This window comes from Vipera berus (assembly GCF_964194415.1).
Source record: "Vipera berus genome assembly, chromosome: 4".
Classification (NCBI taxonomy): domain Eukaryota; kingdom Metazoa; phylum Chordata; class Lepidosauria; order Squamata; family Viperidae; genus Vipera; species Vipera berus.
Genome location: NC_138206.1, coordinates 10,564,377 through 10,840,604, shown reverse-complemented (window position 1 = coordinate 10,840,604; position 276,228 = coordinate 10,564,377). Strand labels below are relative to the sequence as shown.

The window sequence follows — 276,228 nt, the reverse complement described above, 5'->3', positions numbered from 1 at the left end:
AAATCTTTTATTTTTATGGGAGATTGGAATGGTGTCTTGGATGTACAATTGGACAAGTGTGGTTCTTTTAAACATGCCCCGAGCCATGCTAGATTGCCTAAATCTTTTTTTGAAATGAAGGATGATTTGGAATTGCGAGACATTTGGAGAGAAACACATCTACATGACAAGGATTATACTTTTTTTTCTGATAGACACCAATCTTTTTCCAGAATTGATTTTATATTACTGACTAATGATTTTTTTCTAGGATTAAGAAGATAAAGATTTGTCCAAGAACTATATCTGACCATAGTCCAGTCTGGTTAGAGATTAATAAGGATAATAGAGATAGGCGCTCTTGGCGCTTGAATATGAATTTTGGGGATAAATTTTTACAACCAATTAGAACATTATATCAAAAACAAACTGCCCGAATAATAGTAAATAATAGTTCGACTGCAGTATGCAATATTGAAAAGGGCACAAGACAAGGGTGTCCGTTATCACCTTTATTATTTGTTTTAACATTGGAGATATTATTGATTAAAATACGGAATTTGGAAAAAATTAAGGGTATTCAAATTAGAGATCAGGATTACAGACTGAGGGCGTTTGCAGACGATCTGGTTGTTACGGTGACCCAGCCAGAAAATTCTGTTGTGGACCTGATGGAGATAATAATGCAATATGGGAAGGTTTCTGGATTTAAGGTCAATGTACAAAAAACTAAAATACTAGCCAAATACATGACAGCATCGCAAAAGGCCCTTTTAGAAGGGTTAACTGGATTTGTGATTGTTAAAAGAGTTAAATATTTGGGGGTGTATTTGTCACCCTCAAATGCAAAGTTATATAAAAATAATTATGAAAAGCTATGGGGAAAAATTCAAAAAGAATTGGAGAGTTGGGAAAAATTGCAATTGTCTCTACTGGGAAGAATTGCAGCAGTGAAAATGAATGTCTTGCCTAAATTTCTATTTTTATTTCAAATGATACCTATTCTTAAAAAAGATTCAAATTTGGAGGAATGGCAACGGGGTATCAATAAATTTGTATGGGCAGGGAAAAGGCCACGAGTTAAACTTAAGATTATGCAGGATATGCGTGAAAGAGGTGGTCTTAAAATGCCCAACTTTAAATTATATTATGAAGCTGCTGCATTGTCAGGAATAAGTGACTGGATTAATTTGACACAAGGGAGATTATTAAATCTTGAGGGCCACGACTTGTTATTTGGCTGGCATGCATATTTGGTGTATGATAAGAAGGTAGATAATGTGTTTAAAGTGCATATTTTAAGACAGGCATTGCTGAGAGTTTGGAAAAAGTATAGACATAAATTAGATTACAAGATACCGTTGTGGGCAATCCCGAAACATGCAATAGAAAATATAAATGTTGGCTTCAAACATGATGTGACTACATACAAGGAGATCTTAAGTTTGGAGAGGAACGTATGGTGTTTGAAGCCGTATAATCTTTTACGAGATGAGAAGATTGTTCAAACTTGGTTTCAATATGGTCAATTACGGGCCAGGTGGAAAGAAGACCAGAAAATTGGTTTTTCAATGACTGATGAAAATTTGGTAAAGCAAATTAGAAATCAGGGTCCAGCACATATTAAACGGATATATCTTGCATTGTTAGAAATTGACTCAGGAACAGAACTTGTTAAAGATTGTATGATAAAGTGGGCTCAGAATATTCAAGAAGTTATCACAATGGACACTTGGGAAAAGATTTGGGTGAGGAACGTAAAATTTACACAAGCTCAAAACTTAAGAGAGAACTTTTATAAAATGTTTTATAGGTGGCATTTAGATCCTAAAAAGCTTGCAAGTATGTATCCGAATTATCAACCTAAATGTTGGAGATGTGGTGGTGAAGATGCAACGTATTTTCACATATGGTGGACCTGTAAAAAGGTTAAGGCTCTTTGGATTAAAATTTGGTGGAATATGCAGAAGATATTTAAGCAAAGGATAAAGTTTTGTCCGCAATTGTTCTTATTGGGCATAATTACAGATACTACTGTTGTGGACATTAAGTTGATGTTGAATTTAATTACAGCAGCAAGACTTTTAATAGGTCAATATTGGAAGAAGGAGGAACTTCCGACTATAGAAGAATGGACTCTAAAAGTTTCTGACCTGGCGGAAATGGCAAAGATTTCGGCTTATTTGAAAGATCATTCGCAACAACGTTATATTATGGAGTGGAAAAAGTGGATTGATTATATCCAGAACAAATATGGAACTAAAAAGTTTCATTTAGCATTTGAATAGTTTCTTCTTTTTTCTTTTTTTTAGGTTATATTAGTATTGCTTGTAGTCATTTCATATGAGCTAGAGTGCGATAGACTTAATGGTTTATGGTTGTTAGCATATGGTTGTTTATGACTGATTTTACTTTTATACCTTGTATTTAGCTCTGGGAAGTCGGGGAGGGGGGAGGGGGAAGGGGAGGGGGGAGGGTTAGGGAGGGCTAGGAAGGGTTGGGTGGGGGGTGGGGGGGGAGGGATTGTTAAAGATAAAATGTATTGAAAACTTTTCAATAAAAAAAAAAGATCGCGTGAAGTACTAATACCACTTTACAATGCCTTGGTAAGGCCACACCTGGAATACTGCATCCAGTTTTGGTCACCATGATGTAAAAAAGATGTCGAAACTCTAGAAAGACTACAGAGAAGAGCAACAAAGAGGATTAGGGGACTGGAGACTAAAACATATAAGGAATGGTTGCTGGAATTGGGTATGTCTAGTTTAATGAAGAGAAGGATCAAGGGTGACATGATAGCAATGTTCCAAAGAAGAGAAAGTCAAGCTATTCTCCAAAGCACCAGAGGGCAGGACAAGAAGCAACGGATGGAAACTGACCAACAAGAGAAGCAACCTAGAACTAAGGAGAAACTTCCTGACAGTGAGAACAATTAACCAGTGGAACAACCTGGCTCCAGAAGCAGTGAATGCTTCAACACTGGAAGTTTTTAAGAAGAGACCGGCCAGCCATTTGTCTGAAGTGGTATAGGGCAGGGGTAGGCAACCTTGGCTCTTTTATGACTTATGGACTTCAACTCTCAGAATTCCTGAGTCAGCATGGCTGGTTCAGGAATTCTGGGTATTGAAGTCCACAAGTCATAAAAGAGCCAAGGTTTTCTATCCCTGGTATAGAGTTTCCTGCCAGAGCAGGGGTTGGACTAGATGACCTCCAAGGTCCCTTCCAACTTTATTATTATTATTAACTTTATTCTATTCTATTCTATTCTATTCTATTCTATTCTATTCTATTCTATTCTATTCTATTCTATTCTATTCTATTCTATTCTATAAAACTATAGAACTCTATTCTACAGTGTTCTGTTCTGTTCAGTTCCATTCCTTAAGTGCTGTATTATCACTTTTGTACAATATCACAATTTACCAGTAGATGGCAGGAATGTACCATATAAATAGCATAGCAGGAGAGCGTTTAATCTTGATAAACTTAAAATCAGGAGTCTGGCTGCACTTTTTCTGAGAAATTCTAATTAAATAATAATTAGAAAATGTATTAAAAATTGTATTGGGATTTGTTAGTTGAAAACGGTGCTATCAGACTCTTTTTTTATTATTATTTTGCTACCCTAAATGGCAGTAAACTACAAGGTAGCTTTAAAAAAACAAATTGCTGTGCTACATCTGTGTGACACGTATTCCGACAGAAGAATTAGAATTTCCCCAAATCTTGCTAAAAAATACTGATCCAGGTTGTGCTATTCCCCTATCTGAATATTTTCTAAAGAAGGGAGACGTAGAATGGAAGCCCTCTCCTTGAGTATATCATCTATTTTTCTTTTCAGAGACTATTCTCTGCTTGCCTGCTTCTTGCGGTTAAAATTTGTGGTTCAGACGTACTCATAAATCAGCTGGGGAGGTTGACCAGGGGAGCTGAGAATGCAAATGCAGACTTGCTTGTGTCTGATAGGGAATTGCCAGGATGATTGAGAGGAATGTGGTTCATATTTTAAAGACGAGGGGGACAAACTATTTTCCAAAGGACCAAAATGCAAGTCAAGAAGCAATGGGTGGAAACTAATCAAGGAGAGAACCAACCTGGAACTAAGGAGAAATTTCCTAATAGTGAGAGCAATCAACCAATGGAACAGCTTGCTTTCAGAGGTTGTGGGGGCTCCATCACTGGAGGTTTTCAAGAAGAGACTGGACAACCATTTATCTGAAGTGGTATAGGGTCTCCTGCTAGAGCAGGGGGTTGGCCTAGATGAGTTCCCTTCCAACTCTATTATTCTACGTCCTATATTTGAAGGCAGAAGGGAAAGATATAAGTGTGTATGAGTGCAACTAGAATTTAGGTTTATATGCTAGCTCTCCCCACTTATGCTGCCATTTAGATCAGCTTTCATTTCAGACGCACCTGTTTCTTTGGGGAATGGACCTAGCTATGAAGAAAAAGCAGAACAAGTTGTCTGGGAAAGACAACTGGACAGAACAAGGGTTTAGCCAGGTTGTCTCATGCGACCTCTTACTCTACTCCATCATTATTCTGAACACCTAATTCTCACAGTTGACAAAGCACAATGACTATCTAAGGTGTATGTATATTAACCCATAGAGTGTGGCTGTAGTATTATTTATCCTTTTGTTATTTACCCCTTCTACTGGTTGCACACTTGCAGTATTAATAGTAGTAATTTCTCTGTTGTTTTGTAAGTATACTGAGTGCTTCTTTACCAGAGACCAATTCCTTTTGTGTCTAATCACATATAAACGATTCCATTCTATTCCATTCTATTCTATTCTATTCTATTCTATTCTATTCTATTCTATTCTATTCTATTCTATTCTATTCCATTCCATTCCATTCCATTCCATTCCATTCCATTCCATTCCATTCCATTCTATTCTATTCTATTCTATTCTATTCTATTCTATTCTATTCTATTCTATTCTATTCTATTCTATTCTATTCTATTCTATTCTATTCTATTCTATTCCAATCTGTATTATTCTATTCTATTCTATTCTATTCTATTCTGTTCTGTTCTGTTCTGTTCTGTTCTGTTCTGTTCTGTTCCGTTCCGTTCCGTTCCGTTCCGTTCCGTTCCGTTCCGTTCCGTTCCGTTCCGTTCCATTCCATTCCATTCCATTCTATTCTATTCTATTCTATTCTATTCTATTCTATTCTATTCTATTCTATTCTATTCTATTCTATTCTATTCTATTCTATTCTATTCTATTCTATTCTATTCCGTTCCATTCTATTCTATTCTATTCCGTTCCTTTCTATTCTATTCTATTCTATTCTATTCTGTTCTGTTCTGTTCTGTTCTGTTCTGTTCCATTCCGTTCCGTTCCGTTCCGTTCCGTTCCGTTCCGTTCCGTTCCGTTCCATTCCATTCCATTCCATTCTATTCTATTCTATTCTATTCTATTCTATTCTATTCTATTCTATTCTATTCTATTCCATTCCATTCTATTCTATTCTATTCTATTCTATTCTATTCTATTCCAATCTGTATTATTCTATTCTATTCTATTCTATTCTATTCTGTTCTGTTCTGTTCTGTTCTGTTCTGTTCTGTTCCGTTCCGTTCCGTTCCGTTCCGTTCCGTTCCGTTCCGTTCCATTCCATTCCATTCCATTCCATTCCATTCCATTCCATTCTATTCTATTCTATTCTATTCTATTCTATTCTATTCCATTCCATTCCATTCCATTCCATTCCATTCCATTCCGTTCTATTTTCTCCTCCTCCTCCTCCTCCTCCCTCTCCTCCTCCTGGTGTCTCATTCTGGGATCTTCTGACAGCCTCAACCATGGTTAATTGATGTTGTTATACTGTATTGTGTCTTTGATGTTGTCTCTCCATCTTCGTCTGGATCTGCCTTGTGTTCTTTGAACTTCTCCTCTTTTTTCATATGCCTTGTAGGGGTATGGAATCCCACAGCATCCTCTCCAGGTTGAGCACAGCACTTTATTTCCTGTTTTTGTAGGTAGTTTAGGGTTGGTTCTGTGTACCAATTCTTTCTCTTAGGGTCTCATGTCTGATTTTTTTATCTCTTCTGGTCACTCCAGAACCATTTTTGCAAAGGTCTCATTTTCATGGTGGCTAACTTTCACTTACAGTATGTTTTATTGTAAGTGTCCATGTCCGCTCTGTTCTATTTCAGTTTTAAAAATTGGTTTGGTCATTTTATTCTTTTAATGTTTACTTTTTTTAAAAAAAAATGGATTTCAGCAGTTAACTTACAGAATCTCATGGCATCCCTTTTGTGCCTCTAAAAAACACAGGGGAGAAGAAAAACCCTACCGGGACTCGGTTGTTTTAAAAGGCTGCAGTGGACCCCTTCAATATCTGCAAAGATTTGGGTTCCCCCCCCCCCTTTTATTTTATTTTTTTCTTTAGCATTTAGAGGACAAAGTTTACCTGGTGTCTTTTCCGTTTGGTCAAAAAACTGCAGCCGATGATGAACCGTGAATATGAGCACCCATAACCGTGGTAGCCAATTTTTTTTATTATTTTCTCTTCCTGCTTTCTCAAATTCGTAATAAAAGAGAGCATATTTCTCGACTATCTGGTGCAGCCGGTAATAAAAATTAAATGCCAGGCTTCTGCTTGAGATTTACGGGGTTAGCAGAAAATTTCTCCCTCTCTCGTTGCACCACGTCCTTTTTCTGCAATAATAATAATCTCATGAGGGTGGGCCACGGGCTTTCTTAAGTTTATTCATCTGCTATCTCCCACCTTCCTTTGCACTGATCTCTCTTCACAAAATTGCTGGATTTTAAATGACCCTTTGATGGTGGGGTTATTCTTCTTGCCAGGTGTTCTGTTCCAGCCTACTACCGGCCCTGCAGAAAAGGCAGGGACAACCCCTTTACAAAAAGGCAAGAGGCTGGAACTAAGCCTGCCAAATTTATTGACACAAAACAGAGCAAACTGAGCAAAACCAAAACACGAACCATGAAAACAGGAGCTATTCAAACGGTTGCCTTCAGCAAACCAGCCCTCCCACGCATTCCCCTTTTAAACAGTTCAAGACGTGGCTTCTCTCTGCCTCCTTCCAAGGTGCCCCATTGCCTTCCTCTGTTTACTCCCGATTGACTGCCTCCTGCATCGGGCGTCCTTGAACAGGGCCAGCTGTGGGTCATCTTCATCCACGCTGTCAGGCTCACACAGCTGGGTCTGCGTAGTAACCAGATGAGAGGGGCCTGGCTGAGGGCTCTGCGAAGCCTCAGGACTGTCCTCTGCAGGCTCTCCAAACCCCTCCTCTTCCTCCTCCTCTGAATCGTCCAACCCAACTGCCGAACCCACAGGCTGACCCTAAATCACAACACCAGGCTTCATTGAAATGAGAAGAAGCCTGTGGTTGTTTTTTTTTTTTTTGCAGTCACCAATGCGCCAATTCACCTTAATGTTCTGGTAGGACATTTTCAAACCTAAATACTCCCTCCTCTTCAATGGAAGCTTGTTAAAGAAACTACAGGTAGTCCTCAACTTACAACACTTTGTTCAGTAACCGTTGGGTGTTATTTATGACAGTTGCAGTGTCCCTGGGGGGTGTCATGTGATCACTCTTCCGACAAGCAAATTCAATGGAGAAGCCGGATTAACTTAATCGTGTTATTAGCAACTGCAGTGATTCACTTTAAAAATGTGGCAGGAAATAGCAAGAGTGTTGCTCTTGCTATTTCTTGCCACAGTTGTTAAGTGAATTGGCCCAGTTGGTGCCAACCTAGCAGTTCGAAAGCATGCAAATGTGAGTAGATAAGTAGGTACCACTTGGGTGGGAAAACGTTATTGTGTTCTGTATTTTCATGCCGGCCACATGAGAATGGAAGCGTGACTCAGACAACCACGCTCCCTTGGCTGCACATTGGAAATGAGGGCTGGCCCCTTGAGTCGGTCACGACCAGGCAGGGAAAGCCTTTACATCTTTTTATATATATATATATATATACACACAATAATATGTATGCCAGAGATGGGCAGGTGGCATGAAAGAATTGATCATCAGCATCTGTCGATCCAATAAATTTAGCCGTTGTCTCTCCACTGGAGGATGAAGGCCTCTTCCGCATGTTTCCAACCTATACGGTCTCGAGTTTTCTTTGGCCAACCGGGCAAGCAATACTTGCTGATGTCATTGATCCATCTTGTTTTAGATCTCTTTCATGGACTCCTTTTTATCAAGTGGGATCCATTCTATGACTACCTTGGTCCACCTGCCATCAGTTCTTCTGGCTATGTGACCAGCCCGTTTACATTTCAATTCTTTTACTCTCTTGATCCAATAAATATAAGAATTATTCATTCATTCATTCATTCATTCATTCATTCATTCATTCATTCATTCATTCATTCATTCTTGCTTTATGATTCTTTCTTTTCAGACCTGAAATAGCAAAAGCACATAGACTTATATACCGCTTCATAGTACTGTACAGCCCTCTCTAAGCAGTTTACAGAATCAGCATATTGGCCCCCAACAAACTAAGTCCTCATTTTACTGACCTCGGAAGGATGGAAGGCCAAGTCAACTTTGAGCTGGTCAGGATCGAACTGCTGGCATGTGGCAGAATTAGCCTGCAATACTGCATTCTAAGCACTGCACCGCCACGGCTCTTGAGAAAGGTCACAAAATGGGGTAAAACTGACTTGAAAACTGTCTTGCTTGGCAACGGAAATTTTGGGCTCAGTTGTGGTCGTAAGTCAAGGACTACCTTGGAGTGGGTTTCCTTGTGCAGTTGGTTGGCCACTGAGAGAACCGGAGGCTGGATTAGATGACCCAGCATTCTGATCCATCACAGTACTGCTTATATTCTTATGACTTAAACCAATCTTCTTCCCAGGCCTGGGACATGATGGAAGCACCATCAATGGAACATGGCTGAAAGAAAAATGTTGCCAGGACATGTTTGTATGATGACTAGAAAGCTGCAAAAACAATACAGGTAGTCCTCAACTTATGATCACAGCTGAGAGCTGTGATTATTTCTGTTACTAAGCGAGACAACTGTTAAGCAGGTTTTGCCCCATTTTACCACCTCTCTTGCCACAGTTGTTAAGTGAATCCCTGCAGTTGGTAAGCTAGTAAAGTGGTTGTTAAGTGAGTCTGGCTTCCCCATAGACTTGGCTTGCCAGAAAGTTGCAAAAGGGAGTCACGTGACCCCAGGAGACTGCAACCGTCATAACTTGGAGTCAGTTGCCAAGCATCTGGATTTTGATCATGTGACCAAGGGGATGCTGCAAAGGCCGTAAGTGTGAAAAATGGTCATTAGTCACCATTTTGTAGTCACTTTTTGGTAACTTCAGAAAGTCACTAAACTAATGGTTGTACGCTGTAAGTCGAGGACTGTATGCCAGGGAAGAATCATTTGATTTTGCAGAGATAACCCATGCGCTTCTAGCTTCCACGAGATCCTGAATCCTGGGCGGCAGTGGGCAGCAGTTTGGATCTGAAGAGAGAAATCTGATTTGGTGCAGATGGGGAAAGGGATTCGGCACCTGTTAGCAACCACAGAAGAACAGAATCCCCTTTTTTTCCCTGGACTTGTGCAGATCTGAAAACAATAAGGTTTGGTCTGTTTTCTTACAGGTGGAGGTGCACACCCACGCACATACTATGAATCACATTTTCCCCTTCAAAATATGGCCCTAAAATTTAGACCTGAAATTAGGGAAAGAACATTATAATGAAAAAGGAAGAAATAGAACAAGTGGTGCAGAAGGAGAGAGAGAGAGAGAGAGAGAGAGAGAGAGAGAGAGAGAGAGAGAGAGAGAGAGAGAGAGAGAGAGAGAGAGAGAGAGAGAGAGAGAGAGAGGAGAGGAGAGAGAGAGAGAGGCAGTCAGAATGTGAAAATGTCAGATGTTTTTTGCACTGAATGTTGCTGAATTTTATCAGCAGAGTAACTGTACAGCTGAGCTGATGCATTTTCCAGTTGTTATCACACGCAGCAAATTCAGGGTAAAATGGTACAGTGTCGCTTTTGAACGCGTTTCCTATTTGGCGTTGGTTGCATAATGGCATTATTTAAATTGAATCATTTGTACAACAAGAGACTATGATTAATGACCCAAATCGAAATGGAGAGGAAATTGTGTACGGTGAAAAACTGATTACAGTTCCCAAAGCCACCTTGTCTTTTAAAAGTAAGGTTATTGGAAGAACAAAATATTCTCATATCAGGTTTTTAAAAATATACATATACAGTATACAGAAGACTGGGTGTTTACAGGACTTTCATAATCTCTCTCTCTCTCTCTCTCTCTCTCTCTCTCTCTCTCTCTCTCTCTCTCTCTCTCTCTCTCTCTCTCCTCCTCTCTCTCTCTCTCTCTCTCTCTTTCTCTTTTCTCTCTGTGAGAGAGACAGAGAGAGATAGAAAAAGAACAGAATGAGACAGAGAAAGAATGAAAAAGAGAAAGGGAGGGAGGGATTATTTCAGATTATCATGAATGATACCTGCTGTGTAGTGAGTTCTTTGGAGGCAGTAAACGAGACGAGAGGTTGCAAACAGGAACAGAACTGAATCAGAGGCTTCTGCGCAGCTACTTATACAGTTGGCCACTAGGTGGTGGCCAATAGGTTTAAAGGAACCCATTCCCGCCCCAAATCATCCAATGATCTTCTTTGAGACTGCATGTCTGGCTAGTCAGCGACCGTTACACAGTCACTTCAATTGGGCAACCTTAAGCAGCATTCAAAAGACACATGAAAACAGTTCAAGTAAAATCCCAGTACATTACAATACCATAATACCATTCTCCTCTGAGGCGAATTAACTTGCACACATGTAGTTCTATCTTCAAATGATGGAACAGCGTGATTGAAAGATTTGTTTCTCACCCAAGGGAGCCATTTTATCTGACCTTGGAAATACCTTGATGTGTGCTCACAAGCTAAGATTTGTGACCTGGTGGTGTTCCAGTTAAAGAAAAGCTTCCATAGACCCACTGAAGCTTTCGTTCTTCACCATCATGTCCACCAGTACTTCCCAGTTGTTTGGAGGGTGAGGGCTGATTGACAGATCAAAAGGCTCTGTTCATGGGTCACTCAAGCCCTAGTAACCTCCTAAATGAACTACTGTAATGTGCTTTACATTTATTTATTTATTTTTATTTTTTACATGGGGCTCCCCTTGAAGAATATCCAGAAGCTTCAGCTGGTGGTGAATGCAGTTGCTCAGGCAGTTAAGTATGCCCTTGGAGACACTGACAATTCTTATTTAAATCATTTAAATTGATAGCCCAGTCAATGGCTGTATATAGGCAAACACAACATATGAACATACAGTACTAATATATATAGAATAGCAGAGTTGGAAGGGACCTCGGAGGTCTTCTAGTCCAACCCCTGCTCAAGCAGAAGACCCTATACCATTCCAGACAAGTGGCTGCCCAGTCTCTTTTTGAAAGCCTCCAGTGATGGAGCACCCACAGCTTCTGAAGTCAAGCTGTTCCATTGGTTGATTGCTCTCACCATTAGGAAATTTCTCCTTAGTTCTAGGTTGCTTCTCTTCTTGGTTAGTTTCCATCCACCTGCCTATCCCAGGTCCTTGGGAAAGATCTGATAGGCAGACAAAAATGCCAAATCCAGTCTGAACATCTGACTGACTGCGCAACAAACCATGATAATCTATCCATCTCTGCAAGATCTGTCAATCTCACCAACCCCAGTGGGTCTAACTTAGAATAGAATAGAGCTGGAAGGGACCTTGGAGGTCTTCTCGTCCAGCCCCTGCTCAAGCAGGAGAACCTATACCATCTCAGACAAGTGACTGTCTAGTCTCTTCTTAAAGACCTCCAGTGATGGAGCGCCCACGATTTCTGGTGGCAAGCTGTTCCACTGGTTGATTGTCCTCACTGTCAGGAAGTTTCTCCTTAATTCCAGGTTGCTTCTCTCTTTGATCAGTTTCCAAACATTGTTTCTCGTCCTGCCCTCTGGTGCTTTGGTGAATAAAGTGACCCCCTCTTCTTTGTGGCAGCCCCTCAAATACTAGAATACTGCTATCATCTCTCCCCTATTTCTTCTTTTCTTTAAACTAGCTAAACCCAAGTCCCGCAGCCGTTCTTCCTATGTTTTAGTCTCCAGGCCTTGGATCATCTTAGTTGCTCTTGTTTGAATTTTTTTTTCCAAACTCTCAACATCTTTTTTGTGATATGGTGACCAAAATTGGCTGTGCTATTCCAGGTGTGGCCTTGCTAGGGTTTTACAGAGCGGTAATAATACTTTGCGTGATCTTGATTCTAAGTCTCTGTTTATACAACCCAGGATTGTATTAGCTTTTTTGGCTGCTGCTGCACACTGCTGGCTCATAGTCAAGTGATCGTCCACTAGGACTGCAAGCTAATGTCAAACCTTCCCATTAGGAGGTTTTTGAATCCAACTCCAGACCAAGACAGGAATGTCTAAACTAACCCATATAAATGAAGTGATGGAGCAGGCTGTTGCACTGCTTATTAGCTTTCATGGTAAAGAAATCCTTCAGTTTGGTTCTCTTTCTTTAAAGGCTCATCCTGGTGGTTTTCGTCCCATCCCCAGACACTGGGAAGAATAAATCCACACCTTCTTCCCTATGACAGTCCTTCAAACATTGGGAGCTGCCAGCCTGTCGCCCATTAGTCATCTCTTCTTTAGACTAAACATACCCAGTCATTTCAGATACTCTTTATTTCAAACATTCTTGAGTCGCTAATCCACTCACCATCGTTGATGCTCCTTTTAAGTGATAAAAGAGAAAAGAAACAAAAGAGAAAAGTCTGGATCTTCCAATAAAAACGAATTTGTATTATACTGGTCCTTTGAGGTCAACAGCCACACTTCCATAAACAGTTGGACTAGAAGACCTCCAAGGTCCCTTCCAACTCTGCTGTTCTGTTGTGTGGACCATTCTTTTTCACGTTCACCTAAACCTAACTAGAATGATAAGTACTAATATTGTATTGTAATGCGATGTCTATTACAGCCAACTCATAATAGTATGATGTCTTTCCAGCAAGGTAGATCTAGCTGTCTCTAGCTCTAGCCTATCAAAGGGAAGGATTGGGGGGGACATGATAACTCTCTTCCCGTACTTGAGGAGATCAGATGGTTCTCCAAAACACCAAAGGGCAGGTCAAAAAAATAACGGGTTGAAGCTTGTCAAGGAGAGAGATAACCTAGAAGTAAAGTGAAATTTTCTGACAGTGAGAACAATTAATCAATGAAACAGCTTAGGCTTGTGGGTGCTTCATCACTGGAGCTTTTCAAAAATAGAGTAGACAACCATTTAACTGGGATGGTATACGATAGCCTGCCTTGAGCAGAGGGTTGGTCTAGAAGACCTCTGAGATCCAGCCCTATGATTCAGTGTTTTATATCACTAGTCAGGAACATACTTCGAATGTGTCAAATAACAGTTGACAAGTCAGGAATTTTACTGTGTGTAAAATATGTATGTGTATGTGTGTGTGTATGTGTGTATGTGTGTATATATATATATATATATATATATATATATATATATATATATATATATATATATATATATATATATATATATATATATCTCAGTAGCACTTAGACTTATATACCGCTTCACAGTGCTTTCCAGCCCTCTCTAAGTGGTTTTCAGAGTCAGCATATTTGCCCCCAATAATCTGGGTCTTCATTTTACTAACCTCAGAAGAATCAACCTCGAGTCAACCTTGAGCTGGTCAGGATCGAACTGCTGAACTGCAGGCAGCTGGCAATCAGCAGAAGTAGTCTGCAGTACTGCATTCTAACCACTGCACCACCATGGCTCACACACACACACACACACACAGACACACAGACACTCTCATACGTACATACATACATACATACATACATACCTGATACATGCATATTGTTTGGTATAATCTGAATGGATGTTCTGCAGAATTTAGAGGTACTGATTTTATTTTTAGAAACTGCATGCCATATGAAGCAATTATTTAGTCAGAATTTTGGCAGACTAATTTTCATCCCCACCCCCTCACCCCCCAAAATGAGATAATCTTTGTACCAAAAAAGCAGATTGCTTATTGTCAAATTGTTAAGAGCTGAAACAGCTCCGGTGCCATTAACTGCTGGCCATATATATTTATATATTTTACTATGAAGTGCTAGGAAAACATCCATTTCCCGCTTTTAAAGTGGACTAATTATCTTGTTTGTTCTAGCCATTTTTTCTTAATAAACAATAAAAATAGACAATTATTATTCTAATACGAAACCAGCCCATGCATTTTCATCCACTTTTTTTATTTGTAAACAATTTCAATAAATTAAATAAAACACCATTTTTAGTCAATGCTTCAGAGTGATTGATTGACTAACTAGGTCTCATCAAGTTGGTGTCAACTATTAGCAAATCATATAGACAAGTCTCAAGAAAAATAAAATTCATTTAACAACTGTGGCAAGAAATGGAAATGGAGCAAAACTCACTTAACAAATGTCTCACTTAACAACATAAATTTTGGGCTCAACTGTGGACGTAAGTCAAGGACTACCTGTATTTCATTTAAATGAGTTTTGCTCCATTTTATGACTGTCTTGCCACAGTTGTTAAATGAATCACACAGTCATTGAGTGAATCTGGCTTCCCTTTTGAGTTTGCTTTGCCAAAAGGTTGCAAAAAGAGATCACATGACCTTGGGACACAACAGCGGTCATAAGTATGGGTCAGTTGCTAAGCATCTGAATTTTGATCACACAGTCTTGGGGATGCGACAGAGGTCGTAAGTGTGAAAAAGTGTGTCATAAAGTCACTTTTTTCAGTGCCGTTGTAACTTTGAATGGTCACTAAACTGCATGCTGGGGATCTCAAATTTTTGTTTAGGAATTAACCAGTGGAACAACCTGCCTCCAGAAGCGGTGAATGCTCCAACACTAGAATTTTTTAAGAAGAGACTGGACAGCCATTTGTCTGAAATGGCATAGGGCAGAGGTAGGCAAACTTGGCTTTTTTATGACTCGTGGACTTCAACTCTCAGAATTCAGCTTGGAAACCTCTCCCTTTCCCCTCAGCATGGCTGGCTCAGGAATTCTGGGAGTTGAAGTCCATGAGTCATAAAAAAGCCAAGGTTGCCTACCCCTGGTATAGAGTTTCCTGCCTGAGCAGGGGGTTGGAGTAGATGACCTCCAAGGTACCTTCCAACTTTATTATCATTATCAGTGTTCTGTTTCAAGCAAAGGGGGCTACTATTGCTTGATACAGGCAGATAAACTCCATGGAAATGGTTTCATGCAAATTACTTTAATTCATTAAGCATTCTCTAAACAAATTTGCAGATGACACCAAGCTGGCAGGAATAGCCAATACTCCAGAAGATAGGCTTAAGATACAGGAGGATCTGGACAGACTCGAACACTGGGCACTATCTAACAAAATGAAATTCAATGGTGAAAAAAGTAAGGTTCTACATTTAGGCAGGAAAAATCAAATGCACAGGTATAGTATAGGTACCTTGCTCGATAGTAGTAACTGTGAGAGGGATCTCGGAGTCCTAGTGGACAATCACTTAAATATGAGCCAGCAGTGTGCTGCAGCTGCCAAAAAAGCCAACACAGTGCTAGGCTGCATTAACAGAGGAATAGAATCAAAATCACGTGAAGTACTAATACCACTTTACAATGCCTTGGTAAGGCCACACCTGGAATACTGCATCCAGTTTTGGTCACCACGATGTAAAAAAGATGTCGAGACTCTAGAAAGAGTACAGAGAAGAGCAACAAAGATGATTGGGGGACTGGAGGCTAAAACATATAGGGAACGGTTGCTGGAATTGGGTATGTGTAGTTTAATGAAGAGAAGGGTGAGGGGGGACATGATAGCAGTGTTCCAATATCTCAGGGGCTGCCACAAAGAAGAGGGAGTCAAGCTATTCTCCAAAGCACCTGAAAGCAGGACAAGAAGCAATGGATGGAAACTAGTCAAGGAGAGAAGCAACCTAGAACTAAGGAGAAACTTCCTGACAGTTAGAACAACTAGCCAGTGGAACAAGCTGCCTCCAGAAGTGGTGAATGCTCCAACACTGGAAGTTTTTAAGAAGAGACTGGACAGCCATTTGTCTGAAATGGTATAGGGTTTCCTGCCTGAGCAGGGGGTTGGACTAGATGACCTCCAAGGTCCCTTCCAACTTATTATTATTATTATTAACTCACAGTTACTGGAGAGATTCTTCTGAAGCACATTTCATAATCTTAACCCAACTCGTAGGTGAAAAGAGGTAGTGTCTCCCATGTTGAAGGAGCAAACAGCTCCTGTGGCTGGAATTCATAAAAAACCCCAATGGCCTGCAGGTAGCCCAAAATCCCAGGCAGCCAATCAGAAGTCCCTCCCAGTGGCCAATCCGAAACACAGATGTGACCAAGTAAGTTAAAACTACATTACCCAAAAGGCTATCCCTTAAGGGGACAGTTCTTAATTCCTAAAATAGCTACTTACTCTGACCAGCACAATGAGTCTGGGAAAAGAAGGCTAATTTCCTGTTTTTTCTGAACTAGTGGCATTCGTGGGCAAAGGAGTTTTAAAATCTTGCCTCAAGCTCCATATTAGGTACGATATATTTTGTTGATTGTGATGTGTGCTTCCTCCTATACCATGATGTTCATTCTGGTTTTGTTATTGTTGTTAAATATTCTATAAGTGTTCACTCTATTCCGAGTCCATTTTGCATTGGGGTGGCTTTATAACTCAAAATGGAGATGAGCAGTGCCTTCTACAGCAGATTAAAATACACAGGAACTCCTGTGCCTTACGCTTTCCTTATAACTCAGATAAATAGAAGTAGTCCTTGAGTTATGATGCTTTATGTAGTGACCGTTCAAAGTTACAATGGCAATGAAAAAAGTGACTTAGGACCATTTTTGCACACTTATGAAAAGGGACATTCCCACAGTCATGTGATCAAAATTCGGACACTTGGCAACTGACTCACATTTATGACGATTGCCGTGTCCTGGGCTCAAGTGATAAACCCTTTGCAGCCTTCTGACAAGCAAAGTCAATGTGGGAAGCCAGATTCAATCAACAGCCGTGTTACTAACTTAACAACTGCAGTGATTCACTTAACAACAGTGGCAAGAAAGGTCGTAAAAATGGGGCAAAACTCACTTAACAAATGTTTCGGTTAACAACAAAAATTTGGGGCTCAATTATGGTCATAAGTTGAAAACTACCTGTAATTTTTTATTTTTATTTTTAAAAATCCATCCGCATGATGAAGAATATGACATCATCAGCCAAGCTCTGTCCTTCTGTAAGTGTGTCAGTGTTGCCTGCTTGTGCAAAAATCAAACACAACTTAGGTGATGATACTGTGCCTGCCGTCTTTCTTGTGGATAGCATCTGAATTTTGATCATTTAGCCACGGGGATGCTGCAATAGTGGTAAGCATGAAAAATGGTTATACATCACTTTTCAGGGCTGTTGTAACTTTGAATGGTCACTAAATGAATGATTGTAAGTTGAGGACTATCTGTATTTTGTAACTGTAGCTTAACACTGTCAGCATCTATTTCTCATTTCAAAATTACATTCAGTTCCTTCCAAATTTCAAATCCTTGAAAATTTGTCTCTTTTCCAAGCATGCAGATTATGGCAATATTTGAGTCCAGGCTGTTGGTGTATAATATTTTAAGAAGCCAGTTTATGGCATGATGGGTTGGGAAATATATTTTATATAGTGTATTTACTGTACAGTATATTGATTTTCTCTCTCTCTCTCTCTCTCTCTCTCTCTCTCTCTCTCTCTCTCTCTCTCCCTTCCTGGAAACTAATGTTATTAAATTCAGAGGTGATTTACACCACATTTAGCCACAATGTCCCTTAAATTATGGGGGAAATAGCAAGTAGACTAGAAGGCAAGAAGCATTATTCGGTCATATTTCAAATACAAGTGACGCTTGGAGCTAAAGGCAGAAGCAGTAATATGTAAAAAAAAAATATCAAGTCACTGGGCGCCCCACATTGCTAGAGAAAGATCTACATTTAAAAGAGGCCTCAGGTGTTTCCGGCACATTCTAATATTAAAAGGGGGGGAAAAACTTCTGTCATGTTTTCAAGAGGTAATTATTTGCTAAGACAGCAATAGATTTCACAGGACAGCTTGGGCTCCGTTTGCCTTTGGGAAAGTGAACTGTTTGGTTCTGATAGACGAGGACTCAGAGTGGTTCACAATGAAAGAGTTTATTCAATACACATAAGTCGACTGACAACTGTCAAATGTTTCAAGCTTTTATAGTAGAACTGTTTAAACTGTAACCAATCATCAAACACTATTCTCCCGCTTCTTGTTACTTTAACCAATGGTTGCACCAGAATCTCCCGCTTAAAACCCTACTTTTGCAACCTGCTATTTTCCCTGTTTGCAACTATTTACAGACACAACACCCCTTACCCCCCAGTTGTTGTTATTTATGGACATAATCTTTTAAATATTTTGGTGGCCTATGGACTCTTGAAGGGTATCTATTGCTATGGATACTAGAGTCATTCCTATCTGATTGTCTGCTTGGCTGGCTTACTCTGGTGGACCTGGACTCTTGGCTAACTGGCTCTGACGCTTCTCTGTTGACACTTTGTGGATGTTGTTGTGTTTGAAAATCAGCTATTGCTGGCCTACTCAGAGGGGGCATTTCCCAGTCAATTTGACTATGTTGTTGTTGGTTACCTGTGGACGGGTTATTTTGCGTTTCTGCTTCCCCACTATCTGGCGTGTTGTTATCAATAAGCCTTGATGCAAAGTTTCCCCCGTGAATACCTTGATCCCCTTCAACTGGCATACAGCCAATAGTTCTCTTTCTTAGCTGATCTACATGTCTTTTGCTGATCCTATTCCCTTCCCCCTCAATAGTGTAAGACAAGGGACCCAATATTTCAGTGACCACCCCTGGGACCCATTTGTGCCCTTGTGCATAATTCCTGGCCCAGATTAAATCCCCAATTTTGAATGATCTGTTTGGAATGTCCAGTTCCGCACTTGATGGAAGTCTGTCAGGATGTAACCTGTCCAATTTGGTGGTTAGTCTCTTCCCCCACCTCATTTCAGCTGGGCTTTTACCAGTAGCCGTGCATGGGGTCGTATGTTGGGTCAGCAAGAATTCGGCCAGTCTTTGGTGCCAGTCGCCGCGGATGATTCTCTTTAATGCGTCTTTAGTGGTCCTCACATTCCGTTCAGCCAAGCCGTTAGTGGACGGGTGGAAGGGTGCTGATGTCTTGTGTTTAATCGAGTTGGCCCTGAGGAAATCCTGGAATTCAACAGAAGTGAATTGGGGCCCATTATCTGACACAATTACATCAGGTAACCCATGAGTGGCAAAGAGGCCCCTTAATACTTGTATTGTTTTACCTGAAGTTAATGAACTGACGGGTACTACCTCTAGCCATCTAGAGAAACTGTCCACTACTACCAGGAAGGTTAACCCTTGGAAAGGTCCAGCAAAATCAATATGAATCCTGGACCAAGGATTCCTGGCTAACTCCCACTTATGAGTACGTGTGTGTTGCTGCTCAGGTCTAGAACGTTGGCACAAATAGCAATTAGAAACGCATTCTTCAATGTCTTTGTCTAGTCCTGGCCACCACAAGTGGCTCCTAGCCAATGCCTTCATACGTACTATTCCCGGGTGCCCCTCATGTAGTTCTAATAAAATTGTGGGTCTGTGGATTTCGGGAATGACCACACGGTTTCCCCATAGTATGCATCCCAAATGAGCTGACAGTTCATCCTTCCTTCTAAAATAAGGAATGTATTTGGCATCCGGGTTGGTATTTGGCCACCCACTAAGGACCCAGGCCATAATTCTCTTTAGAGTATGGTCATTATTTGTTGCCACAGCTATATCTTTAGCGGTTAAAGGCCAGTCAGGAATGTCCTGTAGGGACATTATTTGTCCCACAGGGGCAGGGTCTTCCTCAGTGATATTTAATGGCAGTCTGCTAAGGGCGTCAGCATGTCCCATGTCCTTGCCCGGTCTGTGTTGGAGAGAAAATGAATATGCTGAGAGGAAAATGGACCACCTCAGCATTCTGGGTGACATGATTTGGGGTGTCTGTTTATCTGTGGTAAACAGTCCCAATAGGGGTTTATGGTCAGTGAGTATAGTAAAGTTCCTACCATAAAGGTAATCATGGAACTTTTTTACTCCTGCCACGATTGCTAATGCTTCCCTATCTATCTGTGCATAATTCCGCTCTGCTTTGGTCAGCGTCCTGGAATAATATGCGATTGGTTTTTGGATACCTTGGTTGTCCAAGTGGCTGATAACAGCCCCCACACCATAAGGTGAAGCATCGCATGCTAAATAAATTGGTTTATTTTCAATAAAATGGGTTACTGTTGATTGGCTGGAAAGAATGTCCTTTAATGTTTGGAAACTAACTCTATGTTTATTAAGCCACTGCCAAGGGGTCTTTTTATCTAAAAGTCTATGGAGGGGTTCTGCAATGGCAGCTTTGTGTGGCACAAATGTATGGTAGAAATTTACTAAGCCAAGGAAGGCTTGTAATTCAGCCTTGTTTTTAGGTTCAGGAGCCAATTTAATTGCTTTGATTTTATCTGGGGTAGGATGAATTCCATTTTTGTCTATCCTGAATCCTAGGAATTCAGTGGACTTAACCCCAATGCAACATTTTTCCTTTTTTAATTTCAGTCCAGCCCTCCTAAATCTTTCCAATACCTGTTCCAGCCGCTCAGCTAATATTTCTTCATTTTTCCCAGCTATCAAGACATCATCAAAGTAAGGGCATACACCAGGTATGCCCTTTAAGGTCCTCTCCATCACTTCTTGAAAGATGCCTGGAGCTGCTGCAATACCAAATTGCAGTCTGTGGACTCGGAACGCCCCCTTGTGGGTAACTATCGTCTGAGCTTCTGCAGCCTCTTCAGAAACAGTTAATTGCAAATACGCCTGCGCCAAGTCTAACTTGGCAAACATGGCGCCGTCCTGTATCGTGGCGAGGACCTGCTTCACCGTCGGGACCGGGTAAGCATGTTTTTTCATTCCGAGGTTCAGGGTGGCTTTGTAGTCAGCGCAGATCCTCACGTCCCCGTTAGGTTTAAGGGGTGTGACGATTGGCGTTTCCCACGAACCACCCTCGACTGGTTCTAAGACGCCTTGGCCTACAAGCTTGTCGAGCTCGGCCTCGATTTTTTGCTTCAGGGCGAAAGGCACCCTTCGGGCCTTAAGCCTGATGGGTTTAAACGACGGGTCTAGATTAAATTTAATTGGGGGCCCTTTGTATTTACCTAGAGACCCATCGAATATGTCTGCAAATTCATTGCAGACTGATTCGAGGGTCTTATTTTTAATAACTGAATTTATTCCCCCAATCCAAATGCCCAGGGCAGGGAACCAGTTAAGGCCAATTAGACTAGTCCTCTGGCCCTCAGTAACTATCAAATCTAAAACCCCCTTAAACCCCTTAAATTTAACGCTAAGGGTAATCTTCCCTTTTATTTTTATTGGGGTTTTTTGAAAATCGGTTAATTGGATTTTTGTTGAACTAAGTGGAATTTTCCTTCCACTTATTTGTTCAATCCTTTCAAGTGTTTCACTGGATATTATGGACACTGAAGCCCCTGAGTCTATTTCCATTTTGCAAGGGACCCCTTGCAAATGGACTATGATTTTTAATTTTCCTTCTGGAAAATTGCTATTTTTTCCTTTCCTACAGCGATTGACTCGCGCCACCTCCCCGCGGTTTGGAAATTTAGCCCTCAGTCTAGGGGTCTCTTTGCCACTATAGTAAGGGGTTACCTTACCTTCGGGCCACACATCGACTTCATTAAGACGATTGTCGCGTGCACGACTCCTGCAGATGGCTTGGATGTGGCCGGTCTTCCCACACGATCTACATCTGGCGGTACGGAATCGGCAAGTGGCGCGGGGATGGTTGCCCCTGCAGCTGCCGCACCGGTTGTCATTGTCACGCGGTCTCGTTGTGGAGTCTCTCCATGGTCGTTGGGCCCCTGTCATTTGTCGTTGCGGTGTTGCGGGTTGGTGACGGCGGTTCGGTTCAGGCCCCTCACTTCGGGATGGTTTGGGCGCCATTTTCCCGAATCGTCTGGAGACTTCGGCGATGTCGTCTTCCCATTGCTGGTCCACCTCCCCGCAGTCCACATAGCCTTCTTGGTTGATCTCGGCAGACGCTGCCATGCTACTACGGGGGGGGGTCGCGATACCCGGTGGATTCGTATGTTAAAAGTTCGTCCAGCACTTCTTGCAAATCGCCGGTGGGTTTGGCGATTATTCTATTTTGCAGCTGCTCGTCTCGCAAGCCCAGTACTACTCGGTCCCGAATTCTTATTTCCAAATTGTCATATTTGCATCGTACTGCGGCTTCCCTGACGGCAGCAACGAATTTCTGAATTGATTCGCCCGGTCTCTGGTTCCTTTTTTCAAAAATACGACGCCAAAAGAGTTCGGATCTCCTAGGCGTGAAATGTACTTTTAGTTTGGCTAATAGGTCAGCATACGGAACACTTGAGACCGGCTGTGGTTGACAAAGTCCTACAGCGATCCGATATACTGGTGTGCCGCAAATTGTCAGTAACGCTGCCGCCTTTTTCCGGTCGTCCGTAATTCCGTTCACTAGCAGGAACCCTTCGACCTGTCCAATATATTCTTCCCAGTCCTCTGGGAAGTTTGGGTCGAATTCCTTCAAGGACCCGATTTGCGCCATTCGAAGAATTTTTCTTTATTCCGCCGCGGCCGCTTGGTTGACTGTGACCTCTTTCAAATTTGCCGCCTTTGCGCAGCTGTTTCGCCAAATCTTCTCTGGTCTTCCATCTATCCCACCTTCGTCGCCAATTGTTTGGTTCTGATAGACGAGGACTCAGAGTGGTTCACAATGAAAGAGTTTATTCAATACACATAAGTCGACTGACAACTGTCAAATGTTTCAAGCTTTTATAGTAGAACTGTTTAAACTGTAACCAATCATCCAACACTATTCTCCCGCTTCTTGTTACTTTAACCAATGGTTGCACCAGAATCTCCCGCTTAAAACCCTACTTTTGCAACCTGCTATTTTCCCTGTTTGCAACTATTTACAGACACAACATGAACTGTCTGTGTCATTTGCACAAATCTTGGCCATATCATGGGTTGCGGGCCTTTAGACTCAAAAGCCAGAGAACAACTGCAGCACCATGATTACATCATGGCTGAGGCTGGATTTAGCACACAGGCGGTTCTCGACTGACAACCACAACTGAGCCCAAATTCCCATTGCTGAGCAAGGCGGTTGTTAAGTGAGTGTTGCCCCAATTTTCTTGCCACAGCTGTTAAGTGAATCACTGCAATTGTGAAATGAATCCTGAGGTAAATTTGGCTTCCCTCATTGACTTTAATTGTCAGAAACTGCCTGGGAGGGTTACAGTTGGTGATCACGTGACCCCAGGACAGTGCAACCGGCATAAATACATGCCAGTTGCCAAGTGCCTCCATTTTGATTCACATGACAGGAGAATGCTGCCTTAGATTACATGATCTAAGGGGCTGTCTCCAAGAAGAGGGAGGTCAAGCTATTCTCCAAAGCACCTGAAGGCAGGACAAGAAGCAACAAATGGAAATTAATCAAGGAGAAACAACCTAGAACTAAGGAGAAACTTCCTGACTGTGAGAACAATCAATCTGTGGAACGACTTGCCTCCAGAAGCTGTGGGTGCTCCATCACTGTAGGTTTTTTAAGAAGAGATTGGACAGCCATTTATCCAGAGTGGCCTAAGATCTCCTGCTTGAGTGGGGGGGGTTGGACTAGAAGACCTCCAAAGTCCTTTCCAACTCTGTCACATTCTGTAACTGTGGAGTCCTTGGTGCTATGATGTGAGTCATCCGTGGTCATCAGATCACGCACATCAAATGATGTTACTGAGTTGGGCAATAAAACATCCGGAGGCAAAACAACCCACTTCAGCAAGTACCAATGATTCCACGTTTTGCATGGTTTTTGCAAGTACCGTAACTTTTTTTTAACAGAGCCTTTAATCTGGAGACCATTTTAGAGTTCTGTTCCAATATGCTGTGCTGTACCATCTTTAAGCCCTTCCGTTCAGATGGTCTCCAGATGGTTTCCGATGTATCTAGTATTCCCAGCTCCAATTGGCTGCAATGCTTGGCATGTTCTCTCCCCTCCAACATAAGGTTCTCAATCCTGTCCAACCATTCATCCAGGGTTGCCAAGCTCCTAGTTCTCTGCATGGTTTAATCGCTGATCTAATTATGGCTGGTTATATCAATGAAGAGTCTTCACCTCCAGATGGTCATGGCCCATTCAATTCTTACATCTCCCACTGGGCTAGCTTTGGATCGCTGCTCAACCTGGGTGAAGCAGGCATTCCTTTCCCCAACTGCTGTCCACATTACTGCAAAACTCTTCCCTTCCTCCCACTTTAAAAAAAAACTTTAATTTGCAACCCAAAAACATTGCTGCTTTTTTTTTAATCCCATTTATATCCCGCCCTTCTCCGAAGACTCAGGGCAGCTTACAATCTAAGAAGCACAAATCAATGTGCATAGCAGTAGCCTTCATTCTATGTATACGCCTGCTTATTAGCCAACACCCCAAGCGGCATTTTTACAAAGTCAGCTTAATTGCCCCCAACAATCTGGGTCCTCATTTTACCTACCTCGGAAGGATGGAAGGCTGAGTCAACCTTGAGCCTGGTGGGACTCGAACTTGCACTAATTGCAGGCAGCTGGTGTTACTTAAGGAGGCATTAGCCCACTGCTCCACCAAGGCTTTGTTTTTATGAAGCTCAATCATCCGTTCTTCCTCCTTCAAGATGTCCCTGGACAAGGTAGGAATTAACAACCAGCTTGTTCTTTGTTGCTTTGATTATTTGGGCATCAAACCAAAGAGGCTTCATTTGGTGGTGTGTGTGGGCGTCTGTGTGTGTGTGTGTGTGTGTGTGTGTGTGTGTGTGTGTGTGTGTGTGTGTAGAGACGGAGAAAAGGAAGGGTCTGCTTTAGAGTTAAAGGAGATAATGTAGGAGAAGAGGAGTTGAAAGCCTCCATGTGGAAACTACCTGGAAAGCAAAGGAAAAAGGCAGGGACTAGAAGGAAAATGACGACACCATGCTTGCTTTCCGTGCGTGGGTGGAAAGGATAAGAGGCAGGAGAGGGACCCCATGTCTGTCTGTCTGTCTGTCTGTCTATCATATCTCTCTAATCTTCTTTCATCTATTCCTATGTATCTATCATCTAGCATAGGGGTCACCAACCCCTGGTCCATGGACCGGTACCGGGCCACAGCATGCCAGCAACAGGGCCACACAAACAAGCAAAACCCCATCCACGGGATGCAGGCAGCACACAAAACCACGCACTCTCCAGTCCACGGAAAAACCTTTCTCCGTGGAACTGGTCCTTGGTGCCCAAAACATTGGAGACCTCAGTTCTAACATCTCTCTCTCTCTCTCTCTCTATCTATCTATCTATCTATCTATCTATCTATCTATCTATCTATTTCTTCATCATCATCATCATCATCATCATCATCATCTTTCTATTTATTTGATTTTTATGCCTTTATTACTTTTATAGGTAACTCAAAGTAGTGAACATATGTAATATTTCCTTCTCCTACTATTTTCCCTACAACAACAACAACCCTATGAGGTGGGCTGGGCTCAGAGAGTAAAAGATCCAAAGTCATCCAACTGGCTTTCATGCCTAAAGTGGGATTAGAATTTACCATCTCCTGGTCAGCACCTTACCCAGGACCCCAAAATGGCATCACCAAAAGTAATGGATGTGAGGGAAGAATCCAGAGAAAGAAATATTTTGGGAAATATTAAAAAGGCAGAATATATTTCCCCAAAGGATTTTAAAGGCAGAAACCAACCCCCCTCCCCCAAGTCTCTCCGCCCCAAACAGAAACCAGGTCTGCAGAAATGCAGATGTGGTAATCTTGTCAGAAAGATTGGAGCCAGAAAGTTTGGATTAGAAAGACAAAGATCCCTAGAATCAATCCCTCACACCAAAAAATCCAACATTCATCAGCCATAGCCCCAGGGAAGCAGGATGTGACCTTTGGGACATAATAGGATTAACCCACCACCATCAGAATACCAGAAAGGCATGCTTAGACTCAGGTCAAAGTTCATGCCACAGGAACAACTCCAAACAAAAGCCCAAGAAGGTATAAAAACCCACCACTCCCTACTACATGTGGTCAGTTTTTTTTTCCAGAGCCATCTTTCTGTCTGGCTGTCCTCTTCCATAAACTACAACCTTCCTTCTAAAGCAGTCTCCATGTTGTTTATTCCTGGCTTGGACTGGATCCTGATGAAGATTTTTCTTTCAACAGATGTAATCTGGACTGAACTCCCCCCAAATCAATTGCCAACCCTGTTTGGGCCAGAATTTCAGAAGATGGATTAAAGAAACAGATGAGAGCAGCGCAGGAGCTGCAGTGCAGAATTGCCTTTTATGTCTAATACTTACTTACCTTATTTATTTATTAAACCTTTGTATTTATCTTTGCACGCCTCCCATAGTCACCGAGAGTGAGTTGGACAGACATATCAATTTTCTTAAATAAAAATATGTTTATACCCACCCATTTCACCTAAGTGATTCTGGACAGTTGACAACGTCATCATCACAACACCATGTAAGGTAAAGGTAAAGGTTCCCCCGCACATGCGTGCTAGTCGTTTCCGACTCTAGGGGCCGGTGCTCATCTCCATTTCAAAGCCGAAGAGCCAGTGACATCTCCGTAGTCATGTGGCCGGCATGACTAGACGCCAAAGGCACACAGAACGCTGTTACCTTCCCACCATAGTGGTCCCTATTTTTCTACTTGCATTTTTACGTGCTTTCGAACTGCTAGGTTGGCAGAAGCTGGGACGAGTAACAGGCGCTCACTCTGTTACACGGCACCTTGGATTTGACCCGCCAAACTGCCGACCTTCTGATCGACAAGCTCAGCGTCCTAACCCACTGAGCCACTGCGTCCCTCATAACACCATATAAATACATTAAATGAAAGCAGAGATTAAAAGGTGTCTAAGCAAAGTTCTTTAGCTCAGACGTCTACAGCAAAGTTCTTCACTGGGTGGAAAAAAAAAGCCAAATGCACAACGTTGTGTAGGTAACAAGAACGGCACAATTGGCCTTACGCTCTCTCGTGTATCTACCTCAGTCTCCTTGGTTAAGTGGGAGTGAAGAGATTAAGAGGTATGGGGAGGCTAATGCTCCATCCTTTGGCAATCTTGTTCTTTCTTTGGGAAATGTCAGAAAAGGTTAATCAAACATTTTGTTTTTACAATCATTTTCTAGCCCACATAGCAACTAGCAAGAGATGTCTCTTCTCTGTCTATGAAATCCAATCCCCTTTTTGAAAAGCACCTATCAGCCTTTAAAAAAAGAAATAAGAGGCAGACAGGAAAAGGGTGATGGCTACACCTGACTGGCCTTGTGTGGGCTCAGAAGCTAAATGGGGTCAGTTCTAATTAGGACCTGATAAAGGTAAAGGTAAAGTTTCCCCCGCACATGCGTGCTAGTCGTTTCCAACTCTGGGGGCCGGTGCTCATCTCTGTTTCAAAGCCGAAGAGCCAGCATTTGTCCAAGGATGTCTCCGTGGTCATGTGGCCGGCATGACTAGACACCAAAGGCGCACAGAACGCTGTTACCTTCCCACCGGAGTGGTCCCTATTTTTCTACTTGCATTTTTATATGCTTTCGAACTGCTAGGTTGGCAGAAGCTGGGACGAGTAACAGGCGCTCACTCTGTTACGCGGCACTCGGGATTCGACCCACCAAACTGCCGATCTTCTGATTGACAAGCTCAGCATCCTAACCCACTGAGCCACCGCGTCCCTATTAGGACCTGACAGAGACCTCCAAAAACCCTAGGATGGAAGGTTTCAGAGGGAAGTTAAAAACCATCAATGAAGAAAGCAATGGAAGACCAAGACCTGTCAATTCACTTGACGGTCGTGTTATTTAGTTAACAAATGCAGTGATTCACTTAACAACTGTGGCAAGAAAGACTGTAAAAGGGGGGCAAAACTCACTTAGCAACATAAATTGCGGGCTCAATTGTGGTGGTAAGTCAAGGACTACCTGTACATGTTGATATAGCATTGAGTTTTCCTATGCAGATTTCTCCCAGCTCCCAACTTGTAGGGAACACAGAAAGGCACCCTAATTTTTTTCCTCCTGTATTTTCTATATTTTCTTAGTCTTACTTTTTGATATCTCGTCTGCAAGCGAAACGATTCGCAGGGCATATTCTCACGCGGTCTTCAAAACAAGATTGAACATGCTCTCGGCTTGTTTGATGGAAATGACTGTGTCCGTATTATCAAATTCCCAGGCTTTCTAAGAAATTCTCAAGGCTTCTTTAGGAAGCTTTTTGCACTCAACCTGTGAATCAAAGCTGCCCGCTTCTGTGGTTTTCTTTTGGGTTGGCTGGGCAAGGAATCAAGTCATGCTCAGAAGGAAACTGTCAATAGCATTTACAGTAAATATTCAGCAAGAAGGAAAGCAGTCACACTGGATTCCTTTCGGAATAGAATAGAATAGAATAGAATAGAATAGAATAGAATAGAATAGAATAGAATAGAATAGAATAGAATAGAATAGAATAGAATAGAATAGAATAGAATAGAATAGAATAGAATAGAATAGAATAGAGCTGGAAGGGACCTTGGAGGTCTTCTAGTCCAGCCCCCTGCTTGAGCAGGAGAACATACACCATCTCAGACAAGTGACTGTCTAGTCCCATGGTGGTGAACCTATGGCACGCGTGCCACAGGTGGCACGCAGAGCCCTCTCTGTGGGCACGTGCACTGTTGCCCCACTCCTAGGTCTTCAGCTGTGTTTTATAAAACCTTTTTGCTTTAAGCCTCCACCGCCATGTGCAAAAAAAAAAGATTCAATCAATCCATCAATTCCAACTTCTCGCGGGAAAAAAAAAAAGATCTCGCAAAGTTGGAATTGATGGATTGAACTTTTTAGTCCCACCCAGTCTGCCCTGACCACCGAAGCCACACCCACCCAACACCATGCCCACCCAGCACCCAACGATACATAAGTGGGTTTTGGGTTGCAGTTTGGGCACTCGGTCTCTAAAAGGTTCGCCATCACTGGTCTAGTCTCTTCTTAAAAATCTCCAGTGAGGGAGCACCCACAATTTCTGGAGGCAAGCTGTTCCATTGATACAGACAGTGGAGCAGCTTGCCTCCAGAAATCGTGGGTGCTCCATCACTGGAGATTTTTAAGAAGAAACTAGACAATCACCTGTCTGAGATGGTATAGACTCTCCTGCTTGAGCAGGGGGCTCGACTAGAAGACCTGCAAGGTCCCTTCCAGCTCTATCCTATCCTATCCTATCCTATCCTATCCTATCCTATCCTATCCTATCCTATCCTATCCTATCCTATCCTATCCTATCCTATCCTATCCTATCCTATCCCCTTTTGCAACCTTCTGACAAACAAAGTCAATGGGCAAGCCAGATCCCCTTAACGACCATGTTATTAAGTTAACAGCTGCAGGGATTCCCTTAACAAATGTGGCAAAAAAAGTCGTAACATGGGGCAAAATGGGGCAAAACCCACCTAACAAATTTGTCACTTAGTAGCAGAAACTTAAGGGATGCAGTGGCTCAGTGGGTTAGGATGCTGAGCTTGTCAGTCAGAAGGTCGGCAGTTTGGCGGGTCGAATCCCGAGTGCCGCGTAACAGAGTGAGCGCCTATTACTCATCCCAGCTTCTGCCAACCTAGCCAAAAGCACGTAAAAATGCAAGTAGAAAAATAGGGACCGTGCGCCTTTGGTGTCTAGTCATGCCGGCCACATGACCACGGAGACGTCCTCAGACAAGCGCTGGCTCTTTGGCTTTGAAACGGAGATGAGCACCGGCCCCTAGAGTCGGAAACGACTAGCACGCATGTGCGGGGGAAACTTAACCTTTACTTTAGCAGAAAGTTTGGGTTCAATTGTGGTCGTAAGTCGAGGACTACCTGTATTTTAACATGGAGCTGAATTCAGCTTGCTCCTATCTGCAAAAAGCCAGTTTCTCTGATATGCCCAGGACTGCTTAAAAACAGCATCCAAAAGGATATTCCTGGCAGAACTAACTTACCATTGGCTGATCTTTCTGACTCTTTGTTTCCAAGCATCCACAAAGACATCCAGTGCATTTTATGCAAACAGAGACACATCTGCCAGGTTGGCCATAAAAGGCTCAGAAATTTTTACTGTCTATCAACGTGCATAGTTTCAAAATGACATTTGAAAGGTCAATGAAATAGTAAATATTTTTTTACAATGGAGGGAGGAACCATTTTTCCTGGCTCGCTCAGGCTGGCTAACTTGACAGCACAGCCTCTAAATACCTGATTACCAGATGTTTGTGCAGAGCTCAATAATTTGCCCAATTGTGCTTGAAAACCAAATATTTTCTTCCCCTTTTTGGAATTAGGCAGACTGAAGAAGGAAATCTAAACTATCGGAAGAAAATCAGAAGAGCGAGAACTCCAAAGAATGGTTATATTATCATGTTGGAAACATTGTAAGTTTATTAAAACCATTTTGATATAATAATTAAAATCTCTCCTTTTAAAAAAAAATCACCCCATGGTACCTAAGTACCATATTCTGCTTGCTTTCATATCCTCTGGAATTTCACAGATAAACCAGAAACTATTCTATGTGAGCACCTGCTGTAATAATGTTTACACATAAGCAATCAAATACAAGGGTAGGCAACCTTGGCTCTTTTATGACTCGTGGACATCAACTCCCAGAATACCTGAGCCAGCATGGCTCAGCCTGGAAACTTCTCCCTTTCTCCTCAGCATGGCTGGCTCAGGAATTCTGGGAGTTGAAGTCCACGAGTCATAAAAGAGCCAAGGTTGCCCACCCCTGGTCTTGCACAATGTGCTCTCGCTCTTACAATTTAGTTCCTGCACAACACACACACACCACCCTTTAACTTTCCTTCTTCCTTTTTTCTCTTCCTTCCTTCTAAACTCTGGCAAAACTCTTTTAACAACCGCCTTGCGTAGCAACGGAAATTCTGGTCCCAGTTCTGGTTCTAAGGCGAGGATCAGGTAGTCCTCGACTTACAACAGTTCCTTTGGTGACCATTTGAAGTTACAGCATCCCTGAAAAAAGTGACTTGTCTGTAAGTGACTTGTCTTTATCATCATCGACAACAACAACATAAACATCATCATCTCCATCTGTTCGTCCAATAAATATCAGGCTGAGTATTTAATGAATTCAATTAATTAAAGTGGATAGTCTGTAAAGTTGTCATTGTTGGTTGCAAAGTTATATCAGACCCATTGCGACCCCATGGACAATGTTCCTCCAGGCCTTTCTGTCCTCCATCATCTTCTGGAGTCCATTTAAGCTCACGCCTACTGCTTCAGTGACTCCATCCAGCCACCTCATTCTCTGTCGTCCCCTTCTTCTCTTGCCCTCAACCTTTCCCAGCATTAGGCTCTTCTCCAGTGAGTCTTTCCTTCTCATTAGGTGGCCAAAGTATTTGAGTTTCAACTTCAGGATCTGGCCTTCTAAAGAGCAGTCAGGGTTGATCTCCTCTAGGACTGACCGGTTTGATCACCCTACAGTCAAGTAAAGATTTGATCATTGTTGTCTATGCATCCAATAAATAACAGGTTGCGTATTTAGTGAATTTAAGTAATGGATTGGATTGGATTGGATTGGATTGGATTGGATTGGATTGGATTGGATTGGATTGGATTGGATTGGAATGGAATGGAATGGATCGGATTGGATCAGATTTGTACAGCTGCCCATCTCAGTACAAGTGACTGTGGTTGGTAAACAACCATAAAACAAATGACCATCATATAGCAATAACTAAAATACACAAAGCAGCTAAATGCTTGGTAGTTAGAATCATAGAAACGTAGGGCTGGAAGGGACCTTGGAGGTCTTCTAGTCCAACCCTCTACCCAAGGCAGGAGTCTTTATACCATTAACACTAGTTAAAATTTGCAGTCTATAAAGACTTGATTATGTCATCATCTGCTCATCCAATACATATCAAACTGGGTACTGGAAGAAGGAAGCTAAAGCCACCAGCCTGATGATGACGGATGAGATTCCGTCGAAACGTTGCGCCTACAACTTTAGTTCTACGCGGGGAAAAACCCGAATAACCAAAGATCCATATATATATATATATATATATATATATATATATATATATATATATATATATATATATATATATATATATATATATACAATAATATGTATGCCAGAGATGGGCAGGTGGCATGAAAGAATTGATCATCACCATCTGTCGATCCAATAAATTTAGTCGTTGTCTCTCCACTGGAGGATGAAGGCCTCTTCCGCATGTTTCCAACCTATACGGTCCCGAGTTTTCTTTGGCCAACCGGGCAAGCAATACTTGCTGATGTCATTGATCCATCTTGTTTTAGATCTCTTTCATGGACTCCTTTTTATCAAGTGGGATCCATTCTATGACTGCCTTGGTCCACCTGCCATCCGTTCTTCTGGCTATGTGACCAGCCCGTTTCCATTTCAATTCTTTTACTCTCTTGATCCAATAAATATAACACTTATTTATTTATTCATGATTCTTTCTTTTCAGACCTGAAATAGCAATAGCACGTAGACTTATATACCGCTTCATAGTACTTTACAGCCCTCTCTAAGCAGTTTATAGAATCAGCAGATTGGCCCCCAACAATCTAAGTCCTCATTTTACTGACCTTGGAAGGATGGAAGGCTGAGTCAACTTTGAGCTGGTCAGAATCGAACTGCTGGCATGTGGCAGAATTAGCCTGCAATACTGCATTCTAAGCACTGCACCACCATGGCTCTTAAGAAAGATCACAATGCAGCCGCGCAAGTTGTGATGGGAGTCTCCCGATACTCCCGTGTAACACCTCTTCTCCGCGAGCTGCATTGGCTTCCAGTTGCCCTCCGGGTGAGATTCAAGGTGCTGGTGATGACCTATAAAGCCCTACATGGCATGGGTCCGGATTATCTTAGGGAGCACCTGCTGCCAGCATCAACTTCCCATCGTCCTGTGCGTTCCCATAGAGAGGGCCTCCTTAGGGTGTCGCCAGTTAGGGAGTGCCGGCGGGTGATCCCCAGAGGGAGGGCATTTTCTGTGGGTGCGCCTGCCCTTTGGAACTCCGGACCGCCTCCAATCTGCGTTCATTTCGCTGGGACCTGAAAACCTGGCTTTTCGATCTATCAGGCCTGGACTGAAGGGGTTTTAGCTTTTTAATATTGTTTTAATTGTTGGGCTTTAATTAAATTAATTCATTTTAATTTTATATTATCTTTTTATATTGTCTTTTATATGCTGCCCTGTAAACCGCCCTGAGTCCTTCGGGAATAGAGCGGTATAGAAAACTAATTAAATAAATAAATAAATAAATAAATAAATAAATAAATAAATAAATAAATAAATGGGGTAAAACTGACCTGAAAACTGTCTTGCTTTGCAACAGAAATTTTGGGCTCAATTGTGGTCGTAAGTTGAGGACTACCTGGAGTGGGTTTCCTTGTGCAGTTGAAATAGCAATTGCACTTAGACCTTTATAGCACTTCATAATGCTGTACAGCCCTCTCTAAGTGGTTTATAGAGTCAGCATATTGCCCCCTAAAATCTGGGTCCTTATTTTACTGATCTTGGAAGGATGGAAGGAAGGAAGAAAGAAATGTAATCCCTCCATCAACTGCCTTTTAAATAATAATAATAATAATAATAATAATAATAATAATAATAATAATAATAATAATAATAATAATAATAATAATAATAATAATATAAAGTTGGAAGGGACCTTGGTGGTCATCTAGTCCAACCCCCTGCTCAGGCAGGAAACCCTATACCATTTCAGGCAAATGGCTGTCCGGTCTCTTCTTAAAAACCTCCAGTGTTGGAGCATTCACCACCTCTGGAGGCAGGTTGTTCCACTGGTTAATTGTTCTAACTGTCAGGAAGTTTCTCCTTAGTTCTAGGTTGCTTCTCTCCTTGACTAGTTTCCATCCATTGCTTCTTGTCCTGCTTTCAGGTGCTTTGGAGAATAGCTTGACTCCCTCTTCTTTGTGGCAGCCCCTGAGATATTGGAACACTGCTATCATGTCACCCCTCACCCTTCTCTTCATTAAACTACACATACCCAATTCCAGCAACCGTTCCCTATATGTTTTAGCCTCCAGTCCTCCAATCATCTTTGTTGCTCTTCTCTGTACTCTTTCTAGAGTCTCAACGTCTTTTTTACATTGTGGTGACCAAAACTGGATGCAGGATTCCAAGTGTGGCCTTACCAAGGCATTGTAAAGTGGTATTAGTACTTCACTTGATCTTGATTCTATCCCTCTGTTAATGCAGCCTAGCACTGTGTTGGCTTTTTTGGCAGCTGCAGCACACTGCTGGCTCATTTTATTTATTTATTTTTATTTATTTAGTTATTTTTTATTTATTTAGTTATATTTATATACCGCCCTATTCCCTGAGGACTCAGGGCGGTTTACAGGGAATTAAAAATCCAAAATACAAAAATTAAGAACCAAATTAAAAAATATTAAATTAACCCTGTAGTCAGTTAAAAAGAACCCCAAATTAAAAATTCCTCCTCAGTCTGGGCCCGAGAGCTCGAAGAGCCAGGTCTTCAGGCCCCGGCGGAATGATCGAAGGTCGGGGGCAGTTCTCAGCTCCACCGGCAGCTGGTTCCAGAGGGCAGGCGCTCCCACCGAGAAGGCCCTATCCCTGGGTGTCACCCGCCGGCAGTCTCTTACCGGCGGGACCCTGAGCAGACCCTCCCTGTGGGAGCGCACTGGGCGAAGGGCATTTGATGCCGGCAGCAGGTGTTCCCTCAGATATCCCGGACCCAGGCCATGTAGGGCTTTATAGGTGATAACCAGCACCTTGAATTTCACCCGGAGGGCAACCGGAAGCCAATGCAGCTCACGGAGTAGAGGTGTTACATGGGAGTATCGGGAAACCCCCATTACAACTCGCGCGGCCGCATTCTGCACCAGTTGAAGCCTCCGAGTGGTCTTCAAGGGCAGCCCCATGTAGAGAGCGTTACAGTAGTCCAAACGGGAGGTCACAAGCGCATGAGTAACTGTGCGTAGGGCGTCTCGGTCCAGATAGGGACGCAACTGGCGCACCAGGCGAACCTGGGCAAAATTGAAGTGATTGTCCACTAGGACTCCGAGATCCCTCTCACAGTTACTACTATTGAGCAAGGTACCACCTATACTATACCTGTGCATTTGGGGTTTTTTGCCTAAATGTAGAACCTTACTTTTTTCACCATTGAATTTCATTTTGTTAGATAGCACCCAGTGTAAAAAGCAGAGAAACAGAAAGGGATGGATTGACCAGGAAATATGTAACATATGGTTGAGCTATCAACAATACAAATAATTTTGTATAATATATTATCTGAAACATGCATCATTTACAAAAAACTGGGTCTTCCTTGTTTGATTTAATACTTATTTCGTATCTTTTCTCTTTGGTATTTTTCTGTGCTTAGTATTTTATCTTTCCTGCTCATAACACCACAAAAATCAATGATTTCAGGACATAGCCTTTGTATCCTAATGAGTCTTTGCATTTTTACTAGAACATCTGTACTTCTAAAAAAAAACAAACCTTAAAAGATTGGTATGGAATGAATTGCTTTTGAAAACTAATTTGTTATTTTCTTGTGCCTATATATTTAAACAGTTCCAGAGAGACAATTACCATGTACTGGAAAAATATCACTGTCTTTCACTGTTTTAAAGTTTGGCTGAATTATTGCCATTTCGCTGAGAATATTTTGTTCCTATTGAATGCGGGGAAAAATTCCATCTGTCAGCATTTCACGATGCGCTGAAATACATTTTAATTCTACCGGCTTTTGGTTTCAGTGCACCCATTTCTAACTTCACCCACTTTGGGCATGCATATTCTGGCTGACGGAGGAAATATTATTCCCCAAATAGAGGTATTGCTGGAGGAATCCCTAAAAATCAAGATGGTAGGTGTTATGTAGTGGGCTCTTGTGATACACCACGTGGGTTGCTGGAGCAGCTAACGGCTCTCCAGCAACCCAGACTAACTGTCTCCTGTCCTGCAATTGGCTAGCCCCAGGTGGCAATGGTTGGTTCAAACCTATTGGCTGCCACCTAGGGGCTAGACTATATATTGCGGCTGGTTGCAGCCCTTGCTTCAGTACAGTTCTAGCAAGAAATAAAGTATGAGTTATCCTGTACTCAGCCTCGCGTCGTCATTCCTGCACCCAAGAACCCACCATTTAACAGTAGGTATGACCACATAATCAAACACTTGTTGTTGTTAGCTGCGAAGTTGTGTCCGACCCATCGCGATCCCATCGACAACGTTCCTCCAGGCCTTCCTGTCCTCTACTATCTTCTAGAGTCCATTTAAGCTCACCCCTACTACTTCAGTGACTCCATCCAGCCACCTCATTCTCTGTCGTCCCCTTCTTCTATTGCCCTCAATCCTTCCCAGCATTAGGCTCTTCTCAAGTGAGTCCTTACTTCTCATTAGGTGGCCAAAGTATTTGAGTTTTAGCTTCAGGATCTGGCCTTCTAAAGAGCAGTCAGGGTTGATCTCCTCTAGGACTGACCGGTTTTGATCACCTTGCAGTCCAAGGGACTCGCAGGAGTCTTCTCCAGCACCATAGTTCAAAGGACTCAATTCTTTGGCACTCAGCCTTTCTTATGGTCCAACTTTCACAGCCATACATTGCAACTGGGAAGACTACAGCCTTGACTATACGCACTTTTGTTGGCAGGTTGATGTCTCTGCTTTTTAGTGTGCTGTCTAGATTTGCCATGGCTTTCCTCCCCAGGAGCAAGCATCTTTTAATTTCTTGCCTGCAGTCCCCAGCTGCGGTGATCTTGGAGCCCAGGAAAATAAAATCTGTCACTAAATCAAACGCTAGTGTTTTTTTTAACCTATATGCATATGCATGAAATAACCGTGCATTGAAGAAAGAAGGAGATCCTCAGCTTTGGCTGAAGCTCACCAACCAACTTCATTTCTAAATTATATCTCAGGTGTGATGAGAAAAAAAGCCTTTCAAGACCAAGAAAATATTTCAATAGTGTACCTTTTAGTGATTTTCAAGAAAGGGAAAATAAGATTGCAGCCGAAGCTCTTAAAAGCTTCGGTCTGGTGAACTTGTAGGTTGTAGCCCATCCATAACACAGCCAGCCTGCCTGCTTTTGAGTTAGGATCAAGATTTCCACTAGGGCAGGGGTGTGGGTTTTTTGTTTTGTCATGTAGACGCAGAGGGACAGCCATAGCCGCTTTCTCAGCTAAACACAAAAACGTTGGCATTTTTAAAGCAGAGGAAAAATCAGGAAGCAAGGGGGAAGGAGGAGAAGGTGTGCATTGCCACAGGGATCAGCTAGGAGTGATCTTCTCCATCCTTTGATTGAAGTAGACTTTCAAGCAAAGAAGAATTTCCAGGCAAAATAAAATAGAAGTAATGGCTGTTTTATGTGTTCAGCATGTTGTAGGAACCCCTTCCCCACCCCAGATTAAAATATTCTTTATTCTTAATATTAAAAAGAGGTAGGATAGAATATTTCCCCCAAAGGAGAAATGGAGAAAAATATCTTAACAAAAGCAGAAAGCAGCCCCAGTCTTTCTTATAATAGTCTTCTTCAAGCAAAAGACTCAGGTCTTTAGAGATGGATATTTTGTACCTGTTAAGAAAGAGTGGGCCAATCTATTCATAAACAAAACACCTTCAACCCCCACATCTGATGGGATTAAGAATTTGCATTCCCCCCACCCAAATTCTAAGGACAGGACAGGACATTTAGGACATAATAGGATTAACCTACCACCATTAGAATAACAAGAGACACAAGGCACACCACATTGCACAACCCCCTGGAGCATTTCAATCAGAACCCTATAAAGATCCATCAAATCACTCAGCCATTTTGCAAGCTGTCCCAGAACTGCATGCTGCTCATCAATAAACAGAAACCTTCTTTCCAAAGCAGCCTCCATTTTATTTCTGGCTAGGAACTGGACCTGATTTTTCTTTCAACAATGTCTAGCTAGAAACTGAACTCATTTTTTCTCTCTATGTTGCTGAATTTTATGTACAACTATATCTGGATGCTTAATGCCAGCTTTTATTCCTCCATATTCCAGACTGGGTTTATGATATTAATTTATTTTGTCAGTGTTATGCAATTAAAGCATTAATTGATCTAATTAATTAGCAGTAACTTGGTTTAGTGGTTAAGGCTTTAGGCTAGTCCCAGGAGGCTGTGAGTTCTAGTCCCCTTTTAGGCATGAAAAACAGCTGGGTGACTTTGGGCCAACTACCAGGAGATTGTGAGTTCTAGTCCAGCCTTAGGCATGAAAGCTGGCTGGGCTGAAAGCTAGCAGGGCGACTTTGGACCAGTCACTCTCTCATAGGATTGTTGTTGCAAGGAAAACAGGAGGAGGAAGAATTATTAACTATGTTTGCTGCCTTGAGTTATTTAGACTAAAACCAGGAGATTGTGAGTTCTAGTTCTTCCTTAGGCATGAGGCCAAGTCATTTTCTTTGAGTCCTAGGAAGGCCACAAGAGCAAACTACTTTTGAAAATCTTGTCAAGAAAATTGCAGGAATTTGTTCAGGCAGTTGCCAAAAGTTAACACCTACTCAAAGGCACAATAAAAATAGCTTAAGAACCACAGTATTTATAAGTGAAGACCCCCAAACTCCCTTAGGGCTTAAGGGAACATATGAACCAGCTGTTTGTTTTGAAGCTGCATTTGGCTTGGCATCTGCTGGGGAACTGGTAGAAAGAACAATTTAAGACTTTTCAATCAAACGTCCATCTCTTTTTTACAGATAGCCTCATCTTTAATCTTGCCCCTTTCCCAGCCCTGAGTGAAAGGATGCTCTTGAAGAACACTGGGCTAGGAAGGAAGAATCATAGAGAATCATAAAAGGATAGTCTCCTGCTTCTAATTGTCATCGTCGTCGTCGTCGTCGTCCTCCTCCTCCTCCTCCTCCTCCTCCTCCTCCTCTCAATAACGATATCATAATCAGAAGTACCCACGGGGTGTCAAAATCTGTAAGATAGTAAGTATATTGTTAGAAAGTAAGTCCTATTCTTTGTACCGGGCAGGGCTTTTATCCCAATCCCATGCCTGTCATCTTGCCAACTTTGTCATCCACAAACTCTCCCCAATAGATAATAATAATAATAATAATAATAATAATAATAATAATAATAATAATAATAATAATAACAACAACAACAACAACAACAACAACAACGATGTTGATACTGTTTTCACCATTTGACATATTTGTTTGTTTTGATGATTATTGTATTATTGTGTATTTATGTTGCTGTTTGTGAGCCAGTTGGAGTCCAAATAATCGGAATGGCAAAAAACCCCACCTTTTCATAATATCCTCCTCCTCCTCCTCCTCCTCCTCCTCCTCCTCCTCCTCCTCCTCCTCCTCCTCCTCCTCCTCCTCCTTCCTATGATCTTTGTTGCTAATGGCTTAGGACAATGTGTAAACTCAGCAAATGCTGGAAAAATCTAGTTTAGGGCTTAGCATCTTATGTGAGACCAACCAAATATTGTTTAGTCTATAAATTATGATTAAGCAACCTTTGGTACAGTGAGATAGCTGAGCCAATAGACCATTTCCATTTTAATTGACTAAAAAAATGCTTTCTTTTCTCCTAGCCCTTCTTTCTTTCTTTCTTTCTTTCTTTCTTTCTTTCTTTCTTTCTTTCTTTCTTTCTTTCTTTCTTTCTTTCTTTCTTTCTTTCTTTCTTTCTTTCTTTCTTTCTTTCCATTGTGTCCATTGGAATGCAATTCATTATTTTAAACACATTTGGCAGGAAAGGGTGTAATTAAATAATCAAATAAAACAGCATACCAAAGGTATTGTTAAGCTTGATTTTCTGCCCAAATTACCGTATTTGTCCAATTTTAACCCTGCTTTACAATTTCAGGTCATGCATTACATTCAGTTAATGCAGTTCAACTGGGGAGGACAGCAAATCCTTCAGTGATCACATAAATTGGCATCAATTATGTTATGATCTCAAGATGTCAGTGATATACAATAGATACTTCATGTCATTTGTTAGTGACATCATGCCACGTGTAAATATTACTACCTCCTTTTCATCTCCTGGGATCTGCTCAGTAGCAGCCTGTTGAAAGAAAAAACTTCATCAGGGTCCAGTCCAAGCCAGGAATAATCAAAATGGAGACTGCTTTAAAAAGAAGGTTGGAATTTATTGAAGAGCAGAGCCAGACAGAAATGTGGCTCTGGGAAAGCTGACCACATGGAGCTGGGAGCGGTGGGTTTTTATACCTCCTTGGGCTTTTGTGTTCAGAGTTGTTCTTGTAGCATGGACTTTGACCTGAGGTTCAGCGTGCCCTTTTAGTATTCTGATGGTGGTGGGTTAATCGTATCGTATCCTAAAGGTCATGTCCTGCTTCCCTGTGGCTGTGGCTGATGGCTATGTCCTGTGTTGGATGGGTGAGGAGTTGTTGGTTCTAGGGATCTTTGTCTTTCTAATCTCATCAGCTCCAAACGTCCTGAATGAATCACCAAATCTGCATTTCTACAGAGCTGGTCTCTGCATGGGGCTATTAAGAAAGCTGGGCCTGCTTTTCTGCCTTTAGGATTCTTTGGGGAAATATAATATTCTGCCTTTTTTAATATTCCTAAAATATTTCTTTCTCGGGGGGGGGAGGGTGCTGTCCTCCCACAAGCCTATATTAAAACAAATTATATATAAAACACCTTATTTTGAAACAACCACTTCACAAACACATGGCACAACACAGGAGAACAAACCCATCAGACTGTACACTTTCTCTTTGGCATGGATTTTAGCAGGTATGCTTGTAAGAGGAAGGAAGGAAGGAAGGAAGGAAGGAAGGAAGGAAGGAAGGAAGGAAGGAAGGAAGGAAGGAAGGAAGGAAGGAAGGAAGGCAGGCTTTTTTTAGAAGACAAGGGGAGAGAACTGGGAAAAGAGAATTAAGTGCCAGGATAAAAAGAAAATTGAACCTAGTCTTGGGTTGGGAACCTACAGAAAAATTGTTCCAGTAAATTGGATAAGAAGGAAAATCTGATTCAAATGCCTCTTACTTGGAATAGCTATAGATAAAACATCAAGTTATAAACTGCTAAATTTAATCCTTGTTTTCTCTGTATTGGAATCTTTTAAATTACTCTATATAAAGGCTTTTTTTGCTGCTATTGATTTGAACCAAACCTACACAGATTGTGTGCTATTTATCTCTTTAAGGCAATCTTTTATTGGCAGGCCATTAAAGCCATCTTGGGGTCTCTCGTCATCCTTCTATTTACCTTTATATTTTGCTGGATCCTTTTCTCGTTCCAATCATTTGCTAAAATGGCTTTGTAATGGCCAGGTTGATTGCTTGTCTTTTAATATTTCAATCTAAACGTTTCAAAAATAATTTTACTTTAAAGTTCGGTTTTCTTTATTGCTTGTGAGATTCATTGATCTTTCAAGGGGAAAGAGCTGATGCTTCTCATTAGACTTCTTGCTGCTAAATGGGCAGGAGACTGTGCTGTTCATATTGTCATATTGTCATATTGTTGTGATGTGTCTGTCATGTACACGGGGATCAGAAGGAATAGTCAAAGTGGTAAAAGGTAAGGTAAAGGTTCCCCCGCACATGTGTGCTAGTTGTTTCCGACTCTAGGGGCCGGTGCTCATCTCCGTTTCAAAGCCGAAGAGCCAGCGCTTGTCCGAGGACGTCTCCGTGGTCATGTGGCCAGCATGACTAGATGCCAAAGGCGCATGGAACGCTGTTACCTTCCCACCGCAGTGGTCCCTATTTTTCTACTTGCATTTTTACGTGCTTTCAAACTGCTAGGTTGGCAGAAGCTGGGACGAGTAACAGGCGCTCACTCTGCTACGCGGCACTCGGGATTTGACCCGCCAAACTGCCGACCTTCTGATCGACAAGCTCAGCGTCTTAACCCAGTGAGCCACTGCGTCCCTCAAAGTGAGGTGCACCCTAAAAGACATGTTTTGACAGTCAAACCTACCATGTTACTACTCCAAGGAAACAGGAAGGGGCAGGTATGAAGACCCACAGGATTTCCAGAAGAAGACCTTTGAAACATCCTGTTTTCCATCTTATGCAGGGGTCCCCAACCTTGGCAACTTTAAGACCCGTGGACTTCAATGCCCAGAATTCCCCAGCCAGCCATGCTGGCTGAGAAATTCTGAGAGTTGAAGTCCATGAGTCATAAAAGAGTCAAGGGGGTAGGACAAGTGTAGAAGACATCCAAGATCCCTTCCAATTCTGTTATTTTCTGTATCTCTGACCTCTGTCGGAGATAAGATGTAAAGAATAGATCACATTCCAAACAAAATATCATTTTCAGATAGATCTTCAGCACTCTTCTATGGATTGTGCCCAACAACTTTCTTCAACAAGTATCTCTGGATTTGCCTACATTCACCATACACACATACACACAAACACACAGGTAAAAGTGTGGTCAGACTCAACCTGACATCTAATTTTACATCTCTGAGGTAGTAGTTCTGAATTTCACTGGTATGGCTACTATTTATTACTATAAATAATTATAGAAAGTCGTTTATCTTAACTGATTAAGTCTTTTGCTGAAATATTCAAAGCAAAAAAGAATCAACTGCTGTTCATAGAATTTATCAACAAAATGTGGGTCCAACTCTGTAATCATTCTGTCTGAGGCAAAAGTCTAAAATAAATGAGTTTTTCCCCAGTTATTTCCAAAGCCTTCCTAAACCAACAAAGCCTAGTAAATTATAGAAAGCTCATATGAGATACATTCCTTGCAGCAGAGTTCTTGCAAAGAAACCCTCAGTCAGTTGTATATATATTTCTATTCTATGGAAACCCTTTTATTTGACTGTATGACCTTCTTCCTGATCCTCAAACGACAATTCATCCCTTTGTTTTTTAAGTAAGAATGTAAATATGGCCTACAGACACTTCAGCCCTTGGAAGCAAAGCTCATTAAATGCCAATTGTGTTTGATTTTCTCCTTATCTTGTTATGTCAAACATGTGGGCACATTTCGAACTTCAAAAATATGCTGAGGCCACGGTCAATTTCAGTAGCCCTTATCTTTCTGGATCTCATTAGTTCTAGGTTTCTTCTCTCCTTGATTAGTTTCCATCCGTTGCTTCTTATCCTGCCTTCAGGCGCTTTGGAGAATAGCTTGACTCCCTCTTCTTTGTGGCAGCCCCTGAGATACTGCAACATTGGTATCATGTCACCCTAGTCCTTCTTTTTATTAAGTTAGAGATACTCAGTTCCAGCAACCGTTCTTCATACGTTTTAGCCTCCAGTCCCCTAATCATCTTTGTTGCTCTTCTCTGCACTCTTTCTAGAGTCTCAACATTTTTTTATATATCATTGGTGACCAAAACTGGATGCAGTATTCCAAGTGTGGCCTTACCAAGGCATTATAAAGTGGTGTTCAGTTGGCCCATCCATGATCAACCCTGGCTACATCATTTCTCCAGAAATTCAGAAAAGAGATTTCTCTTCCCATGTGGGAAGAGAGATGGGGGAGCACCTAAATATGACAAGTAAATAAAAATATTCTGAGGAGTCCATTTTGCAGGGAAAATGGGGGATTCACAGAAGAATGCTTGAGACGCATCTTTAGATGAAAGAGTTTAAGCTTGGTCTGTAAAATTTGGGACCATTTTGTTGCTATTTTTATCCAACTTAATGTGTTGCACCCTTCAAAGAGGAACCCCTTAGTGTTTACACATTAAATATAATATTTAATTTAGACTAGAATAGAATAACAGAGTTGGAAGGACCTTGGAGATCTTCTAGTACAAACCCTGGCTTACACAGGACCATTTCAGACAAGTGGTTGTCCAATCTTTTTTTAAAAAATTCCAGTGTTGGAGCATTCACATTCTGGAGGCAAGTTGTTCCACTGATTAATTGTTCTAACTTTCAGGAAATTTCTTCTTACTGTAGGTTGTTTCTCTCCTTGATTAGTCCCCATCTATCCTGCCTTCAGGTGCTTTGGAGAATAGCTGGACTCCCTCTTCTTTGTGGCAGCCCCTGAGATATTGGAACACTGCTATCATGTCACCCCTCGCCCTTCTCTTCATTAAACTAGACATACCCAATTCCAGCAAATGTTTCCTTGTATGTTTTAGCCTCCAGTCCCCTGAGCATCTTTGTTGCTCTTCTCTGCACTCTTTCTAGAGTCTCAACATCGTTTTTACATCGTGGTGACCAAAACTGGAGGCAGGATTCCAAGTGTGGCTTTACCAAGGCGTTGTAAAGTGGTATTAACACTTCACGTGACTTTGATTCTATCCCTCTGTTAATTCAGCCTAGCACTGTGTTGGCTTTTTTGGCAGCTGCAGCACATGGCTGGCTCATATCGAAGTGATTGTCCAGTAGGACTCTGAGATCCCTCTCTATCTATTTAATTTCAAATAGTTCAAGTCAAATCTTTATCATAGTCCTAGACCAGAATGAGCGTTTCTCAAAGATGGTGGCTTAAGAAAAGTTCCCACCAATACTATCTTGGTTCTGAATCAGGGGTATTAAACTGCTGGCCCATGGGCCAGATGCATCATGCCGAAGCCGCGGCCACCCCATTGCCGGCAATGAAAAAAAAAGTCACGATACATCACATGACGTTGCGAGTTTGACACCCGTGTTCTAAATGATACAATCTGAGGATCTTGTCTAACATCAGGTCTGTAGACTTAAAAGCCCTTGAATGAAAGATTCGACAGTATTATCTAAGGACATTCCTAGATATCAGTTCTACTGATATTTTACACTCCTGCCTGGGTTGTTCAGCAAATAATAGCTCTGCTTATGATGTTAACCCCCCCTTTAAGGCTCTGATGAAATTAAAACAAAGCTCAGAGGGCTGTTCTCAGAAGTGTTGGGGGGAAAAACAACAACCTTGAGAATGAAATCTGAATGACCTCAGACTCCTGGGAAATTATCAAGCAGATGGTACTGAACTTTTCTACGAGAGAGAAAAATCAAAACAATAGTGATAACTGTTAACAATATAAAAGAGCGGGACACCAGATCTTCTTTGGTTACTTAAGAAAAGTAACGCCAGCAAGAGATATCCACCTACTGTCAGGACCCACCCCAATCCACGTCTTAGGCAAACAAAAACTCTTGGAGTCAGTTCTAGTCCGAAAGGAATTTTTACTAGGACATGCTTGGTTGTGGAAATACAAGACAGGACTTGGTATTGTTTTACAGATTGAAACTTTACAAAGAGTTCCCGGTTCAACCCCACTTCCCTCAACCCCATTTGGTCAGCCCCCCATCATTTTACTTCGTGTCATCCCTTTCGTGGGAAAAAGGGAACTTCGGATCTTTATGGTTATTGCCTTCTTCCTTTACAGATTCAAATGGAGACACAGGCCAGATGCCTTCTTCCCTAACCCTCCCCTTTGTTCCCCCAGTTCAAAAGGTTTCCCTTGGTCTTTGAAATAACCTAAGGCAGGCTGAATCCACATCCGCTCCTCCTTCTTCGGGAGATGGCAGAATCCAAGGGGGGGGGATAATGTTTTAAACATACATTTATGGACGTGATATAAATGGATTCTGACACCTACCTTATGGTACCAGCTCTCATTCAAACGGATGAAGGACCATTTGCTTTCAAGCTTCTGTCCAAAAGGAGCATGCGCTTCAGTGACCATCCTAGGGGGTCAAGTGTGATGCTCCCGTAATCATTTTATTCCAGGAGGGCCCGTATATTGTCTGTCACAGCATCATCGCTCTCCATTAGCTGACTCCTTTCTGTCAAAAGCCAAGGGAAGACATTGACAAGACATTGCAATCAGCTGTGAGAATAACCTTTGGAAAAACAGGAGGAAGGACTACAGCCAGGACAATGGGTAGAAAAGGGATGTCTCAGCCCACAGAAGAAATAAGGGTGGAGGAAGCATGGCAAAAGCATTGCAGTTCTTTGGAAAGCAAAGGCGAGGGAAGGGAGACCTGCTCTCCAATTTGCAAGATGTTGGAAACCGCTGGAAGCTGCAAATTGTTGATGATCGTCAGATGCAAGTAACCTGGAACAGGAGTTGAGTTCAAAGCACTTCACGTTTATTGCATTTGACCTCCTCTTACCTCTTATGTATAGAAGGCTCTGATCTACTAATGGTCAAGGCAAATTGGCACTAGAAGAGGAGGAAGAGGAGGAAGAAGACGAAGAAGAGGAGGCAAGGGAAGGGGGAGTGGGAAGAGGAGGAGGAAGGAGAAGGAGAAGGAGAAGGAGAAGCAGTCCTCACATCCTATGTTCTACCAAAGATTGATATGTCTGTCAGCCAATCATCCAATTAATAAACAAGGACAGCAGAAGCTTAGCTGAGATGGGCTAAGCCAGGGGTAGGCAACCTCGGCTCTTTTATGACTCATGGACCTCAACTCCCAGAACTTCTCAGCCAGTGTGGCTGGCTGGGGAATTCTGGGCATTGAAGTCCACGGGTCTTAAAGTTTCCAAGGTTGGGGACCCCTGCATAAGATTCTGGGAGTTGAAGTCAATGAGTCATAAAAGAGCAGAGGTTGCCTACCCCTGGGCTAAGCAGTAACGAAGGGCCTGTGATGGTCTCTGCGAACAAATCATGCAGATCCAACTTCATTGTGTTCTCATCTTTGAGCAGCCCAAGAATGTAAGCTTGTTTGAATAAGGGGGATTTGGAGAGAATGGAATGTACTCATGAGGAATGTGACGGGCAGTTTTTTCTAGCATTATCTAAAGCCATTCCTAAATTATTGTTTTGGCAACTGCCTTTGATGATTAGCATCCTTGAAAAATTAGAATCCCCAAAGCATCCTAAACCCAAAAGAAAAGAAAAGAAAAGATTTGTGATTCTAGACATCTTGGCCTGCAAAGAAACAAAACCTTCATCACTTTTTTTACCCACTTCTGCACCCCAAACTCTGCAAGTTCGTATTCTGAGTGCATTTTAATTGAGAGACTGAGACTAATCGTACGAACACATTACGAAACTTTACTGGTCTTTGATGTTTCGTAAGACACTCCATGCAAACATTTCTTCTGGTGTCTATAATTTTGTAGAACTTTGGCTGCTCGCTACATGGCTTGCTCATAGAAAGGACAGGGGCCTATAGATAATGCTGCCTTTGCAATGATCTGCTTTTTTTTAAGTAAATATAAATAATGACCTAGTATTTTTAGAGCATAGAACAAAACAGAAAATGGTATCATCCCCAAGAATTCTACAGATTTTATTTCTACCCTTTCCTCTGATTCTTTTCAGGATGAAATAGCCAAACAATATCTATGGGGCAGGCAGACCCAAGCCCATTTTTCTCTCTTTAGATATAGATAGTCCTCGACTTATGACCATAACAGAGCCCAAACTTTGTTGCCAAGTGAAACATTTGTTAAGTGAATTTTGCTCCATTTTATGACTTTTCTTGCCACTGTTGTTAAGGGAATAATTGCAGTTCTTCAGTTAGTAACATCATTGTTAAGTGAATCTGGCTTCCCCATTGACTTTGCTTGTCAGAAGTTTGCAAAAGTGGATCACATGACCCCAGGACATTGCAACCGTCATAAATATGAATCACTTGCCAGGGATCTCAATTTTGATCATATGACCATGGGGGACCATGCAATGGTCGTAAGTGTGAAAATTGTTCATAAATAACTTTTTTTCCAGTGCTGTTGTAACTTTGAACAGTCACTAAATGAACTGTTGTAAGTCGAGGGCTATATGTGCTCAGTGGTATTTTGAAAGTTGGCATTGAATTGTTGATTTTCAGTGGCATTATGGATTGGCATAGAAGGGAAATACAAATGAATACAGGACCATTTAAGTGTCTGCTACGTTTCTTCATTCATTCATTCATTCCATTTGTATAGCTGTCCATCTCAGTAAATGACTCTGGGTAGAGAACAAAATTCACAGCTTCTGGAGGCAGGTTGTTCCACTGATTAATTGTTCTAACTGTCAGGAAATTTCTTCTTAGTTCTAGGTTGCTTCTCTCCTTGATTAGTTTCCATCCATTGCTTCTTGTCCTGCCTTCAGGCGCTTTGGAGAATAGCTTGACTCCCTCTTCTTTGGGGCAGCCCCTGAGATATTGGAACATTGCTATCATGTCACCCCTTGTCCTTCTCTTCATTAGACTAGACATACCCAATTCCAGCAACCGTTCCTTATATGTTTTAGCCTCCAGTCCCCCAATCATCTTTGTGGCTCTTCTCTGCACTCTTTCTAGAGTCTCAACATCTTTTTTTACCTCGTGGTGACCAAAACTGGATGCAGTATTCCAGGTGTGGCCTTACCAAGGCATTGTAAAGTGGTATTAGTACTTCACATGATCTTGATTCTATCCCTCTGTTAATGCAGCCTAGGACTGTGTTGGCTTTTTTGTCAGCCGCAGCACACGGCTGGCTGATATTGAAGTGATTGTCCACTAGGACTCCAAGATCCCTCTCACAGTTGCTACTATTGAGCAAGGTACCACCTATACTATACCTTTGAAAATTGAAATAAGTAAATAAAATAAAAATAAAAGATAATCCGCCCTGATCATTAACACAACCAAGAAATGGGTCCTTGCACACACTTGTGGCGTGGAGACCGGGCACAAGGTTAAATCTTTAGACTTTGCATTTTTACTAAAAACCATCCCACCCATCAAAATAGGCTAAGTTGGTGTTTCTCAACTGTGTGGACTTCAAGTCCCAAAATTCTCCCAGATAGCCTGCTGGCCGGGGGAATTCTGGGAGTTGAAGTCTACACCTCTTAAAGTTTCCCTCAGTTGAGAAACACTAGGCTAGAATATTTCAGCCCTCTCTGACAAAATTACTATTGCAGTCTCTGTACACACACACACACACACACACACACACACACACACACCACACACACACAAACACACAATCTGTGCTCCTGTTTTAGAACATGCTCAAGGTCATTTCCTTTCTCAATGCTGCTTCAATTTATTCCAGAATTGCATGCTGGCAGCAGAAATTATTCTTCCAGGACTGAGCTCTGGCTAAAACTCAACTTTGGGATTAGTGAATGATGAAATAACTTTAATCAACAACAGATTATGAAGGAAAAAAACAGTCACACCAAGAGCCCAAGGTAATGGAGAAATGAGTTTCATTTTTGTCCATTCTAGATTATGGGCTGTCACAACAATTTTGCCAAACAAGCATGAACAACAGAATAGGAATTAGACTTTTGGAAAGAAGATGCTTGTTAAGTAGTGGGCTCTTTGGTGGAGGAAGGAAGACATGAGGCTGAGTACAGGATAACACTTATTTTATTCTTGCTAGAACTGTACTGAAACTTGCAACCAGCCACAATATATAGTCTAGCCCAGGGGTGTCAAACTCAATTTCATTGAGGGCCGCATCAGCATTGCGGTTGCCCTTGAGGGGCCGGGTGGGTATGGCCTGGGTGGGCGTGGCCTACTGGGTGGGCGTGGCTAAAGGGCATATGGCCTACTGGGTGGGTGTGGCCAGCTCTACATCGTTCGCATCAAGGGTGCCTATGGGGGCCTGGGCAGGAGTGGGACAGATCTGAGGGTCTCTGGCAGGAGGAGGGTCTCTGGGCCAGGGCCAAGGCAGTGGGGGCCGTTCCCTCACTGTTTCCAGGATGGCTTCGTGGGCCGCATGAAACCACTTCGCGGGCCGGATCTGGCCCCTGGGCCTTGTGTTTGACATGTCTGGTCTAGCCCCTAGGCGGCAGCCAATAGGTTTGAACCCACTCTTGCCGCCTGGGGCTAGCCAAATGCAGGACAGGAGACAGCTAGTCTGGGTTGCTGGAGAGCCGTTAGCTGCTCCAGCAACGCACGTGGTGTATCACCACAAGCCCAGTACATAACAATGCTCTCTTCCCAGCTTCTGTCAAATTCTGTATCTCTACTCCAGTGAAATGAAGACTGCAATCCAGTGGTGGGATTCAAATATGTGAATAATCGTTTCTCTGCGTGGATGCCCCTTCTGGAAGTCCGTTCTTCAGAAGCCCAGGCCCAGAACAGACTTTTGGAAGTGGTGTCCATGCACTTCCAGTAGGCTGTTCTGGGCCTGGGAGGCCTCCTCTGGGCCTCCGAGGCCCAGAATGGACTTCTGGAAGTGGCATCCACACACTTCCCAAGGGCCATTCTGGGCCTGGGAGGCCTCCTCTGGGCACTTCCCGAGGACCATTCTGGGCCTTACGAAAAAGAGCTAGGGCTTCACTGGGCGCCATCCAGTGGTGGGATTCAACCGGTTCACCAAACTCAACAAAAAATTAGCTACCGGTTACTGAACCAGTGCGAACCAGCTGAATCCCACCACTGCTGCAATCTAGTTTAATTTTTTATGCAGTTGGGGAAAAGTTGCCCTCAATTTTGGGGGAGTCCAAGAAGTTGGGTTTCTGAATAGTGTTGACAAACTGGTAAGTCTACACAGGGAGTCCTCGACTTACGACCACAATTAGCAATTTCTGTTGCTAAGTGAGACAGTTGTTAGGTGAATTTTGCCCTGTTTTACAACCTGCCTTGCCACAGCTGTTAAGGGTACATTCCAAATTACCAAGAATGTTAGGCTCTAGTATATCTTTGATTATCCATCGCAAGACTGCCTTTGAGAAAGTCCTCTCCAAGCTTCATTCAAGGAACTAACTCTATCACCTTATCTTGGTTTTAGTAATGGTCCATTTTCCTTTGTTATTAGATGCTTTTTTTCTTTCCAAATTTGGCAACTTTGAGATGTTTGGACATCAACTCCCAAAATTCCCCAGCCAGGATTGTAGGAGTTGGAATCCGTGCATCTAAAAGTTGACAAGTTTGTAAAACACTTCTATAAATTCTGAAAATATTCAAGCATCCACAGATTTCAGGCTGGCAGCTTTGCTTTAGCTGCCTGACTTACATTGTGGGTCGAAGCCATTTAGAAAATGAAGGATATCTGGACCTCCAACTCTGTCTACCCTTTACTTCCTTGGACCCAACAACATTGAATAAAGAGTTTCTAAGAAGAGTGGAAGTTCAATTTGCTTTATTATATTCTAGATCTCAGCCTCAAATGTAAATGTTTGGCCTACTGCAGGAGTCTTCAAACTTGGCAGCTTTAAGACTGGTGGACTCCAACTCCCAGAATTCCTCAGCCATTCCAATCCCCACCATCCAGTCAGAGCTGAAGAAGCTTCTTGGATGAGAAGCGAAATGTCTTCAAAGAAAAAAAACACAAAGAAGTCCAGTTGCCTCCTGAAAAAACACCTTTGGGACAACCATGACTTGGATAACTGAGAATCTTCATAGATGTTTGCATTGACTGTGCTTGTCAGCAGCTGGCTGGGAAGATCTTAATTAACAATGCCATGATCCTATGATGCTACAACTCAGAGGGTCTTCAACCTTGGCAACTTTAAGACTTGTGGACTTCAACTCCCAGAATTCCTCAGCCAGCCACAAGTCTTAAAGCTGTCAAGTTTGAAGACCCCCCTGGTCTAGCGTTTAAGGCACCAGGCTAGAAAATGGGAGACTGTAAATTCTAGTCCCCCATTAGGCATGCAAGCCGGCTAGGTGGCTTTGGGCCATTCACCAGGAGATGGTGAGTTCTAGTCCTGGTAAGGCGGGGAGATTTTAGTCACTCTGTCTGTCTGCCCAACCCCTCACAGGGTTGTTGTTAGGGGAAAATAGAAGGAGGAAGGAGTATTATGTGTGTTCACCGCCTTATTTATTAAAAAAAATAAAGATGGGAAAGAAACAGACAAATGCAGCTCTTCTTTGCACATTATAAAGAGATTGGCCTGAAGAAAGATAAGAGGAAAGAATGACATGTCAAATTAGCCTTCAACTCACAACAATTCGTTTAGCGACTGTTCAAAGTTACAACGGCAGTAGAAAAAAGGTCACTTATGACCAATTTTTCACAGTTACAGCCTTTGCAGCATTCCTATGATCACGTGATCAAAATTCAGATGCTTGGCATCTGGTTTATATTAGGGATGGTTGCTTTGTCCCAAGGTGCTCAGCCATAAAATACGACTGCACCTGGAAAGGCTCATGCAGTGGTATCACCAAACCGCAGACCTATTTTCTTTTCAATTTGCTTTGGCTACAGGGGAACTCGAGCCTAAAAAACACACATTTTTTGCTTGCAGGAATGCCCCTTGTTAGGTCCTTGGCATCCAAAGTTTAAGGAGACAACCTGGTTTTCTCCAGGTTTATTGGACCAACCCTTAGCAGACGTGGCCAACATCAAGAACATCTGAAGGGCTCCAGGTTGTCTACCTCTGTCCTGAAGAACGGTGTTGTTGCAGTTCTGGAGAATGGATCCAAAGCTCCAGATCTGCTCCAGGACAACCTGTGGCCAGCTCCATTTTTGCAATACACAGAGTTGTATCCTTGAAGTGCTATGATAAATTGTTAATTCTATTCAACAATGAAACATGCTGTTCCATTGGATGCATTAATTTAATTTTATTTTTTTTATTTTAATCCCATTTATATCCCGCCCTTCTTCGAAGACTCAGGGTGGCTTACAAGCTTAGCAGTAGCCTTCATTCTATGTATATGCCTGCTTATTGGGGCTTATTAGGGGCCCCCCAAGCGGCATTATTACAAAGTCAGCTTATTGCCCCCAACAATCTGGGTCCTCATTTTACCTACCTCGGAAGGATGGAAGGCTGAGTCAACCTTGAGCCTGGTGGGATGCGAACCTGCACTAATTGCAGGCACATCTTTTTTTAAAAAAAATTGGGACAATCTAGCAGCTCCAAAAATGGTGTGAAACTGTCAGCCTTACCCTTCAGTGAGGCCATTATGGAATGACTACACCAAGTGCCGGCTCAGGAATTCTGGGAGTTGAAGTCCACGAGTCATAAAAGAGCCAAGGTTGCCTACCCCTGCTCTAGTCCAACCCCTTCTCAGGCAGGAAACCCTATAACATTTCAGACAAATGGCTGTCCAATTTCTTTTTTAAAACCTTCAGTGTTGGAGCACCCACAATTTCTGGAGACAAATTCCACTGGGAAATTGTTTTACCTGTCAGGAAATTTCTCCTTAGTTCTAGGTTGGTTCTGTCTTTGATTGGTTTCCATTTATTGCTTCTTGTCCTGCTTTCAGCTTTGGAGAACAGGTTGACCCACTCTTCTTTGTGGCAGCCCCTGAGATATTGGAAGACAGCTATCATCTCACCCCTAGTCCTTCTTTTCATGAAACTGTATATATCCAATTCACCCAACTGTTCCTTCATTTGTTTTAGCCTCCAGCCCCTTAATCATCTTTGTTGCTCTTCTCTGCACTCTTTTTTAAAACAAGTCTCAACAGAATCTTCTCGATTATCACCAGAAGCTTTCAGTGGCAGACTTGAGCCAAAAAAAAACCCACTCCACAACAAACCCAGACATCTGCAAAGAACAGTTTGCAAGTTCCTGCTTTTTTAATTATTCTCCTTTCATTGTACACAGTGACCTCATTCCAAGTCAAGAAGAATTTCTGTCTTAGTCATCAGATAGCGGGACAACTGATTTCCTTTCAATTGTTCCTTACAGTTTGGTGTGTGTGTGTGTGTGTGTGTGTGTGTGTGTGTGTGTGCGTGTTTATACTTGAGTACTAATCACCCACGCACCCACAGACACACATTCCACATCTTTGTGTTTGTTGTTCCATCTCTGTGCTGGGCCTGGTTGCTCCTGGCTCACTCTACTCAAAGGAGGAATGTGTGAGAGAGGTTATATGGGGATGGGATTTGGGAAAGGGGGACATACTCTGAGTGGGGTTTATAGGAAGGAAATGGGTTTGCATGCTTCAGAGAAGAAGGGCTATTAACAGGAGAGAGATGAACTCCCAAATATACAGATTCCGGGGGCTGCATTTGAATCTGTTCCTGTTACTGAATTTAGAACATAGGAAATTGGCATGAGTTGCTTTGCAGCACCAGAATGTGGGAAGTCAGCCCCCCCCCGAAAAAGAAATATTTTTGGGAATATTAAAAGGCAGAATATTATTATTTCCCCAAAGGCAGAAACCAACCCTCCCACCCCCACCCCAAGACTCTCTGCCCAAACAGAAATGCAGATGTGGTAATCTTGTCAGAAAGATCGGAGCCAGGAAGCTGGGATTAGAAAGACAAAGATCCCTAGAATCAACAATCCCTCACATCAAAAAAAAATCCAACACCCATCAGCCACATCCCCAGGGAAGCAGGGTATGACCTTTGGGACATAATAGGATTAACCCACCACCATCAGAATACCAAAAAGGCACACCCAGACTCAGGTCAAAGTTCATGCCACAGGAACAACTCCAAACAAAAGCCCAAGAAGGTATAAAAACCCACCACTCCCTACTACATGTGGTCAGTTTTTTTTTTCCCAGAGCCATTTTTCTGTCTGGCTCTCCTTTTCGATAAACTGCAACCTTCTTTCTAAAGCAGTCTCCGTGTTTGTTTATTCCCAGCTTGGACTGGGCCCTGATGAAGATTTTTCTTTTAACAAGAACTAGGTTAGTTCAACAGGGACGCGGTGGCTCAGTGGGTTAGGACGCTGAGCTTGTCGATCAGAAGGTCGGCAGTTTGGCAGGTCGAATCCCGAGTGCCGCGTAGCAGAGTGAGCGCCTGTTACTCGTCCCAGCTTCTGCCAACCTAGCAGTTCGAAAGCACGTAAAAATGCAAGTAGAAAAATAGGGACCACTACGGTGGGAAGGTAACAGCGTTCGGTGCGCCTTTGTCGTCTAGTCATGCCGGCCACATGACCACAGAGACGTCCTCAGATAAGCGCTGGCTCTTTGGCTTTGAAACGGAGATGAGCACCGGCCCCTAGAGTCGGAAATGACTAGCACGCATGTGCGGGGGAACCTTTACCTTACCTTTAGGTTAGTTCAACTCAGAAAGAATGTAAGTGTGCCTTGCAATTTCTCCAAAGTCTCATTGCCCTGTAAAACAGATCCGAACTTATTCTCAGGGGGATTTCCTTCAATTTTTTTTTCTAGTTGGTATACAGGTAGTGCTCATCTCACGAGCACAATGGAGCCCAAGAGTTCTGCTGCTCAGCGAGGCAGGTGTTCAGTGACTTCTGCCCCACATTTCCTCATCCGACCAAAGTTAAAACATTAAAATAATAATTAAAACATAATAAATAAATATTTAAAAACAAAAACAAAAAACCCTGAAGGGCACGCTCAACGGACCACAAGGTCTTCTTCTGCCCTCAGTTTTGTATGTTTCTAAAGGTGAGGACTGGTGTAAGTCATTTTTTTTCAGTGTTCTCATAACTTTTCCACCCCCTTCCAGCACTGACGATGTTATTTAATCAGATAATGAAATGTTTGAAAGAAAACAACCAAGCTCAGAGAGCACCACAATCTACAATAGCAAGCCTCTGAGCCCATAGGGTGAAAGATAGCAGATTTCCAGCAATCTTTCCTTTGGCCTATATTTTCCAAACTCCAGTATTATTTATTTATTACTAAGAGTTTTTTCCCCTCTTTATTACTTTATAGGTAATCACTTATAAATAAGTAATTCAAGGCAGTGAAATACGTAATTCTACAATCCTGTGAGATGGGTTGGACTGAGAGAGAAGGACTGGCCAGACTCACCCAGCTGGGTTTCATGTCTAAGGCAGGATTAGAACTCAAGAGTCTCCTGGTTTCTAGGCCAGCACCTTAACCATCACACCAAACTGGCTATGGCACAGCACAATTTGTATGCAAATCGTTTAATCAAGCTGTTTGTTTCAGTAAATCTTTCAGAGAACAGAAGCTAACATAATCTCCACATGGTACAAAATTAAGCATTTTTCTGGAAATTGATACATACTAATTATGTGCAGTTGTTTACTGAATCACAATAAGACAACGGGGCCAGTGGCAGGAGGTGCAGAAGACTGAAAACCTTTTCAAGCATTCCTTTGTAACCCCCTCTTTGGTAAATATCTATGGAGATTTTAAGTCAACCAGGTCACGGTTGTCCCAAAGGTGCTTTTTCAAGAGGCTACTAGACATGTGCAGATCTGTACATTGGAGAAGCAAAACAACCACTTCATAAACGCATGGCACAACATAGGACAGTGATGGCAAACCTTTTAGAGACCAAGTGCCCAAACTGCAACCCAAAACCCACTTATGTATCGTCAGGTGTCGGGTGGGCATGGCCCTTGGGGGGGGGCTGGCTGCGGTGGTAACGGCAGATTGGGTGGGACTAAAAAGTTCAATCAACCAATTCCAACTTTGCAAGATCTCTTTTTTCCCCGCGAGAAGTTGAAATTGATTGATTGATTGAACCTTTTTTTTTTTTTGCACATGGCGGTGGAGGCCTAAAGTGAAAAGGTTTTATAAAACCCAGCTGAAGGCCTAGGACTGGGGCGACGGTGCGTGTGCCCACAGAGAGGGCTCTGTGTGCCACCAGTGGCACACGTGCCATAGGTTTGCCACCACGGACATAGCAGAACAAAGCCATCAGGACAAGATTCAGCAGTCTGTCTGCATTTAAAAGACAAAGGGCGCTCTTTCGAAGACAGCAAAGTCCACATTTTAGACAAGAGAGGACTGCTGGTTTGAAAGAGGCCATCTATGTCAAAAATTGAACAGCCCTCTCTCAACAGAGGGGGAGGGATACGACATCATCATCATCTACTAATTTTCAGAATGCAAACTTTCAGAAAAGTTGGAGCCTTCCAGCTAGTAACTGAAAAAATTAGGAAGACAAAGACCCTTAAACAGTTGCAGCCAGCCACCCAACTGATGAAGTCGTCTGCAAGGAAGTTGGAAGGGACCTTGGAGGACTTCTAGTCCAACCCGCTGCTCAAGCAGATTGTATAACATTCCAGACAAATGGCTGTCCAATCTTCTTGAAAAACCTCCCATGATGGAGAACCCACAACTTCTGGTGGCAAGCTTTTCCACTGGCTAATTGTTCTCAAACTATGGTGCTGGAGAAGACTCCTGCGAGTCCCTTGGACTACAAGGCGATCAAACCGGTCAGTCCTAGAGGAGATCAACCCCAACTGCTCTTTAGAAGGCCAAATCCTGAAGTTGAAATTAAGAAATTAAAAGACACTTGCTCCTGGGGAGGAAAGCTATGGCAAATCTAGACAGCACACTAAAAAGCAGAGACATCACCCTGTCAAGAAAAGTGCGTATAGTCAAGGCTATGGTCTTCCCAGTTGCAATGTATGGCAGTGAAAGTTGGACCATAAAAAAGGCTGAGCGCCAAAGAATTGAGGCCTTTGAACTATGGTGCTGGAGAAGACTCCTGCGAGTCCCTTGGACTGCAAGGCGATCAAACCGGTCAGTCCTAGAGGAGATCAACCCTGACTGCTCTTCAGAAGGCCAGATCCTGAAGCTAAAACTCAAATACTTTGGCCACCTAATGAGAAGGAAGGACTCACTGGAGAAGAGCCTAATGCTGGGAAAGATGGAGGGCAGTAGAAGAAGGGGACGACAGAGAATGAGGTGGCTGGATGGAGTCACTGAAGCAGTAGGCGGGAGCTTCAATGGACTCCAGAAGATGGTAGAGGACAGGAAGGCCTGGAGGAACGTTGTCCATGGGGTCGCGATGGGTCAGACACGACTTCGCAGCTAACAACAAATCGTTCTCACCCACAGGAAATTTCTCATATGTTTCAAGTTGAATCTCTCCTTGATAAGTTTCCATCCATTACTTTTTGTCCTGCCCCAAGGTGCTTTGGAGAATAGGCTGACCCCCCCCCCCTTTTCTCCGTGACAGCCTCTCAGACATTGGAAGACTAGAAGAACGTTCAACAGTGAGATACGGTTACCTGGTTTGATCTTCGATGCCCCGGGGCGCAGCTCTTAAAATATTTTGGTGATGATATAATCTAAGGCAGGGGTCTTCAAACTTGGCCCTTTTGTGACTTGTGGACTTCAACTCCCAGAATTCCTCAGCCAGCGTGGCTGGCTGAGGAATTCTGGGAGTTGAAGTCCACAGGTCATAAAAGGGCCAAGTTTGAAGACCTCCGATCTAAGGTAATACAAGTAGCAAGCAATTCGAGATCGTAAGTCAACGGACGATATGGATGATGTTAAGTTCATTCTTACACGCGCGTCGTCCACCCCACACCTCAACGGACGCATTTGCCCATACGCGCGTGGGGGATAAATTCACACCCAACCCAGGCTCAACCCACACGAACTGAACTCAATTCGGACAAACAAAAGAGGCTCCGGACTGACCCCCCCGGATTCGCCAGGAATACGCGGGTGGGCAAGAAACAAAAGACGCTTGCACGTCCAAGGGGGATTCCTCTCCGAAGCTCCCCGGGGGGATCCCCTTCCCGCCCGTAGTTGGAGACCCCCACGACCGGCCCGCGTGGGGAACGAAGAGGAGGTGTGGGGGGGGGGAAGCGCCAGAAGGCAGGCAGGCGCCCGTCTGCACGGCCCGAGCGATCCGCCTTTCCCCGCCCGGCCCCAGACAAAGGAGGCCGTCGGCGCCACCCTGAAAGTTGTCTGCAAGGCGCAGGGATGGTGGAAGGGGGGGGGGGTGCTGGCCAGATCTCCCTCCCCACCCACCCCCGGGGCAGGGGAAGGAGGGGGGGGGAAGGAAGAGGCGAGAGAGGAGGCGGCCGGAAGGAGTGGAGATGGGGGGGGGAGGTTTGGTCACCGGGGGCTGAAAAAAAGGAAGAGCCGGTCTGGGGCTGCTCCTTAAACGCGAAGCGGAGCCGGTGCGGGCAACCATGGCTCCGTCCTGTAAGAGCTGGCTTGCCAACGAGGGAAGCAAGCACCTCCTGGGGGTAAGAGCCAGCGTTTCCCGTGGCTTAAACAAGGGGTGATGTGATTGTGTGTGTGTGAAGGAAGCAAGCACCTCCTCGGGGTAAGCGTTTCCCGCGTAGCTTAAACAAGGGGTGATGCGATTGTGTGTGTGTGTGTGTGTGTGTGAGAGAGAGAGAGAGAGAGAGAAGGAAGCAAGCACCTCGTGGTAAGAGCCAGCGTTTCCCGTGGCTTAAACAAGGGGTGATGTGATTGTGTGTGTGTGTGTGAGAGAGAAGGAAGCAAGCACCTCGTGGTAAGAGCCAGCGTTTCCCGTGGCTTAAACAAGGGGTGATGTGATTGTGTGTGTGTGAGAGAGAGAAGGAAGCAAGCACCTCGTGGTAAGAGCCAGCGTTTCCCGTGGCTTAAACAAGGGGTGATGTGATTGTGTGTGTGTGAGAGAGAGAAGGAAGCAAGCACCTCGTGGTAAGAGCCAGCGTTTCCCGTGGCTTAAACAAGGGGTGATGTGATTGTGTGTGTGTGAAGGAAGCAAGCACCTCGTGGTAAGAGCCAGCGTTTCCCGTGGCTTAAACAAGGTGTGTGTGTGTGTGTGTGTGTGTGTGTGTGTGTGTGTGTGTTCGTGTGCAAGCCTTGGGACTCGGACGGCCCGGGCGCGCAAGGACTAAAACTTGGCAAGATTTTAGCGCTTTAGCTGTTCCTCTTCGTTTACGCGCGCTAGCGCGCACGGAGTCTGCCTTCGGAAGCGCGTTCTCCGGAGCAGGTTGATGGGGTGGGGTGGGGGGGGGGAAAGACGGGTTCCTGAGCGTGTGCAGAACGCTGGCTTGGTTATGATCTCCCGGCCGCGCGTGGGAATTGGATTCGATTTCCAAAGGGTGTCCTAACAATCGTGGAAGGGGCAGGGGACTTTCCAAGAAAATTGCCATAACTCTACTCAGTGTCTGCGGAGATTCTCCATCATCCAGGTCATGGTTGTCCCAAAGTTTGTCCCAGCCCCTGACAGACAGACAGACAGACAGACAGACAGACAGACAGACAGACAGACAGACAGACAGACACACACACACACACACACACACACACACACACACACACACACACCAACATTCTCAACATGGTATTTGCAGACCATTCATAAGACAAGATTTCTCTTGAAAGAAGGGGAAACCCACCTTGAGCTAAAGACAAAATGAAGCTGCCCTGTGATGGGCTGAGGATAAGATGCATAAACTTTATATGACTTTAAAAATGCCCTGGCAAGTCATCTTCATGTCTCAGTTAGTGGTCCGTGAAGAAGATCCTTCGTAGACTTCAGTGGAGCTTGATCCCTAATATGTGGGTGTAAAAATTGCATCCTGTAAAATCAGGAGTGTGAGATAAATGTAACTTTGGAGAGGGTGAAGAATCATTACAGATAGTTCTCGATTTAAAACCATTTGTTTTGTGGCTGTTCAAAGTTATAACGGCACTGATGATGAAAAATTCTCCTTATTTCTAGAAGGTTAAATCTCTCCTTGGATCAGTTTCTATCCCTTATTTCTTGCCTGGCTCTCAAGTGTTTTGGAAAATAGGTTGACCCCTTCCTCTCTGTGACAGCCCCTCAGATACGCTATCCTGCAGTGGTGGGATTCAAATATGTGAACAACCGGTTCTCTGTGTGGATGCCGCTTCCGGAAGTCCATTCTGGGTCTGGGCAACAAAAAATTAGCTACCAGTTCTACCGAACTGGTGCAAACTGGCTGAATCCCACCACTGCTATCATGTCTCCCTTGGTCCTTCTGTTCCCTAGACTAGACATGCCCAGTTCCTGTAATTGTTCTTCATATGTTTTAGCTTCCAGTCCCCTAAATCATCTTTGTTGCTCTTCTCTGCACTTTTTCTAGAGTCTCAACATGTTTTTTTTTATAGTGTGGTGACCAAAACTGGTTGCAGTATTCTAGGTGTGGTCTTACTAAAAGGCTTTATACCGTAGTAGTATTAGTACATAAGGGACGCGGTGGCTCAGTGGGTTAGGACACTGAGCTTGTCGAGCAGATGGTCGGCAGTTTGGCGGGTCGAATCCCGAGTGCCGCGTAGCAGAGTGAGCGCCTGTTACTCGTCCCAGCTTCTGCCGACCTAGCAGTTCGAAAGCACGTAAAAATGCAAGTAGAAAAATAGGGACCACTCCGGTGGGAAGGTAACAGCGTTCTGTGCGCCTTTGGCATCTAGTCATGCCGGCCACATGACCACGGAGACGTCCTCGGACAAGCACTGGCTCTTCGGCTTTGAAACGGAGATGAGCACCGGCCCCTAGAGTCGGAAACGACTAGGACGCATGTGCGGGGGAACCTTTAACTTTAGTGTTAGTACCTCATGTGATCTTGATTGCATCTCTTTGTTAATGCAACTTAGGATTGCATTGGCTTTTTTGGCTGCCACCACACACTGCTGGCTCATATTTAATTGATTGTCCGCTAAAACTCCCAAGATGCCTCTCACGGTTACTGCTATTAAGCCTGGTTTCACCCAATCTATATGTATCCTTTCGGTTTTTCTAGCCTAAGTGTAAGACTTTACTTTTCTGTACATTGAATTTCATTTTGTTAGATAGGGCCCAGTGTTCAAGTCTGTCAAGATCCATCTGGATTTTGAACCTATCATCTAGGCTGTTGGCTATTCCTGCCAGCTTAGTATCATCTGCACATTTGATTAAGTTCCCCTTCTATTCCCTCATCTAAGTCGTTTATGAAGATATTGAAGAGTGCTGGGCCTAAGACGGAACCTTGTGGTACCGCACAGCTTACCTCCCTCCATGTAGATGTAGTACCATTAAGGACTACTCGTTGAGTACAGTTTGTCAGCCAGTTACAAATCCATCTGATGGCGATGCTCTCTATCCCACTTTTTTTCTAGCTTTCCAAGAAGTAGGTTGTGGTCTACTTTGTCAAATGCCTTGCGGAAGTCTCCACATCATTTCGCTGGTCTACTAATTTAGTCAGTGTCAAAGAATGAAATAAGATTGGTTTGGCACAATCTGCTTGCTGACTTTTAGTTATTACTTTACTCGTTTCTAGATGTTCACAGATCTTTTGACAGTTTCCTCCAACTGGGTGATTGTCCACTCTACTAATTTGGGGGCAGAAGGACTTGTCTTTGCAGTATTATTGGCAAGATTTTTCAGAAGGATTGCCTCCTTCCTAGGGCTAAGAGAGAGTGACTGGCCCAAGGTCCCCCAGCTGACTTTCTGCCTAAGGCTGGAGTAGAACTCATACTTTCAGTGACAGTTGACTCTGGGTAGCAGAGAAGAATAAGTGAAAGCCTCATCCTTTGTTTGCTGAATTTATATTCTTTTGCTCCCAAGAGCCCAGGGCAACTTACAAGAGCTCTCCCTTCATGATACACCCACAAAAACTCTATGTAGTAAGCTAATTTGCCAGTCAGCTGTACTATGGTGTGCTTAGCCAAAAAAGAAAAGAGAATAGAAAAGGACCAACCCCCACCCCCAGCCCCCTATTCCCGACCTTCGCTGTTTTCGCCGTGACCTGAAAACCTGGTTATTCGAGCTTGCTGGCCTGGACTGAGGGATTGGGATTTTAAATTTTAGAATTTGATTTACTTGGTTTGGGGCTAAATTTAATTTAATTTATTTTTAACTTTGTATGCCATGTTTTAATTGCCCTGTACACCGCCCCGAGTCCTTTGGGAGAAGGGCGGTATATAAATCTAATAAAATAAAATAAAATAAATAAATAAAAATAAATCAGATGACCTGATTTACAGATGTATTAAGCTAACAGCTGGTCTTCCCAATGTTCCAAGCCACAGGCTACACACTCCATTCTAGTTTAGTTTAGCAAGGTGTGAGAATTGATTCAAGGGCTACAGTAGAGAAGAGATGGAAAGTTTTGACATTACCGTATTTTCCGGCATATAAGATGACCCAGCATATAAGATGACCCCCTACTTTTAAGAAGTTTTTCAAGGTTTTTTGTCTTATACGCCGGAAAATACTTACATGCCCTGCCCTCCCTGTCCATCGCAGAGGAGGCGAAGGCCCAACTGGCCCCGCCGGCCCTCCCGCTTTTCCCGCGGTTCTGCCGGCCCCCAAGGCGCAGCGTTTCCCGGGCGGCAGGCAGCGCCGGAGGGCAGCCGCCACCCTGCCACGGCCGGCGCCCCTCCTGCTTCCCCCCCCAGGCCTTGAACTTCTCCCATTCGGCGCAGGGCGGGGCAGCTCCGCCCGCAGCCTCTTTTTCATGTGCCGCTTCCCTCTCACCGTCGGCCGAGGCGCGCTCGGCCCGGGCTCCCGGTCCCTCTTCCTGGCCGGCTTCCCGCCCTGCCCCTCATGGAGCTGGACTGGGCGTGCAGTCTCTTGGTGTGGCTGCTTTTCCTGGGCAGCCTGGCGGTGCGGCTCCTGCGCTCGGACCTGTTGCTGAGCCGGCGGCTGCTGCTGCGCGTGGGGCTGCTGGCTGTCCTGCAGGCGCTGGGCCGTCCTGCCGCTGCCCCTCAGCGCCGCGCTCACGGTGGCTGCCTGCTGGCTCGTCTTGGCCAGCACCGCCCGGCGGAAGCGCAGCATCGGACGGGAGCAGGACTTCCCTGCTGGCTCCCGTCCGACGCTCTTCCCTCTTGAGGCAGCTGCTGCCTCAAGAGGGAAGAGCGTCGGATGGGAGGCGGCTCTTCCCTCTTGAGGCAGCTGCTGCCTCAAGAGGGAAGAGCGTCGGACGGGAGCCGGCAGGGAAGTCCTGCCTGCGCGCGCGTGTGCAGGACTTCCCTGCCGGCTCCCGTCCGACGCTCTTCCCTCTTGAGGCAGCTGCTGCCTCAAGAGGGAAGAGCGTCGGACGGGAGGCGGCTCTTCCCTCTTGAGGCAGCAGCTGCCTCAAGAGGGAAGAGCGTCGGACGGGAGGCGGCAGGAAAGTCCTGCGTGCGCGCGCGTGTGCAGGACTTCCCTGCCGCCTCCCGTCCGACGCTCTTCCCTCTTGAGGCAGCATCCCCGAGGACTCCTTAGGAGCCGGGGAGCGATGCTGCCTCAAGAGGGAAGAGCGTCGGCCGGGAGCCGGCAGGGCAGTCCTGCACACGCGCACACTCCCCAGCTGCTAAGGAGCAGCCGGGGAGTGCGCGCGTGCGCAGGACTGCCCTGCCGGCTCCCGCCAGATGCCACCCACTGATTTTCCGGCGCATAAGACGACTGGGCGTATAAGACGACCCCCCAACGTTTGAGGTGATTTTCATGGGTTAAAAAGTCGTCTTATACGCCGGAAAATACGGTAGTCCCTGTGGAAGAATGGTGGGTGAAGTTGACAGATTTTGCAAAAGCGGATAATTGTCTTCTTTGACCGGAAAAAAGACATCCACATTTATGGGTGACTGGAAGCATCTTAGGAACTTTATATATATATATAAACTGAACTTTGATTTATGGCTTTGATGATTAGATAGGATAGGATAAGGAAGAGAAATATGATGTAACTTTAGAGAGAGGTTAAAATCTGTTTGTATTTTTAACTTCTGTGAAGAATATCAGAAGCCATTGCTTCATATCTTTTTTCTTTCTATTTCTTCATCTTTTTTGGCATTTTTTTTCTTTTTCTCTTTTATATTACTTTGTATTAAACTAATGTTTGCAGTAAACATTTTTTTTGTTTGGATGCCTTAATTATATTATTGGAATATATATTACTATGTATCATATATTATAATATGTAATTATAAAATTATGAAAAAAATAATTATTTTTTTTAAAAAATCATTCAATCTCTATATGTATACATATATTCTACATATTGTATGTATTGTGTGTGTGTATATATATATATATATTGTATATATTTCTACTGTGTCTAGCAATATAGCAATCTATTATCTATCTAGCAATCTATTATCTAGCTATTCATCTATGTATCATCTCTATCATTTGTCTGTATCTATGTGTCTGTCTGTCTATATCTATCATCTGTCTATCTATCATCTAGCTAGCTAGCTAGCTAGCTAGCTGTCTAGCTATTATCTAGCTATTATCCTATGTATCATCTCTATCATCTGTCTGTCTGTCTGTCTTTTTTTTTTTTTTTGGAATATTGGGTAGATGGAATCCTAAACTCGATGCCTACCTCATCCTAAAGTCATCTGGTGGTTTAATGTGGTTTGGGTTAGCACCCCGAGCCAAGGAGTATGCTTTGTAAACTCTGACTTATGATCTAGCATGTTGGGAATCCAACCGATTGTAATGTACTAAAAAAAAGCCAAGGCGGTCATGATTTACCCTACAAAACAGGCAGTTTATTTACAGAATTCCCCCAAATTTCCATTGTTTCATTTGCACAATCCCAGAGCATGGATACAATCCAGTTAAGATTACAAATGCCTGAATGTTTTAATGTTTCCAATTAAAACCATTTAGGGTAGAAATGGTTACCAAAGATGTCAGATTAAACAAAACATCTGAAAACACTCTTAAATAACATGCCTGTGGATGAATTGAGAACTCATCAGTTAGAGATGGAACTTAATACGGCTATAGGCCAACTGTTATAAAGTCAGAATGGTGGATGGATAAACAGTCTCTCTCGGAATTTCACAATAGGGGGTGAAGATGTTTAATCTTTTTACTCCTGTTCCCCCCATGGTGTAAATTGGGAGGCCTAGCAGAAAGTTCAGGAAGGCCTGGGGGTGTTTATTTGCCAACGACAACTCCTGGAGGGCACATAGTCAATATGGAGGCTCATTAATGACAATTACAGGATGCCGATGGAAGTATGCACATCTGGGGGAACAGGTTTCAAATGAGTAAATGTTCATTATTTCATTTCATTTAATTTTAATTTTATTGAATTTATATACCGCCCTTTCCCGAAGACTCAGGGCGGTTTACAGGGTATATATATATATATATATATATATATATATATATATATATATATATATATATATATATATATATATATATATATAAAATCAATACAAAAATTAAGAGCAATTTAAAAAGATTAAACTAAGTCCCTGAAAAAATATAAAACCCCAGTTAAAACCCCCAATTAAAAACTCTCAGCCTGGGCCGGAAAGCTCAAAGAGCCAGGTCTTCAGGTCTCGGCGAAATGATCGAAGGTCGGGGGCAGTCCTAAGCTCCACGGGCAGCTGGTTCCAAAGGGCAGGCCCCCCCACCGAGAAGGGCCTCCCCCTGGGTGTCATCCGCCGGCATTCTTTGACCGGCGGCACCCTGAGAAGGCCCTCCCTGTGGGAGCGCACAGGACGAAGGGAGCTTGATGCCGGCAGCAGGTGTTCCCTCAAATATCCTGGACCCTCGCCATTTAGGGCTTTATAGGTCATCACCAGCATCATGATGCCAGTTCTGATCCCTGAGCTTGGTTGTTTTCTTGCGGATGTTTCATTAACCAAACTAGGTAACATAATGGGTGCTAGCAAACTCAAGAGAACTTAAAGGACCCTTCAGAATAATAGAACAACAAGAGTTGGAAGGGTTCTTGGAGGTCATCTAGTCCAACCCCCTGCTCAGGCAGGAAACCCTATACCAGTGATGGTGAACCTTTTAGAGACCGAGTGCCCAAACTGCACACCAAAACCCACTTCTGTATCATTGGGTGCCGGGTGGGCGTGGCCCTTTGGGTGGGTGGCCCATTGGGTGGGCGTGGCTGCGGTGGTAGCTGCAGACTGGGTGGGATTAAAAAGTTCAATCCATCAATTCCAAGTTTGCGAGAATTTTTTTTTTCTTACGAGAAGCTGAAATTGATTAATTGAACTTTTTTTTTTGGTACATGGCGGCGGAAGCCTAAAGCAAAAAGGTTTTATAAAACCCAGCTGAAGGCCTAGGACTGGGGCAACACCATGTGTGCCCACAGAGAGGGCTCTGCGTGCCACAGGTTCGCCACCACGGCCCTATACCATTTCAGAGAAATGGTTGTCCAGTCTCTTCTTAAAAATTTCCAGCGTTGGAGCATTCACAGCTTCTGGAGGCAGGTTGTTCCACTGACCAATTGTTCTGACTGTCAGGCAATTTCTCCTTAGTTCTAGGTTGCTTCTCTCCTTCATTAGTTTCCATCCATTGCTTCTTGTCCTGTCTTCGGGCACTTTGGAAAATAGGTTGACTCCTTCTTTTTGGAAACCCCTGAGATATTGGAACACTGCTATCATGTCACCATTAGTCCATTTTTTCGTGAAACTAGGCAGGTACAATTCCTGCAACTATTCTTCATATGTTTTAGCCTCCAGTCCTGTAATCATCTTTGTTGCTCTTCTCTGCACTCTTTCTAGAGCAGACTTGTCAAACTCGCCACGTCATGTGACGTCGTGCGACGTATCAGAACTTTTTCACCATTGCCGGCAATGGGGTGGACGCAGTTTCTTCATGACGTGTCCGGCCCGTGGGCCGGCAGTTTGACACCCCTGTTCTAGAGTGTCAACATCTTTTTGTGTATCATGGCAACCAAAACCCGATGCAGTATTCCAAGTGTGGTCTTACCAAGGCATTATAGAATGGTATTAACACTTTGGTTTTGATCCTGTGATCCTGTGGATGTTGCCATGGTCATAAGTGTGAAAAACAGTCATAAGTAACTTTGAATGGTCACAATGAACTGTTGTAAGTTCTTCAAAGATCTTAAGGTTTTCTATTTTTCTAATGCTGTTCCAAGATGGACTTCCATAATAATTCTTCATGAAGTATCTACTGAGATACCTAGATTGTTGATAAAGTTGCAGATTCTTTAACGAACAGTGGCTTATGGGTTACAGGACTACCTAACCGAAGATGAGAATTAGAACTTGGAGAAGATAATAATAATAATAATAATAATAATAATAATAATAATAATAATAATAATAATAATAATAATAATAATAATAATAATAAGAAGAAGAAGAAGAAGAAGAAGAAGAAGAAGAAGAAGAAGAAGAAGTAGTTGGAAGGTACCTTGGAGGTCATCTAGTCCAACCCCCTGCTCAGGCAGGAAACCCTATACCATTTCAGGCAAATGGCTGTCCAGTCTCTTCTTAAAAACTCTCCTATCTCAAATCACACTAATCAGGCTTAAAAATTGAGATTGGTCATGCAAGATAGGAAGGAGAAGCACCCCTCTTTTATTGACCAAAGCCAAAGACTGGGAATCTAAAGAAACCACCCTGTTCCCACAACAAGTTTAATTAGATCCGTGGGGGAATGAGTGAGTGGTGTGAGTGCCCAGAGTGTCATTTGTCCCAGTCAATCCAAGGGAATTATATTTAATGCAAAACAGATCTGACCAAGCACAGCCAACTGTGGTTTATCTGATAGACCATGAATAAACAAAGCACAAGTTAATGGATGTGTTGCGAGAACTTTCAAAAGGATCAGCTGATGTATTCATTTAACCAGAGTGGTGTTAGGGGTCTTGACAGATCCATTATGCACAAGGTTAACTGAAGTTCACCCAGACTTCTCTCATGGGGACGTTCAATTCACTCAATTAACCTGGCAGTGGAGGAGGGGCTTCAGTATCCTTCTGGAGCAAGAGGACATGGGATAGTGGGCATTCCCCAGGAGCTCTGTACTGTATTCCTGAAATAGTACTTTTCACCTATTTCATATGATGGGGTGGAAATCGTCACAGACCAAGTGCCGTTTGTCAGAAGAAGCAATTACCAATTTCCTAAGGCCACAATCACTTTTTTGTTGGCTGTCTTCAAACTAAGCCTGGATGAATGATTCTCATAGATGTTTAAGTTGGGTTCCTGAGCATAGCTGGGGGACAGACTTGATGACCTCAGTGACCCTTTCCAGTACCATGATTCCAAGGGTTAATCATTGCCATGCTCTATGGTAGCGATTTATGCCAATCCATCATCCCAACTGAAATGTGAGTTCCAATTTAAGCACCCTGGGAGGTGCCAGATCCAGGAAGGATGCCTGGAGTGAATTGTGTTGTGTGAAGAAGCAATTGTTGTTGTGTTTTTTTCCCCATCCTGAATCAACCGTATTATAATTTACATTAAGAACTGCCAAGTTAGTTTTCCAAAAGAAAAACAAAAAGCAATGCAGGATTTAGGATTATAGCTGAGACCAAAATTTATGTGGCTAAGCGAGAAATGTGTTAAGTACGTTTTGCTCCATTTTATGACCTTGTCGCATTTGCGGAGCAAATCACTGCAGTTGTTAAATTGGCTTCCCACATTGATTTTGCTTGTCAGAAGGTCACAAAAGGGGATCACATGACCCCGGGACAGTGCGACCGTCATAAATATGAACTAGTTGTCAAGCATCCAAGTATAAATCACATGACCATGGGGATGCTGCAGTGGACATAAGTGTGAAAAATGGTCATAAGTCACTTTTTTCAGTGCCGCTGTAACTTTGAATGGTCACTAAATGAACTATTGTAAGTCGAGGATTGCCCACAGCCTTTTCTTTCACACTCAGCCCAATTTCTTCAGGTGAGACACCTGTCTCTTAATTTCCGACAGGACTGAGCTAAACTGAAGACAAACTTGAGGATACATAATCACATTTTCACTTGAACCCATCTGATAAGACAATCAGACAATACATTAGGGGTCTTCAAACTTGGCAACTTTAAGACTTGTGGACTTCGACTCCCAGAATTCCTCAGCCAGCAGAGCTGGCTGAGGAATTCTGGGAGTCGAAGTCCACAAGTCTTAAAGTAGCCAAGTTTGAAGACCCCTGCAATACGTTAACTTCTAAGTTCAAAACCTGGGATAACCAAGTGCAGTTTTGGGGTTCACATAACATGCTACGCCCATGATACGGTTAAATATTATGGAATAGTTCACTAAAGTGAGGGTTTGCAGTGCTGTATATTGAACTACAAATTACCCAGTCATATTTTACCCTGATATAACATGTTATGACAATTTAGTTATTTTTTCGGTTTGTTTGTTTTTTTTTAAAAAAATCCCACCTTTATTATTTTTTTATAAATAACTCACGGTGATAAACACACACAATTCCTCCTCCCATTTTCTCCAAAAAAACAACCCTGGGAGGTGGTTTGGTTTGGTTTGGCCCAAAGTCACCCAGACAGCCTAAGGTGGGACTAGAACTCACCCTCTCCTGGTGATTGGACCAAAATCACCCATCAACTTTCATGCCTAAGGCGGGACTAGAACTCACAGTCTCCTGGTGATTGGCCCAAAGTCACCCATCGACTTTCATACCTAAGGCGGGACTAGAACTCACCCTCTCCTGGTGATTGGCCCAAAGTCACCCACCAGCTTTCATACTTAAGGCAGGACTAGAACTCACCGTCTCCTGGTGATTGGCCCAAAGTCACCCACTGGCTTTCATACCTAAGGCGGGACTAGAACTCACCCTCTTCTGGTGATTGGCCCAAAGTCACCCACTGGCTTTCATACCTAAGGTGGGACTAGAACTCACCCTCTCCTGGTGATTGGCCCAAAGTCACCCACTGGCTTTCATACCTAAGGCGGGACTAGAACTCACCCTCTTCTGGTGATTGGCCCAAAGTCACCCACTGGCTTTCATACCTAAGGTGGGACTAGAACTCACCCACTTCTGGTGATTGGCCCAAAGTCACCCACCAGCTTTCATACTTAAGGCGGGACTAGAACTCACAGTCTCCTGGTGATTGGCCCAAAGTCACCAACTGGCTTTCATACTTACTGTGGGACTAGAACTCAAGAGTTTCAAGTTTTTAGCCTGGTGCTTTTAAGACAAGAGTAAGATTCATGCTCTCCCACTTCTAGCCTGATGCTTTTATCACCAGGCTCTCCTACTTTTTCTGCCTATTTAACTTATCCATAAATGTATGGAGATTTTCAGTCATCCAGATCTTTGGGCCAATCACCAGGAGACCGTGAGTTCTAATCCCACCTTAGGCATGAAAGTTGATGGGTGACCTGGGCCAATCACCAGGAGACTGTGAGTTCTAGTCCCGCCTTAGCCACAAAAGCTATCCAGTCCCTTTTTCTCACTCTAACCCATCAACCCAGGGTTGATGTTGTGGAGAAAACGGGAGGAATGTTGTGTGTGTTCATCCCCTTGAGTTATTTATAAAAATAATAAAGGTGGGATTTAAAATTCTTTTGAGTTATACATCAATCCTTCATCAATCCTTTATGTACTTAGGGCAGGGGTAGGCAACCTTGGCTCTTTTATGACTCGTGGACTTCAACTCCCAGAATTCCTGAGCCAACCATGCTGAGGGAAAAGGGAGAGGTTTCCAAGCTGAGCCATGCTGGCTCAGGAATTCTGGGAGTTGAAGTCCACGAGTGATAAAAGAGCCAAGGTTGCCTACCCCTGACTTAGGGCAACATCAGTAATGCATCAAAAACAACTGGTTGAGGCTCCGTACGTTCCCTTCCTCTTTAAAAAAACAACAAAACCTTTTATAAACCTTTCATTTTTCTCTTCTTCCCAGTTCCCGAGTCTCTCTGATCATTTGTTCCCTGCGTAAGATCCATGACGGGGGAAAGTTTCTGCTTTTGAACATGTGGTTTCTAATTACTCTACTCTGCGTTTTCTCTCCCTCCTTTTTTTCCCTTCCCCCTCCTTCAGCTGCTCTGGCTATGTCTCAACGTGGGATTGTTTTGGAAAACTTTCCGACTCTATTATTGTGAACCGCAGTATTACTATTTGCATCAGATGCTGGGGGTAAGTGATGCAGGAGCAATTCTCCCTTTTTGTTGAAACTCAAAAACGGAAAGCTGGGCTAATAGGATGATGTGAGATTTCAGTCCAAGGAAGTAGGTGAGGATGGGCATTTGGTTTAAAGTGGGGAAAGGGTTTGAGTTGAGAGAAAGACTTTTTTTCAAGGGCCTGGGAAGGCAAACTCTGAACTTCTGTTCCCAGCTGCAAACTGACATACTAGCATCGGCCTTATGAACTCAGTTCAACAGTCTCGGACCTCTTCTGCTAGTCATGATTACGCTAACTAGCCTCGTGGGCTTGTTCGGGTGAGCGCTTCCTAATGTGGACATCTCAAGGGACAAGTGATGATTCTTTTTTTGTTAAAGTGCATGTTTGCATCTCTTCAGTTTTGTTCTCCTGAGTCCCTTGTGCAAACTCATTCGAAAAATAAAAAATAAAAATAAAGACACCAACTGGGGGGAAAAACAAATTCTTTCCAAAGGCTGCTTTCTCTTTTCTCCCAGTGGGAAGGAAGTAACATATTTTTCAAGCAGGATCGTAGACCAGCCTGCGGCAGCATTATAGGTAATCCTCCACTTAATGCTGCCAACTGGGAGAAGAATTTTTGTAGGTAAACATGTCAGCTGTTAAATGAGCCACGCCTGATTGTATGACCTTTTTTCCTCCCCCTCCCCTTGGCTGTTAAGCAAATCACTGCAGTTGTTAAGTGAATCACCCAGTCGCTATGCAACTCTGGCATCCCCCTCCATTGACTTTGCTTGTCAGAAGCGGCCCTGGGCATGCTGCAAATGACAGTCACACGACCCCAGTATGCAGCAAACATTGGAAACTCATGTCAGTTGCCAAACACTTGAATTTCGATCAAGTCACTCTTGGGATGCTGCTACGGTCGTAGGTGTGAGGATCATTTATAAGTCACGTTTGAAAGTGCTGTCATAGCTTTGTATGGTCACTAAATGAACGGCTGTAAGTTGAGGACTACTTGTGTTCTACAGCTAAATAAATGAAACTGATTCCGATCTCTTTGCACCCAGTGCGATAGCACCAAGTCAGAAAGATTCTTGTTAGCGCTTTTCCAGGCTAGAAAATTTGGACTAAATTTGATCCATGGGCTGTGCCTGATGAAAATTCGTGTCTTTTAATAAAACCTTACCCTGAAAAGGTAGTACCAATCTCCTTTGAATTTTTATATTTCAAAGTGGTGGTGTCGGGTTTCCTGCCTGAGCAGGGGATTGGACTAGAACAGGGGTCCCTGGGCTGTGGGACAGGCTGGCCAGGGCGTGGACGTGTGTACACACGCTCACCCCTACTTACACAGGATGCCACGTGGCAAAAATGGGGCAGTGTGAGTGTCACATGGGCGCTAGCACCACCCCGTTTGCATTGCACATGCTCGTGGCCCCATTTGTGTATGCGCGTGGCCCCATTTGTGTATGCGCATGTGTGTGTGCATAAAATGCTTCCCCCTCCCTTTCCCTCCAGTCCACTAACTGAGAAAGGTTGGAGATCTCTGGACTAGAAGACCTCCAAGGTCCCTTCTAGCTCTATTTCGTTTCGTTCCATTCCATCCCATTCCATCCCATCCCACCCCACCCCACCCCACCCCACCCCACCCCATCCCATCCCATCCCATCCCATCCCATCCCATCCCATCCCATCCCATCCCATCCTATCCTATTCTATTCTATTCTATTCTATTCTATTCTATTCTATTCTATTCTATTCTATTCTATTCTATTCTATTCTGTTCTATTCTGTTCTATTCTGTTCTATTCTGTTCTATTCTGTTCTATTCTGTTCTATTCTGTTCTATTCTGTTCTATTCTATTCTTGCTCCTTGGGAGGAAAGCCATGGCAAATCTAGACAGCACACTAAAAAGCAGAGACATCACCCTGTCAACAAAAGTGCGTATAGTCAAGGCTATGGTCTTCCCAGTTGCAATGTATGGCAGTGAAAGCTGGACCATAAAAAAGGCTGAGCGCCAAAGAATTGAGGCCTTTGAACTATGGTGCTGGAGAAGCCTCCTGCGAGTCCCTTGGACTGCAAGGCGATCAAACCAGTCAGTCCTAGAGGAGATCAACCCTGACTGCTCTTTAGAAGGCCAGATCCTGAAGTTGAAACTCAAATACTTTGGCCACCTAATGAGAAGGAAGGACTCACTGGAGAAGAGCCTAATGCTGGGAAAGATTGAGGGCAATAGAAGAAGGGGACGACAGAGAATGAGGTGGCTGGATGGAGTCACTGAAGCAGTAGGCGTGAGCTTAAATGGACTCCAGAAGATGGTAGAGGACAGGAAGGCCTGGAGGAACGTTGTCCATGGGGTCGCGATGGGTCGGACACGACTTTGCAACTAACAACAACAATTCTATATTCTATTCTATTCTATTCTATTCTATTCTATTCTATTCTATTCTATTCTATTCTATTCTATTCTATTCTATTCTATTCTATTCTATTCTATTCTATTCCATTCCATTCCATTCCATTCCATTCCATTTCATTCCATTGCATTTTCTATTCCAGGGGTGTCAAACTCAATTTCATTGAGGGCCACATCAGCATTGCGGTTGCCCTCAGGGGGCCGGGTGGGTGTGGCCTGGGTGGGCGTGGCCTACTGGGTGTGCATGGCCAGAGTGTGTATGGCTTACTGGGTGGGCGTGGCCAGCTCTACATAGTTTGCATCAAGGGTGCCTATGGGGGCCTGGGCAGGAGTGGGACAGATCTGAGGGTCTCTGGCAGGAGGAGGGTCTCTGGGCCAGGGCCAAGGCAGTGGGGGCTGTTCCCTCACTGTTTCCAGGATGGCTTCGCGGGCCACATGAAACCACTTCGCGGGCCGGATCTGGCCCCCGGGCCTTGTGTTTGACATGTCTGTTCTATTCCATTCAATTCCATTTCATTTTCTATTCCATTCCGTTCCATTCCGCTCTATTCCAGTCCAGTCGAGTCTAGTCCAGTCCGTCTTTCTATCTATATATACTTTGGAATAAGTCCTATAGAGCTCAGTGGCTGGATTCACACATTGTACTAAGTTACATTTTCTTTAAAATGTGGTTGGTTGTTTTGGGAACAATTGGATGGAATCAAATAGTGAGCTCCCCCCCTGGATTATAAAGCACAAAAAAGAGATTAAGTTGATATGACTTATTAAACTGAAGCCAAACAAATTACAGCACGCCTTAGGGTAGTGTGTAAATTCAGCCAGTGTGTGTCTGAACAAATGCTGCTGGGATCAGATTGCAAAAATTCCCTCCTACGTGAGGCACGTCTCCAAGAATGAGTTCCCTCCCACTATTTTGATCTCAAATATTTCAGAGATTTGTGATGTTCAAAAAAAAACCACATTCCTCATATTTTACAGCGATGGTGAGATAAAATGTTTTTTTTAAAAAAAACAAAAAAAGATACATGCTAGTATTAATAAGTGCAACCTAAACTGCAGTACCTGGAAATTTTCATGTTCATAAAAAGTGGATAATTATGTTTTATCTAGTATTGTGCTGTTTGCTCTCCAAGTTTCCAGTACTTCCTAGTCCATTTTTCTAACAGTGTTCCGTATATGTGACCATTGGAAGAGAAATCCATATGGAGTTATTTATAACAGGGGTCCCCAACCTGTGGGCCGCGGCCCATTAATGGGCTGTAGCTTCCTGGCCACTGGGCCATGGGACAGTGCACACATATGTGTGCGTGCACTCACGCCCACTCACGCTAGCACTGCTGCTGTGGTGAAAATGGGGTGGTGCACGGTGAAAATAAGCGTACACAGGGCTTTTTTTGTCATAGAATGCTCAGAACTGAGTTCCGGCAACTTTTTTGGATGGAACCTTGTAGAAATGCAAGTAGAAAAATAGGGACCACTCCGGTGGGAAGGTAACAGCGTTCCGTGCGCCTTTGGCATCTAGTCATGCCGGCCACATGACCACGGAGACGTCCTCGGACAAGCGCTGGCTCTTCGGCTTTGAAACGGAGATGAGCACCGGCCCCTAGAGTCGGAAACGACTAGCACACATGTGCAGGGGAACCTTTACCTTTACCTTGTAGGGTAGGCAACGTGGGTTGTATGACGTGTGTGAGTTCTGGCACCTTTTTCTTTTATAAAAAAAGCACTGGGCGTACAGCAAAAATGGGGTGGCGCTAGCACCCACGTTGCAAAAATGGGGCAGTGCTAGCCAGTGTCACGTGGGCACTAGCGCCACACCGTTTGGGTCGTGCGTGCTCGTGGCCCCGTTTGTGTGGTGTGCAGGCTCGCATGCATAAATTGCTTCTCCCTGCCTTTCCCTCCTGTCCGGCAGCTGAGAAAGCTTGGAGACCTCTGATTTATAATATACAAGCAGTCCTTCATTTGTAACCATTCATTTAGTGATGGTTCAGAGTTACAACAACACTGAAAAAAGTGATTTATGACCGTTTTTCACCTTACAACCATGGCAGCCTCCCCGTGATCACGTGGTCAAAATTTGGATGGTTGGCAACTGGTTTATATTTATGACCGTTGCAGTGTTTCTGGGGTCATGTGGTCACCTTTCGTGACCTTCAGGCGAGCAAAGTCAATGGGGGAAGCCAGATTCACTTCATAATAATGTTACTAATTTAACAATTCCAGGAATTCACTTAACAGCTGTGACAAAGAAAGGTCGTAAAATGGGGCAAAACTCACTTTACAGCTGTCTCGCTTAGCGATAGAAATGTTGGTCTCAATTGTGGTCGTAAGCCAAGGACTAACTGTACTTCCTAGTCCTTTTTTCTAACAGTTGTCATGTATATATGACTATTGAAGACAAACCCCTATGGCAGGGGTAGGCAACCTTGGCTCTTTTATGACTCATGGACTTCAACTCCCAGAATTCCTGAGCCAGCCATGCTGAGGAGAAATGGAGAGGTTTCCATGCTGAGCCATGTTGGCTCAGGAATCCTGGGAGTTGAAGTCCACGAGTCATAAAAGAGCCAAGGTTGCCTACCCCTGCCCTATGGAGTCATTTAGAAAATATACTGATAGATATCTTCAAACATTCAATTGTAAAGTGCTAGGAAATCAAGAGCAAGCTTCATGTTATTAGTGAGTAGTAACAAAGCTCTGCCTTCAGATATTTGATTTCATTAGACACAAGTGCATTTTGAGGGTGGAGGGAATGATGGCAGCCCGCCAATCAACACTACTTTTTTCTCCTTTTCATTTGCAAACATACATAGCATTAAAAAAAAAACAAATCCCTTCCACTCCCCATGAACCTAAGAGATTTAAGCTACACAAGGGTTAGGAATGTCTATGGAGATTCTCAGTCATCCAGGTCCTGGTTGTCCCAAAGGTGCTTTTTCAGGAGGCAACTAGACTTTCTTGTTTTTCTTTGAAGATGTTTCGCTTCTCATCCAAGAAGCTTCTTCAGCTCTGACCGGATGGTGGAGAATGGAAAGATTTATACTCCTGGCAGACAGTTGGTCATTTGCATTCTTTCAGAGTCTCGTTGAGGCCATTTGGAGAAGGCTCCACATCCATTTGCCCTACTCAGGCCACCCTGATGACACAGATAAGCCTCCAGGGGGCATCAACAACTCTCTAAAACAGGGGTGTCAAACTCAATTTCATTGAGGGCCGCATCAGCATTGCGGTTGCCCTCAGGGGGCCGGGTGGGTATGGCCAGGTGGGCATGGCCTACTGGGTGGGCGTGGCTAGAGTGCGTATGGCCTACTGGGTGGGCATGGCCAGCTCTACATCGTTCGCATCAAGGGTGCCTATGGGGGCCTGGGCAGGAGTGGGACAGATCTGGGGGTCTCTGGCAGAAGGAGGGTCTCTGGGCCAGGACCAAGGCAGTGGGACCGTTCCCTCACTGTTTCCAGGATGGCTTTGCGGGCCACATGAAACCACTTCGCGGGCCAGATCCGGCCCCCGGGCCTTGTGTTTGACATGTCTGCTCTAAAAGAATGCAAATGACCAGCTGCCTGCAACTAGTTGAGCTGTGTGTGCATGCGTGTGCACACCGGCTCGCCACTCGCATGAGTAAAGCTGCATGCATGTATAGGCCCACCGCTCACACCATCCGGTTCCCCTCTCCACCCTCCACCTCTCCCCAGCCAGACCGCCAAGCCGCAAAGGTTGGGGACCACTGCTCTCTGAAAATAAAGTACCATTTCTGGGATCCTTGTGGTGCCCGATTCAAAAACTGACACTAGGAGATTAAATTTATCCACCCAAACATGCAGTCATTAATTGGGTGAAACTAATTTACATATGTGTTTGTATCCCACCTTTATTATTTTCACAAATAGTTCAAGGTTGTGAACATATAAAAAAACACACCTTCCTCTTCCTATTTTCCCCCACTACAGCAGCCCAGTGAGTTCGGTTGGTCTGGCAGAGAAAGACTGGCTGTTTTCCCCCCAAATAAGCAGCATCGAGATGAGGGGGATTGAATTAGCTTAATTTTAAATTAATTAAAAGTAAATGTACTTAACGAACTACACTTGGTTAAACGCAACGAATATTAAACCAAAGAGAGCTTATTAAAATTGCAATTCCCCTTGTGCTTTCCCTCACATTCCTTTTTCCTCACAGTGAAAACTGGATTGTGGTAGCAAATTTTGAAAGGACTTGGGACACCAGACACAGAAAGTATCCTGACAGATTTTTTTTTAAAAAAAGTAAATTTAATCCCATCCCTGAGAAAAATCAAGAACATGGAGTTAGGTTTTCTTTTTGTCTCTAGCCCATAATTCTGTCTATCTGTCTGCTTGCCTGCCTGCCTGCCTCTCTGTCATATTTATCATCTCTCTCTCTCTGTCCCTCCCTCCCTCCCTCATCATCCATCATCTATGTGTCTACTTATCTATTATCATCATCTGTCTGTCTGTCTGTCTGTGTGTCTGTCTGTCTGTGTGTCTGTCTGTCTGTCTGTCTGTCTATCTATCTATCTATCTATCTATCTATCTATCTATCTATCTATCTATCTCTATCTATCATCTATCATTTGTCTGATTTTTATTCCACTTTTATTACTTTTAAGTACCATAAGGCAGTGAACATACCTAATATTCATTTCTCCTTCGATTTTCCTCACAATTACAACCCTGTGGGGTGAGTTCAGCTGACAGAAAAGGACTGGATTTCATGCCTAAGGAAGGACAAGAACTCACACTAAGGAAGGACTAGAACTCACAGTCTGCTGGTTTCTAGACTGATGCCTTAACCCCTAGACCAGGGATAGGCAACCTTGGCTCTTTTATGACTCGTGGACTTCAACTCACAGAATTCCTGGGCCAGCCATGCTGAGGGGAAAGAGAGAGGTTTCCAAGCTGAGCCATGCTGGCTCAGGAATTCTGGGAGTTGAAGTCCACGAGTCATAAAAGAGCCTTGGTGGAGCAGTGGGCTAATGCCTCCTTAAGTAACACCAGCTGCCTGCAGTTAGTGCAGCTTCGCATCCCACCAGGCTCAAGGTTGACTCAGCCTTCCATCCTTCCGAGGTAGGTAAAATGAGGACCCAGATTGTTGGGGGCAATAAGCTGACTTTGTAATAATGCCGCTTGGGGGGGCGAAAGCCCTAATAAGCAGGCATATACATAGAATGAAGGCTATTGCTAAGCACATTGATTTGTGCTTAGAGTGTAAGCCGCCCTGAGTCTTCGGAGAAGGGCGGGATATAAATGGGATTAAAATAAAATAAATTTAAAAAAAAAGAGCCAAGGTTGCCTACCCCTGCCCTAGACCAAACTGTACACAACACTTCCTTCTTGGGGAATTCCTGGTGATATGACATCCCCACAATACCTCACTAGCATGTGAAAACATCCATGGTTAACAAAAACCTAATAAAAAATAATAATTACATTGACGTAAATTGAACCCATTAGCAGTCAATGCCATCCCAAAGCATGTTTGTTTCAGATCAGAATATTTTGGAGGTTGGGATCCTAACCCCTTTTCACTTCTGTTCAGCTAGGGTTGTGCCTCAGCCGAGCCTCAGCTGCTGTTCTTAATCTCAACTGCAGCCTGGTCCTGCTGCCTGTTTGTCGGGTTCTCCTGGCGCTGCTTCGTGGCTCCCAGAAGGTAAGAGAAGTTTTCGGTAAGAGCATAAGGCAGGGGTCTTCAAACTAGGCCCTTTTATGACTTGTGGCCTTCAACTCCCAGAATTCCTCAGCCAGCGTGCCTGGCTGAGGAATTCTGGAAGTTGAAGTCCACAAGTCATAAAAGGGCCTAGTTTGAAGACCCCTGGCATATGGAGTATAGGTAGTCCTTGACTTATGATTGCTCACTTAGCAATCATTCTAAGTTAGGACAGACCCTCCCAAATTACTTAACAACACAGTTCTGATATTCTGATGGCTGCCCTCCCCCCATGCAATCACATTTCATTTCAACAGCTAGCCTGCATTTACAGCTGTTGGGTGCATCCCATGGGCACCTGACCATGATTTACAACATTTTTTGATGAAAACCAGTGCTTGCTTGTAGATTTTGGCAAAAATGAGCCATAGTCCACAATTGGTTAGCTCAGTGGTCTTCAAACTTGGCAGCTTTAAGACTTGTGGCTGGCTGAGGAATTCTGGGAGTTGAAGTCCACAAGTCTTAAAGTTGCCAAGTTTGAAGACCCCTGGGTTAGCTTAATGGCCATGGCATTCATGTAATGACCATGGATTTGCTTAGTGGCCACTGCCGCAAAAAGGTTGTAAAATTGAGTTAAGTCTCATGATGAGCCGCTTTATAACTGATGTAATGGCAAGCTCCATTACTGTTATAAGTCAAGGACTACCTGTGTTAGTCTATAATAGCACAGTGTGGCTGTGATTGACAGTTGGTCATGCATTTTAAGTGGCAATGGTTTCACTGTTTTATTTATTTATTTATTTATTTATTTATTTATTTATTTATTTATTTATTTATTTATTTATTTATTAAATTTTTATACCGCCCTTCTCCCGAGGGACTCAGGGCGGTGTACAGGGCAATAAATATTAAAAAACAAAATATAAAAGTTAAAAACAATTAAATATCATGCCCAATATATACAATAATTAAAACCATATTTAAACCCCAACCCCATCAAACCAGGCCAGATTGCTTTAGGGTTATGGTGGTATACAGATACAATAAGTAGTTTTTATTGTATTTGGATTTTGCTGGCTTTTAATTGATGTGATCAGTCTGTTGCTTAAAATGGGGCAATCCCTAGAACTTTCCGCTGTGTTTTGTTTACATATCTCAGTGTTCATCGTTACCCCAAGTGAAATCTTTTGGGAAAGGACTGTTAAGAGACGGCTTTGCATTCTTTCTTTCTTTCTTTTTTTGCAGTTGCCCAGCCGAAAAGCTAGGAGGCTCTTAGATAAGAGCAAGGCTTTCCATGTGACCTGTGGACTGACTGTATGCTTCTTTTCAGGTCTGTTCCTCCAGCATCAAAGAACTTAAGAGAGTGCTGTAAAGCACTGTGAAGCCGTATATAAGTCTAAGTGCTAAGTGCTGTTCTAGATTTCTTGGTTTTAAATCTTTAAAGCAAATCAGTAGATATAAAGAGAAAAAGAGGATGATGGACATCAAGGTGGATAGATTCAATAGCAATAGCAATGGTTTCCCCTGTGGAAGATTTGAAGGGCCAGGTTAAGATAGATAATTGTGGAATAGGTCTAGCTATGTCAGGAGTCTTCACACTTGGCCCTTTTATGACTTGTGGGCTTCAACTCCCAGAATTCCTCAGCCAGGCATGCTGGCTGAGGAATTCTGGAAGTCCACAAGTCATAAAAGGGCCAGGTTTGAAGACCCTTGATCTATGTGGTTGCTAAGAGCTGACCCTGACTTGATGGCAGAAAACAAAATATAGAATAACAGAGTTGGAAGGGACCTTGGAGGTCTTCTAGTCCAATCCCTTGCCCAAGCAGGGTACTCTACACCATTCTGGACAAACGACTGTCCAACCTCTTCTTAAAAAATTCCAGTGTTGAAGCATCCACAACTTCTGGAAGCAAGCCGTTCCACTGATCAATTGTTCTCGCTGTCAGGAAGTTTCTCCTTAGTTCAAGATTGGATTGCTCTTTGACAAGTTTCAATCTCATACTTCTTGTCTTGCTGTCGGTGCTTTGGAAAATAGGTTGCCCCCCCACCTACTTTGTGGCAGCCCCTCAAATATTGGAATATCACGTTACCCCTAGTCCTTCTCTTTGTTAGACTAGACATACCCAATTCCTGCACTGTTCATCATATGTTTTAGCCTGCAGACCCACAATCGCCTTTGGTGTTCTTCGCTGCACTCTTTTCTATAGTCTCAACATCTTTTTTTGGCACATCATCCATCCATCCATCCATCCATCCATCCATCCATCCATCCTTCCTTCCATCCTTTCAGAAAGATTAAGTAGTCATTATTGAAGTCTTCTTTTTGCTATCAAACCTCATTCACATGAACATTGAAATGTCCATCTATTGCAGTGATTCCCAACCTTTTCTTATACCCCGCACCCCTGGAACGCTTTTGATATATTCTTGCACACCCTTACAAAAGTTCAAAACGAATTATGCATATACACTGTAATTTTAAAACTTCTAAACCCAGGTTTTTGCACCCCCTGGGATATTGTCTCGCACCCCCAGGGGGTGCTTGCACCCCTGGTTGGGAACCCCTGATCTATTGGAACACATCAAGGAAAGTATATTTTCCTGAAATTCAGCAGGGACTATTCTAGGCTATTCGTTGTGCTTTGAAAAAAGGGGAAATCTATCTGAACAATAGCTGTTCAGAATATTACAAAATGCATATTGCCCAAATATTGTAAGATTGATGTTAAAAGAGAGATGAAAATGGAAGAATTAATAGTTACTTTAAAGGTAGGAATCATAGAAATAGCTAGGAGATGTTTGTAATTTGCTTTTTGGAGAGTTTTAGATGCACAAAAATATAGTGTGTCATTTTAGATAAGAAGAGGTGAGTTCAGATGACTACAATGAAAAGAAACATTTATGCAATAATCCCAGTTTCTGAATAATAGGGACCCCAAAGACCTCACTTGAAAACTCAGTACACACAGGTTATCCTCTGTTCTCTTGCTTTCCAGTTTGAACTGAACAGGGATACTCATTTAAAATACCCTTGAGTAACAGGCCACCTAGAAACAGGCAAAAGAGAAAGATATCCAAAATTAATTGGACCCTCGGTACATTACACACAAAACTGTGGGAAGACCCTTTGAGAGGTCAAGGCAAATGCTTCCAAAAATAGGATTTCAAACTGAGTCCTGAAAATCAGCTGGATTACTCCAAAGGGTAAAAAAGAGAGAGAGAAGAGAGAGGAAAGAAATGTGACTAAAGAAATAGCAGAAAAACAGACTTGGAAGGGACCTTGGAGGTCATCTAGTCCAACCCCCTGCTCAAGCAGGAAACCCTATACCATTTCAGACAAATGGTTGTCCAGTCTCTTCTTAAAAAACCTCCAGTGTTGGAGCACCAATTTGAAATAGAGGTTTGGAATTAATTATAAGAATCCTTCCCATTCATTCCATCAGGAATGAATGAGCAGGTTTAAGGATTTGTTCATGGATATGAGCTATAGGAAGACGAGATAATCTCTTCTTAAAAATCTCCAGTGATGGGGCACCCACAACCTCTGCAGGCAACTCATTCCACTCATTAATTGTTCTCACTGTCAGGAAATTTCTCCTTAGCTCTAGGTTGGGTCTTTCCTTGATTAGTTTCCATCCATTGCTTCTTCTTCTGCAAGTATCAGGTCATGCTTGATTTGAAACACGATAGCAACTTTCACAAAACAGCACCGTGTTTCCTGTTCTTGACCCACCATTGGGTCAGAATACAATTTTACAATGCACTGAAGAGCGAATGGGGACTGCTTACAGCAGAGGTCTTCAAACTCGGCCCTTTTATGACTCATGGACTTCAACTCCCAGAATTTCTCAGCCAGGCATGCTGGCTGAGGAATTCTGGGAGTTGAAGTCCATGAGTCATAAAAGGGCCGAGTTTGAAGACCCCTGGCTTACAGAGTCTGGGATTCAGTAAGAGCTTTCACCACAGAATGAAACTGTAGTGGTGTCTTTTGGCAAAGCAATACTGTAAAGTGGCTCACGTTGAAGAAAGAGTAAGATGGCTATCTGGGAATCCACGCTTGGACAAATCAGGAGCTTTTTTTGAAAAGGCTGCTTTTTCTACTTCAGTAATCCTTGACTTACGACCATAGTGGATCTGGGAATTTCCGTCGTAAGTCATAATGATTATAATTCAAGGCACCTACGTTACCAGACCTGATTTTGCTACTTCTTTTTGTCAAGTGAATGCAAGGTTCATTAAGTGAACACCGCAGTCGTTAAAGTGAATCCATTTGTTCCCGGGGGCAGTTCTTTTGCTAGAAAAAAATCGTCACGTTGTATTTTGGTGATATGAGCTCTTTGTTCTGTTCTGTTTAGTGATCCATGTTGCCGCCCACTTGGTGAATGCTTTAAACTTCTCTAGGAATTACAGTGAAGAGTTCCTCGTACTCAATGCAGCCAGCTACCGTGGTGAAGTGAGAAGGCCAATATTTGACTTCTTCCTTACAATTGTTGTTTCTTGGGTGACCTTTGACAGCCAGGCAGTGAGAAGCCTGTAGTAAGCTTCTACTATCCAGATAACCTGGAGCCAAACTGCCAGGATTCTCAACAAATGCCATATTTATTAGACATTGAGGAGCTTTAGTATCCATTCTTCTGGGGGACACTGACTTGGGGAGACTTCCAGGAAGGTCAGGGAAAAAGATGAGGTGTTCTCTTCCCATTGTCAAATCCTTACAATTCCAGTTTAAAGCCCAGGCAGTGTTCCCAAAATCAGGGCTTTTCAACCTTTTCACCCACTGTACCACTTTTAGGATATGGCAACATCCAAGTACCACCAGTCGCCTAGCAAGGTGTCAAAAACTGGATGACCAAAAAAAGGAAAGAAGTGATAAAAGTACAGGTAGTCCTCGACTTACAACAGTTCACTTAGTGACTGTTCAAAGTTACAATGGCACTGAAAAAAGTGCCCCCCAAGCCACAGCCGAGCAAGACACTTGCCTTCCCACCCGGCGGCGCTCTTCCTCCTGTCCAAGGTTTTCATCCGTCTGTTGAGGACTGGCAGCAGGGATGGGGTGGGGGGGTTTGGTTTTTATTCCCCCCCATCTGCTGGGTGGTTGCAGCAGGTTTTGGTCACTTCACATGACCCTGGGACACTGTGACCGTCATAAATATGAATCAGTTGCCAAGCATCTGAATGTAAATCACAAGACCCTGGAGATGCTGCAACCTTCCAGCTAATCGGAGCTTCTTCTGGGCTAAGCAGTGCCAGGATCAGCGTCGAGCTCCAGCTGGAGCCTGGCGCTGATCCTGGTGCTTCCGCTGAGCCCTGACAGCCCTGCAGCTCCAGCCGTCTCTCGCTCAGGCTGGTGCGATGCTGCCACCGGTTCAGCTCATTCCCCTCTACCACTTCTCTAGGGTGGTCACGTACCACCTGCCAGGTGCAAATGTACCACAGGTGGTACCCATACCACTGGTTGAAAAGCCCTGCCCTAAATGTACATATCATGGGTGCACACCTTGACTTTACATTACATTTTTTAATATTTTTGCTTATGTTGAGAACCTCATTGTCGTTCCAAAAAATATATATATGCAGAAATGTATTCTAGTTTGGATACATATTTAGGGGGTCCAAATGTTCTTTTTAGAGTTTCTCTTCCATTTTCACTCTTAATTGCCTAGGATATGTCTACTCCATCCCCTGCAATTTTTGGCCAACATTTGAAAAAGGTTCAGGCAAGAGATACTGTATGATTTAGACAGCTTGTTTAAAGTCAATCTCAGCAATTCATCTCCAGAAACATGCCTCTGGCTCAGAATGCTGATGGACTTATTTCTGCCTTGCTAAATCATTCATACTGTCTGTGTCTGTCTCTGCTTTCTAGGATCCCAGGAAATTCCTTTTTGCAACAGGTAACTCAGAAGAAGCTTTGTTGAATTATGCAATAAAACCTCTGGACAGTGTTTTGAAAAACAGAAACAAAATTGGGCTCTTAATACCAGCACTGTCATTCATCCTCGGGGCCGTCTGGCTGTGTCTTTGTGTGTACGTTTGTGTGTGAGATGCATGCAATAATAATTTGTGCATTTCAAAAAAAAATGTCCTGAGACAAGAGATTCGAATATTTTTAAATGAAAATGAACTAAGAAAATTCCAGCTTTTCTAAAACCTAGCCAATCCTCTCCCCTTCTTGGACTCCCTGATTCCATATGTAATGCATTTTGAATTTATTCCACTGCTTTGGAGCTAAATAAATATGGCCAGAGCTGCAATCATGGATTAATAGAATTAAGCTAAAAAAAATCACAATCAGGAAACATGTTGAAAAAATGGGTGGGTTAACATGTTGCCCACCTGTACCAGTGTAGCCAGAGGCTAACACTCCCCCCTCACTTTTTAAGATTATTTAATACTGAAATAAAACGGGGGGAACTAGAATGCTACAAAACAAAGCATTGCTTTGGCTGTTTTGGATGGACCATACAGGTAGTCCTTGACTTATAACCATTCATTCAGTGACTGTTCAAATTTACAACAGCCCTGAAAAAAGTGACATGGTTGTTTTTCACACTTATGACTGTTGCAGCATCCCCAGGGTCACATGATCAAAATTCGGACACTTGGCAACTGACTCATATTTATACAGTGTCCCAGGGTCACATGGCCCCCTTTTGTGACCTTCTGACAAGCAAAGCCAATGGGGGAAGCCAGATCCACTTAACAGCTGGACCGTTGCAATGTTTTGCAACCATTGCAGCATCCCAAGTCACATGATCACCATTGGCTTCCTATAGAAATAAACTGGCAAGACATAGTCGCATGATATCTCATTTATTGACCAAAGGGGAAGTGCTTTCATGAGCCTGTTGGGTGTCATGTGATCTTCTGCTTAGCTGACTGCAACGTTTACTGACGGAGCTGCAAGTCTTGATTCTGGTTGCTAAGTGATTACTTGTATTCCAAAAGACTCCAAAGAACTTGAGATGGAAATAGTTACATCCCACTGATTTCAGCATCATTGGTTCACCCCAAATAGCCGAAATCTCTTTGAAATCAATGGAACCAATTAGCTGCAAGAAATCTCAAAGTCCTGTTACGGTCAGTGGTATGTACAAGTTGTCCTCATTTTATAACCATTCATTTAGTGACTGTTCGAAGTTACAACGGCACTGAAAAAAGTGACTTATGACCTTTTTTTTTTCACATTTGCAGCCTTTGAAGTATCCCTGGGGTCACTTGATTAAAATTTGGGATGCTTGGCAACTGGCACGTATTTATGATGGTTGCAGTGTCCCGGGATCATGTCATCACCTTTTGTGACCTTCTGACTAGCGAAGTCAATGGGAAAGCCAGATTCACTTAACAACCGTCTTAATAACTTAACAACTGCAGAGATTCGCTTAACAGCTGTGGCAAAAAAGGTAAAATGGGACAAAACTCACTTAGCTGTCTCGCTTAGCCACAGAAATTTTGGGGCTCAAATTCCGTAAATCAAGGACTACCTGTAAATGAATTTTCCTTTCATCAATCTAGCCTTCATTCCCTTTTCTCTCCTGCTCAGGTGGACAGGATGTTTAAAAGTGTACCCAGTGGATCCAGAAGTAGTAATATTTCAAATAAAACCATTAAAATCAAAGAGGGCTAACTGTTCCTGGTCTAAAACATCTGGTTATAACCACTGTAATTTTTTATAGTAGGGCCAAGGGAAACGCCCATTTTAAAAATACAATTTATAACTATTGTGTGTGCTTTTCTTTCAGTTCCTGGATTAACCGGTGTCCTTATGGTGCTAGTCTTGTTCCTAATGTCTACTGCATCCACTTATGCCATTAGGTGAGATTCAATCTGACCACAATACCAAGCCTTGGTTTAACTCTTCATGGGTTGGGTTCAAACATGGAAAAAACAGCATTTCCCTTTCTTGGCCACTTGAACATGTGTGGACTTCAACTCCCAGAATGCTTAGCCAGCAATGCCGGCTGGGGAATTCTGGGAGTTGAAGTATACACATCTTCCAATAGCCAAGGTTGGGAAACACTGAGGTAAAATATTGCCTATGCAAATATTGCCTGACAAGGATGAGGAAAAAAAGATGTGAAAAGAAACAAACAAAAGGAAAACAGTACAACAGTGGACTGACTGAGGTGGCAGCTGTGTATCGGGGGGGGGGAGAGGATGGTTTCACATGTATTTGTACACTGCTTTCACAAATGCAGGATTGTGTGCATGTTCGTGCGTGTGTACACATACCACTTCTACAGCTCAGGTCCGAACAGACTACAACCCGGCACTGGATTTCGGACCAGGAGTTGGGAACCCCTGTAATTCAATACAGACATTATGTTCTGTACCAGCCTACTACCGGCCCTGCAGAAAAGGCAGGGACAACCCCTTTACAAAACGGCAAGAGGCTGGAACTAAGCCTGCCAAATTTATTGACATAAAACAGAGCAAAACAGAAACACGAACCATGAAACAGGAGCTATTCAAATGGTTGCCTTCAGCAAACCAGCCCTCCCACACATTCCCCTTTTAAACAGTTCAAGGTGTGGTTTCTCTCTGCCTCCTTCTGAGGTGCCCCATTGCCTTCCTCTGTTTACTCCTGATTGACTGCCTCCTGCGTAGGGTGTCCTTGAACAGGGCCAGCTGTGGGTCATCTTCATCCACGCTGTCAGGCTCACACAGCTGGGTCTGCGTAGTAACCAGATGAGAGGGGCCTGGCTGAGGGCTCTGCGGAGCCTCAGGGCTATCCTCTGCAGGCTCTCCAACACCCCCTCCTCCTCCTCTGAATCATCCGACCCAACTGCCGAACCCACAGGCTGGCCCTGAATCACAACACATTACAATAACAGATTGTTAATGGAGTGCCTTGAACTTTAGCTTTGTTGTTGTTTAACCAAAACACCTGAAAGCAGGACAAGAAGCAATGGATGGAAACTAGTCAAGGAGGGAAGCAACCTAGAACTAAGGAGAAACTTCCTGACAGTTAGAACAATTAACCAGTGGAACAACCTGCCTCCAAAGGTGGTGAATGCTCCAACGCTGGGGGTTTTTAAGAAGAGACTGGACAGCCATTTGCCTGAAATGGTATAAGGTTTCCTGCCTGAGCAGGGGGTTGGACTAGATGACCTCCAAGGTACCTTCCAACAACTTCTTCTTCTTCTTCTTCTTCTTCTTCTTCTTCTTCTTCTTCTTCTTATTATTATTATTATTATTATTATTATTATTATTATTATTATTATTATTATTATTATTATTATTATTATTATTATTATTAACCTGTTGACTATTTTTTAATTTCATATATGCAATATATTACAACTCAGTTGGGTTGGAAATAGATGCAGAAGCTTACAAATTTTGGACCTCTTTCGCAAGGAGGAAAGCTGTTACTGTTGCAATACAGTTGTCAGTGTTCAACTAGGAGGGGATAGTGTGTGTTTTTGTCTTTTGTTCTTTTTAATTAACATTTTTAATGTTTTTTGGGGGGGTTAGTTTTGTTTGAGAGCAATCAACCAACGGAACAACTTGCTTTCAGAGGTTGTGAGTGCTCCATCACTGGAGGCTTTCAAAAAAAGACTGGACAATCATTTGTCTGAAATGGTGTAGTGTCTCCTTTTTGAACAGGGGTTGGACTAGAAGACCTCCAAGGTCCCTTCCAACTCTATTATTCTATATTCCAAGCATTGGTCATAATGCTGGATCCGGTCCTTGAAATTATCAAGTCCAACCACTTGCTTAGTACAGGAATCCAAAATTAAACCATTCCCAAAATATAACTTTCCAAATTTTAATTGAAAGAGAACTTCACCATTTCTCAAGATAATTGATTGCCTTGTCAAACGGGTCTTACTGTTAAGAAATGTCTTCTAAGTTTCATTCGGTATCTGCCTTTCTGATATAATAATGATATCTGAAATCCATTATTCCTATATCCATTATTCCGTATCCTACACTCCAAAATGATGGAGGACAGACCTTGACATGTTTCTGTGTTAACATCCAATTAAGTATTTGAAAAAAATGTTGTCATTTCTCTCTCATTTTTCTCTTTTTCCTTACCCTTTATTTATTTATTTATTTTTAGAAAATGTTTTCTTTTGCACAAAATACTCTGGGGGTAAACAATTGTGTATTTTCTTTGAAACGCCTTTCTTTTAGAAGGAAACTGGAAAAAAAAGCAAAACACAACCCTCTGGAATAAGTCCAGGTCTGAGTAGTTAAATTTCGGCTTACTCAGCACTGCGCACAGAACAATGGAAAACTCTTTGATTGCCCGGTAATTTATTTATTCTTTTGGTCTTTGCAGGGTTTCAGATTATGACATATTTTGGTATACCCACAACCTCTTTTTTGTCTTCTACTTGCTGCTGATACTGCATGTTTCTAGGTAAGTGTTTACTTCTTTTGAAGGAACATGGTCATAACAACTGTGCCATATTAAGATCTTGTGTTGTCAGTGCAGGTTTGGCAAAACTACAGTTCAAAAAAAGGTCCATTCTATCGCAATTATCTAGAATTGGGATGACAGTTATCATACTATTGTTTCTGTGTCTCCTCCATTTTTAAATGCTGGGAGTTTATATTGTTGACTTATTTTTAAGGGGGCATTTAGGGCATACAAGCATATAGGTGGTAGTCCTCAACTTACACTCAGTGACTATTCAAAGTTACAACAGCACTGGAAAAAGTGATTTATGATCATTTTTCACACTTACAAGTGTTACAGCACCCCATGGTCATGATCAAAATTCAGATGCTTGGGACTTCCGGTTTTGTGCAATAGTGACCGGTCACGGGCTTGCGGATTCTCTGCACCCCCATGGCTAATTTCGCCCTGCCCAGGGACCCTAAATGGGTCTAAGTCACCCCGGAGAGGTGATGAAGAAAGAAGGGTGCTCAAGTGATTCTGGAATGGCGGTGGCTGTTCTCTTTGACTTGGGGAAAGCCTTCTAACCCGATAGGAGAAAGGCTGGCCATATTGCATCTACCAGCCCAAGCTACTAGCAACTGAAGTCCAAAAGCACTAACCAGCACAACTGTGAACAGTGTGCTTGAAACTGGGTGAGGAATGTGATCTTCTCTTTTCTATTTTACATTTAATTTCCTGGAACAGATCCCCAAGAAGCAAAATACCTCCAAAAGGGAAGGAGGAGGATTTCTGCCCTACCCTTATAGTAACGGAAGCGGCAAATTAATCTTTTCATATGAAGGATCAAAATATATAGAAGTGAAATAAATATAAAACCTGAAACTTAAAACTTAAAACAGGATAAATCTAAAATTGTTTGAATGGTTAAGACTCTCATTTTAAAGATAATTGTTCATTTTGGAAATTGAAAAACAAATAGTTGCTGACACCTAGTGGTGGATGAAGACTATGACAGGTATGGCTTTAATATATAACACTTGGCAAAACCTGGGAAAAGCTAATCTGTGTCTGTGACCTTCAAAGCTTTAACAAGAAAGAACAGCTGTTACCAAAAAAAAGACAATAATCTGGGCTGTAGACAAAGAGAATTATAAATTTCAGAAAAATCTTTTTTGAACTGTTTGGATTACAAATATCTATCTAACTGGGACTCTAAAGCTATTTGCAGAGAAAAGAAAGGAAGAGGAAAAGTCAAATTCTGGGCTATCATGGATCAGAGACATGTAGAAAGAATGTATCAAGAAAACATAAATCCTTCACAAGAGGAGATATATAGTATACTGCAATTAATTCAAATAACAATGACTTTAAGCCACAAAGAAACCCAAAACAACTTTGAAAATATAAGTCAATCTATTTCCAAGTTAATTCTACAACAAAAAAATTCCCAGAAAACAACAACAGAGAAGGAGCAGATAAAACAGATAAATGGATATAGAATTGAGAATAGAGACTTAAAGATGGAACTTAACAAAACAAGGAAATATGATTTAATCCTAGTGGAAAAAAATTTACAAGAATTGGAAAGAACAACTTATCCCTTAAGACTACAAAATAAATCCGAGAACAAGAAAAGAAAATTGAATAAAATGGACTGTGGAGAGAAAAGGAAATGATAAGAGAAGCGGAGAGAAAGAAAAAGAAAAAAAGATTTTCAATAAACATGGAAAGGCAGAAGTCCCGTGCAAAGACCCTTCTCCTGATTTACTTTTTATATCTACAGTAACATTTAGGAACATACGGAAAAACCTTTTGATTCAGCAAAATACATTGATTAAGAAAGACACTTGGCAAAAGAAAAAGACTAAAGTGGAAACTAAGAAAATAGATGATGGGACTTATCAGAGAGAATACTTAAAAAAGAAACATTTGTTTGAATATGGTTAAAGAAATAGAAAAGAAGTATTATATTGATGTGATTATTATTTTTAGGACTATTGGGGAAAATATATATATTTAATTGTTTTCTATCAAAACAATAACTCAATGTTTGCAAAAGAGGATATTTTGGGAAAAGAGGAAATCAACTAAAACTATTATGTGGATTATGGATTATAGAACTCAGTAGTTAGTGATTGTTTTACAAATGTAACCCAGACACCAATTATTAAGTGATGTATGTGTTTTTTAAAAAAGCAATAAAATATATTATATAAAAAAAATTCAGACGCTTGGCAACTGAATGATATTTATGGGGGTTGTCCCCCGGGATCATGTGATCCCCTTTTGTGGCCGTCTGACAAGCAAAGTCAATGGGGAAGCCAGATTCACTTAACAACCGTGTTAATAACTTAAGTGATTCGCTTAACATCTAACCCAAGAAAAGTCGTAAAATGGGGCGAAACCCATTCAACAACTGTCTCGCTTAGCAACTGAAATGCTCAAGGGTGGTCGTAAGTTAAGGACTACTTGTACTCATCCATCTGATAGGAAGACAAAGCTTTGATCAAATGAATCCAAAAGATTGATCAGATGAATTGAGGAAGGGTCTTTGATAAGACAGGAATAAGCATCAAAGAAATTATTAGATGTTAAGGAATAAACAGATGCCTGTTGATATCTGGCTGCAAAGTGTGGACATCTTTGAAGACCAGCTCCAATTTTGGAAGAGGCTGTTTGTCTGGAAATTTAACCCTTTGTAACCAAGGTTGACTCAGCCTTCCATCCTTCCGAGGTAGGTAAAATGAGGACCCAGATTGTTGGGGGCAATTAAGCTGACTTTGTAATAATGCCGCTTGGGGTGAGTGTGAAAGCCCTAACAAGCAGGCATATACATAGAATGAAGGCTACTGCTAAGCTTGTAAGCCGCCCTGAGTCTTCGGAGAAGGGCGGGATATAAATGGAATTAAAAATAAAAAATAAAAATAAAAAATCTTGCTTCCTCTTCTCTTTTCTCTCCTGACAAATGATTCTCCCCTTCACTTTATTTCCGTGAAGTTTTGTTCCTTCCGCCTCTTTCTCTTTCCATCCCTCTTTCCAGTCTCATTCAATCTCCAGCCTTTTTCTGTCTCACTATTTTTGTACTTGCTGCTGAAAGGTGAGTATTTGTGTGTTTCTCGTTGTGCATAAGAGAGGGAGAACAGTATGTGCAAACAGGGAAACAACTATTTTTCAAAATGGGGAACCTTATTTTACAGGCAATTAATTTTAATTGCCACTTATTAAATCCATTATTATTTTTTTCTAGCCTTGCTCTTTTTTTTGTAGTGTGACTTTAGGAAAGTGTATGTACCTACGTTCTGGCAAGCCCTTATTATTTGCAATCTCATTATCTGCAGTTACAAATAACCATAGTCTGGAAATATGTATGTGACCTCTGAAAAGCCTTATACATTCACTCCTTTGAGTCCATTTTGGTGTATGTGATGCATGCTGAAAATTTTGGACAGTTTTTTTTATACATGGGTAAAGTGTGTTTGTCTGTGCCCAATTATTTGTGGATTTACTAGACTCCAGCCTTGTCTGAAAGAGAATTCCTGTGAATATCAAGAGCCACATCTACGTATATGAGCATGCATGTCCATGTTCATAGTCCTCCCTTTATGACCATTACTCGGACTAGCATTTCCATTGCTAAGCAAGTAAGTCACACCCAATTTTATGGCCTTTTTTGGCATTGCTGTTAAGTGAATCACTTGCAGGAGATGACCATCCTGAGCCCAAGGGAGGGGTCAAATGCATCAACAGTCTCGAATCCCTTTGAGTCCACAAGAGATCTACATCCAGCCCATCGTGAACTCTGTTGACTCTTATCTACCACTAATTTGCTTTGACTGTTAGTAGTTCAGATTCTTGTAGCGACCATTAGCCTGTAATAAACCTGTATTCATTTGAACCGCCTTGACTCCTGATTTTTTTTGCACCTGACATCACTGCAGTGGCTAAGTAAATCATGGTCACTCTGGCTTCCCCATTGACCTTGCTTGTTGGAAGCTGACTGTGAAGTTCGCAAAGGATGAACAAATGACCCAGGATGCTGCAGTTGTCATAAATAAATGCTAATGGCTAAGCATCTGAATTTTGACCACGTGACTCTGGGGGATGCTGGGGACATTTTTTAAGTGAAAGGATGAGTCATAAGTCTCTTTTTTTGCACTTTCATTGTAACTTTGAATATTCTCTAGATGAATGATTTTAAGTCGAGGATCACCTGTCTAAACACGTACACACTTATGGTGGGAGGGGAAAAATTCTCCAGAAATAATTTTGGGTGAAATTGGTAACCATCAGTTGACAAAAAAGGAAGAGGTATTCTGCATGACTTTTGTCTGAGAGTTTTTTCCTTGCTTATTTTGCTTTTCTGAGCAGGGAATCGCCCTTCCTATAAAGAAGGGGGTAAGACTGGGAAAAAACTGTAGATAAATAGTTATGTGGGAAGATTCAAGAGGAGAAGAGCTAAGGAAGATAAAGAAGTCACTTCAATGTACAGTGGACCGGTTCTTAAGCCTTTGACTGGTTTTCCATATAAATGTAATACAAAAGAAGAAGAGACTGGACAGCCATTTGTCTGAAATGGTATAGGGTTTCCTGCCTTAGCAGGGGGTTGGACTAGATGACCTCCAAGGTCCCTTCCAACTTCTTCTTCTTCTTCTTCTTCTTCTTCTTCTTCTTCTTCTTATTATTATTATTATTATTATTATTATTATTATTATTATTATTATTATAAAAAAGATGCTGAGACTCTAGAAAGAATGTAGAGAAGAGTAACAAAAGTGATAAGAGCTCTGGAGGCTAAAATGATGATGAACGATTGTAGGAACTAGATATGTCTAAGTATAACAAAGAGAAGGCCTAGGGGTGATGTGATAGTCTTCCAATTTTATTTATTTATTAAATTCATATGCTGCTCATGTCGCTATCGAGAGCAAATCTGGGAGACTTATTTTATTTATTTATTATATTTATGTGCTGCTCATCTCGCTATTTCAAACCGGTCAGTCCTAGAGGAGATCAACCCTGACTGCTCTTTAGAAGGCCAGATCCTGAAGCTAAAACTCAAATACTTCGGCCACCTAATGAGTAGGAAGGACTCACTGGAAGAAGAGCCTAATGCTGGGAAAGGTTGAGGGCAAGAGAAGAAGGGAATGAGAGAGAATGAGGTGGCTGGATGGAGTCACTGAAGCAGTAGGCGTGAGCCTAAATGGACTCCAGAAGATGATAGAGGACAGGAAGGCCTGGAGGAACATTGTCCATGGGGTTGCAATGGGTTGGACACGACTTCGCAACTAACAACAACAACATCTCACTATTGAGAGCAACTGGAAGGCTTACAGCCTTACTTGTAGGGCTGAATGTCTATGGAGATTATAAATCATTCTGGTCATGGTTGTCCCAAAGGTGCTTTTCCGAAAGGCAACTGGACTTTCTTTGGGGTGGGGGGGTGGGGGGGTAATGTTCCTTGAAACTGTTTTGCTTCTCACCCAAGATGTTTCTTCAGTTCAAGTTTCAGAACTGAAGGAGCTTCTTGGATGAGAAGCAAAACGTCTTAAAGGAAAAAAAGAAGAAGATCCAGTTGCCTTTTGGGAAAGCTTCTTTGGAACACTTGAAGGGTTGCCTCATGGAAGAGGACCTTGATTTACTCTCCATAGTATTGTGGGTAGGACAAGAATCAATGAGAGGCAGCTCCTCAGAGGGAGACCTAAACTGGAAATAAAGAGGATTTTCCTGACATTAAGCAATGGAACAGCATGCCTCCTGGAGTTGTGGGTGCTCTGTTGCTGGAGGCTTTCAAGAAAAGATTGGACAACCTTTTGTCCTGCTTTGAACTGGAAGATCTCCAGGATCCCTTCCAACCCTATGATTCCATGAATACGAGTCTAGTAGCTGAAGGATCCATGCAGGTCTTGGTTTTCCATTGCGTTCTTCATTGATGGTTTTTAACTTCCCACTCAAACCTTCCATCCTAGGGTTTTTGGAGGTCTCTATCAGGTCCTAATAGGGACGCGGTGGGTCAGTGGGTTAGGAAGGCTGAGCTTGTCAGTCAGAGAAGATCGGCAGTTTGGCGGGTCGAATCCCGAGTGCCGCGTAACAGAGTGAGTGCCTATTACTCGTCTCAGCTTCTGCCAACCTAGCAGTTCGAAAGCACATAAAAATGCAAGTAGAAAAATAGGGACCACTCCGGTGGGAAGGTAACAGCGTTCCGTGCGCCTTTGGCGTCTAGTCATGCCAGTCACATGACCACGGAGACGTCTTCGGACAAGCGCTGGCTCTTCGGCTTTGAAATGGAGATGAGCACCGGCCCCTAGAGTCGGAAACGACTAGCACGCATGTGCGGGGGAACCTTTACCTTTACCTTTACCAGGTCCTAACTACAACTGACTCCATTTAGCTTCTGAGCCCACACAAGGCCAGTCAGGTGTAGCCATCACCCCTTTCCTGTCTGCCTCTTATTTCTTTTTTCAAAGGCTGATAGGTGCTTTTCAAAAAGGGGTTTGGATTTCATAGACAGAGAAGAGACATCTCTTGCTAGTTGCTGTGTGGGCTAGAAAATGATTGTAAAAACAAAATGTTTGATTAACCTTTCCTGACATTTCCCAAACAAAGAACAAGATTGCCAAAGGATGGAGCATTAGCCTCCCCGTACCTCTTAATCTCTTCACTCCCATTTAACCAAGGAGACTGAGGTAGATACACGATAGAGCGTAAGGCCATTGTGTCGTTCTTGTTACCTACACAACGTTGTGCATTTGGCTTTCTTTTTCCACCCGGTGAAGAACTTTGCTGTAGACACCTGAGCTAAACAACTTTGCTTAGACACCTGCTGCAGACTTGATGGGTACCCAGGACAGGCAGTCCTCAACTTGGCCACCACAATTGAGCCCAGAATTTATGTTGCTAAGTGGGAAATGTGTTAAGTGACTTTTGCCCCATTCTACGACTGTTATTGCCACGTTTGCTAAGGGAATCACTGCAGTTGTCAAATTAGTAGCAGGGTTGTTAAGTGACTTTGGCTTCCCCAAAGTCAGAAGGTCTCAAAATATGATCACATGACCCCGGGACACTGCAACTCTCATAGATATGAGCCAGTTGTCAAGCATCTGAATGTAAATCACATGACCATGGGGATGCCGGCTGGCGACCCCCAGGGGGAGAGCCTTCTCTGTGGGCGCACCGACCCTCTGGAACGAGTTGCCTCCAGAGCTGCGGACGGCCCCTGACCTTCAGTCCTTCTGCCGTGACCTGAAGACCTGGTTGTTCGAACAAGCGGGCCTGGACTGACTACGATTTTTAATTAGGCTTTTACTGGGTTAAATTGTTTTGTAATTTCATATTTATTGTTTAATTCTCTTTTAAATTTTTTACTTTATGTTTTTTTAATTTTTATTGTTGTGAGCCTCCCTGAGTCCTCAGGGAGAAGGGCGGCATATAAATTTAATAAAATGAAATGAAAATGAAATGAAATGCTGTAATGGTCCTAAGTGTGAAAAATGGTCCTAAGCCACTTTTTTCAGTACCGTTGTAACTTTGAGGACTACGTGGATTCTGCTTCTGGAGACTTGTTTGAAAAAGCCTTTGGCCACCTTATATGTTCCAGCTGTCATGGTTCCGATAGATGAGACCAGAAGATAAAGAACTCCAAGGCAAGAGGTTTCCTTAGAGAACATATTTATTTGGCTACTACAAAATATCAGCATATTCAAAAGTGAAACCAAGGCTGAAGTTTTCACCCAAAGGTTACAATGTTACAAAGTTAAGTTTCCCACCCTCCAGCAATATGTCACAAATCACATTCCTCAACAAACTACTTTGGCGGGCTTTCTAACGAAAGCTTCAGCCTGCCAAAACTCAAGTAGCGATGACCTTGGTTCCCACAGAACAATTTGTTGTTTTGTCTAAATTAAGAAATGCTCAATCCCCCTTCCCGGAAATGAAGAAAAATGGCTTTAGCCAAGTTCGTTTGCAGCGTTGACATGGTCATAAGTGTGAAAAAATGGTCATAAGTCCCTTTTTTCAGTACCGTTGCAGCTTCGGATGGTTACTAAACAAACTGTTGTAAGTCGAGGACTACATGTATTCTGCTTTCGGAGACCCGTTTGAAAAAAATCCTTTGGCTAGCTTATATGTTCTTCCTTCTTTCAACATTTTTCTTCATCATCCTCTGATTTTCGAAAGATGGAATATATGGCCCTACATACGTCACACTGTCTCACCTTTTGCCTTGGATGGTTTCAAGTTTTAAAAATGAAAAGAACGCAATGGCTCCCGAATGAATAATTTGGTACTGCTTCCTTTCCCCAGCTCAGCCAATCACAGGTAGTAGTCCTCAACTTACAACCATTCATTTAGTGACCATTCAAAGAAAAGTGACTGATGGCTGTTTTTCACACTTACGACAAGTTGCAGCATCCCCGTGGTCACACAATCAAAATTTGTATGCTTGTCAACTGGCATGTGTTTATGACGGTTGCAGTCCCCCAGGTCATATGATCCGTTTTTGGGACCTTCTGACCAGCCAAATCAATAGGGAAGCCAGTTTCTCTTAACATCCGTGCTATTAATTTAATAACTGCATTGATTCCTTTAACAACTGTGACAAGAAAGCTGGTAGAATGGGGCAAAACTCACTTTTCTACTGTCTTGCTTAAGAATAGAAATTTTGAGCTCAATTGTGGTCGTACGTCGAGGACTTCCTGTATAGTCAAGGTAGCCAAGCTCTAGATTCATGATCCAATCAGGGAGAGGCCTTAAGCGAATTGGAGTCCCGAAGGTGCTTTTTGCAAAAGGCAACTGGACTTTCTTGTTTTTCTTTGAAGACCTTTCCCTTCTCATCCAAGAAGCTTCTTCGGCTCTGACTGGATGGTGGGGAATGGAAGGATTTATACCCCTTGCAGACAGCTGGTCATTTGCCTTCTTTTGGAGAGACGCTGAGGCCACTTGGAGGTTTGCCTGTGACCTCAGGGTCCTCTGAGTAGAGCAAATGGGTGTGGAGCCTTTGTGGCTACAGGATGTTTTCTGCCCTGTGTCCCTGCACTGTTGAGGCACAGGCTGTTGGGGATGAGTCTGTGTCTGCATCTCAAACTAAAGCGCAGATGGTTCCTGTTGTCTGAAATGTTTTCTGGAAATCCATTCATACTCCCACACAAGAGCTGAAGAAGCTTCTTGGCTGAGAAGCAAAACCTCTTCAAAGAAAAACCGGAATGTCCAGTTGCCTCCTGAAAAAGCAACTTTGGGACAACCACGACCTGGATGACTGAGTTAATTTCCATAGACATTTAGGGAATTGGAGGTTAGCTAACCTAGCTGGTTTTAACTTGCTGGTCCTGTCACAGTTGTAAGTTGTGATGGTCATAAGACCATTAGGTGATCAAAACCAAGTTCACTTTGGGGTGGTTGTTAAGCGAATCCGTGGTCTTCAAGCAAACGCTGCGGTCATTAAGCAAACGTCGTGTACCCTAAGCTATCCGATGGTTTGCCATGAGCATGCTTTGGCTGCAAACCGGAAGGCCCTTTTTTGGCAAAATTACCATAGAACATGGTCATGTGACCATGGGAGATTGCAAACAGGGATAAATGCAGCCATGTTGCCAAGTGCCGGATTTTGTGAGGACAATTTTGTGAGATTAATGAGGTGGGGGATAACTATCATAACTTACAATCCAGGTTGTAAGTGCTTCCAAAGTAGAGCCGTGGTAACTCTGAACGGTCACTAAGTGAGGACAACTTGTCATCTTTTCTGAAACTTCCCTCCCTTATTTTAGCGGGTTGCTTACTCCTTCCTTGCTGCCAGGGCCATATCTGCCTGCCTTCTTAGCTTATTCCAAATGAGTATTCTTCAAAAAAAAAACAACCCCAAATTTAAAGTTTATTTTCCACTCCTCGAAATCTTCCTTTTGCCTAACCCAGACATGTCAAACACAAGGCCCAGGGGCCGGATCCGGCCCACGAAGTGGTTTATTGTGGCCCCCGAAGCCATCCTGGAAACAGTGAGGGAACGGCCCCCTCTACCTTGGCCCTGGCCCAGAGACCCTCCTTCTGCCAGAGACCCTCAGATCTGTCCCACTCCAGCCCAGGCCCCCATAGGCACCCTTGATGCGAACGATGTAGAGCTGGCCATGCCCACCCAGTAGGCCATACACACTCTAGCCACGCCCACCCAGTAGGCCACGCCCACCCTGGCCACACCCACCCGGCCCCCTGAGGGCAACCGCAATGCTGATGCCGCCCTCAATGAAATTGAGTTTGACACCCCTGTCCTAACCCAAAGTCTGTTCCACTTTGGGGTTTCTGAATGGGACCGTGTAATAGGGGAAGCTGTTTCAGGTCTGAATGAAAAATAGATGCCCGCTCTTTTTTTAAGGGTCTCTCTCTTGACGCAGCCCAAGGGCTGGAAGTGAATAATGGAGCACCACTGCTATCGCAGCGCTTTGTGAATTTCTAACGTTGCAGTAATGGATTGTGTACATTGGCAAAGATTCAAGACAGTGATAAAAAGACCTAGTGTAATGTTTCTCTCTCTCTCTCTCTCGGGAGAAAGTGTCTTGAACAAACACCTCTCTTTTCCAAATGTAGTCCTTTTCAGGTTCTGAAAATGCTAAACTCTGCAGGAGGGATTCAACCTCCTGCTCCATCTTCTTTCTTTCTTTCCTTCTTTCCTTCCTTCTTTCCTTCCTTCCTTCCTTCCTTCCTTCCTTCCTTCCTTCCTTCCTTCCTTCCATTCCTCTCTCTCTCTTCCCTTCTCTCTCTTTCTTTCTTTTTCTCCCCATCATTCCTCCTTCCTTCCTTCCTTCCCTCCTTCCTTCCTTCCTTCCTTCCTTCCTTCCTTCCTTCCTTCCTTTCCCTCCCTCCCTCCCTCCCTCCCTCCCTCCCTCCCTCCCTCCCTCCCTCCCTCCCTCCCTCCTTGAATCGGTGTTAATTCCTGATGACTGAAAGAAAAAGTCTCTTTTGGAAGTGGTTTTCCCTTGCTTTCTTCCTAGGGCTGAAAGGGAATGACTCATCCAAAATCACCCATCTAGTTTTTAAGGCAGGACTAGAACTCATGGTCTCCTGGTTTCTAGCCTGGTGCCCTAACCAATGCACCAAACCAGCTCTCTGCATCGCCTTTAGGTCCTGCCTAATTTTCCTGCATTCTGTATCTGCCAATAAAAGTTCCTTTTGAAATGATGCCAGACGATGGTAGAGAAACAGAGGCAGATCCTTACAATCTGTATTTCTAATCCCCCTTAAGCCACCTTATAACTAAGGTGTAAGTGCAAGACTATCCCACTCCATCCACGATCCTTTCTCTCCAATTCTCTCCTTTGGAAGAAGTTTCTAAAAAGAAATTACAGGTAGTCCTTGACTTAGGGCTACAATTGGAACCATAATTTTTGTTGCGAAGCAAAGCGGATTGTTATGTGGGTCGCACCCAGGTTAATGGTCTTTTTTTTGCCATAGTTGTGAAGTGATACTACACTTGTTAACAGAATCACATCTTGTTAAGCCAGTGGTCCCCAACCTTTTGGGTACCAGGGACCGTTTCCGTGGAGAGAGGTTTTTCCACGCACCGGAGGGTGCGTGGTTTTGTGTGCTGCCTGCATCCCGCTGATGGGGCTTTGCTTGTTTGTGCGGACCAGTTGCTGGCATGCCACGGCCCGGTACTGGTCCATGGCCTGGGGGTTGGGGACCTCTATGTTAAGCGAATCCCACTTCTCCCATGGACCTCACTTGTTAGAAGCCATCTGGGAAGGTCATAAATGATAATCACATGACCTCAAATTGCATGACAAGAAGAAACACAGTGGAAATGTCTCTTTCTAGCCCTAATCTAGAATTTGGGGCAAGTCAGATTCCAAAAGGGAAGCAGCTGGTTTTCAGATCTTTCTTGTGTAGCGAGATAGATTGAGGGTGGAATAATGAAGAGGGAAGCCCCATCTCCTCTGTATAAGTCCTAAATTTTAATATTTAAAGGGGAACCACGTAAGTATATGTATTCTTCTTAAACAGAAGATGAAGCACTGCAGAACTGAAAATTATTTAATCCCAACTTCTATCTCATGAAGATATTGAAGTGGAATATAATTACCACTTCAGTGTCTGGGGATTCTCCTTAAATAATTGCAATATAAAAATATCCATCTTAAATTACTTTCATTTCCCTATCATTTCCTCTGGAAAGTAGCTTATGGAACCAGGCAGTTCTGATCTTTAACCAAAATGTGCAAGTCCTTGTTAGAAGTAGTCTTTGACTTATGATCGCTCATTTAGTGACTGTTTAAACTCACAATGGAGTCCTCCCCAAACATACACACAAGTCCGTTCTGAATTCCAATGGCTGGCCCCGCCACTCCTTGTGATCACGTGACCACCTTTTGGATGCTCAGCAACCTTCCCCATTTACATCTGTTGCGGTGTCCTGTGCTCACGTGACCACAATTTATGTTTTTGCTGAAAAGCAGAATTTACTACCCGTTTTATGATTGTCAGAACTTTACAACCTCACAGGTAGTTCATGACTTGCAACTATTCATTTAGTGACCATTCAGTGTTACAGCAGCACTAGAAAAAGGACCATTTTTTTATACTTATGACCACTGCAACATCCCCATGGTCACGTGATCAAAATTCGGCTACTTGGCAACTGACTCATATTTACGACAGTTGCAGCATCCCGGGGTCATGTGATCCCCTTTTGCGACCTTCTGACAAGCAAAGTCAATGGGGAAGCCAGAGTCACTTATATCTATATAACTCACATAACAATTGCAGTAATTCACTTAACAAGTGTGGCAAAAACATTGTAAAATGGAGTAAAGCTCATGTAACAACTGTCTCACTTAGCAACAAAAAATTTGGGTTCAATTGTGGTCACAAGTCAAGGACTACCTGTAATGAGGAGGTAGTCCTTTATATGTGTGTGTGTGTGTGTGTTGTTGTTGTTGTTGTTGTTGTTAGCTGTGAAGTTGTGTCCGACCCATCGCGACCCCATGGACAATGTTCCTCCAGGCCTTTCTGTCCTCTACCATCTTCTGGAGTCCATTTAAGCTCACGCCTACTGCTTCAGTGACTCCATCCAGCCACCTCATTCTCTGTCGTCCCCTTCTTCTCTTGCCCTCAATCTTTCCCAGCATGAGGCTCTTCTCCAGTGAGTCCTCCCTTCTCATTAGGTGGCCAAAGTATTTGAGTTTCAACTTCAGGATCTGGCCTTCTAAAGAGCAGTCAGGGTTGATCTCCTCTAGGACTGACCGGTTTGAAATAGCGAGATGAGCAGCACATAAATGATTGAGCTTCATAAAAACAAAGCCTTGGTGGAGCAGTGGGCTAATGCCTCCTTAAGTAACACCAGCTGCCTGCAATTAGTGCAAGTTCGAGTCCCACCAGGCTCAAGGTTGACTCAGCGTTCCATCCTTCCGAGGTAGGTAAAATGAGGACCCAGATTGTTGGGGGCAATAAGCTGACTTTGTAATAATGCCGCTTGGGGTGGGGGCTAATAAGCAGGCATATACATAGAATAAAGGCTATTGCTTGTTGTTGTTAGTTGCGAAGTCATGTCCGACCCATCGCGACCCTATGGACAATGTTCCTCCAGGCCTTCCTGTCCTCTACCATCTTCTGGAGTCCATTTAAGCTCACGCCTACTGCTTCAGTGACTCCATCCAGCCACCTCATTCTCTGTCATCCCCTTCTTCTATTGGCCTCAATCTTTCCCAGCATTAGGCTCTTCTCCAGTGAGTCCTTCCTCCTCATTAGGTGGCCAAAGTATTTGAGTTTTAGCTTCAGGATCTGGCCTTCTAAAGAGCAGTCAGGGTTGATCTCCTCTAGGACTGACCGGTTTGATCGCCTTGCAGTCCAAGGGACTCGCAGGAGTCTTCTCCAGCACCACAGTTCAAAGGCCTCAATTCTTTTGCGCTCAGCCTTTCTTATGGTCCAACTTTCACTGCCATACATTGCAACTGGGAAGACCATAGCCTTGACTGTACGCACTTTTGTTGACAGGGTGATGTCTCTGCTTTTTAGTGTGCTCTCTAGATTTGCCATGGCTTTCCTCCCTAGGAGCAAGCGTCTTTTAATTTCTTGACTACAGTCCCCATCTGCAGTGATCTTGGAGCCCAGGAAAATAAAATCTGTCACTACCTCCATTTCTTCCCCATCTATTTGCCAGGAATTGAGAGGGCCGGATGCCATGATCTTAGTTTTCTTAATGTTTAGTTTCAACCCAACTTTTGCACTCTCCTTCTTCACTCGCAACAAGAGACTCTTCAGTTCCTCTTCACTTTCTGCCATTAGAGTGGTATCATCTGCATATCTTAGGTTGTTGATATTTCTTCCAGCAATCTTAATTCCAACTTTTGATTCATCTAGCCCTGCCTTTCTCATGATGTGCTCTGCATATAAGTTAAATAGGCAAGGCGACAGTATACAGCCTTGCCGGACTCCTTTCCCAATTTGGAACCAATCAGTGGTTCCATGTCCAGTTCTCACTGTTGCTTCTTGGCCCGCATATAGGTTTCTCAAAAGACAAATAAGATGGTCTGGTACTCCCATCTCTTTAAGAACTTGCCACAGTTTGTTGTGATCCACACAATCAAAGGCTTTGGCATAGTCAATGAAGCAGAAGTAGATGTTTTTCTGGAACTCCCTAGCTTTCTCCATGATCCAGTGTATGTTGGAAATTTGATCTCTAGTTCCTCTGCCTCTTCGAAATCCTGCTTGTACTTCTGGTAGTTCTCGATACACATACTGCTGGAGTATAGCTTGTAGGATTTTAAGCATAACTTTACTAGCATGTGAAATGAGTGCAATGGTGCGATAGTTTGAACATTCTTTGGCACTGCCTTTCTTTGGAATTGGAATGTAAAATGATCTTTTCCAACCCTGTGGCCACTGTTGAGTTTTCCAAATTTGCTGGCAAATTGAGTGTAGCACTTTTACTGCATCGTCTTTTAAGATTTTGAATAGCTCAGCTGGAATACTGTCACCTCCACTAGCTTTGTTGTTGCTCAGCTTTTCTAAGGCCCACTTCACTTCACATTCTAGGATGTCTGGCTCGAGGTCAGTGACCACCTCATTGTGGTTATCAGGAACGTTAAGCTCGTTCTTGTATAGTTCCTCTGTGTAATTTTTCCACCTTTTCTTAATCTCTTCTGCCTCTGTTAGGTCCCTGCCATTTTGGTCCTTTATCATGCCCATTTTTGCATGAAACATTCCCTTCCTCTCTCCAATTTTCTTGAAGAGATCTCTGGTCCTCCCTATTCTATTGTTTTCTTCTATTTCTTTGCACTGTTCATTTAAGAAGGCATTCTTATCTCTTCTAGCTATTCTCTGGAATTCTGCATTTAATTGGGCGTATCTTTCTTTTTCTCCCTTGCCTTTCGCTTCCCTCCTTTCCTCAGCTATTTGCAAAGCTTCCTCAGACAGCCATTTTGCTTTCTTGCATTTCTTTTTCTTTGGGATGGTTTTAGTTGCTACCTCTTGTACAATGTTGCGAACCTCTATCTTCAGGCACTCTGTCTATCAGATCTAATTCCTTAAATCTATTTGTCACCTCTAGTGTATATTCAACAGGGATATGATTTAATTCATACCTGAGTGGCTTAGTGCTTTTCCCTACTTTCTTCAGTTTAAGCCTAAACTTTGCAATGAGAAGCTCATGGTCTGAGCCACAGTCAGCTCCTGGTCTTGTTTTTACTGACTGTATAGAGCTTCTCCATCTTTGGTTGCAGAGCACATAGTCAATCTGATTTCTGTGTTGACCGTCTGGTGATGTCCATGTGTAGAGCCGTCTCTTGGGTTGTTGGAAAAGAGTGTTTGCTATGACCATCGTATTCTCTTGACAAAATTCTATCAGCCTGTGCCCTGCTTCATTTTGTACTCCAAGGCCAAACTTGCCTGTTATTCCGTTTATCTTTTGGCTTCCTACTTTAGCATTCCAATCCCCCATGATGATAAGGACATCATTTTTTGGTGTTAGTTCTATAAGGTGCTGTAGGGCTTCATAGAACCGGTCAATTTCATCCTCTTCAGCACTGTTGGTTGGGGCATAGACTTGGACTATTGTGATATTGAATGGTTTGCCTTGTGTTCGAACTGAGATCATTCTGTCATTTTGAGGATTGTATCCCAGTATTGCTTTTCCTACTCTTTTATTGACTATGAAGGCTACTCCATTTCTTCTGAGGGATTCTTGCCCATGGTAGTTATACCTGATGGTCATCTTATTTATTTAGTTAAATTTATTTATTTAGTTAAATTTATATACCGCCCTTTCCCTGAGGACTCAGGGCGGTTTACAGGGAGTTAAAAAATCCAACATACAAAAATTAAAAACCGAATTAAAAAATATTAAATTAACCCTGTAGACTTAAAAACCCCAATTAAAATTTCTCCTCAGCCTGGGCCCGAAAGCTCAAAGAGCCAGGTCTTCAGGCCCCGGCGGAATGATCGGAGGTCGGGGGCAGTTCTCAGCTCCACCGGCAGCTGGTTCCAGAGGGCCGGCGCTCCCACTAAGAAGGCCCTATCCCTGGGTGTCACCCGCCGGCAATCTCTCACCGGCGGAACCCTGAGCAGACCCTCCCTGTGGGAGCGCACTGGGCGAAGGGCGTTTGATGCCGGCAGCAGGTGTTCCCTCAAATAACCCAGACCCAGGCCATGTAGGGCTTTATAGGTAATAACCAGCACCTTGAATTTCACCCGGAGGGCAACCGGAAGCCAATGCAGCTCGCGGAGTAGAGGTGTTACATGGGAGTATCGGGAAACCCCCATTACAACTCGCGCGGCCGCATTCTGCACCAGTTGAAGCCTCCGAGTGGTCTTCAAGGGCAGCCCCATGTAGAGAGCGTTACAGTAGTCCAAACGGGAGGTCACAAGCGCATGAGTAACTGTGCGTAGGGTGTCCCGGTCCAGATAGGGACGCAACTGGCGCACCAGGCGAACCTGTGCAAAAGCCCCCCTGGTCACGGCTCCTATATGGTCTTCAAGATTGAGCCGTGAATCCAGGAGGACGCCCAAGTTGCGAGCCCTATCAACGGGGGGTAACACCTCACCCCCCATCATTAAGGATGGAATAACTTGGTTAACCTGAGACGCCGATATGCACAGCCACTCAGTCTTGGCGGGATTGAGACGAAGCCTGTTTCTCCCCATCCAGACCTGAACCGCCTCCAGGCGGAGAGGGCATCACTGGGTTGGTTCGGGGTGGAAAGAAAAAGTTGGGTATCATCAGCGTACTGGTGATACCCCACCCCAAAACCACGAATGATCTCGCCCAGCGGCTTCATATAGATGTTGAACAGGAGGGGCGAGAGAACTGACCCCTGAGGAACTCCACAAATGAGAGACCTCGGGGCGGACCTCTGCCCTCCTGCCAACACCGACTGCGAGCGGCCCCGGAGGTAGGAGGAGAACCACCGTAAAACGGTGCCTCCCACTCCCAACCTCCTGAGACGCCGCAGCAGGATACCATGGTCGATGGTATCAAACGCCGCTGAGAGATCTAATAGGACCAGGACAGAGGAACAACCCCTGTCCCTAGCCCTCCAGAGATCATTCACCAGCGCGACCAATGCCGTCTCCGTGCTGTGTCCGGGCCTGAAGCCCGATTGGTACGGGTCCAGATAATCAGTTTCCTCCAGGAACAGAGGGAGCTGGTGCGCCACCACACTCTCAACAACCTTCGCCAGAAAGCGAAGGTTGGAGACTGGACGATAGTTGTTTAAAACAGCCGGGTCCAAAGCAGGCTTCTTGAGAAGGGGTCTCACCACCGCCTCCTTCAAGGCGGCAGGAAAGACACCCTCCTTCAAGGAAGCAGTTATTACTGCATGGAACCAGCCTCGTGTTCCCTCCTGAGCCGCATAAGCTAGCCAGGAGGGGCACGGATCCAACAAACAGGTGGTGGTGCTCAGTCTCCCCATGATCCTGTCCACATCATCAGGGGAAACAGGATCGAACTCAGTCCAGATAACGTGCTCAAGACCGCCTGGTTCCTCCACATCAGACTCTGCCCAGTCAGAGTCCAAGCCGGTCCGGATCTGAGCGATTTTGTCCACCAGATGATGACTAAACTCCTCGGCTCGTCCCTGCAAGGGGTCCTCTCTCACCTCCTGGTTAAGGAGGGAGCGAGTCACCCTAAACAGGGCGGCTGGGCGATTATCTGCGGACGCGATAAGGGCGGCAAAGTAGTTAGACTTCGCCGTCCTTATCGCCGCAAGATAAGACCTTATAAAGGTTCTTAACTGCAATCGGTCGGATTCAGATCGGCTGGACCTCCAACCGCTCTCTAGACCTCGTCTCCGACGCTTCATCTCCCGGAGCTCCACAGAGAACCATGGGGCCCAGCGGGATCTGCGACGGGTCAGAGGTCGCATGGGTACAACGCAGTCGAGTGCCCTGGTGGCAGCCGTTTCCCAGGCCTCCACCAGGGCATCGACTGGGCTGTGGGTAAGGGTGATAGGTATAGGCCCAAGCGCCCTCTGGAACCGGTCCGGGTCCATTAGGCGCCTGGGGCGGAACCACCTGGTCAGTTCCGCCACCCAGCGGCGGGGGGTGGCATGACGGAAAACCAGCCTCAGGAGGTGATGATCTGACCATGACAGAGGGGTGATGGACGGAGAACCCCCTCCCAGATCATCCAACCACTGTCCAGACAGGAACACCAGGTCGAGAGTATGATCCCCCTCATGAGTCGGGCCCTCAATAACCTGGGTCATGCCCATGGCTGTCATGGAAGCCATGAACTCCCGAGCTAACTCCGACGACCCTCCCAGTGATGGCAGGTTGAAGTCACCCAGGACTATAAGCCTGGGGAACTCCACCGCCAACCCTGAGAGGGTGTCGAGCAGCTCAGGCAGGGCTGTTGCCACACAGCTGGGCACCAGGTATGTAAGCAACAAGCCCAACTGAACCCGAGGACCACATCTCATGAGGAGGGATTCACTCCCGGCCATCTGGACAATGGTGGCCTCCCGGGGACACAAAGTCTCCCGAATAACCACTGCCACCCCACCGCCCCTGCCCTGAGCCCGTGGCTGGTGCAGCACCCGGAAACCTGGAGGGCATAACTCGGTAAGAGGCACCCCTCCCTCCGAGCCCAGCCAGGTTTCCGTGATGCACGCTAGATCCGCACATTCCTCCTCGATCAGATCACGGATGAGGGGAGCTTTGTTAACTACGGATCTAGTGTTAAAATAGACCAGCCTGAGCTCAGGGGCCTGATCACCCTCATCCCCGGGTAAGAGGGTGCTAACCGGAGGGTCGGAGCGCGCCACCGCTCGGAGATAGCGGGGGCGCGATCCCAGATGTTGATATGGCCCTCCGCACAAACATCTGCTGCCATACCCTATCGCCGTGGGGATTCGATGCCCCACCCACACATTCCCAGCGCCAGCAGCCACCTCCCCCGACTCCGTCCGGTCAGGACCTCTAACAGGTCCAGACTGAGTGCCGGTTACAAGTTCCCTCCCTCCCCCCCCTCCCTGCCCCTCCCTAACCTCTTAAAATAACCGGCTAAGAATCTTATCAGGGGCCTCTTGGCACGTCTTAACTCGAGGCCCCTATCTAAGCCCAACCACCTCTCGGGGTCCCAAAGCTTAAATTCACCCATTCCTGTCCATTTTAGTTCACTGATACCTAAGATGTCAATGTTCAGTCTTGTCATCTCTTGTTTGACCACGTCCAGCTTTCCTTGATTCATGGATCTTACATTCCAGGTTCCTATGGAGAAAAAATCTTTACGGCATCGGACTTTCCTTTCACCACCAGATACATCCAGAGCTGAGCGTCCTTTCGGCTTTAGCCCAGTCGCTTCATTCTTTCTGGCGCTAATAGTACTAGCCCTCTGCTCTTCCCCAGTAGCATATTGGACGCCTTCCGACCTGAGGGGCTCATCTTCCAGCGTCATATCGTTTTGCCTTTTGGTACTGTCCATAGGGTTTTCATGGCAAAGATACTGGAGTGGTTTGCCATTTCCTTCTCCAGTGGATCATGTTTTGTCAGAACTCTCTGCTATGACCTGTCTGTCTTGGGTGGCCCTGCACGGCATAGCTCATAGCTTCATTGAATTACACAAGCCCCTTCGCCACGACAAGGCAGTAATCCATGAAGGGGGTATATGTGTATATGTGTATGTATATTTGGGCCAGCAAGGTGTTCAAAATACTCGACATATCTCCCCTGCCTCTTCCCTCCCCGATGCAGCTGACAAAGTGAGAAAGAGCCTGTGGCCTAGAGTTTAAAACAACTGACTAATGTGCAAAGCAGCCCAGGTTCGAATCTCAGAAGGGTGTGGCTGACTGATGAGAGCAAATAAGCTTGAAATAGCTGTATTAGTCTCCCTTTAATTCTTTGTTAGCAATCCAAATATTTACACAAATAATGATTGTCGCAGTTGTGACTACCGCCTGTGGACGGGCTGAGTTTGGGCTGATACAAGCAAAACACACACACAAAAAAAAGATTTGGCCCGTATTTGGGCCGGCAAGGTGTTCAAAATACTCAAGATGTATATATATGTATGTATGTATGTGTGTATGTATATATGTGTATATATGTGTGTGTGTGTATACACACACACACACACACACACACACATCTCCATTTTCTTTGGGCTAAAAAATTCAGTATAAACCAGTTGCTGGAATGGGCCTGCTCACCAGACTGTGACATTTAAGTGAGAAATGGATGGTCAAGGACTCATGCAGAGACAGAAAACGGGGCTTTCTGTTTGGATTTTAGGATTTTATACTTTGAGGAGTGGCAGTATTTGTCAAGACTGTGGAAGAGACAGAGAGTTGTGCATGCAAAGGTGTCTCCTAAGCTCAGCTCAGAAATTCCAGAACCCCTATTTATACAGGTACAGAATACAGGATAATAAAGTTGGAAGGGGCCTCGGAGGTCTTCTAGTCCAACCCCCTACTCAAGCAGAAGACCCTATACCAGGGATAGGCAACCTTGGCTCTTTTATGACTCATGGACTTCAACTCCCAGAATTCCTGAGCCAGCATGGCTCAGCATGGAAACCTCTCCCTTTCCCCTCAGCATGGCTGCCTCAGGAATTCTGGGAGTTGAAGTCCACGAGTCATAAAAGGTTGCCTACCCCTGTTCTATACCATTTCAGACAAGCAGCTCTTCTTAAAAGCTTTCACTGATGAAGCACCCACAACGTCTTAAGGCAAGCTGTTCCACTGGTTAATTGTTCTCGCTATTAGGAAATTTCTCCTTTCAGCTTCATTGCAGTCTGTTTATTACCCTCCTGACTTCTTTGGTGCTTATTGTTTGAAAACAATTTGAACATAGAAGACTGGAATGTAGCAACGTGAGTTTATAAAGGGGACACATAAACTTAGTTCACTCTTGATCTTTAGCCACATCCGAAATTGCTTTGGTACAATTGCTTTCGTTCTGCTCGCTTTACCCTCAGTGGCCCTGCCCTCATTTGCCTTCTCTGCTCGTTGTTAATTTGGACCATTCCCCCAACTGAGTTGATTTGCTGGGAAGCTACAAACATAGGGGTGTCCTAGATGCCTCTGAACAGAATCCTATATGGAGTTTTCATAAGTATGTGTGTTCCAGGAACCTGGGGGCAAAATGATACGGGAATATGGTGGTGAGAACAAACTTAACACCTGCAAAGCAACTAAGATGATTAGGGGACTGGAGGCTAAAACATACAATGCAGGAACTGGGTATGTCTCTTCTAAAGAAGAGAAGGAGTAGGGGTGACATAATAGCAGTGTTCCAATATCTAAGAGGCTGACACAAAGAAGAGGGTGTCAGTCTATTCTCCAAAACACCTGGAGGCAGGACAAGAAGCAATAGATGGAAACAAATCAAGGAGAGAAGCAACCTAGAACTCAGGAGAAATTTCCTGACAGTGAGAACAATTAATCAACGGGACGGCTTGTCTCCAGAAGTCTCCAGGCTGCTCCATCCCTGAAATTTTTAAAGAAGAGACTGGACAGCCATTTATCCGGAATGGTATAAAACAGAGGCCCCCAATCTTTCTGGCTCCATGGACTGGCGGCAGAGGCCACGGCGGAGCCATTGATGTTGGGGAGGGGATGATTCCGTGCACGCAACCTAGTTCTGTGCATGCACAAACGAAGCTTCCCGCTCTCCCCTATTGCTTGCACGGCCCGGTTTCCAACAGAGCCGTGGACCAGTATCGGTCCACAGAGCAGGGGTTGGAGACCCCTGGTATAGAGTCTCCTATTTGACTAGGGGGTTTGGACTAGAACAGGGGTAGGCAAACTCGGCTCTTTTATGACTCGTGGACTTCAACTCCCAGAATTCCTGAGCCAGCTCCTGCATCACTTACCCCCAGCATCTGATGCAAATAGTAATACTGCGGTTCACAATAATAGAGTCGGAAAGTTTTCCAAAACAATCCCACGTTGAGACATAGCCAGAGCAGCTGAAGGAGGGGGAAGGGAAAAAAATGAGGGAGGGAAAACACAGAGTAATTAGAAACCACATGTTCAAAAGCAGAAACTTTCCCGTCATGGATCCTACGCAGGGAACAAATGATCAGAGAGACTCGGGAACTGGGAAGAAGAGAAAAATGAAAGGTTTATAAAAGGTTTTTTTCAAAAAAAAAAAAAAAAGGAAGGGAACGTACGCAGCCTCAACCAGTTGTTTTTGATGCATTACTGATGTTGCCCTAAGTCAGGGGTAGGCAACCTTGGCTCTTTTATGACTCGTGGACTTCAACTCCCAGAATTCCTGAGCCAGCGTGGCTCAGCTTGGAAACCTCTCCCTTTTCCCTCAGCGTGGCTGGCTCAGGAATTCTGGGAGTTGAAGTCCACGACTCATAAAAGAGCCGAGGTTGCCTACCCCTGGACTAGAAGAACGTCAAGGTCTCCTCCAACTCTTGATATTCTATATTTTGTATTCTACTTGTTGAAAACAAAGAAAGAAAAAATATTGGCACAATGTTGGTGGAAGAGAGTGGGTTTTCTTTCTTTCTTTTTTAAAAAAGTGAAGGGACTTATTTTGCTGGCTGCAAAGAGTTAAACGCAGAAGCAGGCAAACTCTCTTTAGTGATACTCACTGCGGCAATGATTTCCACCCCCTTTAAGGGAGGAGGATAAGATTTAATGGCCAATGTAATGTTCCTGCAAGCACTGCTTCGGGGGTTCTGCATTGTAGGTTAGCTGAAGGACTTTTGGGGGGGTGGATAAAAGGCAAAAGATGGAAAGAGTTTTTATACCTCGCTCAGCCTCTCCCTCATTTTAAACTATTCGTATGTACTGTATCTTGGGGCAGAACCAGCTTTTTTTTTTTTCTTGCACTTCCCTCTCCTTTCTGATTTCTGATTGCAATTTTGAAGCGTGGGTACAACCTTTCTTTTAATAAAAACATACCTCCAAAGCTGGCGGAACAGCATGGTTCCTAGAAATATTATTGCTGCAAAAACGGAAATTGGCCCCTTTTGTTTCAGTGAAGTACGGTGTTTTTGCTTATTTATTTTTTTTCTTATTCTTATTTTTTTCTTTTTTTAAAGCACAACATTCCATGTGGAAATTACCAGGCCTCCTGTCACTGTAAAAATGAATAAAATGTTACATGTTTGCCGCCTATATTATATGCTGTTTGCTTGGTTTTTGTTTTTTTTTAAAGAGGAGGAAGTTCTGCATGGTTAAAGCAGAGGGCTATGGTTTTGTAAGAGGGGACTGTTGTGAATAAAGATAATTAAAAACAAGCACAGCACTCAGCGCAATTACAAGAAAGAGAAACAAGATTGTTAATTTCACCTCTGCATTTGTTTGCTTTCTTTCGGTTTTAGGGTGGGTTTTTTTTTTTGTTAACAGTCTCCAAGTTTTCCAGTCAGGGGATATCAATCAAGCTTTAGGATCAAAGTAACAGGATGGGAAAATGAATTTACTTCCCTCGTCCTGCCTTTGGTTTTTATTTTTTTCCTAAACGAGCGAGAATAATTTTTCAAAATGGAGTCCCAGAGAAATCATTATGGAAGCAAAAACATATGTGGTTGTGTTGTTTAGATTTTGCTGAGGGGAATTCATAAAGAAAACTATCGTTATTTGCATCTGCATTTGTGAGGAGGATTCTTAGCAAACCTCAGAACTTAACTCCTGAATATAATTAGATTTAAATTGTGTAGATGAGTGCGTGGGAGGGGAGGAAAATCATTACAAATAATTCATTTAACAACATTTGATCACAGCTAATTTCTGGCTGCATTTTGCGTTTCAGTGCGTCCCATCTCTGGAAGAACACCCCAATATGAGAATGAATTAAAGAAGTTTCTGCTTTGAATTGCCATTTAATTCCAAAAGGCTTCTATTACAGGTTGTCCTCGACCTACAACCATCACTTCGTTTAGCGACCGTTACAATGGCACTGAAAAAAGGGAATTATGACCACTTTTCACACTTAACGACCATTGCAGCCTTCCCTGTGGTTATGTGATCAAAATTTCGATGCTTGGCAACTGGTTCATATTTATGATGGTTGCAGAGTCCCGGGGCTGTGTGAACAGGTTTTGCTACCTCCTTACAAGCAAAGTGAATGGGGAAGCCAGCTTCACTTAACAACTATGGCTAGAAAGGTCACAAAGTGGGGCAAAACTCACTTGACAAATGTCTCACTTAACAACATAAACCTTGGGCTCAATTATGGTCATACGTCAAGGACTACCTGTATTTCTTCAATCATCTCCTGGGCTGTGCAAAACAGTCCCTTGAAGTGGTCCAGCTTGAGTTTTTCAAGTAGAGATTCTGTTTATATAAGAATAGAATAGAGCTGGAAGGGACCTTGGAGGTCTTCTAGTCCAGCCCCCAGCTTAACCAGGAGGACCTATGCCATCTCAAGACAAGTGACTGTCTAGTGTCTTCTTTAAAATCTCCAGTGATGGAGCCCCCACGATTTCTGGGGGCAAGCTATTCCACTGGTTGATTGTCCTCACTGTCAGGAAGTTTCTCTTTAATTCTAGGTTGCTTCTCTCCTTGATGGGTTTCCATCCGTTGCTTCTTGTCCTGCCCTCTGGTGCTTTGGAGAATAGCTCGACCCCCTCCTTTTTGCGGCAGCCCCTCAATAACATAGAATCATGTGGTTTGAAAGGACCTCAAGAGTTTTTCAAGTAGAGATTCTATGTTTTATAACATGGAATCATGGGGTTCGAAGGGACCTCAGAGGTGCTGCTCAAGGCAGGAGTCTTATACCATCCTGGCCAAATGATTGTCCGGTCAATTTCTGAAAACCTCCAGTGATGGAGCCAGCCACAACCTGAAAGGCAATCTATTCCATTCATTAATTCTTCTCACTGTCAGATAATTTCTCTTTACTTCTAAGGCTGGATCTCTCTTTAACAAGCTTCCACCCATTGTTTCTTGTCCTGCCCTCTGGTGCTTTGGAGATTGAGTCAATCCTCTCTTCTCTGACAGCTCCTCAAGTACCGGAAGTCAGTTATCATGTCCCCTCTATTCCTTCTCTTTGATAGGCTAGACTAAACCGTATAAATCATTCTACGGTTTAGCCTCCAGAGTTCTAATCAATTTTGTTGCTCTGCTCTGTGCCATTTCTAGGTCTCTCAGCATCTGCTTTGTGCCGTGGTGACCAGATTTGCCTCACTTTCTTTTTGTTTGTTTTTTATTTCTGCAGAGGAGTTCTGAAATACCAGACTAACCTCAAAGATCACCCCCCTGGGTGTTTTCATCCCAATGGGACCACTGAAAAGGACATTCCATTGGAAAGTGGCTTCAAATCGTCTCTCGCAGGAAGTGCCGTAGAGCGTTTCCCAGGACCGTTGATGGAGCTGCAACCGCTTCTGCAAAGCAACTTTGCTTGTGCAGAAGAGCCCAAATTCCAAGCCTATTTCCCTGAGGTTTGTGTGAGCATCTGTGCTGTATTGTGCTGCTGGCAATACTGCTTCTTCTACCGGTTGGCCCTTGTGGTGTGAAAAGCTCCAAACGTTCATAAATATTCCAAGTTGACAGGGAACAAGCTATTAAAATGTTTGCAACTAAGCACCTGGGAGGGAAAAGAGAGTTGTCATGCAGGCTGAGTTCCAAATTTAGACAGGTGTAATTTGTGGTGTTGAAGAGATCTGGTAAGAGACAGGAAGGCATTCCAGACACAAGTCTAAAACTAAAATATGCATTACATATTCGTCAATTGTACACACTCAGGATGTATGAACGATATAAAAGAAATAAACCAGGACTAAACTACGACTGTCGCACCTGTCTGACAGTCTTAGCATGGAGTAGCCAGTAGAGGCCATGAGCTGCTCATGTATAATGTACTGAAAAATGCAAATCCAGGCTTGCAACTAAGCATACATTTGACAAGGCGACACTCTCTTCTGAACATTGAGCATTAACTAATAAAAGCTGTTTCAAATTTGTCAGATAAATGGATTGTGTTTTTAGGTGTGCACTTAAAAACAATTCAGCTGGCTTCTCTTGAATCTCGCCGTAAGCTTAAGAGGTTGTTAGCACAATAGACAAGAGTCAATTGGATTGAGATGGGCAACTACAGAAATTGAATAAATAAAAGCTAAATCTGAGCTTAATGGGCATCAGTTATTCCCTAAGTTAATGTTTCTTAATTTTGGCGACTTTTAAGATGTGTGGACTTCAGCTCCCCAAGTTCCCCAGCCAGCAACTCTGATAGAAGCGATAAGATTTTATTTACTTTGTAAAGTGGGTGAAGTTGTATTTACCTGTAACTTTTAAAAAAAATATATTATACTTGCATTAGCACAGAGCTCTTCAAAAGAAGCTCTGTGCCCATCCCATATCTATCTATCTATCTATCTATCTATCTATCTATCTATCTATCTATCTATCTATCTATCTATCTATCTATCTCTATCTCGGGGGTCTTCATACTTGGCAACTTTAAGACTTGTGGACTTCAACCCTCTTTCTTTTCTTATCATCTTGTTGTTGTTAGCTGCGAAGTTGTGTCCAACCCATCGCGACCCTATGGACAATGTTCCTCCAGGCGTTTCTGTCCTCTACCATCTTCTGGAGTCCATTTAAGCTCACCCCTACTGCTTCAATGACTCCATCCAGCCACCTCATTCTCTGTCGTCCCCTTCTTCTCTTGCCCTCAACCTTTCCCAGCATCAGGCTCTTCTCCAGTGAGTCCTTCCTTCTCATTAGGTGGCCAAAGTATTTGAGTTTCAGCTTCAGGATCTGGCCTTCTAAAGAGCAGTCAGGATTGATCTCCTCTAGGACTGACCGGTTTGATCACCTTGCATTCCAAGGGACTCGCAGTAGTCTTCTCATCATCTTGGAAGGATGATAATTGCATAGACCCCTGGGCATCCCATAAATTGCTTGGGAAATACAAGTAGTTCTTAACTTACAACAGTTCGTTTACTGACCGCGTGAAGTTACAATGGCACTGGAAAAAGTGACTTATGACTGTTTTTCATATTTACGGCTGTTGCATCATCCCCATGGTCATGTGATCAAAATTCAGATGCTTGGCAACTGACTCATGTTCATGACCACTGCGGTGTCCCAAGGTCACGTGATCCCCTTTTCTGACCTTCTGAAAAGCAAAGTCAATGGGGAAGCCAGATTCACTTAACAACCAGGTTGTTATTAACTTATCAACTGCAGTGATTCACTTAACAACTCGGGCAAGAAATGTCAGAGGACGGGGCAAAACTCACTTCAGAAATGTCTTCCTTAACAACAGAAATTTTGGACTCAATTGTGGTCATAAGTTGATCGCATTCTGACAAGCAAAGTCAATGGGGAAGCCAGTTTCGCTTAACGACCATGTTACTAACTTAACAACTGCAGTGATTCCCTCAACCACTGTGGCAAGAAAGGTTGTAAAATGGGGCCAAACTCACTTAACAAATGACTCACTTAGCAAAACTTTGGGCTCAATTGTGGTCGTAAGTCGAGGACTACCTGTAAACTTCTCTGTTCAAAGAATTTGGTGCTGGTATAAATGTAAGTTTTTCTTAAATGAAAAAGGTAGAGAAGCACAGTTGATTAATACACTTTAAGAAACAATCTAGCAATAGAAGAAAATATTTGTAGCTCGTAATTGAACGATGAGGTCCCTGGAGCTCTCTAAGCTTGGTGCTAACATGGACGATTTTACCTAGTTTGGTAATGAAGCGTCTGCAAGAAAACCATCAAGCTCAGAGAGCACCAAGGACTCCACAGAAATAATTTATGTTTCAACCATTCCTAGGATCTATTTGTTGAGTTTTTCTATCATATTTTTAAATGAAAAAAATCAATATGACAACTTGCTGGCTTGAAAGTCTATCCCCCAAAGTTAACCCATCCCATTCATCCCTTCTCGTACTGGTTTGGGTTGCACATATTGAGTTAAAATCGCCAACTAAATCTTGCTGGCAGACTTTTCCAGAAAAAAAAATTGCTTTTATTTCTGATCTTCAGACTTGGCTCTGGATCTCCGGACCATTATGCTTATATTGTGTGGAAAGACTGTACCGTTATATCTACAGCAGCTATAAACCCGTCACACTGACTGCGGTGATCCACCATCCGTGTGATGTCCTTGAAATACAGATGGTGAAGGAAGACTTTAAGGCAAGAGCTGGACAGGTGAGTTAGTAATCAGTTGATATTCCAAATCTTCTTCAATGCAGGACTTGCAACTTATATTCAACTGCTTTCTTTACAGCAGGCATGTCAAACTGGCAGCATCACATGACGCCGTGCAACATATCGCGACTTTTTCCCCATTGCCGACAATGGGGCGGGCGCGGTTTTGGCGTGATGCATCTGGCCAGCTGGCCGGCCAGCAGTTTAACATGCCTGCTTTACAGGGATAGTTTTAGATTTGCATCAATGATAAAACTTTTTGGGATAAAATTATAAATAGTTGGATGTTGTACATCTTTCTGAAAAAGGATGTGGTAGCCAGGATCTGGTTCTACATGCTTGTACTAAATAAGCTGCTTGGGCAGGATGTTTTGTGCTGTGCAGCACTTCTTGGATTGACCAGGAGCTCCAGTAGTATTATGTAGATGCATGGTCAGTTCAAGAAGTGGTACAGGTGAGTTCCATGTTATGGACAATGTGTAATAATGTTTTTTTTTCCTGTGAAAAGAGATAGTGCTGTTGGCTTCATGATTTTAAAATGTGAGTCAGATTTTGGAAGAGAAAGACAAAGTTGGACTTTGTTCTTGCAAGCATTTGTCCTACTATAATTTTGCTCACAGTGAGGAAACTAAGTCTTCTCCAGCCAGATCCCTAGCAGAAATCCTTATGTCCCTAGTCAGGGCTGTGAATAAAAATACCTCAATCCATTTAAACCAGTCAGCTAGTAATCCAGTAATAGCTCCTTACTATTGTAGGTAACTGAGTTAAGGTATGCCATTTGAGGAATTACACAATTCCTGAGTGCCTCATGAATCCTAGTAGAGAGTCTTTTAATGTTGTAGAACATACAGCAGAACTGACCAGATCTATAATAGCAAATCAGTTTGCCTTCCAGACCTGGTGGCTTCAGTAGCAATTACAATAGCACTTAGATTTATATAATTATATACATAGTGTTTTATAGCACTCCAGGTGGTTTACGAGGTTAGCATATCGCCCCCAACAATCTGGGTCCTCCATTTTACTGATTTTGGAAGGATGGGAGCCTGAGCAACCTGGAGCTCCGTGAAGATTGAACTGCAGGCTGTGGGCAGAGTTTGCCTGCAATACTGCATTCTAGCCACTGTATCACCAGGGCCTCAAGCTGTTTAGAACCTTGTATATTATAAACAAAAATTTGAACTTGGCTGGCTTGGTGATTGGAAGTCATTGCATTTGTTTCAACAAAGGTGTGAAGTGCAGCCAGCTGGTGCTTCTCTCGGTAACCTGGCCATGCTTGCCTTCTGCGCCAGCTGGAGTTTCCAGTCCTAGCACAAATATAACTTCCACAGAGATGGTAGTATAGTAATATCATATGCAAGAACTTTCCAGTGGAATGAGCGGCCCAACGTTAGGAGTAACAAGCCCATTTGATGTTTGTTATCCTGTTCTTTATCTTCTTCTTTTTTCATTTTCCTTGTCTGATATATTTCAGTATGTCATTCTGCACTGTCCAAGTGTATCCTCTCTTGAAAGCCATCCCTTCACTCTTACAATGGTAAGTAATTGGTTTTGTTGAGTATTATTAGCTAGTGTTTGACTTGTTTGCTTGTTCTGGAGATAGATAGATAGATAGATAGATAGATAGATAGATAGATAGATAGATAGATAGATAGATAGATGGATGGATGGATGGATGGATGGATGGATGGATGGATGGATGGATGGATAGATAGATAGATAGATAGATAGATAGATAGATAGATAGATAGATAGATAGATAGATAGATGATAGATAGATAGATAGATGATAGATAGATAGATAGATAGATAGAAAGAAAGGTAGGCAGGCAGGCAGGCAGGCAGGCAGGCAGGCAGACAGACAGATAATGGAGATTGAGAATCTATGTACAAAGGGTTTCATGAAAACTCTGCAAGATGAGATGCTACTAAGTAATGTGGTCCCAGCGAGAAGTTTGGCTGGGTTCAAAAAAGGGTTGAACTAACTCATGGAAGTCATCGGTTAGACTTGGAGCACTTGTGGGAATGCAATGACTTTAAGCTGATGATATGTTTAAACCCACCCACCCCCCCCACACACACACCTCACCCCTACGCTCTGCCTGCTGTTCTTCTGTGGTACATGGATAAGATAGGATAGGACAAGACAGAACAGAACAGAACAGAACAGAACAGAACAGAATAGAATAGAATAGAATAGAATAGAATAGAATAGAATAGAATAGAATAGAATAGAATAGAATAGAATAGAATAGAGCTGGAAGGGACCTTGGAGGTCTTCTAGTCCAGCCTCCTCCTGCACAAGCAGGAAAACCTATACCATTTCAGACAAGTGACTGTCTAGTCTCTTCTTAAAAACCTCCAGTGATGGAGTGCCCACAATTTCTGGAGGCAAGCTGTTCCACTGGTTAATTGTCCACACTGTTAGGAAGTTAATTCCAGGTTACTTCTCTCTTTGGTCAGTTTCCAACCATTGTTTCTTGTCTTGCCCTCTGGTGCTTTGGAGAATAGCTTGACTCCCTCTTCTTTGTAGCAGCCCCTCAAATACTGGAATACTGCTATCATGTCACCCCTATTTCTTCTTTTCATTTTACTAGCCAAACCCAAAATTGGTTGCAGTATTCCAGGTGTGGTCTTACTAGGTTTTTTTATAAAGCAGTACTAATACTCTGTGTGATCTTGATTCTATGCCTCTGTTTATACAACCCAGGATTGTATTAGCTTTTTTGGCTGCTGCTGCTGCACACTGCTGCAACCAATTTTGGTCACCATACTACAAAAAAGATGTTGAGACTTTGGAAAGAGTTCAGAAAAGAGCAACTAAGATGATCCATGACCTGGAGACTAAAACATATGAAGAACAGCTGAGGATTTGGGTTTGGCTAGTCCAGGGGTAGGCAACCTTGGCTCTTTTATGACTCGTGGACTTCAACTCTGGGAGTTGAGGTCCACGAGTCATAAAAGAGCCAAGGTTGCCTACCCCTGGGCTAGTCTAAAGAAAAGAGGAAATAGGGGTGATGACATGATGGCAGTATTCCAGTATTTGAGGGGCTGCCACAAAGAAGAGGGCATCAAATTATTCTCCAAAGCACCAGAGGGCAGGGCAAGAAACAATGGTTGGAAATAAAATCAGGACCAAACATGTGCCCAAACACAAGTACTCAGGAAGCAAAAAGGGCACTTGCGTTGTCTGACAACTGCTAGAGTTGTCTGATTGATTAGCTAAGGAGGGGATGATCTGGTCAACACAATCCATTTTCCATGAGTCAGACTTAAGACTGTCTGATCTTTAGAATGTTATTTTTAATATTTTGGTTTAGCTATGAGGTAGTATGGCTGGATATGCCTTTGTTCCCAGTTCAGGGGAAAATAACCATACCCATGAATCAATTTTCTGAGAGTGAAAAAGCACTGGATTCTTTAGAAGCCGAAGAAAGCAGAAATCCTGTGGGATTTTCTGCTTCCTGAGAAGCAGAGAACGGACAACACAGAGAATGCCGCTTTAGTCTAGCTCAGGGGTAGGCAACCTCGGCTCTTTTATGACTCATGGACTTCAACTCCCAGAATTCCTGAGCCAGCCAAGCTGGCTCAGGAATTCTGGGAGTTGAGGTCCATGAGCGTCTAGCTGATTGCAGAAATGTATTTGCTTCTGATTTGTTGGTACATTGGTGTATATTTGTATAGAACAGATCTGGGCCTTCCAAACAACCAGCCAGCGGTGGGTATATTTGCCAATAAGACATGTCCCTAGAGGCAAAAGGCAATGAGACAAAAATAAACTGATCTGCTGACATTTGCTGTTTCCGTGGGCTAAAAGCGCTTGCTAACTTAACTCAAGAGGAAACCCTTTTTCCAAGGTCCTGGAAACTGCTTTGCCCATATCAGTCTAATCACCCATTTAATCCAATATCTTCCAGTCCTGCCACTGAGAGCAGATTCCCCAAGATTTTGGATAGAGGGATTTATTAATGGTTTGCTTCATTGATCAATTTCTGTCCATCATTTCTCTCTTTTTCCCCCACTGGTGTCATACAGTCTTATTCAACAGTCCCAGTTAGTAACTGGGCATTCTAAACTGCCTTTAAAAACTGCTCAACGTATAAACTATAGCAGCTCTCCAGTTAAGAAGCTACTAGAACAAGTCTATTGATGGGTAGGAGATGGTCCCATAAGCTTTACAGACCCCACCAGTATCTTCTTTGCAGCCTTCAGAGCCCCTGACAGTAATATGAGGTAGAAATGTACATATTTCTTTTTATTCTGGAAATACTGGAATACCGCTATCGTGTCACCCCTATTTTTTCTTTTCTTTAGACCAGCCAAACACAAATCCTGCAGCTGTTCTTCATATGGTTTAGTCTCCAGGCCTTTGATCATTTTTGTTGCTCTTCTCTGAACTCTTTCCAAAGCCTCAACGTCTTTTTTGTAGTGTGATGACCAAAATTGGTTGCAGTATACACTACCTGACCACCTTATCCTCTGCCGTCCCCTTCTCCTTTTTGCCTTCAATCTTTCCCAGCATCAGGATCTTTTCCAAGGAGTCCTCTCTTCTCATTTGGTGGCCAAAGTATTTGAGTTTCAGCTGCAGTATTTGTCAACAGCAAAATAGAAATGGAAAGAGTGGCATCTTTCCAGCAGGACGATCCATTCTCAAAGCCATGTACCGTAGGAGAACAGCAGGCAGAGCATGGGGTGGTGGGGTGGTGGGGGCGGAGTTAAACATATCATCAGCTTAGAGTCATTGCATTCCCACAAGTGCTCCAATTGTAACCCTCCTGAATTCCGTTGACCCTTCTCTGGCGCCAATTTAGTGTTGAACTTGAGTTGACCAGATACTTGCATATAGGCTGGAGTACATCTTCTATGCTGCAACCTCACCAATGGTCCTGATTCTTTGCAAGCCACTTTAAAAAAAAATAGAAACAAACAGGCAAATGCCCCTAAATGTATGGTGGGGGAATATTAACAGTTTGTTTTCTGGGGTTGTGTGAATACAGATTACTACATCAAAATCTGTAACATTTCCTTTTTTTTTTATTAAAAAGTTTTAACATACAATTTTTCCTTTAAAAATCCCCCCTCCCCCTCCCTTCTCCCTCCCCCCCTACCTCTCCCCCCTCCCCCCCTCCCCCCCGACTTCCCAGAGCTAAATACAAGGTATATATAAAAAAAAACAATCATAAACAACCATATACTAACATCCATAAACTCTAAAATCCATCAGTCTCTAGCTTATATAGGATAATATATATATATATATATATATAAAATATATATAGAAAAACAAAAATAGAAAAAGAAGAAAAGAAAGAAGACTTATTCAAATGCTACATGAAACTTCTTAACCCTATAAATCCATTTTCTCCATTCCATAATATAACATTCTTGCGAAAAATCTTAGGCCAAAATCTACACCATCTCTGCCAGGTCAAAAATCTTTGAAGTCACTCTCCTATAATCGGCAGTTCCTCTTTCTTCCATTACTGAGCTATCAAAAGTCTTGCTGCCGTAATTAAATTTCACATAATTAGTGTCCACAACCGTAACGTCCGTAATTATCCCCAACAAAAAAAAAAACAAAAACAAAAAATTTGCGAACAAAACTTTATCCTTTGCTTAAAAATCTTCTACATATTCCACCAAATTTTTATCCAAAAAGCCTTGATCTTTTTACAAGTCCATCATACATGAATATATGTAACATCTTCATCTCCACATCTCCAACATTTTGGCTGATAGTCCGGATACATACTTGCAAACTTTTTAGGATCTAAATGCCATCTATAAAGCATGTTATAAAAGTTCTCTCTTTACGTTCCTAACCCAAATCTTTTCCCACGTGTCCATTGCGATAACTTCCTAGATGTTCGTTGTGGAAGTTCCATAGACTTCTGCTGGTCTTGCTCTTTTATTATTTTCTTTTTGATCGTTTTAAAGCAGCACGCGTCACCCTCCGCTCTCCAGGATCATCCAAAGAAATTGTAGCTTGATCTCCTCCAGCACCATTCTCCTCTGTCTGTCCATCCTCAGTCTCTTGATGTTCTCCTTCTCCAGATCCCTTTGCAGCTTCCAGAAGTGATAATGAGATTGCTTTTAAAACGTTATTATAAAAATCTCGCGCCTGCATCACAGTAATCAGACGGTACCTTTTACCTTCATACATCACCATCAACCCAACTGGAATCTCCCATCTGAACCTTATATCTCGTTGCTTGAGCTCTTGCACGAGGAATATAAAATCCTTCCTTCTCCTTAAAATCTTTGGAGGAATTTCTTTTAAAACCAAAACTTCTTGATCAGCAATCACCACTTTAGAATCATAGGCAACTTGTATAACTTCATCTCTAATTTCCCTCTTAGTAAAATAAACCACCACATCTCTAGGCAGCTTTCTCTGTCTTGCAATCCATGAATTCACACGAAACACTTTATCCATGCCTCCCTTTATTTCAGATGCTGGCTGATTCAATACCACTTCCAGAGCCTCAGAAATCAGCTGCTTTAGATCTTCCTTAATATTCTCTTTTAAACCTCTAATTCTAACAGCAAACTGCATCTGGTAATATTGAGCAAGACTCAATTCTCTGTCCATTTTGTCTCTTAAATCTTCATTCTCCAGTACTTTTGCTTCTAATATGGCATTCTTTTGAGTCAAATCTTCCACTTTTTCCTCCAATTCTTCCACACATTCAGCCACTTTATACACTGAGGACAAAATGTCTGCCTTCATCACCCTGAACTTCTGTTCCATCCTTCAATCTGTAACATTTTCAATGGTATGCTATGATACATGTTCTTCGTTGAGCCTTGTAGTAATGAATAAAATAGAAAATTTCTGGATAGCTGATGATGTTCCTTGCTTGGTCTTAACTAACAGAAGGAAGCAGATTAAAAAAAAAGTTGTGTTCAATTTGATTTGTGAGCATAGTGGAGAGGAGAAAGAATGAAAACAGCGCTCGGCGGAAGTGCCCCATTCCTCGTACAGTAACTGCATTATAGTGAGCTACTACCTTTGATCGAGACTAGTAATTACTAGTAACCAGCCCAATGTGGAGCCCAACTTCCATTTTTTTTTAGTTACTATAGTATTGCTTTATTATTGATTATTTTAACTTGCTTCATTTTGCAGTGCCCAACAGCTACCAAGGCAACGTTTGGAGTGCACATTAAAGTCATAGGAGACTGGACAGGTATGTGAACAGCCCACTTTCACTTGTAATGAATATCTTGATACAAAGCCCCAATCATTTGTGTGCCATTGCACGGGTGCCAAAGGTGGCACGCAGAGCCCTCTCTGAGGGCACGCGTGCCGTCGCCCCAGTCCTAGGACTTCAGCTGGGTTTTATAAAACCTTTTTGCTTTAGGCCTTCGCCGCCATGTGCAAGAAAAAAAAATCAATCAATTTCAACTCGCAGGAGAAAAAAAAGATCTCGCAAAGTTGGAATTGATTGATTGAACTTTTTAGTCCCACCCAGTCTGCCATTACCACTGCAGCCACGCCCACCCAAAGGGCCATGCCCACCCAGCACCTGATGATACATAAGTGGGTTTTGGGTTGCAGTTTGGGCACTCGGTCTCTAAAAGGTTCGCCATCACTGGTGTAACCCTTGTTTTCCACCTGTGCACACACACCCAGCAATTTTATTGTGGTATGAATTAGGCTCATAGACACTCTGCTCTTCTAAAACTGGGTAACAGGTCTTGTTAGTCATAAATAAGGTGGCTCGATTTTGTTTCTGATTGGATGTGTGTGTGTGTGCGTGTGTGTGTGTGTGCGTGTGTGTAAGAGAGAGTGAGATGCAAGCAACCTGAGGCACTTGTGAATAGCTAAAGTTAGTAACTTCATTGTCTGCCTCCTATATTACAAGAATCTCACCAGACTTCCTGCCTCCCCCCGGGAACAATCAGATAAGGCTTTTTGGATTTTGAGGGAGGTCAAGCTTATGTTGCTTGTTACTGTGCAATGACTCCAAGCTAGGTCCTCACTTGACCCCTCCTTCCAGCCTTGCTGGCAGATTCCTAACCCAGAGAGCTTTTGTGTAATGCCTTTGTTTCCTTTGCATCATATCTGAGAATTGTCACAGAAAATGTCTCTTGCTAGGTAAGGAGATTTTCGTACCAGCTGTTTGATTGCCTTCCCAATTACTTAGCATTTATTTCATATTGTGATTACCACATTACCTTTCATTTCACCATATGCTTCTCCTCCTGGGTGGTGGGAAACATCCTTTCACCTCACATAGTCCTCTGGAACGTTATGGTCCTCTTTAATTTTTTTGCATCAAGTAGGATGGATAGAAAGGCAATTGATTGAATGAAAATGGCTCAACATTGGGATCAACAGTTCAGGGGGAAAAACCCTAACAGTGATAAAAAATATAGAGCAGATAGAGCTAATTTATTTGCAGAAGGGGAAAGTCAGTTAATGGAGGGTGTTTCTCCCCTTTTTAGTACTGTAATTATTTACTGTGTGTAATGCTTATCTCTGACTAATATCTTCATTTGCATTGTAATGCAAATATGAAAATGATGCCATTTGCATATATATACATGTTTTGCGTATTACAATATAACAAAAAATATGTTTATTAAGAGATTTTATAAGTATAATACATTCAAAACAAAACAAAAAGTAAAGTAAGTGTGAAAAAGAAAAAAGAAGAGACAAAGGAGAAATAAGTTAGCAAAATGAGCCTTGGTGGAGCAGTGGGCTAAGTAACACCAGCTGCCTGCAATTAGTGCAGGTTCGCATCCCACCAGGCTCAAGGTTGACTCAGCCTTCCATCCTTCCGAGGTAGGTAAAATGAGGACCCAGATTGTTGGGGGCAATAAGCTGACTTTGTAATAATGCCACTTGGGGGGTAAAAGCCCTAATAAGCAGGCATATACATAGAATGAAGGCTATTGCTAAGCACATTGATTTGTGCTTAGAGTGAAAGCCGCCCTGAGTCTTCGGAGAAGGGTGGGGTATAAATGGGATTAAAATAAAAAAGAAAAAGAAAAAGAAAAAGAAAGAAAATAGAAAACATGAAAAAGAAATATAAAGAAGTGGCTTCTGATGTTCCTCTAAGCCAGGGGTGTCAAACTGCCGGCCCGTGGGCCAGACGCATCACAACAAAACCGTGTCCACCCCATTGCTGGCAATAAGGAAAAAGCTCCAATACGTCGCGCGATGTCACGTGACATCGCACGTTTGACATGTCTGCTCTAAGCAGTTAAACATACAATTCTAATCCAACCTCTCTCTAACCTTACATCATAATTCTCTTCTTTCTGTGACTTATTCTTTCTAATCATCCAAACTGTAAGTCACAAAATCAGTTTCTTTTTATGCAAAAAATCCAAAGGACTTTCCAGTCATTGATAAATGTGAGTGATGACTTTTCCTTAGTCAAAGAAGTCGGTTTGTCTTCTCAGCAAGTTCTGTCAATTTCACCAACCGTTCCTCCATGATGGATAATGCCAAATCTTCCCATCTTTGTGCATATAGTAATCTCACCACGTACACCAGGGGTGTCAAACTCAATTTCATTGAGGGCCGCATCAGCATTGCGGTTGCCCTCAGGGGCCGGGTGGGTGTGGCCAGGGTGGGCGTGGCCTACTGGGTGGGCGTGGCTAAAGTGCGTATGGCCTACTGGGTGGGCGTGGCCAGCTCTACATCGTTCGCATCAAGGGTGCCTATGGGGGCCTGAGCAGTAGTGGGATAGATCTGAGGGTCTCTGGGCAGAAGGAGGGTCTCTGGGCCAGGGCCAAGGCAGTGGGGGCCGGTCCCTCACTGTTTCCAAGATGGCTTCGTGGGCCTCATGAAACCACTTCACGGGCCGGATCCGGCCCCCGGGCCTTGTGTTTGACATGTCTGACGTACACTGAAATGATATTCCATGATTTCTAATTGTTTACCCAACAATCCTTAAAGGAAAAGTTCTGGCTTCAATTCCATTATAAACTTTAATATTGTTCGTATCAAAATGTGTATTTGATTCCAAGGTTTGGGGTTTTGTTTGGTTTTGTTTTAGCTTTTTTACAGGAGAAAATGTCTCTTCATGTTGTTCATGCTTTCAAGATGTTCAGCCTTTATACATTCTGGATAATTTCTCTGGTGTCATGTACTAATGATACCTTATTTTATAAAAAATCTCTTTAAGATCACAATGTAATTTTCAACCCTTTTGACCACACATTTTTCCAGATCCATCTGTATCGATAACCAACGTTCTTAGCCTATTTTTTCTTTTTCCATTTCAAATTTCAACAAAAGTTTATAAATTTTAGCAACTGCATTTTCATCATTGTGCACAATTGCACCTGAATTTCCATTTTACTTTCTTTCATATCATTTACTTGGACTTCAGTAACACATTTGATAAAGTAGACCACAACCTACTACTTGATAAGATAGAAAAATGTGGGTTAGACAGCATCACCACCAGATGGATTTGTAGCTGGCTGACCGGCCGTACTCTGGATGTGATCCTCAATGGAACTTCATCATCTTCATCAATGATTTGGATGAAAGGATAGATGGGGAACTCATCAAATTTGCAGATGGTGACCAAGCTGGCAGGAATAGCCAACACTCCAGAAAACAGGCTTGAGATACAGGAGGATCTTGACAGACTTGAACATTGGGTGCTATCTAACAAAATGAAATTCAGTGATGAAAAAAGTAAGGTTCTACATTTAGGCAAGAAAAACCAAATGCATAGGTATAGTATAGGTGGTACGTTGCTCTATAGTAATAAGTATGAGAGGGATCTTGGAGTCCTAGTGGACAATCACTTAAATATGAGCCAGCAGTGTGCTGCAGCTGCCAAAAAAGCCAACACAGTGCTAGGCTGCATTAACAGAGTAATATAGAATCAAGATCACGTGAAGTGTTAATACCACTTTACAATGCCTTGGTAAGGCCACACTTGGAATACTGCATCCAGTTTTGGTCACCACAATGTAAAAAAGATGTTGAGTACAGAGAAGAGCAACAAAGATGATTAGGAACTGGAGGCTAAAACATAAGGAACGGTTGCTGGAATTGGGTATGTCTAGTTGAATGAAGAGAAGGATGAGGGGTGACATGATAGCAGTGTTCCAATATTTCAGGGGTTGCCATAAAGAAGAGGGAGCCAAGCTATTCTACAAAGCACCTGAAGGCAGGACGGGAAGCAACGGATGGAAACTAATCAAAGAGAGAAGCAACCTAGGAGAAATTTCTAACGCAGACATGTCAAACACAAGGCCCGGGGGCCAGATCCGGCCCGCGAAGTGGTTTCATGCGGCCCGCGAAGCCATCCTGGAAACAGTGAGGGAACAGCCCCCTCTACCTTGGCCCTGGCCCAGAGACCCTCCTTCTGCCAGAGACCCTCAGATCTGTCCCACTCCTGCCCAGGCCTCCATAGGCACCCTTGATGCGAACGATGTAGAGCTGGCCACGCCCACCCAGTACGCCATACGCACTCTAGCCACGCCCACCCAGTAGGCCAGGCCCACCCAGGCCATACCCACCCGGCCCCCTGAGGGCAACTGCAATGCTGATGCGGCCCTCAATGAAATTGAGTTTGATACCCCAATCGTTAGAACAATTAATCAGTGGAACAACCTGTCTCCAGAAGTTGTGAATGCTCCAACACTGGAAGTTTTTAAGAAGAGACTGGACAACCATTTGTCTGAAATGGCTTGAGCAGGGGGTTGGACTAGATGACCTCCAAGATACCTTTCAACATCATCATCGTTGTTGTTGTTGTTGTTGTTGTTGTTGTTGTTGTTATTATTATTATTATTATTATTATTATTATTATTATTATTATTATTATTATTATTATTATTATTTTCTGTAAGTAGGAAATTGTTTGACAACTATATCCTTCTGTCCTTAGTTGCTCTCTTGATTTAATTTTATATTCCTTTGGTGATTCTTCAATAATTCGTGGTACATTAACCTTTTGTCTTTGCCTGTTGTTTCTTTTCTATAACATGCTTCTTGTGCTGACATTCATAGCCCAGTTTGTGCACTTCTAACTCTAAAAATACTTTGTTTCTCAGCAACATCCCTTCTTTCATCCAAACCAAATAACAACCTGCAAAATACAATTTGAAGTCCACTAAACCTATTCCCCATCCTCTTTCCTTTGCCTCTTGTAACATTGTGTATTTCATTTATGGAACATGGGGGCTGGCCCCCATTCTGACACTCTTTCGTAAGGCCCTGAAGACGTGGTTCTGCCAGCGGGCCTGGGGGACCCAGAGCAGGATGGAGCCCATTAAATAACTAGTATGAATGTGCATTTTCACCAGGGTGGGGAGTGTGGGGATTATTGTTTTATTATATTTTCATTATTATTATTATTTATTTTATATTGTGTTTTTATTTCCTGCAAGCCGCCTTGCGTCGCCATGTGGGAGTAGAAGGCAATATAAATTTTCCAAATAAATAATAAATACAAATACCAGTTGCAACTGAAGATTTCCAGTAATTAACAGTGGACACAATATATAACTTCGGATCATTTCCCTCAATAGATCGATGAACTAGTGTAATGTTTTGACTTAATTGTTTAATTGGGTTCTTCCTATCACGTTTTAGGACTTGCATGAAGAACTGATTCTGTTTAGGTCATATTTTTTGAGAAATATTGAACATTCCAAAAGGTTCAAAAAATTTTAAGCACCAATGTATGAAACCTCCCTCTATTTTGTAAACAAGTGGTACCCCCAATATTTCCACATTTATCCATATCCTAGTAAGAATCGGGCTGCATTATTGCAAGGTGTTATTTGTGGGGCTGCCTTTGAAGACTGTTTGGTCATAGCTAGACAGTGGATCTAATTTATTATGGAAATTCTTTAAGAATGACCAAGGAAGCCTCCTACAATTCTTAGATGATGATGATGATGATGATGATGATGATGATGATGATGATGATGATGATGATGATAATAATGTTGGAAGGGACCTTGTAGGTCAACTAATCCAACCCACCACTCAGGCAGGAAACCCTATACCATTTCAGACAAATGGCTGTCCAGTCTCCTCTTAAATACTTCCAGTGTTGGAGCATTCACCACCTCTGGAGGCAGGTTGTTCCACTGGTTAATTGTTCTAACTGTCAGGAAGTTTCTCCTTAGTTCTAGGTTGCTTCTCTCCTTGACTAGTTTCCACCCATTGCTTCTTGTCCTGCCTTCAGGTCCTTTGGAGAATAGCTTGACTCCCTCCTCTTTGTGGCAGCCCCTGAGATTACATAGTTGTCGGTAGAGAAATACAATAGTTTTTCAGAGGGGGTGAAGCAGCAGTAACTTAAAACTGTCATCTTTGGTTGACAGTGAAACAAGGGAATTATAGTCAAATCGTAGACATAGAGTTCAACTTCCTGTGCAGTACTGGAATAAAAATTAGAGCATCCACGACAGATGGCTGTCTAGCCTCTGAGAGCTGAAAGGGACCATTTAGGCTATCTTATCCCAATCCCTATTTGGCACAAAAATACAAATTACAGAGCACTGACAGATGGCTGTCTCTTCTCTGCTTGAGCATAATCAGTGAATGAGAACCCACCACATCTCTTAATAATTGCATCTTCTATTGACTGAAATGCTCCTGCTTCTTTTTTTCTTACCGTTCAATCGTAATCTGCATCCCCTTCACTTGATTCCGCGCACTGTGGAATGATGGAGAGGAGATCTTGACCAAAAATGTGTGGCTTGCTTTATCAGTTGATTCTGAAACCCAACTCACCATGCAAATTCTTATCTTTAAATTGCTAAATGGCTTGGAACCTTTTAAAGTCAAGGGAACTTCTTTATCCCCTATAGTTAGATGGCGGATAGGGCCTTTTCTGTGGTGGCTTCAAAGTTAAAGGAATGTCTTGCTAGTTAGGATTTCCAGGTCCTATCCTTACTGGTTTTTAGGGAAACAATGAAGATTCATTCATTCATTCATTCATTCATTCATTCATTCATTCATTCATTCAGTTTCCCCTGAATGAGTTATAGTTCTGTCTAGGATACCCTGCAGATCTGGGAGTTTATAAACTTAATTTCCTGTGAATATTTAAAATTCCTGTTCTCTACTCCATCAGCTTGTATACTTTCTTTTTTCCTCTGGGTTTGATTGGACAAAACGTCTTCCTGTTTTAGAAATATTGCTAATAATCTGGCCATCCTGAATTTTTTTTAAAAATCCCATTTATATCCCGCCCTTCTCCGAAGACTCAGGGCGGCTTACAATCTAAGAAGCACAAATCAATGTGCTTAGCAATAGCCTTCATTCTATGTATATGCCTGCTTATTAGGGCTTTCGCCCCCCCCAAGCGGCATTATTACAAAGTCAGCTTATTGCCCCCAACAATCTGGGTCCTCATTTTACCTACCTCGGAAGGATGGAAGGCTGAGTCAACCTTGAGCCTGGTGGGACTCGAACCTGCACTAATTGCAGGCAGCTGGTGTTACTTAAGGAGGCATTAGCCCACTGCTCCACCAAGAGAAACTCAGATTTTTGTTTTTGTTTTTATGACCTTGAGTCATAATAAACAATTAAAAATGCATGTAAAAGCAAACCAAGACATCCCTACCAAGTAGGAGACTTCATCGGAATGTCTTTAATTTTTTTAAAAAAATATATAGCAAGTTTCTCAGTTTGAGACTTCTCTAAGCTGAACTCCCGGAGAAGATACTCCTGCGTTTTCCCCAATTATTTCTGTCAGTCAGAACTGTATGGTAATAAACATGTAAGCTAGATCCTGGGAAATGCACAGTCCTTTTCCACAGCCTTCTCTGGCAGACTCTCCTGAGTCTTAAGTTAGCAGGAGGTTTACTGGGAATCCAGCTGCAGAAGAACTGACTCACTATTGTTGTTGATTTCAGAACAGCTAGCGAAAAAATCTATTTCCTTCTTCCCTTGTTTCAGAATTCTTTCCCTGAGTTATCCGACTCTTTTTTTTATTAAAAAAGTTTTACAATACATTTTATCTTTAACACAAAAAAACCCCTCCCAACCCCCTCCCCTCCCACCCTCTTCCCCCTCCCCAACCCTCCCCAACCCCTCCCTCCCTTTCCCCTCCCCCCCCACTTCCCAGAGCTGAATACAGGGTATAAAAATACAAACAATCATAATCTAATTTACGCAAACAATCCTAAACTATTTAAACTATCGCACTTTAACTCATATAGATAAACTCCAAACATATATATATATATATCATATTAATAATTATTCAAATACAAAATAATACTTTTTAATCTAATACCCAATAAAAACAATCACAGATAAAACAATTTATATCAATTTTCTAAAACTATTCTTCTTTCCAACTAGGCTTTAAATTCATACTAAAACCAAGTTTATACAACCTTTCCTTCTCCTAATATATTATACAACTTAAAATACCATACCTTACTTTCCAAACTTAATTTTTTTTATATAATCACATCATTCTTATATTTTCTATTACCTGTTTCATTATTACCCATAAAAATATTACAAGTTAACTTCAATCACAGATAAAACAATTTATATCAATTTTTTTTAAAAACTATTCTTCTTTCCAACTAGGCTTTAAATTCATACTAAAACCAAGTTTATACAACCTTTCCTTCTAATATATTATACTACTTAAAATACCATACATTACTTTCCAAACTTAAATTTTTTTATATAATCACATCATTCTTATATTTTCTATTACCTGTTCCATTATTACCCATAAAAATATTACAAGTTAACTTTCATCTATAATTTTTCTCAAAGTTGCACCAAAGCATATCACAAAGTATATACCAACCACACAATATCCACCTTCTTATCACACCATAACTATACGTACCAACCAAATAACAAATCATAACCTACAGAATATCAGTAAGCACTACTACAAATCTTCCCAATTAAATTTTCATAATCATCTTAAAACTAAAGCAACATAAAATATTACATAGTTATTTTATAAGGGTGAAAAGTATATCCCCAAATATTTAGTCCTTCTAACAATCTCAGTTCCCATAATCCTTATTACATTATCTCCTGTAGTTATGCAACTAAATCTTCAGGCTTGATTCATTCGTCCAGAAGCAGCACGCCTCTTCCAATTTCTGGCCTTCTCCAGTGGTACTGAAATTTGATCCACTCCTGTAGCTTTCACATCTGTCTGTATTAGCCCTTCATCATCTTGTAGATTCTCTCTGTAACGTTGAGACTCTCTCTCACCTTTTTTCTTTGTAGATTCCAAAAATGGTATGGGGGCTGCTTTTAAAACATTACTGTAGAAATCACGTGCCTGAATCACCGTAGTCAAACAATGCCTCGTACCTTCATAGATCACCACCATACCCACTGGTATCTGCCATCTAAACTTGATATCACGTCGTCTCAATCCTTGTGTCAAATTCCTTCCTTTTTCTTAAAATTCTTGAGGGGATCTCTTTTAAAATCAGAACTTTTTGCTCAGCAATTACAAAATCAATATTGTAGGAGGCCTGGATAACTTCATTTCTAATCATTCTCTTTGTAAAATAAACCACCACATCTCTGGGTAATTTCCTTTGTCTTGCAATCCAAGAATTAACACGAAAATTTTTATCTATATCTTCCATTATTTCATCTGCTGGTCGTCTCAGCACCCCCTCCAAAGCCTCAGAAACCATTTTCTTCAAATTTTCCTTAGGATTTTCTTTTAGGCCTCTAATCCTTAAAGCAAACTCCATCTGATAATACTGTGTCGAGATCAAATCATAATCAATTTTCTCTACCACATTTTCAGTTTCTGTCATTTTTGCTTCCAGTCTAATATCATTTTGAGTAAGATCTTCCACTCTTTCATCCAAATTCTCAATGCATTTAACCATGCCTTGCATTGCAGATATAATGTTTGCTCTCAGTTCTGTTAATTTCTCTGTAATCTTTTCATCCATAACCTTAGCTAGTTTTTCTGTTAACTTCTCCTCCAACTTTTTATCCATTATCTCAGCAAATTGTTGCATTTGCTTTTCCATAGTCTCTTGCAGCAAATTCTGCAAATCTTTTACTGTAAAAGCTGATGCAGATACGGGTACAGGGGACAATAAAGTTTTCAACGAAGACTGCTGCACCAGAGCAGGAACTTTAGAAGATATAGCCGCCATTTTCACCCACTATTGTTAGCTACGCACTTCCACTTACGAGCTCAGCAAAGTCCATTGAGTTAAAGATCAAAACACCATCTTCACCAAAATCTTCTGCATCGCTCTGCCTGCATCCTCATACTCAAAAGTTCTTCCTTGCTAGCAGGGATGGTTGCGAACGCCCTGTTCTGCTCCAAAAAACCCGGAGCAGAGGCGCCTCGCAGTCCGGAGCATGCCCAGGCTTCGGGGGGGGGCTCAATCCTTCAGCCGCCAAAACTTTAAGTTCTGGCAGCCCCTGAGAGCTCTACCCCTACCTGGGCGCTCACCCCCTCCTCTTCTCTTGAGGAGGGGGCTTCCGAGCCGCCGAAACAGCTGATCGGCGCTGTTTTCGGCGGCTCTACAGAGCCGCGAGGCTGACAGCCGAAGAATGGCTGCCTCCGGCGATGCCTTGCCATCCGGAAGTCCACGTTATCTGACTCTTAATGCATTGCATTGCTCCCATCATTCTCTCATTTTAAAAAAAAAATCTACAAAACAAAACAGAAGGAGAGCAAATAGTGGTTATGACAAAGAGATCTCTCCTTCCCCACTTTTGGTTCTTTTTTCCCCAAAATTCTAAGTTGTTTTATTTTAACGATTTATTTTTAAATTGCGAAGTCGTGTCCAACCCATCGCGACCCCATGGACAATGTTCCTCCAGACCTTCTTGTCCTCTACCATCTTCTGGAGTCCATTTAAGCTCACCCCTACTGCTTCAGTGATTCCATCCAACCACCTCATTTTCTGTCGTCCCTTTCTTCTCTTGCCCTCAATCTTTCCCAGCATTAAGCTCTTCTCCAGTGAGTCCTTCCTTCTCATTAGGTGGCCAAAGTATTTGAGTTTCAACTTCAGGATCTGGCCTTCTAAAGAGCAGTCAGGGTTGATCTCCTCTAGGACTGACCGGTTTGATCGCCTTGCAGTCCAAGGGCCTTGCAGGAGTCTTCTCCAGCACCATAGTTCAAAGGCCTCAATTCTTTGGCGCTCAGCCTTTCTTATGGTCCAACTTTCACAGCCATTTAACGATTTATAGAGCCACCCATTTTACAGTAATGACTCTGGCGAGCACACAAAGATTAAAACCATTAGAATAGTATGAACCCGTGACCTACTGGTTAAACAGCAAGCCCTAAAACCAAACCACTTCACCAAAAGACCCCACAAACTGCCTGGCTCAAAAGCCTAGTTCAGGAACCAGATCTTCACACCCTTGCAGTAGAGTTGGGGCTCTGGAGAGCTGCTCCTGGGGGGGGGGAAGCTGTTCCACAGGACAGAGGCAGACCCAAAGTAGGCACAACTGTGAGGTTCAACAGGATGGTCATGTTTACGGCAATAGACCTGGAAGAATATGTCGACTTGCAAGGAGACGGCCCTGTATCATGTCGGTCTTTATAGATGGTAACCAGTACCTTGAATTGGATTTGGCAGTTTCCTGGGAACCAATACACCTTGAAGAGCAGAGTTACAGTATAGGATCATATTGAGAGACCCCCAAAACTGCTCATACTACCATTATGGACCAGCTGCAACAGGCATCTATCTACTCCAGGGGTTCTCAACTTTTTCTTCACCACAGGCCCCCTTTAAATACCTTTTGTGGCCACAGACCATGGCTGGGGACTCCCAAGTCTTAACTCAAGATTTAAGCATAAAATTTCTTCAAGCCTTCAGGGACTCCACAAGCTGAGAACCACTAATCGTCTGTCTGTCTATCTATCTATCTATCTATCTATCTATCTATCTATCTATCTATCTATCTATCTATTTATCTATCTATCTGTTGTGTATTTACTAATTGTTATTACATTAAGTTAAACAGAAGTTACAGAGCTGAGGTAAAACCGCGGCAGCTTTTGACAGCTGTCAAAAGCTGCCGGGCGAAACCGCGCAAGCGCCAACCATTGACAGCTCAACACGCGCTACAGATGACAGCTCCAAGCTGTCAAAACCAAACGAACCCGATTGGCGGCGACCACGGCGCGGGAGCAGACTCACCCCGGATTGGTCGATCCGCCGGCAGCTGTCAGTATAAATAGATGTCATGTTCCCTTGTTCTTTGCCTGGTTCAGAATAAAAAGTTAAACTGTTAACTTGCTGTCTCGCCTGCTTCTTAGCTAAAGCACTGGCGACGAGGATGGGATGCTGCTTGCTTTGCTGAAGTCACTACCTAAGGGGAGAAGAGATTTTTTCCCTTAGCTGAGCTGGTCACTTGCTGAAGTCACTGGAAGTCAAACTTCCATTCAACGCAAGCAGCGGCACCTCAATTACAGACAGCATGACGAACCACGGCCACATTCGAGAATTCGATACCCGCCACCCAGAAGGCTGGGAATCGCATCTGGGCCAGGTAGAAGGGTACCTGGTAGTCAAGAAGATCACAGATGACCGGGCCAAGGCGGCCGCCCTCCTCTGGCTCAGCGGCCCCGCTGTTTATGATGCCGCTGTGGGAATCTTCACCCCGGAGCCGGTCGCCACCATCTCCTATGCAGACCTCACTGAGGGGCTGAGTAAATACTTCATGCCCCTCAAGTCAGAACTCTACTGGAGAGTGAACTTCGCTCGGAAACTCCAGCTTCCTGACGAGCCAGCAAATGACTTCATAACCAGGGTCAGGCATGCCGCACGTCGGTGCCGGTTCCCGGATTTGGAAGACCGAATCCGGGACCAGATTGTCATAGGGCTCAAGGACGAACGGCTGAGGAAGAAGCTGATCGCCAAGCCTGAAATGACAATGACCGATGTGGCTAGAGAAGTCATCGCATACGAAGACTGTCACGGAGACGACCGACGGGTACCGGACAGCGGACCACGGGGGTCCGTGCACCAGGAAGACGGCAGGTTCAGCGGTTCTGAGGACGACGATGGCCCCACAGATATAGACGCGGTGCAACGGCGGTTCGAGAAACTGAGGATGCAACGCAACTACAGGGGGGGCCCTGCCAACAATCAGAGGGGGCCCAACTTCCCGACAAACAGGGCGAAGTGTGCCAGCTGCGGCGGAAGCCACCCTAGGGCAACGTGCCGGTTCCGCAGTGCCAAATGCCACGGGTGCGGGAAGACAGGCTACCTCAAAGCCGTGTGCCGCAGCCGGAGCCGGGAAACCCTGCACGACCTGGAGGTGACAGCCGAAGGTATGGCCCCATATACACTCAGAGCTAGGCACAGCCCCAGAACCCCAGTGTCTAATGTAAGGGGGAGGGCGGAGAAACATACAGTCCACAGCATTCTTAAGCCCAAAATCAAGGTGGACGTCCGGATTCAGGGAATTCCCTGTGAGATGGAGGTGGACTCTGGGTCCTCCGTCTCACTAATCTCATGGCAAACGTACAGGGACATTTGTAACCGAAGTAGGAAAGGGCCCGCCCTGAGACCCACCAAACTCCGCCTAGCCGACTTCCAGAAAACGCCCATTAAACTCTGGGGAAAAGCTTCCGTCCCCGTAGAGTTCAAAAAATTTAAAGGATCCCTTCCTATTTTGGTGACCCAAGAAAACAGAATAAGCCTGCTAGGATTAGACTGGTTTGAGGCACTAGGAATAGCGTTGACAGGTGTCAACGCCATTCAGCTGTCAAAATTGGAATCCGTCTGCCGTCAATTCGCGGACGTTTTTGACAGCTCACTAGGGAAATACACGGGACCGCCCGTATCACTTAAACTGAACCCAAACGTGATGCCTGTCAGAATCAAGGCCAGAAGGGTTCCCTTCGCCTTGAGGGGAAAAATAGAAGCGGAGCTTGACAGATTAACAAACTTAGGGGTCCTCGAACCGGTAGAAGGGGCCGAGTGGGAGACACCCATAGTGACCCCAGTGAAACCAAACGGCCAAATTAGATTATGTGCCGATTATAAAGCGACCCTCAACCTCGCTTTAAACGCACATGCCTACCCGGTCCCGGCTGTCAAAGACATCCTCGCGGCCATTAAGTCAGGCGCCATATTTGCCAAGTTAGACTTGGCGCAGGCGTATTTACAGTTGCCTGTCACCCCTGACACCGCTTTGGCTCAAACAATAGTCACCCACAAGGGAGCATTCAAAATTAACCGCCTCCAATTTGGCATCTCTGCAGCCCCGGGAATCTTCCAGGAAATCATGGAGAAAACACTTAAGGGAATTCCCGGGGTCTGCCCATATTTTGACGACGTCCTAATTGCAGGGGAATCAGAAAATGACCTGGCTGGCAAACTAACTAAGGTACTCCTAAGGTTCAGGGAGGCCGGTCTCAAATTAAAAAGAGACAAATGCTCCATCGGGGTGCCCTCAACAGAGTTCTTAGGTTTTAAAATAGACGCTAAGGGAATTCACCCCACGGACACAAAAATTAAAGCTATCAAAACAGCACCGACCCCCAAAAACAAACAAGAACTTCAGGCTTTCTTAGGGTTAGTCAACTTTTACCACACCTTCCTACCGCATAAAGCCTCCATTGCAGAACCTTTACATAGATTATTAGACAAGGGCAAACCCTGGACGTGGACCCCTGAGCATGATAAAAGTTTTAACCTCCTAAAAAACATACTCTCCAGCAGCACAACGGTAGCCCTGTTCAACGATCAGCTGCCCTTATGTCTCGCCTGCGATGCCTCCCCGTACGGCATCGGAGCGGTCCTAAGCCATTTAACTAAAGAAGGAATACAGACCCCTGTAGCGTTCTATTCGAGAACGCTGTCAAAACCTGAGCGGAATTACGCTCAAATCGATAAAGAGGCTCTAGCTATAGTGGCCAGCGTAAAAAAATTTCATGATTACCTGTATGGCCGACCATTTACTATTTATACTGATCATAAGCCCCTGTTAGGACTCTTTACAGTAAACAAGCTAACACCACAAATATTATCTCCCCGCATCCTGAGATGGTCTACATTTCTATCAGCCTATTCATACAAACTAGAATACAGACCAGGGAAAACCATGGGCCATGCAGACGGCCTGAGCAGACTGCCGCAACCAATTGTTGACCCAGACCCAGCACCAGCTGGAAGAATACTGGCTATCTCAGAGCTGCCAGAATGCCCCTTATCTGTCAAAGATATCTCCGCAGCTACCACGGCAGACAAAATCCTAGGCAGAGTCCTAGGCTATGTCACAACAGGCTGGCAATATTCACCCCAGGAACCACAATTCCAACCTTACTTCTTAAAACAAAAAGAATTATCCACCCATCAGGGATGTCTCTTATGGGGCAGCAGAGTAATCATCCCTGACAAACACAGACTTAAAGTGCTAGAGAGCCTCCACGAAGGGCACCCGGGCACCGTCAAAATGAAGGCTCTGGCCAGGAGCTATGTTTGGTGGCCGGGTATAGACAAACACATTGAGGCACACGTAGCTGGCTGCTATTCCTGCCAGCTAGTTAGAGCAGCCCAGCCACAGGCGTCCATACATAGATGGGAAACGACAAAGTCACCGTGGTCTCGCATTCATATAGATTATGCAGGTCCGTTCCAGGGACAATCATTCCTAATTGTCGTAGACAGCTTTTCAAAATGGCTAGAAGTGGCGCCAGTAGCCAATACAACTTCCTCGGCGACTATACAAGTTTTAAGGGGATTATTCGCCACACATGGCCTCCCTGATGTTATAGTTTCCGATAACGGGCCCCAATTTACCTCCTACGAATTCCAGAGTTTCACAACGGCGAACTCTATTAGGCACACCACCTCGGCTCCCTTTCACCCATCGTCGAACGGCTTGGCAGAGGTGATGGTAAAATCAACCAAGGAGGCACTACGCAAGATCATCTCCGGCAACTGGCACCAAAGACTGGCACAATTTCTTCTCTCCCAACACACCACACCTTGCACAACTACCGGAATGTCCCCAGCAGAGCTTCGCTGGGGCAAAAGATTGACCACCAGACTGGACCGTCTCCACCCAGACAGATCCCCTCCAGACCCAGAACTACCCCTCCATCATAGAACTCTCAACACTGGGCAAGCTGTCTGGGCTAGAAACTACGGGGGAGGGAACAAATGGACACAAGGGGTGGTCATCGAACAAACAGGCCCCTTGTCATACATCATTGACATTGGACAAAATATACATATCCGCAGACACATAGACCAACTACGCCAACGCAGTCCTCAAAACATAGGGGGAAGGGGTGACGACGAAATACCAACAGAAGCACCGGCGCAAAGTCTGGCACGACAAGACTCCCCTGATCGGAACATACCATTGCAACACCCCACTCCAATCAACGCAGATCCAGCAGAGCCAAACCCCCCACCCCCGGAGCCAACCCAAGAAGCGCCAAGAGAACCAGAACATACTACCGAGGCTACCCCCCGGCGCTCCGAGAGATTAAGGAAACCTCCCACATACCTGAAAGACTATGAATGGGGAAAACCAAAAGAGAAACAGTTGGGGTAGAATCAACTCAATCAGAGGGAGGGGGAAGGGGTGTTGTGTATTTACTAATTGTTATTACATTAAGTTAAACAGAAGTTACAGAGCTGAGGTAAAACCGCGGCAGCTTTTGACAGCTGTCAAAAGCTGCCGGGCGAAACCGCGCAAGCGCCAACCATTGACAGCTCAACACGCGCTACAGATGACAGCTCCAAGCTGTCAAAACCAAACGAACCCGATTGGCGGCGACCACGGCGCGGGAGCAGACTCACCCCGGATTGGTCGATCTGCCGGCAGCTGTCAGTATAAATAGATGTCATGTTCCCTTGTTCTTTGCCTGGTTCAGAATAAAAAGTTAAACTGTTAACTTGCTGTCTCGCCTGCTTCTTAGCTAAAGCACTATCTATCTACCATTCATCTATCTCCATCCATCCACCCATCTAATTTATTGGCTGCCCATTTTACCCTAACTGTGCAGCATCCAAACACTCTTCAAGGGCAGCCCCCATGTTGAGCATATTGCAGTAATCCTAACGATAGGTGACTAAGTAGATAGGTCACCATGAGCGGAGTTAGCTTGGTGGAATAATAGTTGACAATTTCAACGCACGTTCATTAGGATGAAAGAAAAAAAAGCAGGATAAAATACTAATATTTTCTAACTGCTGATGCCCTAAACCAGTGTTTTTCAAACTTGGCATCTTTAAAATGTGTCAACTTCAATTCCAAGAATTTCCCAGCTGGCGTGTGAAGTTGAAGTCCAGACCTGTTAAAGTTGCCAAGTATGAAAAATTGTGTTCTAAACTGTCTATGATTAAGAATTTGATCCATTTTCAGCAGAAACTTCACGACAATGTACAGGTAATCCTTGAGTTGCAATGGAGCCTGCCCATTACAGTCGTAAGTCATAACAGTCTAAAAACAGATTGGTCACATGACCAATCCCAATTTTTATGATGGTATTTGCAGCGGTAGGTAACCGAACGTGGTGGTCGTTAAGCGAAACCTTGTTCACTATGGCACAGTTTTGCCAGAAAGCAGAAGTAAACGACTGCAAACAGCCGTAAATGCAGCCATTTCGCTGAGCACCTCAGATGTGATCACGTGACCCAGGGTGACTGTCAGAACTTCAGATCTGGGTCATAAGTCCTCTTCTTCAGGTAGGTCATAACTTTGAATGGTTGCTAAGCAACTGGTCGTAAGTCTAGGACTACCTAAATACAATTCTGAATGTTTGCAAGAACACAAGTCTCTTGTGGGTGATGTAAAGAATATTCTCATTTCTCATATTTTTTAAATTGCTTGGTCTCCTCTAGTTTTCCATGGCAGCATATTGTCTGAAGCTGTTTTGGGCATTTCTTTCCTGCTAATGAAAAGGGAATTAATTGTGTTTGTAGTATAGCAATTTATGTTTCTACAGCTGTACGCTTCCCATTAGTTGGGAACAAGAACAAACATTTGTTTGTCCTAGAGGACTTTCTATGAGTGTTTTTTTTTCCTCTCTCTCTTTGTCTCTTTCCTGCATATACATGTTTTTGCCCTTGCGTAGGCATTGAAAAGAAATAACGGAATAACAGGATAATGGAATAACAAAGTTGGAAGGGACTTTGGAGGTCTTCTAGTCCAGCCCCCTGCTCAAGGGGGAGACCCTATACCATTTCAGACAAATGGCTGTCCAGTCTCTTCTTAAAAACGTCCAGTGTTGGAGCACCCACAACTTCTGGAGACAAGTCGTTCCACTGATTAATTGTTCTAATTGTCAGGAAATGTCTCCTTAGTTCTAGGTTGATTCTCTCCTTGATTAGTTTCCATCCGTTGCTTCTTGTCCTGCATTCAGGTGCTTTATAAAATAGGTAGACCCCCTCTTCTTTGGGGAAGCCCCTCAAATACTGGAACAATGCTATCATGTTGCCCCTAGTCCTTTTTTCCACTAGATTAGCATTCTTCATATGTTTTAGCCTCCAACCCCCTAATCATCTTTGTTGCTCTTCTCTGCGTCCTACACTCTTTCCAGAGTCTCTACATCTTTTTTATATCATGGCGACCAAATCAGGTTGCAATATTCCAAGGGTGGCCTTACCAAGGCGTTATAAAGTGTTACTAACACTTCACGTGAGCTTGATTCTATCCCTCGGTTAATGTAGCCACCAATTGCATTGGCTTTTTTCATGGCTGCAGCACACTGTTGGCTCATATTGAAGTGATTGTGTCAGAATCCATTTATATTGCATTTCTAACTATCTCCTCTGAGCTAAAACCTAATCTGACCTTCCCCTGGATTCTGCCATATTCCCAAGGGGGAGAGGGGATAGGCATGCCGGTTTTATTGCTTTTACTTCCTCCATTAAATGTAACCTTTTGTTTATTCACCTTCCTGTCTGCTATCCATTACAATGTAACACACTGCTTTCTATATACTATGCAGCTCTCTGAACTTTTTCTCCCTAGGAAAAGGGGTGGGGGAAGAGACACAAACCTCCGGGATCTGGTTTATTTCTCCAAAGGAGGTGTGAAGAGCTGTAGAATGATCATGCTGCAAACGGAACCGGATTGATGTTATCTTTCCTTTCCCATGATGGACTTACCACCTGGGGATTGGCCGGTCCTGGAACTGTCAGATGAACTGTGGGGTGGGGTTTGCTTGGAGACACTTTAAAAATATTGATCTGTAAGGGAATCCCTCAGATCCTGTCTATTATGCCTGCTATCTCCTATTTCTTAGTAAAAGTTCCTGCTTGGAAGAAACTGTCTCCAAGAATCCTGCTTTCTTAAGATGTGGGTGAAGTCGGTCCTGACAGATTGTCCACTATGACGCCAATACCCCTCTCACAGTTACTGTTATTGAGCCAAGTTTCATCTAATCTGTACCTATAGACTTAGTTTTTTTCTTGCCTAAGTGTAAAAACCTTATTTTTTTCTACACTGAATTTCATTTTGTTAAGATAGGGACCAGTGCTCAAATCTGTCGAGATCCATCTGGAACTTGAGCCTGTGTTCTGGGGTGAACAATTGGTGAGGGGTAACTTCTTTGCAGGGACGCGGTGGCTCAGTGGGTTAAAATGCTGAGCTTGTCGATCAGAAGGTCGGCAGTTTGGCGGGTTGAATCCCGAGTGCCGCGTAACAGAGTGAGCGCCTGTTACTCGTCCCAGCTTCTGCCAACCTAGCAGTTCGAAAGCACGTAAAAATGCAAGTAGAAAAATAGGGACCACTCCGGTGGGAAGGTAACAGCGTTCCGTGCACCTTTGGTGTCTAGTCATGCCAGCCACATGACCACGGAGACGTCCTCGGACAAGCGCTGGCTCTTCGGCTTTAAAACGGAGATGAGCACCGGGCCCTAGAGTTGGAAACGACTAGCACGCATGTGTGGGGGAACCTTTACCTTTACCTTTTAACTTCTCTGAGGGAGTCAGCAAAAGTGTAAGAAGCTGATAACTCTCCAGCATTTAACTGACTTTCCAAGAGTGTTGATTCTGTCTGGTTTTTGGGTTGTAACCCTGCTGATTACATCTCAGGAGAGAAGGGAGAAGTTTTCAAATGTTGTTTGTAGTTTTTCCATTTTGAAAAATATTTCCATGAAATGTTTGCTGAGGAGGTAACATGGAAAGGATCTCCTGCTGCCATAAAGATAGTCCTTGATTTACAACCAGTTCCTTAGCAATCATTCAGAGTTGCAGTAAACCTTCCCGGGGCTATTTATAATCCAGATCGGAAGTTATGATGGTGAGGCATCCATCCTTCCTGTAGTTATGTGGTTTCATTTTTAGATGATCAGCAAAGGATCTGTATTTATGGCTGTTTGCAGTGTCCAGCAGTCATGTGACTGTGATTTATATAATAATAATAATAATAATAATAATAATAATAATAAGAATAAGAAGAAGAATAAGAAGAAGAAGAAGAAGAAGAAGAAGAAGAAGAAGAAGAAGAAGAAGAAGAAGAAGAAGAAGAAGAAGAAGAAGAAGAAGTAGTAGTAGTAGTATAAGTTGGAAGGGACCCTGGAGGTCATCCAGTCCAACCCCTTGCTCAGACAGGAAACCCTATACCATTTCAGACAAATAGCTGTCCAGTCTCTTCTTAAAAACTTCCAGTGTTGGAGCATTCACCACTTCTGGAGGCAGGTTTTTCCACTGGTTAGTTGTTCTAACTGTCAGGAAGTTTCTCCTTAGTTGTAGGTTGCTTCTCTCCTTGACTAGTTTCCATCCATTGCTTCTTCTCCTGCTTTCAGGTGCTTTGGAGAACAGCCTGGCTCCCTCTTCTTTGTGGCAGCCCATGAGATATTGGAACACTGCTATCGTGTGTCCCCCCCCCCGTCCTTCTCTTCATTAACTAGACATACCCAATTCTAGCAGCCGTTCCTTATATGTTTTAGCCTCCATTCCCCCAATCATCTTTGTTGCTCTTCTCTGTACTCTTTCTAGAGTCTTAACATCTTTTTTACATCGTGGTGACCAAAACTGGATGCAGTATTCCAGGTGTGGCCTTACCAAAGCATTGTAAAGTGGTATTAGTAATTCACGTGATCTTGATTCTATGCCTAGCACTGTGTTGGCTTTTTTGGCAGCTGCAGTACACTGCTGAAACATTTACAATATTGTTGTGGGAAACTGGCGTGTAGTTCTAGTGTCCTGCAAAAAACACCATTGGCTTAACAAATAGCACTCACTTAAGGACCACGGTGATGTTTGCTTAATGACCACTAGGTGTGCTTACGATCACCATGTTAAAATTTGTTGCAGTATGGGTCCTAAAATTGGGTGTGATCACACGTTGACCCACTTAATAACCAGCATGACTTACAATCATAATCCCAGGCTAAATTAGGGTCATAAATCGAGGACTACCTCCACAAGTAAAAGGAGATTTTTATTTGATGCTAGGATAGTCTGCCTGCTGTTTTAAGAGCGGGTACGGTACCATGATTAAGAAGGTGCTTTTCATCCTTGGCAACTTTGAGATTTCTGGACTTCAACTCCCAGAATTCCTCAGCCAGCAGGTTAATTTTCTTTCAGTTCTTGTTCTGAGTAAAAAAAAATGAAGAAAGCACCCCTGTGTTGTAGATATCCCAGTCTCCCAAAAGACCTTTTTTGATTCCTATATCAAAAATCAAAGTTCTCCCTTCCTGTCTTTAGTGATAATATTTCTGCAAGTGTAAAAACTGCTTTCCTCTACCTGCAAAAGACCTTTTTTGACTCCCATATTAAAAGTTCAACACTTCTGCCTTTTCCCCAATTAGCAATTGTTAAGTCACATTCCTGCATTCAGTTTAACACTTCTACCTGATCTGCAATTGTAAGGCCACATTCCTACATTCCATCTCTGCCTCTGGTGATAAAACTCTTTTCTTATTTACAACCACATTCCTGTCTCTGATTCACATGTGTATACAACAAAGACTTGTTTCATTTAAATTGCCCTGTATATAGTTTCCTGTCTCCTGAAATTGTCTCTGCTTCAAGATTATGTCTTTCAAGTTATGTCTTCCTGTGATAACCTTTTGTCTTCCCTGTTAGCATTTGTAAATGGCCCTGGCTCCTGCAATTACCTCTGTCTCAAGTTATGTCTTCCTATGATAATCCTTGTCAACTTTGTTAACATTTGTATAGATAGCTATGCATTATTGTTTCCTGTAATGACCTTTGCCCTCTTCATTAGCAGTTCTCTGTTAGCATAAACTATGTTTTATTGTTTCCTGTAATGACCTTTGCTCTCTTCATTAGCAGTTGTATACCATGAGCTATGTTCCCCTTTGACCTTCCATGAGTGTTTTTTCCCCCCTCCCAAATGAAACAGCCTAATAAAAAGAGGGTGTCCAGAGCTGTTCGGGGGCACACCATCCACCCCGGGCACTTCCGTGCTCCCTCACCTTGAGCAAACTTGTGTTGGTGCCTCAGTTTGTCCTAGGACTCTGCCTAATCATCGCAGTTCCCAAGTGTGACCGTCGGAACTTCCGGCACACTGGGTCGGTGACAAAGGGCAAGATCCTTCCATATTCAAGGTGTTCACCCTTGCGAGGGTCCCTCTAAATTCTCACCCCTGTTACGGGGCTCTAAGAGTTGAGGCCAGAACCCTGACCGGTCGCTCATTGCAACACTGTGTGCCCTATCTTGAGAGGCCAGAGGAAGAAAGAGCTATAAATGAAATAAATACAAATGGCACTTCTATGACAAGTATAGGGACGCGGTGGCTCAGTGGGTTAGGACGCTGAGCTTGTCGATCAGAAGGTCAGCAGCTTGGCGGGTCGAATCCCGAGTGCCGCGTAACAGAGTGAGCGCCTGTTACTCATCCCAGCTTCTGCCAACCTAGCAGTTCGAAAGCACGTAAAAATGCAAGTAGAAAAATAGGGACCACTACGGTGGGAAGGTAACAGCCTTCCATGCGCCTTTGGCATCTAGTCATGCCGGCCACATGACCACGGAAGACGTCCTCGGACAAGCGTTGGCTCTTCGGCTTTGAAACGGAGATGAGCACCGGCCCCTAGAGTTGGAAACAACTAGCACGCATGTGCGGGGGAACCTTTACCTTTACTACTTTTTATGACAAGTATTATTAGCCTCATTTTTCCCAGATCTGAAACATTTATGGGGACACAATAGAGTTTGTGTTCTTAGCAGTCAATCAGAAAGAATTGAGGGTCAGCAGAAGAATCTCTGTAGAAGGGGAGAAGGTGTACAAAAGAGCACTGGTTCCTTCCCAGAGGCTGGAAATATTTACTATGTTTTATGTTTCCATTTCAAAGCAGTTTACAGGAAAATATGAAGGTATTGCTGTAGAGCAGACATTTCAAACTCGCAAATCACGTGATGTCGCGCAACGTATCAGAACTTTTTTCCCATTCCCTGCAATGGGGTGGGTGCGGTTTCCTCATGACGCATCCGGCCCGCGGGCTGGCAGTTTGACACCCATTGTACCACTTCTAGGATATGGCATCCTAAGTACCACCATCTGCCTAGCAAGGTGTCAAAAACTTGATGACCAAAAAAAAAAAAGTGATGAAGTACAGGTAGTCCTTGACTTACCACAGTTCGCTTAGTGACTGTTCGAAGTTACAATGGCACTGAAAAAAGTGCCCCCTGAGCGACAGCCGAGCAAGACACCTGCCTGCCTGCCCGGCGGCGCTCTTCCTCCTGTCTGAGGTTTTCATCTTTGTGAGCATTTCTGTTGAGGATTGGCAGCGGGGGTGGGTGGGTGGTGTTTGGTTTTTATTTTCCCCCCCTGCTGGGTGGTTGCAGCAGGTTTTAGTCACTTCACATGACCCTGGGACACTGTGACCGTCACAAATATGAATGAGTTGCCAAGGATCTGAATGTAAACCACAAGACCCTGGAGATGTATGCAACATGACATACAAAGCCCTACATGGCATGGGTCCGGATTACCTACGGGAGCACCTACTGCCAGCGTCAACACCCCTCCGTCCGGTGCACTCCCACAGAGAGGGCCTCCTCAGGGTGCCACCGGTCAGAGAATGCCGGCTGGTGGCCCCCAGGGGGAGAGCATTCTCAGTGGGTGCACCAACCCTTTGGAACGGCTTGCCTACCGAAATCCGGATGGCCCCCGACCTTCGCACCTTCCGGCGTGACTTAAAAACCTACCTATTCCAGCAAGCCGGCCTGGCCTGATAGATTTTGGGGTTTCATTTGTTTTACTTTTGTTTTACTGTATACTTACCTTGCTCTGTACACCGCCCCGAGTCCTTCCGGAGAAGGGCGGTATATAAAAACAAACAAATAAATAAATAAAAATAAATAAATTCCAGCTGATCGGCGCTTCTTCTGGGCTCAGCAAAAGTGCCAGGATTAGTGCTGAGCTCCAGCTGGAGCCTGGTGCTGATCCTGGCGCTTCCGCTGAGCCCTGACAGCCCTGCAGCTCCAGCCGTCTCACGCTCAGGCTTGTGCGGTGCTGCCACCGGTTCAGCTCATTCCCCTCCCCTGCTACCACTTTTCTAGGATGGTCACGTGCCACTTGCCAGGTGCCAATGTACCACAAGTGGTACCTGTACCACTGGTTGAAAAGCCCTGCTGTAGAGTACATGTAGTCCTTGACTTAGCTCATTTAGTGACCATTCAAAGTTATGGAACTGATAAACATGACCTATGACCATTTGTCACACTTACAACCATTGCAGCATCCCCAGGGCTACCTGATTAAAACTTGGCAACTGACTCACATTTATGATGGTTGCAGTGTCCCGGGGTCAGGTGACCCACCTTTTGCAAAATTCTGACCAGCAAAGTCAACGGGGAAAACAGGTTCACTTAACAACCGAGTTACTAACTTATCATCTACCAGTGATTCATTTAATACTTGTGGCCAGAAAGGTCATAAAATGGACATTGGACATTAGAAATGATTGGCCCACGGAGATACATGTAAGAGTAGAAATTCAGTTCTCTCAAATCCAGTCCTTGTTCAATAACTCACCATTCAGGGTTCTTGAATTGCATTTTACAGCAGAAACAGCTAATTTTGGCAACCTTGAGGGATGCTGGAAAATGTCGTTCATCAGCACTGGAAGAGTTTATTTCTTTTTATCTGCCTTTATTATTTGTACAAATAACTCAAGATAGCAAACATATCCAACACAACTTCCTCTTCCTATTTTCTCCACAACAACAACCCTGTGAGGTGAATTGGGCTAAGATAGAATAACTAGCCCAAAGTCACCCAGCTGGCTTTCATGCGTAAGGTGGAACTAGAATTCCCAAACTCCCGCTTTCTAGACCAAGCTGGTCTTCAGATTTCTCCTCACCTGATGTTACTACCTGACCATGACAGCTATGATGGCCTTGTGGGCTATTTATATAGGCATAATCTAAATTCAGTGACTGTGTTGAAAGGGCCAGTTCTCCTGCATCAAAATGTTATGCGTTTGTTTATATTTATTACCCATTTTACAGAGAGATTGCGAGATCAGCTGCTCCTACACGCAAGCTGGGATGCTGCGATTCTGCCAGTCTCCCATCACAGATGTTATCCTAAGTAAGTAAACCCAGGAAGAATTTTTAAAACGGGGAACTTTTGATACGACTCTCGGTAGAAAGTGAGGTGGGGGGATACCTGCTGGAAGTTAATCGACTGATGGATCTTTTGAGCACCTAGTTTGGTGAGATGCTCTTTGTTTTGCTTCACCTTGTATGTTTAAATAACAAACACCTGTTCCTTTATGCAATTTATACATATGAGAGAGTTTGACTTTTTCCTGATACAGATTTTTGGATAATTTTTGTTTACAAGTTCGTAAATTTTGAGGAAGCTTCTGCAAACATATATATATATATATATATATATGCAGTGGTGGGATTCAAATAATTTAACAACTGGTTCTCTGCCCTAATGACTGTTTTAAGTATAAAAAAACCACGTACCGAAAGGCAGTATGTGGTGACCTCGCCCCCTTTCCCGTATGCGCCAGTCGGGATACCAGAGGGATGCAGAGTCTATTCCTAAAATTACCTAGCACCACCCAGTTTTCACCTGAGTGACATGATCAAAGGCACCATGTCTTTGTTTGGTTTCCATCATTCCCCTCATGGACTTCCCCCCTCCCGGGCCTGGAAGGAAGTTGAACGAAAACCAGACGTGTTCTGGAAAGCACAGATTTATCATAACCGGTTCGTCAAACTCAACAAAAAATTAGGTATCGGTTTTGCCGCACTGGTGCGAACCAGCTGAATCCCATCACCACATCTATGTGAAGTAGGTTTGCTAGTATCATTATGTCTTCAAGTATACTTACTTACTTATTAATTGTATTTGCTGCCCCACCTCATTTGAAAGTGACTCTGGGCAGCATAAAAATGTTAAAGTCATCAGAAATAAACATCCCTGACCCAATAGTTTAGTTTAGTTTAGTTTTATTAAATTTTTAATAAAATGACAATACATTCAAAGTAAAATCATAATGGTTATAGCATCTTCTGGTCATACACACACACACACACACACACACGGAGCATATACATATATGCTGTAGATCAGTTTATACCAGGGGTAGGCAACCTTGGCTCTTTTATGACTTGTGGACTTCAACTCCCAGAATTCCTGAGCCAGCATGGCTCAGCTTGGAAACCTCTCCCTTTCCCCTCAGCATGGCTGGCTCAGGAATTCTGGGAGTTGAAGTCCACGAGTCATAAAAGAGCCAAGATTACCTACTCCTGGTTTATACCAAATGCACACAAAAGTTTCTGCTGCTGATATTGTTATTGTCATTGTTGCTGTTGTTATCCATACCATTGGGTAGGAATAGTTGGCCTTTAATTTTTTTTTTTTTACAGGTAATCTTTGACTTACAATCATTCATGTAGTGACCGTTCAAAGTTACGACAAAGAAAACAGTGATTGATGATTGTTTTTCACACTCACGACTAGTTGCAGTATCTCCCTAGTCACATGATCAAAATTCAGAGGCTTGGCAACTGGCATATACATATGACGGTTTCAGTGTCCTGGGGTCATGTGAACCCCTTTAGCAAACTTCTGACAAGCAAAGTCAGTGGGGAAAACAGTGTCACTTGACAACCGTGTAACTTAACTGCAGTGATTCACTTAACAAATGTAGTAAGAAAGGTTGTGAAATGGGGCAAAACTCGCTTAACGGCTGTCTCTCCTAGCAACAAAAATTTTGTGCTTAATTGGGATCGGAAGTTGAGGACTTACCTGTACTGTCTCCCCTACAGTACAGGTAAGCAGTCCAGAGGTGTCTTCTCCCCAAAAACATTAATTGGACGCAAGGATGCTTCTTTCCAAAGATATGGCTATACATTTACCATTTAATTCGAAACCAAAATAGTGATTTTTTGTTTTTTTTTTTAAAAAAGGATTGTTGTACAGGAAATAGCAAATCACTGTCACCTAAGTGGCAAAATGTAAACAAGGTTGTTTCAGATCCACAAGGCTAAATGGGGACGGACTTCTTTGATAATGAACTGGATGGGGGGCGGGGTTTGAGAGGGGATCAAGGTTAGAAGTGAATAAATGTCCAGCGGAAATAATCGTGAGGTGAAATGTGATGATTACTTGATTTAAGAACTGCCCGACTAAAGTTTCAAAGAAAAAAAACCAGTCAAGATCAGGTCTAGAATCGATGGAGCTCTGTGTTCTGAAAAAAGAAATGCAGTTTTTTCCAACTGAATTTGTACGGGGGGGGGGGGAAGCACCACTTTTTCAAGGAGGAAAACATTTTCAGAAAATCAGAAGGCAGATTAATTAGGTTCACACTGTTATTTGGTAGCTTGCAGACCATGGAAAAGTACTCAGTTTGAGTTCATTTTAACAAGGCCGCATGCCCTAGGGTTAGTTGCAAGAAATAAAAAAAAATCTGAGTGAGGGGTATGAATGCGAGTTCCTGGTTGCCATTTTACCATTTTGAAGTTTAATTGAAACAGTTTATCTTAATTTGATTTTTGTTTGGGGTTGCTTGTACGTTTGAGCTGGAGTTGCAGTGTTTGAGCTGGGCGAACTTATAAATAATTTAAATATTTTATGTGTATACAGTATGTATGTAGTATAACATAAATTGAATTTTGCAAAAGAATGAAAGACACGGTTGATTCTTTTAAGACTGTTTTCTCATCTCTTTTTACTCCATGCCTGCTCACGCTTTCCAATTAAATAAGTCCCAAACAGTTCATTGGCTCATTCAATGTATACAGCCACCCGTCTCAAATGAACAAATCTGCATTAAAAAACAAAATAAAATCCATTATTTGTTGTTGTTGTTAGCTGCGAAGTCGTGTCCGACCCATCGCGACCCTATGGACAATGTTCCTCCAGGCTTTCCTGTCCTCTGCCATCTTCTGGAGTCCATTTAAGCTCACACCTACTGCTTCAGTGACTCCATCCAGCCACCTCATTTTCTGTCGTCCCCTTCTTCTATTGCCCTCAATCTTTCCCAGCATTAGGCTCTTCTCCAGTGAGTCCTTCCTTCTCATTAGGTGGCCAAAGTATTTGAGTTTCAACTTCAGGATCTGGCCTTCTAAAGAGCAGTCAGGGTTAATCTCCTCTAGGACTGACCGGTTTGATCGCCTTGCAGTCCAAGGGACTCACAGGAGTCTTCTCCAGCACCAGAGTTCAAAGGCCTCAATTCTTTGGCGCTCAGCCTTTCTTATGGTCCAACTTTCACTGCCAAAATCCATTATAGCAAAGTAATAAATAATATTTACAGCAGCCAAGATATTTTTTTAAAAAAATAAATAAACAATAATTAAGAACATTAACACAACCATAGTGCTATTGTGAGGGTTTTTTCCCCCCCTTGGAATTAAATAGAAGCAGGGGAAAGCAAGGATGTTGCAGACTGCTAAACAAAAAAATTTTGACAGAGAGAGCGAGGGAGATGGCCTGGAAGACGATACAGATACTCCTTGACTTACAACCATCTGTTTAGTGACCGAACTTACAACAGCACTGAAAAAAGTGGCTTACACTTTTTTTTACATTTAATTTAATAATTTAATAATTTAATTTGTATACCGCCCTTCTCCCGAAGGACTCAGGGCGGTGAACAGGGCAATACATAATAAAAAACAGAATACAAAAATTAAAAAGCAATTAAACCATTATGCCCATAATAATTAATACATATTAAAAATTAAAACTAATTATAAAAACCCAACCCCATTCTGTCAGACCAGGCCAGCTTGTTCGAAAAAGAAGGTTTTGAGATCGCGCCGGAAGGAGCGAAGGTCGGGGGCCATCCGGAGCTCAACCGGTAAATGGTTCCAAAGGTCTGGCGTGCCCACAGAGAACGCTCTCCCCTTGGGGGCCACCAATCGGCATTCTTTGATTGGCAGCACCCTGAAGGGGGCCTCTCTGTGGGAGCGCACTGGACGGAGGGAAGTTGACGCCGGCCGCAGGTGTTGCCGTAGGTAATCCGGACCCATGCCATGAAGGGCTTTGTAAGTCATCACTAACACCTTGAACCTCACCCGGAGAGCAACCGGTAGCCAATGCAGCTCGCGGAGCAAAGGTGTAACATGGGAGTATCGGGAAACCCCCAAGACAACTCGCGCAGCTGCATTCTGCACCAGTTGGAGTCCCCGGGTGGACCTCAAGGGCAGCCCCATGTAGAGAGCATTACAGTAGTCTAGACGAGAGGTCACGAACGCATGAGTGACTGTACGCAAGGCATCCCGGTCTAGATAGGGCCGCAACTGGCACACCAGGCGAACCTGGGCAAAGGCCCCCCTAGTCACAGCTCCAATATGCTCTTCCAAAGAGAGCTGTGAATCTAGAAGGACCCCCAAGTTGCGAGCCCTATCTACGGGGGGTAATAACTCACCCCCGATGGCCAAAGATGGAATAATCGGAATTTCCCGGGATGCCGGCACGAACAGCCACTCAGTCTTGTCAGGGTTGAGTCGAAGCCTGTTCCTCCCCATCCAGACCTGGACCGCCTCCAGGCAGCGGGACATCACATCGAGGGCATCACTGGGGTGGTTTGGGGTCGAAATAAAAAGCTGGGTATCATCAGCATATTGATGATACCCAGCTCCAAAACCACGAATGATCTCACCCAGCGGCTTCATATAGATGTTGAACAGGAGAGGCGAGAGAACCGATCCCTGAGGAACTCCACAAATGAGAGGTCTCAAGGTCGATCTCTGCCCCCCTGCCAACACCGACTGCGAACATCCCAGAAGGTAAGAGGAGAACCACTGGAGAACCGTGCCTCCCACTCCTAACCCCCTGAGACGTCGCAGCAGGATACCATGGTCGATGGTATCAAAAGCCGCTGAGAGGTCTAAAAGGACTAGGACAGAGGAGCAGCCTCTGTCCCGAGCCCGCCAGAGATCATTCACCAGCGCGACCAATGTCGTCTCCGTGCTGTACCCGGGCCTGAAACCCGATTGGTACGGGTCTAGATAGTCAGCTTCATCCAAGAACAAAGGGAGCTGCTGCGCCACCACGCTCTCAACAACCTTCGCCAAAAAGCGAAGGTTGGAGACCGGACGATAGTTGTTTAAAATTGCTGGGTCCAAGGCAGGCTTCTTGAGGAGGGGTCTCACCACCGCCTCCTTCAAGGCGGCGGGAAAACTACCCTGACTCAAAGAGGCAGTAATCACTGCCTGGAGCCAGCCTTGTGTCCCGTCCCGGGCCGCATAAGTCAGCCAGGAGGGGCACGGGTCCAACAAACACGTGGTGGAGCTCAGCTTCCCCATGATCTTGTCCACTTCTTCAGGAGTCACAGGATCAAACTCTTCCCAGATTAAATCGACAAGGCCGCCCGTATCCTCATCGTCAGACTCTGCCCAGTCGGAGTCCAAACCGGTCCGGATCCGAGCGATTTACAACTCTTAGAACATGAAATGGTATGGGATTTCCTGCCTGAGCAGGGGGTTGAAGACCTCCAAGGTCCCTTCCAACATCATCATCATCATCATCATCATCATCATCATCATCATCATCATCATTATTATTATTATTATTATTATTATTATTATTATTATTATTATTAAAAACTTTTATTCATAAAACATGAAACTCAGTCAACTGAACACTCAAATTGACTGGCACCAATGGTTGGCACGGGCTGCTGCCAGCATCCTAGGTATCAACCAGGTATCTCCTTAAAATGTAAGATGTTCCGAGTAGCACAGTTTTTTGTAGCTTTGCTGGAGTTATTGCAGGAAGCTGCAATTTCTTGATGTATTTTGTAAAGTTTTTGGACATAGTTCCCAGTGCCCCGATGACAATGGGTATCACTGTTACACGTTTCATCCATAATCATGCAGTTTCGATGGCCAGGTCACGGTATTTCGTAATTTTTCCCAGTTCTTTTTCTTCAACTCTGGCATCTCCTGGTACAGTGATATCAATCAACTGTACGCTTCGGTTCTCTATGACTGTGATATCTGGCGTGTTGTGTTCCAAATGGTGATCTGTCTGTATTCGGAAGTCCCACAAGATCTTCACCCTCTCATTCTCGACAACTTTTTCCACCCTATGTTCCCATGACTTTTCAGACACAGGCAAGTTGTATTTTTTACACAATGCCCAGTGGATTAGTTTAGCAACTCGGTCATGTCTAGCTTTGTAATCAGTTTGCGCGATTTTGCTGCACTCACACATTAAATGTGAAACAGTTTCAGCTTTGTCGTTGCAAAGTCGGCAATTTGGATTGTCAGTAGATTTTTGTATCTTCGCTTTCATGACATTAGTTTGTAGTGCTTGTTCTTGAGCAGCCAGTATTAAGCCTTCTGTTTCTTGATGGTTCCCATCTTAAGCCATGCCCATGTCAAGTTGTTATCACATTTTCCTTCAATATTTTTCAAATGCTATCCATGCAAAGCTTTAGTTTTCCATCTATTTAATCTGTCATCCAGCCGTTTTTCCTTATATTCTTCCTTTGTTTCTGTATTATTATTATTATTATTATTATTATTATTATTATTATTATTATTATTATTTATTATTATTATTATTATTATTATTATTATTATTATTATTATTATTATTATTATCATCATCATCATCATCATCATCATACTCATGGTCACATGATCAAAATTGGCACTGGCATGTATCTCAGACTTCATTAGCAGTCCAGAGGTGTCTTCTCCCAAGAAAGATTAATTGGTCTCTAGAATGTTTCTTTTCAAGGATATGGCTGTAAGTTTACCATTTAATTTGAAACTGAGTGATTTTGTATTTTGGTGTTTTTTTTTATAAAAAAAAAGATTCTTGTACTGCATAGGAAAGAGCCGAGGTTGCCTACCCCTGCGACCAAGGCTAAATGGGGAAGGGCTTCTTTGATGATGAACTGGATCATTTATGGGGAGGGGATCAAGGTTAGAAGTGAATAAATGTCCCGTGGAAATGACGGGGGTGAGGTGGCACTGGTATGTATGTATGCAGTGTCCCAGGATCATGTGATCAACTTTTGCAACCTTCTGACAAGCAAAGTCAATGGGGGAGCCAGATTCACGTAAGAACCGTGTTACTAACTTAACAATTGCTCTAGTGATTCACTTAACAACTGTAGCAAGAAAGATGGTAAAATGGGGGAAAGTCCACTTAACATCTGCATTTTGGGCTCCACTGTGGTCATAAGTTGAGGGCCACCGATATTCAGAAATTTACTATATTGTAAACTGAGAGGTCAGAAGCTTTCCTTAACTACTAGGAAGGTTGATAGTATTAAGAAAAGATTCAGGTTGACTCTTCCAGGTACAGGTGGTCCTCAGCGTATGACCAGTTGCTTAGCAACCATTGGAAATTCCAGCTGAACTGCACTTTGGACATACAGCCACTGGGCTGCATTTACAGCCATTTGCGGCATCCTGGAGTCACGTACTGTAACTCTGCTTTACGACAGCGTTAGTAATAGCAATAGGTAAAGGTAAAGGTTCCCCCGCACATGCATGCTAGTCGTTTCTGACTCTAGGGCCCGGTGCTCATCTCCGTTTCAAAGCCAAAGAGCCAGCGCTTGTCCGAGGACGTCTCTGTGGTCATGTGGCCAGCATGACTAGACGCCAAAGGCGCACAGAACGCTGTTACCTTCCCACCGTAGTGGTCCCTATTTTTCTACTTGCATTTTTACGTGCTTTGGAACTGCTAGGTTGGCAGAAGCTGGGACGAGTAACAGGCGCTCACTCTGTTACGGGATTTGACCCGCCAAACTGCCGACCTTCTGATCGACAAGCTCAGCGTCCTAACCCATTGAGCCACCGCATCCCTAGTAATAGCAATAGCACGTAGATTTATATAGCGCTTCACAGTGCTTTACAGGCCTCTCTAAGCGGTTTACAGCCTCAGCATATTTACCCCCAACAATCTGGGTCTTCATTTTAGCGACCTCGGAAGGAGGGAAGGCTGAATCCACCTTGAGCCCCGTCAGGATCGAACTCAAGGCTTTGGGCGGAGTTTGCCTACAATATTGCATTCTAAGCACTGCGCCACCAGGGCTCCTGAAAAGTTGCATTTGCTGCCAGTTTTTGGCAACACAACGCCCATAGCAAGCCATTGGTTCGCTTAATAACTCTGGATTTGCTTAATGACCATAGTAGTTTGCTTAACAACTGCCACAAAAAGGCCATCAAATTGGGCCAGTCACATGACTGCTCTACCACCATCATGAGTTATGGTCATAACCCAAGGACTGTCTTTATAAGAAGATGAGTTGGAGAAAGCAGATTTATAAGATTCTGCTAGACTTCTCTTGATAAAATAGGGTTTTATATTCCTGTGAAGTCTGTGTGCTGATGTGGTCTATCTCAAAGAGTTGAGACATGCAGAGATGGGGTGTTCACACACAATCCATGACCATCCTGTAACTAAGGGAATCAGAAAATGTTTGGAAGGATATGACATCCTATCTGTGAGAAATATACCAAACTTTTATTCTCTCTTGGACAAAAACAAATGAAAACAAAGTGAATAGGAATAAATTTTTCTCTTCCACATGCATAGCTATTTTTTTGCCTCCTTGGTGAAATGCTTACTGTGATGAAAAATAATATCACTTCCTTCCTTCCCTCCTTCCTTCCTCTTCCTTCCTTCTGCCTTTCTCCTTCTTTCTTCCCATCCTTCTTTCCTTCCTCCTTCCCTCTTTCTCTCTCCCTCACTTCTCTCTTTCTTTCTTCTTTCCTTTTTCTCTCACTTCTTTCTCCTTCATTCTTTCATCTTTATTTCCTTCCTTCTTTCCTTCCTTCCTCCTTCTTTCCTTCCTTATCTTTTTTCCTTCCTTTTTCTCTCCCCCCTCAATTCTGCCTTTCTCCTTCCTTCCTTCCTTCCTTCCTTCCTTCCTTCCTTCCTTCCTTCCTTCCTTCCCTCCCTCCCTCCCTCCCTCCCTCCCTCCCTCCTTACCTGCCTGCATTGAAATGATTGGCAGGCTCCGGATATTGTCATAATAGCTGTGTGTAGGTGTGGGTGTAGGATGCTTGCTTTCAAAAAAAAGAAAAAAGCAGGATTTCTGATTGTGTAATTTACATGCAAAGAACAGTTTCCCACTGTTACTACTCTTGATGTTTCCTGGAAGAGTCAAATGGGCAGCACATTTTAGCTCCTTGTTCAGTTCCATCAAATCAGTGGGCAGTGGACCTTCTCTGAAAACCCCATATTGTTTGAACCACAGTCTCACGCTGCTTTAGATTACAAGTCGTACACTGTTTGAAAGGATAACAGTCTCTCATTATGGCACAGAAACAGAACTGGCTGAAACCTTTTCCGTAACAAGGCTGATGGCTTGAGTGTGTGGGAGGGTTTGTGTGTTCCTGCATGTTTCTAGCCCCTCTCCAGCAGCTAATTAAAGGAGAAATCTTTACCTGTGTTGTTCTGAGCCATTGACTACTGCTTATAATGCCATTAATTTAAGAGAGAGAGAGACAGAGAGAGAAGAATTTTGCTCATTACAGGAAATGAGTCATTGGCACGGCAGCTCATTAACAAATAAGCTGAAGACTATTGATAGAATATACATGGATGCTTAAGAAATCCAGGCGAACATTCAGTCCGCACGTATTGAGACTCTTTTAAAGCAGGAAGTGGGCATTAAAAAGGAGGGCTGATCCGAATCTTCTCTAGAGAACTACTTGGGATCCATAAATTTGGCAGGGATTGGGTTATTTGTGTTTGATCCTTTCAAAATCATTGTCACCACACTTAAGAAGTTCCCTTGATCAAATGTACAGGTACAGATTAGGTGAATCCTGGCTCAGTAGCCGTAACTGTGAAAGGGATCTTGAAGTCCTAGTGAACAATCACTTAAATGTGAGCCAGCAATATGTGGCAGCAGCCCCAAAAGCCAACACAATCCTAAGTTGCGTTAACAGAGGGATAGAATCAAGATCACGTGAAGTATTAATGCCGCTTTATAAAGCCTGGATAACAGCACACTTAGAATACTGCATCCAATGTTGGTCACCACAATATAAAAAATATAGATGTAGAGACTCTGGAAAGAGTACAGAAAAGGAAAGAGAAGCAAAGGTAATTAGGGGGATGGAGGCTAAAACATGTGAAGAACGGTTGCAGGAATTGAGTATGTCCAGTCAAGTGAATATAGGGACGCGGTGGTTCAGTGGGTTAGGACGCTGAGCTTGTCGATCAGAAGGTCGGCAGTTTGGCGGGTCGAATCCCGAGTGCCGCGTAACAGAGTGAGCGCCTGTTACTCGTCCCAGCTTCTGCCAACCTAGCAGTTCGAAAGCCCGTAAAAATGCAAGTAGAAAAATAGGGACCACTACGGTGGGAAGGTAACAGCGTTCCGTGCGCCTTTGGTGTCTAGTCATGCCAGCCACATGACCATGGAGACGTCCTCGGACAAGCGCTGGCTCTTCGGCTTTGAAATGGAGATGAGCACTGGCCCCTAGAGTCGGAAACGACTAGCACGCATGTGCGGGGGAACCTTTACCTTTAGTCTAGTGAAAAGAAGAACTAGGGGTGACATGATAGCAGTGTTCCAATATATGTGAGGGACTGCCACAAAAGAGAGGCAGTCAGCCTATTTTCCAAAGCACCAGAAGGCAAGACAAGAAAGAAAAGTAATCAAGAAAAGAAGCAATTTAGAACTGAGGAGAAATTTCCTAACAATGGGAACAATTAACCAGTGGAATGTCTTGCCTTCAGAAGCTGTGGGTGCTCCATCACTGGAGGCTTTTAAGAAGAGACTGGATAATCATTTGTCCGAAATAGATTAGGGGATCTCCTGCTTGAGCAGGGGATTGGACTAGAAGACCTCCAAGGTCCCTTCCAAGTCTGTTGTGCTGATCTTTAGACCTAGAGTTTTTCCCCTTTTCTTATTTTCGTGATGTAGAAAGGATACAGGAGCAGGATGAGATCCAACATGATACCGTATCCATTCTCATTTAGGAGCGAGGAGCCTTGAGGTCTTTAAATATCCCACCACTGATCTGAAAGTGTTGACATCAGCCCCAAAAGTTTCCTCCTGAAAATGGAATGGAAATGTTCATTTATCAAGTTGTCAAACAATGACATTCAGCAGTTTGGGGGGGGGGGGAAGGAGCCAATTTAATTTTGGAGGCTGCCTTATGCTGCTCTTTGATTAATAATATCACAGTTTGACACACCAGCTCGACTCAAACTTGTTTCTGTGTTCTGAATTCCAAAGGTGCCTTTTTGCAGAAGGCAACTACACTTTGGTTTTCCTTGAAGACTTTTTGCTTCTCATCCAAGAAGCTTCTTCAGTTCAAAAGCCAAATCACTCACGGACAACTCATTGTGGCACAATTCAGTGCTTTATTAATTGTTTCATTCAGTTACTTTTATTATGAGTGACCACATTTTCGTTGAAATTACTGAAACTCTTGTATTTCTGGATTGACTCTATTTTAATATTATTGGCCAGAGTTCGATCAATATTAATTTAACTTTTGTATTTATTGAATTATCCTGCAGTGTGTTTAACAGAATAACTAAGAGTTGGAAGGTACCTTGGAGGTCATCTAGTCCAACCCCCTGCTCAGGCAGGAAACCCTATACCATTTCAGACAAATGGCTGTCCAGTCTTTTCTTAAAAACTTCCAGTGTTGGAGCATTCACCACTTCTGGAGGCAGGTTGTTCCACTGGTTAATTGTTCTAACTGTCAGAAAATTTCTGCTTAGTTCTAGGTTGCTTCTCTCCTTGGTTAGTTTCCATCTGTTGCTTCTTGTCCTGCCTTTAGGCGCTTTGGAGAATAGCTTGACTCCCTCTTTTTTGTGGCAGCCCCTGAGAGATTAGAAGACTACTATCATGTCACCCCTCGTCCTTCTCTTCATTAAACTAGACGTACCCAATTCCAGCAACCATTCTTTATAAGTTTTAGCCTCCAGTCCCCTAATCATCTTTGTTGCTCTTCATCATCTCAGTTGGCCATGGTGAGTTGTCCTGAGGTGAATTGGCCACAGCAAGTCGACCTCGGCCAGTTGGTCCTAGCAAGCTGATCCTGGCAAGTTGGCCTATTCTGTCTGCAGCCGTTCTTCCTATTCATTCTCACATACTATTATATTGCCCAAGGGCTACAGACAAAAAAAAATCTCAAATTCTCCCCAGAAGCAGTTTTGTCACTGTAACACAAAAAAAGATGTTTAGAGTTTGGAAAAAATTCAGAGAAGAGCAACTAAGATGATCAGGGGCCTGGAGACTAAAACATACAAAGAATGGCTATGGAACTTGGGTTTGGCTAGCCTAGAGAAAAGAAGAAATAGGGGAGACATGATAGCAGCGTTCCAGTATCTGAGGGGCTGCTAAAAGGCAGAGGGGATCAGGTTGTTCATCAAAGGACCAGAGGGAAGGATGAGAAACAATGGTTGGAAACTGATCAAAGAGAGAAGCAACTTACTGACAGTGAGGACAATCAACCAGTGGAACAGCTTGCCCCCAGAAATTGTGGAGATTTTTAAGAAGAGACTTCACATTCACCTGTCTGAGATGGTATAGGTCCGTGGTGATAAACCTATGGCACGTGTGCCACAGGTGGCACGCAGAGCCCTCTCTGTGGGCACCCGTGCCATTGCCCCAGTCCTAGGCCTTTAGCTGGGTTTTATAAAACCTTTTCGCTTTAGGCCTTTGCCGCCATGTGGGGAAAAAAAGGTTCAATCAATCAATCAATCAATCAGTTTCAATTCCTCGCGGGGGAAAATAAAGATCTCGCAAACTTGGAATTGATTGATTGAACTTTTTAGTCCCACCCAGTCTGCCATTACCACCACAGCCACGCACACTCAATGGGCCATGCCCACCCAATGGGTCACACCCCCCCAAAGGGCCACACCCACCCGGCACCTGATGATACATAAGTGGGTTTTGGGTTGCAGTTTGGGCACTCGGTCTCTAAAAGGTTCGCCATCACTGGTATAGGTTCTCCTGCTTGAGCAGGGGGCTGGACTAGAAGACCTCCAAGGTCCCTTCCAGCTCTATACTATTCTAAACAAAAACAAAAATCAAATTCCCCCCAGAGGCAGTTTGGCAATGGCTTGAAAAGTGAGTTAATTAGTGAATGAGGTGCTTCATTCTCTATTTTCTTCCCTCCAGTCATGTGTTTCAGGTTGAGCACATGGAACTCAGCTTGTGCATTTCACACATGCAACAATACGAGAGGAGAGTAGGAATGCACCCCCGTGTGGTCAGTGTTAATAAATATATAAAAGTGGGCTCTGCTTTTGGAGTTCAAAGTTTAGATTTGCACTGATTCAAGACTTGAAAAAAAGATTTGGCCACAGGCAATAAGAGGGAAACAAGAAAACGAAGGAGAATAGAGAAGAAAAAATGGGATTTTCAGAGGACATTAATTCTGCAATGTTTCAGTCTGATGGCTTCAAACGTTTTACTGCAGTGCAGTTCTTCAAGACTTTTTTTAAGTCGGAGATAGCAGATATGAATAGGAACAGCAGAGAACTTACACGCTGTCCAGCAAAGGATCTACAGAGAATTCCTTGAACCAATAAAGTTAGTCTTCAACTTGTGACCACAACTGAGCCCCAAATTTCTGCTGCTAAGCGAGACGGTTGTTAAGAGAATTTTGTCCCACTTTGCGAGCTTTCCTGCCATAGTGGTTACGTGAATCACTGCCGTTATTAAGTTAGTAATGTGGTTGTTAAGTGAATCTGACTTTTCCACTGAATTTGCTCATCAGAAAGTCGCAAAAGGGGATCACATGACCCCGGGACACTGCAACCGTCATAAATATGAGTCAGTTGCCAAGCATCTGAGTTTTGATCACGTGACCATGGGGATGATGCAAACGTCGTAAGTGTGAAAAATGGTGATAAATCGCTTTTCCAGAGCCTTTGTAACTTATTCTAATATAATGGTTTTTTTTTAAAAAAAAGTTCAGATAGATTATTGAAAGTCCTCGCTAAAGACAGAAGTGTCTACCACTCTTAACTAGTTGCTCTCTAAAGTTTGCATGGGAGGGTTCTCTGGTAAGCATGATATCTTTGGGGAATAGTGTTATATGCCTTCCTAAAATGAATAAACGGCTTAATTAATGGAATGGAATGGAATGGAATTCTTTATTGGCCAAGCGTGATTGGACACACAAGCAATTTGTCTCCAGTGCATAACCTCAGAGTGTACGTATAAACAGCAAGTAATAAGGTCGGGGGGAAATGCACGGCCACACATGCGCACACCGGTCAGACTTTTCTGCGGCCCACTGGCCAAGAATCCATGGCCCGGTCCTGGGCCATGGACCATAGGTTGGGGGATCCCTGATCTAAAAGACAAAGTTAGGGAGAGATGATTACGAAGAAAATGTGTGCAGTTGCTAAGAGTCAACCCTGACTTAATGTTAGGACCCAAGAATTAGAAATGGCAAATGGAATTACCTCTGGGTAGTTTCCTTTATTTTTCTTCACCTATAGCCCTAGTGCTTAGCACTTATATACCACTTCATAGTGCTCTGCAGCCCTCTTTAAGCGGTTTACAGAGTCAGCATATTTCCCCCAACAATCCGAGTCCTCATTTTACTGATCTTGGAAGGATGGAAGGCTGAGTCCACTTTGAGCTGGTCAGGATCGAACTCCTGGCAGTGAGCAGTGAGACTGCAGTGCTGCGTTCTAACCACCGCACCACCACAGCTCTTCTGTAGAAAACAGTCTTGCCAAACTAACGAAGCTATTTGCATAATTATCGATATACTCTGGGAATCAAGAACTTGCTGCAGCCAACTCCCCATGGCCATCTCGCCACGGACAACTCACTGCGGGACAATTCAATAATTCAATTTAATTATTTAAAATAATTTGAAAATTATTTAAATATTTGTCATTAAGCCTTTCATTTTGTCCCTCCTTTGGCATCCTTTCTTTATTGATTCTATTCCACCATTCCTTCGATATTTGTGCGACTCATGTTCAGTGGCGATTTGTCCCACGGCGAGTTCGACGTGGAGAGTTGGCTGCAGCAAGTTTGGCTGTGGTGCGTTGGCCGTGGCGAGCTGTCGTAGACCCGAATCAGTCAGAACTGGAGAAGCTTCTTGGATGAGAAGCAAAACGTCTTCAAGGAAAACTAAACTCCTGTTGCCTTTTGAATGAGCACCTGTGGGACAACCTTGACTTGGATGACTGAGAATCTCCATAGATGTCTATCCAAGTTGCGTTAGTTAGCGGGTTCCTGAGTTTGGATCGGGTGACTTATAAAGTCAATACTTAGGATTCTGTACGCTGCTTGCTATTAGGATGAAAACCTAGATCTTCGTATAACCTGCTGTGAGTTTACCTTTTCCTAAGTCAATGGACGGTCCCCAGTGGGGCCCAGCTGGGACAGGCATCCACTTAGCCTCTTTTCTCAGTGAAGTACATTGCTTCGGGCATGTTTTTTCCATGATTTATTTTACCTTTATTGGAGCATTATAGCAAAGCCAGTAAGAGCCGGAAAGCTCGTTTTGCATCTCCAAGGAACATTTGAGTGAATTCCTATTAAGCTTCTCAAAGAGCTTCCGTGGGGTCCTTTTACATTTTCCAATATTTTGACATTTCAATCCTTTGCTATTCTGCCATTGTATTTCTGCCTAGAGCCAGAGGCATATTGACATCCTCTGCACTCTGGACCAATCAATTGGATCGACCGAAGAAGAGATTTTATTGCAAATTACTTGGAAAGTTGGTCCTAGCTGGGGGTGGCAGCTGAGCCCTAAAATGGGCCTGCTTCTTTCAAATGGGATGAAATGGAGGTATGAAGTTAACATAAAATACTAAAAGTTGCCCTATAGGTCAATCTGATATATAACAGAATAACAGAATTGGAAGGGACCTTGGAGGTCTTCTAGTCTAACCTCCCTGCACAAACAGGAGATGCTATACCAGGGGTGTCAAACTCAATTTCATTGAGGGCCACATCAGCGTTGTGGTTGCCCTCGGGGGACCAGGTGGGTATGGCCAGGGTGAGCGCGGCCTACTGGGTGGGCGTGGCTAGAGTGCGTATGGCCTACTGGGTGGGCATGGCCAGCTCTACATCATTGGCATCAAGGGTGCCTATGGGGGCCTGGGCAGGAGTGGGACAGATCTGGGGGTCTCTGGCAGAAGGAGGGTCTCTGGGCCAGGGCCAAAGCAGTGGGGGCCGTTCCCTCACTGTTTCCAGGATGGCTTCGGGGACCACATGAAACCACTTTGCGGGCTGGATCCGGCCCCCGGGCCTTGTGTTTGACATGTCTGTGCTATACCATTCCAGACAAGTGGCTGTCCAGTCTCTTCTTGAAAGCCTCCAGTCATGGAGTGCCAACATCCTCTGAAGGAAGTCATTCCACTGATTAACTGTACTCACTGTTAAGAAATTTCTCCTTAGTTCTAAGTTGCTTCTCTCCTTGATTAGTCTCCAGCCACTGTTTCTTGTCTTGCCTTCTGGTGCTTTGGAAAATAGGTCGACCCCTTCTTCTTTGTTTCTTCCATAAACTAGAATCTTAAGACTGGAAGGGACCCTAGAATTCTTCTAGTCCAGAGGTAGGCAACCTTGGCTCTTTTATGACTTGTGGACTTCAACTCCCAGAATTCCTGAGCCAGCATGGCTCAGCTTGGAAACCTCTCCCTTTTCCCTCAGCATGGCTGGGCTCAGGAATTCTGGGAGTTGAAGTCCAGGAGTCATAAAGTGGCCTAGGCAACCTTGGCTCTTTTATGACTCGTGGACTTCAACTCCCAGAATTCCTGAGCCAGCATGGCTCAGCTTGGAAACCTCTCCCTTTTCCCTCAGCATGGCTGGCTCAGGAATTCTGGGAGTTGAAGTCCACGAGTCATAAAAGAGCCAAGGTTGCCTACCCCTGGTCTAGTCCAACCTCCTGCCCCAAACCAGAGTCTTTATATCATCCCGGACAAATGGCTGTCCAGTCGTTTCTTGAAAACGTCCAGCGATGGAGCACTCACAACTCCAGAAGGCAACCTGTTCCACTGATTAATTGTTCTCAGTGTCAGGAAATTCCTTATTTCCAGGTTGGATATCTCACTGACAAACTTCCACCTTTTGCTTCTTGTCCTGCCCTCAAGTGCTATGGAGAATAAATTAACCTCTTATTCCTTACAACAACCCTTCAAGTACTGGAAGACTGTTGTCAGGTGTCCTGTAATTCTTCTCTTTGTCAGGCTAAACATACCTAGTTCCCTTAGCTGGTCATCATATCGTTTAACCTCCAGACCTCTTATCATCTTTCTTGCTCTTCTCTGCACTCTTTCTAGGACCTCAGCATCTTTTTAAGTGTGTGGACTTCAACTCCCAGAATTTCTGGCTAAAGAATTCTGGGAGTTGAAGTCCACAGAGCTTAAAATGGCTACCGTTATGCTATCAACTCTTGGGTTTAAAAAGATCTCCAACCCTAGAGGGCAGCAAAGGAAAGCAGAAGACCTTAACTCTGCTTCCATCTAGTGGATTATTTTATAACTTAAATCTGATCACCCTACTGGCATTTAAGCTTTGCTCTGTTTTTCCCACCCTACCTTTGAATTACAACCCAGAAGACAAACTCAGGATCCAGAAAGATCTTGACCAACTTGAACAATAGGCCCTATGCAACAAAATGAGTTTCAATGTGGAGAAAAGCTAAGTCTTACATTTGGGCAGGAAAAATCAAATGCATAAATACAGATTGGGTGAGACCTGGCTCAAAACCAGTAACTGTGAGAGGAACCTTGGAGTCCTATGAGCCAGCAGTGTGCAGCAGCAACCAAAAAAGCTAATACAATCCTGTGTTGTATAAACAGAGGCATAGAATCAAGATCACCCAAAGTATTATTATCACTTTATAAAACCCTAGTAATACCACACCTGAAATAATGCAGCCAATTTTGGTCACCATATCACAAAAAAGATGAGTTTGGAAAAAATTCACAGAAGAGCAACTGAGATGATCAAAGGCCTGGAGATTAAAACATACGAAGAACGGCTGCGGGACTTGGGTTTGGCTAGTCTAAAGAAAAGAAGAAATAGGGGAGACACGATAGCAGCGTTTCAGTATCTGAGTGGCTGCCACAAGGCAGAGGGGGCCAGGTTGTTCACCAAAGCACCAGAGGGAAGGACGAGAAACAATGGTTGGAAATTAATCAAAGAGAGAAGCAACCTGGAATTAAGGAGAAACTTCCTGACAGTGAGGACAATCAACCAGTGGAACAGCTTACCCCCCAGAAATTGTGGGCGCTCCGTCACTGGAGATTTTTAAGAAAAGACTGGACATTCACCTGTCTGAGACAGTAAGGTCTCCTGTTTGAGCACAGGGCTGGACTAGAAGACCTCCAAGGTCCCTTCCAGCTCCCATTCTATTCTATTCTATTCTATTCTATTCTATTCTATTCTATTCTATTCTATTCTATTCTATTCTATTCTATTCTATTCTATTCTATCCTATCCTATCCTATCCTATCCTATCCTATCCTATCCTATCCTATCCTATCCTATCCTATCCTATCCTATCCTATTCTATTCCCTCCAACATTTGGCATCAAAACACTGATTTGTTACAGAATAATTTTTGGATTCCCCCCCTCCCTCCCCCATTGAGTATACGTTAGTGAGCTTCTTGTGCAAGTAGTTCACATCTGTCCAACACATGCTTAAGGTTAGGTTCTTGTAAATTTCAGACTCTGTCATTCAGAGCTAGAATTACACATTGTCTGAAGTTACATGAGGGCTTACAGATCTGTTAATATCAGGAATTCCTCTCCTCATTTTACAGCATCTTATTTTTTATCAACAGCCCACACAATGAGTAAACACTTGATTTGCCCCACCAACAGATTCTTTTCTTGAGGCATCAGTTCAAATACAATGCAGTATTTTTACTCCATTGTGTTCCTGCGCCAGAAATGGTATCCCCAAATGACTTGTAAGGGGAAGGGTTGTTTTTCTGCTTTTGTTTTTCTGTTTTGCTTTTTTTATGGGGGGGAAAACCCTTAAAATTCTACTTTTTCAGAAACATATAATTGTTACACCCCTTGCAACCTGTCAGAAATAAACATAAAATAAAGAAAAGAAGGACTATGGGTGATATGATAGCAGTGAAGCAACCTAGAGCTAAGGAGAAATTTCCTGACAGTTAGAACAATTAACCAGTGGAATGAGTTGCCTCCAGAAGTTGTGGGTGCTCCAACACTGGCGGTTTTTAAGAAGAGATTGGACAACGATTTGTCTGAAATAATAGGGTTTCCTGCTTGGGCAGGAGGTTGGGCTCCAAGGTCAATCTCAACTCTGTTATTCTGTTGAAGCAAAGATAATTAAAACTGTATGTAAAAATAATGACAGTTTTAATCCACGCCACTTTTAGTCCATTCAGCTCAACTTTGACCAGCAACTATTCTCCAATCTTCCAGATGGAGAGTTTTTTTCAGACCTGTCCAGAGATTTTGAAGAATTGAATAAGATCCATGGGTAGGCAAAGCATTATCTTCATTCCTAAATTATAACCATTCCCAAATTCTTCAGCTGCCCACACAAGGAGAGGAAAAAGAAGTAACACTCCTAGATCAGTGCTGTATATTGAAGAGAAGCGTGAATCCGGTTTTGGAAATCCCCCAGAGAGGTCTGGTGTTTAAGGGAAAGAAACAGAAAAAGATTTTCCCCTTTCTGTTAACAGAATAACAGAGTTGGAAGGTCTAACCCTGGCAATTGCTGGCTAGGGGATTCTGGGAGTTGACATCCACACACCTTAACGTTGTCTAGGTTCAGAAACATTGATGATGTGCAGAAGCAGACACATTGACCAAGAAGTTGAAGGGTAAAGAAGAGACACCAGCATTTCTATCATGGAATAAATGGTATATTTGGATGGATAAAAGATTAAAGAAATGAGGGTGGCTTGGAGGTTGGTCAAAAATGAAGTGATATAGTTTTTGTTAATGAATAAGCTTTGGAGTTGGATAGTTATAAGAGATTTAGTGAGTGGAATATAATTGTTAGCTTAGATTTTTTGATTTCTTTGTTTGATTTCTTTGTTTTCTGTATATTGTAAATGTTTTTTTGTTTGTTTTTGTTGGTGTATGGTGTGTTTTTAACACGAAATGTAAATAAAGATTTATTTTATATAAAAAAAGAAACATTGATGTTTAGGATGTCTCGAGCAGTCAGTGCAGCAAAAATTCTGTAGCCTTGACTGCGACACAACTTGCCCCATGTAGAAATATATGCTCAGCAATTTATTTTACCCACTGATATAGTAATTAGAGTATACCTGGAGGCACAGTTGAGAAACAGAAGGGAACTTGACATCTTTCTTACCATCTGCCAGTCAACATTGACAAATGTTCAGCCAGTCTGTAAAAATGCTAAATCTCAGCAGGTGGCAGCTTGTTCTGATCCCAAAAGTAACCAGGTTGGATAGGAATTTGGAAAGGAAACCAATAGGGCACGCCAGGTCTGTGGCTAGATTGGGAAAATGAGAAAAATATTTTAGAAGACTTTTTACTGGGGCCAACAACGTTGAACGGATTTGTCCATAAACCATCAGGCGTTGAGCCAGTTTTGAAGGAGACTTTACCTTTAAAACGGATAATGGCCTGCATTTATTTGCTGAACTGTATAAACAGGAAGTTCATGCAAGTTAACTCTGCGGGTAAATTCACAGTTTCTAAGTTAAACGGTTCAGATAAGGGGAGAGGAACCTGGAACTAAGAAGTCAAAAAGCTATATAGATATCTGGGGGGGAAAAAGATCTATTTTCAAAAACTCAGTACATCCGGGCTATTTACGGGAGCACCTTTTGCCGGCGTTAACTTCCCATCGTCCTGTGCGCTCCCACAGAGAGGGCCTCCTCAGGGTCCCGCCGGTCAGGGAATGTCACTCACCGCCCTGAGTCCTTCGGGAGAAGGGCGGTATATAAATCAAATAAATATAAATCAAATAAATAAATGTTGACTGGCGGCCCCCAGGGGGAGAGCATTCTCTGTGGGCGCGCCTGCCCTCTGGAATCAGCTTCCGGTTTTGCTCCGGATGGCTCCCGACCTTCGCTCGTTTCACCGCGACCTGAAGACTTGGCTATTTGAACTTGCCGGCCTGGACTGAGGGACTGGGATTTTAGATCTTAAATTTTAAAAAAAATTAAATTTTAGAATGTGTTTATTGTTTAGGGCTATTTGATTTAATTTCATTTTAAATTTTTATACATTATGTGTTGTTCATAGTGTTTTAATTGCCTTGTACACCGCCCCGAGTCCCTTCGGAGAGGGGCGGTATATAAATCCAAATAAATAAATAAATAAATAAAATCCTTTTGTAAATGTATGTGTGTGTATATATAGCGACCGTTGTAATTTGGGTCACTAAATGAATGGTTGCGAGTCGAGGACTACCTGTAAAAGCAACGGTCCTGGCATTTTTTAAATTTCTCTCTGTTCAGTTTGGTTGAATAAGTGGAAAGAAGTAAGGGGGGAAAAAAGGAAAGGAAGCGACTTTTTAAGGAGGAAAGACACAAGGGGAAGAAAAAAAACTTTGCTTTGGCTAAGGAAATCAAAGACTTGCTTCATTCTTGTGCCCGTCCAGGTTTTCCCTCCAGGGCTCAGGCATTGATCACTTCCGGCTAGCAATCTAGTGATCTGCCCTGTGGTGGGATTCAGCCGGTTCGCACCAGTTTGGTAGAACCGGTAGCTAATTTTTTTGTTGAGTTCGGTGAACTGGTTGAAGCCCACCGCTGAATGGCGCCCAGTGAAACCCTAGCCCTTTTTTTTGCAAGGCCCAGAATGGTCCTCGGGAAGTGCATGGATGCCGTTTCTGGAAGTCCGTTCTAGGCCTCGGAGGCCCAGAGGAGGCCACCCAGACCCAGAATGGCCCGTCGGAAGTGTGTGGATGCCACTTCCGGAAGTCCATTCTAGGCCTCAGAGGCCCGGAGGAGGTTTCTCAGGCCCAGAACGGCCTGGTGGAAGTGCATGGACACTGCTTCCAGACGTCCGTTCTGGACCTTGGAGGCCCAGGCCCAGAACAGTCTTCCAGAAAGGGCATCCATGCAGAGAACCGGTTATTCGCATATTTGAATCCCACCACTCGATCTGCCCCTTAGCAAAAGAGATTTCTCATCTTTGAACATGCTATACCAGGACAGCTGGCAGGATGCCAAAGAGGCTGAGCAGCCAATGAGATCAGATCCAGGCCATCAAAACAGTTTGCTGGAAATGTTGAGATCATTGTGGTTAGAGGGGAGATGTATGTGTGCTCCCAGGTTGAAAATGTTCTTGCAGGTGTGAGTAGAAAGGGTGACAAGCTGTAGGCAACCTGGCTGGTATGGTAACAAAGCATGATTGATTGGATACCTACCCAAGTGATAGCGATAAACATCATCGTAATATAATCACTCAGAATGGCGTTCATTCTGCGACAATATCTTTAATAGCATCCAACAGCCACATCTTCCCATCCCTGATCCTTGGGAAGGACTCAATAGGTGGACAAAAATGCCAAATCCAATCTGAACACTTGGCTGACTACATGTAGCCCTCGACTTACAACAATAATTGACACCCAACATTTCTGATGCTAAGCGAGACAATTGTTTTGTTTTGTTTTTTATTGAAAAGTTTTACAAATTTTTTTACAAAACATCCCCAAAACCCACCCACCCCAAAAAACCCCTCCCCCCCACTTTCCAGAGCTGAATACAGGGTCATAAATATAATAATCATATTCTAAATAAAATTATCCATTATAAAATTAACCAAATTCATAATGTGCTTTAACTCCCCATTAACATTGATACATTCAAATTATTAAAAACATAATAATAACTTAAACAAAAATATAATCAATACTAATATAATAATAACTTAAACAAAAATATAATCAATACTAATACTAAAGTTAATACAAATCTAAAATCTACTCATAAGCTAAATGGAACTTTTTAGTCCCATATTTATTCTGAATATAATCTATCCATCTCCTCCAAACTGAAATATATCTTTCTTGCGAATGATCCTTCAAATAAGCAGAAATCTTAGACATTTCTGCAAGATTCGATACCTTAATTACCCATTCTTCTATAGAAGGCAAACTATCCTTCTTCCAATATTGTCCCACCAGTAACCATGCTGCTGTTATCAAGTTCAACATCAGATTAGTTTCTAAGCGAGACAATTGTTAAGTGAGTTTTGCCCCATTTTATGACCTTCCTTGCCACATGAATGAATCCAGCTCTAGTCTGATTGATTGAAATCTTACAGGCTTTCCTGCTTGAACAGGGGGTTGGACTAGAAGACCTCCGAGGTCCCTTCCAACTCTGTCATTCTGCTATTCTGAATCACTGCAGTTGTTAAGTCAGAAACATTGTTGTTAAGTGAGATTGGCTTCCCCCATTGACTTTGCTTGTCAGAAGTTTGCAGAACCGGGATACGGCAACCGTCGTAACAATGAGTCACTTGTCAAGCATCTGAATTTTGATCACGTGACCATGGAGATGCTGCAACGGTCGTAAGGGTGAAAAACGATCATAAATATTTTTCCCCCCAGCATCGTTGCAACTTCAAAGGGTCTCTAAACAAACTGTTGTAGGTGGAGGACCATCTGTATTGTTTATGCTTTCAGAGCCTTTTTCCCACTTTGCAACCTTATCAGAAAAATGGGACGGCTTCAACTATACTTGAATGCTAGGCTTTGCTCTCTAAAGGGATTAAAACCAAAACAAAAAAAAATGGCACATTTTTCAGCAGTCTTTTGTATCCTAACAAAGAGCAAAGCCATCAAGGGTTAAGAGATAAGAGCTGACCTCTGGCCTTAGCTTCACTTGGCAAAAAGAGAGAAGAAAGAAAACTTTTTGGTAGAGATGTTGGAAACATTTTTCACCAGTAATAATCATTATAAGCTGCCCTATGAATTGACCTCGTTTTGTTGGAGCACGATAAAACATGCTGGACAGTGTTTGCTACGTCTCGTGAGGCTCTGAACTTGTGATGGAAATTTCACTGCTAGGGAAATGCAAGAAAGCTGGAATTTATATTTGAATTTATATTTGAGTGTTTCAAAGAGGGGATTAGGGGACTGAAGGCTAAAACATGTAAAGAACTGTTATAGGAATTTGGTATGTCTAATTTAATGAAAAGAAGGAATAGGGGTGAACATGATAGCTATCTTCCAATATCTAAAGGGTTGCCCCAAAGAAGAGGGAGTCAAGCTATTCTCCAAAGCACCTGAAGGCAGGACAAGAAGCAACGGATGGAAACTAATCAAGGAGAGAAGCAACCTAGAACTAAGGAGAAACTTCCTGACAGTTAGAACAACTAACCAGTGGAACAACGTGCCTCCAGAAGCTGTGAATGCTCCAACACTGGAAGTTTTTAAGAAGAGACTGGACAGCCATTTGTCTGGAATGTTATAGGGTCTCCTGCTTGAACAGGGGGTTGGACTAGAAGACCTCCAAGGTCCCTTCCAACTCTTTTATTCTGTTAAAAGAAGAGGCTGGATACAACTTAAATTATTAACTGATCGACGTGTTTAATCTTCACTGTTGCACACCTCAGCCACCTACATCAGTGACAATCAAATCCAAAGCAGTTGATTGTTCTATTTTAAAAATTCCAGAATTATGAAGTAAGAACAAGCCATTCATTAGTGATGAAAAGACCAAGTTTAAAAAAAAACAGAGGTGAGCCGTAAAACACAAAACGTTACATTCATTCTTCTCAAAATTAAAATAAGGAAAATCATTTACAAAAAGGCCAGATCTTTTTCTAGAAAAAATAAGAGGTTATGAATGCCACGCTCCGAAAGAGGAAAATTTGTTCTGTTTGTTAAAAGTAATTTGTCTGCAGAGAAGCTTTGCCCTCATGCATATTGATTAAGAAAACCAAGATAATGGTATCCAGCCCTCTCAATTCCTGGCAAATAGATGGGGAAGAAGTGGAGGTAGTTACAGATTTTATTTTCCTGGGCTCCAAGATCACTGCAGATGGGGACTGTAGCCAAGAAATTAAAAGACGCTTGCTCCTCAGGAGGAAAGCCATGGCAAATCTAGACAGCACACTAAAAAGCAAAGATATCACCCTGTCAACAAAAGTGCATATAGTCAAGGCTATGGTATTCCCAGTTGCAATGTATGGCAGTGAAAGTTGGACCATAAAAAAGGCTGAGCGCCAAAGAATTGAGGCCTTTGAACTGTGGTGCTGGAAAAGACTCCTGCGAGTCCCTTGGACTGCAAGGCGATCAAACCGGTCAGTCCCAGAGGAGATCAACCCTGACTGCTCTTTAGAAGGCCAGATCCTGAAGCTAAAACTCAAATACTTTGGCCACCTAAGGAGAAGGAAGGACTCACTGGAGAAGAGCCTAATGCTGGGAAAGGTTGAGGGCAAGAGAAGAAGGGGACGACAGAGAATGAGGTGGCTGGATGGAGTCACTGAAGCAGTAGGCGTGAGCTTAAAGGGACTCCAGAAGATGGTAGAGGACAGGAAGGCCTGGAGGAAGATTGTCCACGGGGTTGCGATGGGTCAGACACGACTTTGCAGCTAACAACAACAACAACATATTGATTAAACAAAACCGCACTATAACCAACAGCGTTTCTCAAACTTAGAGACATTAAGACCTGTGGACTTCAACTCCCACAATTCCCCAGCCAGCCTTGCTTTAAGACCTGTGAACCCTTGCTGGCTGGGGAATTCTGGGAGTTGAAGTCCACACGTCTTAATGCTGCCCAGATTTAAAAACACCGCTGTAAAATATATTTGTTTCGCTTTCAGTTTTGACATCAAGCTGCTTAATCCCATTTGGTTATATACCCTGGACTTTTTATTAAAACATTAACACCATACTAACAAATATCCAAAGAAGTAAGGTTTATAACCCCAAAAGAAGGAAAGGGTGTAACTAAAGAATAAAAAAATTCTTTAGACCAGGGGTCCCCAACCCCCGGTCCGTGGACCAGTACCGGGCCACGGCATGCCAGCAACCGGTCCGCACAAAGAAGCAAAGCCCCATCCGCGAGATGCAGGCAGCACACAAAACCACACACCCTCCAGTCTGCGGGGAAAAAACCTTTCTGCACGGAACCAGTCCTTGGTGCCCAAAATGTTGGGGACATCTGCTTTGGACTAGTCTATTTCCTTGAAAATGTTGCTCAGATGAAACGTTTTCACAGTCAATGAGACTAGAGCTGGGCATAGAAAAGGGCACCTCACTGACATTCAGTAAAATCTCAGTGATAAGGAAAAAAAACCACAGGAAGCGAATTGGATTTCTTAGGAATGTAAGATAGCCCCGGTGAATTAGATTAAAGGCCACTTATCCATAGTCTTCCATAGTGGCCAGTGTATCACCAGGAGGCTCATGGCAGTTCATGTTCTGTACCAGCCTGCTACCGGCCCTGCAGAAAAGGCAGGGACAACCCCTTTTACAAGAAGGCAAGAGGCTGGAATTAAGCCTGCCAAATTTATTAACATAAAAACACAGAGCAAAGAGAGCAAACACGAACCATGAAACAGGAGCTTTTCAAGCGGTTGCCTTCAGCAAACCAGCCCTCCCACGCATTCCCCTTTTATACAGTTCAGGGCGTGGCTTCTCTCTGCCTCCTTCCGAGGTGCCCCATTGCCTTCCTCTGTTTACTCCTGATTGACTGCCTCCTGCGTCAGGCATCCTTAAACAGGGCCAGCTGTGGGTCATCTTCATCCACGCTGTCAGGCTCACACAGCTGGGTCTGCGTCGTGACCAGGTGGGAGGGGCCTGGCTGAGGGCTCTGTGGAGCCTCAATATTATTCTCAGCAAGCTCTTCAACACCCCCCTCCTCCTCCTCTGAGTCGTCCGACCCAACTGCCGAACCCACAGGCTGACCCTGAATCACAACAGTTCATTTCTGCCTTTCATAGCATGGAGCCTTCAGAGAAGACATGACTGATAGAGTAGGTTGATAACTGTCAATAAGGAAGGAAATTCTAGAAGTTCATTGGGAAGATTATTGTAACCTTTGATAAGGATGAGTGAACTGTCAGGTTTGGATTATAATAATGGGATAATCAATATATTAGTTATTGGTTTCTCTCAGCTTCTCATTTGGCAAATATGCCATGTTTGACTCATCAAACTTCAAATTTCTCTTTAAAAAGAAAAAAGACAATAATATATACTCATTCCACTTGTTTCTAAACATGCACCCATTTTCCAGTGTAAAATGCATATATTTTCTGAAATAATTGTCCTTAATGTAGTGGAATTTTGTGCATTATTTTGATACATATGCACACACGTCCTCGAGTTAGGGCCACAACTGAGCCCCAAATTTATGTTGCTAAGTGAAACACTTGTTTAGTGAGTTTGCCCCCTTTTATGATTTTCCTTGCCACAGTTGTTAAGTGAATCATTGCATTTATTAAGTCAGTAACCCGGCTGTTAAGTGAATCGGGATTCCCCATTGACTCTGCTTGTCAAAAGGTCACAAAAGGTGATCACATGGCCTCAGGACACGGCAACTGTCATAAATATGAATCACTTGCGAAGCATCTGGATTTTGATCACGTGACCCTGGGGATGGTGCTGCAACGGTCGTAAGTGTGAAAAACGGTCATCAGTCCCTTTTTCCAGTGCCGCCGTGACTTCGAACGGTCACAAAATGAACGGTTGTAAGTTGAGGATAGCTGTATTTCCCCTGGGCAGTCGTGTGATTGCAGTCTGGGTGCTTGGCAACCTGGTCCCACGGAGCACTTAGCCATTGGTTGTAAAGCAGAGGTCTTCAAACTCGGCCCTTTTATGACTCATGGACTTCAACTCCCAGAATTTCTCAGCCAGGCATGCTGGCTGAGGAATTCTGGGAGTTGAAGTCCATGAGTCATAAAAGGGCCGAGTTTGAAGACCCCTGTTGTAAAGTGTGACTTGGTTACCAAACACCCAGATTGCAATCAAGTGACGACTGCCCAAGGGGATACCATGACATTTTGTGACAGTTGGAAGTGCTTCACAGGCCATAAAGCACCTTTTCCAAAGGCTGCTGTAACTTTGAACAGTCATTAAGCGGTCGTTGTTTTTTTTTAACCAAGGACTACCTTATAAGTCACTGAAAGAAGTTAGTATCACCTTGGAAAGTTTTATTTTGTTTCACAAGGCTTTTGCTTTTTTCTTTCTTTTCACTCCACAGTTAATGGGGAGCCTAGCTATTTGTCTGGAGTTTTTACGCTTGTGTAATTAACAGCTCTCAAGGCTCTTTTAAGGTGTGGTGTTTTTTTTCTTTAAAAAAAAGCCTCTTATTTGAACAACTTCGCTGAAATGATTACAGTTCTAATCCCTTTGTCCTCATCTTAAATGTCTGTATTCTGAGACAAAGGAGGCTGCGGCCTTGGTTTTCTCAGCCATGACAACCTCTTACAATAAAGCACTTTTGAAATTCCATGAATATCTAAGCATTGTTAAATGCAAGACAATGGGAAGATGTTGGAAGCTATGCTTGGGGCCCTTTCACATTCTGGTTTCCAGGCAGGAGTCTTACATAATTTCACTTGGCAAAGGGTTTTCAACCCCATCAGGCAACCATTTCTAAAAAAATGGATTGGATAAATTCACAGAGGACAACAGCAAGAAAGGTTATATTCCTTGAAATGACATATTCTTTCTAGGTCAGGGAGACCATGTGTCCAGATAACGACTGCAGGTGAAAGTAATGGGGAAATAAACAGCCACATCTACTAATGAGCCACGAGAGATGCTACTATGCGAAACATAAGTGGGCATTGGACAGATTCAGTAGGATGTTCTTCATTCTTGTGATCTGAAGCCCCTGGATTCCAAGTTTTAGTGGCCTTTCGTTAAGAGACTGTGCCGCCAACCTATTGGAAGGAAGGGTGTTGGTTGGTTTAGAGCAGGAGTCTCCAAACTTGGCAACTTTAAGACTGGTGGACTTCAACTCCCAGAATTCCTCAGCCAGCCATGCTGGCTTGGGAATTCTGGAAGTTGAAGTCCACCAGCCTTAAAGTTGCCAAGTTTGGAGATCCCCTTGTCTAGAGAGCAATGTTTCTCAACTGAAGCAATTTGAAAGTGGGTAGACTTCAACTTCCAGTAGGGAGGGGGATTTCTGGGAATTGAAGCCCACTCATCTTAAAGTTTCTGAGGAACACTACAGCAGGGATCTTCAAACCTGGCCCTTTTGTGACTTGCGGACTTCAACTCCCAGGATTCCTCAGCCAGCATTCCTGGCTGAGGAATCCTGGGAGTTGAAGTCCACAAGTCACAAAAGGGCCAGGTTTGAAGACCCCTGGTCTAGAGCAATGGGTTTAAACTGGAAAGCTCAAATCCCCATGTACCTATCAGATGACATTAGAGACCCTTGTTTTCTTCAGGGTTTGACTACATAATAGGCTCAGAATAAGTGGGTTGGCTCAGCATGGAAGTAGGACAGGGGTAAATTGAGTAAATCAGTTCCATAGATTCTCACTCTCTGTGAAGCAAATAGTTATGAGATATACCAACTATTCTGGAAGATGGTCAATGAATGTGATCAAGCAGAATTGGGGCAGTTATTTGCTGAAATTTGGATTCTTGCATTTCCGTAGACAGAAATGCTTACAGGTTATCTCTAGTCCAGGGGTAGGCAACCTTGGCTCTTTTATGACTCGTGGACTTCAACTCCCCAGAATTCCTGAGCCAGCCATACATATATATACATATATATAAAAGGTAAAGTTTCCCCCGCACATGCGTGCTAGTCGTTTCTAACTCTAGTGGCCGGTGCTCATCTCCATTTCAAAGCCGAAGAGCCAGTGCTTGTCCGAGGACGTCTCTGTGGTCATGTGACCGGCATGACTAGACGCCAAAGGCACACAGAACGCTGTTACCTTCCCACCGTAGTGGTCCCTATCTTTCTACTTGCATTTTTACATGCTTTCGAACTGCTATGTTGGCAGAAGCTGGGATGAGTAACAGGCGCTCACTCTTTTACGCGGCACTCGGGATTCGACCCGCCAAACTGCCGACCTTCTGATTGACGAGCTCAGTGTCCTAACCCACTGAGCCACCGCGTCCCTCTATACATATATATACATATATACATATATGCGGGACAATTAAAGCAATTACGGTTAGCTAGGACGGGCAGCCCTGTTACACGATCAGTGGGTAGAGCTTTGAGTCAACAGGATTTATAAACGAACTCCCCACCCCAAACACTCACTCTGATGATGCTGGCAGTGGAACAGCGAAAGCTAAGGTTATTTTAGGTTGTAAATAGTTGTTTTTATTGTTTTTATTATTTTAACAATAAACAGCTGTTTTGTTTTCATCCCGGAGTTCGAGGATTTTATATTGCTGTACAGATATGCCCAGAATTTGTATTTTTATAGTTATTAGGGATATACACATATATACGTGTGTGTGTGTGTGTGTGTGTGTGTGTGTGTGTTTAGAATAGAATAGAGCTGGAAGGGACCTTGGAGGTCTTCTAGTCCAGCCCTCTGCTTGAGCAGAAGAACCTATATCATCTCAGACAGGTGGATAAAGAACTGTGTTTAATTTATTCTTAAAAATGTTCCTCTTTTGTCCTCTAGGCTGCATGTCGATGGTCCCTTTGGGAGCCCTTTTGAAGAATCTTTCAATTACGAAGTCAGCCTGTGCATAGCTGGAGGCATTGGTGTGACTCCCTTTGCAGCTGTCTTCAATACCCTGCTGTATGTAAGCTTCATTGCATTAAAGTAGCCCCTGTATCACCCCAAGATTGACCTACTAGACTTTTACCAAAGATATTTCGCAGTAATGAGATTCCTCCTAGAATGTAAAAAAAAAAACCAACGTGATTTTTATTCGGCAACATTTACAGATTGGGGATCTTAAATCTGTGCAGAAATTTAAAATCCTGGTGCATAGGAGCTCCAGTTGACATGACCTCATCAAACAGGGGCATTTGCAGTAAATTCCAGCCTTCCCCTCTGAATGACTTGAAAACGTGAGTTTCCACTGTGTGGCCTGGGAGAAATAAAAAGAAAAGAGAGGGGTGAGCAGACTATTAATGGTTCACCAAACAATTTTACCTTGCAGTTTTCTTGGTAGTAAAAACTCTTATTGCCAGCAGTTTCTCCGACCGTGCTAGTTGCTAGCATACCAAACTGGGGTTGCAAATATATGGATGGAAATGTAGAGATGGGTACCAAAGTGATTTTATTTAAGCTTTATCTCATTTGATTGAATTGCTGCAAACTCCAAGAGCAATTCTTGTAATAATCCTAAAGTATTCGTGTATGTTTATTAATTGCATTTCTGGCCAGTGCGAAGCCCAAAATAATCTGGGCAGTGAACAATAAAAAATTAAAGTTTGTGCAAAAAATGTAAGAAAAAAGATACAAACTATTGTAACATCCCCAAGATAGCTCAAGCTGAAGGCGCCATTTCAGAGATATGAGCAAGGTGGGAACTGTATCTACCTCTAGAACAGACGTGCCAAACTCATGACGTCGCGTGATGTCCAGCCCGCAGGCCGGCAGTTTGACGCCCCTTCTCTAGAAGAAGGAATTCCACAAAGTAGAAGATATTTTTGAGAAGGACTCATGGAATCCTTGCAACTTCTTTATAGATGCCTAGGCTGGGTAGCAGATTCAGTTCTGATCACCACTGCCTGGTGCTGTACTCTGTAGAACTTTAAAAGTGACAACCAAGAATTTGATTTGGCCCCAGAACTTAGTGGCAACAGTGCAACAACTTTACAATAGGTGTCCTTCTAGACTGGTGGTGTTGTCTCACTAGCCAACTCATTGTTGCCTGGTGCACCAGCTACATCTTCTCAGAGCAATGTCTCCAAAGAAATTTTAAAGAGCCTTGGGGGCACAGTGGCCAGAATGCAGTATTGCAAGCAGACTCTGCCTACTGCCAACAGTTTGATCCTGATCGGCTCAAGGTTGATTCAGCCTTCCATCCTTCTGAGGCTAATAAAATGAGGACTCAGATTGCTGGGGGCAATAGGCAGACATTGTAAACTGCCCAGGGAGTGCTCTAAAGTAAGGGTCCCCAGCCCTGGACCAGTACCGGGCCACGGCATACCAGCAACCATTCCACACAAGCAAGGCCCCATCCGTGAGATGCAGGCAGCACATGAAACCACGCACCCTTCGGTCCGTGGAAAAACCTCTCTCTACAGAACCGGTCCCTGGTGCCCAAAAGGTTGGGGACCTCTGCTCTAAAGTACCCTGGACGGTATATAAGTCTAAGTGCTGTTGCTATTAAAGTGCTCCTTCATTTTTAACTAGTGATTTCTTATTGCCTCTAACCCAAAAACATCGTCCGTATGTGAAGGGATGACTGGAAGCGCTACAAACTCAGAAGACTTTACTTCATTTGGGTGTGCAGAGACATCTTGTCCTTCCACTGGTTTGCGGATCTGCTCTGTAATTTGCACAACAAGGTAAGGAGGAAGTAACTCCCTAAGCTCCCCATAGTGCCATGAAAAATAATTGGCAATTGTCTGTTCTGTTCCAGCCTACGACCGGCCCTGTTTGTGTGTCAGGGACAACCCCTTTTTCCTTTCAACAATCAATAGGCTGGGAAAAAACCCAACCCAAATTTATTTACAGTTTCAAATAATAAAGTCTTTCAAACAAAAAAGCAGCAGAATATTTTCTTCAACCAAAAATACACGATTCAAAACAAGAGTCAAACAGATTTGCAAGAACAGACCAGGATTCTCTTTGAATGTCTCCGAACGGTTGCCTTCAGCAACCAGCACCGCCCACACCTTCCCCTTTTATTATCTGTCCCAAGGTGTGGCTTCTCAATCCCTTCTCTTTTCACTGAGTTGCCTCATTGATTTTCTCTGCTCTACTCTGCTGGATTGCCTTCTGCTTCTAGCATCTCTGAACAGATTCAGCTGTGACTCCTCTGAGTCCGACACCTTGTACTCACACAGCTGAGCCTCATGAGGAACACGACTGGAGGGGCCAGGCTGAGAGTCCTACAGTGCATCAGAGCCTCCCTCTAACACCAAAGGTTCTCCAAACCCCTCCTCCTCCTCCTCCTCCTCCTCAGATTCCTCAGACTCAGCTGCTGGGAGCACAGGCTGACACTGAATCACAACATTGTCTTGGGACTGGTGGTCAGATATTAGGGATGGATTAGGTTCAGTTAACCATCTCTTTGAATTGGCATGTTTCCTCTACCATCTTCTGGAGTCCATTTAAACTCACGCCTACTGCTTCAGGGACTCCATCCAGCCACCTCATTCTCTGTCGTCCCCTTCTTCTCTTGCCCTCAACCTTTCCCAGCATTAGTCTCTTCCCCAGTGAGTCCTTCCTTCTCTTTAGGTGGCCAAAGTATTTGAGTTTCAACTTCAGGATCTGGCCTTCTAAAGAGCAGTCAGGGTTGATCTCCTCTAGAACTGACCAGTTTGAACGCTGAACCAAATAGGCTGTGTCTCCATAGCGTACTCAGCCTCCCCAACCTAATCCAAATCTTAACTAAAGTTGAGCCCTAACTCCACTTAGCACTGATGCAGTTATTAGGATTATAATTATTCTGGTTAAAAATGCAATGGGATCTCAGTTGATATTTTGGACACCATGGACAAACCAGCCCCGTATCTTGGAACTCTTGAAAGGTAGCTTCTGACCTGTTCAGGATGGGCTCTAACTGTTAGAGCAGAGACCCAGGGTGATTTTGTTTGAGCAATGTGTTCCTCGTTGTGTTGTGTAGCTATGTGAGTCCTTCGGGAGAAAGGCGGTATATAAATAAAATAAAATAAAATAAAATAAAATAAATGTGTTCTTTTTACCTATGATTCCTGGTTCAATCCTTTTTAGTGTTGCTTTGGACAGTTGGTTCTTGATTCCTGGCTCCTTTTGGATACTTGCCAATGGCTCAACTTGGGCAGAGTAGGAGCAGATGGAGATCAACATCTCCTCCTTCCCACAGTCTTATCACAATGGAGAGCCAAATTCCTTAGCTAAGAAAAAAAAGCACATCCAAGATTTTAAATGTACGTATTTGCTGTCAAGATACGCCACTGAAACATGATAGAATAGAATAGAATAGAATAGAATAGAATAGAATAGAATAGAATAGAATAGAATAGAATAGAATAGAATAGAATAGAATAGAATAGAATAGAATAGAATAGAAAATAGAGATTGGAATGGAATGGAATAGAATAGGAATGGAATAGAATAGAATAGAATAGAATAGAATAGAATAGAATAGAATAGAATAGAATAGAATAGAATAGAATAGAATAGAATAGAATAGAATAGAATAGAATAGAATAGATGGAATAGAATAGAATAGAATAGAATAGAATAGAATAGAATAGAATAGAATAGAATAGAATAGAATAGAATAGAATAGAATAGAATAATAGAAAATAGAGATTGGAATGGAATAGAATAGAATAGAATAGAATAGAATAGAATAGAATAGAATAGAATAGAATAGAATAGAATAGAATAGAATAGAATAGAATAGAATAGAATAGAATAGAATAGAATAGAAAATAGAGATTGGAATGGAATGGAATGGAATGGAATGGAATGGAATGGAATGGAATAGAATAGAATAGAATAGAATAGAATAGAATAGAATAGAATAGAATAGAATAGAATAGAATAGAATAGAATTGGAATAGAAATGGAATAGAAATGGAATAGAAATGGAATAGAATAGAGATGGAAGGGATCTTGGAGGTCTTCTAGTCCAGCCCCCTGCTCAAGCAGGAGAACCTGTACCATCTCAGACAGGTGAATGTCTCTTCTTAAAAATCTCCAGTGATGGAGGGCCCACGATTTCTGATGTTGATTGTCCTCACTGTCAGGAAGTTTCTCCTTAATTCCAGGTTGTTTCTCTCTTTGGTCAGCTTCCAACCATTGTTTCTCGTCCTGCCCTCTGGTGCTGCCACCTAGCTCTTTCTAGAGAGTGAGTTTGATGATAGAAATGCTTTGTTTCCACAAATACAAAAATATGCTAATTCACTTATGAGGATATTTTTTTCTTTTTCTTTTTCAACTATGCACAAGCTCTGGCAAGAAAACCGACCAGACTTTATCAATATTCAGCTGTACCTCAGTCAAACAGATGGGATACAGGTATGTAGTAAAATACAGTGGGCAGCTGAACTGTTACGTCAAGGAATACTTGAAAACACACTTCTAATAAAGGTCAAAAGGTTGCCTGAAGTACCATAGGTTTTCCACTGTTGCTGGGAGCCTGAGAAATGGAATTGAAGCAATGAGTATTCTATTGTTGATGGAAAATAGGTAGGTGACATGATACATTAGTCCAGAGATGGTGGTCTGTGCTTGCATGTGGACCACTTCAGCAACAAAATGATGATTTTCAACAGTCATTTTTTTTTTGCTTTTGTTTTACAGTAAACTAAGTATGCTCTTATTACACCTAAGAGAACCTGTTTAGTCTAGAGCAGGGATAGGCAACCTTGGCTCTTTTATGACTCGTGGACTTCTTGCTGGCTCAGGAATTCTGGGAGTTGAAGTCCGCGAGTCATAAAAGAGCCAAGGTTGCCTACCCCTGGTCTAGAGGTTTAATCTAGAAACCAGGAGATGATGAGTTCTACTCCTGCCTTAGGCATGAAAGCCATCTGGATGACTTTTGACCAATCACCAGGAGACTGAGTTCTAGTCCTGCCTTAGGCATAGTAGCCAGTTGGTGACTTTGAGCCAATCACCAGGTGACTGCAAATTCTAGTCCTGCCTTAGGCATAGTAGCCAGTTGGTGACTTTGAGCCAATCACCAGGTGACTGCAAATTCTAGTCCGGCCTTAGGCATAGTAGCCAGTTGGTGACTTTAAGCCAACCACCAGGGGACTGTGAGTTCTAGTCCTGCCTTACATATAAAAACCATCTGGGTGACAATGTCAGGCTAAATTCCTGTTGCAAACAACGGATCAACACCTTGATCTGAAAAAAGGGGACCCTACACTTGTGGGAAAATGCTAGGAAGAAAAAAAAATGCTTTTTAATTCTATCTTCAATGCCCTGCCTTAGATCCTGGTCATCCTGATTGTCAGACTAAACTTAAAGAAGGCAGCAATAAGTAGATAGCCGGTGACAAGTGGTGTGGATAGCTGCCATTCAGAAGAGGATTTTTCAAAATGTGTTCCACAGAATCCAAGACTCCTATGAAAAAATAAACTGCCAATTTTCTAGTATTTGAGCTTCTTGAAAAGGGGTTCTGGGATTTATTTATTTTTAAAAAAATAGAAACAGGTTCTGTAGCCTGAGAAACTTTGAAACCTCCTGTTCTAGAATGTCAATGCTTGGAAACATTGGCAAAGAACAACACTAACAATTGAAGAATTCTTCATTTCGATCAGTGTTTTTCCAAACTGGCAGCTTTTAAGATTTGTGGTCTTCAAACTCAGAGAATTCCCTAGCTGTTGTGCGATCTGGAGAATTCTGGTTGTTAAAGTCCATACACTTTAAAGTTGCCATTTGAAAAATACTGATGTAGATTACCCACAATGCCTGGTTGTCTAGACCAGGTATACTCAACCTCGCTCTTTGGCCCAGTACCGATCCACAGCCCCTTTGGGAACCGGGCCACACGAGCAGCGGGTGAGTGCGCGAAGCTGCATTTGTGCAAAGGTTGCACGTGTGTGCGAAACCATCCCCCTCCCCGCCACTGTTGCCAGAAAGGCTGGTGACCACTGGTCTAGATACGCTAAGCCAGTGTTGGCGAACCTTTTAGAGACCGAGTGCCCAAACTGCAACCCAAAACCCATTTATGTATCATTGCGTGCCAGGTGGGCATGGCCGATTGGGTGGGTGTGACCCATTGGGTGGGCATGGCTGCAGTAGTAACGGCAGACTGGGTGGCACTAAAAAGTTCAATCGATCCATTCCAACTTTGCGAGATCTTTTTTTTCCCCGCGAGAAGTTGAAACTGATTGATTGAACTTTTTTTTTTTTTTGCACATGGCGACCCAGCTGAAAGCCTAGGACTGGGGTGACGGCACACATGCCAACAGAGAGGGCTCTGTGTGCCACTTGTGGCACGTGTGCCATAGGTTCACTACCACAGTGCTAAGCTTTTTGGAATAAGATCTGTTTTCTGCAAGATACTAGATTAGACCTAGGAGAGTCCAGCTATTTGTTGTCTGTTGTAATATGGGACACCCCCCCCCAACCCCATTTTAGCTGAATCTAATATGTTGTGCAATTCTAGTTATCTGAAACAGGTGGATAGCATTAAGACATAATATATTATTTATTTCTTGGGGAAATATATGCTACATGAAGACATGTCATGCGAGCTCAACCTGTTTTTCCCCTGCCAAGAAACATTTAAAGCAGATTCTGGAATGGATTTGCCAGGGCACCAATATCTGAACAGATAGCTAAGGAAGCTGTGCATTTGATGCAGGAGAATGTTCATGTACCCAGATGCACACGCATGCATGCATGCACAGAGACATATTAATAGATGGATTTAACTGAGCATCAGTTGTCCAGAGATGATTCTTAGACTGACATTGTAAAGCGGAGGTTGATTGATTGGCAGCAATCTGCAAAGTGCACCCACGGGAATGTCTTGGGGTTTTTTTGTTTGTTTGTTTGTTTTGCAGAAGATAATGGGCAAGAAATATAAAGTGCTGAACCGTCGGCTTTTTATTGGACGGCCGCGATGGAAACTCCTATTTAATGAAATAGCCAAGTATAACAGACAGTAAGTAAGATTCCCAACTCAGTTTGTGCAGCAGCTTGAGAAATGGGGAGGGAAGGTTTTAACAAACTGCATCGGTATGGAAATGGGTTTGGGTTTAACACGTTCATTTAATGCCAAAGCACCTGATGCTTGCTGTTATCTAATATGTTGTATCTTGAGAAATGGAGTTTTAACAAAGAACTGTCAGCTTCCACAATCAAAGTACTTCATCTTCCCCGTAACCAGGCAGCTGGGGGTGGTGCGGTGTGGGGGTGAGGAAACTCTTCTGTTTCAACATCCATCAAAGGGGTTGCACTTTCTGTTATATTTCCATACCTTGGCCTAGTTTGCAGTCCATGTTGCTTTGGCGCTGGCACCCGTCTCGTCTATTGTTATCGTCTCTTGAGTTTGTTAGCTGAAGAAAAGACCTGCAATCCTTGGGGAAATTTTCCTGCACGGATCTCTTGAGGTTCATGGGAGCTGATTGTCGGTAGCCCTTTCCGCTTTACATCCCCATTTAGGTGGGACTTGTGGGGGAGAATAGAGAAGAAGCTGGACGTATTGTCTTTGGGGAAATAGAATTGTTGTGGAATCAATCAGGTGGCTCCAATTGTGTTCCAGAAATGTACCTGAGAAGATAAAAATTGTCTTGCTGGATCAGGTCTCAAGTCTGTCCAACCCAGCAGTCGGTTTCTGAGACCAGCTAAGCACATTTTGCTTCTTGGTCTTTTGGATAACAAAATAACAATAACAGAGTTGGAAGGGACCTTGGAGGTCTTCTAATCCAGCCCCCTACTCTAGAAGGAAGCCCTATACCATTTCAGACAAATGGCTGTCCAGTCTCTTCTTAAAAACTTCCACTGTTGGAGCATTCACCATTTCTGGAGGCAGGTTGTTCCACTGGTTAATTGTTCTCACTGTCAGGAAATTTCTCCTTAGTTCCAGGTTGCTTCTCTCCTTGACTAGTTTCCATCCGTTGCTTCTTGTCCTGCTTTCAGGTGCTTTGGAGAATAGCTTGACTCCCTCTTCTTTGGGGCAGCCCCTGAGATATTGGAAGACTGCTATCATGTCCCCCCAAGTTCATGAAGTATCCAGATTAGTTAAAGAATAGGCTTTGTGGCAGCCCCTCAAATCACTGCGGGAACGGTCTCAGAAACCATGGGGTGGGGGAATGAGTGTGTTTGTGTGTTGTAAGAGAGCTGGCTTGGGGATGCTGCAAGGGTCGTAAGTGTGAAAAAAAGGTCATAGGTCACTTTTTCCAGTGCCGTTGTAACGGTCACTAAACAAGCTGTTGTAAGTCGAGGACTACCTGTAACCCTCTCACCCCAGTTATCCTTTCTTTCTCTACCTTGGACTTGTATGTTAGATCTAAATATCTTTCCCCTCAAATCAGTAGAATCAGAACTCTGTTAACAATAATCGAGACTGGAAATGGACTTACAAAGAACAAGTCTTGAGTGCTGATATTTGTTGAGAAAACGGTAAAAGTGACACCACGTGAATCCCAGCGAGTATTTTGGGCTCCAGAGGTGTGAGATTATGACCTCCAGTGTTTCCAGGTGAGAAGGTGTGGCTCAAAACATCTGGAGGATGCAGGTGAGGACGGCTGGCTCATTAATACTGTACCTTCAGGTGAATTACTAAAGGAGCTGTTAGAGCAGGGGTCCCTAACCTTGGGCACTTTATGATTTGTGGACTTCAACTCCCAGAATTCCTCAGCCAGCCTCCCTCTCCCAATTTATATATTTGCAATTTCTCTGAATAGATGACCTTTCTGTTTGTGGTTAGTCAGGCTGTGGGATCCAGCCCAAAACATCTTCTGTACTTACAGGATCTTTTCAAATGTGAAAAAGCTGCCTTTGGTCTCAATAAATGAAGTTTTTTTTTTTTAATGCATCTTGTATTCCCTGCTGCAAACACACAAGCCAAGTCGATTTGTCGGCAAACCTATTGTCTAGAAATGCAATAATTTCGAAGCACTATCCACTCCAACCGTCCAGCCGTGAATTTGTAATTAATTGCATGTTGCGTTTCCCTTGCACCTAAATCTCAGAATGTGGCATGTGTGTTTGTGTGTCTGTGAGTGCAAGGAAGGGCTGCGGTAGAGATGTTTTCTCAGTGGGACACTTATCAGCAAGGCTTTTCGTAGCACTTGGATAGCTGTTCAAGGTTGTTGGTGTTGACTCCAAACACAGCCGTAACAATTGAAACTAACCAAAGAGAGAGAAGCAACCTAGAACTAAGGAGAAACTTCCTGACAGTTGGAACAATTAATCAGCGGAACAACCTGCCTCCGGAAGCGGTGAATGCTTCAACACTGGAAGTTTTTAAGAAGAGACTGGACAGCCATTTGTCTGAAATGGTATAGGGCTTCCTGCCTGAGCGTGGGGTTGGACTAGATGACCTCCAAGGTCCCTTCCAACATCATCATCATCATCATCATCATCATTATTATTATTAGTATTAGTATTAGTATTATTATTATTAGTAGTATTAGTATTATTAGTATTATTATTATTATCTGTTGTAGAGGCAGTAATTTATATAATATAACTGATAAAGAGATTTTTTTTTTAACAAAGACACATTAGGGGAGGAAATATATACCTGTACAGGTAGTCCTCAACCGCTGAACATCGTTACACTAAACTTTCTGTCAATAAGTGAGATTGATGTTAATTGAGCATTGCCCCATTTTATGACCTTTCTTGCCACAGTCATTAAGCGAATCACTGCACTTGTCACATTAGTCACATGGTTGTTAATGTGGCTTCCCCGTTGACTTTGCTTGGTCAATTTCGCAAGCTCACATGACCCCCGGGATGCTGCAACTGTTATAAATATGAGCCAGTTGCCAAGCTTCCACATTATGATCACGTGACCACGGGGGATGCTGCAATGGTCGTAAGTGTGAGAAACAGACAAAAGTCATTTTGTCCGGTGCTGCTGTAACTTGAAACAGTCACTGTTTAGAATGTAAGCATTATTTGCCTGTTGCCCCCAACAATCTGGGTCCTCATTTTATCGATCTGCGAAGGATGGAAGGCTGAGTCAACCTTGAGCCCCCTCAGGATTGAACTCTAGGCTGTGGGCAGAGTTTGCCTGCAATACTGCTTTCTAACCACTGTGCCACCATGGCTTCTTCCTTCTTTCCTTCCTTCCTTCCTTCCTTCCTTCCTTCCTTCCTTCCTTCCTTCCTTCCTTCCTTCCTTCCTTCCTTCCTTCCTTTGTACTTAGCAATAGCACTTAGACTTAGACTTACATGCTGCTTCACAGTGCTTTACAGCCCTCTCAAAGCGGTTTACACTCATCCTGTTGCCCCCAACAATCTGGGTCCTCATTTTATCGATCTGAGAAGGATGGAAGGCTGAGTCAGCCTTGACTCCCCACCCACCCTGGTCAGGATTGAACTCCAGGCTGTGGGTAAAGTTTGCCTGAAATACTGCTTTCTAACCACTGTGCCACCAGGGTTCTGCTCCGCTGTGGCTGGGTTCCACCAGATGCTAAAAGAGGCAGCTAAATTAGCTTGCTGGAGAATTAAACACCTGGCCTTTTAAAAAAGATTAGCATATTTTTAGCACGGTACAAATGTTTTTAGGTAGGAAATTATTCCATTGGATTTTTTTTTTCATCCTGCTTAGTTTAGCTCTGTCAAGCAGAGGACTTGCCACCTACTGGCACCTACTTAGCTTGCACTGAACATTCTAGGGCAGTGACGGCGAACCTTTTAGAGACCGAGTGCCCAAACTGAAACCCAAAACCCACTTACGTATTGTCGGGTACTGGGTGGGCGTGGCCCATTGGGTGGGTGTGTCCAATTGGGTGAGCGTGACCCATGGGGTGGGCGTGGCTGCGGTGGTAACGGCAGACTGGGTGGGACTAAAAAGTTCAATCAATTCCAACTTTGCGAGATCTTTTTTTTCCTGCAAGAAGCTGAAATTTATTGATTGAACCCTTTTTTTTTTGCACATGGCGGTGGAGGCCTAAAGCGAAAAGGTTTTATAAAACCCAGCTGAAGGCCTAGGACTGAGGCGACGGCGCGTATGCGCACAGAGAGGGCTCTGCGTGCCACCTGTGGCACACGTACCATAGGTTCGCCACCACAGGTCTAGGCTTTTTCTGGCTTCCTTCCACCCTCTTTTTTGCAGCTCCACATCTGAATGGGTAACATCACGCTCATAGCCATCACCAAGGCTGTCATTTGCTCAGTTAAAATGTTGAGCGCCGTGAGGTTGAAAGCGAACTTCTCTTCCGCTGCTTTACAGTTCTAATTCGGAGAAGAACTACATGGAAGATTTTGTGGCCGTGCCATTCTTCAGCAGCTGGTCTTGGGGCATTCAACACCAGAGAAAATTTGTGGCTTTCTTAAAGCTCTTGATGTTGCAGGAAAGCAAACAATGACCCTTCTCCCCCCCTCCCCCCAATATTGTGTCATCAGGGGCATTCAGCCCTCTTAGCTTCATGCTGAGAATTTTAATTTTAATTTTAACTGGGGTTTTTATTTGTTCAGGGATTGATATAATTTTTTAAATTGTTTTTAACGTTTGTATTTTTCGTTTTAATCACGCTGTAAACCGCCCTGAGTCCTTCGGGAAAGGGCGGTATATAAATATAATAAAATAAATAAATAAATAAATGCTAGTTTTGCTAGTTTTAGGGTCTGCACAGTTTTAGAGTGGGTTAATGAATGCAGATACCCTATCTAATCTGTCTATATCTATATCCAGGGCTTTTTTTGTCATAGAATGCTCAGAACGGAGTTCCGGCACCTTTTTTGGATGGAACCCTGTAGGGTAGGCAAGGCGGGTTGTATGACATGTGTGAGTTCCGGCACCTTTTTCTTTTAAAAAAAACACCACTGTCTATATCTATCTATCTATCTATCTATCTATCTATCTATCTATCTATCTATCTATCTATCTATCTATCTATTTAATCTGTCTATATCTCTATCTCTGTCTATCTATCTAATTATCTAATCTATCTCTGTCTGTTTATCTATCTATCTATCTGTCTGTCTATCTATATCTATCCGTGTCTATGTATCTATCTATCTATCTATCCTATCTAATCTGTCTATATATATATATCTATCTGTCTTTCTATCTTTATCTATATCTATCTATCTAATCTATCTCTATATCTATGTCTGTATCTGTCTAATCTATCTGTATATCTCTGTCTATCTGTCTTTCTATCTATCTATCTATCTATCTATCTATCTTAATCTATCTCTATATCTATCTATGTCTATCTATCTCTGTATCTATCCTATCTAATCTATCTGTCTATATCTCTATCTAATCTATCTGTCTATATCTCTATCTATCTAATCTATCTGTCTATATCTCTGTCTGTCTGTCTGTCTGTCTGTCTGTCTGTCTCTATCTATCTATCTATCTATCTATCTATCTATCTATCTATCTATCTATCTATCTATCATCTAAGCAACTCACTTTTTTCAACCCTGTAATCCCTTAGTTCGAGGTAGAGTCTGGGGCAACTAGAACTGAGTGTTTACTGGCCAGATGTCCTTCCTTACACCATGTAGAGTTCGCAACAGATATTTTTTCTTTGTACCCTAGGAGAGAAACATCTGCCACTGCTTAGGTTTGAACTCTCAACCTTCTCAGTGGAGGCGAGCATTTTCACCACTAGGCTACCAAGCCATTCATCTGTCTGTCTGTCTACCTACCTACCTACCTACCTTCCTACCCATTATCTATCTACCCATCCATCCATCCGTGGATCCAGGAGTTGAATCCAAGAAGGATTTGGTTAAAGCTAGTGTCAATATGTTACAAAAAGAGATGATAGAGTGACACATAAGAGGGTGCTGCAACCATCATAAATACATGTCAGTTGCCAACTATTAATGTGTCAACCCAAAAAAGATGTCTCTGCACCTGTTTTGTTATGAGAATCTCTTTCTCCTGAAGAACAAGGCTTCCAGGCTGTGGAGACAGATCAGGCATGAAAACTTTGAGTTATAAGCAAAAATTGCATGATAGAGCAAATGTTGTCTCGAGGTCATTAAGAAAAGATCACACCAAATGCATAACTGCTTTCGAACAAATGTGTAGACTTGCCTCCAGAAGTTGTGATACTCCATTACTGAGGTTTTCAAGAAGAGACTGGACAGCCGTTTGTCCAGAATGGTATAGGCAGTCCTCAACTTACGACCACAACTGAGCCCAATATTTGTGTTGTTAAGTGGGACATTTGTTAAGTAAGTTTTGCCCCACTTTATGAGTTTTCTTGACAGGGTTGTTAAGTGAATTACTGGAGTTGATAAGTTAGTAACCCGATTGTTAAGTGAGTTTGGCTTCCCCATTGACTTTGTAAGTCAGAAGGTCGCAAAACATGATCACATGACTCTGGGACACAGCAACGGTCGTAAATATGAACCAGTTGCCAAGCATCTGAATTTTGATCACATGACCATGGGGATGTGGCAAAGGTTGTAACTGAAAAGCAATAAGTCACTTTTTCCAGTGCCAGTGAAACTTTGAATGATTTAACTGTTGTTAAGTCAAGGATTACCTGTGTAGGGTTTCCTGCTTGCGCAGGAGATTGGACTAGAACAGGGCTTTTCAACCAGTGGTACAGGTACCACCTGTGGTACATTTGCACCTGGCAAGTGGTACGTGACCATCCTAGAGAAGTGGTAGAGGGGAATGAGCTGAACCGATGGCAGCACTGCACAAGCCAGAGCGAGAGACGGCTGGAGCTGCAGGGCTGTCAAGGCTCAGCGGAAGCGCCAGGATCAGCTCCAGGCTCCAGCTGGAGCTCTGCGCTGATCCTGGAGCTTCCGCTGAGCCCAGAAGAAGCGCCGATCAGCTGGAATGTTGCAGCATCTCCAGGGTCTTGTGATTTACATTCAGATGCTTGGCAACTGACTCATATTTATTTATTTATTTATTTATTTATTTATTTTATTTGTTTTATATACCGCCCTTCTCCCGGAGGACTCAGGGCGGTGTACAGAGCAAAGTAAGTATACAATAAAGCAATAGTAAAACAAATAAACCCCAAATCTATCAGGCCAGGCCGGCTTGCTGGAATAGATAGGTTTTTAAGTCACGCCGGAAGGTGCGAAGGTCGGGACAGCAGACAGGGGGAATAAAAACAAAACACACCCCCACCCCACCCCCACTGCCAATCCTCAACAGAAATGCTCACAACAATGAAAACCTCGTACAAGAGGAAGAGCACCGCCAGGCAGGCAGGCAGGTGTGTGGCTTGGGGGGGCACTTTTTTTCAGTGCCGTTGTAACTTTGAACAGTCACTAAGCGAACTGTTGTAAGTCGAGGACTACCTGTACTTCATCACTTTTTTCCTTTTTTTTTTTTTTTTTTTTGGTCATCAAGTTTTTGACACCTTGCTAGGCGACTGGTGGTACTCAGATGTCGCCGTATCCTAAAAGTGGTACAATGGGTGAAAAGGTTGAAAAGCCCCTGGACTAGAAGACCTCCAAGGTCCCTTCCAACACTATGATTCTATGTTCTATGACTGCAGATGTGTGATTAATATAGCACTGCTGGGTACCTTGGAAAAAAAAGTTATGTCAATTATAATGATCTTCAGGTGAAGCTTAGCAACCCAAACAGGATTCTTAAGAGTTCATTAATCACTGTGTAAAACTAATCTAGAGAAGAGGTAACTGGTGCCATCTTAGAATCATCTTATTTCAAAATGACAGTAATGATTAGGAAGCGATAAGAACATCTGGCATTGATGCTGTCACCATGAAATGTTCCTGGCAACGTTAAAAGGATTATTAATTGTGACTCTCCCACAGGAGATTATGGGCATAAGACTTGTGGTCGGTCCTGTCAATCCAAGATCAGCCTCGTCAAGCGCCAGACCGATTTAATTAATTAGTCACCCAGAGGAACGCTGGAAGTCTAGACCCATCTAAGAGGGACAGATGCCAACAATTAATTTATCATCCCCCCAAAAAGATCTCTCGGGACTAGTTTTGTTATGAGGATTTCTTTCTCCCGCAGAACAAGGCGGTGGAGATAGATCAGGCACGAGAACTTTGAGCTATAAGCAATAGTTTTTCATAGCAACTGCTATGGAAAAAAGCAAATGCTTGAGGCCATTAAGAAGAGATCACCCCAAATATATAGCTGCTTTCAAACAAATATGTTGCATAGCCGAAGATGGAATGACGTGATTTAGGCAACCAAAGAAAATAATAGAGTTGGGGAGGATGAGCTGAGACCATTAAAAAGATCAAGGGACTGCAGAAATTCTCTTCTAATTATCACTCCCTCCCTCTCTCTCTTTTCTCTCTCTCTCTCTCTCTCTCGATAGATAGATAGAGAGAGAGAGAGAGAGAGAGAGAGATTAAAGGTAAAGGTAAAGGTTACCCCGCACATGCGTGCTAGTCGTTTCCGACTCTAGGGGCCGGTGCTCATCTCCGTTTCAAAGCCGAAGAGCCAGCGCTTGTCCAAGGACGTCTCCGTGGTCATGTGGCCGGCATGACTAGACGCCAAAGGCGCACGGAGCGCTGTTACCTTCCCACCGGAGTGGTCCCTATTTTTCTACTTGCATTTTTACGTGCTTTCGAACTGCTAGGTTGGCAGAAGCTGGGACGAGTAACAGGCGCTCACTCTGTTACGCGGCACTCGGCATTCGACCCGCCAAACTGCCGACCTTCTGATCGACAAGCTCAGCGTCCTAACCCACTGAGCCACCGCGTCCCTGGATAGATAGATTAGATAGATATAAATATATAGAGATGGATAGATAGATAGATAGATAGATAGATAGATAGATAGATAGATAGATATGACCGTTTGATCATCCACCTGGGTCATGTGATCAAAATTCAGCCGCTTGGCAACTGACTCATAATTATGACCGTTGCAGTGTCCTGGGGTCACGCGATTCCCCTTTTGTGACTGTCAATGGGGTCACATGACTCCAGGACAAAGTCAAGGGGGATCCAGATTCACTTACTTAACAATTGCACTGACTCAAGTAACAACTGTGGCAAGAAAGGTCATAACATGGGGCAAAACTTCACTTAACAAATTTCTCAGCAAATGTTAAGCTCAATTACGGTCATAAGTCTACGACCACCTGTGATACCTCTTTGACGGCTGTGCTGATCACACAAATTCAAGCTTTATGAGTTTGGGGAGATGGGTGACTTCTCCCCTTGTCTCCGGCACAGGATAAAAATTCTGAAAAATGCAGGTTTTATTCCAAATCACATATGAAAATTGGAAAATTAATAAAACTTGGTCTGAGCCTGGATTCTATTCCCATGGTCAACTTCCCCCATAAGAATGTCACTATTTAATACATTCTGTAACAGAAAGTATATTGGGGGGAAAAACCTGTAGCAATTAGCATAACTCGGTATGGCTTTGCCGAAAACATAACTTGCCAGATGAATCTTATCTCAGGTTTTCATTCGATAACTTCTCTTCTCTTAAGAGAAGTTTGGAGAGGAATGCCATGAGGATCAGTTCTAGATCCTCTGTTCTTTAATAGTTTCATTTAAATTTCAGTGAAGAGGCAGAGGGACTGCTTATTAAATCTGCAATTGATTCAATTTGCAGTTGATGGGGCGAGATAGTGAATATGCTAGAAGAAAGACAGAAAATTCAAATCAGTCTTGAAAGTAGCAGAATGAAAATTAATACAGAGCAATGCGAAGGTCTTTGCTTAGAAAGAGTTCCTTTTCGGAAACGGGGGGCTATAGAAATGTGTTTAATAAATGAACTCAGTGACTTTATATGGTTCTAAGATCTGATGGGGATATGCTATGAATCCTTCAAATTTAGCTGGCAATAAGAACACACATTAGGATGCAGAAAGCAATGACTCGGGACAAGTTAGTAGATGCCCAGAGGTTTGATTCCAGAATAAGGAAGGGAAATAATATGCTGCTAACAAATGGAATTAAGCTTATTAAGTCAAAAGTAGACTATTACAACTAGTCCTCAACTTACAACTGTAATGGAGCTTGGAATTACAGTGGTAGGTCATTGCGGCCATTAAGTGGGTCACCAGTAACCTTTTATAGTCTTTATCTAGTTGGTGTTTTTTTTGCTGGAAACCAGATGTAAACCCTGGAAACCAGCAAAAAAACCAACCCACAAAACCCAAAAGTCATTGTCACATGACTATGGGATGCTCCGAATGGCTGTAAATAGAAGCCAGTTGCCAAGAACTCAAAATGTGAGCATGTGACTACGTGCACGTGTCTTTGTCTGTGTCAATGTGTTCTAGCCGTCAGAACTTCAGGCTCAAAAAACCAGTTTCATTTATTGTTCCACACAGAATCTGGCCAAACTAAAGAAGATGATTTGTACCATAAAGCAGAGGTCCCCAAACCTTTGGGCACCAGGGACTGGTTCCGTGGAGAGAAGTATTTCCGCGGACCAGAGGGCATGTAGTTTTGTGTGCTGCCTGCATCTCATGGATGGGGCTTTGCTTGTTTGTGCAGACTGGTTGCTGGCATGCCGCGGTCCGATACCAGTCCACGGACCATGGCTTGGGGACCCCTGTCATAAAGCATATACTCTGGGAACTCTTAGGGAGAAGCTGTCTTCACCCGCTTTCTCCCCTGCAGACTATCTAAAATGAGCTTCCTGTTGCTCCTCTCCCCCTTCTGGGAATCCAGACTATATTCCGCCACAACTGTTAGCTTTACAAGCCAACGAAGGGAAGGAGAAGGATGGGCACAGTGTTATTATTATTATTATTTTTTGGCATTAATGAGTTTGGCGATTTCTCTCCTTGGTCTCCCCAGGAAAACAGTTGGCGTTTTTTGCTGCGGTCCTCGTGGAATCTCCAAAGCCGTACACAAACAAAGCAATAGGCGCAATCCTTATGGGACAAGGTTTGAATACAACAAAGAATCATTTAGCTGAGAGCATCTGATGCTTTCCAAGGACTGCTTGAAGATTTGAGTGCAATTTTTTTTGTTTTTGTTTTTTTATATATAAAAATCAACAGCTTTACTTTAACCACTTATACCAAAAGCCTGTCTTTTTTTTTCCTTCCTGGCTTTTCTCCTTTTCCTGATAATTTATGACTATTTAAATCTGAAAAGCATAAAAAAATGAAATACACTCCTTCTGGATATGCAAAAAAAAAGAGAGAGAAAGAAAGAAAGCCAAGTTATTACAGGCGTTGACAATCTGCCCAAATTACACAAAGGCAATTAGAGATGGAGACTTGCTTCTTTGGCTGCTTTTTCAGAAGAATCTCTGGGACTTTTGAACTTTCCTCAAATCCCAGGAAATAACATTGGTTGATTGGACAGGAGACAGGAGTATGTAGTGGAAGTAAAATAATAATAAAATTCTTCCCTGTGCTGGCAGACGAATAAAGCAACTTGAAAAAGAAAGCCAAAACTGCTACAGATTCAATAGGAGAAAATAAAGAATTTCCAATATCTTCAGTCAATTTCAGTTAATTAGACAGGGATCAAAAGCCGACCAGAGGCTGCCAAAATGGCAGTGCCAGCTTAGACGAGGCGAAGGATTTGGAGAAACCACTGCCTTTACTTTCCAAATCCAATGTAAGTATCAGCATCGTAGGGGAGTGTAGTCCTCGATTTATTGCACTTCGTTTCGTGACCATTCGGAATTATGGCTGCAGTGAAAAAAGTGACGACCATTTTTCAGGCTTAAAACCGTTATGGCATCCCCACGGTCAAGTGATCAAAATTCAGACACTGGCCGAATGACTCGTATTTATGACGGTGGCTGGGTCCCAGGGTCATGTGATCACCTTTTGCCACCTGACAAAAGAAAGACGCTGCGACCCATTGTAAACGCATACCCGAATTTTGATCGCATGGTTGTCGGGATGCTACATTTGTAAATGTGACGGCCAGTCGCAAGTCACATTTTTCAGTGCCGTCGTGGCTTCAAATGGTCGCTAAATGATTGGCCGTGCATCAAGGACTATCTGGTTATGACCCAGGTGGTCCAAGCAAGGCAGGCTTCTAGAGCAGCAGCCCCCAAACTTTTGGACACCAGGGACCAGTTCCATGTTTTTTCCGCGGACTGGAGGGAGCGTGGTTTTGCATCCTGCCTGCATCTCATGGATGGGGCTTCGCTTGTTCGTGCTGCCCCGTTTCTGGCATGCTGCGGCCTGGTGCTGGTCCACAGACTGGAAGTTGGGGACCCCTGCTCTAGAGAGTCCTTTATTATTCTCAATAAATGTTCCAGCCATTCCCCCTTCAACAACCATGTTACCCTGAAGGCAGCCACTCTCAGTCCCCCAAACAGCCCCTTTATTACAAATAAAGCCCACAAAGTAGGGGCACGCTCACAGGGCAAGGCCCAGGGCTCCGAATCCAGTCCACCCAGCTGAGCAAGTCCACAAGGCAAGAGTCCAGGCACAAGACAAACAGCAGTCCTCGGGGCAAAGACAAGGTACAAATCAAGTGGCAGTTCTAAAGGTGAAGCAAAGCAAAGGGCCAAAAAGAGTCCACAAGACAAGGGCGAGGTCCAAGACAAAAGGCAGAAAGCCATCCTCAAGGCAAGGCCAAGCAAAAGGCGAAAGCAGTCTTCAAAGCAAGGCAAGGCCAACGGCAACAGGCACGAGTCAAAAGGGGTGAGAGGAAACCAAAGCAAAGAAATAATAATAATAATAATAATAATAATAATAATAATAATAATAATAATAATAATAATAATAATAATAATAATAAAGTTGGAAGGGACCTTGGAGGTCATCTAGTCCAACCCCCTGCTCAGGCAGGAAACCTTTCCTGGAAGATACTTAACTCTCCATGGCTTCTCCTTAAGTCAGTCCATTCCAGATGTTCCTTGTAAGGAGGGGCGGGGTGACCTTCTCCTGAGTAGCCTTGCCTACACTCCACTCTCCGTGCCCTTGGATGGGGTGGTGGAGGCAGCTGTTCCTCATCCGAGGGGATCTGCCACCTTGTCAGCAGCCGATCCTTGTTTGATGGACCACCTCCCCCAATGCCTGCAGGGCCTGGAATGACCTCATCCTCAACTCCTGGCCTCTCCAAATATGCCAAGGGAGACGTGCCATCCCTGATGGACGGACGGTCAGTCCTGGTGATATGCAGGTTCTGAGGTTTTGCTGGTAAAAAAATACAGGAAACCAGAAGTTGCCTTCAAGCTTTACATTTTTTATTCAGCTGAACAAAAAGACGGGCTCCTCTAAATGAGAGCAGCCCCAAAAGACAAGAAATCTTTGTATTTATTCTTTTCTAGTTACATAAGCAAGCTATCCAGCAAAGCTGACACGCATATGATAAAGATTTCACCCAGTAAGTCTGGCACACTGTAGATAAGAGAGCAGAAGTAACAAACATGTTCCTTTCTGGGTGTTTCCCTATAAATATCGTATGTTCTTGGGTGGGTTAGGACATTGGGTATTTTCCTTGCTGGCCTTTCATGACCCTGCATCCAGGACTACGCAAGAGCCCAAAGACAGTAGTAGGGCCATCTGCACATTCACAATTGATATTTCCTATACTGTCCCCTGAGGGACGCGGTGGCTCAGTGGGTTAGGACACTGAGCATGTTGATCAGAAGGTCGGCAGTTTGGCGGGTCGAATCCCGAGTGCCACATAACAGAGTGAGCGCCTGTTACTCATCCCAGCTTCTGCCAACCTAGCAGTTCGAAAGCACGTAAAAAATGCAAGTAGAAAAAGGGACCACTACAGTGGGAAGGTAACAGCGTTCCATGCGCCTTTGGCATCCAGTCACACAGGCCACATGATCACGGAGACGTCCTCGGACAAGCGCTGGCTCTTCGGCTTTGAAACGGAGATGAGCACCGGCCCCTAGAGTCGGAAACCACTAGCACGCATGTGCGGGGGAACCTTTACCTTTACCTTTATACTGTCCCCTAATTCTGGGTCAACACTGGTTCCAACTACTCCTCCGAACCGTGCTCCAATGGGGCCGTGACATACCTGTATTGTAGGCCTAGGAGTTGTGAGACCCAGATTCATTTCCCTGCTCAGCCATGGAAGATCCCTGGGTGACCCAGTCATTCTCTCTCTCAGCCCACCCTCTTTCATAGGACTGAGGTGGGGAACACTCAGAACTGAAGAAGCTTCTTGGATGAGAAGTGAAATGTTTTCAAGGGGAAAAAACCCCCCGAAGAAAGTCAGTTGGCTTTTGGAAAAGCACTTTTGGATGACCTGAGAATCTCCACAGACACTCAGAGGGAAGCGGGAATGCCTTGAGCTTCTGAATGAAAAGATGGATGCAAATATTATGAGTGAATAAATAAATAAGGCGATGAAATGTACCCATATTTAAAACAAAGAAAAAGTGTGTGTATGTATATATGTATATGTGTGTGTATGTGTGTGTGTGTGTGTGTGTGTATATTTATATATATATATATATATATATATATATATATATATATATATATATATATATATATATATATATATATATATATATATATATATATATATATATAATATACACACACACACACACACACACATACACACACATATACATATATACATACACACACACACACACATTATAAAAGGAAAGGTTGTATAGCAGCTTCCAAATTGTTCAGAAAAGAGCCCACATTTGGGGGGGCGGGTGTCAACAAATGGAGGAAGGGTCATATTCTAATTTAAAAATAAAAACTTCAATAAGAAATCTGCACCTTTTTTCCCCACTTGCTTTTCTAAGCTGAATGTTTGGCATGACATGGGAGGGGAAAAAACAGTGAGTCCCTTATGGTGTGGCCTGTTAGAAGAGTTATATATTGAGGTTGCTGTAAACCAGGATTTGTACAGAGAACACTGGAGGAAAAATAGATGCATTAGCTCAGGAAATGGCAGGTGTTAGCCAAGGGACGGGGATCTGTGTAGTGGACAGTGAAAACCTGATTGAGATCACCAAGGGAGTAAGCAGGGAGTAATTATATTTCTGCATTCTTGCTGTCAAAGGAATAGTAAACGCAAACCTCTAGCCTCAAATCTACACCTTTTGCTTGGTAACTTGCATGATGTCAGGAGAGGAGAGGAGAGTTTGAGAGGGGATGGAGTTGCAGCTAAGTAGTGTCATTGCACATTCGTCACACGGCAGAGGAATTCAGGAATCAGAACAATAGAGAACTACAGGGATCCGCTGTATACAGGTAGTCCTCGACGTACGACCACTGTAGACCCCCACATTTCTGTTAAGTGAAACATTTGTTAAACATCTGCAAGAAAACAGGCAAGCTCAGAGGGCACCAAGGACCCACCCCCCCCGGATTCCATTTTATATTTTGGGGGTTGGAGGTGGGGAACTCAGTAGCTTCGCTGGGTGGAACAATGATGAAAAAAGGACAGACCTATTTTATTTTTATTTTTATTTTGTTTTATTTTTTGATCATCTGAAGAGATTCCAGAGTATTCTGTATAATTCAAACTTTGTTCTATGACTTAAAGGGAGACCTCTCGTGTATGTCCTGCCTCAAAATGGTGAAAAATTCTGTTTCCTAATCTTCATCAATACTTGTCATTTGGGGATCCAAGAAAGATCCTGGAAACCACTTGCAAACTTCAGGTGATGGCTACGAGATCCAAGGTCAGGTCAGACAGGAAGACCGTGAATCCAGGAGGATCCATTAAAACGGGGGTGGGGGGGCAATTATGTTTTCCAAGAGGCCACGTGAAAATTCTGGACTGGTGTGGAGGGCCACCATCGCTGCTGCGTCCCCCCACCAACGCCCCCCTGCTGACCTTATGGGCCACAGAAGGATAGCCAAAGGAGTGGATGTAGCCAGTGGGCTGTAAAATGTCCAGTTAAAATGTCCGTCAAGAAAAGACCAGCTTTCCATCAGTTACAGTGCATTGGTGAGAATAACCAAAGTCAGATTTGAACCTGGGAACTAAGCTATTTTTGGGGTAAGACTAATTGTATACACAGAAGCACAGAATCAAAATCATGTGAAGTATTAGTGCCGCTTTGTGAAACCTCTTAGTAAGACCACACCTGGAATACAGTTTTGGTCACCGCATTACAAAAAAGTTGTTGAGACTTTGGAAAAAGTGCAGAGAAGAGCAACTAGGATGATTAAAAAGGCCTGGAGACTACCGGTAAAACATGAAGAACGGTTGCAAGATTTGGGTTTGGCTAGTCCAGGGGTAGGCAACCTTGGCTCTTTTATGACTCGTGGACTTCGACTCCCAGAATTCCTGAGCCATCCATGCTAGGGGAAAGGGAGAAGTTTCCAAGCTGAGCCATGCTGGCTCAGGAATTCTGGGAGTTGAAGTCCACGAGTCAAAAGCAGCCTTGGTGGAGCAGTGGGCTAATGCCTCCTTAAGTAACACCAGCTGCCTGCAATAAGTGCAGGTTCGAGTCCCACCAGGCTCAAGGTTGACTCAGCCTTCCATCCTTCCGCGGTAGGTAAAATGAGGACCCAGATTGTTGGGGGCAATTAAGCTGACTTTGTAATAATGCCGCTTGGGGGTGTGTGTGTGAAAGCCCTAATAAGCAGGCATATACATAGAATGAAGGCTACTGCTAAGCTTGTAAGCCGCCCTGAGTCTTTGGAGAAGGGAGGGATATAAATGGAATTAAAATTAAAATTAAATTAAATTAAAAAAGCCAAGGTTGCCTACCCCTGGGGAAGTCTAAAGAAAAGAAGGACTAGTGGGGGACATGATAGCAGGGTTCCACTATTTGAAGGGCTGCCACAAAGAAAAGGGGGGTGGCAACCTATTTTCCAAAGCACCAGAAGGCGAGACAAGAAACAACGGATGAAAACTAATCAAGGAGAGAAGCAACCTGGAATTAAGGAGAAACTTCCTAACAGTGAGGACAACTAACCAGTGGAACAGCTTTGCCTTCAGATGTGAGTGCTTCATCACCGGAGATCCTTTAAGAAGAGACTGGACAGCCACTTGTCTGAAATGGTAGAGGGTCTCCTGCTTGAGCAGGGGGTTGGACCACTCGGAGGCTCCAACTGGTACAGAATGCGGCCGCGAGAGTTGTCTTGGGAGTTTCCCGGTACTCCCATGTTACACCTTTGCTCCGCGAGCTGCATTGGTTACCAGTTGTCTTCCGGGTGAGGTTCAAGGTCTTAGTGATGGTTTTTAAGTCCTTACATGGCATGGGACCGGAATACCTCGGGGACCACCTGCTGCCGGCGTCAACTCCCCTCCGCCCTGTGCGTTCCCACAGAGAGGGCCTCCTCAGGGTGCCTCCGGTCAGGGAATGTCGACTGGTGGCCCCCAGGGGGAGGACCTTCTCTGTGGGCGCCCCGGCTCTGTGGAATCAACTGCCGGTTGAGCTCCGGATGGCACCGGATCTCCGCTCCTTCCGGCGCGGGTTAAAGACCCACTTATTCGAACAAGCTGGCCTGGCCTGATGGGGAGTTAATTTAGGGTTTAAAATATTTGTATATTTTATTGTTTTATTTTGGGCATTAATTTAATTCTATTTTAACTTTTGTATTTTTGTATTTTTATTATATGCCCTGTTCACCGCCCTGAGTCCTTCGGGAGAAGGGCGGTATAAAAATTTAATAAAACTAAACTAAACTAAACTAAACTAGAAGACCTCCAAGGTCCCATCCAACTCTGTTATTCTGGAATAGCTGCTTTTGATATTTTTATTATATCCTTCCTGTTCTTTTTTTTAAAATGGCTTTTAATGTTTTAAGTAGTTCTGTAATCCATCCAGGGATTTTCAGATCCTACTCAATCAACCATGGCAATTGAGTGAGATCTGCTATTAAATGCTGAAATAGGAAGGGCATCTCCTCAAAGTGCCAGCCAGCTAGATGTGCCCTCTTCAAACAATTCCATTTCGTTTCTTCCTCCTTAGAACCAGTGTAACAGCTTTGCCTTCAGACGTGGGCGCTCCATCACTGGAGGTCTTTAAGAAGAGACTGGACAGCCACTTGTCTGAAATGGTATAGGCCAGGGTCTCCTTCTTGAGCTGGGGGTTGGACTAGAAGACCTCCAAGGTCCCTTCCAGCTCCATTCTGATTGATTGATAATGGTTGCCAATTGCTGATTTCCTGCTGTAGGTATAGTATAGGTGATACCTTGCTCAATAGTAGTAACTGTGAGAGGGATCTCGGAGTCCTAGTAGACAATCACTTCAGTATGAGCCAGCAGTGTGCTGCAGCTGCCAAAAAAGCCAACACAGTGCTAGGCTGCATTAACAGAGGGATAGAATCAAGATCACGTGGAAGTACTAATACCACTTTACAAGGCCTTGGTAAGGCCACACCTGGAATACTGCATCCAGTTTTGGTCACCACGATATAAAAAAGACGTTGAGACTCTAGAAAGAGAACAGAGAAGAGCAACAAAGATGATTGGGGGACTGGAGGCTAAAACGTATAGGGAACAGTTGCTGGAATTGGGTATGTCTAGTTTAACGAAGAGAAGGGTGAGGGGTGACATGATAGCAGTGTTCCAATATCTCAGGGGCTGCCACAAAGAAGAGGGAGTCAAGCTATTCTCCAAAGCACCACAAGGCAGGACAAGAAGCAACGGATGGAAACTAGTCAAGGAGAGAAGCAACGTAGAACTAAGGAGAAACTTCCTGACAGTTAGAACAATTAACCAGTGGAACAGCCTGCCTCCAGAAGTGGTGAATGCTCCAACACTGGAAGTTTTAAGAAGAGACTGGACAGCCATTTGCCTGAAATGGTATAGGGTTTCCTGCCTGAGCAGGGGGTTGGACTAGAGGACCTCCAAGGTCCCTTCCAACTTATTATTTTCTAGGATCTGTTATAAAAACGAACTTACCCAGAGCTGTGTCCTTGAATCTCTGCCTATAAGATTCCAAGATGGAGTAGCTGTGTGGGTCAAGCCTGCCTCCCATTGCTCTCCATGCCCCCTCCCCTCCCATCCCTAGCTCCGGTCTTTTCCGACATTTTTGTCAATAGTCCAATTTGGATCCTACTCTGCAGGTTGTGTGTTGCTGGAAGAAAAATGTCTCCATCGAAGACCCATCTCTCACGTCCTCAATGACCCGAAGGAGTGTTTTGAGATGTCGTTCTCTGCAGCGCTTGGAGTCACCCTCTTTGATCTGGGCTTTGATCTGAATAGCATTTTAGGTATATTTATATTTTTTTAACTCCTTCACCTCCCAGTGCTGTCAAAAGCGGGAACAGAGCGTCCCTGGGAGGTAAGCAAATTTGACAGCTTAATAAATAAATCTTGATTAAGCTGCTTGTTGACCTCAGGTAAGGACAAGCATGAAGGCTGAGAAATAGACTTACATAAATGTCTGGTCTAGATAGGAACGCTTGGGAAAAAAAGGAGCGAGAGCGCGCAGGCTGGCAAGTCAAAGCATTGCTTTAGGAGGGCCAGACACCCATTAAAATTCTGTCATTGCAAGGTCATTGTGTTTGTGTTCTGATCCTTCCGCTGGCTTCTCCCTCTGGGTGCAGAACTTGGATCGGAAAATGACAATTGCACCTCTTCCCCCGTTACTCGAGAGATACGTCTTCACAGAGTTGCAGGGCATTTCTTGCTGCTTGTCTTACCCTCTTTTTTTGGGGGGGGGGAAACAAGACGGCACCCTCTTGGTTTGACTGATCTGGGGTTCTGATCAAGAGACTTGCCCTGGTTCTACCCAAGCAAGGAAAAAAGCTGCCAGACACCCCATTAATAATCACAAAGGTATGTCACCTGGCCGCTGCTCTTGCAGGGTGTCTTGGTGTGTATTCACAATGCAGCGTGCCTTCATTAAGCATGCACTGCCATACTCTCTGGAAACTCCCAGGGAGAAATCTACAGAGACGAAAGGGAATAAAATCAGGGGAAAGAGAAACATTGCACCAGCCCCTGCATCAGGTTGTGGAAACTGACAACCTGATTTTGGAGCAGTCGCTCTGAATTTCTTTAAAAATAATAATAATAATAATAAACTTGTTTAACATCACAATTAAAAAGATGAAAACTAATGCAAACTAAAAAGGAATAAAAATAAATAGTGCAGAAAAGAAAAAAAAATAAGGAATATAGTAAAGGAAAAGTGTATGTATGTATATGTATATGTATACGGCCTGGTCTGATGGGTTTGGGGTTTGGATTTGGTTTTAACATTGTTTTAATTATTGTTTTATATTGGGCATAATTATTTTATCTTTTTTAACTTTTGTATGTATATTTTGATATTTATTGCCCTGTACACCGCCCTGAGTCCTTTGGGAGAAGGGCGGTATAAAAATTTAATAAATATAAATATAATATAAATATATACACACACAAACACACACACACACACACACAAACACATCCTCCTTGATTTCAAGAAATATAAACACTTTTTTGTAGCTTATCTTTTCTTAAAATACAGCAAATTATCTCGTCTTCCTATAACTCATATCTATGAAGAAATCCTTAAACCTGCTCATTCATTCCTGATGGAATGAGTGGGAAGGTTTCTCATAATTAATTCCAAACTTTTTATTTCAAATTTCAAGAAGTTGCGGGCGCTCCAACACTGGAGGCTTTTAACAAGAGATTGGACAGCCATTTGTCTGAAATGGTACAGGGTCTCCTGCTCAAGTAGTGGGTTGGACTAGAAGACCTCCAAGGTCCCTTCCAACTCTCTCTATTAAATCGTGATGGTTCAGGCAGCGTGATAGTGCAATGCTATTTTTGGGATTTTGATAAATCCTGCAGTTTAAAAATGGCTATGGGAGAATTAGCCTGTTCATAACAGTACAATAAAAATCTTGTTGGATCAAGTCAATAATTTGTGAGGCTTTTGTTTAAACTCATATCCAGGGCATGTAGACAATGGCCATCTTCCTTTGCTGCTTTCCAGCTGTGGCCATTTAACAGCAAGACAGATCACCAGAGAGCCCTATTCTTCACCTTGCATTGTTCCATCTAACATAACATCTCTTTTGTACATCAGATAGCTAATATATGCAATATAATATTATGTTTTGCCAATGGTTTCGGCTCAGTGGCACAGGGTATTTCATTATGCTGGTCTGACAGTCGCGGATAGGAAGGCATTACAGAGGGTGGTGAGCACAGCACAAGACATTGTGGGCTGTCCCCTGACACCACTGGATGACATCGCCAGGGCCCGCTGCCTTGGAAGAGTGAGGAAGATTCTCAGGGATGACTCACACCCTGGACGGTATCTCTTTACTCTCCTACCATCCGGTAGGAGATATAGGAATATAGCCAGCCGTACCAACAGGCTGAAAAATAGCTTTTATCCGTGGGCTGTTAGGCTTTTAAATGGGACATAATCTTATGCAGAATTGACTTGGGAGACCGGTGTGTGGTGTAGTTGGTTCACATGGTGTGGTGGGATGGAGGGTTTGTTGTCACTGTGTGTTGGGGGGAGGGAGCACGGGGGGGAGGCTCAGCTAATCTCAATGTACACATGTTGTGCTTTGACAATAAAGGTTTATTATTATTATTATGTAGCTATTTTCCACAAGGTGTCTTCAAACAAGTCCCGTCTTCTAACCGTTTCTCTTACATTATCTCCACACTGTTTAGTCATTTCAACTTCAACAGCAGTACTTTTAGTAATGGGATGATAAGATTGGAAGCTGCCATTTTCAATGCTTGAGAAATTGACATGGTGGCTTTAGAACTCAGAGCAAGATCAGAGTGCTGGAGAGAAAGGACTATTTAAATGAACTTTAATGAAGTTTAATGAAGAGAAAGACGGGTGTCATGATAGCAGTGTTCCAATATCTCAGGGGCTGCCCCAAAGAAGAGGGAGTCAAGCTATTCTCCAAAGCACCTGAAAGCAGGACAAGAAGCAACGGATGGAAACTAGTCAAGGAGAGAAGCAACCTAGAACTAAGGAGGAACTTCCTGACAGTTAGAAAAATTAATTAGTGGAATAACCTGCTTCCAGAAGCTGTGACTGCTCCAACACTGGAAATTTTTAAGAAGAGACTAGACAGCCATTTCTCTGAAATGGTATAGGGCAGACATGTCAAACTCGTGATGTCATGTGACCTTGCGCGACGTATCGGAGTTTTTCCGCCATTGCCAGCAATGGAGTGGGCACGGTGTCTTCATCATGCATCTGGCCCGTGGGCTGGCAGTTTGACACCCCTGGTATAGGGTTTCCTGCCTGAGGAGGGGGTTGGACTAGATGACCTCCAAGGTCCCTTCCAACTTTGTTGTTGTTGTTGTTGTTGTTATTCAGCACCCAGCAGAAGTTATCTGAATTCAGAAACCAAACATGATCAGATTTGCTTAACAAATGCTTGGGCATCCATCCAAAAAACCCACACGGCTGTAGGCTAGACTGGGAATTTGGGTGAACAAAAAAAAAACCCTCAGAGAAAGACAATAGCCAACTACCTCTGGCTTGTTATCCATCAAAATAACATGGACTTCCACCTGTAATTGCCAGGACTTGAGCTGATTGGACTGAAATTAGATTTTTCTTTTACAGCTCAGATATCAGTGATTCATTAATGATGTCCCAACTCAGATCTTGTCTGCCAATTGAATGCTTTAAAGAGTGTCTTTGGAATCATACAGTAGAATTGATTTATTTCCCTGCTGGGTTTGGAGCAAGATCCTGGAGAGGAAACTTGAAAATGCTTTCAGATTATGTCTATGGCCAATTTTGTAGTTATCAGGAAGCAGATATTTGGCAGAGATTCCTCTGTGGAACAAACTCTTTTCATCCTCTAGGATGTTGCCAGTTCAGAAAAGAATTCAGACATTTAACTAAACCGTTAGATTTCCACTGAGAAAACTGCTAGAAAAAGCATCCTCCATGACATAAATCCAGAGGATCCTGTTGTTGTTGTTGTTGTTGTTGTTAGCTGCGAAGTCGTGTCCGACCCATCGCGACCCTATGGACAACATTCCTCCAGGCCTTCCTGTCCTCTACCATCTTCTGGAGTCCATTTAAGCTCACGCCTACTGCTTCAGTGACGCCATCCAGCCACCTCATTCTCTGTCGTCCCCTTCTTCTATTGCCCTCGATCTTTCCCAGCATTAGGCTCTTCTCCAGTGAGTCCTTCCTTCTCATTAGGTGGCCAAAGTACTTGAGTTTTAGCTTCAGGATCTGGCCTTCTAAAGAGCAGTCAGGATTGATCTCCTCTAGGACTGACCGGTTTGATCGCCTTGCGGTCCAAGGGACTCGCAGGAGTCTTCTCCAGCACCACAGTTCAAAGGCCTCAATTCTTTGGCGCTCAGCCTTTCTTATGGTCCAACTTTCACTGCCATACGTTGCAACTGGGAAGACCATAGCCTTGACTATACGCACTTTTGTTGACAGGGTGATGTCTCTGCTTTTTAGTGTGCTGTCTAGATTTGCCATGGCTTTCCTCCCCAGGAGCAAGCGTCTTTTAATTTCTTGGCTACAGTCCCCATCTGCAGTGATCTTGGAGCCCAGGAAAATAAAATCTGTCACTACCTCCATTTCTTCCCCATCTATTTGCCAGGAATTGAGAGGGCCAGATGCCATGATCTTGGTTTTCTTAATGTTAAGTTTCAACCCAAGTTTTGCACTCTCCTTCTTCACCTGCAACAAGAGGCTCTTTAGTTCTTCTTCACTTTCTGCCATTAGAGTGGTATCATCTGCGTATCTTAGGTTGTTGATATTTCTTCCGGCAATCTTAATTCCAACTTTTGATTCATCTAGCCCTGCCTTTCTCATGATGTGCTCTGCATATAAGTTAAATAGGCAGGGCGACAGTATACAGCCTTGCCGGACTCCTTTCCCAATTTTGAACCAATCAGTGGTTCCGTGTCCAGTTCTCACTGTTGCTTCTTGGCCCGCATATAGGTTTCTCAAGAGACAAATAAGATGGTCTGGTACTCCCATCTCTTTAAGAACTTGCCACAGTTTGTTATGATCCACACAATCAAAGGCTTTAGCATAGTCAATGAAGCAGAAGTAGATGTTTTTCTGGAACTCCCTAGCTTTCTCGGAGGATCCTAACTTTTCATATATATACAGTACATATAAATGCAGCATACAGCTGGAAGGGAACTTGGAGGTCTTCTAGTCCAACCTCAAGCAGAAGACCCTATACCATTTCAGACAGGTAGCTGTCCAACCTTTTCTTAAAAACCTCCAGGGATGAAGCACCCACAACCTCTGAAGGCAAAGCTGTTCCACTGGTTAATTGTCCTCACTGTTGGGAAGTTTCTCCTTAATCCCAGGTTGTTTCTCTCCTTGATTAGTTTCCATCCATTGTTTCTTGTCCTTCCTTCTGGTGCTTTGGAGAATAGGTTGACCCCCTTTTCTTTGTGGCGGTCCCTCAAATACTGGGACACTGTTGTCATGTCCCCCCTCGTCCTTCTTTTCTCTAGACCAGAGGTCCCCAACCTTTTGGGCACCAGGGAGCGGTTCTGTGGAGAAAGGTTTTTCTGTGGACCAGGGGTGTGTGATTTTCAGACTGAATTTTTAAGGCATCGTTTAGAGCATATTGTAAATCTTTTAAAGTCAATACAGTTGCAGCAGCTTCGGGAGGTAACTTCAAAGACTGCGTTCCAGATTGCTGAACAAACAATGCCTCCTCACTTTTAGAGACGGGTCTATGCGGTTTGGGAGCCATTTTTGCAACTAATAACTTTCAATACACACTTTCACTTTCTAGTCCATTTATTGCTTTGTAGTTAAACTGTGAAATAACCAAATCTTGAAAATAACTTTTTAGCACCTCCAAATTATCACTAGCTCTTTTAAGGTTTAAAAGTCCATTTTACATATTCCTGCTCAGTTCAAACAGTCACTTTACTTTGAAAAAAAAAACACTTTTGCTTCTTGTTAAAAAAAAAATCAGTCAGGCGCCATCTTCCCCTTCTTTCAAAATCGTTGGAGCAGGAAGAGAGTTTAAGTTTCAGAGTTAAAGCTTTGTACTTAATATTTATACTGCTCCTGCATCAGCTCTGCTGCTGCCGTCAGTCAAGATGTCAATCAGATCCGGCAGGAGTGGATTCAGCGTCTTGTTCTGCTAAAGCAGAAGAGTCCTTCGTCCGGAGCATTCCCAGGCTTCGGGGGGGGCTCTCACCCTTCATGCCCCAGAACAAATGTTCTGGGGCTCTAGGGGAGCTCTACCCCTACCTGGAAGCTCCCCCTCCCCTCTTTGCCCGAGGAGAAGGGTTTTCGAGCGGCGGAACAGCTGATCGTCGGCTATTCCGCCGCTTCAATGGGATCGAAGGGCCAGCGGTCGAATCCGACCGTCCTCGCCGCTGAAGCGCCACCCGGAAGTCTCCAGGGGTGTGTGATTTTGTGTGCTGCCTGCATCCCACGGATGGGGCTTTGCTTGTTTGTGCAGACCGGTTGGCTGACATGCCGCGGCCCAGTACTGGTGCATGGATTGAGTTGGGGACCCCTGCTCTAGACGGACTAGAGGTGACATGATAGCAGTGTTGCAATATTTGAGGGGTTACTATTTGCTTTCATATCCATGTCACCTACATTGGTCCAGTAGAGTTTGCAAAGCATTGGGCTGTCTCAAATGGAAAGTCCCCACTTCTGTATCAAATGCCAAGGAAAGTATTTGATTTGCACTTTTCTTTAATGGCATATAGTTTTCCTCTCCCCTCCCTTATTTTTATACATTTTAACCTGCTGTGACACTTTGGGTCATTTTATGGAACTGTATTTAATTAGCCTGACTGTGAAATTACTTTGTGAGCTGCCTTAACTTAGCTAAAAGGAAGGAAGCTTTTTTTATATATCATCTGAAAAGGTTTTAAAAATCAATTTCAGTTGTTACAAATTTTATCCCCCCCCCCCATCTGAATGATAGGGTTGACCACTAATGGCTACTTTGGCATCCTCTGTCTTGGCATGCAATCATTGCAGGCACTAATTGACTTGTGTAAAATGGGAACAACACTCAGATACAGTATTGTTGAGTAGCAATACACAACAAAGCACTTAGTGCGTTAAAAGTACTGTAACAATCAGGCTTTATTTTTTCAAGTGCAGATTTTCTCAAAAGCACACATTAAATGATGGGACAACGGTAGGGTTTCAGTACTGTACAGAACTTAGGACCAGCCCCAAATTGTTTGAAAACAGAACATTCCCGGAAGATTAAATTGGAGAATTTTTGAATATTGATCATTAAAGTTCATACCTTGCTCTGCCTAATACAGCTAGTCCTCGACTTGCAACCACAGCTGAGCCCCAAATCTCTGTGGCTAAGCATGACAGTTGTTAACTGAGCTTTGCCCCACTTTACGACCTTCCTTGCCACAGCAGCTAAGTGAATCGCTGCAGTTGTTAACTTAGTACCAGGGTTGTAAAGTGAATCTGGCTTCCCCCATTGACTTTGCTTGTCAGAAGGTCACAAAAGGGGATCACATGACCCCTGGACGCTGCAATCGTCATAAATACGAGTCAGTTGCCAAGCGTCTGAATCTTGATCACATGATCAAGGAGATGCTGCAATGGTCATTAGCGTGAAAAATGGTCATAAGTCATTTTTTTTCAGTGTGATTTCATCTGGTCACTAAACAAACTGTTGTAAGTCAAGGATTAGCTTATGAAAGGAATAAAGTATTATTCAGAAATTTCTAATGAGTCTGAAGTTTGAAGCAGAAGCCAACTGAAGATCAGAAATAATAATAATATATATCTTCTCTAAGTATTGACAGGTACAAATGTGAAAAGCAAAAGTTACAGCTAACTTTGCAAGAGGAAATATCGAAATAACTATAGGAGATGAACTGTGCTAACAGAAAATTAGATGGTGATAGACAGGATGTGCACAAAGGGTCTTCCTTGACCATGGGAAGGACAGTGGTTTTAGGCGGTCCAGATAGTTTATTGGATGATTAGGGAAGGGGCGTTGAGTGCGATAGGGGAGGGGGGAATCTGCGTCGGGGGTAGGATATAAAAATGTGTCAAACAGCTCTGTAAGGTGTGGCTGAACTCCTGTGTGTGTTTCAGTCCACCAAGCCTTGGCAAACGCTTCTTTTGAAATAAAACTTTGTTGCTAGAATTCCAAGTGAGTTTGTTTGGTTTGGGAACTTGAGCCACGTTCCAAACACTTAGATGGACAACCTGTGGCCTTAGTGCCATTTTTAGCTCTAGGCTTCACTGAACAAATCCTAACTTCCGGTTGAATGACTAAGGGAACTGGAAGGGAGTTTAAATGAACTTGAGGAAGGGATAACACAGGTAGGCCGGGAATTATCCATCCATCTCCAGACTGACATGCGGTTTTCAGCACGTTATTCTTTTTTTTTTATTAAAGAGTTTTACAAAAACAAAATTTTACAATATATCCCCAAATCCCTCCCACCCCAAACCCACCCACTTCCCCCCCCACTTCCCAGAGCTAAATACAGGATTATAGTTAAAATAAACATATTCTAAATAAAAATTATGCATAATATACAATTAACCAAATTCATAATGTGCTTTAACTCCCCTTTAACATAACTACAAACAAAGTACCAATAACAATATCCCACTAAAATCTACTCATAAGCTAAATGGAACTTTTTAGTCCCATATTTGTTCTGAATATAATTTATCCATCTCCTCCAAACTGAAATATATCTTTCCTGTGAATGATCTTTCAAATAAGCAGAAATCTTAGACATTTCTGCAAGATTCGAAACTTTAAACTCCCATTCTTCTACAGTGGGCAAACTATCCTTCTTCCAATATTGTCCCACCAGTAACCGTGCTGCTGTTATCATGTTCAACATCAAGTTAGTTTCTTTAACATCACAATCTACAATACCCAATAGAAACAATTGTGGAGAAAACTTTATCTTTCTCTTAAAAATCTTTTGAATGTTCCACCAAATTTTAATCCAAAAAGCTTTTATATTTCTACAGGTCCACCACATGTGAAAATAGGTAGCTTCTAAACTACCACACCTCCAACATTTAGACTGTAAATTAGGATACATGTTGGACAACTTCTTGGGATCCAGGTGCCATCTATAAAACATTTTATAAAAATTTTCTCTTAAATTTTGAGCCTGAGTAAATTTAACATTTCTGACCCAAATTATCTCCCAGGTGTCCAACGAAATTGGTTCCTGAATATTTTGTGCCCACTTTATCATGCAGTCTTTAACCAGTTCCGTTTCTGAATCCAATTCAATTAAAGCATTATATATCCTCTTTATATGTGCACAATTTAAATCTCTAATTTGCTTTACTAAATTTTGATCTGTAATTGTGATGCCAACCTTTTGATCTGACTTCCACCTAGCTTTCAATTGGGTATATTGAAACCAAGAGTAACTTATGTTTTCTTGTCTTAACTCCTCTAATGGTTTAAGTTGCCAATCATTCCCTTGCAATCTAAGTAATTCCTTATAAGAAACCATATCCATACTCACTCCCATACTCACTCTATCCGCGTGTCCAGGAATTCCCCAAATCGGTATTTTATAATTTAACTAATAATAATACTTTTTCCAGACACGCAATAAAGCACTTCTAAGAATATGGGATTTAAAAGCCCTGTCCAGCTTCTTATCGTAAAGCAAATATGCATGCCATCCATATACCAAATCCCATCCCTCAAGATGAAGTATTCTCTTGTTAGTTAAATTAAGCCAATCACTAATCCAGGTCAAGGCAACCGCATCATAGTAGCACGTTATTCTTGAGAGAGTCTTCTATTTCAGCTTTCACGTGGGATGTAGGCAGCCTTTTAGCAACTACATTTTCAAGGTGATATTTCTTCAGCCTTGGGAGATAATAGCTCTCACCTTAGGGTGTACTAATATTTAAAGACGCTGAGCTTGTCAGCTAGAAAGCTGACAGCCCTGGTTCGAAATCTGAGCCCTTGGCAACGGGGTGAGCTCGTGTTCCTTGCTCCAGGTCCTGCCCACCTAGCAGTTTGAAAGCACGCAAATGCGAGTAGATAAATAGGTATCGCTTCAGCAGGAAGGTAACAGCGTTCTGTGCACCTTTGGCATATAGCCATATTGGCCACAGGACCATGGAAATTGTCTTTGGACAATTCTAGCTCCCTTAGCCAAGAAACAGAGATGAACACTGTGCCCTAGAGTTGGACATGACTTAACAGGGAAACCTTTACCTTTTCAAGGTGAAATATTTAGCCTCTTTGTTGGGGTGGCAACTGCAAGAGGCTGGAGGTTGCTTAGGGGCAAAAATGGTTTCCTCTTTGGGTCCTCAGTGGTCTCTCAGCTTGGTTCTTTCTTGCAGATGTTCCATTACCCAATTAGGTAACCATGATGCCGTTACGTAGCTGGGTAAGGAGACGTCTACAAGAAAACAACCAAGCTCAGTGAGTACCGTACAAAGGCTCCCCTCCCCAGAATAATTTTTATTCTTAATATTAAAAAGAGACTGTTGTGATTCAGGGTCAGCCTGTGGGTTCGGCAGTTGGGTCGGACGACTCAGAGGAGGAGGAGGGGGGTGTTGGAGAGCCTGCAGAGGACAGTCCTGAGGCTTCGCAGAGCCCTCAGCCAGGCCCCTCCCACCTGGTCACAACGAAGACCCAGCTGTGTGAGCCTGACAGCGTGGATGAAGATGACCCACAGCTGGTCCTGTTCAAGGACGCCCGACGCAGGAGGCAGTCAATCAGGAGTAAACAGAGGAAGGCAATGGGGCACCTCAGAAGGAGGCAGAGAGAAGCCACGCCCTGAACTGTATAAAAGGGGAATGCATGGGAGGGCTGGTTTGCTGAAGGCAACCGCTTGAATAGTTCCTGTTTCATAGCTCCTGTTTCATGGTTGGTGTCTTGTTTTGCTCTGTTTTATGTTAATAAATTTGGCAGGCTTTATTCCAGCCTCTTGCCGTTTGTAAAGGGATTGTCCCTGCTTTTTCTGCAGGGCCGGTAGCAGGCTGGTACAGAACAGAGACAGGATAAAATATTTCCCCTAAAGGAGAAGAGGAGAAAAAAAATAACAAAGGCAGAAAACAGCCAGCCACGACCCCTACATGACCCCATAGGAATCTGGCAACAGCCATTAAAATATTAAAGGACATATTCTTACACAGGAACAGGCCTCTCAATCACAAAGCCCCAAAGAATGTATAAAAACCCACCCACAATCAACCCTATTTTGTCAGCCACCCCAGAAACACGCTGCTGTCCCTGAAGTTTCTGGCTTTTTTTTTTTAAATAGAACTGGGTACAAAATTTAATATTTCTCAAGCCTGTTTTTCCCCAGCTTCAAAATACATTTCATTCTCACCTTCTTTAATAAGAGCCCTGGTGGTGCAGTGGTTAGAATTGCAGGCTAACTCTGCCCACAGCCTGGAGTTCAACCCTGATGGGCTCAAGGTTGACTCAGTCTTCCAAGGTCGGTAAAATGAGGACCCAGATTGTTGGGGGCAAATATGCTGACTCTGTAAACCACTCAAAGAGGGCTGTAAAGCATTGTGAAGCGGTATATAAGTCTAAGTGCTATTGCTGTTGCTATTATTGAGTCATGTAGTAGGAGATCCCGTCGCGGTTCTGTATTGCCAATTCCCTGGTACTGTTTTCTACTGAATGACTGAAGTAGTGAGCAGAACTGCTGAAGATCTTCTATTGTCCCTGTCTGAAAAGTCAAAGAAATCTTGAGTGTGTGCCATTCAGTCCATCTTTGCAGATAAAAGATCCCTCAAAGCCAGCTTCAATTCATATTAATAGCTGCAGTTGCCAGGAGTTCATTCGACAGAGAATTGTTAAGGAAATGTATTGGGTGTTATGAAAATATATTGTCATGAACAGAAACTTTAAATAAAGCAACCTATTTTTTTTCCCCCAGCTGTTATGATCAGGATAGCATTTGTGGCTTTTCAGTAAACCGCAATCTTGCAACACTGCTGGAATTTTAAGTAGGAAACAGCTATAGTTCTGCTTTTAAGAAAAGCTGGAAATTTTACGGACCCATTTATGCAAGCTTACTGCTATAAAAGAATACAGGTGGTCCTCGACTTAAGACCACAACTGAGCCCAAAGCAGGACAGTCGTTAAGTGAGTTTTGCCCCATTTTATGACCTTTCTTGCCACAGTTGTTAAGTGTATCACTGCAGCTGTTAAGTGAATCATTCGGTCATTAAGCAAATCTGATTTTCCGCATTGACTTTGCCTGTTAGAAGATGGCCAGAAAGGTTATCAATGGTGATCACATGACCCCTAAATAGTTCAACTGTCATAAGTACATGCCACTTGCCAAGCGTCTGAATTTTGATCATGCAACCATGGCGATGGTTGCAAAAACCACACTTAAGTCTCTCTCTTTTTCAGTGTTATTGTCACTTTGAACGGCCACTAAACAAATGGCTTCTAAGTTAGAGGCCGACCGGTACTTCAGTTTTTTTCTCAAATCTGTGCCTATACAAGTAGTCCTCAACTTACAACAGTTCATTTAGTGACCATTCAAAATTACAACGGCACTGATAAAAAAGTGATTTATGACCGTTTCCCACACTTACGACCGCTGCAGCATCCCCGTGATCTTAGGATCAAAATTCAGATGCTTGGCAACCGACTCACATTTATGACGGTTGCAGTACCCCGGGGGGGTGGGGAGGTTACACGATCCCCTTTTGCGACCTTCTGTCAAGAAAAGTCAATGGGGAAGCCAGATTACTTAAGAACCGTATCACTAACCTAGCAACTGCAGTGATTCACTTAACAACTGTGGCAAGAAAGATCATAAAACGGGGCAAAATTCACCTAACAAATGTCTTGCTTAGCAATAGAAATTTTGGGCTTGGTTGCGGTCATAACTTTGAGCACTATCTGTATTTCTAGACATATTTGTGACTCCAATGTATTGGCTTGTCACAAAATTCCACGTTTACTCATCAGTCCTCCAGGTTACAAATCCTTGCTTTAATTGCCCATCATTTTTTCCCCCCAAAGTGACTCTGGCTTAGCCTTTGGGACTTTGCTTTTCAGAAGGTCACAAAAAGGGATCGCATGATCCTGGGGGACACTGCAACCGTCATAAATATGAGTCAGTTGCCAAGCGTCTGAATTTTGATCACATAACCATGGGGAATGCTGCGACGGTGACAAGTATGAAAAACACTCATAATTCCCTTTTTTTCCAGTGCTGTTGTAACTTCTAACAGTCAACTGAAGGTTGTAAGGCGAGGAATATCTATAAATGTGTGAAACTGGCATGCCCGCTTTCTGCTTTAAGACCAGTGAAGCTTAGGAACTTAGAGAAGGAGAGAGGCAAGAATCTCTTCCAATGGTTCACCCACAGCGAAGCTTTGTGGCTGCAATTAGAACATTTTTTTAGCACTTTGAGATACATGCCGGCCAAGTCAGAAATAAATCAACTCGGTATTTGCCGACAGATTACGGTGTGCAGAACAAAAAGTCATGAAGCAGATTTTGGAGCGAACAATCTGGAAACGCCTTTGGATAATATTGAAATAAAAGATGATTGTTGTATAATATGACAAAGTAGGGTGTGTGAAAGTAATATAAGGCATTTGTTTGATGGGAGTACCTGGCTCCTCTTATCTAATGAATCCTGAATCCATCCTAACTCTTCATCATTTTACCTACTTATCCCCCTCTCTCAAAAAAATTGTGTGGGTTCAAAAAAAAGGTCAGTCAGAACATCTCTGTTTAATTCCTGTGTTCCAACCCCAAACCCCAATTGCCAATTGATAATTGCTAGGACTTCAAAACTCCATAATTCATGTGAATATTCCCACCATCACTCAATGGTTCATTTCCCCAGCTATTATGGCACAAGAAGAAGAACTTGGAGATTCTTAATCATCCAGGTCATGGTTGTCTCAAAGCTGGTTTTTCTTTTCAAAAAGGCAACTGGACTTTCCTGTTTTTTTCCTTTGAAAATGTTTCACTTTGTCAAGGTAATAATTTAACAGCTAACCAGCTTGTATAATATGAGATCTATGATGTAATGATGGGAATGACTCAGCAGGGTCTGTGTCCCTTTAAGAGCCTTTGTATAAAAGGGAAGGCTCTGCTGCTGTGTTCTCTCTCTTTTATTTTCCTGCTGTAACTGTTGTGTTGTAGCCTGCTGTATTAGCACGTGTATGTATATTGTTCCTGGTGTATGATATTGTAGTTAATGTAAGATAAACCACCATTTAATATAGACCACTCACTGTGTTTACTCCTGGGTTATCTCAGAGCAATAAGACTGTATGTGCTCTGACGCACTTCTCATCCAAGAAGCTTCTTCAGAACTGGAGAAGAAGTGAAATGCTTCCATAGGAAAAAAACCAAGAAAGTCCATTTGCTCTTTGGAACAGGAAGAATATGTAGCTCGTATTCCTCTGTGCACTTTATAAGCCATAGTATGCAACATAATAATATGCACCATTCAGACAACACAAACATACATTTAAAAAGAAAACCTTTATCCTTTCATCACCACTCAACCAACTTTGTTGCAGAAATAAAGGAGACCTGAAAGTCAGCTTAGGAATGACTATTAGACCGTTTTCCAATGACTTTAATTTCAATTAGCACCTTAAAATAACTTGAATTTACAGGCCAGGGTCAATGGAATCCAACAATGTGTGATCTCCTGATCTTTTCTTAAAGTTTAACATGGAGTGACATCAGGATGGGGATCCAAACAATAGTTCCCCAGGGATTATTAAGGGTTTCTTACATTTCTTGACCTGTTTTGAAATCCACCGGAGAGGCTTGATCACACATAATGACAACTACTTTGTAGAGAAGGAGGAATATTGAGTAGAAAAATATTATGTAAACAGGGACACTGCCCACCAAGTTTAGGAATCCTCAAAAGATATCATCACAGATGTTGATGGAGATTCTTAATCCTCCAGGCCATGCTTGTCCCAAAGGTGCTTTTTCAAAAGGTAACTGTTCTTTTCTTTTTCTTTTTCCCTTGGAAGATGTTTCGCTTCTCATCGAAGAAGCTTCTTCAGTTCTACTGAATGGTTCTGACTGTGTTGTAAACAGGATGTGACACCATATAGCTCCTGTTTACAACACAGTTCTTTCAGCAGCACTAGGGAGACTCCACAACCATTTGCACTACTCAGGGGACCCCCGAGGGCACAGAGTGGCCTCAACAACTCTCAGAAAGAGTGCTAACAACCAGATGACTGCAAGGAATATAAATCCTTCCCTCCTCCACCATTCAGCCAGATTTGAAGAAGCTTCCTGGATGAGAAGCAAAAGGTCTTCAAGGGAAAACCAAGTCCAGCTGCCTTTTGAAAAAGCACCTTTGGGACATGTCAGCAAAGATTTTCTACATCATCACAAAGTTAGCTTTAAGACCAGGATGGTTTTATAAGTGTGACTGATACGTAATGTGCGGATAATTTTCCTCCTCTGTGAGTAAAGGTTGGCTCTCTTCTGTCTCTTTTTTCTTCTTTCGAGTTCCCAGTTTGACAAGTCCTTTGACTGCCATCGCTATTATGGCACCGATCACACCAGCTCCGAGTAACCATGGCCAGATCTGACGAGCTTGTTCCAAGTAAGGGATGAGGAAAGTCTGAAAGGGGGAGTCTGTAAAAAAAAAAAGAAAGAAAGAAAGAAAAAAGGACACGTCTTCTATTTCACATAAAGCAGTGGTGGCAAACCTGTGGCACGCATGTCAGAGGCAGCACTCAGAGTCCTCTCTGTCGGCAGATGCGCCGGTGCCCCAGCAGAGTTCTCCAGAGCAGTGAGCACGTGGCATTTGGATGCGACAGGGCAGGAAGTGAGCGAGCGAGCGGCATTGCCCCGACCCCGGGGATGCCCTGGAGATGGTGAAGGACTGGCCCTGGTCATGCCGTGACCACTGGAGCCATGCCCACCCAGTGAGCCACGCCCCCCGACCCTCCCCCCCGAAGGCACCACAATGCTGATGCAGCCCTGCGAATAATAATAATAATAATAATAATAATAATAATAATAATAAGAAGAAGAAGAAGAAGAAGAAGAAGAAGAAGAAGAAGAAGAAGAAGAAGAAGAAGAAGAAGAAGAAGAAGAAGAAGAAGAAGAAGAAGAAGAAGAAGAAGAAGAAGAAGAAGAAGAAGTTGGAAGGGACCTTGGAGGTCAACTAGTCCAACCCCCTGCTCAGGGTTTTGGGTTGCAGTTTGGGCACTCGGTCTCTAAAAGGTTTGCCATCACTGACATAAAGTATCCTTGCCTGGAATGAGAAATTGACCAGAAATCTGGTGAGTTATAAAATATGAGCCTATCAGAAAATCCCAGGACTCTAACCTAGATTCGAACGTTAAAAAAAAAATCCCAGAAAAAAAAATCAGTGGCCAAAAACATTTCTTTACTGTGGTCAAGAAAACTACATGAGTGGATGACCCCGTGAAGCCCCCACTCATCTAGCTCAATGAGGGGAGATGCTCGCTGCCTCACGAGCTTAGAAGGCTGGGCTGAGGATCGGCAGGCCCATGTTTGAGACCTGCTGCTGCCGCAGGGCAGGGTGAGCTCCCGTCACATGCTCCAGCTTCTGCGGACCCAGCGGTTCAAAAGTGAGTGAGGGTGAGTAGATAAATGGGTACCACTTTGGGGGGAGGGGGCAACTTATTTGAAAGGAGTCCCCAAATGGACAGTGATGTCACCAGCAAATCCTTTCACCGTGGAAGCACTTTGATATCAGTAATGAGGGAAGCGTCCTTTTTTCTATATACGTCTAGCTCTTGACTGGTGACAACCGAGTCCAAAATTTCTGCTGCTGAGCGAGACGATTGTTACATGGGTTTTGCCTCATTTTGTGACCTTCTTTGCCACAGTTGTTAAGTGAATCGCTGCCGTTGTTCAGTTAGTAACACGGTGGTGAAGTGAATCTGTCTTCCCCAAGGACTTTGCTTGTCAGAAGGTCACAAAAAGACGTACATGTATCCCCGGGACACTGCAACCGTCGTAAATATGAACCAGTTGCCGAGATTCCAAATTTCGTTCACGTGACCGTGAGGATGCTGTGAAAGTAGTTGTAAGTACTATTTATTCAAGGACAACCAGATATGAACTTTCTTAGCTCTTTGAGATCAATCACAGTTGTTAGTTAGATGCTGCCACTTAATGAGCATAGGTAAAAAGGCAGAATATAAAATGAATATTCCTCTGGTATTAATTCAGGCTAGCCATATGGCCCATCAAGTCTAATAAAAGATAATGGGGAAAGATTTGCATCCGTGCCAATCCATCTTGATCAAGTCACAAGCTAAAATCTTCGCTTTCAGGAAAGCAATAATTTCTGAGGGAGTAATAAAGTGAAGCTGAGGAAATTGCTACTGGAAGCTGAAGTACAGGTAATCTTTGACTTATGACCATTTGTTTAACAACCATTTGAAGTTTCAATAATGCTGAAAAGGTGACTTACGGCTCTTCTTCGCACTTATGACGGTTGCGTCCCGGTGACCATGTCATCAAAATCCGGTTGTTTGGCAACCAGTGTGTACAACAGTGTTCCAGAGTCATCTAATCGCCATTTACACCCTTCCCAAGGAACTTTTGACCAGCAAAGGCAATGGGGGAAGCCTTGTTCGCTTTATGACCATGGTGATTCACTTAACGACCATGACAAAAATGCCACAAAATTGAACCCAATTCCCTTAATGACTACATGTGAATCTAAAATTAGAGAAAATTTTCATTTCATTCCCTTTGAATCAACGCTTTAGTCTGTATAGTACATATACAGACTAAATAACTTTTACTTCTTTTGGAACTGTCAGCTGCAGTTCTTAAACTAAAATGTATCTGTGAGACACACATGGGAAAAAACCCCATAGAAAACTGTGTATATATTCATAGAATCATGAAAAAAGCAAAATTCAGTATCGGGGGAAAAACTGATTCAAAAATCCACCTATCAGGCAAAATTCAAAAACAAGCACAGGCCTGAAAAATGTGCAGCAAAAGAGACAAATTAAGAGGCAAACCATTTTAAAAAGTCAAATTTACCAAATTTAAAAGGAAAAAAAAACCCAAAGTTACTTTTTTCCTTTGGCAGGCGGAGAATTAAAAGGGTTCTTACTCAAAGTAAGGGTATTCAACCTGTCACAGTCTTGATGTACTTTAGAGTATATACTTTTTTTTAGAAAATCTAGACAGCATACTAAAAAGCAGAGATATCACCCTGTCAACAAAAGTGCGTATAGTCAAGGCTATGGTCTTCCCAGTTGCAATGTATGGCAGTGAAAGTTGGACCATAAGAAAGGCTGAGCGCCAAAGAATTGAGGCCTTTGAACTGTGGTGCTGGAGAAGACTCCTGCGAGTCCCTTGGACTGCAAGGCGCTCAAACCGGTCAGTCCTAGAGGAGATCAACCCCGACTGCTCTTTAGAAGGCCGGATCCTGAAGTTGAAACTCAAATACTTTGGCCCCCTAATGAGAAGGAAGGACTCCCTGGAGAAGAGCCTAATGCTGGGAAAGATTGAGGGCAAGAGAAGAAGGGGACGACAGAGAATGAGGTGGCTGGATGGAGTCACTGAAGCAGTAGGCGTGAGCCTAAATGGACTCCAGAAGATGGTAGAGGACAGGAAGGCCTGGAGCAGACATGTCAAACACAAGGCCCGGGGGCCGGATCCGGCCCGCGAAGTGGTTTCATGCGGCCCGCGAAGCCATCCTGGAAACAGTGAGGGAACGGCCCCCACTGCCTTGGCCCTGGCCCAGAGACCCTCCTTCTGCCAGAGACCCCCAGATCTGTCCCACTCCTGCCCAGGCACCCTTGATGCAAACGATGTAGAGCTGGCCACGCCCAGCCATTAGGCCATACACACTCTAGCCACGCCCACCCAGTAGGCCACGCCCACCCTGGCCATACCCACCCGGCCCCTTGAGGGCAACTGCAATGCTGATGCGGCCCTCAATGAAATTGAGTTTGACACCCCTGGCCTGGAGGAACGTTGTCCATGGGGTCGCGATGGGTCAGACACGACTTCTCAACTAACAACAAAAACAACAACAAAGCTGCCAGAAATGGTCCATTTGCTGTGGATTATTTTTTTTTAAATGGGTCTGGGAAACTGCATGAATCTGAAGATTGCCATTCCTACTATAAAGTCATTTGTCAATTAAAGACTTTTCCCATTAAATCTGACTATAGTCTCCTCCATCACCTCCCGGCATGCATTTCTGGCCTGAATCCCCTGCTGATAGTTACCTGTTCCAATAGCTTTGAAAGGAAATCATAATTACTTTTCCAAAGATTGACTGTTTCTGCTAATAATTAAGTCAATGCAGATAACAGCTGTAATAAGCTACAGCATATTATCTGCAGGATAAGAGGGTAGGGGCAGCGAAGGGGAAATCACTTTCTTTCCTCTTGTCTACATTTCACTTTTCAATTACTTTTATTTTCCTTTCCTGGTGACCTCCCCAAGAATTGCCTAGGGCTGAAATTTCTTCTTCTAATCACTCCTGTTAATTTGACATTTTAATTTTGTTTCCAGTCACACATTATCGGTATTTAAACACATATATCTCAAGAGGACAGTTCCCGTGGGCCGTCAACTCTAATTAATGCCAATTCCTCAACCATCATCACGGTTTCATTGGAACTATATAGAGGTAGGGTTGTTGTTGTTTTTTTCAGAGCCACCTGACCAGATATCCAAAACAGCTTTTTAGAAGGAGCTCATTTCTAGTATTCCATGTGGTTGTTGATTAAAACTGCATTTTTAAAGGGAAAATCCAGCTGGCTGTTCCTGAAGAGTATACACAATTCTACACAGAAATTCCCAGGTTATTCTCATATGTGCATTTTGGTTTGGTGTTATTGTCACCTCAGGCATGAAGAATCAGGATCACCTATTAAGTTCCAGCTAAGCTGACTTATTTCTCCTACCTATACATAAGAATCTAGTCAACTAATGGTCAAGCACTAGAAGCTAGATAAGACTTAACAGTACTCAAGAGGGGTGGGACTTAGACCCTTTGTGGGAACATAATGATTCTAGGCTGATTCCTCTCTTGATTTCACCCCCAGGTTCTGCCTGTCCTACTCCTCCAGTTATTGAAATTAAGTTCAATAACTTCAATTCCTTTCTATCTTCCCAAATTGTTATCGTCTCTGGACAAACCACAATATGTCGGATTATTTAAACCCGGCAATTAGGAGCCTACAGAAAACATGGTTTGGGAGCTGGAACAAGGCAGCAATGGGCTTACAGTTGGTTCTCGAACTAATTTAAAGATAAAATTAGAAGAATTGGCACCAACGGCATGAAGGGAAAATGAGTGGTTAGCAAACAGAAAAAATATTTCTACTTCAGGGAAACTTTACTTTTTTTTAAAAAAAAAAGAAACAGACTGCATTTAGCTAAAGTCTGGGATGGTGAAGGTGGAGGGTAGCAGCGGGCCAGTGTGGGATTGATTAGCACCTGGCCTATTTGCTAAAAATAATGCAACTGTCTTCCTCCATCCTCCCAAGACAGAAGACCAAATGCTTTCCTGAAAAAGCATTGCGCAGAGGGACAGCCTGGCAGAATGCCTACTGGTGTTTGATGGGGTGGTAACGAGAGAGGGTGGAAGGAAAAGAGATTTAAACGTTATTTGTGGCTGCAACATTCCTGTCACCCTTGGTAACTCGTCTCTGGGCTCTAGAATGCATTTTCTGCCAAAGCTAAAATACAGCACGTTGTGTGAGGTTTTGCAGCAGGATCAGGAAAACAGGCTTAGAGGTGTAGCTCTGGGCTTGCATTTATCACCTCTGAAGTGCAAAGCAAGCAAGCAGAATGCACACATACTGTATATAGGCGGTCCTCAACTCCCAACAGTTCGTTTAGTAACTGTTCAAAGCTACAACAGCACTGGAAAAAGGTGCCTGATGGCTGTTTTTCACCCTTGCGACCGCTGCAGCATCCCCGCGGTCACGTGATCAACACTCAGACACATGGCATCAGTTGTAAGTCCCTTTTTTTGATTCACCACTCTTTGGCGAATCAAAAATAAGGACTGGCACAAAAATGCACACTGTGCTGCCTCCACTGGTCCGACTTAAAGCGACGGATCCGATTACCTGGCTCCAAGAGATATTCATAGTCGTAGCCCAGCTCTTTGGATGAAATGAAGAATTCCCCGTTCCTATAGAGAGGAATGAACGGGACCATGAAATATCCCCGGTTGTGTCCAATAGGCGCGTTGGCCTCAGGGTAGACCTGAAGTTGGGGTTTGTGTCTTCGGAGCCACTGTTCATAAATGCTGCGGGAGCAAAAGTTGGATATTAATAGTTCAGCAAAGGAAGCAATGATGCTTTTTCAAATCTAAAAATACGGTAGAAATAAAGGTTCATGGGTCGTCGGTCCTAGATTGATCCAGAGGCTGGACATCAGCTGCAGGCTTCGGTGATAATGGCGAAAACCTGGACAGTCCACTGGAACACCAGAAGACAGTTAGAAATTCAGAAAGTCTTGGGAACAGGGATACAGATGGTCCTCAACATAACCACCGTAATGAACCTGTCCAGTGGTGGGATTCAAATAGGTGAACAACCGGTTCTCTGTGTGGGTGCCACTTCCGGAAGTCCATTCTGGGCCTGGGCGACAAAAAAAAAAGCTACTGGTTCTGCCGAAGTGGTGCGAACCGACTGAATCCCACCACTGGACCTGTCTATTCTGACTGTATGTCGTGATGGTCTTAAATCAGTTGAGTGACTCGACGTTATGACCTTTTTTGCAGTGGTTATTAAGTGAATATGGCAATCATCAAACTAACACAGCGGTCATTAAATGAATGCCATGATCATTAAGCAGACTGATTATTCGCTATGGCAGTTTTGCGAAAATTGGAATTACGTTGTGGTTTTCAGCAAAACTGTCACGACATGTAGTCGTGTGATCGCGAGGTTCTGCAAATGGGCATAAATGTGGTTGTGCTGCTGAGTGCCTGAGGTGTGATCCTATGTCTGTTGGGGAGGGCAGCCATCAGAGCTTTGGAAGTGAGTGAAATCTCCCTTTTTCCAGCTATGTCATAACTTTAAATGTCGCTAAACATTCAAATAAACTCCAGAGGTAGCCCGTGACTTACAACAGATCGTTTACTGACCGTTCAAAGTTACAATGGCTCTTAAAAGAGCAACTTATGACCATTTTTCACACTTCATGACCATTGCAGCATCCCTGTGGTCACACGATCAGAATTCAGACATTTGGCAACTGGCATGCATTTATGACGGTTGCGGTGTACCGGGGTCACCTGATCCCCCCTTTGCAACCTTTTGACAAGCAAAGTCAATGGGGAATCCAGATCCACTTAAAACAACCATGCTACTAACTTAACAACTGCAGTGATTCATTTAACCACTTTGGCAAGGAAGGTCGTAAAATGGAGCAAAACTGCCTTAGCAAACGTCTCACTTAGCAACATGAATGTTGGGCTCCAGCTGAGGACCACCTGTATCACTCTTAAGTGGGATGTTGCTGGGCTTCTTGTAAGCTACATTCTTTTTTTTTGTCCCGATAAATCTTGCTAAAGTGACACTGTGAGATTTTGTGCCTGGGAAAAGAATTACTTTTGGGCTGTGCCAAGGAACTTGACCAGTTGCCATGAATAATCATGAAAACAGAATACTGTAAAGCAATCCCAACAGGAGCTGGAGAATTGCTTTAACTCTGCAACTGAAAGCGAACAAAGAAACAGCCATTGGAGGATTCTTGGTGACTACGCTTTGGGGCCCCCAGTGAAAATCACTTCAATATGAGCCAGCAGTGTGCTGCAGCTGCCAAAAAAGCCAACACAGTGCTAGGTTGCATTAACAGAGGGATAGAATCAAGATCACGTGAAGTACTAATACCACTTTATAATGCCTTGGTAAGGCCACACCTGGAATACTGCATCCAGTTTTGGTCACCACGATGTAAAAAAGACGTCGACACTCTAGAAAGAGTACAGAGAAGATCAACAAAGATGATCGGGGGACTGGAGGCTAAAACATATAGGGAACGGTTGCTGGAATTGGGTATGTGTAGTTTAATGAAGAGAAGGGTGAGGGGGTGACATGATAGCAGTGTTCCAATATCTCAGGGGCTGCCACAAAGAAGAGGGAGTCAAGCTATTCTCCAAAGCACCTGAAGGCAGGACAAGAAGCAACGCATGGAAACTAGTCAAGGAGAGAAGCAACCTAGAACTAAGGAGAAACTTCCTGACAGTTAGAACAATTAACCAGTGGAACAACCTGCCTCCAGAAGCTGTGAATGCTCCAACACTGGAAGTTTTTAAGAAGAAACTGGACAGCCATTTGTCTGAAATGGTATAGAGTTTCCTGCCTGAGCAGGGGGTTGGACTAGATGAACTCCAAGGTCCCTTCCATCTTCTTCTTCTTCTTCTTCTTCTTCTTCTTCTTCTTCTTCTTCTTCTTCTTCTTCTTCTTCTTCTTCTTCTTCTTCTTCTTCTTCTTCTTCTTCTTCTTCTTCTTCTTCTTCTTCTTCTTATTATTATTATTATTATTATTATTATTATTATTATTATTATTATTATTATTATTATTATTATTATTATTATTCTTCTTCTTCTTCTTCTTCTTCTTCTTCTTCTTATTATTATTATTATTATTATTATTATTATTATTATTATTATTATTATTATTATAAGATCCCTGTGAAGTGTAGACGTGGAGAGTGCTTTTCTGCAGGATCATGGAAGAGAAGGAATCTTAACACACTACCCTGAATGTCACGGATTCTTGACTTTGTGAAGAGTTTGCTTACTTCTGGAGTTACAGACAGATAACTGTTTCAAAAAAAGAAGTGAGATAACCGCAACACGTGGAGAAACGTTCTTGGGTTTTTTGCCTTGCTTGCCCGTTCACGTGTTCAGTAAATGCACAGAAAATGGATGGCGTGTGCCCATTTATTCTAACTTCCCATGAGTTTTACACATCACTGTGTTCAATAGGTTCCTGACTGTATACAGCAGCTCAGGGACACCCAGCCATACTGAATGTTCTCACCCTTGTTTCGGGATTGTTCAGATGAGCCCATTCCCACGTTCAATAAATGCACACAGGAAATACGTGCTCATTTTTTTTCTACCTTCCCATGGGTTTCGCACATCACTGTGTTCAATAGGTTCCTGACTGTATACAGCAACTCAGGGACACAACTACACCTGCCCTAAAGTGGTGGTAGCAGTGAGGGCTTCTAACTTTCTCCCCTTCATTTAGTCAGTGAGCAGGCAAAGGGCCATAAGTGAACCTGTTCACAATAGTATCAGAGAGATTTTATAATAGCTGATGCATGCTGATCTCACAGAGTTTAGGGGCAATTTGATGAACTGATGCATAATCAAGAGTATCGTGCACAATTTCTCAAGTCAAAGATTTATAAGGAATATCCAGTAAGAGTTGGAGATAGAATCAATGTGAAGGCAAATTTTTATCATGTTTGGTGGACTGCCAAAAAGTATCAGATCAGGTATAACAGACTAGCAGAGTTGGAAGGGACCTTGGAGGTCTTCTAGTCCAACCCCCATCTCAAACAGGAGACCCTATACCATTTCAGACAAGTGGGTGCCCAGTCTCCTCTTAAAAGCTTCCAGTGATGAAGCATCTGAACCACACCCAAAACAAGGCAAAAAAAACCCATGAATGTTTGTGCACATATTGTGGTTATGTCATTTCATTTTTGAAACTGTTAACCTGTGTGTAACTTCTGGAGGCGAGCAGTTCCACTGGTTAATTGTTCTCAGTGTTAGGCAGTTTCTCCCTATTTCTAGGTTGCTTCTCTCCTTGATTAGTTTCCATCCGTTGCTTCTTGTCCTGCCTTCTGGTGCTTTGGCAGCCCCTTAGTTATTGGAACCTAATAACTATCATGTCATCCTTAGTCCTTCTCTTCACTAGACTAGACATAACCAATTCCTGTAACAGTTCTTTCTAAGTTTTAGCCTCCAGCCCCTCTAATCATCTTTGTTGCTCTTCTCTGCACTCTTTCCAGAGTCTCAACATCTTTTTGATATCATGGTGACCCAAACTGGATGCAGTATTCCAAATGTGGTACTAACACTTCACATGATCTTGATTCTATCCCTCAGTTAATGCAACCTAGGTTTGTGTTGCCTTTTTTGGCATCTGCTCTGATATATTGTCCGATTCAGAAGATATTAAAAATGGCTTTAAAATTGAAACAAGAAAATTTTCTTTTAGATATCATGGGTAAGGAGATTGAAAGAAAACATTAAAATAATTTTGGGAGCTGAAGTCCACCTATCTCAAAGTTGCCAAGGTTGAGAAACAAGAACAAGAAGAACAAGAACAAGAACAAGAACAAGAACAAGAACAACAACAACAATAACAACAACAACGACGACGATGATGATGATGATGATGATGATGATGATGATGATGATGTTGGAAGGGACCTTGGAGGTCATCTTTGCATTTCCTGCTCAGGCAGGAAACCGTATACCATTTCAAACAAATATACCATTTCTAGAGCCTTGATGAATTTCTAGCCTCAAAATGAAAGGGGAATTGGGATTTTAGATGGGGACTGTAGCCAAGAAATTAAAAGACGCTTGCTCCTCGGGAGGAAACCCATGGCAAATCTAGACAGCATACTAAAAAGCAGAGACATCACCCTGTCAACAAAAGTACGTATAGTCAAGGCTATGGTCTTCCCAGTTGCGATGTATGGCAGTGAAAGTTGGACCATAAAAAAGGCTGAGCGCCAAAGAATTGAGGCCTTTGAACTGTGGTGCTGGAAAAGACTCCTGCGAGTCCCTTGGACTGCAAGGCGATCAAACCGGTCAGTCCTAGAGGAGATTAACCCTGACTGCTCTTTAGAAGGCCAGATCCTGAAGTTGAAACTCAAATACTTTGGCCACCTAATGAGAAGGAAGGACTCACTGGAGAAGAGCCTAATGCTGGGAAAGATTGAGGGCAATAGAAGAAGGGGACGACAGAGAATGAGGTGGCTGGATGGAGTCACTGAAGCAGTAGGCCTGAGCTTAAATGGACTCCAGAAGATGGTAGAGGACAGGAAGGCCTGGAGGAACGTTGTCCATGGGGTCGCGATGGGTCGGACACGACTTCACAGCTAACAACAACAACAACAAACCTCTGTACTGCATTCCTAGTTGTCTTATAGCAAAACTGGCTACCTAAGGTGCAGACTATGGAAATTGCCATACCAAATTTTTAATGAGTACTTTGAACATCAAAGGGAATGTTAATTATTGAAACAGTTGCACAATTGTTTTGTGATTTCCAGCTCAGCTCATTTTGCCAGACAGAATTTCTCTCTCACTTCCATTTAGACTTTCCCTGCTCAGGCTCCAGGCTGCTGGAGGAGGATCTGAATTCTTCATGGTGAGAATTTATGAATTTATGAATTTAGGGCACAGCCCATATAGGCAAACGAAGTTTCTTTGCAGGAACGAAATTAATGTGCCCGCAAAACAAAATAAAAAAAATATTTTAAAATGTCATGAGTTATTAACTCCATAAAGCTTCACAAAAGCTGCATAAAAATAGATTGGATTTAATAACTGAAAATGACAGTGTGGTTTTAAAAAAAATCTTGCAGATCTGTTACTCCTGGCAATGCAATGAAGACTACTTAATGAAATGTGGAACTTTACGTTTTATGGATATCTCCCTACCCATCAGAGACGCGGTGGCTCAGTGGGTTAGGACGCTGAGCTTGTCCATCAGAAGGTCGGCAGTTTGGTGGGTCGAATCCCGAGTGCCACGTAACAGAGTGAGCGCCTGTTACTCGTCCCAGCTTCTGCCAACCTAGCAGTTCGAAAGTACGTAAAAATGCAAGTAGAAAAATAGGGACCACTACGGTGGGAAGGTAACAGCGTTCTGTGCGCCTCTGGCGTCTAGTCATGCTGGCCACATGACCACGGAGACGTCCTCGGACAAGCACTGGCTCTTCGGCTTTGAAATGGAGATGAGCACCGGCCCCTAGAGTTGGAAATGACTAGCATGCACGTGCAGGGGAACCTTTACCTTTACCTTACCCTACCCATCATGCTATTCCCACTGGGGTTAACAACAAAGGAGCAAAAAGTAGTAGCCCAAAGCAATTAGAGATGATTTAAGGAAAACAAAATCTGATTTATGCCAATCCCATTGACTATCATTCTTTGTACTTCCAGTCTTTATAACCCAACTTAGCTTCCATCACATCCATACACTGCTTCAATCATTGCATTTTGAGCTTTTTAATTGAAGAGTTAAATTAAATTTTAAAGAAGTCAGAACTGATTATCAACATATTTTGTCATCTTTTACTCATGCCGGGAGAAAAGACACAAAATGATTCAGTCACCTGGCAAAACATCTGTATCTTTTCCTAATTTGGCTTGGTTTTATTTTGTTAAATTTTTTTCCCCTGTTTCCTTCTCTATTAATTTTCCCAGGTGGTCACACCTGAGCTAGTAATATTTAGGTCACAAGAAATATATCTTCTATAGATACAGTAGATTATGGTCTTTCCTTCCTTCCTTCCTTCCTTCCTTCCTTCCTTCCTTCCTTCCTTCCTTCCTTCCTTCCTTCCTTTCCTCCTTCCTTCCTTCCCACCCCCCACTCCAATCCCCTCTCCTTCCCTCCCTCCCTTCCTTCTCTTCCTTCTCTCCTTCCCTCCCCTGACTCCGCCTCCCACCCTCCATCCTTCCTTCCTTCCTTCCTTCCTTCCTTCCTTCTTTCCCTCCCTCCACTCCAATCCCCTCTCCTTTCCTCCCTCCCTTCCTTCTCTTCCTTCCCTCCCCCAACTCCCCCTCCCTCCCTCCCTCTTTCCTTCCTTCCTTCCTTCCTTCCTTCCTTCCTTCCTTCCTTCCTTCCTTCCTTCCTTCCTTCCTTCCTTCCTTCCTTCCTTCCTTCCTATACAGAGCTGCTAAGTACAGTAAGGTGATTCTTGCTTTCTCCCCCTCCTAGATTCAAAAATTAGCTACCCAATTTCTTATTGCCTCCGTTCATAAATGTAAGTGATGGGTAGAATAAAAGGGACAAGAAGAGACTGAGCTGTCTTTCACCCTGATGATGTTCAAGAGGCAGATTGCAGATGTGGTTTATATGGTGATATACCCTTGGGTGGTGATACGTACTTTGAGTGCTTACTTTTGCTTAATGTGTACTTTCCTTAATTCTATGTCTTCCAGCTGAAAGGAACACCATTTTCTTTTGTGCCAGTGAGAAGGACTCACTTTGGTCTCATTTATTGACAGTTCAAGTAGACCCAACCAAAAAAAAATCCTGATCTGATTTAGAAACAAAGCGGTTGATCGTAGAATCCTAGAGCTGGAAGGGACCTTGGAGGTCTTCTAGTCCATCCCCTGGCCAAGGCAAGTGACTTTATACCATCCTGGGAAATATCTGTTCTGTCAAGATTTGTCCTTAACATAACCTTCTATCGTTCCCAAATTAAATTGTCCTTAGGCAAAACTCTCTCCCTGAAAATTTTTAGTTCTTTAGCCTTTTTTTCCCCGCAGCAAAAAGCTTTGAAGTTATAAGTATAAATCTCCTGCTTTGTTTACTGTAGTGTACTGCCTCCAGAAGCTTTGAATGCTCCAACACAGGAAGTTTTTAAGAAGAGATTGGACAGCCATTTGTCTGAAATGGAACAGGGTTTCCTGCCTGAGCAGGGGGTTGGACTAGATGACCTCCAAGGTCCCTTCCAACTCTGTTATTCTGTATTCTGTACTGTAATGTTGTTGTTAGCTGCGAAGTCGTGTCTGACCCATCGCGACCCCATGGACAACGTTCCTCCAGGCCTTCCTGTCCTCTACCATCTTCTGGAGTCCATTTAGGCTCACGCCTACTGCTTCAGTGACTCCATCCAGCCACCTCATTCTCTGTCGTCCCCTTCTTCTCTTGCCCTCAACCTTTCCCAGCATTAGGCTCTTCTCCAGTGAGTCCTTCCTTCTCATTAGGTGGCCAAAGTATTTGAGTTTTAGCTTCAGGATCTGGCCTTCTAAAGAGCAGTCAGGGTTGATCTCCTCTAGGACTGACCGGTTTGATCGCCTTGCAGTCCAAGGGACTCGCAGGAGTCTTCTCCAGCACCACAGTTCAAAGGCCTCAATTCTTTGGCACTCAGCCTTTCTTATGGTCCAACTTTCACTGCCATACATTGCAACTGGGAAGACCATAGCCTTGACTATATGCACTTTTGTTGACAGGGTGATATCTTTGCTTTTTAGTGTGCTGTCTAGATTTGCCATGGCTTTCCTCCCCAGGAGCAAGCGTCTTTTAATTTCTTGGCTACATTCCCCATCTGCGGAGATCTTGGAGCCCAGGAAAATAAAATCTGTCACTTCCTCCATTTCTTCCCCATCTGTACTGTAATAAACAGCCTTAAATCTTTTCATATCTGCTGGATCTTCATACTATTATGTTTCTGTTTCTCAGTCTGTGGCTGAATTTTGTGCAGGTCCGTTCAAGAGAGCTCTTTTTGAAAGCCCCTGTTTCTCCTGCCTTTTCCCCAACATCCTTTTTGTCTTTCTCTTATTTAATTGACTGCATTAACTTTAAAGGAGGATATTTGTAGCTCAAGGCTGCAATGAAGGGTCCTTGGTGCTCTCTGAGCTTTGGTTGTTTCATTACCCAAACTAGATAACATTATCGGTGCTAGCTGTCTATGGAGATTCTCCGTCATTCCAGGTTATTTATTTTTTTATTTATTTTAATTCCATTTATATCCCGCCCTTCTCCGAAGACTCAGGGCGGCTTACAAGCTTAGCAGTAAGTTATGCATATCTCAAAGGTGCTTTTTCAAAAGGCAACTGGACTTAGTTTTTTTCCCCTTCAGGAAGAAGGTGCCTCGCTTCTCATCCAAGAATCTGCATCAGTTCTGGCTAGCACTGATGACGTTACCTAGTTTGGATAATAATAATAATAATAATAATAATAATAATAATAATAATAATAATAATAATAATAATAATAATAATAATAATAATAATAATAATAATAATAATAAAGTTGGAAGGGACCTTGGAGGTCATCTAGTCCAACCCCCTGCTCAGGCAGGAAACCTTATACCATTTCAGGCAAATGGCTGTCCAGTCTCTTCTTAAAAACCTCCAGTGTTGGAGCATTCACCGCTTCTGGAGGCAGGTTGTTCCACTGGTTAATTGTTCTAACTGTCAGGAAGTTTCTCCTTAGTTCTAGGTTGCTTCTCTCCTTGACTAGTTTCCATCCGTTGCTTCTTGTCTTGCCTTCAGGTGCTTTGGAGAAGAGCTTGACTCCCTCTTCTTTGTGGTAGCCCCTGAGATATTGGAACACTGCTATCATGTCACCCCTCACCCTTCTCTTCATTAAACTACACATACCCAATTCCAGCAACCGTTCCCTATATGTTTTAGCCTCCAGCCCCCTAATCATCTTTGTTGCTCTTCTCTGTACTCTTTCTAGAGTCTCAACATCTTTTTTACATCGTGGTGACCAAAACTGGATGCAGTATCCCAGGTGTGGCCTTAGCAAGGCATTGTAAAGTGGTATTAGTACTTCACGTGATCTTGATTCTATCCCTCTGTTAATGCAGCCTAGCACTGTGTTGGCTTTTTTGGCAGCTGCAGCACACTGCTGGCTCATATTGAAGTGATTGTCTACTAGGACTCCGAGATCCCTCTCACAGTTACTACTATTGAGCAAGGTACCACCTATACAAATGTAACGTCTGCCAGAAAACAGCCAGGTTCAAAGAGCACCGAGGACCCCTGCATTAACCTCCCCACAGATTGACTAATTGCTCTGTATTAGCCTGAAAAATTGTTAATTTTTACCCAGGGAAGAGCGGTGAAGATTATTTAGTGCTCGGTATGTTGATGATTTATTATATGCACTTAGGTTCAAATATTTTTTTTAATAATTGTTTCAATTGAACATTAAACCTCCTTTCGGTTTTCATTTTTTTGGATTTTCAGAAGCCAGTTCAGTTGTAGAACCTATAATTCTATATCCTTTAATCACATGCATTTTATGTTGTTATTTAATTATAACATATAAATTAATTAATATTAATTAATTATAACACAAGACAATTCTATGTGTGTGTGTGTGTGTGTGTGTGTTTGTGTGTGTGTATATATATATATATATATATATATATATATATATATATATATATATATATATATATATATATATATATATATATGCACACATGGCACACGGACGCGGTGGCTCAGCTCAGTGGGTTAGGACGCTGAGCTTGTCAATCAGAAGGTCGGCAGTTTGGCGGGTCGAATCCCAAGTGCCACATAACAGAGTGAGCGCCTGTTACTCGTCCCAGCTTCTGCCAACCTAGCAGTTCGAAAGCACGTAAAAATGCAAGTAGAAAAATAGGGACCACTACGGTGGGAAGGTAACAGCGTTTCGCGCGACTTTGGCGTCTAGTCATGCTGGCCACATGACCACGGAGACGTCCTCGGACAAGCGCTGGCTCTTCGGCTTTGAAACGGAGATGAGCACCGGCCCCTAGAGTCGGAAACGACTAGCACGCATGTGCGGGGGAACCTTTACCGTTACCTTTTACGCACACATGTACACTGTTATGTATGGGGTCTAAGCAGCAGCTCAGCAAATACCACCAGGTGGCGCTGAACCATAACCGGATTGGCTGGTTAGCTTTTGGCGGGAGATTTAGATGAACGGATTGGTCAAGAGCGTACCTGGAAAGGTATATAAGGGGTACAGGTAACCCCCTTTGTTCAGTACAGTTCCTACCCACAATAAAGAGCTGTTTGCTGTACTCATCTGCCTGGTGTCTTCCATGCGGTCCTGAACCCACTACACAATATACACGTACACATATATATATGTGTATGCGTATATGTGTCTGTGTATATATATTATATAACATTATATATATAATATATATAGCATATAATGTTATAATAAGTAACATATGTTCTATGTATACATTAATAATCTAAATGCTCAGCTCTCAACTGTTAGAAGCCTCAAATCATCCCACAGCCCAATCTAATCTCATGGGCATTGTTTTGACAATAAAACAAAGGAAGATTTCTTCATAAGCACTTTTGATTTCTGGCAGAAAATAGAGTTATAAATCAATCCAGCCAACCAATCAAGGGGGGGGGAGAATAACCTCTGCTAATAAATGGATCTCAGAAATGCATCTTTCTGCTGACCTTAACCTCGTTAACTGGTTATTTTGAGGAAAGAAGCCGCTTAGGCCATCAGGTCCCAAACCAAAACCAGCAATTTGTCCCAACTGGACAAATGGACAAATTGGCCAATAATCAACACAACGTGGTACGCACGGCTTCATGGTATTTTTCAAGTGGTTAATCATTTACTTCAGCCATTAGCTGGCAATTCTGGGCAGAGGGCCAAAGAAGGCTAGCCTGCTACATTTTGGAAATTCAATTTCTTATGCATTCCAATCAACACGGACTGGACCTGGACCTCTCAGGCTAATGGGATTTCAGTTAGCCTGTCACTAACCTTTGCACTTACCAAATGCTCTGTTATCCCTTGGGCTCCAAAGCTACTGGAAAATATATATTTTTCCGAAATCACCAGATTAAAACGTAGAACGAACAGGAAAATGTTATGTAATTGTCTCGTCTTTTCTTTACCGAAAAGTCAACATCGGGGTCGAACAGACCAATAATGGATGACAAAAGAGTGTTGCTTTTTCTAATAATTGTTCTGTGAATAGATTATAATTGCTGTACTAAGTCCCCTAAAGAATAAAGGAAGAATCTACTCTTTTCATTAGAGGAGGAAATGATGGTGTATAATCCACTTTGCCAATTTCTAAAAATACGGGGATAATAGTTGATTGTAAACTGTGTATATGGATAGATAGCCAGTAGATATTAATACTTATATTTGGAGTTCTGCACAGTGTAATTGGACAATATTAAGTAATTGGACTTAATAGGCTAAAATGGCCCCACTGTATGGCTTTAAGATTCCCTGGTTGCATGATCTTTATCTTATTCTCCATTTTACTTGCAAGCTTCTACTAATCTTCACAAATTACTACAAAAGGTTTGAGCTGCCTGCCCTTAATCTAAAATTCAGAAAATGTGATCGGAAATGTGCACTTCAGTTTGGGAAATTTCCTCTGAAAAGTAAGATTGCAACATTTCTCATTCTTCATTCCCAAACCTAATGCTGAAAGCTGAGATTCATTTAATCAGGAAAGCAGTATGGTTCAGAGAGTTCCCACTTCAGGGCTTCCATGCAGTGTTAATTGGGTGGTGGGCAGTAGACATATTGGGCTACTCTTAAGAGGAAGGAGGAAGGGGGCAACCTGGGGAAATACCAATATGGCCCTCCAAAATATTGCTGAGCTGCAACTTGTAGTATCTTTTACAATGAAAAGTAACTGCTTTGAACTTGGCTCCTCCTCCTCCTCCTTCTCCTCCTCCTCTTCTTCTTCTCCTTCTCCTCCTCCTCTACTCCTCCTCCTCTTCTTCTCCTCCTCCTCCTCTCCTCCTCCCCCTCCCCCTCCTCCTTTTCTCCTCCTCCTCCTCCTCCTCTTCTTCTCCTCCTCCTCCTCCTCTTCTTCTCCTCCTCCTCCTCCTCCTCCTCCTTCTCCTCTTCTTCTCCTCCTCCTCCTCTCCTCCTCCTCCTCCCTTCCTCCTCCTCCTCCTCCTCCTCTTCTTCTCCTCCTCCTCTTTTCCTCCTCCTCCTCCTCCTCCTCCTCCTCCTCCTCCTCCTCCCTGCTCCCTCTTTTACAGTTTCAGGTGTTGAGGGAGATACAAAGTTCTGGTTTCAGTGGCCTCAACCATTATTAGCTGATTTGGATTTTACACTACTCGTTAAAACTACTCAAGTTGGACAAAAGGGAGCGAGGCGATTGCTTTAAGAATGGCATTATCATGAATTCTTTAAAACAGTGGCATTTTTGTTTCAGGCTTTTGCAAAAGCCTTCAGTGTTAGGATACCTTAATGAATAGCAGAGAGGTGTTGGGGACTCACACAAGGCCCCCAACACTTCTTATAAATTGCTTTTGAAGCAATTTGCAAAGCTCTAATAACTTCTTGTTCTACCTTGGGGCACCCATGGGGCCCGAGTGAAAAAAGTAAAGCTGACAGTTTCAACTGTGCAATCAAAAGCCCCCCTGCTCATTTTTTTTTTATTAAAAGGGGAGGATTTTGATTTTTTTTTAAAGGATGTGGATTTGATCAGGCAGCCACAGCCACCAGCCTCGCCTTGCAAAACACCCCTGCATCTACCAAAGGGATCTCTAGAAGTTCTTCTAAAGAAAAAAAATCCTCCAGGAGAGATATGACATCATCATCATTATTATTATTATTATTATTATTATTATTATTATTATTATTATTATTATTATTATTATTATTATTATTATTATTATCATTTTTTAAAGCTATCATACCCTGCCTACACTGAATGTCCTCTTTGCACAGTGCTCCAAAAGAACATAGCCAGAGGTCATTTCTTTTCACCTGTTTTAAAGCAACCTCATTCTTCCTTTTCGAGGACTTGAAACCTTCGTCAGCAAAACACAGGCTGATCTCAGCTCTGAGTGGTCGGACCTTTTAAGCCATCCAGAGAATCTGTGAAGATTTTCAAAGGCTCTGATTTAAGCGTGGGAGGTGGGCTATTGTTCATTCCTACCTCTTGACCTGCCTTTGTCTCACAACCTATCGTGGACATGAGCCACGATGCCTGCCGTATTTTTGTGTATGATTTGGAGCAACTTTCTTCACCGGAGGGGGAGGAAAGGTCTAAAAGCAGCTTGAGGCTTGTATGAATACCAAGTGATCAAGGTAACCAGCATCATAATACTTGGCACACATGCCAAGCTTTTAAAATCCTGAATCGGCATATGACTATTAAGCTATCAATGTTTCTGCTGAAAATGTCTCACCTCACACATATGAGCTAATCTATGTTATGAAACATTTTAACATGTACATTTATTATGTACACACACGTGTGTGAGGTACATAATAAATGTATGTGTTAGAATTTTTCATAATATAGATTAGCTTATATTTTATAAAAAACTATTTAGAGCCAGTATTTAAGGTATAATCATATAGACAAAGTGTAGCCATATTTAACCTTGCTAAAGTGATGACAGACACAACATTTGGTTTGAAGCAGGCACTAGAATAGAACAGAACAGAATAAAATAGAATACTGGAATAGAATAGAATAGAATAGAATAGAATAGAATAGAATAGAATAGAATAGAATAGAATAGAATAGAATAGAATAGAATAGAATAGAATAGAATAGAATAGAATAGAATAGAATAGAATAGAATAGAATAGAATGCAGAGTAGAATAGAATAGAGAACAGAACAGAATAGAATAGAATGCAGAGTAGAATGCAGAGTAGAGTAGAATAGAATAGAGAACAGAACAGAACAGAACAGAACAGAAGAACAGAACAGAACAGAATAGAATAGAAAACAGATTGGAATAGAATAGAATAGAACAGAACAGAATAGAATAGAATGCACAGTAGAATGCAGAGTAGAGTAGAATAGAATAGAGAACAGAACAGAACAGAATAGAACAACAGAACAGAACAGAATAGAACAGAATAGAATAGAAAACAGATTGGAATAGAATAGAATAGAATAGAATAGAATAGAATAGAATAGAATAGAATAGAATAGAATAGAATAGAATAGAATAGAGAACAGAATAGAACACAAAACAGATTGGAATGCAATAGAATAGAATAGAAAACAGAACAGAACAGAACAGAACGTGTTCCACTGGTTAATTGTCTCACTGTCCCGAAGTTTCTCCTTAATTCCAGGTTAGTTACATTGTACAGCTAGGCAAGGGAACATGGTTGAAACATTTGTATCATCCAGCTTAGACAAACAGACTCCTATTGTGAGCTGAGTTGGCTGAATGTCACAAACGTGAAAAGGGAAAGATAAAGATAAAACAAAGGAGAATTATTAATTGTACAGCTGCTGTGTCTAATAGTTTTTTTACTAGGCAGTCAGAAAGCATGTGAACAGACTGGACCTTCCAACTGGGTCTGGAAAAGAAGGATGTGCTGTATTCTACGGAACAGGTATGAAGGTTTATGCTGAACTAATCCGGGTTCAAGGAGAAGGGTCCACCCGCTTTTGCAAACGCTTCAATAAAACGTGTTTTCTTTTCCAGCACCTTTCTAGTGGAATTTATTTTATTCCTAACACATGGATGAAAAGGAGGAGGATTGCACCCACAAGGCTTGGAAACTTCTTGGCTCTGGAGCTACAGACCTCTTAGGGGATATAGCCCAGGCATGGTGAACAGTCCTATCCCCACCATGTTATGGCACCACTGCTCGCATGCCAATTCCCACAAAGGGAGAATGGATGGAAGAAGTGATGGACCTGGCAGAGATGGCAAAATTAACCTCTTTAATAATAATAATAATAATAATAATAATAATAATAATAATAATAATAATAATAATAATAATAATAATAATAAAAAGAATGTCTCCAGTTCTCTTTCTATCGCTTCTGAACTTTTTGCTCGAAACGGGGGGGGGGGGAATGAAACTTTGATGTTGGGTTTTGATGATTAGATTAATTTGGTGTGATGGAGATGGCTAGTGCTTACAAAATAGGTAAAGTAAAAAGTTGGAGTTGTAACTGTACTTGGCATTTTACGGCACTGGGAAAAAAAAGCTCTGCCTGCTTTCCTTCCCTTATTCTGCTGCTATCTGTTTTCTGTTTTCAATTTGTATTTTATAAGATTCAAGGTGCTGGTTACGACCTATAAAGCCCTAAATGGCATGGGTCCGGGTTACTTACGGGAGCACCTGCGGCCGGCATCAACTTCCCTTCGTCCAGTGCGCTCCCACAGAGAGGGCCTCCTTAGGGTGCCGTCGGTCAAAGAGTGTCGACTGGCGGCCCCCAAGGGGAGGGCGTTCTCTGTGGGCACGCCAGACCTGTGGAACCGTTTACCGGTGGAGCTCCGGATGGCTCCCGACCTTCGCTCCTTCCGACGTGACCTAAAAACATATTTATTTGAACAAGCCGGCCTGGTCTGATGGGTTTAGGGGTATTTTAATGTTATTGTATTAATTGTATTGAATTGGGCTGTAATATTTAATATTTTTTTAATTTTTGTATATTGTATTTTATTGTATTGCCCTGTACACCGCCCTGAGTCCTTCGGGAGAAGGGCGGTATAGAAATTAAATTATTATTATTATTATTATTATTATTATTATTATTATTATTATTATTATTATTATTATTATTATTATTATTACTATTATTACTATTATTACTATTATTATTATTATTAGCTTCAGTGATTAAAAAAAAGAAAAGAAAGCCTTCTCACTCTTATTGTGTGATGAGATAGCTGAGGGGCATGTGTGAAAGTCCTGCCTTTCATTGTATAAACCAGGGGTCCCCAATCCCCAGTCTGTGGACCAGTACTGGTCCGTGGCACGTCAGCAACCAGTCCGGACAAACAAGCAAAGCCCTATCCACGAGATACAGGCAGCACAAAAAACCACGTACCGTCTGGTCCGCGGAAAAACCTCTCTCCACAGAACCGGTCCCCGGTGCCCGAAAGGTTGGGGACTTCTGGTATAAACCAAAGAGTCCTTGGTGTTCTCTTAGAGTAGTTGGTTGCTTGCAAACCTTTCATCACCCAAGGAGGTGACATCAACAGTGCACTGATGATGATACCCAGTTGGGTAATGAAATGTCTGCAAGCAAACAACCAAGTTTGGAGAACATCAAGGACTCCATAGATATTGTACAATGGAAGGCAGAACTTTCACGGATGCCAAGGACTTCACAATTCATCCCTGAGCTACAAATATTTTCTTCTATTGGAACTGTGTAACTGTCTCTCTCTCCTTCTTTGTCATGCTTGTATTAAGTCTCCAGTGTAAACAGCAAAATGGTCCTCCTGATCCTGGTTTGACTCACAGTGTGTTTTCTCATTGCTGAAATCATGCAGGTTTTTAAGAACATTGGGATCACCTGATTATTAATGCCTTTGATATTTTCCATTTTGCAGGGTTCAGGTGACAAATTATTGTTAGAACCAGTTGTTCCTAATTAAAATAGTATCTCTGAGCACAGAATTAGGCACAAATGTTTTCAGCACTGCTATCCCTGTTAAGGGAAAGATCTGACCATGAGAATTGGTTAGAAATTTTCTTTTCCCTGGAAGAGAAAAAAAAACCAGACATATATATTTTTTTTAATTCCATTTATATCCCGCCCTTCTCCGAAGACTCAGGGCAGCTTACAAACTTAGCAGTAGCCTTCATTCTATGTATAAGCCTGCTTATTAGGGCTTTCACACCTCCCCCAAGCGGCATTATTACAAAGTCAGCTTATTGCCCCCAACAATCTGGGTCCTCATTTTACCTACCTCGGAAGGATGGAAGGCTGAGTCAACCTTGAGCCTGGTGGGATGCGAACCTGCACTAATTGCAGGCAGCTGGTGTTACTTAAGGAGGCATTAGCCCACTGCTCCACCAAGGCTCATATTGATGACCATCCAGTGGTTTTAAAAATAATTTGTCCTAGAAATGGAAACTATCAAAGTCATTAATAATCAGGTGATACCAATGTTCCTTAAAAAAACTGTATGATTTCAACAGTGAAGAGAAAATGTACCGTGAGTCAAACCAATTCCAATAAAACTGAGTTTTCAAACTTTACTGGGTTGTGATCTCTTCAGATTTCAAATAGAATTGACCTTTCCCTGTTATCACAAATATAAAAATCTGTTCTGAGCAATACTGTTTAGGTAATGTTAAATTGAAACGCTTGAGAAATGCAATGACGAGGGGCCGGGGGGGGGGGAGAAGATTCCCTATAAAGAATTCCCTTTGAGCTGGATGGCATTTCTTGATAGTAAAAGGTTAGAAAATGTGCTTTAGTCAGAGAACTAAAGGCAGAAGAAGGGAGGAACAGCTTGATATGCATCTTTTAAGTGTAGTTGGGAAAACTGTGAGTCCTTGGACCCTTATTTATTTATTTATTTAAACTCAACTTTTTTTTCTTTAACTTTGTTGACATGGAACATATTTAGATGATTAAAACAATTTAAAGACCTTTATTACTTCAGAGGCATCAACTGCAAACCTTAAACTGACTGACCACATTTCTGCTTCTGATTTGATAAATGTAATGGACATATTTCTGTAATGGTTTATGGAAGTGTCTTCAATCACACTTAGCCAATAAAGAACTATTCTATTCTATTCTATTCTATTCTATTCTATTCTATTCTATTCTATTCCACTCCACTCCACTCCACTCCACTCCACTCCTCTACACTCCACTCCACTCCACTCCACTCCACTCCACTCCACTCCATTCCATTCCATTCCATTCCATTCCATTCCATTCCATTCCATTCCATTCTATTCTATTCTATTCTATTCTATTCTATTCTATTCTATTCTATTCTATTCTATTCTATTCTATTCTATTCTATTCTATTCTATTCTATTCTATTCTACTCTACTCTACTCCGTTCCACTCCACTCCACTCCACTCCTCTACACTCCACTCCACTCCACTCTATTCTATTCTATTCTACTCTACTCTACTCCGTTCCACTCCACTCCACTCCACTCCTCTACACTCCACTCCGTTCCATTTCATTCCATTCCATTCCATTCCATTCCATTCCATTCTATTCTATTCTATTCTATTCTATTCTATTCTACTCCGTTCTACTCCACTCCACTCCACTCCACTCCACTCCACTCCACTCCACTCCACTCTATTCTATTCTATTCTATTCTATTCTATTCTATTCTATTCTATTCTATTCTATTCTATTCTATTCTATTCTATTCTATTCTATTCTATTCTATTCTATTCTATTCTATTCTATTCTATTCTATTCTATTCTAGACAAATGCCAATAGAACATAGATAGGAGGGTCTTCATCTGGCATACTTTCTGGCATATTATCTATGGGACAGCCATAATAAATTCAAAATTCTTAATATAGACATAAAAATAGCTGACATCCTGAATATCTGCAAGTTCTTTCTTCTAATCCAGGGGTGTCAAACTCAATTTCATTGAGGGCCGCATCAGCATTGCGGTTGCCCTCAGGGGGCCGGGTGGGTGTGGCCAGGGTGGGCGTGGCCTACTGGGTGGGCATGGCTAGAGTGCGTATAGCCAACTGGGTGGGCATGGCCAGCTCAACATCGTTCGCATCAAGGGTGCCTATGGGGGCCTGGGCAGGAGTGCGACAGATCTGAGGGTCTCTGGCAGAAGGAGGGTTTCTGGGCCAGGGTCAAGGCAGTGGGGGCCGTTCCCTCACTGTTTCCAGGATGGCTTCGCGGGCCACATGAAACCACTTCGCGGGCCGGATCCGGCCCCCGGGCCTTGTGTTTGACATGTCTGTTCTAATCCATAGGCAATATATCCAACTATAGTGATATCTTTTATCATCCCATGGAAGATATAGTTTTTATCATGAAGTGTCCAACTTACCTGTCAACAAAGGCATGGTGCAGGATGAAGATGGGATCATTGGCTGAACCCTGGACCTGAGACATGGAGCCATTCATGTAAATGTGTAGTGCATTGTGTAGACTACTCTGTGACAAATTTGATATTCCAGTACTTGGACTTGCAAAGCCTGTAAATTAAGGAGAAATGAAGTGGTAAGAAGCTACAGCAGTAGACCTTATTTAAAGGTCTTTTTCACACAGAGTTTCCTCTGTGATATCCCTTGCCACCCCCCTGAAAGTGTTTGGCTGTGAAAGCCACAGAATTTTCACTCTCAGGCTGCTGGTTGCTGAGTGTCCCAAAGGTGCTTATTCCAAAAGGCAACTGGAGTTTCTTACTTTTTTTTTCCTTGAAAACATTTTGCTTCTCATCCAAAAACCTCCTTCAGTTCTGAAGAACTGAGGGGGGTAAAAACTATTTTTCCAAAGCACCAGAAGGCAAGTCAAGAACTAATGAATAGAAACTAATCAAGGAAAGAAGCAACCTACAACTAAGGAGAAATTGCCTAACAATGAGAACAATCCATGAGTGGAACGGCTTGCCTTCAGAAATTGTAACGGCTTATCTTAAGAAATTGTGGGTGCCCCATCACTGAAGTTTCCAAGAAGAGATTGGACAGCCATTTGTCTGAAATGGTATAGGGCAGTGGTGGCGAACCTATGGCACGGGTGCCAGAGGCGGCACTCAGAGCCCTCTCTGTGGGCACCTGCGCCATGCCTTGGAGGTGGCAACTGTCCCTCTTCAACCAGCCACCTGCTAATTTGCCGAGGTCCCACGTGGCTGAATGCATCCTGGCACGGCTGGTTTCCCTCCCCCCATCCTGTCCCTCCTGGCCTCGCATGCTCTCCTTTTCCCAGGCACGACCCACTGCATTGCCTCCTCAGCTGCTGGCCGACCATCCATCTCAGAGGCGGCTTCTTTGAACTGCTGGCAACGGGCTGCAGAGCCCCAGAATGTGCCTGTCCAGGGGTCAGCAGGCTGTGGCTACTGACAGACACTGTCGGCCCCCATGCGCTCACTGGCCTGTGTGTACAGGGGCCGATGGTGTCAGGCAGCAGCTGCCCCAGCCCTTGCCTTGCCCCATGGCAATGGCACCCCTGCCCTGCCTCACCTCACAGCACAGGATGAGTCTCCTGCCTATCGCCCCACCTGCCAGAGACCTCCTGGAGCTCCCCCAACCCTGCCCACCCCCCACAGGTGTCCCTCCCCACGAGCAACATTGAGGCGACCATACCCACCTTGGCCACACCCACCCATTCTTCCACGACCACCACAGCCACACCCACCCAGTGGGCCACGCCAACCTGGCACCCAGCAATAAATAAGTAGGTTTTGGGTTGCAGTTTGGGCACTTGGTCTCTAAAAAGTTCGCCACCACTGGTATAGGGTTATTCTGTTCAAGCACGGAGTTAGATTACCTGCAAGGTGGCCTTCTAACCTTGTTATTCAATGAGTTCTATGAAGATTTGCCAGCTACATCAAGCTGCCAACACATATTCAATTTCCTAAGCAAGGAACATTGCATTTTGTCTCTGCTAACTTTCATTCTGTTGCTTTCTCATTTCTCTAACCTATGAAGTTTAGGTTTAGGCTTTGTTTACGACGCCTGTGGGTTATACCACAATCAATTATAACTCCTGTGGCGCTGTCGGCCAGGTGGCTGGAAGTATGGCTTAGCGAAACCAGAAGAGCTGAAGTGCATTGGATACTGATTCCATGCCCGTGCAGTTTTCAGGCTCCTTATCTGAAAATCTGCATAACCAATGAAGCTGAAAAAGCAGAGGAGCTACAGATCAAAGGAACGTAGCAAACAGTTTGAATATTTAAGAGGCGCACATATTTTTCTAACACTTATTCTGGTGGGGAAAGTCGACAGCATTTCTGAGATAGCTCTGTGCTCACCAATAACAGAAGGCGGTGCCTTTTTTTGAACATCAGTGCCTCGAGGAGTTGATGTTTCTAATAGTATCCAGGTGAGAAAAAATATTAGAAAACCAGCTGTACAGCTATGTCTGCTGGGTGAAGTTTGAGGAGATACACTGAATGGAGCTTGAAATAGCAATAGCAATTAGCAGCAGCACTTAGACTTATATACCGCTTCACAATGCTTTACAGCCCCTCTCTAAGGGGTTTACAGAATCAGCACATTTGCCCCCAACAATCTGGGTTCTCATTTTACCGACCTCGGAAGAATGGAAGGGCTGAGTCAACCTTGAGTTGGTCAGGATCGAACTTCTGGTAGTGGGCAGAATTAACCTGCAATGCTACATTCTAACCACTGCGCCACCACAGCTCTGCGCCACAGAAATGCATAAAAGTAGGCCAAGGTTTTAGTAATCACTGAGAAATAGTATCATGAAGAGCCTTGGTGGAGCAGTGGGCTAATGCCTCCTTAAGTAACACCAGCTGCCTGCAATTATTGCAGGTTCGCATCCCACCAGGCTCAAGGTTGACTCAGCCTTCCATCCTTCTGAGGTAGGTAAAATGAGGACCCAGATTGTTGGGGGCAATTAAACTGACTTTGTAATAATGCCGCTTGGGGGGGGCGAAAGCCCTAATAAGCAGGCATATACATAGAATGAAGGCTACTGCTAAGCTTGTAAGCCGCTCTGAGTCTTCGGAGAAGGGCGGGATATAAATGGAATTAAAATAAAAAAACATCATTTAAGGACCTCTTGGATTCAGGTTTGAAGGCAATGGTCACAATGACTAGAGCAGGAGTAGGCAACCTTGGCTCTTTTATGACTTGTGAACATCAATACCCAGAATTCCTGAACCAGCCTTGCTGGTTCTGGGAGTTGAAGTCCACGAGTCATAAAAGAGCCGAGGTTGCCTACTACCCCTGGGCTAGAGTGAGAGTGGAAATTGCTATCAAGACAAGACGTTCTCTTCCGTTCCAGTTCACAAGCTGAACTGAAACATTTTTTTTAATAATTTCATTGAACTTTTTAATAAATACTAAAAACTAAGATAAACTAAACTAGAACAAAACAGAAAAATAAAAAAGTTTATAAGGTACAGGAAAAAGAAAAACAAATGCGGCTGCGCGAGTGGTGGTGGTGGTTTCCCAATACTCCCATGTAACACCTCTTCTCCGCAAGCTGCATTGGCTTCCGGTTGCCCTCCGGGTGAGATTCAAGGTACTGGTGATGGCCTATAAAGCCCTAAATGGCATGGGTCTGGATTACTTACGGGAGCACCTGCTGCCGGCATCAACTTCCCTCCGGCCAGTGCGCTCCCACAGAGAGGGCCTCCTCAGGGTGCCACCGGTCAGAGAGTGTCGACTGGCGACCCCCAGGGGGAGGGCGTTCTCTGTGGGTGCACCAGCCCTTTGGAACCGTTTACCGGTTGAGCTCCGCATGGCTCCTGACCTTCGCTCCTTCCGCCGTGACCTAAAAACTTACTTATTTGAACAAGCCGGCCTGGTCTGATGGGTTTGGGGTATTTTAATATTAATTTTATTATTTTTACTGTAATTGGGCTACAATGTTTAATTCTTTTTTAACTTTTGTACATTGTATTTTTATTGTATTTATTGCCCTGTACACCGCCCTGAGTCCTTCAAGAGAAGGGCGGTATAGAAATTAAATAATAATAATAATAATAATAATAATAATAATAATAATAATAATAATAATAATAATAATAATAATAATAATAATAATAATAATAATAATTATTATTATTATTATTATTATTATTATTATTATTATTATTATTATTATTATTATTAAAAGGAAAAGCAGGGAAAACCAGAATAACACAAAATGACAATAATAAAGAAATGACTTCCAACCTTCAGCAGACTGAGTATAAGGTAATATAATAATTTTTCAACCTTTTTAAAGTTACAAATAAAGTTACAAATAAAAAAACCCCTCTTCTCTCCATAACTTTTTATACGGAGTCTAGAAATGACAATCTTTTCAGTGCTTTTAGTTAGTACAAAGTCTATTAGGAATTACTAGAAACATCAAACAAATAATTTATCCTTGATCAAATAGAGCAACTTTATAACACATGATCCAAACACAGGTAGTCCTTAACTTACAACCGTGATTGAGCCCAAAATTACAGTGGCTAAGTGAGACGTTTGCCCCATTTTACAACCTTTCAGTTCTTAAGTGAACCCCAGCAGTTGATAACTTAATAACGTGGCTGTTAAGTGCACCTGGCTTTTCTATTATCTTGGTTTGTCAGAAAGTGTTGTGATTCAGGGTCAGCCTGTGGGTTCGGCAGTTGGGTCGGATGACTCAGAGGAGGAGGAGGAGGGGGGTGTTGGAGAGCTTGCTGAGGATAGCCTTGAGGCTCCGCAGAGCCCTCAGCCAGGCCCCTCCCATCTGGTCACAACGCAGACCCAGCTGTGTGAGCCTGACAGCGTGGATGAAGATGACCCACAGCTGGCCGTGTTCAAGGACGCCCGACGCAGGAGGCAGTCAAGCAGGAGTAAACAGAGGAAGGCAATGGGGCACCTCGGAAGGAGGCAGAGAGAAGCCACGCCCTGAACTGTTTAAAAGGGGAATGTGTGGGAGGGCTGGTTTGCTGAAGGCAACCATTTGAATAGCTCCTGTTTCATGGTTCGTGTTTTGTTTTGCTCTGTTTGCTTTTGTGTCCATAAATTTGGCAGGCTTAGTTCCAGCCTCTTGCCTTCTTGTAAAGGGGTTGTCCCTGCCTTTTCTGCAGGGCCGGTAGTAGGCTGGTACAGAACAGAAAGTCACAAGAGGTGATCATATGACCCTGGGACACTGCAACCGTCATAAATATGAGTCAGTTGCCAAGCATATGAATTTTGATCACGTGACCATGGAGATGCTGAACAGTCATATGAGCTGCAGCTGCCAAAAAATCCAACGCAGTCCTAGGCTGCATTAACAGAGGTATAGAATCAAAATCAAGTGAAATGTTAATACCACTTTACAACGCCTTGGTAAGGTCACACTTGGAATACTGCATCCAGTTTTGGTCACCACGATGTAAAAAAGATGTTGAGACTCTGGAAAGAGTACAGAGAAGAGCAACAAAGAGGATTAAGGGACAGGAGGCTAAAACATATAAAGAACAGTTTCTGGAATTGGTTATGGCTAGTTTAATAAAAAGGAGGATTGGGTTGTGTGGGTGTGACATGATAGCAGTCTTCCAAAATTTGAGGGGCTGCCAAAAAGAAGAGGGAGTCAAGCTATTCTCCAAAGCACCTGAAGGCAGGACAAGAAGCAACGGATGGACACTAATCAAGGAGAGAAGCAACCTCTAACTATGGAGAAAATTCCTGAGAGTGAGAACAATTATTCAGTGGAACAACTTGCCTACAGAAGTTATGGGTGCTCTAACACTGGAGGTTTTTAAGAAGAGACTGGACAGTCACTAGTCTGAAATGCTTTAGGGTTTCCTGCTTGAGCAGGAGGTTGGACTAGATGACCTCCAAGGTCCCTTCCAACTCTGTCATTCTGTTAGCTGGTGCAGAATGCGGCCGCGCGAGTGGTGGTGGTGGTTTCCCGATACTCCCATGTAACACCTCTACTCCGTGAGCTGCATTGGCTTCTGGTTGCCCTCCGGGTGAGATTCAAGGTGCTGGTAATGACCTATAAAGCCCTAAATGGCATGGGTCCGGATTACTTACGGGAGCTGCTGCCGGCATCAACTTCCCTTTGTCCAGTGCGCTCCCACAGAGAGGGCCTCCTCAGGGTGCCGTCGGTCAAAGAGTGTCGACTGGCGACCCCCAGGGGGAGGGCGTTCTCTGTGGGCATGCCAGACCTTTGGAACCGTTTACCGGTTGAGCTCCGGATGGCTCCTGACCTTCGCTCCTTCCGCCGTGACCTAAAAACTTATTTATTTGAACAAGCCGGCCTGGTCTGATGGGTTTGGGGTATTTTAATATTAATTTTATTAATTTTTACTGTAATTGGGCTACATTATTTAATTCTTTCTTAACTTTTGTACATTGTATTTTTATTGTATTTATTGCCCTGTACACCGCCCTGAGTCCTTCAAGAGAAGGGCGGTATAGAAATTAAATAATAATAATAATAATAATAATAATAATAATAATAATAATAATAATTATTATTATTATTATTATTATTATTATTATTATTATTATTATTATTATTATTATTATTATTATTATTATTATTATTATTATTATTATTCTGTAGCTGTGAAAATGGTCATAAGTCATTTTTTCGATGCCATTGTAACTTTGAATGGCCATTAAATAAACTTTGTAAGCTGAGGACTACCTTTACAACAGTTTTTTCAAGAGCATACTCCTAGTATTTAATGAATCCTTACTTGCTGAGGATCAAGAACAAAAGAATCCTTCATTTTTTTCAAAAGAACACCTTGACATGACATACCTTTGTGTTTAAATTGTGATTAATTTTGGGTTTCAATCTCAAAAAGCTTCAAGGGAATGAAAAACTTGCACAGCAATGCACCTCTTTCTCTGCTGAAACAGAGTTTTAAATACAATTATTTGGTTTGCCACAGTTTAAATCTCTGTCTGTGAGGCATCAGGTTAAATCTGTTTTCCATAATCTCCTGCACCTATTGATGGCATCACCCTTATTATTTTAAGTGCAGAAATAGCCAAACGCAGATGCTTGCTTTCATCATAGTCAATTCTGACATATTGAACTCTGGAACCATGTCTTTGGGTGCCCTCATTAACCTGGAAAGTTTTAGGTTTTGATGAGTCTTGAAAAAGTGGTAAGTTACCATGGAGTACATGTTGAAAATAAGTAGGAAAACTGACCAGTGAAAAAACTGAACGGAAGGAAAGGGCCTAACATACTGTGGTGGAAATTCTTGAAGGGCATGTCTGTAGGTTGTCTGAAGGCTCTATTATTGCAACTGGGCATTTTTTTTAGTTTCAGAGACATTTCACTACCCACCAAGGCAGCTTCCTGATTCGGCGCAAGGCGGTTAGGCCAGAGAGTCATTTGGAATGTACCAACTCCTGCCACGCCAACCTCAGGGGATTCTTCCCCTGAAATGTGTTGCAAAACCTCAATGAAGTTTCTCAAACATCCAGACAGAGATGTCTGATGGTAGATGTCTGATGGTTGTCTGAAGCTGTGTGAAGACTGAATCATTGCAACTGGACAAGGGCTTGAAATGCTTCCTCACCTCTGGCTGAGTACAAATAGCCTCTGGAAATTCACAAGTTTAGATGGATTTAGTCCTCTGAGTTTTTTAGACCTCAAGGCCAGGATGCCCACCAATGAGGAAAGGAGCATTGCAATTGAGAATGGGAATGTACTCTTGACGCCTCCTTTGGAATTTAATGGAAGTGTAGAAAAACAGAGAGTCTACATATCTGAAGAAGAATTAGGGCTAAGATAATAATAATAATAATAATAATAATAATAATAATAATAATAATAATAATAATAATAATAATAATAATAATAATAATAAGAAGAAGAAGAAGAAGAAGAAGAAGAAGAAGAAGAAGAAGAAGAAGAAGAAGAAAAAGAAGGAGGAGGAGGAGGAGGAGGAGGAAGGGACCTTGAAGGTCATCCAGTCCAACCCCCTGCTCAGGCAGGAAACCCTATACCATTTCAGACAAACGGCTGTCCAGTCTCTTCTTAAAAACTTCCAGTGTTGGAGCGTTCACCGCCTCTGGAGGCAGGTTGTTCCACTGGTTAATTGTTCTAACTGTCAGGAAGTTTCTCCTTAGTTCTAGGTTGCTTCTCTCCTTGGGTTGCCCCAGTCAGGATTGCCTAGGTAGGACAGTCACATGTGCCTCTTGGCCACCTAATTTAATACAGTTGTGGGAAGCTTCAGTCTGGAATCCCCAAAGGTGCTTTTTCCAAGACTTTTGAAGTAGCCGAAGGACCGCTCGGGACGACAGGCTAGTTAAACAACAAGTTTATTTGGAGCAAGACAAACAGAGAATAACTTGTCCGGCTTTTATAGCCGGCAGCTGGTAGCGAGGACCAATCAGATGTATTTATTTTGGCGCCGTGTCAGGCAGGGACCAATCAGCGACGTCTTCTGTTGACAGCTCCGGCTTCCGCGTGGTGTGGTGTTTTGACAGCCGCGAGCTGTCAGTGGCTGCGCCTGCGCAGTGTGGCGGACGCTTTGACAGCTCAGTCTTCTTCATGGTCCGGAGTTTGACAGCTGCGAGCTGTCAGTGGAGGCGCCTGCGCAGTACGGGGAACTTTGACAGCTGTCAAAGTTCCCGCGTGTATTCCTGTCAGGCGGCTTTCCTTATATATGCTTTGACGATGCTTTTGTACTGTTAACATATACACTCAAGGGAATGTTTACATCATGTTACATCATATATAATACACCCCTTACCCCTCCCCTGGTGCGTTCCTTTCCTCTTGGATGTTTGACCCTGCCCACTGATAGTCCTTTAGGTAGGTGGGTGGTCTTCGATTCCTGGATGATCGGCGAAGGGGTGGTGGATGGTCTGGTTCTGGTTCTTCGTTTTGGTGTTCAACTTCCTGGTTTGGGATAGGCAGCATTTCCGGTGGGGGTTGTGAGTCGGCGTTGGTTGGTTGCTCGGAATTGTGTGGCGGTTGTCTGGGTCTGAGCTGGTCAATATGGCGGCGTATGTTGCCCTGTGCCTGCGTAGCTATGAGGTATGAGATGGGTCCTGTTTGTTTTATTACTGTCCCTTGAACCCACTTGTTTTTATCTGTGTATGATCTTGCCCATATTAATTGACCAGGGTTGAGTGTGCGGCCGGGGTGGGGGTGCTGTTTTTCTTCTGGGTATGTGTCGGGGTGCAGTCTGTCGAGACGTGTTATTAGCCTCCTCCCCCATCTTAATTCCGCCGGTGATTTGCCCGTCGTGGAGCATGGCATTGTGTGTTGTGACAAGAGGAACTGGCTGAGTCGCCTCTGCCAGTTCCCTTTAACGAATTTTTTTAATGCTTCTTTCGTGGATCGTACCATAATTTCAGCCATTCCGTTCGACGACGGGTGGAACGGCGCCGACGTGACCAGCCTAATACAATTCTTCGTAGCGAAGATCTGAAATTCACGAGAAGTGAATTGAGGTCCATTGTCGGAAACTATGGTGTCAGGTAGGCCGTGCGTTGCGAATATTTTTCTTAAGGCTTGAATAGTGGCTGCGGACGTTGTTTTTCTAAGGGGCGTGACTTCCAGCCATTTGGAATAGCTGTCTACTGCTATTAAGAAACTTTGGCCCTGGATAGGTCCTGCAAAATCTATATGTATACGTGACCAAGGGTTCCTTGTAGTCTCCCATTTATGGAACGGTGCCTGGGGGGGTTCGCTCCTGGTCTCCTGACAGGTATAACACCCACCCACATACTTTTCTATTTGTTTATCTATGCCAGGCCACCATACATAACTTCTAGCCATTGCCTTCATTTTTACAATTCCAGGGTGCCCTTCATGTAAAATGTGCAATGTTTGGTCTATGTTTTTCTCAGGTATGATGACCCTATTTCCCCATAGCAGGCATCCTCTATGTGTTGAAATCTCGTTTTTCCTGTTATAATAAGGTTGGAATTGGGGTTGTGGGTTTTGAGCTGGCCACCCTGTTGTGGCCCATTTGAGGACTCTGGCAAGTATTTTATCTTTTGCTGAATTATTAGCTATAATGTTTGCTGTCAGGGGGCATTCTGGAAGCTGAGAGATTGCTAAAATTAGGCTGGCTGGGGCTGGATCTGAGTCCCTGGTTTGTATGGGCAGTCTGCTGAGGCAGTCAGCATGTCCTAATTCCTTACCTGGTTTATGTATTAGTTGATAAGAATAGGCTGCTAAGAACGTTGACCATCTTAAGATTCTCGGGGAGAGAATTTGTGGTGTAATTTTATTCCAAGTAAATATGCCTAGCAGGGGTTTGTGATCTGTAAATATCGTAAATGGTCTTCCATACAGATAATCATGAAATTTTTTGACCCCTGCTACTATCGCTAGGGCTTCCCTGTCAATTTGTGCATAGTTTCTTTCAGCTTTGGTCAGAGTGCGGGAGTAGAAGGCTATGGGTCGTTGTGTGCCATCCTTGAATAGGTGACTTAAGACTGCCCCAATTCCGTAGGGAGAGGCATCGCAAGCGATGCATATTGGGGTGTCTTCTCTGAAAAGGGTGATGGTTGAGCTTTGACAGATAATCTTTTTTAACGATTGGAAACTATTTTCATGTTCCTTGGTCCAGGACCAAGTTGTACCCTTGTCGAGGAGCCTATGGAGAGGCTCTGCAATAGTGGCTTTGTGGGGAATGAAAGCATGGTAAAAGTTTAACAGACCCAAAAAGGATTGAAGCTCTTGCTTATTCCTAGGGCTGGGTGCGGTTTGAATAGCCCTTAGTTTCTCAGAGGTGGGGTGGATGCCCTGGCTATCGATTTTATACCCTAGGAATTCTGTAGAAGTGACTCCAATGGAGCACTTTTCCCGCTTAAGTTTGAGACCGGCTTCTCTGAGCCGGCTCAGCACAGCTGACAGCCTGTCAGCTAAACTAGCTTCATTTTCTCCGGCGATGAGAACATCGTCGAAATATGGGCAGACCCCGGGTATTCCTTTCAGGGTCTTTTCCATGATACCCTGGAAGATACCCGGGGCTGCAGATATGCCGAACTGAAGCCTCTTAACTTTAAAAGCACCGCGGTGGGTGACAATGGTTTGCGCTTCCGCGGTGTCGTCTGTGACAGGCAGCTGTAAATATGCCTGCGAGAGGTCAAGCTTGGCGAAAATGGTGCCAGAGCGGATGGAAGCAAATACGTCCCTTACCGCTGGCACCGGGTAAGCATGGGGGCTGAGGGCTAGGTTGACTGTCGCCTTATAGTCAGCGCATACTCTCACTTCGCCATTAGGTTTGATTGGGGTGACAATAGGGGTCTCCCAGGTTCCCCCATCTGTTGGCTCCAGCACCCCTAGACTCACGAGTCGGTCAAGCTCGTTTTCAATTTTTTCTTTGAGGGCAAAGGGTACCCTCCTAGCTCTTATTTTAATTGGTTGGATTGCTGGATTTAATTGCAGGGAAATGGGGGGACCTGTATATTTCCCTAAAGTGCCCTCGAAAACGTCGGCGTACTTTTCGCAAACGGCTTCCAGGCTGGGTGTTTGAATGGTATTAACCCCAGATAAGGCGATGCCTAGTGGCGTGAACCAGTTAAGCCCTATCAAGTTGGTACGGTTCCCTGGCGTAACTAAAACCTCCAGGGTGCCTTTGAACCCCTTATACTGTACAAGGACCTTGGCTTTCCCTTCCAACGGAATAGGGGTTTTCTGGAAGTCTGCAAGGTGAACCTGAGTTTGTTTCAGGGGAATTTGTCTTCGGCCTTTCAGACAGATCTCCTGATAGGTAGTTAGCGAAATTAAGGAGACCGCTGACCCTGAATCCACCTCCATGTGGCAAGGCACCCCCTGAATTCTGACCCAGACCTTAACCTTGGAACTTATGCAGTTTACCCTATCGATTGTCTCAACCCGGTTGCCTGGTGGGGTTTCCCTGTTGGCCTGGGCAGCTGGCCTACCTGGGGGGTTTGCCTCCACCTCATTGACGTTGTCCCGGCCCTTGCTGCGGCACACCGGCTTGATGTGGCCAGTCTTCCCGCAGTTGTGGCATTTTGCGTTCCTAAAACGGCAGCTTCCACGGGCATGGTTGCCCCCGCAGCTGGCACAGGCGGCTCGTTGCACGTAACGCGGGGGTGGCGGTGGAGGGTCCCTGACTCCTCGGCGGTCCGACGTTTTTCCCCTCCTCGGCTGTCGGTGCTCCATCCTGCGCTGTAGGGCTTCTCCATCGGTGAAATCTACCGACTCTCCGCTGTCGCTGAAGGTTGCGCTTTCCTGGTAGACGGTCGCCGGGGTCTCTGGGGTCGTGTTCGTCGGCTTCTTTTTGTGGCTGTGTTCATATGCCATGATCTCCCTGGTCAGCTCAGCCAGATTCATGTCAGGTTTGGACGTCAGTTTTTTTTGTAGCTTCTCGTCCCTCAGACCGATCACCACCTGGTCCCTGATGCGGTCTTCCAGGTCGGGGAAGCAGCAGTTCCGCGCGGCGTGTCTGACCCCGGCGATGAACTCGTTGGCGGGCTCGTCCTGCCGTTGTTTCTTTTGTGCGAATTGCACCCGCCAGTACAGTTCCGAGCGAGCCGGCATGTAGTACTTGTTCAGCTGGTCCACCAGGTCCGCGTAGGAGACGTCCGTGATGGGCACTGGGCTGAACAGCCCGACGGCTGCGTCGTACACCGGGGGCCCGCTGATGTACAGCAGGGCGGCGGCCTTTGCTCGGTCGTCAGTAATTTTACTGACGAGGAGAAATCCTTCAACTTGGCCGAGGTGTGATTGCCATCTCTCGGGATGGCGGGTATCAAACTCCCTCACACGGCCGAAGTTTGCCATGTCGTCCGGTCCTGGGTTGCTCCGATGGAAGTTAGAACTTCCGTGTCAGCTCTTGCCGGGAACTCTCTTCCTCGGCCGTGACTTCAGCTCCGGAGCGATCCCACCTTCGTCGCCAGTGAAGTAGCCGAAGGACCGCTCGGGACGACAGGCTAGTTAAACAACAAGTTTATTTGGAGCAAGACAAACAGAGAATAACTTGTCCGGCTTTTATAGCCGGCAGCTGGTAGCGAGGACCAATCAGATGTATTTATTTTGGCGCCGTGTCAGGCAGGGACCAATCAGCGACGTCTTCTGTTGACAGCTCCGGCTTCCGCGTGGTGTGGTGTTTTGACAGCCGCGAGCTGTCAGTGGCTGCGCCTGCGCAGTGTGGCGGACGCTTTGACAGCTCAGTCTTCTTCATGGTCCGGAGTTTGACAGCTGCGAGCTGTCAGTGGAGGCGCCTGCGCAGTACGGGGAACTTTGACAGCTGTCAAAGTTCCCGCGTGTATTCCTGTCAGGCGGCTTTCCTTATATATGCTTTGACGATGCTTTTGTACTGTTAACATATACACTCAAGGGAATGTTTACATCATGTTACATCATATATAATACAACTTTTTTTTCCCCCAGTGTTGAAAGAATAATCTTCAGGTCCAGTCCAAGCCGGGAATAAACAAGATGGAGGCTATTTGGAAAGAAGCTTCAGTTTATTGAGTTGCCAGAAACTTCAGCGACACAGCATGTTTCTGGAGTGGCTGACCAAATGGAGCTGGGATAGGTGGGCTTTTATACCTTCTTTGGGCTTTGTATTTGAGGTTCTTCCTGTTCCTGTGGCATGTACTTTGACCTGAGATTTTGGTATTCCAATGGTGGTGGGTTAATCCTATTATGTCGTAAAGGTCATGTTCTGTCCTTGGGAGTCTTTGTTTTTCTAATCCCATCAGCTCAAGCCTTCTCTGGGCCTATGACTGAAGGCATTTTGCTTATGGAGAGGTGCCCCAGTCTTTCCGAATAGGGTTATCAAAGCTGCATTACTACAGAGCTGGCCTGCTCAGTTTCTGCTCGGAGAAACTTGGGCAGAAAAGACTTTTAAGATTTTTTTTTTCCCTCCATGATTCCTTTGGCAAAATATAATATTCTGCCTTTTTTAGTATCCCCAAAATATTTCCTTCCCCGGATATGTGTGTGTGTGTGACTTCCTCCACTGGAGTTTCTTGCTTCCTTTCAGTTGCCTTTTGGGGGTGGGGAAACACCTCTGGGACAACCATGACCTCTCCTGGATGATTGAGAATTTCCATCGACCAGACATGTCAAACACAAGGCCCGGGGGCCGGATCCGGCCCGCGAAGTGGTTTCATGTGGCCTGCGAAGCCATCCTGGAAACAGTGAGGGAACGGCCCCCACTGCCTTGGCCCTGGCCCAGAGACCCTCCTCCTGCCAGAGACCCTCAGATCTGTCCCACTCCTGCCCAGGCCCCCATAGGCACCCTTGATGCGAACGATGAAGAGCTGGCCACGCCCACCCAGTAGGCCATACGCACTCTAGCCACGCCCACCCAGTAGGCCACGCCCACCCTGGCCATACCCACCCGGCCCCCTGAGGGCAACCGCAATGCTGATGCGGCCCTCAGTGAAATTGAGTTTGACACCCCTGCCATAGACAGTCTGGAGATTGAATTTGAAATTATTTGATCACAGATTTAAGAGCATAAAATAGAGCTGGAAAGGGGGAAAAGGAAAATGTCTACCTAAAACTATGTGTGTTGGAGAAAAGACTGCACTGGGGGCGGGGGGGGAGCAATAGGAATTTAATCACAGGATCGTTGAAATGGTTGAATCCAACTTGTTGTTCCATGCAGGAATTAAGATTGAAACCCACTCCAATTTGTCTCAGTCCTCCTTAAAGTGTGATCCTCGGTACTTGAATATAATAGGGAGGCCATTGAGTTCACCTATGGCCCCCTGCCAAATTAAAGCTTTTTAAATATATACTTCAGCCTCTACTGGATCACTGAATCATCCTGCCCTCTGCAATGATAACAAGTCTTAGCTTTCTTTGATATGTCAACCCTTCATGCGATCACATATCAAATCTTTCAGTCTCTTTTCAGAGAGATTAAGCCCTGGTCATTCCTATTGATTTTTATATATTGGTTCCAATTTCTCTGAATCCTTCTTAAAGTTCGACATCCAGAATTGAACAGACGATTTGATGTGAAAGCAGAATAAAATGGATGTGGATCAATCCCTTCCCATTATTTAGAATTATGCTTCTGTTGATCCAGCTTAAAACTGAAGTTCTCTTTTTTTTCATCCTTATTACATCAGTGACTGATGTACATTTTATAATTAATTAGTGTTTTGCTGAATTGGCCTTTTGAAGTGAATCAGGGATTTAGATCCAATTGCACAGGGTCTTTCTGAATTAAATCAACCCAATTAGATACTCTGATTCAAAGTCTTACATGAAATGGACTCAATTTTCCTAATTTAATCACTGAGTCAAGAGTCAATTACAGTTGCACAAAGACAGCTGGGTGATCCTGGGCCAAACACTTCTTCTTAGCCCTAGGAAGGGAGCAATAGCAAACCACTCCTGAAATCTTGGCAAGAAAACTGAAAGGATTAGACCACACAGCCATCATGAGTCATGACTGAGTTGAAGGCATGCACACACAGAGAAAAATCACAGGTCCACATTAATACATGTGACCATCTGAATCTGAATCAAATAGATTTTGAATCATTTAAAAGCTAATTCACACATCCCTCCTGCATAAATCTAAAGACACTACATCCTAGCCAGGATAAGTTCTCCAAAATTTTGTCCTTTAATAGAATTTGCAGAGAAGATTCTCTTTTTCTTAATGACCCTAGAACTGGTGCCTAGTTTAATGAAGAGAAGAGTGAGGGGTGACAGGATAGCAGTGTTCCAATATCTCAGGGGCTGCCCCAAAGAAGAGGGAGTCAAGCTATTCTCCAAAGCGCCTGAAGGCAGGACAAGAAGCAACGGATGGAAACTAATCAAGGAGAGATCTAGCCTAAAACTAAGGAGAAATTTCCTGACAGTGAGAATAATTAATCAGTGGAATGACTTGCCTCCAGAATTTGTGGGTGCTCCAACACTGGAAGTTTTTAAAGAAGAGATTGGACAACCACATGTCTGAATTGATACAGGGTTTCCTGTTTGAGTAGGGGGTTGGATTATATTGGTGGGATGGGAGAACCCTGTTTGAGAAATATAAAATAAAATATAAATAGTAAACTTTGATGAATGGAGGCAAATAAATGTATCCCAAGCTAATGTTGCAGGATCCAATGTGGGTTGGTCACAGTTTAGTTTTCCAAGCTTTTGGACTCATGCTGGAATCCATCCTCTCTCACCAGAATGAGTAGAGACAAAACTCATTTAACAGCTGTCTTGTTTAGCAACAGGAAGCTTGGCCTCAATTGGGGACCCACAAGTCGAGGACCATCTATATATTTCGCATGGCATAACAGAATACAGTATTCATTGGTTAAAAATCCACCAAAACAGCATACAAAATGCGTAACAAAACATCAAAGAGGACTAGCTCTAAAACTGATACACAATATTGCATTCGAAATGATGAAAAGAGGAGGAAATCTTACCCTCCAAAGTATTCCGGAAACTGAAGTTAGCCATTTTATCCATGGTCCCAGTTTCATATTGCGTCAGACTTAAGCAGAATTCGACGTCAGCTGAAGTCGGAAGCCGAGGCGTTCTTCTTTTATCATGATTGCCAGGATTTCGAAGGACGGGCCCTTCATTCGTTCCATTACAAAGTGCTTGGCGGCTGTTGTACTCTTCGGATTGGGTGCAGATGACCTAAGAGAGGAGATGGAAGACCGCATCAAACTTCAAAACCGTGAAGTTCCAATTCAGATGAATGAACCTTTATTGTCAAAGTACAACCATGTATACACTGAGATTGGCTGAGCCTCCCTTCGTTCCCCCATCCCCAACTTACAGTGACACAAACCCTCCATCTTATTACACCATGTGAGCTAATTGCACAATGAATCGGCCTCGCAAGTCAATCATGCATAAAGTTTATAAAATTATATCCCGTTCAAAAGCCTAACAGCCCATGGATAAAAGCTGTTCTTCAACCTGCTGGCTATACTCCTATATCTCCTACCCTAGATCTGCATAGATAAACAAGTAAGAATGGAGGCAAATTTATTTTATCCCAGGATAATGTTGCAAGATCCAATCTGAATTGGTCACCGGGCTCCAGCACAGGTCTGAAAGTTGGAAACTAAGCCTCCAGTCCCAGTGACTGATCCAGATTGGATCCTGCGCAAACAAGCATCCGCAAATGTCCCTCATAGGATCAGTAAGTGTGGCTATAATACAGGGGTCTTCAAAGCTGGTAACTTTTAAGACTTGTGGACTTCAAATCCCAGAATTCCTCAGGATTTCAAGGGAAGAATTCCCAGAATTCCTTATGCTAGCTGAGGAATTCTGGGAGTTGAAGTCCACAAGTATTAAAGTTGCCAGGTGTGAAGACCTGTGGTCTAATATATGTATGTCCCAATACGTATTCACTTATAGGTTAACAAAGAAATATCTTTCGATCAAATAAAATTTGCCATGAAACTGAGGCTGCTGCAGTCAGTTCAGCGATTGTATCTTTTTTATATTCTAGTAGTGGAATGTTTTAGTTTGGTATGAATGGATGCTGACTCCTTGTTTTCTAATGAATATATACATGTCTTAATTAAAGTATTTGAAATAATACCCAGCAGGAAATACATCAGTAAAAATAATCATTCTTGAAAAAAATGTCTTAGCTGAGTAATATTATGAACAGTGGAAAATATAAAACATTTTGTGTGGTCCTTCGTGCTTTCTGAGCATCGTTGTTTTCTTGAAGATGTTTCATTACCCAACTAGGTAATATCTTCAGGGCACTGATGATGCTACTAGTTGGGTAATGAAATGTCTGCAAGAAAACAATCAATCTCAGAAAGCATTAAGGATCTTATACTTCAACCCTGAGCTACATATATTCTCTTCTATTGGTATACAACATTATCCTATGAATTGATTCTATATGCACCTTCCACATGTGTTAGATTTCAATTCCCATTATCCCCCAACTAGCATTTTAGCTTGGTTGTATGGAACTTAAAAGATGAACATTATGGAACCAGAAATCTAATATGAAATGGAAAAACACATAATTAGCAAATTAGCAAAGATTAGCAAAGATTAATAAATAAATTTATTCAGAAATAAATTTATTGAGTGTGTTTAATGGGACTTGAATTGCATTTCATAGCAATTTGGGAAGATACACATAATGGAAAAAAGTGTGTTTGATGCAAAAATCAAGGACACACAATCCAATCTTTATTTTATTTATTTTTATTTTATTAGACTTATATACCGCCCTTCTCCCGTAGGACTCAGGGCGGTTCACAAGGTTTTTTAAAAACAATACAAGAAGTTACAAAAATTAAAAACAATTCAAATGATTACACTAACCTTGAACTAAAAACCCCAATTACAATTAAAATACAATTAAAACCCCAGTTAATACTCTCAGTCCAGGCCAGAAAGCTCGAAGAGCCAGGTTTTCAGGTCTTCAGGTCCCGGCGGAATGAGCGAAGGGCAGGGGCAGTCCTAAGCTCTATTGTTTAGGACACTCCATAAATAATAGTTGTGTATACTATAGTTCAAAGATGAGTGTAGGCAATGACCAGACTGAACACAAGGGTGAGGTCAAACACATCAACACTACTGCTCCATAACAGATTTAAGTCCAGGTCCCTTGAAGTCTCAACCCTGACTGCTCTTTAGAAGGCCAGATCCTGAAGCTAAAACTCAAATACTTTGGCCACCTAATGAGAAGGAAGGACTCACTGGAGAAGAGCCTAATGCTGGGAAAGATTGAGGGCAATAGAAGAAGGGGACGACAGAGAATGAGGTGGTTGGATGGAGTCACTGAAACAGTAGGCGTGAGCTTAGATGGACTCCAGAAGATGGTAGAGGACAGGAAGGCCTGGAGGAACATTGTCCATAGGGTCGCGATGGGTCGAACACGACTTCGCAACTAACAACAACAACAACCCTTGAAGTCAGTTGACTCTTACCTGGCACCAATTTGCCTTGATCATTTGTAGGTCAGATAATAGAATAGAATAGAATAGAATAGAATAGAATAGAATAGAATAGAATAGAATAGAATAGAATAGAATAGAATAGAATAGAATAGAATAGAATAGAATAGAATAGACCAAATGGACCAGAACAGAACAGAATAGAATACAGCAGGAAGGGACCTTGGAGGTCTTCTAGTCCAGCCCCTTGCTCGAGCAGGAGAACCTATATCATTTCAGACAAGTGACTGTCTAGTCTCTTCTTAAAAATCTCCAGTGATGGAGCACCCACGATTTCTGGTGGCAAGCTGTTCCACTGGTTGATTGTCCTCACTGATAGGAAGTTTCTCCTTAATTCCAGGTTGCTTCTCTCTTTGGTCAGTTATACAAAGTAAAGCAGTTGCTGGTTGTGTCTTATAAATGTCTTTTGCAAAACTACAACCTACACTGAAGAAAATAAGCCAAATCTTCAAGCCAACAAGATACAATCACAGCAATTTCTATATACTGTAATTATATGCTGAAGGAAAAGGAAGGAATGGATTAAATTTGGTAAACAGAACATCTGATGAACTCTGGAAGGAAATGTGTAGCATCATAAGGAAGAAACAAACAAAAATGTCCTCAAATACACAAAATAGCATTGTTGTTAGACTATTATATACACAAAAATGGAAAGACTCACTAATACCCACAATGGAGGAATGGTTCATGAAGATGTGCTAGGCTGCATTAACAGAGGGATAGGATCAAGATCATGTGAAGTGTTAATACCACTTTACAATGCCTTGGTAAGGCCACACTTGGAATACTGCATCCAGTTTTGGTCACCATGATGTAAAAAAGATGTTGAGACTCTAGAAAGAGTACAGAGAAGAGCAACAAAGACGATCAGGGCACTGAAGGCTACAACATATAGGGAACGGTTGCTGGAATTGGGTATGTCTGGTTTAATGAAGAGAAGGGTGAGGGGGGACATGATAGCAGTCTTCCAATCTCTCAGGGGCTGCCCCAAAGAAGAGGGAGTCAAGCTATTCTCCAAAGCACCTGAAGGCAGGACAAGAAGCAACGGATGGAAACTAATCAAGGAGAGAAGCAACCTAGAACTAAGGAGAAACTTCCTGACAGTGAGAACAATTAACCAGTGGAACAACCTGCCTCCAGAAGCTGTGAATGCTCCAACACTGGAAGTTTTTAAGAAAAGACTGGACAGCCATTTGTGTGAAATGGTATAAGGTTTCCTGCCTGAGCAGGGGGTTGGACTAGATGACCTCCAAGGTCCCTTCCAACTTTATTATTATTATTATTATTATTATTATTATTATTATTATTATTATTATTATTATTATTATTATTATTATTATTATTAATATGACACAATGAGCAGCGATGGCAAAATTAACTGGTTTGATTAGAGAAAGATAAACAACTACATCTATCAGTGATTAGAAACTCCTTATGGGTTTTTCTCTGGAAAAAAAAACAGAGCTTGTGAATTATGGGTGTGAAGAAGATTATAAAATTTAGTTTATGGAAAAAAGGAAATTATGAATTAACCGTGGAGAGGATAAAAACAAAATCTATTTATAGCTGCTACCAAAAAGATCAGACGCCATTTCTTTTATCATCTTTTTTTTCTTTCTTTTTCTGTTTCCTTTCTTACTGATTCACTTTTCTCTCTTATTTTCTTTGCTTCTTTTCTAATATTCGTATTGTTTAACATTTCTTCAATAAAAAGTATATATATATATATATATACACATACACACACACACACATACACATATATACACACACATACACATATATACACACACATACACATATATACACATATATACACTTATATATACATATATACACATATATACATATATATACACACACATATATATACATATATACACACATATATACATATATACATATATGTACATATATGTATACATACATATATATACATACATATATATACATATACATATATGTGTAAATTAACTAAAAATAGTTAACAAGCATTTTACATATACATATATATATACATATACATATATACATACATATACATATATACATACATACACATACATATACATATACATATACATATACATATACATATACATACATACATACATACATACATACAAACATACATACATACATACATACATACATATATATATATATATATATATATATATAATCAAGTTTGCCCTAGTATACAGTATACATATCTCAAAAGTTCTTTTATTCCTCTAGATACATTGACAATGGAACATCCTTTTGGCCTTTGTTCACGCTCACCATAAATAGCAATGCTACTGTTTGGATGCTTTCCTTATATGTTTAAAAATTGAATAGGCATGGTTCATTTTATAGAAAGAAAAAACTGGCTCTCTCCATTTGAAACAAACAGAGACATCCTATAGCACACCCATGCAAAGGAAGGCATATTATCTTATGCATTGAAAAACATAGCTGTTTTCGCTTTAGATAAAGAGACATTTGTTTAGTTATAAATAAGAAGGCATCTGCTTTCACTCTGAGATAAGGAAACCTTTGTTTGTAATAAGCTAGTACATTCCATTCTCTTGATAACAATTGGCTAAATTTCCAAACTTCAGAGACCTAAAGAGAACGTGTCTAGTTTAATGAAAAGAAGGATTAGGGATGACAAGGTAGCAGTCTTCCAATATCTCAGGGGCTGCCACAAAGAAGAGGGAGTCAAGCTATTCTCTAAAGCACCTGAAGAGCAATAAATCAATGGCTGGAAACTAATCAAGAAGAGGACCAACCTAGAGCTAAGGAGAAATTTCCTGACAAGTGAGAACAATTAACCAGTGGAACGGCTTGCCTCCAGAAGGTATGGGTGCTCTAACACTGGAGGTTTTTAAGAAGAGACTGGATAACTATTTATTTGAAATAGTATGGAGTTTCCTGCTTGAGCAGAGGGTTGGACTAGAAGACCTCCAAGGTCCCTTTCAACTTTGCTATTCCATTATTCTGTTAATAGAAGTGATGCAGTCACACACAGACACACACAAAGAATTGGGTGATGTTGAATATATCTAAGGGAACACCTGCTGCCGGCATCATCTTCCCATCGTCCTGTGCGCTCCCACAGGGAGGGCCTTCTCAGGGTACCGCCGGTTAATGAATGCCGGCGGGTTATTCCCAGGGGAAGGGCGTTCTCTGTAGGTGCGCCTGCCCTATGGAACCAACTACCCACAGAACTTAGGACTGTCCCCGACCTTCGCTCATATCGCCGGGACCTGAAAACATGGCTCTTCGATCTGTTTGGTCCAGACTGTGGGGTTGTTAATTTAACTGGGTTTTAGATTTACTCTTCGGGCTTGAATTTAATTTGTTTTAATTGTTTTTATTTTTTGTATTCATGGTTTTAACTGCCCTGTAAACCGCCCTGAGTCCTATGGGAATAGGGCGGTATACAAATCCAATAAAATAAAAATAAATAAAATAAATATTTTTTTTTATTTAAAAAGTTTTACAATACATTTTGACTTTAATCCCCCCCTCCCCCACCCCTATCTAACCCTCCCTATCCCTCTCCCCCATTCCCTCCTCCCCCCCCCCCGACTTCCCAGAGCTAAATACAGGGTATAAAATCAAAAGACAAACATAAGCACCCCTATGTTATCAACAATAAACTATTAATTCTATCTCCCTCTAGCTCATATAAAATGAATACAAACAATATTATTATTACAAATAAAGTAAAAAAAAGAGGAAAACAGAAAAAGAGCTTTACTCAGAATAGATTTTCTTAATCCCAGTCCTTATTCATATTAATTTCAAAAAAAAGAAAAAAAACTTTCACCTACTATTTACATTCTCCAACCTTTCTCTAATTTCTAAACAAATTCTCAGTTACGCGCCAAAAGCGCCTATCTCTATTAACCTTGATAATCTCCAACCAAACTAAACTATGATCAAAAATAGTTCTTGCATGTATCACACCAAATGTCTCGCAGTTCCAAATCATCCTTGAGTTCAAATAAAAAGAGTAAAAAAAAGGTTTAAGCAGTCTGTAAGACAACTTGTTGTTAATTAGGAGCTTGCATACCCATTCTTAGTTCAACACATACTTTTAGTCCATAACCCTAATATACTTTTCTAACAAGCAAATAACATCAATCTTAAATTGTGTTAAATATTAAAAAAAAACTTTCTTTCTCCTCTATGATAAATTTAATCCATTAACATTCGAATTTAAAAATTTAATCACCAATCTTGACGCTCCAAAGCTTTTGGAGCACGTCTGTCATGACCCCCAAAACTTCTTTGGACCGCGCCCCTCCCACAGCTTCACTGTAAGTACACTTTGGAGATTCCATAACTTTCTGCTGGTCTTGCTCTTGCTCTCGTCTCGCTCTTCTTAGGGCGGCACGCGTCATCCTCTGGCCTCCTGCAACAACCGATGAGACTGTATCTTGATCCCCTCCAACACCATTGTCCTCTATCTGTCTATCTGCAACATCTTGAAGCTTTCCCTTGCCGTATCCCTTTACAGCTTCCAAAAATGATAGGGGGGTTGCTTTTAACACATTGCTATAAAAATCACGTGCCTGGGCCACAGTAACCAGACGATGTCTTTTACCTTCGTGCGTCACCACCAGTCCAACTGGAATCTCCCATCTAAACTTAATATCACATTTCTTAGGTTCCTGTACTAGAAATGCAAAATCTTTCCTTCTCCTTAAAATCTTCGGAGGAATCTCTTTTAAAACCAAGACTTCTTGCTCAGCCACTACCAATTTAGTATCATAAGCAGCTTGAATGACTTCATCTCTAATTACTCTCTTTGTAAAATAGACCACCACATCTCTGGGTAACTTCCTCTGTCTTGCAATCCATGAATTTACACGAAAAATTTTGTCCATATTTCCCTCAATTTCAGATGCTGGCTGGCCCAATACCCCTTCCAGAGCCTCAGAGATCAGCTGCTTTAAATCTTCTTTACAATTCTCCTTTAAACCCCTGATTCTAATAGCATACTGCATCTGATGATACTGAACAAGACTCAATTCTCCGTCCATTTTATCCCTTATATTTTCATTTTCTAATACCTTTGCTTCTAATATAGAGTTCTTTTGACTGAGATCCTTCACTTTTACATCCAGCTGTTGCACACATTCAGCTACAGATTCAATCATAGACAACATGTCCACCCTCATTGCTCTAAACCTCTCTTCCATCTTCTTCTCCAATTTCTCCATTTTCTCCTCCATTTTCTCCTCCAGCTTTTTCAACTTTTCATCCATCATGTCAGACATCAATTGTGAATGCTTTCCAAGAGCATCTTGTAAATCCTTAAGCGTCAATGCCGGAGGAGGTGCAGGAGGAAGCAAAGCTTGCAATGAGGTCTGTTGCACCAGGGAAGACCCCGCACTCCGAAGAGCTTTAGAAGTTTTAGCCGCCATCTTCCCCCACTTTCACTTATTGCGCACTTTCACTTAAAGCTATAAAATCCATTGAGCTAGAGAGTAAAGATAAGAGTCCACATCACCTTGACCTCCTGTACCGCTCTGCCTGCATCTTGATAATCAAAAGTATTTCCTTTTGGCAGGGGTGGTTGCTAACGCCTGGCTCTGCTCCATAAATCCCGGAGCAGGGGCGCTGCGCAGCTCGGAGCAACCCAGGCTTCGGGGGGGCTCAATCCTTCAGCCGCCCAAACTCTCAGCTCAGGCGGCCCCGGAGAGCTCAACCCCTACCTGGGGCCTCACCCCCTCCTCTTCTCCCGAGGAGGGGGCTTCAAATCCATCTAAACAGCTGATCGGCGCTGTTTACGATGGAAAAACACAGCTGCGGAGCGGGCAGCCCGAAAACGGCTGTCTTCGGCGTCACGTCGCCACCGGAAGTTCCAAAATATTTTTGAGTCTGCATTGATTGTTGTGTTTCATTTCTGCCTTGGAACAAACCCAGAGGTGGGGTCTTAATCCTTCTGACATTAATCACATATGGCTAGTCCTTCACTTATAGCCACAATTGGGCCCCGTGTGAGCCACGCTTGATTTTACCATCTGTTTTGCCATGCTTGTTAAGGGAAACCACTGCAGTTGTTAAGTGAATCCAAGTTCTCCCATTGACTTTGCTTGTTGGAAGCCTACTGGGAAGGCCATAAATAGCAATCACATGACCACAGGACGCTGCAACCTTCATCAATGGCCAGTTGCCAAGTGCGCAAATGTGGATCACATGACTCTGGGGATGCTTCAATGGTCCTTAGTGTAAAGACTTGTAAGTCTCGTGGTGCCATTATAACTTTGAACGGTTGTAAGCTGAGAGGTCTCTGTATGCTGTATTCTCTTCTCACATAGCTTCTTGGATATCTTTCATCCAAGACAGTGTGATGGTGATAGTCATTCCCCACTCTTACGTTTATTTTGTTTTTTCTGCAAGTATCTGTTTGGTTTTCTAGGCAGAACAATGGAGTAGGTAGCCATTTCTTTCTGCAGGGGAATTATTCAGAATTAAGTGAGGGTACCTGTGGACAGATTGAGACACAGTGCTGGAAAACCATGCTTCTATTGTCCCAAAGCTGCTTTTTCAAAAGGCAACCGGATTTTGCTTTGCCTTGAAGACATTTCGCTTCTCATCCAAGAAGCTTCTTCAGTTCTGACTTTTTCTTCAGACAGAACTGAAGAAGCTTCTGGGATGAGAAGTAAAACGTCTTCAAGGAAAAACAAAATCCAGTTGCCTTTTGAAAAAGCACCGTTGGGACAACCATGACCTGGATGACTGAGAATCTCCGTACACACCTGCTTCTGTTGGCGCAGCCGATAAGCCAGTTTTCATTTCTGAATCAGGCTGTTTTGCTTTGCTCTGTATTCTCATTACTCAATATATTTTTTTCCAGACGATTAAAGCACCTATTAAATGGACCGATTCCTTACCATGACCCAATGCCATTACAAAAAGAAGCCCAGAGGATTTTTCCCTCTTGTTCATCGCCAGAGAGTTTTGATATACGCCCTTGTTTTCTTCTGATTCTTTCCTGTCCTTTATGCACTGTGTCAATAAAGAACAATTCTACCATCACTGTCAGAAATATTGCAAAGAACTAAGTCAAAATCTGGCCTTTGCTTCATGTTGTTATGACAACAATGTTTCTTCCTGGCGCATTTTGACATTCCAAAGGAACGCCCACCCCCCTACTTTGTTTGTAACCTTTCTACTAATGTGTTTTCATACTTACAGTATAAAGATTTCAAAAGTACAGAATACCAAACCTATCCCACACGACACCGATTGTCATGCTGCAAGTTTACACAGCGAGCTACAGTTCTTGAAAGTCAAACAGCGTTTAATGTCCAGAATTTTGATTCATCCCAATTAGAGAAAGCTGCTGCTACTCTTGAATAGTGAAGTTTCGAGAGCGATTGCATCGAGTAATGATTTTCGGATTGATTTCTTCGGCACAACCGCTTTGTGAAAAATGAAGCTCACAGATGAGTTTAGACAAGAGAGTGGTGCAACCTCAAAGGAAGCAAGCTCACCAAGCTTAGGAACCCCTCTTTCCCATTTATTTTTCACCTCATTTCTAATGCCTTTGGAACTTTAGATATTAACAAAGTAAGGATCCACTTTGTTCAAGACGAATCGCAATTTTGCCGGGGCCTGGAGGTGTGTGCTTGTGTGTTTCTGCATAAATAATTCTGCAATGAAAAATAGAAAGAGCTGAGGCCAGTAGCACATCCTCAATGCTAGTACAGTGTCAGCTGTTTTTGCGGGCCAGTAATGGCGAACCTTTTCGAGACCGAGTGCCCAAACTGCAACCCAAAGCCTATGTATCATTGGGTGCTGGGTGGGCGTGGCCCTTTGGGTGGGCATGGCCCATTGGGTGGGCGTCGCCGCGGTGGTAACGGCAGACTGGGTGGGACTAAAAAGTTCAATCCATCAATTCCAACTTTGCGAGATCTTTTTATTTCCCCGCGAGAAGTTGAAATTGATTGATTGATTGAACCTTTTTTTTCCTTGCACACAGCGGCGGAGGCCTAAAAAGAAAATGTTTGATAAATCCCAGCTGAAGGCCTAGGACTGGGGCGACGGCATGCATGCCCACAGAGAGGGCTCTGCGTGCCACCTTTGGCACCCGTGCCATAGGTTTGCCACCACGGTTGTGGGCTCTACTGCATATATATGTTTGTGAGACCACCTCTCTCCAGGTACATCAAAATTAGCTGGAGAGGCATGCTACCAGTTGTATTTATGAAAAAGAGCTTTATTGGATCAGTTTTACCTGTCGTGACTGCTCAGAATCACATAGATGAGATGAGTGGGCATACAAATTGAAAATCTGTATCTATCTATCTATCTATCTATCTATCTATCTATCTATCTATCTAGGTGGAGCAGTGGGCTAATGCCTCCTTAAGTAACACCAGCTGCCTGCAATTAGTGCAGGTTCGCGTCCCACCAGGCTCAAGGTTGACTCAGCCTTCCATCCTTCCGAGGTAGGTAAAATGAGGACCCAGATTGTTGGGGGCAATTAAGCTGACTTTGTAATAATGCCGCTTGGGGTGTGTGTGAAAGCCCTAATAAGCAGGCATGTACATAGAATGAAGGCTATTGCTAAGCACATTGTGCTTTAGATTGTAAGCCGCCCTGAGTCTTCGGAGAAGGGCGGGATATAAATGGGATTTTAAAAAATATCTATCTATGTATCTATCATTTATCCAGGGCTTTTTTTGTCATAGAACGCTCAGAACGGAGTTCCGGCACCTTTTTTGGATGGAACCTTGTAGGGTAGGCAAGGTGGGTTGTATGACATGTGTGAGTTCCGGCACCATTTTCTTTTACAAAAAAAGCACTGCATTTATCTATCTCTATCCCTATCCCTATCCCTATCCCCTATCTCCTCCCTCTCCCTCTGCCTATCCTGTAGGGGTGCATTGGTTCAGTGGTTAAAGAGGCTGAATTTGTCAGCTGGAAAGTTGACAGCCTGGGTTCAAGACCCAATCACTGTGTGATGGGTTGAGTTCCCATTCCTTGCCCCAGTTCCTGCCCACCTAGCAGTTAGAAGGTGTGCAAATGCAAGTAGATTAATAGCTACCACTTTGGTGGGAAGGTAAAAGAGTGTTTTGTGCACCTTGGTGTATAGCCATGCTGGCCACATAACCACAGAAAATGTCTTTGGACAACTCTGGCTCCCTCAGCTAAGAAACGGAGATAAGTACTGGTCCCTAGATGCACACATGACTGGACAGGGGAAATCTTTATTCTCCTGTCCAGTCTATCCCTATCCCTATCCCTCTGTTCTTGTCCCTATCCCTCTGTCCTTGTCTATCTGTCTGTCTAAACACAAAATAGGTCCAGCCAGTCTGGTATGCCTTTTGTGAAGGTACACTATCCCCTCCATCTTGGCGTTTCTCTTTTGTCCTTTCAAAAGTCAGGCATGGTGTACTCTGGCCATTAAATATCTTCAGTTCTAACTGAACAATTTTCACTTCCCCATCACCCAGCTTTAACACAAGATTTCGTGATAGTTCAACAGTCAGAGGTCTTTATAGAGATATATGTACACTTTAAACACATAACCAATCATGCCATAATATAAATGGAGTCATACTGTTCCCTTTCAGAGAACCAATGTGCAGAAGGAAGAGTGAGAATAAGTTGTTGTTAGTTGCGAAGTCGTGTCCGACCCATCGCGACCCTATGGACAACGTTCCTCCAGGCTTTCCTGTCCTCTACCATCTTCTGGAGTCCATTTAAGCTCACGCCTACTGCTTCAGTAACTCCATCCAGCCACCTCATTCTCTGTTGTCCCCTTCTTCTCTTGCCCTCAACCTTTCCCAGCATTAGGCTCTTCTCCAGTGAGTCCTTCCTTCTCATTAGGTGGCCAAAGTATTTGAGTTTTAGCTTCAGGATCTGGCCTTCTAAAGAGCAGTCAGGGTTGATCTCCTCTAGGACTGACCAATTTGAATGCCTTGCAGTCCAAGGGACTCACAGGAGTCTTCTCCAGCACCAGAGTTCAAAGGCCTCAATTCTTTGGCGCTCAGCCTTTCTTAGGGTCCAACTTTCACTGCCATACATTGCAACTGGGAAGACCATAGCCTTGACTATACGCACTTTTGTTGACAGGGTGATGTCTCTGCTTTTTAGTGTGCTGTCTAGATTTGCCATGGCTTTCCTCCCGAGGAGCAAGCATCTTTTAATTTCTTGGCTACAGTCCCCATCTGCAGTGATCTTGGAGCCCAGGAAAATAAAATCTGTCACTACCTCCATTTCTTCCCCATCTATTTGCCAGGAATTGAGAGGGCTGGATGCCATGATCTTGGTTTTCTTAATGTTTAGTTTCAACCCAACTTTTGCACTCTCCTTCTTCACTCGCAACAAGAGACTCTTCAGTTCCTCTTCACTTTCTGCCATTAGAGTGGTATCATCTGCATATCTTAGGTTGTTGATATTTCTTCCAGCAATCTTAATTCCAACT

At 43.1% G+C, this 276,228-nt stretch overlaps 2 protein-coding genes across 2 annotated transcripts in view; one reads left to right on the top strand and one right to left on the bottom strand.

Moving 5' to 3' along the window:
• Nucleotides 1–58,681: 58,681 nt before the first annotated feature.
• On the top strand, nucleotides 58,682–199,370 carry NOX4 (NADPH oxidase 4; the record flags this gene model as incomplete). Its single annotated transcript, XM_081326273.1, has 18 exons — nucleotides 58,682–58,738; nucleotides 71,209–71,304; nucleotides 79,230–79,340; nucleotides 80,583–80,667; nucleotides 83,693–83,790; nucleotides 85,204–85,231; nucleotides 87,080–87,152; nucleotides 89,629–89,709; nucleotides 115,279–115,501; nucleotides 118,053–118,220; nucleotides 119,695–119,757; nucleotides 125,350–125,410; nucleotides 150,585–150,666; nucleotides 181,036–181,155; nucleotides 182,771–182,879; nucleotides 185,476–185,544; nucleotides 188,043–188,143; nucleotides 198,897–199,370. The coding sequence occupies 18 exons, from the start codon at nucleotides 58,682–58,684 to the stop codon at nucleotides 199,015–199,017; spliced, it is 1,746 nt and encodes a 581-aa protein (XP_081182399.1). The 3' UTR covers nucleotides 199,018–199,370.
• A 22,899-nt stretch (nucleotides 199,371–222,269) lies between these two features.
• Nucleotides 222,270–276,228, bottom strand: part of TYR (tyrosinase) — a gene marked incomplete at both ends in the record, with an annotated part of 68,002 nt that continues 14,043 nt past the window's right edge. The window contains 4 exons of the mRNA XM_081327220.1: nucleotides 222,270–222,490; nucleotides 227,947–228,128; nucleotides 247,325–247,472; nucleotides 263,274–263,490. Coding sequence (XP_081183346.1) covers nucleotides 222,270–222,490; nucleotides 227,947–228,128; nucleotides 247,325–247,472; nucleotides 263,274–263,490 — 768 coding nt within the window. The remainder of the gene's footprint in view (nucleotides 222,491–227,946; nucleotides 228,129–247,324; nucleotides 247,473–263,273; nucleotides 263,491–276,228) is intronic.